Source organism: Phyllobates terribilis, unplaced genomic scaffold (genome assembly GCF_046119375.1).
Source record: "Phyllobates terribilis strain yellow unplaced genomic scaffold, ASM4611937v1 Scaffold_7__3_contigs__length_470593459, whole genome shotgun sequence".
NCBI lineage: Eukaryota > Metazoa > Chordata > Amphibia > Anura > Dendrobatidae > Phyllobates > Phyllobates terribilis.
In genome coordinates this window covers 67,909,246-68,197,603 of record NW_027362767.1, presented here as the reverse complement: position 1 = coordinate 68,197,603, position 288,358 = coordinate 67,909,246, and the positions used below count along the sequence as shown (strand labels likewise).

The following is a 288,358-nucleotide window of genomic DNA, read 5'->3' as shown; positions in this document are numbered from 1 at the left end:
CACCTGTAGAATCTTATTCCACCTCATTGTTCCATGGCCATCCACTGGGAGGATGGATGAGAAGACCACCTGCGCTCCCAATTCTTTCACTTTCTTGCCTAAGTCTTCAAAGTCACTGCAGATGGTTTCCAGGTCCTTTCTTGCGGTGTCATTTGTCCCCACATGTATTAGCAGGAATGGGTAGTGATCTGTAGGTCTGAAGAGTCTTGATATCCTGTCAGACACATCTTTAATTTTTGCTCCTGGAAGACAGCACATTTCTCTTGAGGTTATGTCTGGTCTGCAGATAGCGGCCTCTGTTCCTCTTAACAGGGAATCCCCCATGACCACCACTCTCCGTTTTTTCTTCACAACATTCTTCTTTCTCCATCCAGGAGGATTCTGAGGGCTTACAAGGTTATTCATTGCTGGCAAAGTCTTATTTTGCTGTATTTCTTCATGGTTCTCCTGCGTGAGAGCCTGGTACTGGTTCCTGAGCAGTATGGGTGCTGACTGCCTCTCGATCCTCCTGCTTCTGTGGGTCACATGCTTCCATTCCTCTGTTTCATCAGGTGCAGTTCAAATTTCTTCTCTTTCTGAATCATGAAGAGATAATTCTGCTCTGTCTAAGAACTCTTCACCTTCCTTAATGATTTTCAAGGTAGTTAACCTCTCTTCTAGATTTCACAACTTTTCCTCCAACAGGGACACAAGCTTGCATTTCTGGCATGTGAAGTTTGGCTTTTCCACTGGCAAGTCTGTGAACATGTAGCAGGATATGCAGCTCACCAAATGGCTCCTGGACTCTTCCATGTTCTTATTGTTAATGTTCTGAAAACAGTGAAAAAAGCTTAAAAAAAAAAGCTTCAAAATGCGCACGCCGGTAGGCGCGCGGTTTACCGATGTCCTCTTTTCAGCTCCAACAGCCAAAATCCAGTGTTCTTTGAGCTCGCGGAGACTCTTCACTTACCCCAAAATGCAGTGGGAATATGCAAATGATCTCCTCAGGACTCCTCCCCTGGTTTACCGATGTCCTCTTTTCAGCTCCAACAGCCAAAATCCAGTGTTCTTTGAGCTCGCGGAAAGTCATAAAGTGACTTAAAGGCATAAATAAAATAATAAGGGTATAAATGCAATTCTGACGTGGGCCCAGTGTGACTTCATTGGCTTTATTCGCCTCACTTGGTGACGCTCCTTTTATTATTTGCCGATCAGCGGTCATCTGATAGTTTAGTCTGGAATTTCAGGTGCGCTTTGTATAATCAGTAGTGCGCATAGGCTGCCATTGTTCTCGGCAGGACTGGTCCTTTTCACACAGAATGATGCTCTTTTGAGAACAATCATCTTATGAACAAAACAAAAGCTCATTTCACCCGACGAGAGTTTTACTTGTTCGCTGGGTGTTTGTTAGCCTGTTTACATTGAATGTTAATCACGACCGTGTTTTTGGCCTGTGTGCAAAACTCATGGCACACAGACCAATGTAGATGAATGTGCCCGGTCAGATGAGCATTTGTCTGAATTTACTGTTTTGTTTTTTAAATTATCATCACTGTCCCCATTGGGGCTCACAATCTACATTCTCTATCAGTATGTCTTTGGAGAGTGGGAGGAACCCGGAGGAAACCCACGCAAACTCGGGGAGAACATACAAACTCCTTGCACATGTTCCCCTTGGTGGGATTTGAACCCAGGACCCCAGTGCTACAAAGCTACAGTGCTAACCACTGAGCCACCGTGGTACAGAAATATCAGATGATTGATTATGCATCCAGCCTTCTGAAGGGCCGATAACTGATCGTAATGGTCGATCTGTGCTAGTTAACGGGTCAAAACGGAACCCTAATTTTTGCTTATTTCCTATATAGAAGGGTACGAACCCAACTTGGTAATAAAGTATGTCCCTAGAAAAGCCAAACTTTTAAAGGGAACCTGTCACCCTGACACCAATTTTTGCAGCTTCTGTCTAAATATGGAGCAGTAGGTGCTAATTGGCCACTAAATGTCCCACTATAGTGCTGATTTGGCTCATAAGCTACTGTGGATAAACATTTGTTGTGTCTATGGATGTCCCTACTTGCAACACCTCTTCACAACAAAGTCATGATTCTTGGAGGAAAAGCTTTCTGGCTGATGGAAAAGGTCTTAATATTACATGAAATCAGCGGCATATGGGGGTACAGAATTGGCCCGTTTTGGTATTCTGATGGATGAGTGATAAGTCATGGTGCAAGAGTGATGCGATACTTGGCGTATATGGCTGCCTTGCACGCTCTATACCATACATGTCAAACTCCGGCCTGTGGGTCAAATCTACCCCCAGGGGGATTATATTTGGCCTGCGACACCAGAACCACCACCCCTATGTGGGGCCCATTATACTGTATGGAGGACTGTGTGGGGCCCATTATACTGTATTATTATTTATTATTATTATTATTATTATTATTATTATTATTATTGCGCCATTTATTCCATGGCACTTTACATGTGAAAAAGGGGTATACATACAAGAACAATTACAGTAATCTTGAACACAATGTGACAGGGACTGGTACATGAGGAGCGAGGTCCCTGCCCGCGAGGGCTCACAGTCTACAAGAGATGGGTGAGGCTACAGTAGGTGGGGGTACAGCTGGTCGTGCAGCGGTATGGTGGAGCGAAGGTTACAGCAGGTTGTAGGCTTGTCGGAAGAGGTGGGTCGTCAGGTTCCTTTGAAGGTTTCCACAGTAGGCGAGAGTCTGATGTATTGGGGTACAGAGTTCCAGAGTAGGGTAGATGCAAGGGAGAAATCTTGTCTGTGATTGTGGGAAGAGCAGATAAGAGGGGAGTAGAGAAGGAGATCTTGTGAGGATCGGAGGTTGCGTATGGAGGACTGTGTGGGGCCCATTACACTGTATACTGGTTGGCCGGCGACTTTGTCCAAGTTTTTCATTTTGGGCCTCTGTGTGTTTGAGTTTGACATCTCTGCTCTATACTCTGCCTTGTGAATGATGTGTAAGGGCTTGTTCACATAACCGTGTAGCGACTGTATTTTCTCATCCATCCTACACCTGCAATTTCCAAGCCTGATCACCGTTCTGATGACCTGAGCTAACTGCATTGGAAGCACATATAATGCTATTGATTTACGTCAGGAGACCCTTAATAAGGCTTAGAAAGTACTGTCGCCATACAGTCGTGTGGATAAGATCCTTGGCTGTAGCATTGCAGCATTTTTCTAGTTTGCCACTAGGGGCAGAATATTGGGTCTGCAAATGTTTGTCTGATTTCATAATCTGCAATTTTTGAAACCCCAGAGTGATTTTATATATGCTGAAATTTTGATGCACATTCTGTGACATTTTAGTGGAATATTGGACCTATTGAGCTAAAAGTTGCAATACAGGTTAAAGACAGAAATAAAGAGCATTTTTAATGTAAATTTCATTAACCACGTGTGCAATTTTGATGAATTTGGTGCAAAAAAAATTCAAATAATGCATTGGACCCATTGTGTATCCTTCCTTCCAGTCAAGGTCATATAGGTCCTGATGATGAGCAACTGGAAAAGCTGAAAAGCAATAGAATAAAATAATATATCTGGAAAATGAATGATGTAAAAGCCTTTATTTGCTTAGATTACGGCATCTGGGACCTCAGTCTCGATGACTCTGCCCCCCGGGGGGCTGCAGAGTAGTGACGTTGTGCATGGGGAGGTTTGGCTGAACCAGTTCTTTCTCGTTTTGCATTTGGAGCCAGTCAGTTTCCCCAGCGAACGCCTGAGCATGAGTAAGCCTAGTGTTACATTGTGTTCCCCTAATCACACCTCACTGTGTACTTTGTATTTTGCCTCTTAACCTAGATTTGTAGCTGCAGCTCTGTGCTAATGAGCAGCAGATGATGGCTCATAAAGAGCGCTGGGATCTGGAGATCAGCCAGCGAGCCACATACTGCAGGAGCCGCTCCACACTGGTAAGGGATCCAGAGGCTCCCAGTGTTTGGGAATTTCACTTTTTGTGTGTTGTGAGCCTCTCAGAGCTGATGTAAGCACACTCGCCAAGTTCATCATATCGCACAACCTTTACACTGATGACTGTTCAGCCTGATCTCATTTACAGATTAAAGGATAAAAGCCCTGGAAACCACAGGTGTCTCCTCATCTCAGAGATCAGAAGTTCATTCCCGGGCACAGTCTAGTTATATCATCCTGTATGAATTGCTGTTAGAAAGAGAAACAAAAAAAAAACCCCTGATATTTTATTTTAACAGCGCCACTTTTGTGTATGGCCATGGTGAGTATTGCAGTATTCACGTAATGGAGCTGAGCACCAATGGCAGATTTTTTTAAAAAAAAAAAAAAATAAATATATATATATATATATATATATATATATATATATATATATATAATGTGTGTGTGTGGATGTATTTTTTGCAAAAAAAATAATTTTTTTTTGGCTTTGCACAAAATTCATGAACCACTTGTGCCTGTTTAAAGAATTTGGCGCAAAAAGACAGTAATGAATAACACAAGGTGAAAAGAAAATACTAATGTTGAATTGAGGCCTACTTTTTATTCCAAAAGTTGGGTATGGTTTTTCTGCTGCAATACCGCACATGGACAGGTTTGGCGCAGTTTCCAGAAGTAAGCAGCCATGTTTTTATAACCCCAGGGAGCTCCTGCTATTATATTAAAAGCAAAAAATACCCCCATCTTCTGCACCTTCAGTTATCACCTCCTTATAAAGGTGAAACGTGTCATCAGGAATGGTCATGGTGTTTTGTAGCAAGAAGCGTGTTGTTGGCGAAGGCGACATAAAATCTGAGCTCAGATGTGCAGCATGGACTCCGGTATTACAATTTTACGGACAAACTTTTATTGCACTTGTGTGTTTTATTAGATTTTTATTGTTGCCCTCAGTGCAGGTTATGACTTTATTGGTTGTAGTTGAGACCGCCATAGTGTCTGTGCCAGTGTCTATAAATATAGCACCGTGTTCTTGGTGACGGTGGCCCGTCCTCTACAAGTCTTCATTCTTTACGAACAAAAACAAAATTCTGCTCATTGTAAAGTTTTATTGCTTTGGTTTTTATTTTACTAATCAAAAAGGAAAATCCAAATGACTGTATTACCCAGGGCTGCTCAACCTGCCGCCTGCTATCCTGCAAATTGTGGTCACTAGGCCTAATACTAGACTCCCACTTCCTGTTCTTCCCATGGACAGTAGCAGCAATAGGCTGACTCAGACCCTATTTGTTTGCATTTTCTGAGCATGCTTTATTTGGCCATAAATCATTATCACTATTACAACATTCATATAGCACATATCCAGATTGGGAGCATAATAGTTAAAAGTTCCTCCTCCTAAGTAATAGTTAAAAAAAATAAATTAAAATAAAGCTGTAGGGTGGAGTACTCCTATCTACTTGAACACCACAAAAAAGGCTACTGCTGGAGTAGCCACAAAGCACCAATCAAATGGTATAAAGTAATTTTTATTAGAATATATGAAAAAATGAACACTGTGTATAATAATGGTCCATTGAGGAGGAAACAATAATAATGGATGGACATCAGTAGCCAACAGTATACATAGATAAAGCATGGACCACATCAGGCTCGGTGTATGCAATAATGCAAAGCGTAAGCACCAAAAAAAATCAATTGAGATAGTGCAACCCCTGTAGCGCCACTCTGCCATCACTCTATTTATGGAATCTTTGAAACACGCAGTTTTTTATAAATCCCATAAACTACAATAGAGAGCCACGTAGGCCACTTCATCCTTTGATTATTGGGGTTTCCCATTGTTCCAATTGTTAGTCTCCCATACGTGAAGCCCCCATATGAAGTTGAGTAGTTTTATTTCTACCCCTTAGTGGAATCTGTGCAGGGCTCCGATGAGAATATATTTTTCACCCCAGTGTTTAAAGCTGTTGTCTCAAGAAGTGCGCTGCATGTCTCAGCCTTCAGAATTTCCACTATTATGTGGTGGAGATTTTACATGAACGGGCGTCCATGTATTACAAGGTACAAGTCTGCAGGATGGAGGTGACTTCTCTGCTATGCATACAGCCTAATGGGACCGTTGTATGACCGCCTTTTTCACTATGGCCTCCCGAAAACAATTTGCGTACATTATGATGATCGTCACTTGTAATGCCCCTGCCCCTATGAAATACATTTGCACACACAGACATTGGAGGCAATCAGATAAAAAAATCCATTTTTCTTCAATCCCCTCCATGACAGCACACCTGGAGGTAGCCTCCCCATCCTAATTAAGGACAGGAAAACAAGAGGTTAAATAGCCCCTCCCCGATACCATCCCCAGTGTCTTCCTGTCCCTCTGAGATGGATGAAGAGGTTACCTAGGGTGGCTGCGGCCGGCGAGCAGGGCCCTACTAAATTTACCTGTGCCGGGCTGCAGGGAGCGATCGCCTCCGGCCTTCCTTCCCTGGCAGCTCCCATTCCCTCTGGAGCTGGACCTCCTCACTCGCCTGCGCCTACGGGTAAAGCTGAGTGAGGTTGGGGCTGGGGGCCTCCTGTAGCTCCCCAGCCGGAGTCTCCTCTGTCCTCCATTGCAGCGTTCTGGCGCGCATGCAGGATGCACCGGAAGTCGGGTATTCGGCCTGCGGGACGTCCTTTCCGGTTACGTTCCACCGTGGAACGCATGAGGCCGCGGTGGGAAATTCAAACTGGAAACTGCGGTTTTGGCCCAGGAATGGAGGATCTTTCACCTGATAGGTTGAAATTTGGCGCTGGATTTCGGTCTCCTCTATAAAAGACCCAGATGAGAAGACACCATTAAGGTAGGACTGAATATTCTGTTGCTATGGAGGGTGTTATCTCAAAGCCTGTGTCTGCAGAGCCCAGCGCTAACCCGGCCCCAATAAGTACTCAGGGGCAAGGTTGTTCCCCACTCTTTTGAGCAGGATCCCAAATTGTATTTTATAATCTCCCCTTTCTAATTTTAGGGAGACAAGGATCCTGCACCGAGAGTGGGAGAAAATACTACAATTCGCAAAGTGCCATTTGTAGGAAAAAGCTTGCTTCAGGGCATAAGAAACCCCTATGCCAGAAATGTACTAACAGCATTGTGAAGGAGGAACATCCTTCCCTTATGGAAGAAGTCAGGGGAATGGTTCGGCAAGAAATACAATCCTCCCTAGCCTCCGTCTCGCAGTCATTTTCGCAAGCCAGAGCTGAGGGTCCATCTCCACCGAAAAGGAGAAAGTATACGGTTAGGGATACCTCTAATTCAGAAGAATTGGGATCCATGGAGGAACCAGAGGAAGGTGTTCTAAGTGAAAAACGTGAGGAAGATAAGAAGTATTACTTTTCTGCCGAAAATATAGAAGAATTGTTGTTGCAGGTAAGAGACACTACGCAGGTGGTAGAGGAGAAGAAAACCTGTACAGTTCAGGACGAGATGTTTGGGGGTCTGAAATCCAAGAAGAAGTTAGTGTTCCCGATGCATGACAACATTCGGAGTCTGATAATGGAGGAATGGGAATCACCTGAAAAAAGGCTTAGTATTACGGGAGAAATGAAGGATAGATTCCCTCTGGATGAAAATACGGCTAACCTATGGACGGAAGTTCCGAAAGTGGATGTGCAAGTGGCAAGGGTAGCAAAGAAAACAGGGAGGGGCTATTTAACCTTGTTTTCCTGTCCCTAATTAGAATGGGGAGGCTACCTCCAGGTGTGCTGTCGTGGAGGGTCCTAGAAACCGAATTACATGCAAGTCTAATTCTATTATTTGGCTGTAAGGAAACGTGGATATGACTTGATGCAAATCAGATATCCACTCATATTCCCCTTTATTTTATTCGTTGCCGGAGGCTCATTGTGACCCCTTCCACAAGGGGCGGCAGGGCTTTCCTTTCCTTGGGGATGGGAATCAATCTGATTAGACCCGACATTGCTCCATGTGGACGGCTCACGTGATGTAATTTTGCCTTATGGTTCACGTGTCAGCTGTTATGTACAGTAATTATCTCATGTCTGCTGTTCAGTACATATAATTGTAGCTGAGCATCTCCCAAGGCGGTGTGCAGAGTAATTAAATATGCATAGGAAGATCCACAATCAGATATTTGTACCGACACCTGAAGCTACGGAAACTGTCATGTAGAACAGGCTGTGTGATCTACGGGATATAGGAGGTTATAGGGCAGGAGGAGCAGAGCAGATTGGATTTATAGGAATGAAATACAAGTAATACATCAGAGTGCTCTCTAATCAGTGAGTGATGGCTGTCTCCCTCACATATGGAAGACTATCAGTCGTGGATTCATTCCACTGGGCGAATTGAGCTTGCTGCTGGCAGATGGATGGCATATCAACCAGATGGATGGCATATCTACCAGGACAGGTTCAGGAGGGTGTTTGCAAATCAGTCTTTCTTTTGACAATGATCATTAGCAGCCTTTCCGAGTCAGCAGCTGCGCAGAGATCGTGAAGCTGCAGAAGTGGGTAGCCAGCTGTCAGAGACAGCTAGATTTACCATAGAGAAGGCAGAGATGGTTTATTACTGGCTCTGCCTTCCTGATCGCTGTATACACAGAGCTGAACCAATGGTTTTATATACAGTTTAGGAAACAGAAACAGACCTTCCTTCTTCCATCTATGTGATCGCTGAGTGTTCTTGGTGGCCCCAGATGAGTTCTGCAGTAAAGCTTAAATTTACTTTATAACTGGGGATAATATGCTAACCCCAGTTACATGGGAAATAGCAATTAAAATGTTTTTTTTTTTTAAATGCTCCCAATGGTCTTTTATGACATTTCATAGGGGACACAATGTGTGAGATAAAAAAGTGTATTGTTAGTGTAGGGAGTACAATTGGGGGAGAAAGGTTGAACTTGATGGACCTAGGTCTTTATTCAACCTACTTTACTATGTTACTATGTAAATGAATAAAGAAAAAATGCATAGATAGATATAGATAAATATAAAGAAAGTCCTCATCAATCAATACTGCTTTTTTACTAACCCTACTCCAGCTGAAAAAAGTGTCCAATACATATGTAAATTATTGAATTTCTTGACTATTTCTTTTGGTGAGATATAAAAAATGAGATGAAGTCCATCTGGGTAATGTCTGGTGCTTGTCGTGGCCATTAAACCAGGCTGTGCTTAACTATCCATACAGCTCCAGAAATATAGGCCTTGGCATTAAGGGCTAATTTATCTTTACCAAGGGGTCCTTGCTCACAGGTTAGTAGCGCAGGGCAGTCTTTAGATACGCCCCAGAGGATCCTGTAAGCGATGCCCATTTAGGAAAGACCATGCGTATTATTATTATTATTATTATTATTATTATTAGCACTAATTAAAAAGACCGAACTCTCTAGAACCGCATGGTGGATTTAAAAACCACAAAAAAAGAATAATCCAGGGGAACAGCAGGAATAAAATAAAAAGCAAAAACTGGCTATTTTTTGATCTGGTGACTGATCTTCTTTAAAGAAGTTGTCCATTACTTTATATTACCCCCCCCCCCCCCCCCGGGGTCCCTAAGGATTTTTGTAAATACCTTATATTGCTGTTTCTGCCTGTGAGTGGCTCTATCCTTCGCCGCTCACAGGCATCACGTGACCCCGCGCTGACGTCATGACAAGTGAGACGTAACTCAGCGCTGGGGTCCCCGCGGTGGCTGCTGGGTTGTGGGTGGGGTTACCCCCGCGTTACACCCAGCATCCACCGCGTGCTTTCCCAATGAATGAGGAGAGGCAGAGCGCGCGGTGGATGCCGGGTGTGACACGCAGGGTAACCCCGCCCACAGCCCATCAGCCACTGTGGAACGCAGAAGACAGAGACCCCCGGCTGCTGCCAGCACTTGTTGTGACATCAGCAGATGTCAGAGCCAGGCGTCACGTGATGCCTGTGAGCCCCCAGTGATAGCGCCGCTCACAGGTATTATCTGCAACATAAGGCATTTACAAAAATCCTTAGGGGCTCCAGGGGGATACATTGGGGGGGAAGGTAATCTAAAGTACTAGACAACCCCTTTAAAGGGTTTTCCTGTACTTGTATGGTTCTCTCTAGCTCTGCTCTACGACTGACTGGTGCTCTGCCTAGTAATGAGTGAAGGGTCCTCTGGAACGTCGCAGCCCCCACAATCAGTCCCCTGCCAATCAAATATTTTTCACCTGTCCTATGGAGAAAAAATTCCAACCCAAATGGTTTCCTAAAATAGTCACTCTGTTGTATGCCCTCTACGTATTTTATTCGCATTTTTATGGTTTTGAAGGCCCATTGTTGGCGTGTTCGTGTACTTGCTGGAGGTTGGTTTTATGTTTCTTCCACCAAACCATGGCAGCCTGCATTGACTCTACCGCGCCATTGTCCTCTGACTTCTGAGCCTGCGATCTAAGCCCTCCGTGACCATAGGGAGATTCCTGTCCAGCCCTAGTGGAGGACTCGTGCATGTGCTGGAGTCGTGTTTTATGTCTTTCGTGAGGTCCCAACTTCTCAGAACAATAGGAGGGAAGATTGAGCGCAGGAGCCGGGATATCGGCGGAAGCAAAATGAAACGTTGTGTGCGTGGAGAGACAGGCAGAATGGGGTGCAGCGTAGACATTGAGTGCCCGATCCTCCAAGAACGGATATTTGCACTCCAGTCTCCATGAAAGGACCACTGGAGTAAAACGCACTTCATTCATTAAAAGGCGCACTCCACTTAATATGGCGTATTCTACAACTATCATACGCCTCCACAAAACATGTTAATTCCAGGCCGGGACTGGAGTACATTTTATGGTGTCATTTTGATGAATGTCAGGTGGGCTCCGCCATGCACGCCTTGCATTGGAATCTTCCTAAAATCACTCTTCACCTTGGATAACTCCTTCTGCTAGGGCCTCATTCACACATCTGTGTTGCACTTACATGTTCTTTGTTTCTCATGGATAGAACATGTACCTATTCTAATCTATGGGGTTGCTCACATGTCCCTGTTTTTTCACGGACCGTTAAAAACACTTACAGCACACGGCTCACTTCTCCGGGTGTATGCGATATGTCCAAATGCGGGGAGAGTGAAGCTGCTGCAGAGATTGCATGACGTAACAGTGTCAGGCGATCCCCGGGAGAGCTAGGCTAGGTGGGACGCCACCTGCATCTGAGGGGAGAATAGATGTAATTTTACAGGGGGAAGCATAAGGATTGAGAAGCTGTTGTCCAAGTAGTGGTAGTAATGTAAAGGATAGGAAAAGCTTTGTCATTTATTTGTCCATGTGTGGAAAATATTGACATACTGATGAGACAGGGATCCAAAACCCTGATAACATCAATACCAACAGGGTTGTCTGAGGCCTTAGCACTGCTTCAGATACATCTGTTCTTGATGTGAGCCACAGATCACCCATCCATTCAAATCAATTGGTTCTTGGGGGAGGTACAGGGGGAAAGCACAGACAGCACACGAAGGCTGTTCAGGTGCAGTCTCTTTCACTCGTGTTAGGGCACATGCCCACGATCAGTATTTGCAGCGTTTTGGACAAAGCTCACCTGCACTGCGTCCAAAACGCTGCGTTCTATGTTACCAGCACAATTAATGGATTTACAGAAACCCCATGCCCCCTGTGCTTCTATTTGAAGCTGCATAAACTCACCGGCGGTGCGGGTTTACAAGCCGCAGCATGTCAATTTCCACAATAGAATCATTTTGGATGCGCTAAATCCGCATAGTTCACTGAACACATGCACATTTACCTGTGTGACTAGAATGCAGCGTTTTGGACGCTGCTTCCAAAACACTGTTTCCTGATCGCGAGCGCACAGCCTTAGGCGACGTTCCCACCATAAGCTTTTGATGATTTTTTTTTTTTTACTTTGCGTATTTTGGAAAAAATGCAAGTAACCTATTTTACTTAATGGGGGCAGAAATGATGCAACATCAAAAGCTCATCGTGAGAACGCAGCATTATTGGTAGGAGAAGCTTGAAAAATTTAAGCAAAATAAAAATTTGATTCAGCACACTAGTGTAAGGCTGTGTGCCCACGATACGTTTTTTAAGCGTTTCCGCAGCGGCAGAAACGCTTAAAAAAATGCATGGTAGAAGGCCTGCCATGTTCCCCAATGATAATCCGCATGTGCTGTGCACATGCTGCGGAAATTTCCGCTGCGGATTATCATTGCGGAAAAAAACGCAGCACTACCAATTATTTTGCGGAAGTGCTGCGTTTTCGCCGCCATTGACTTGCATTAGACCGCATGGATTACGCATCACTGTATATGTAGATGTGCATTCCATGCGTTCTAATGTGCGGATGGTACCCGGGTGTGGAGAAGAGGAGAGTCTCCTCCGGACCCGGGTACCATAGAACCTGTAAAAAAAAAAATATATATATATAAAAAATAAATATATACTTTCTGGCGGTCCCCGCTCTCCTTCTCTTCACTTGCCGGCAGTTCGCGATGTACTGAAGGACCTGCGCTGACGACAGTCATGTGACTTGTCACGCGAAGCTGACGTCGGCAGGTCCTTCAGTGTACCGCAGTCGGGACGGTGAAGCAAGACAGTGCTGGCCATCGGAAGGTAACTATAGATTTATTTTTTTATTTTTTGAACGTTCTCTTGGGTCACACTATATAAATCCATGCCGGTTGCATGGATTTATATTGTGTGACCAAGTTGTCAAGCACTTTCCAAGTGATGCTAAAATCTCTTGGAAAGCGCTTGATAACCCGCATGTGGAAATGCAAGTGAAGAACGCTTCACATCCGCATGTACAATCCGCATGCGTTTTTTTCTGCCAGGGAGATGCAGAAACGCTCAGGAAAAAATCCTGAGCATAACATCGTGTGGTGTTTTTTTTATTATCCATGTATGAGAAAAAATAAATGGCTACTTACATCATCTCAAGAGTGAAGGCCTCTTCTTGTATCCGTTCCCCAAGAGATGAGGGTCTGTGCAGTGGAGCCCCCTGTATTCTCTCAGGCTTCCTTCACGTGGTGTAGCTTTCTTTCCAGTTTTGGAATCCTCTCCATTCATTCGGTGACTCACCAGTCTGACACCTTACACCCGTCCGGCCTCCAGTGTTACTGGTTTCTCCTGATTCTGATTCTGGTACTGGGACAAGGAAACTTGTCTGTACAGCTCCAACAATAAGAGCTACGTGAATCCGTGCAAATCTGCGCGACATTACTACTCCCCAGCTGCCTGTCTCTGACTAATCTGTTTGTGATTATTTACATCCACCTAGCCAAGAAATCTGTGAACTGCGATGCTCCAGCTGTGGGGGAACTACAACTTCCAGCAAACCCTGACAGCTGCATTGCACATTTTATCAATATTCTTAGAATGCTCCACTGAAATTCTTTTCACTGGCAACCCCTAGTGGTAACGTAAGTGGAGGTGGGGGGCTTGTTGGTCGCTGGGATCGTCACTGCTCAGCAGAACAGCACTCTAAGGCTATGTTCGTACATCATGCTTTTTTTTGCGTCCATTTTCTGCAGCAAAACCTGATCTTTAAGAGCATTTTGTTCAGGATTTTTCTTGCAGTTTTGGTGCTTTTTTTGATGCGTTTTTTCAGCTTTTTTTTTTTTTTTTTTGTCTTTTTATGCATATACATAAAGTTCTGTGAAAAAAAAGAACCCTCTTCTATTTTGGCATCAAAAACACTGATCAAATTTTGCTGCGTTTTTGATGTTTTTTCACCACCCATTACTTCCTATGGCTGAAAAAACGCTAAAAGAAGTGACATGCTCTATTTTCCAAAAGCCCAACCAAGGCACAAAATACGCAGCAAACATATACCATGATGTGTGAACAGAGAATTCTGATTTCTCATAGACTTTGCTGGTACTGCAAAACGCAGCTGAAAATTTGCATAAAAAACACTGAAAAAAACCATGATGTGTGAACATAGCCTTAAAGTGCCTATGCCTATAGCTCCATTGAAGAGGTTTCTCCAGTTCACAGACTGTAGGGGGCCACACAGCTCCAGTGAACACCGCGTCCCTGTCATTACTTACCAGGCACAGCGCTGTACATTTGAAAGTGGCAGTGCCTGGTATTGCAGCTCAGTCCCAATCACTTTTAATAGGACTGAGCTGCAGTACCAGATAAAACCATTACAAAATGTTTGGCGCTGTGACTGGTAAAAAAAAAATAAAAAAAATGGAGAAAAGTCCATTGAAAGCAAACTCCTAGACTTGGTGCACACAAGGGAATAATCCTTGTTAATAGGTATATTGTTCAGCATTGTGTGTGCCAGAGAATGGATTTCCTCTGCAGGCCTTGGGTGTGATCTGGATTCCTTGTGTCTATGTAGTGCAAAGGTCTCTGGTTCACACACTAGTCTGCAGCATGCACACAGCCGTATTACTGCTCGGGACCCCCTCTATGTTCTGACTGGGCTGGTGTGTCCATGGACTAGCCATTGGAACGTGCCTGACAAACATCCGATAGCCTGGGGGTCTCTGAAGCCGACCAGGGTCTAGATGCTCGCTGCTCATATTCTGCATTATTTTTTTTTTATGTACATTTTTATTAATGGAATAGTATGAATTATTGATTTATATTAAAAGGGTTGTCCACCTCCACATTATTTTTTTTTTTATTTTATTTTTTTTTTAAATGCATGCATTTGGGGCTAAAAATAAAATAAAACCTTTTTTGGAATTGGGTTTCATTAAGAATGTTGCACTGTTTGGCTTTCACAGACTTTTTTTGTTTCCCTTTGATGTCCTCTGTGGTCATAAATCAGCTGAGAAGAGCTCAGACAAGACAGATAAGTTATAGTCAGAATAAGCTCACAATCGGTTTCTCAGTTAACTCATTCTGCAGCCAAGGCAATCAGTGCAAATAGTGTCGTGCACATAGGTTACAACAAAAACAAAAAAAAACCCTCTAAAGCCTAATGCCGTGTACAGGAACAGCACAAGTGTATATGGTGTCCGTGAGCGGCGGTCCTCTCGCACTATGATGATGATGATGATGATGGACGCTGGTTACTTATTTACTATGTGGTTACATAACCTATAAACATGGCCTAGATCAGGAGACTTCTTTATCTCCCTGCAAAGGCGATATATGAGGGCAGGGTCTTTAAGATTAGCAGTTGTAGCCAAGCCGAAGTCAGACTTGAAAACTTTTTTTTATTGTTCTAAGGAGTTTTTGTGTGATCTAGCAACATTGTCCTGTAGACTTGTTGTACTCATAGCACATTTCTCCGTCCATTAGCAGAGCTTTGAATACCTGGTGCAAGGCTCCGCGTGTTTGGTTTCTGCTCCGCCACTTTTCTGTCGTGGTGGTTTTTTTTTTTTTTTTTTTTTTTAAATTTTTCTTCAGTCTCTAAAACTAGAGTCTAAGTTCTTCGGCAGTGATTATAAGCTATATCAATCTGATTGTACAGTGCCTTTTTTCTGACAAAGTTCTCGGTAATAGAAGAAACATGTGGTTAACATTTCCAGAAAGTGGAGTCCAAACCGCAGCCAGTGTATGTGAGCCGACGTAATGTACTGCTGCACCAGCAAGTGTATAGCATGTAGGATGTATGCTGCCTCCCAAGATCCTGGCGGGGGGAACATTCAAGTGTTGCAAGGAGACTAACTTCAGTCATTATAGGGAACGTGGCAGCTGCAGCCCGATCTGTGGACTCCGTGGTATAGAGGAGCTGAGCAGAATGATATATGGGATATTGGGAAAAAATTCACTATAACTTGTATTTTATTCATTGAAATCCCTGGTGTTTTTAGGAGTCCAGTGGGCGGTCCTGTTAGTGATTGACAGCTATCTCTACCTGCACAGTCATACAGGGAGGAATGTCAGTCACTGCCTAGGCCCGCCCACTGGACTCCTATGCTACAAACAGGAATTTCAATAATGTTTTACTGAAACTGGCTACTGGCTACTAAAATATATCAATCTGATCAGCTCCTCTTGCCCTATGACATCCGGCCCGCAGATCCGATACCATTTCCAACCGGAGAGGATACTTTTAACTCCTATAATAGGTGTATGATTGGATATGCAAAATACATGGAAATGTGACCATGGGAAACCATTATACTACAGATACAACCTGATTAAATGCAAAGTCCCGGATAATGGCAGCAATGATTACGCTGTCAGATTGACTCAACCTGATGCCCTGGCCACGTGATGGTACATAAGGACATGCACGCGCCGTGTGGCTCCATACAAGCCTGTGACACTGGGGACGGCGCAGTGAGGGCGCATGTGCTACCACTCCGTAACTCCTGCTGGTGGTAGTCTCATGGCCAGTGGCGAACATAGAACACAAGCCCTTGTTTTGGCGATTGCTGGTGGTCCCAGTGACGCCTATCCAGTGAGACCCTTTTAAGCTCCTTGGTGGCTGTTCTTGACTTGGACCACTTGACACTTCCGTCCTACACACGAATGGCCCGGTGTGACGGGAATTAGCATCTTCTGACATGTTCGTTACAGATCCTGGGGACGGTAGACATTTGGCCATCTTTTGTTCCTAGAAGATCAGCTCTACATAGACTTCAAGAAATAACAAAAGGACTCCACATAGCGTCGCTAGAGCAGGTGGCTGCCTGTTGTAAGTTATGTTGTAGTGCTTGGGTGAATCTGCTTCCATGCTGGGAGTTGTAGTTTTGCAACAGCTGGAGAATGCTGGCTTGTGCCACCTGCTACTACAGATCACAGCCCCTTGGCAGAGCTCAGTAATTTTAGGGCGCTTATGATACTTAAATGGTTGTGTGATGGAATTGCAATAACGGCACCAACCTAATGGTCAGTTTTCAAGGAAAACATTTTGGTAATTCTTAAAGCGTTCTAAAATGCTTTTGTAATTTCTGAAGGTGTCCGGGACGCAGAGCACGAGCGTAAGAGCGGCTGCCTGTAATGTGCCTTCCCTCCCGCATCTGCTCTTCATAAGCGCACATCTGTACTTGTGTGTTGTGTAACCAGTCAGGACCTGCCCCCTGAGCGCAATGGCATTCTAGCTAGAGAGGAAATTCCAGGAAGCCAGCGCTTCGTGTCCAAACAATGCCGCAGACCGAGGGAGGAGGTCGGCCACCACAATTTTTAGTTTCTCCTCTTACATCAGCTCCTGTGATTTCTTTGTGTGAATGTCAGTGACGTCAGTTATATTCATATGGGTATTACTGGGAAATAGTGGGAGTTTCAATGAACTACGGCTTCATTTTAAGAGCAGAAAATATCGTAATAATGAAATTTAATATCACAGATTTCTGTTTTTGTGTTTTTTTATTTTTTCATTTTCTGAAAACAAGTGAAAATTTTGCCAGACTGCTGCCAGTGTCATGTACATAAAGGGCTGGTATGGTCCGGACTGCCCGCAGGGAGACGTCAGCCAGCAGAGATTCCCATCAGAGATGATAGGTAGTGGCAGCTTATGTATGGGGGGGACATAGAAAGGACATGGCGTGTATGGGGGGGGGGGGAGAGGACATCGCTGAGCGTGCATGTGTATGGGAGGACATAGAAAGGACATGGCCGAGTGTGTATGGGGGGGGGAGAGAGGACATTGCTGAGCGTGCATGTCTATGGGGGAAACACAGAGGACACGGCTGAGCGCGCATGTCTATGAGGGAAACGCAGAGGACACGGCTGAGCACGCATGTCTATGGGGGAAACGCAGAGGACACAGCTGAGCGCGCATGTCTATGGGGGAAACGCGGAGGACACGGCTGAGCGCGCATGTCTATGGGGGAAACACGGAGGACACGGCTGAGCGCGCATGTCTGGGGGAAACGCGGAGGACACGGCTGAGCGCGCATGTCTATGGGGGAAACACGGAGGACGCGGCTGAGCGCGCATGTCTATGGGGGAAACACGGAGGACGCGGCTGAGCACGCATGTCTATGGGGGAAACACAGAGGACGCGGCTGAGCGCGCATGTCTATGGGGGAAACGCGGAGGACGCGGCTGAACGCGCATGTCTATGGGGGAAACGCGGCGGACATTGCTGAGCGCGCATGTCTATGGGGGAAACGCAGAGGACATTGCTGAGCGCGCATGTCTATGGGGGAAACGCGGAGGACACGGCTGAGCGCGCATGTCTATGGGGGAAACGCGGAGGACACGGCTGAGCGCGCATGTCTATGGGGGAAACACGGAGGACACGGCTGAGCGCGCATGTCTATGGGGGAAACGCGGAGGACACGGCTGAGCGCGCATGTCTATGGGGGAAACACGGAGGACACGGCTGAGCGCGCATGTCTATGGGGGAAACGCGGAGGACACGGCTGAGCGCGCATGTCTATGGGGGAAACGCGGAGGACACGGCTGAGCGCGCATGTCTATGGGGGAAACGCGGAGGACACGGCTGAGCGCGCATGTCTATGGGGGAAACACGGAGGACACGGCTGAGCGCGCATGTCTATGGGGGAAACGCGGAGGACGCGGCTGAACGCGCATGTCTATGGGGGAAACGCGGCGGACATTGCTGAGCGCGCATGTCTATGGGGGAAACGCGGAGGACGCGGCTGAGCGCGCATGTCTATGGGGGAAACGCGGCTGAGCGCGCATGTCTATGGGGGAAACGCGGCTGAGCGCGCATGTCTATGGGGGAAACGCGGCTGAGCGCGCATGTCTATGGGGGGAAACGCGGCTGAGCGCGCATGTCTATGGGGGGAAACGCGGCTGGGCGCGCATGTCTATGGGGGGAAACGCGGCTGGGCGCGCATGTCTATGGGGGGAAACGCGGCTGGGCGCGCATGTCTATGGGGGGGAAACGCGGCTGGGCGCGCATGTCTATGGGGGGGAAACGCGGCTGGGCGCGCATGTCTATGGGGGGGAAACGCGGCTGGGCGCGCATGTCTATGGGGGGGAAACGCGGCTGGGCGCGCATGTCTATGGGGGGGAAACGCGGCTGGGCGCGCATGTCTATGGGGGGGAAACGCGGCTGGGCGCGCATGTCTATGGGGGGGAAACGCGGCTGGGCGCGCATGTCTATGGGGGGGAAACGCGGCTGGGCGCGCATGTCTATGGGGGGGAAACGCGGCTGGGCGCGCATGTCTATGGGGGGGAAACGCGGCTGGGCGCGCATGTCTATGGGGGGGAAACGCGGCTGGGCGCGCATGTCTATGGGGGGGGAAACGCGGCTGGGCGCGCATGTCTATGGGGGGGAAACGCGGCTGGGCGCGCATGTCTATGGGGGGGAAACGCGGCTGGGCGCGCATGTCTATGGGGGGGAAACGCGGCTGGGCGCGCATGTCTATGGGGGGGAAACGCGGCTGGGCGCGCATGTCTATGGGGGGGAAACGCGGCTGGGCGCGCATGTCTATGGGGGGGAAACGCGGCTGGGCGCGCATGTCTATGGGGGGGAAACGCGGCTGGGCGCGCATGTCTATGGGGGGGAAACGCGGCTGGGCGCGCATGTCTATGGGGGGGAAACGCGGCTGGGCGCGCATGTCTATGGGGGGGACACGTTGACTGACCACGATCTGGAGTCTTGGCTGCTTTGTAGGCCAAAGTGAGAAGCCCCATTAGAAGGGTCTCCGATTTTATTGGATTATCCTCTGCCAGAACTGATCTCTGGTGACTTAACCTCTAGGACCCCAGTGACTCTGACAATGACCGTCCCATAGTGCACTGCTCCACCTCCGCTCCATTCAGAGTTACCTTCTGGGGACAGCCTCCTTTAAGTCCTGGTGAATGGTGGTGTACTAGTTGTATCTGGCAGGTGGCTAACAGCACAGTGTGAATACGTACCTAACAGATGAAATCTAATTGCAGGATCAGTTCAGAGCGTCGGAAGGAGAAGTCCAGAGATGCGGCCAGGTGTCGCCGTGGTAAGGAGGCGGAGGTCTTCTATGAGCTGTCCCACCAGCTGCCGCTGCCGCACAATGTCAGCTCCCACCTGGATAAAGCCTCCATCATGCGGCTCACCATCAGTTATCTGCGCGTCCGACGCCTCCTGGATGCAGGTGAGCACTGCTCATGGGGACCTGGCTCCGACACCCCACCACTCGTTACATCTTCTACTGCACTGTCAATAAAGCCATGGACACACACAACACTCCCCATCTGTTCAGCTGCGCCTGACATGGCTTTGTGTCGGCACTGGATCAAGATTTCATTAACTGAACAGAAAATGCCCCGTAATGGCTTCTGTTGGTGGTTGTCACCCAGCAAGACGGCCAGACACATACGTCAGTGCAATAAGCTGGACCGGCTGTACTGCGGACGTACGTCCTCCATGGCGCCAGGTCTGATGGATTTCCTACGGCTGATGCTTTTCTGAGAGAAGCTGCTGCCACATAGTGCTGATATTGGCTCCCTCCTACAGAACACAGCTGGGGCCGAGCATCTCGTACATGGGGAAAGATGGCTGAATGATCGTACAGACAATCATTATCTAATGTGTATGGGGCTTTACAGGCACAGGGAACACTGAGGAGGAATCTGACCTGGAGAAACAGCTCAACTGCTTTTATCTGAAGGCCTTGGAAGGATTCGTTCTGGTCCTGACGGAAGAAGGAGACATGATTTACCTGTCCGAGAACGTCAACAAGTGCATGGGACTCACACAGGTACGGCGGAGGGGCTTGCACGGGTACGCAGGAGGGGCTTTCCTCCCCCATCGGGTGCTGTATTATGTGCTAGTCTATTGTATGGAAACTAATGAGACGATATGACACTGTCTCTGTGTGTAGTTGGGCATACAGTAGGATCCTCTGCCTGGCATTACTGCTACCTCTGATCTGCACCATGTAGTGCCTGCAGCCCTGTTCACACTTTTTGCGGTGAGCACGTCTGTTGCTAGAGATCAGCAGATAATGGTGTGTAATAAAAGACTATATGATTTTGTAAACTGTGTGGCTCATGCAGTCATTATTTTTTTTCTTTTTCCCCAGTTTGAGCTCACTGGGCACAGTGTATTTGACTTCACCCACCCGTGTGACCATGAAGAGCTGAGGGAAATGCTGACACTTAGGAATGGTAAGTAACAGAAAAAACAAATTTGGACAATGGTCTAGGAGTGCTCCAAGCAGATCCTGACGGGACCCGGATACATGGTGGTGCTCGGCCTTAGGAGAACAGAAGTTGTGACATTTACCAATTTTCTTGGTGCTTCATCCCATTTAAGTTGCCATAAAAAGAGGGGGGGGGGCTACAGGAGAGAGGGAGTGAGAGGAAGGAGGGGAAGAGAGAGGGGGTGGGGGTGCCGGGGCTAGAGGAGAGGGGGTCTAGCCCTCTACCTCTGTTTACGCGGTATCTTAAAGTCATAAGGTGCCAATGAAGGTGTACCCAGGAAGAAATGTACCCCAACTGCTCACACACCGTGTATACCTGCATCCCGGATCCAAAGGCCGTATTCTGCAAAGAAATGCAGACTCATTTCTGCTGTTTTCCAGGCTGGTGACACAGCACAGGAGCGTTTGTTTCAGTGCTTTCACTCATGTGTTTGTCTAAACCTGGAAACACCCGAGTAATAGCAAATAAATTATTACTCCCCCATACATAGGAGTTCAGGCCTTTTTAACAGGGAGAGAAGAGAAGGCCGCTCACGACTGCTCCTGAAGATGAAAGCATCAGGCTTTCCAACATCCAAGTCGTGAGACCCCCCCCCCCCCATATACAGCTCTGGCAAAAGTTAAGAGACCACTGCAAAATTTTCATTTTCTCAGATTTTTCTCTTTATAGGTATATTTTTGAGTAAGATGTACATTGTTGTTTTATTCTATAAACTACTGACAACATGTCTCCAAAATTCAAAGCTAAACATTTTGTATTTATTTGCATTATTTGAGGTCTGAAAGCACTGCTTTTCTTTTATTATTTTAACGATTTCTCATTTGCTGGAAAGATAACAAGTTCTTATTCATTTAGAAAGAACAATCCTCATGTTTTAACTCCGGAAGAGTTCAGAAATCATTATTTGGTGGAATAACCATGATTTTTAATCCCAGCTTTCATGCTTCTTGGCTGCTTTCCACCAGTCTTTCACACTGCTTTTGGGTGACCTTATGCCACTCCTCGAACAAAAATGAAGCAAGTGTTTTTCCAGGATAACCTTGTATGCGGCTTGATTCATACGTCCTTTGCAAAGATTAACCTGCCCAATTCCAGCCTTGCTGAAGTACCCCAGATCATCAAAGATTCTCCACCTAATTTCACAGTGGGTGCAAGACACTGTGGCTTGTACACCTCTTCAGGTCTCCGTCTAACCATTAGAAGACCAGGTGTTGGGCAAAGCTGAAAATTAGACTCATCAGAGAAGATTACCTTACTCCAGTCCTCTATGGTCCAATCCTTATGGTCTTTGGCAAACTTCAGCCTGGCTCTCCTTACCTTCTCATTGATGAAAGGCTTTTTTCTAGCTTTACATGACTTGAGGCCTCTAGGAGCCTGTTATGAACTGTTCTTGCCGTGCACTTCACCCCCGCTGCCATTTGCCATTCCTTTTGTAGGTCACTTGATGTCATCCTGCGGTTGCTGAGTGACATTGGAATAAGATGACGGTCATCCCGGTCAGTGGAGAGTCTCTTTTGCCCTCTGCCGGTCTGTAGCTTTGTTGTTCCCAATGTCTGCTGCTTGACCTTGTTGTAATGGACTGCTGTCTTTGAAATTTTAAGGATTGAGGCAACATAACGCTCACTGTATCCCTCTGCTAGAAAAGCCAGAATTGAGCCCTTCTGTTCCTCACTCAAGACTTTTCTTTTCAACTCCTTTGGCATGGTTAAGTTATTTTTCCATTCAAATTACTTTTGGGCTATTCCTAGCACTTGTTTTGCCATCCAGCTTGTCCTATTGCAGGAGGATTGTGAAGACCACAGCAGTGTTTTTATACTTCCCCTCGTTACATAAGATTTGGTTCAGGCGATCACCTAATCAGAAGCACATTAAGTAGAATGAGGTGGACTGTGGTTGGAATTCACCTGACACTGGAATGGAATGGCTGTCAGACATGTAGATGGGGACAGTGGCCTCTTAATTTTTGCCAGAGCTGTAGATCAGATGGTTGGCGCGGTCGGCTGACTTTCATCTAATGTGTATAGGGGCCTCAAGACATTATTTTCTAACTTCAGTCCTTATCTAAAATCTTCCCATAATATTACACAACCAGGCATTATAAGAAACAGAAGCTTGCTTTCATCCATGACGAACTCGGAGCAAAATGTATTGTAGGCTTTCGAGAGGCCAATAAATGGGAAGAGAATGTGTAATTCCTGGGGGCACATTCCCATGATTGCAGTGTTATGTCAGACTCACTAAAAGCAGCGCATGGTGGAAGAATGCGAGCTGTCACTAAACAATCCAGCGCTGTATACATTCATGCTCTTAACATTGATTTAATAGGGGCTGCCAGTGGTTGGGACAGAAGCAGGAAGCCAATGTGTGGAATATAAGCCTGTCCTATTGTTTTTGGCTTTAGCGGCTGCTAGGATACGCGTTGCTCCTCCAATAATCTCCCCTCTAGCAGAGTAATATGCATGATATGAGTGATTGCATGTGAAGTCACAACTGATGGCTAGCTTGATTATATACAGTTGTGCTCAAAAGTTTACATAGACCGGCAGAATTTTCCCTTTCTTGGCCTTGTATGAGAGAATATGAATGATAACAAAAAAACTTTTTCTCCACTCATGGTTATTGGTTGATTGAAGCCATTTATTGTCAAACTATTGTGTTTCCTCTTTAAATCTTAATGACAACCAAAAACATCCAAATGACCAAGATCAAAATGATCAAAAGTTCACATACCCTGGTGCTTTTGGCCTGATAACATGCACAGAATTTGACACAAGTGGGTTTGAATGGCTGCTAAAGGTGATATCCTCACCTGTATGTAAAGAGAGGAGAGAACAAGGCGCAATGGGTGACTCAGTATTACAATTTGTAGAGGGGTGTGGGGATGGCTACTAACCTTATGAAGTTGTGCACCTCTGCACAACCCCAGTGAGCATATATGAACTCAAGGGGTTAATATAGAGGTATTACTCTGTATCTGGCCCCGCCCCTTTTAAGTAATTGTATACCCAGTCAAATGTATATAAGGATCAATTGTTTGCTGCTTGTCACACCTGATGAAGGTGGCTGTGTCCACCGAAACGCGTTGTGTGTGTATTAATAAATCAGTCCTTTTAATATTTTTGCCCTGTTATTGGCGCTCTGGTACCGCTATTCATATTCACTGAATATCCTCACCTGTGACCTGTTCGTTTGTAATCAGTGTGTGTGCATAAAAGCTGAGTGAGTTTCTGGGATCCAGACAGACTCTTGCATCTTTCATCCAGCCACTGACGTTTCTGGATTGTGAGACATGGGGAAAGCAAAAGAATTGTCAATGGATCTACGGGAAAAGGTAGTTGAACTGTATAACACAGGAAAGGGATACAAAAAGATATCCAAGGAATTGATAATGCCAGTCAGCAGCATTCAAACTGTGATTAACAAATGGAAAATCAGGGGCTCTGTAAAAACCAAACCATGGTCAGGTAGACCAACAAAAAGTTCGGCCACAACTGCCAGGAAAATTGTTCTGGATGCAAAGAAAAACCCACAAATAACATCAGCTGAAATTCAGACTCTCTGAAAACTAGCGGTATGTCTGTTTCAAGATGCACAATAAGGAGGAACTTGAAGAAAAATGGGCTGCATGGTCGAGTCGCCAGAAGAAAGCCATTACTGCGCAATTGCCACAAAGTATCTCGCCTACAATACGCCAAACAGCACAGAGACAAGCCTCAAAACTTCTGGAACAAGGTAATTTGGAGTGATGAGAACAAAATTGAACTTTTTGGCCACAACCATAAACGTTACATTTGGAGAGAGGTCAACAAGGCATATGATGAAAGGAACACCATTCCTACAGTAAAGCATGGAGGTGGATCGCTGATGTTTTGAGGATGTGTGAGCTACAAAGGCACAGGAAACTTGGTAAAAGTTGAAGGAAAGATGAATGCAGCACGTTATCGGCAAATACTGGAGGCAAATTTGCACTCATCATCCCCGAAGCTGCTCATGGGACGTACTTGGACGTTCCCACATGACAACGATCCAAAACACAAGGCCAAGTCGACCTGTCACTGGTTACAGCAGAACAAAGTGAAGGTTCTGGAGTGGCCATCTCCGTCTCCTGACCTCAATATCATTGAGCCACTCTGGAGAGATCTCAAGCGCCCAGGAATTTACAGGAACTGGAGGCTTTTTGCTAAGAATGGGCAGCTTTACCATGTGAAAAAAATAAAGAACCTCATCCACAACTACCACAAAAGACTTTAAGCTGTGACTGATACTAGAGGGGGCAATACACGGTATGTGAACTTTTGATCAGGGTCATTTGGATGTTTTTGGTTGTCATTAAGATTTAAAAAGAGAAAACACAGTAGTTTGACAATAAATGGCTTCACCCAACCAATAACCTTAAGTTTTTTGTCATCATTCATATACTCTGAAACAAGGCCAAGAAAGCAAAAACTCTGCTGGGGTATGTAAACGTTTGAGCACAAGTGTATGCGACGTGTTTGTGAGCAGCTCAGACACCTAATTCTAATCCTTGCATTAAAGTTGCTCCTCTTGGGCGTGGTCCAGCAGTCCAGGGTTAATCCCCCACCCACCCACCCATGCATGTTAGATGACTGTCGGCTGAACAATGTTTTGTCATTTGTTCGCAGACAGCCATCTCTGCTGTTGGTGGCTCCTGCAGTACCTGGTCATGGCCACTATAGAAATGACGGCGCTGCTGTGTTCCTGCGGCATCAGAGACCTTCCTGCCGGCTCCCATAGCAGCTGATCAGCGGGGGTGCCGGGTGTCCCACCCCCACTCAGCAGCTATTGATGCCTATCCTGAGGATCCACTTTTACTAATAATGTTCCTTCTTGTAGGACCAGCTAAAAAGGGAAAGGAACAGATCACAGAGCGGAGCTTCTTCCTGAGAATGAAGTGCACGCTGACCAGCCGGGGAAGAACGGTCAATATAAAGTCTGCCACATGGAAGGTGAGAAGACGAGAACAGCGACCACATGCAGGTTTTGTGACTAAATTAGTAGTATCAGATGTCTGAATGAGGCCTTAAAGTGACTTTGACCTTCCGATGTATTAAAGACAGATTTTCATGTAATATCAACTAATTTAAATAAAATATGTAAAAATTAGATTATATATATATATATATATGTTTTTTAATTTCAGGTCCTTCACTGCACGGGGCACATGCGGGTCTACAACTCCTGCAACAACCAGAACCATTGTGGCTACAAAAAGCCGCCCATGACTTGCATGGTGCTAATCTGCGAGCCGATTCCTCACCCATCAAACATTGAGTTTCCACTAGACAGCAAGACGTTCCTCAGCCGCCACAGCCTGGACATGAAGTTCTCCTACTGCGATGAGAGGTAGAGCCCGAGGGCTGGATCCTACATCAACACTGCCATCTGCTGGCCAAGAACACTGCCTGCAGATCTAGTCTAGGGAATCCTAACATGTCCCCTAATAGCAGGACAGCACAGTTTGTACTGTGTGTGTGGGATGGTGGGGGGGGTTGGAAAAATATATGAACTACATAGTTTTAGCAGTCTGGCATTTTATTGAGACAGGTTATTGTAGAATATGGAACACTGGAACCATTTGGGTTATGACCTTTCTGTATTTTTTATATTAACTGTAATTACTCTTCCTTTTTTTTTAATACCTAGAGTAACTGAACTGGTTGGGTATGAGCCAGAAGAGCTTCTTGGACGGTCGGTATATGAGTATTACCATGCACTGGACTCTGACCACCTCACTAAAGCACATCATGACAGTAAGTATCCCCCCCCCCCGGAAAAAAAAAAAGCCTAAATTCAGGAATTGCACTCCTTGGTACTTGTTATTCACGACTTGTTTCCTGGCCTTGCACATTGTAGCAAGATCTGAAGTCCTGTTTAGACCTGATACTTAAAGGCTTTTTTTTGCTTCTGAAAAATGTCATCCTCCCCAACTGCAGTGTTTCCAATGTGCATCCTCCACAGGTCCAACGCACAGTCTCCGCCGCTGCTTTGGTGTCTGTTATTGTCTGCAGTGCTGACGTAAGGTTGACAGCGCTGCAGCTAATAACTGAGCTCAACGGCTGTCAACATGACGTCAATGCTCCAGACGTTAACAAGTGCCAAGAGTAGCAGCAGAGACTCTGTGCTGGACCTAGGGAGGGTGAGTAAGGCCTCGTAAACTGCACTTTGGGGCTGGCATTTTCTAAAACCGATAAGCCCCTTTAAGAACACACAAGGGCTTACATCGTAAATGCTTAATCCGGCTACCATTTCTTTATTAGGGATAGTAAATAATGAGACTTGTTCTGCTCTTCATTTAGTGTTCACGAAGGGACAAGTGACTACCGGGCAGTACAGACTCTTGGCCAAGAAAGGCGGCTTTGTCTGGGTGGAAACACAAGCCACTGTTATCTACAACACCAAGAACTCCCAGCCTCAGTGCATTGTGTGCGTCAACTACGTCTTGAGGTGAGTGCCAGCCGGGCCATGGTGATCACAGGGGTCATGTGTAGTCACATACTGACCAGACATAGCAGAGCTGAGCTTGTCCTCAGGATACCATAATGGGTTGTGATTATTCCTGGACCTACAGGTAAACTTACCCATCGTACAAGGGGAACGGCTCATGACCAGCTCGGCTCTGCTACATCAGTAAAGAGTTATCAGCCATATGCTCGTTCAGCCGATATCCATTCACTCTGGTTCCCCCATAAACGTGTCATTATTCAGTGCCAGGCTTCTCTAGCAGCCAGCTATCTCCTGCAGTCACAAAGTGGTCGGACATATTGAAATATAGTATGCCTGATCCTGGTCACCACCTGCATCAGGCCATCATCTGGATGCCCCCATGCACATTAGATTGTCACCTGTTCCTGCTGAAACTCCTCTTAGGTCATCCAAAAAAGTGAAAAACCTAACCGCTTGTGTGTTGGCCTGCTTAAGGCTATGTGCCCACGATGCAGAAATGCTCCGGATTTTTCCTGAGCGTTTCTGCATCTCCCTGGCAGAAAAAAACGCATGCGGATTGTGCATGCGGATTGTGCAGCGTTCTTCACTTGCATTTCCGCATGCAGGTTGACAAGCGCTTTCCAAGCGATTTTAGCATCACTTGGAAAGTGCTTGACAACTTGGTCACACTATATAAATCCATGCAACCGGCATGGATTTGTATACTGTGACCGAAAGAATGGTAAAAAATAAAAAAAATAAATCTATACTTACCATCCGATGGCCCCCGCAGTCTTGCTTCTCTCCATCCTGGCTGCCGGCAGATCGCGGTACACTGAAGGACCTGCCGTCACATGACTATGACGTCAGCGCAGGTCCTTCAGTCCACCGCGATCTGCCGGCATGGGAGGACAAGTGCAGCGGGGGCCGTCAGAAGGTAAATATAATATTTATTTTTTATTTTATTCTTTTTTTACAGGTTCTATGGTACCCGGGTCCGGAGGAGAGTCTCCTGTCCTCCACACCCGGGTACCATCCGCACATTGTAACGCATGGATTCCACATCTACAGATGCAGTGATGCGGATTCCATGTGTTCCAATGCAAGTCAATGGCAGCGAAAACGCTGCGCTTCCGCAAAATAATTGGTAGTGCTGCGTTTTTTTCCACAATGATAATCCGCAGCGGAAATTTCCGCAGCATGTGCACAGCACATGCGGATTATCATTGGGGAACATGGCAGACCTTCCACCATCCGTTTTTTAAGCGTTTCTGTGGCGTTTTTGCCGCTGCGGAAACGCTTAAACGCATCGTGGGCACACAGCCTAAAGGGGATCTCCAGGAATAGAAAACCATGTAATGTGAATGGGGGCTGTGCTTGTGAGCATGTGCAGTAGGACGCTCCGCTGCTGTATCCTGGATATAATCTATACCAACTACTTCCATGACACTGCAGTGGAGCATCCTACTGCACGTGTTCACAAGCATCTGTGACCTTTTTCTTTTTATATCCCTGGAGAACCCCTTTAAGTGCAGTATATATTTTGGGTTGAGAACAATCACCGCTGATCTTTCTATTTTCTTCAGCTTTGAATTTTTCATTGAATTGCGTTTTTTTTTTTTTTTTTACCAGTGCCATTGTAGAGAAAGACTTAATACTGTCCATCGGCCAGACAGAGACGTCCTTGGCACCTCCGGAGTCTGCCGACATGAAGATGCCCGCCATCTTCTCTGACCTGGACAAAGATGATGAAATCTCCAGCAGTTTGTTTGATGAACTGAAGAAGGAACCTGAATCTCTGACAGTTCTTGCTCCGGACGCTGGAGACGAGATCATTGCACTTGACTTCACTTCTAGTGGTGAGTGTTTGGTGCTATGTACAGTGGTGATCAGGGGTCCTCATCGGGCTCTTGTGGGGATTCAGTGCTCTGTACGATGGTGATCGGGGGTCCTCATCGGGCTCTTGTGGGGATTCAGTGCTCTGTACGATGGTGATCGGGGGTCCTCATCGGGCTCTTGTGGGGATTCAGTGCTCTGTACGATGGTGATCGGGGGTCCTCATCGGGCTCTTGTGGGGATTCAGTGCTCTGTACGATGGTGATCGGGGGTCCTCATCGGGCTCTTGTGGGGATTCAGTGCTCTGTACGATGGTGATCGGGGGTCCTCATCGGGCTCTTGTGGGGATTCAGTGCTCTGTACGATGGTGATCGGGGGTCCTCATCGGGCTCTTGTGGGGATTCAGTGCTCTGTACGATGGTGATCGGGGGTCCTCATCGGGCTCTTGTGGGGGTTCAGTGCTCTGTACGGTGGTGTTGGGTCCTCATCGGGCTCTTGTGGGGGTTCGGTGCTCTGTACGGTGGTATTGGGTCCTCATCAGGCTCTTGCGGGGGTTTGGTGCTCTGTACGGTGGTGTTGGGTTCTCATCGGGCTCTTGCGGGGGTTTGGTGCTCTGTACGGTGGTGTTGGGTTCTCATCGGGCTCTTGCGGGGGTTCAGTGCTCTGTACGATGGTGATCGGGGGTCCTCATCGGGCTCTTGTGGGGATTCAGTGCTCTGTACGATGGTGATCGGGGGTCCTCATCGGGCTCTTGTGGGGATTCAGTGCTCTGTACGATGGTGATCGGGGGTCCTCATCGGGCTCTTGTGGGGGTTCAGTGCTCTGTACGGTGGTGTTGGGTCCTCATCGGGCTCTTGTGGGGGTTCGGTGCTCTGTACGGTGGTATTGGGTCCTCATCAGGCTCTTGCGGGGGTTTGGTGCTCTGTACGGTGGTGTTGGGTTCTCATCGGGCTCTTGCGGGGGTTTGGTGCTCTGTACGGTGGTGTTGGGTTCTCATCGGGCTCTTGCGGGGGTTCAGTGCTCTGTACGGTGGTGTTGGGTTCTCATCGGGCTCTTGCGGGGGTTCAGTGCTCTGTACGGTGGTGTTGGGTTCTCATCGGGCTCTTGCGGGGGTTCAGTGCTCTGTACGGTGGTGTTGGGTTCTCATCGGGCTCTTGTGGGGGTTCAGTGCTCTGTACGGTGGTGTTGGGTTCTCATCGGGCTCTTGTGGGGGTTCAGTGCTCTGTACGGTGGTGTTGGGTTCTCATCGGGCTCTTGCGGGGGTTCAGTGCTCTGTACGGTGGTGTTGGGTTCTCATCGGGCTCTTGTGGGGGTTCAGTGCTCTGTACGGTGGTGTTGGGTCCTCATCGGGCTCTTGCGGGGGTTTGGTGCTCTGTACGGTGGTGTTGGGTTCTCATCGGGCTCTTGCGGGGGTTTGGTGCTCTGTACGGTGGTGTTGGGTCCTCATCAGGCTCTTGCGGGGGTTTGGTGCTCTGTACGGTGGTGTTGGGTTCTCATCGGGCTCTTGCGGGGGTTTGGTGCTCTGTACGGTGGTGTTGGGTTCTCATCGGGCTCTTGCGGGGGTTCAGTGCTCTGTACGGTGGTGTTGGGTTCTCATCGGGCTCTTGTGGGGGTTCAGTGCTCTGTACGGTGGTGTTGGGTTCTCATCGGGCTCTTGTGGGGGTTCAGTGCTCTGTACGGTGGTGTTGGGTTCTCATCGGGCTCTTGCGGGGGTTCAGTGCTCTGTACGGTGGTGTTGGGTTCTCATCGGGCTCTTGTGGGGGTTCAGTTACCTGTACGGTGGTGTTGGGTTCTCATCGGGCTCTTGTGGGGGTTCAGTGCTCTGTACGGTGGTGTTGGGTTCTCATCGGGCTCTTGTGGGGGTTCAGTTACCTGTACGGTGGTGTTGGGTTCTCATCGGGCTCTTGTGGGGGTTCAGTGCTCTGTACGGTGGTGTTGGGTTCTCATCGGGCTCTTGTGGGGGTTCAGTGCTCTGTACGGTGGTGTTGGGTTCTCATCGGGCTCTTGTGGGTGACTGGTGCTCTGTACGGTGGTGATCGGGCTCTTGTGGGTCTTCTGTCTTTTATGAAGTCTGATAATGTTATGTATTTTTGGTCACTAGATTCTGAGCAGCAGTTTGAGGTTCCTTTGTATAATGACGTCATGCTCCACCCAACCAGTAAGCCACCGGAGAGCATGCTGCTGTCTCCCATCCCAGCTCCCGAGAAGCCTAAGCCTCTACGCAGCAACGCTGACCCAGCACTAAACAGAGAGGTGGCGATAAAGATGGAGTCGAGCCCAGAACAGCTGGAGCTGGTGGCATTCACCATGCCGCAACTCTCCAAGCCATCCAGCCCATCAGACCTCAGCAGCCAGAGCTCCTCAGAGGTGCGTTCACCACGCCTATGTATCAAGGGAACCGATAGTGTTTACATGGAGAATGGCGTCCAGAGGAGCCGGGATATGTGTACAAAGAGAGCGGATCGATCTGCAAAGACCTATGGCTCTTGTACCCCCCACCAGTACCCCCACCCCCAATACTGCACCATTCTCCTCTGTTCTTACTAAGTTGGTTTCTGCGGCAAGAAGACAGGAAAAATGGAAGGTGTTTAATGGGGGGATTGTCCTGAAGAAAAAAAAAATTAGTAGTGGGACACTCTCCCATTCCAAAGCTTCCAGGGGTCCCGTCTGGTGCCTGCTCCTCTGGGGGGGGGGTCCCCCGCCTGGTGCTTACTCCTTTTGGGGCCGGGTGTGGGGGGGGGGGGGTCTCGCCCGGTGCCTGCTCCTTTTGGGGGGGGTCCCCCGCCTTGTGCCTGATCCTTTTGGGGGCGGTCCCCGCCAGAACACATTGGAAATTTGTCTAAATCAGTTTTTCCACACTCCAGCCCTCTTGGCCCCTAATATGTCATGTTTTCATTTAGTGCATCAGACATTGCCATAGGCTCTCGCCTGTGTAATACTAGGGACATCCTGAAAACTTGGTGTTGGTAGCCGTGTGGGCTGGAGTTTGGGAAACCTTGATATACAGTAGCTGTGGGGGATGGGTGAGTACCTGCCTTTACTTTCTTTTACACCAGTCTGAGCCCTTTGTCCAATGTGTTTTTATTCTTCTTTACCACATGATGGCAGAATGGGACTGCAATAACCAAAGAGAAACTGTGTGCAGCCTGTAACCATGACAACACATACATTTGGAAGGGTTCTGTACACTCAAAAATAGGATATTGTAGATTAAGATTATTTGCTAATTTCATTATTTTAAATTGTTTCTGTAAATAGTAAGTTATACCCTATGCCACTGATCACTACCCCCCTCATCCCTGTGATGCTAATACCGTGGCTGTGGGACACAGGACCACAGACAATGACTGGAGCAGAAGTGCCCACCCGACCTCTGCTCCGTTCAGTCTGTGGGATTTTGCTGTAGTCGGCAGCCTCACATGTAATAAATTGCGTTTAAGGTCCAGCATTTACACCCCGAATAGCAGAGCTTGTTCTGAGGATCACAGGTGGTCTCAGCAGTCGGACCCCCTAACAATCAATATAATTTATCCGTTATCCGATGGCATTTTGAGAATAACCCTTTAATAACTTCACAACAGTGAAAGTAAGAGTCCACAGCGAGTAACAGATGAGCAGTATGTAATGGTGTGTGATGTGGGAGGTCTTGGAGAGGATTCCCCTATAGGATTCTGACATGTAGTTTCCCCTTCCCGCAGCCCGGCTCCCCCGCAGAGTACTGCTTTGATGTGGACAGTGAAATCTCAAGGGCGTTCAAGATGGATTTGGTGGAGAAACTCTTTGCAATAGACACAGAATCCAAGACCCCATTCTCCACACAGGTGTGTATTACCTTGGTTTTCCTGGCACTGTTATAATAGGAAGGGAATAATGAAGATTTACAAGCGAGTAGTGTAGGGCAGGAATCCAAAAGCTCCAGCTGTTGTGAAACTACAACTCCTAACATGGCCTGACAGCTGGGGCTGTTGGGGAATGGTGGGAGTCAGTGTCAGTTTCTAGACATGATCAAATTTTATTGAATTTTACAAAAGTTTGTATTTTATTTTTTTAATATGGATTTTTTTTTTCCGTAATTCGCTCTGAGCTACTTCAGCGATGTAGTGTTCTGCTTCAGCCGCCAGGCGAAGTGTTACACCCACACCGTTCACACAAACCTTCTTTGGCCACTTCACTCCAGGCCAGGACCCCCAACCAAGACTAAGTCTCCAAGTAATGTTTAAGGAATAGACATGCAGGAAGCCAAGGCCTGGAGTGAAGTGGCCAAAGTGGATCCGCACAATGGGGGGGGGAGGGGAGAGGAGCAGATGGGCTGCGAGGAATGCAGGACAAGTGAGATTATTATTTATTTTTATTTGTTGTATTTTTATTATGTATTATTTAATATTAGTTTTATTTTATTATATATTTTATTATTTGGTTACCATTTTTATTATTACTATTAATATATAATATAAAAATAATAAAACGAATAGAAAATAATACATAATAAAATGGTAATAAAAATAAAACAAATGAAAATAAATATAATTTATTATATTTTTTTTGTTGTTGTTGCATCTTACTTTTATCCTGCTCTGCTATTGCCTTTACATAACTTCTCTAAAAATGTATATTTCCCTGTGAAATCTGCATGACTTGCCGAATTGTAATGTCAGCAGATCCGCTCCTCTCTAATAGTCACACAATTACTGGGGTGTAAGGCTGTGTGCCCACGATGCGTTTTTAATGCGTTTCCGCAGCGTTTTTGCAGCTGCGGAAACGCATTAAAAACGCATGGTAGAAGGCCTGCCATGTTCCCCAATGATAATCTGCATGTGCTGTGCACATGCTGCGGAAATTTCCGCTGCGGATTATCATTGCGGAAAAAAACGCAGCACTACCAATTATTTTGCGGAAACGCTGCTTTTTCGCCGCCATTGACTTGCATTGGAAAGCATGGATTATGCATCACTGCATCTGTACTTGCGTAATTGGTGCGTTCTAATGTGCGGATGGTACCCGGGTGTGGAGGACAGGAGACTCTCCTCCACACCCAGGTACCATTAAAAAATCTGTAAAAAACAAAGAATAAAATAAAAAATAAATGTATATTTACCTTCCGGCAGCCCGCGCTGCACTCCTACTTGCTTCCCGGCACTTTGCAGTGGATTGAAGGACCTGCGCTGACGTCAGTCATGTGACGGGTCACGCGATGCTGACATCAGCAGGTCTTTCAATCCACTGCTGCCGGCACCGAGTGAAGCAAGCCAGCGCGGGCCATCGGAGGGCAAGTATATATTTATTTTTAACCACTCTCTCGGGTCACGCTATATAAATACATGCCGTTTGCATGGAGTTATATAGTGTGACCAAGTTGTCACAAGCACTTTCCAAATGATGCTAATCGCTTGGAAAGCGCTTGTCAATCCGCATGCGGAAATGTCAGTGAATAACGCTCCAAATCCGCATGTACAATCCGCATGTACAATCCGCATGTACAATCCGCATGTACAATCCGCATGTACAATCCGCATGTGTTTTTTCTGCCAGGGAGATGCAGAAACGCTCAGGAAAAATCCTGAGCATTTCTGCATCGTGGGCACATAGCCTGAAGGTCGCAGAGCCCCGCTGTAGATGTGATTGTGTTCGGGTTAATGATTCCCTCTTATTGAATATAAATAGCGACCGTGTTCTTCTTTTTCATACAGGAAACAGATTTAGACCTGGAAATGTTGGCTCCGTACATCCCAATGGACGACGACTTCCAGCTGAGAAGCTTTGATCAACTTTCCGCCTTGGAGAGTGAATCTGCGCCCCCTCAGCCTTTAGGACACATGACCAATCTGTTTCAGCCCACCATCATACCCATCACCACTGATTTAAAACCAATCACCACCGAAGCGATGAGTGACCCCAAGACCGTCATTGTCCATTCCCCTGTCCAGGTGATGAAGGAGGGGCACAGCGCCCCTTCTTCGCCTTACGGTGCTAGCCGCAGTCGCACAAGTTCTCCTGTAAGAACGGACAAGACGTCAGACAAGACGGACAGATCCCGCCCAGGAACTCCAAATATACAAAGTCCTCTAAGTAAAAGGTAATTATTTTAAATCTGCAGCTTAACGAGTAACGGTGGCCCCTGTGGACTACGGATTTCAGGAGGACTGGCCAACCAGCTAACGTTCTTTACATATATGGTGGTGGGATGGTCCGGCATGATGTATTGTATTTCAGCACGTCTGAACTTCAGCTGACAGATTTCTCTTGCTTTTCCCAGATCTACAGTCCTGGATGAGGACATCAGTCCAAAGATGATAGCGTTACATAATGCCCAGCGAAAACGGAAAATCGTAAACGACGGCTCGTTGTTTCAAGCAGTGGGAATCGTAAGTTTTTAATTTCTTCCATTTGGTCAGTAGCACCTGTGCTGTAGACATCTTGCATAGCATATATGAGCAGACGATCATCTCTTTACTATTTTTTTTCTTTTTTTACAAATTCAGGGGACTTTATTCCAAACCACTGTCGACCCAGGGCCGAACTCACCACTGTGGAAACGTGTTAAAGGGGCTGACCTCGAGCGGCCGACTGGAGCCGAGAAGAGAACAATTATCTTATTGTCCACAGGTATGTTTTCCCCCAAAAAAACATCACAGCTTATCATTGCAGGGGGTATCCTATGTCCACACTGGATACTGCATCTAGATGTCAGGGCAGGAAATCCACCGCGTATTATTAGAAGTAACAGTGGATGAGATTTCACCAAATCTCATTCATCTGTTACATAAAAGAAGAAAAAAAAACCTCTATGCAGAAATTGACCATTGGTGCAGATTTTAAGTCGACTTATTCTGCAGAATTCGCCTTTTGCAATGTATAGAGTAAAATCTGCAACAGAATTCCTGACAAATCTGCTTGTAAGGCTATGTTCACATGTTGCTTTTTTTATGCAAATTTTAAGCTTCGTTTTACAGAACCAGCAAAAGTTGAGCTTTCAGAAATCTCACGCACACACCTTGATGTTTTTTTCCTGACTGAATTGGAAAACTGCTTTTCACCCTTTCAAAGCAATGAGTAAGTGCAAAAAACGCAACAAAAAAACACAGGTATCAGGTTTTGCTGCGTTTTTGTGAAAAAAGCAGGTACAGCAGTATGTAAAACTCATTTATTTTTGTGATTTCCCCCCAAAACTTAAATAGCACCTGTCAGCAGGAATTGTGCTCAGTAAGGCTGTGTGCCCACTATGCGTTTTTGATGCGGAATTTCCGCGGCGTAAACGCTTGCAAAACGCTTGGTAATCCGCGCCCCAGGATCCCCAATGAAAATGTTCTGTGCCCATGCTGCCGAATTTTTTGCAGCGGATTTTCTTTGCGGAAAAATCCGCAGCATGTCCATTATTTGTGCGTTTCTGCATGCGGATTTGAGGTCCCAATGCATTTGAAAAACGCATGTAAAAACACTGCAAAAACGCGTCAAAAACACTTGTAAAATCCGCAAGCGTTTTTGACTGCCAAGAACATGCAGAAACGCTGCAGAAATTTTCTGCTTCATTTCTGCATCGTGGGCACATACCCTAAACCACATACAATGTCAGGTGGGTGCCTTTACACTGATTAAAATGATACCTTGGCTGATGAAATCCGTCCTTTGGTCCCTTGTGTAATCTTTACTTTCAGTATGGAGATAATGATATGCTCGTGCTTCAGGGTGGGCTGTGGGGGGCGCTCTATCTGGTGCTCTGCTTACATATTCATCTGTATGCTCTTATGACAGCTCACTGTGCCTTCACTGACCTGCCTCCTATGTTACCTAGCCCCGCACTACTAGATGCATTATGTAAAATAGGAGGCAGGTCAGTGAAGTCACACTGAGCTGTCATAAGAGCATACAGATAGAGCGCCCCCCACAGGCCGCCCCAAAGCATGAGCAGATCATTATCTCCAAACTGAAAGTAAAGATTACACAAGAACCACAAAACTGAGTTCATCAACCAAGGTATCATTTTTATCAGTGTAATGTCGCCCACCTGACAATGTATGTAGTTTACTGAGCACAATCCCGCTGACAGGTGTACTTTAAACCATAATGCATAATGTCTTGGTCTCATCACCGGAGAATAGCAGTTAGGATTAGTACAGTTTAATTAAATTAGTGATATGTGTAAAAATTGGCTGACCAAGGTGTGAAATTGAACAATACCTGATCACGCAATGGCAGACCATAGTGTGAAAGTAAACCATGTCCTACAAACTGAATGCACTGCCAGTGTCTTAGGTAAACTATTCCTGACCAATTCACCTCACCCCGCTATTAGATTTGTAATGGTGTATTTTTCTATGAACTTTTTTGTTCAGGATGGTCACTATTTTTTCAGAAATAAAAAAAATCTTTTTTCACTAAATAATTTGATCAAATTGCCCTTTTTTTCAAAGTGGTTTTATGGTTTCACATACCGTATTTTTCGGACTATAAGACGCACCTAGGTTTTAGAGGAGGAAAATTAAAAAATGTAAGCAAAAAATGTGTTTATGATGCACTTTTAAGGGGGAGCTGGTCTTCTGCTGACACTGGTATAGGGGTAATGTCTCCCAATTCTGACAATATCCACCCATCCTGGCATATATGCCCCCCCTTCCTTTTATGCATGGTCCCCATCCCTATCCTGGTATGCCTGGCACCCCTCATCCCCTGTCCTGGTATGCCTGGCACCCCTCATCCCCTGTCCTGGTATGCCTGGCACCCCTCATCCCCATCATGCTGCACATAAAAAAAAATAAATAAATAAATACTCCTACTCACCTTTCTTCTCTCCTCCAGCGCTGCGTCCTGTCTGCCCGCACTGATCTCTCCATGTGAGTCGCGCATGACGACACTACCATGCGCACGGCTCACAAGGAGAGATCAGCTGCCGGAAGTCACTGCTCCCCACGCCGGGACTGTGTGCGCGGGGAGCAGTGACTTCATGCTCCTTCATAGCCAGCACACAGCGTAGCCGGAGCGCGGCTCCTGCTGCTGCCGGGCTATAGCGTGTGCCTGCTTATTAAAGGGCATGAATAGTCACCTCCTCCCCACGCCCATGGGCGTGGAGAGAGGTTGAATATTCATGCCCTTTAATAGCGGGCACAGGCGATTCCGGCAGGAGCCGCGCTGTGGCTACACTGTGGGCCGCTATTAAGGAGCATGAATATTCAGTGCTCCCCACGCCCTATGGGCGTGGGAAGCAGTGAATATTCATGCTCCTTAATAGCGGCGGGGACAGTGTAGGCTGCAGCGGGCGGCTCCTGCCTCCTGTGCCCCGCTCCTCCACTGCTACCGCTCCCCCCCATATATATATACCCCCCCCCCCAACATTTGGACTATAAGACGCACCCCCCATATTCCTCCAAAATTTTGGAGGATAAAAGTGCGTCTTATAGTCCGAAAAATACGGTATGTCTTGCATTGGTGACCTGTGTTCATGCTTCTGTGCTGGAAGCAAAGCTGAACATTGGGATCCTGAAAAAAAGCAGCAAAACCAATTTTTTTTGTAAGCAGCTTCTTTACTGCCAGGAGAGCAGGTTTTGCCTGCAGAAGCAAATGCAGCAAAAACACAATGTGTGAACATAGCCTATATCTTGCAGATTATGCCGTTTTTTTGTTGTTGTTTATTTCCCGTGTGGACATACCCTTTATCTGCTCAGCCATTTTGGGAGAAAGTTTTGCATTCTTACCTGTGAACTTTTTTCCATTGCAGACATGGCCAGTCGGTTGCTCGGGCAGTCATTGGACGGCACCGGACTTCCCCAGCTGACCAGTTACGACTGTGAAGTAAATGCCCCCATCCAAGGAAACCGAAACCTGTTGCAGGGAGAGGAATTATTAAGAGCTCTCGATCAAGCTAACTGATCCCTTCGCTTCCCCTCTTCTGGACACTTGTGAACCTTTCTCCACCCAAAGCAGTGTATTTATATTTTCTAGATCTGATTATTAGAAGCCTGTCTACAATCCCGCTCCACTCAGCTGTCTTTTCTATTTTTTATTCTTTAACAGAAGGAATCTGTTCCAACTCCATATATACCAATCCCACATAGTACATCATAATCAATATTAAGTCAAAAGTGCACCTTTTTGGTCATCTTCTCTTCTTTTTTTTTTTTTATGCTGAAAGGAAAAAAAAAAAGCAAAAAAAAAAAAAATCCCGACTCCTCCAGCAGTTCCTTTCTTATTCCATTAGTCGTTTCTCTCTCTCTGTATCCGTCTCATACGTTATCATACACAGGAAACAATGCTTTGCCAGCGGTGCATTGTAGTCACAATCGCACAATCTATATTTTCTTAAGAAAACAAAAAATAAAATTACCAGCAGGTTCTTCATGCAATATATATTATGCATTTTTAAAGATTTAGTTTATATGTTTTATTTTTTTTGTGTTTTTTGGATTCTTTTTAGTTTCTATTATCTATAAAAAGAAAAAAAAATCACGTTCAGGCCTGACGTCGCTCCCACATGTCGTAACGTATCAGAACGCAGCGGCTACGGCAGAGAATTAAAAGGCAAAGAGCTGTAATCACCACAACTTTTTATTATTTTTTTTTCTTTTGGAAAATGGGTAGATTTATATAGTTAAAAAAAAAAAATCTCTTGGTAAGAGACACTTAATGTAGCAGATGGGTATGAACCTGCTCTGAATAAAGGATATTCCTGCTTGTAGTTGTAAAGACTCCATGGCAATTTTTGTAACCGTATGAAATGTTTACCGCGCTCGTGGTGTCGAAACTTCAAGCTCACGTTAAAAAAAAAAAAAAAGTTACTAAAACAAGGAAAAAAAAAAAGAAAAATATAAAGAATTATGTATTGCTAGCAAAATGGCATCGGACATAGACTTCGCTCGGTATTCGATTGAGCGCTTTTTTTTTTTTTTTCTTATCCTCTGAATTTTACATGAAGTTCAGCTAGTAAAAAAAAATAAAAAATTAAATCTGTTTAGTAAATTTTTTTATTTAGGGGGTTGTCGTAGGTGTAACATCTGCTCGTGTGATTTGTATGTTGCAGACTGTGCAAAATTGTATTTTTTTTTTGTTTCCATCTATCTCTCTTTTGCTGTTTTGTGGTTGGATCAAACACTAAATGTATTGTTTTATGACATCAATAAACATTATACGTGGACCAGGCCACACATGCTCGTAACTATGTCTTCTGTCAATCAAGGGTGTGTGTCTGTGAATGGGAGATTATTATTCACTGGTCACTCTACATCATTTAAAGGGTTCTGCCGCCGATTTACTCCTCAACGTGGAAATTGCATCATCAAGGAGAAGCCGTGGAATGATGGAAATCACAGGATGGACAGACGTGTTACCGATATGCAAATGGAGTGTGAGGAACGTCGTTCTGTCGCACTGAATGCACTTGGGCAAATCATCAAGATCTGCTGCTGGCAGCTTCATGTGCAATAGCCGACCAATGACGGCCCAGATGTGCTCGATGGGAGACCAGACTGGAGATGCTGAAGGGCCATGGTAGCAGGTTTAGGCCACGCAGGCTGCTCACAGCAGAACGAGCAACATGTGGCCTGGTGATGTCTGGTTGAAAAAACAGCTCCTGGGACACTTTGGCGAAATGGCTGGACCACTGGTTCCACCTCCAAATCAATGTAATGCCAAGCTGTTAGTGTACCTGGAAGGAAGAAGAATAATATTTCTATAGCGCCACCAAATTTCACAGAACTTTACAATTAAGTGGGGACATGTACAGACAATACAAAGTAACAGTTACAGGAGGAGTGAGAGCCCTGCTCGCAAGAGCTTACAATCTATAAGGAAATGGGGGGGACGCAAAAGGTAAAAACTGCTTGTCATGTACGGTCCAGCAATCATAATGGGGCATTTCATATAAATCTACGTGATCCGGTCTCCAGCCAGTGTCTTAAGTGCAGTTACCAAGTGTTATTTGGTGTATCGAGGATGTGGAGACAGATGAATAAGAGACCAAATTCTGAGGAAAACTTTGAAAGCGGAAAGAGTTAGATTGGTGAAGTGAGGTGATAATCCTGTGTAGACATGTTTATAAAGCACGCTTAATAATGTGGGGGCTAGGTATTAGTCGGATCATCCGGGGTAGTGCATTCCAGAAAAATGATGCAGCACGGGAGAAGTCTTGGACACTAAGGCCAGAGGTTTCTGATTATGGAGGATGTTGGTCTTTTATCAGTGGCAGAAAGGAGAGCAGGGTAGGGTGATAGACAGAGATGAGGGAGGAGATGTAGGGCGGTGCAGAACTGTGGAGAGCTTTTTGGGTGAGAGAGATGAGTTTGTATTGTATTCTGTGGTGAATGGGTAACCAGTGTAATGACTGACACAAGATGGAAGCATCGGTGAAGTGGATGGACAGAAATACAACCCTGGCTGCCACATTCAGGAATGATTGGAGAGGAGAAAGTTTGATAAGGGGGAGACCGATCAGAAGAGAGTTGCAGTAGTCCAGACGAGAGTGAATAATAGCGACAGTAAGAGTTTTTGAAATTTCAAAGGTGAGAAAAGGTCGTATTCTGGAGATGTTTTTAGATGAAGGTGACGAGTGATTGTATATGGGGAATAAAGGAAAGTTCTGTGTCAAATGTGAGCACAAGACACTGAGCGTGCTGCTGGGGAGTTATGGTTGAACCCTCCAAGGTGATTGCAATATCGGACATAGGTAGGTTAGTAGAGGGGGGGGGGGGACTCAAGGAGTTCAGTTTCGAATAGAGGGAGGACATGATGTTGGGCCCCCTTTCACACGTCCATATAAAACCGGTACTGAAAAAGAAGTACCGGTGTAAACAGTGTTTTTCTGGTATGGCAAAAAAAAATGACAAACGTTCTCCTATACTTTACAATGTAAAACACAAATGACACTGCTGCCACCTGCGTGCTGTACATGGTTTACACGGACCTATAGACTAGTATTGGCCCTTGTCATCCATGCTGCCAGTAAAATATGGACCCGTCTCCATGTGGTTTACACAGACACACAGTTCATGTAAAAAGACACGTGAGCAGCCCCATAGGTTATAATGGGCGCGTGTGGTACCTGTGAAGAAAACTGATACTACACGTACTGGAAACATGGATGTGTGCAGGAGGCCTCAGAGACGGCGGAGTACAGGGGTCTGGCCACTGTACATTCTGCCAGCCCACCCCATTATCCCGGGGGTGACGTTCCCTCCTGAAGGCCTCTTTGTACTGTTGCCCATGCGGTTTTTGGCCATCACGGCATCCAATACAGAAGTGAGACTCCTCGCGGAAGAGGACAGACCTCCGTTGCAGCCTCTGTCGCCATGATAGGCTTTGAGTGTTGGCATAGAGTTAGTGGATTAGAATGGTCCTCGCTTGCCCCGGCCTCTGCTGCGATGGTGACGTCTTGTCCATAGCATGTGAGCGCTGCAGCCAATCACTGGACTTGTCATCTACCACAGCATCACTGCTGAGCCCGGTGATTGGCTGCAGCGGTCACATGCTGTACACGGGATGTCGCCATTGCTTCCCTGTGATCAGCGGTCAGCACCTCGGCTACCAGGGGTAACCGAGAACACACGTACAATCTGTTTAATGAATTTCCACAAACTATAAATGTCTTTCCTCTGGATTGTTTATTAAATTCGATTTAGTTTTTACATTCAGGAGCTCTGGGTACAGGGCGACCACAGCAGCCATCACTGTGCCGGCACTGCAGGATCTGTGCACGGAAAAGAGGAGGAAACACAACATTCACTTCCGGTTAGTTACAGCTCATGCGCGCACGCGCCCAGACGCAGCCTGTGCTTTGTGGGACGGGTGCGCGCACGTACAGTTTGTTAATTTTTTTTCTACGCAAGCGCAGAAGAATGATGACGTCACCGAAGCGTAGGTTCCTGCGCGTCGCCCTACGGAGTCCGGTGAGTGTCAGGCCAGGTGTATGGAGAGACTCGTGTGTCACGTGACTGCAGTGATGCCAGTGAGACCGTGCGGATACTAGTGACGCTGGGTCCGGTGTATGTGCAGTGATGTTTACCGACAGCTGCGACGTGTGTGCACCCCCCCCCCCCCCCCTTATAACGCTGAGACACATAGACCACCCAACTTTGAGGTACAGGAAGTGCAGCACATATAAACCACAACCATAACTCTACCCAATCCTTACTGTGCCCCTAGTGAAGCCCCTGGGTGGTCCCACCCCCCACTCACTGCCATATTCCTCTCATGGCCTCCTACATGGTATAATACCCCTTTACACAGTTTGACACCCCCCCCAGTGACCCCACTACAGTATATTGCCCCCTCGCACAGTATGATGCCTATACAATGCCCCCCGCGTGGTGTAATGCCCTCACACAGTATGACTACCCCCACCCCCTCACACAGTGCGATGTCCGTTAATGATATAATGCCCCCTCTTACAGTATGATACCCACACATGGTATTCAGCCTCCACAGTGCCCCCCACTTACAGTTTGATGCCCGCTCACACAGTTTACGGCCTCCACAGTGCCCCCCCCACATAGTGAAAAGCCCTCAGTTCGATGCCACCTCACTGTTCCCCTGCATTTTATAATGCATTCATAGTGCCCCCTCTTACATAATGATGCCCCTCACACAGTATTAGGCCCCCCCCATGTAGTATAATGCTCTCTCGCTTAGTACGATGCCCCCACGCTGCCCTTCATACATCATGTTGCCTCCCCACAAAGAAAAGGCTAAAAAAAAAAACAAACAAATACGTAGCTGTATTCCCCTGACGAGCAGACCTGCACCGCTCTGCGAGGCGCCTCCTAATGATGTCATCACAGGGGGGCACACATTTGCTGGGTGCTGGCGCAAGAAGCAGACGCTTCCCTGTGCCACGATCGTATTCAATTGTATCTGCAAACTATGGACATACTGACAATCTTCCGGGACCACTTCTGAAGTATGACCCCAGTGATCCATGCAGATGAAAGCCACAATACCTCAATACAAATCCAGGCCACACAGCCCCCACCATAAACACTGCCATAATAACCCATCACTAAGCTGTGCACAGCGCCACCTATTGCAGTGGCGGCTACACTACCTCGATACAAAGCCCCATCTCATGGCTGGGGGTGGTCACGAAGCCGATAGTGTTCAGTATTGGGACCAGCTGTTAGGTCAATTGGCGGCCCCTGCTTCTGTCGTCAGCCCAGAAGCAGCAGTGTAGCGTCCCCATTAGCATGGATGAATAAGAGCACAAGTTTACGGTATCACTGGGGTCTTTCCTGCAGGCTCATGGGTGCAGTTTTTGTCCTCACGATGGGACCATACTCGGGATTCCTCCAATTTATTCCACAATTAAGAGTCCACAGTATATTGTACTAGCTATTGAGCTCATTCTACGCCCGGATGGCGAGCATTTTTATTGGTATATGGTCTCCCATCCTGGTATTTGTGCTGCCCCCATCCTGGTATTTGTGCTCCCCAATCCTGTTCCTCCATCCTGTTATGTGCTGCCCTCATCCCTATCCTGGTATGCAAGGCACCCCTCATCCCCCAATCCTGGTATGCATGGTCCCCTCATCCCCAATCCTGGTATGCATGGCTCCCTCATACCCAATCCTGGTATGCATGGCACCCCATCCCTCATCCCTATCCTGGTATGCATGGCACCTCATCCCTCATCCCCCAATCCTGGCATGCATGGCGCCCCTCATCCCCCAATCCTGGCATGCATGGCGCCCCTCATCCCCCAATCCTGGCATGCATGGCGCCCCTCATCCCCAATCCTGGCATGCATGGCGCCCCTCATCCCCCATCCTGGCATGCATGGCGCCCCTCATCCCCCATCCTGGCATGCATGGCGCCCCCTCATCCCCCCATCCTGGCATGCATGGCGCCCCCTCATCCCCCCATCCTGGCATGCATGGCGCCCCCTCATCCCCCCATCCTGGCATGCATGGCGCCCCCTCATCCCCAATCCTGGCTTGCATGGCGCCCCTCATCCCCAATCCTGGCTTGCATGGCGCCCCTCATCCCCAATCCTGGCTTGCATGGCGCCCCTCATCCCCAATCCTGGCTTGCATGGCGCCCCTCATCCCCAATCCTGGCATGCATGGCGCCCCTCATCCCCAATCCTGGCATGCATGGCGCCCCTCATCCCCAATCCTGGCATGCATGGCTCCCTTATACCCAATCCTGGTATACATGGTACCCCATCCCTCATCCCTATCCTAGTATGTATGGTACCCCTCATCCTGGTATGCATGGTACCCCTCATCACTATCCTGGTATGCATGACCCCCCATCCCTCATCCCTATCGTGGTATGCTTGGCACCCCCCATCCCCCAATCCTGGAATGCGTGGCACCCCCATCCCCCAATCCTGGAATGCGTGGCACCCCCATCCCCCAATCCTGGAATGCGTGGCACCCCCATCCCCCAAACCTGGAATGCGTGGCACCCCTCACCCCCCAAACCTGGAATGCGTGGCACCCCTCACCCCCCAAACCTGGAATGCGTGGCACCCCTCATCCCCCCAATCCTGGAATGCGTGGCACCCCTCACCCCCCCAATCCTGGAATGCGTGGCACCCCTCACCCCCCCCCCCCAATCCTGGAATGCGTGGCACCCCTCACCCCCCCCCCAATCCTGGAATGCGTGGCACCCCTCACCCCCCCCCCCAATCCTGGAATGCGTGGCACCCCTCACCCCCCCAATCCTGGAATGCGTGGCACCCCTCACCCCCCCAATCCTGGAATGCGTGGCACCCCTCACCCCCCCCCCCCCCCAATCCTGGAATGCGTGGCACCCCTCACCCCCCCCCAATCCTGGAATGCGTGGCACCCCTCACCCCCCCCCCCCAATCCTGGAATGCGTGGCACCCCTCACCCCCCCCCAATCCTGGAATGCGTGGCACCCCTCACCCCCCCCCAATCCTGGAATGCGTGGCACCCCTCACCCCCCCCAATCCTGGAATGCGTGGCACCCCTCACCCCCCCCCCAATCCTGGAATGCGTGGCACCCCTCACCCCCCCCCCCAATCCTGGAATGTGTGGCACCCCTCACCCCCCCCCAATCCTGGAATGCGTGGCACCCCTCACCCCCCCCCCAATCCTGGAATGCGTGGCACCCCTCACCCCCCCCCAATCCTGGAATGCGTGGCACCCCTCACCCCCCCAAACCTGGAATGCGTGGCACCCCTCACCCCCCCAAACCTGGAATGCGTGGCACCCCTCACCCCCCCAAACCTGGAATGCGTGGCACCCCTCACCCCCCCCAAACCTGGAATGCGTGGCACCCCTCACCCCCCCCCCAAACCTGGAATGCGTGGCACCCATCACCCCCCCAAACCTGGAATCTGTGGCACCCCTCCTCCCTTTCACGCTGCACACATACAAAAAAAAAAAACACTTATACTCACCTTTCTTCCCTGTGCTCCAGCGCTGCTGCGTCCTGTTCTGCCGGAGGCGGGGGGAGGAGTGCGGTGCCGGAGTACGCACATGCCCATACCGCGCTGTCCGGCGCCATTTTGCCGAAGACGCACTGCAAATGTGTTTTCAGTAAAGTGGCGCCGGATCGCGCTATGCACATGCGCCGACTCCGACTCCTTCACTCCTGCCCCCGGTCTCCGGCCAGAAGAGAAGCGCCGCGGCAACACTCTTCCCGGTCAGGTAAGTATGGTGCCGGAGATCGCGGTATGTGTTCAGTGTCTACGCATACCGCGATCTCCGGCGCCATACACTCCTCTTACCTGTAATGGCTGGATGCGGTCTTCTGTCTGGAGCCAGACTGCGCAGGCGTGTTGTGCTTGCGCAGTCTATAGAGGCTTCAGACAGAGGGACGCTTATAGCATTATATTATAGATAGCACATGCCCGTGCTGTCCCTGGGTGCAAGAGAGAGAGGGCGCATGGACCCAGTATGCCAGTACTGGCACATGGCTGATTTCACTACACAGACCAGTGGTGTGCATGGGAAAAAAAAAAGAAGCATGCTCTAGCCTGGTCCAATGTACGAAGCAGACTACCTTTGTGGTCTGAGGCCATAAATCAGATGAAACTCCCCATCATAGTGGGTTGACTGGCGGATTCCCAGTTAACACATTCTGCAGCAAGAAATTTGTAATGAAACCTTACTGCGAAAAATGATTTTTTATCCCCAATTACATGCATTTAGGTAAAAAAAAAAAAGTTGACCCCAACAGTAAACAACCTGTATAACTTTAACCGTCTGGGCAGTCCACATTGTACTCTGCAGTGACGTTCTGAAATGTCACTGCAAAGTAGAGCAGCTGCACGCGATCGTGAGAGCCAGGAGCCGGCTGTTGGACACAGCCGAGCTCCCCATAGAGAGCCTTCTCTATCGCTGTATACACAAAAAAAAAAAATGCAAAAATTATTTGAATATGTGAACGAGAAACATTTTTACACCTCTCTAACTCGCATGTAAGAAAATACCAAAAATTGTGGCTGGTCCAGAACAGGGGGGCAAACTGCCCGGTCCAGAACTGGTCACATATCTGGTGTAACTACTTTTCAGCTTTTTTTTTGGACAACACAGGAGTTTGTGAACCATCTTTTTTTTACTTTTTAGCCATTTTTGTTGCACCTGTCGACTGTTTGGATTTTTCTTGCTGTTATTTTTTTATTTTGATTTTTATTCTTTTTGCAGCTGAATTTTGGGAGTAGTTTTGTGTCCGCAGCATTGCGAGATGTGTCCACCATGATTGTCTCATTCATTACCGGATGAGCGTCTTCATCAGGTGAGTAACTTTATCTATACCGGATGAATGTTGGACTCTTTCCTACAAATACTAATGGTGCATTTACACCCTAGATAATCGTCACACGAGCATTGGTAGGAAAGCTCTTTTCTTTTACCCGCCTGTATAAATTTGGTGGCAATAACCTGACAAATTATCAAAACGCTCATTCGTCAGGTGATCAGATCTTTTATGCCTTCAAAGAAAAAAAAATCATTGTTATGGTGCAGTGGTCGGTCTCCTAGGCAACGAGCTGTAAACAAAACCATTCTTTTCCAGAATTTTTCCATGCACAGGAGCCTCAGGAAAACTGAGTGTAGGGTTTTTTTATATAAGTTTAGGTGCTACAAATATGCACCAAAGCCAACAGATTTCCCTGCGGCTCCTTCAAATTCTGCACATCTGATATCTATTTACCTTCCCTTAAAGGGGTTTTCCAGTACTAAGAGCGAAGATAAAGTGAATAAATTAATGCTCAACTCATAATTTATTTTTTTCATTTTCCTTCCTTTTTGAAAAGCCCACAGCATGAATTTTCTAGGAATTAAAGAAGACTGTGAAAGCTTCCTGGGTTTCTTCCAGGCCACAGACACCGTGCGTTTCGAAGAATTTTTATCGATCTGGAAAGGGCTCAAATTCCACACCATATTCTAGTAAGTCTTGACTGAAGGTTTGGCACAAGGACACTTTAAGTAGGTTCTCTGAGGGCTACTCGGGCAGGTGCAATGCATGCAAAGAATTAATGGAAAATTAGGTTCTAGCTCCTATTGTGCTGGCAGAATGCTGATAGAGAAACCCTCATAATAAATTGTAGTTTTTAAACTTCGTGTATAAGGCTGTTTTAAAACATCCGAGTATGGACCTCGATGTCCCGACGCGAACTCGGTAGCCTCGTAGGCATTTATGAGGATATTGATTTGAATCATCGCAGCTCTCGTGGCGGTCCGTCCTTGCACCGTGAGCGTGGGATGTGTTGATCCGGCCTTATAAAACCTTTGCATTGTTCGTGTATACTGTTCTTGTCCATGTATACTAATGACATCTTCATTGTTTTGCAGCGGTGGGATGAGGAGTCTGGAGTGTAACCGGTTCTCAAGGGAAGTACTCTCAGTGGCCTCGACTTATTTCCTTCCACCGTACACATTTCAGATTCGAGTGGGGGCCATGTACTTACTGTACGGTCTGTACAACACGCAGCTCTGTCAGCCCAAGCAGAAGGTATCATTATATGTGTGCACCATGGCCGGCGTCAGAAAGCAAATGTTTGTGGCTCATAAGACACTTTTTTTTTGTTCACGTTCATGCTGTAATTTGCTTTTTTTTTTTTTTTTTTTTTTTTTTTGCAGCAAATGCATTTTACTTGTAAAAATTGATTTGCCTAAAACCGATTCTCAAAACTGTTGCTACAAAAAGTGTTAAAATTGTGATCAAAGCAACCTGTAAAAATTCAGTTTTCCTGTTACCCAGTGTACAGAACAATGTAGATTTCGGGAGCAATAGTAAGGTCGTTCATCTTCATGTATCAAAACTACGGTGGGTAAAATGTGTCTTTGATGCCCATTGCAATCTAAAACTTTCCAGGAGCGCCCTGGGCTTTCTATAAGAGTTGGCAAACATGACACTGACTTAGCTGGCTGCATTGTATTTTTTTTTTTTTTTTATTAATTTTACTCGCTTATATAGCGCCATTAATTCCACAGCACTTTATAGACATCATCATCACTGTCCCTATTGGGGCTCACAATCTACATTCCCTATCATTATGTTTTTGGAGTGTGGGAGGGAACCGGAGAAAATGGAGGAAACCCACGCAAACACGGGGAGAACAAACTCCTTGCAGATGTTGTCCTTGGTGGGATTTGAACCCAGGACCCCAGCGCTGCAAAGCTACAGTGCTGACCACTGAGCCAGTGTGCCCAGGAATAAGGTGCAACACTTATGTAGCTAGGGAGCAGGAGGAGAGGTCTTGCCTCTATGGGAGCATTCACACTAACAGATCAGCAGCGTGAAGTGACCACTGATCAGCTATATTGAAGCCGTTCAGCAGAGGTTTAATAACCTTTTCACACAGGCCCACCACACTTTCATGTGCTCTGAATGATCAGTGATAGATGGCTCAGTGCGTATATCCTGCCATTGTTCTCTGCAGCATCGGTGCTGATTACACAGGACCATGTGCTGCCGAGATAGCTGAAAAATCATTTCACCCAGCGACTCAGCGTTTTGATTGTTCATCATCGATGTATTAAAAGCTGAGGACACTGCAAGATTGTCAGGAAACGAGCCTTCCTAAGAACGTTTATTCACAATAATCGACCAGTGTAAATAGTGGAGGGGGAACTACAAGTGATATCAGGGAGAAATATCACAACATGTCATCACCCCCCCTCTGTAGCCTCCAGTGACTCCTGGTGGAGGGGGATACGGGGGCTTTTCTTCATGTGATCATCCCCCCTTACTAAATGTGACTTTATATTCATCTGTTGCATTCATCCCTTTAAAGTCAACATGTTTTAAGGGTATATACTTCATTTATCTGCTGGGGTTAATCGCTGAAGCTGTAAGGTCATCTCAGTTACTTTAACAGTTTACGATGCATATTGATCTGCAAGATTGTTTGTTGTCTCCTGCTGTCATAAGCTAGTTGATTAATTGCTAACGAGTTACATTTATGTTAGATCTACAGTGCCTACAAGTAGTATTCAACCCCCTGCAGATTTAGCTGGTTGACACATGCGGAATTAACTTGGCATTGTGACATTTCTACTGTAGATCAGCCTGGAAGTGGGAAATGCACTGCAGCAAATATTTTTTTTTTTTTTTTTTAAAACGTTCAAAGTTAATTCAGAGTGTCATTTATTATTCAACCCCTCAAACCACAAGAATTCTGTTTGGTCCCCCTAAAGTATTAAGAAGTAGTTCAGGCACCAAGAATAATGAGCTTCACATGTGTGGATTAAAGATCTCTTTTGCCAGCCTTTTCTGACTATTTAAGACCCTCCCCAAACTTGTGAACAGCACTCAGACATGGTCAACATGGGAAAGACAAAGGAGCATTCCAAGGCCATCAGAGACAAGATCGTGGAGGGTCACAAGGCTGGCAAGGGGTGCAAAACCCTTTCCAAGGAGTTAGGCCTACCTGTCTCCACTGTTGGGAGCATCATCCGTAAGTGGAAGGCTTATGGAACTACTGTTAGCCTTCCACGGCCTGGACAGCCTTTGAAAGTGTCCTCCCGTGCCGAGGCCAGGCTTGTCCGAAGAGTCAAGGCTAACCCAAGGACAACAAGGAAGGAGCTCCGGGAAGATCTCATGGCAGTGGGGACATTGGTTTCAGTCAATACCATAAGTAACGTACTCCACCGCAATGGTCTCCGTTCCAGACGAGCCCGTAAGGTACCTTTACTTTCAAAGCGTCATGTCAAGGCTCGTCTACAGTTTGCTCATGATCACTTGGAGGACTCTGAGACAGACTGGTTCAAGGTTCTATGGTCTGATGAGACCAAGATCGAGATCTTTGGTGCCAACCACACACGTGATGTTTGGAGACTGGATGGCACTGCATACGACCTCAAGAATACCATCCCTACAGTCAAGCATGGTGGTGGCAGCATCATGCTGTGGGGCTGTTTCTCAGCCAAGGGGCCTGGCCATCTGGTCCGCATCCATGGGAAGATGGATAGCACGGCCTACCTGGAGATTTTGGCCAAGAACCTCCGCTCCTCCATCAAGGATCTTAAGATGGATCGTAATTTCATCTTCCAACAAGACAACGACCCAAAGCACACAGCCAAGAAAACCAAGGCCTGGTTCAAGAGGGAAAAAGTCAAGGTGTTGGAGTGGCCTAGTCAGTCTCCTGACCTTAACCCAATTGAAAACTTGTGGAAGGAGCTCAAGAATAAAGTCCACATGAGACACCCAAAGAACCTAGATAACTTGGAGAAGATCTGCATGTAGGAGTGGGCCAAGATAACTCCACAGACCTGTGCCGGCCTGATCAGGTCTTATAAAAGACGATTATTAGCTGTAATTGCAAACAAGGGTTATTCCACAAAATATTAAACATAGGGGTTGCATAATAATTGACCCACACTTTTATGTTTAAAATTTAATAAAATTCAACTGAGCAACATAACTTTTTGGTTTGTAAGATTTATGCTTCTGTTCATAAAACCTACTCTCGTTTGCAGTTTGAAGGCTCTAACTTATTTGCATCTTATCAAACCAGCTAAATCTGCAGGGGGTTGAATACTACTTGTAGGCACTGTATGTACATACTTCTCTTTAGACCAGGCCAAGGGGAAGGCACTTTGAGCAGGGGGCACTTGTGCAGGTTTTTTCAAAATACCAGGGCAGTTAAACATGGCAGTTGGACAGGGCAGGAGACAGGTAAGACATGCAAGGCACTTCCTTCCAGGTCATCTCATTTGCAAAGAGTATTCACCATAGGCGTTTGTGTTATTTAGGTTCTGGCTGCTGCAATCACTCTCATCTACCGTCCTTTCACAAACTCTGTATACTGCATCCAGATCAGCCCCTCTCTCCTCTCTTCTATATACAGCTCTCATGCTCTATTCACAATGTTAAACCTCATAGACCCATTCATTTCCACCATTCAACACAAGAAACGCTCTTACAAATCACTGAACTATCTGCTCACTCTCTCTATCTTTCTTCTCCTAGTCGCAGTAGATATCTCTCCCAACCCTGGCCATTCTTGTAATAATAAGACTAACCCCTCCCCTGCTACACTCAGAAACCCTGCTCATCTCATTAATATTCCCTGCATTCCTTCTTTTAATTGTGCCCTTTGGAGCGCTCAGTCAGTATGTAACAAACTCTCCTACATCCATGACTTTTTCCTTTCAAATTCCCTTAACCTTCTGGCTGTTATTGAAACCTGGATCCAGCAGTCGAACACCACTGCTGCTGCTGCTCTCTCGTATGGTGGCCTACATTTTTCATATACCTCCAGACCTGAGAGCATATAAGGTGATGGTGTCGGTCTGCTCCTTTCAACCAAATGTACATCCTCCCCTAGTACTTTCCCTTATCTTCCCTTCTTTTGAGGTCCACACTGTCAGACTCTACCGGCCCTTCTCCCTGGCTTCCAAACTTTCTATCCTGTGACATCCCCATTCTCATCATGGGGGACTTTAATTCCTTTCCGACATGTCGGGTCTCTCCCTTTGTTGCAGGTTCTGGTGCTGAGCCCGCACCTTTCTGGGGACATGACAGCTGATCTGATCAGCTGTCATGTGCTCCATGTGCTGGTGGAGTCTCTGACAGCGGCATTTTACATGGCCGCGGCAGAAGGACGTCATAAGTCCCTCCTATCAGCGCTCGTGTCACATGACCGCGGGTCGCTGATGGTTTGGCATGACAACCTGGGGACTGCAGGAGACCCCTGCGGTTGTTATTGTCAGGAGGCTATGAGCGCCTCCCAGCAGGCGGCGCTCATAGCCTGTGAGCAATTCTGCTACACACAGGCGATCTGATCATTGCAGCTTCTAGTTTCCCATGGAGATTATTGAAGCCATTGTACGGTAAAAAAAAATATTAAAATATATAAAAGTTCAAATCACCCCCTTTTTGCCCCATTCAAAATAAAACAATAAAAAAAATATCAAATATACTCATATCTGGTATCGCCGCATTCAGAATCGCCCGATCTATCAATATATAAAAAGAATTAATCCAATCGGTAAACGGCGTAACGAGAAAAAAAATCTAAACACCAGAATTATGTTTTTTTGATCGCTGCAACATTGCAATAAAATGCAATAACGGGCGATCAAAACATTGGATCTACCCCAAAATGGTATCAATAAAAACGTCAGCCCGGTGCACAAAAAATAAGCCCTCACCTGGCCCCAGATCCTGAAAAAAAAGGAGACGCCACGGGTCTCGGAAAATGGCGCCTTTTTTTTAATTTTTTTTTCACCACTTAAATAAAAAAGAACCTATACATGTTTGGTATCTACGAACTCGTAATCACCTGAGAAATCATAACGCCAGGACAGTTTTAGCATTTAGTGAACATGGTAAAAAAAACAAAAAAAAAAAACAAATGTGGAATTGCACTGTTTGCAATTTCACCACACTTGGAATTTTTTTTCCCGTTTTCCAGTACTTCATATGGAAAAACCAATAGTGTCGTTCAAAAGTACAACTTGTCCCGCAAAAAATAAGCCGTCACATGGCCATATTGTCAAAAAAAAAAAAAAAAAAAGTTATGGCTCTGGGAAGAAGAGGAGTAAAAAACAAAAGCGCAAAAACGGCCCAGGGATGTAGGGGATAACATCCTCATTGGTGATCCCCTCTCCCCATCTGCCGCTCATACTTTATCTCCAACCTCCTCCTTCGGCATTTCACAGCTTACTAACTCTCCTACACACGAAGATGGAAACACGCTGGACCTGATCTTTTCCCTGCTCTGCTCAGTGCATGACTAACTCCTCTCTCCCGCTCTCTGATCACAACCTTCTTTCATTCTCTGTCAGTAATTATCGCCCGCTCAGGACACCTCCACTTACCACACCTATAGAAACCATAGAACACCCAGAAACCTATGAAGAATCTGCAGTCGTCATTGGCCCCAATCTCCTCCCTCTCATGTACTGACTCTGCAATGAAACATTACAATGCGCCCTGGATGAAGCCGCCCCTCCTACACATAGAACAACTCGGCACAGACGGCGACAACCCTGGTACACGCTGCAAACATGTTTTCTCCAGCGGTGCTCCAGGTGTTCCCGAACGGCTGTGGAGAAAATTAATCTGGCTGAAGATTTCATCCATATTAAGTTTATGCTTAAAACTTACAACTCCCCCTTCACCTCCTCAAACAAACCTATTTCACCACCCTTATCCCCTCACTATCCAATAATCCTAAACGACTGACATTTTTCATTCCCTCCTCAATCAGAGTACAAACCCCGACCACTGACCTCAGCTCTGACGATCTGGCCATTTATTTCAAAGAAAAAATTGACCATGTCCGACTGGAAATTTTCTCCCAATCCCCTAAGGTTATGCATTCTCCTCCCTCCTGTACTGCATCTTGCTCACTCTCTTTGAACCAGTCATGCAAGATGAAGTGACCAGGCTCCTTACATCTTCTCGCCCTACTACCTGCAACAGTGACCCTATTCCCTCATTTCCTTCAGTCCCTTTCACCGGCTGTCACCACTCACCTAACTAAAATATTTAATCTCTCCCTCTCATCTGGTATCAATTCGTCCTCATTTAAACACATCACACATAGTCCTCCAGACAGTAGAATGGGCCCCACATAGTCCTCCAGACAGTAGAATGCGCCCATATAATCCCCAGTGTAGTTGCAGGCCAAATATAATCACCCCAAGGGCCAGATTTGGCCCACGGGCCAGAGTTTGACATGTGTGACTTAAAAAAAACATCTCTTGACCAGAACTGTGCTGCTAACTACAGACAGGTCTTCAATCTTCCCTTTATCTCTAAACTCCTGGAACGTCTGTTCCACTCCCGTCTAAGGGCCCCGTCACACTAAGCGATGCAGCAGCGATCCCGACAACGATACGACCTGTCAGGGATCGTTGCTGCATCGCTAATACATCGCTGGTGAGCTGTCAAACAGGCAGGCTCACCAGCGATCAGGGGAGCAGCGATATCGTGGAAAGAATCGTTCCACGATGTCCTGCTCCCGTTACCAGCCTGCTGCAAGCAGGAGCAGGCTGGTAACTATGGTAAACATCGGGTTACTAAGTGCGCGTGTGCCCCTAGTAACCCGCTGTTTACCATGGATACCACTCTGCTACGGTGCGCGGGAGCCTCCGCGCACAGTAGCAGAGTGGTATCCATGGTAAACAGCGGGTTACTAAGTGCGCGCGTGCCCCTAGTAACCCGATGTTTACCATAGTTACCAGCCAGATCGTTGGTCCCGCTGGTCACACACAGCGATGTGTGCTGGCCAGCGGGAGGCCAACGACCAAAAAATGGTCCAGGACACTTTGCAACGATCAGCGACTTCACAGCAGGGGCCTGATCGTTGCAAAGTGTCACACACAGCGACATCGCTGGTGAGTCACCAAAACCGTGACTCAGCAGCGATATCGCTAGCGATATCGCTATGTGAGACGGGGGCTTAATCCGCTATCTCTCAGATAACTCTCTTCTTGACCCTCTACAATCTGGTTTCCGCTCTTTACACTCCACTGAAACTGCCCTCACTAAAGTCTCTAATGATCTACTAACAGCTAAATCCAAAGGTCATTGCTCCCTGCTGATTCTCCTGGATCTCTCTGCAGCATTTGACACTGTGGATCACCAGCTCCTCCTCACTATGCTCCACTCTATAGGCCTCAAGGAAACCGTTCTCTCCTGGTTCTCCTCCTACCTCTCTGACCGCTCCTTCTCTGTGTCTTTTGCCGGCTCCTCTTCCTCCCCTTCCCCTTACTGTCGGGGTTCCTCAAGGATCAGTTCTCGGCCTCCTCCTCTTCTCCCTATATTCTGCTTCTGTTGGATCAGTGGATTCGGTTTCCAGTACCATCTTTATGCTGTTGACACCCAACTATACACCTCTTCTCCAGATATTACCCTGCATTATTACAAAACACCAGTGATTGTCTGTCCACCGTCTCTAACATTATGTCCTCCCTCTATGTAAAACTGAATCTGTCAAACTGAACTCCTTGTTTTTTCTCCCTCCACTAACCTACCTGTGCCCGATATTGCCATCTTCATGTGTGGCTCCACCATTACTCCCCTGCAGCACGCCGCTGTCTTGGGGTGATACTTGATTCAGATCTTTCCTTCACCCCTACATCCTTTCACTTGCTCGCTCATGTCACCTACACCTCAAAAACATCTCTAGAATTTGACCTTTTCTTACCTTTGACTCTGCAAAAACTCTTACTGTCGCTCTTATTCATTCTCCTCTGGACTATTGCAACTCTCTTCTAATCGGTCTCCCTCTTACTAAACTGTCCCCTCTCCAATCTGTCCTGAATGCAGCATCAGGATCATATTCCTTTGCAACCGCTACACCGATGCCTCTTCCCTGTGCCAGTCGTTGCACTGGTTACCCATCCGCTATAGAGTTCAATATAAACTCATCCTTCTCACCCACAAAGCTCTCCATGTTTCAGCACCACCCTACATCTCCTCTCTCGTCGCAGTCTACCACCCTTCTTGTGCCCTCCGTTCTGCTAATGACCTAAGATTAACATCCTCAATAATCTGAACCTTCCACTACCGTCTCCAAAATTTCTCTCATGCTGCGCCAATTCTTTGGAGCACACTACCCAGGACAATTCAATTAATTCCCAATATCCACAGTTTTAAGCGTGGCCTAAAAACGCTTTTCTTTATCACCCCATCTCACTTATCTAACTATCCCCGTTTTTCCCAAACAAAACTTTCTTCAAAATCAGGACCCTCGTATCATCTGTTATCATACCCTCCATGCATTTAATAGCCCTCTGTATCTGTGCTGTACACATACTGACTGGTGACCGGTCATGCAGCATTATGTGCATACCCTATTTAGTATATTATGGCTGTATTTTACAATATAAGCATATTTTACCATTTTACCCTTTGTTTCTCCCCTATTTCCTCATAGATTGTAGCTTGCGAGCAGCAGGGCCCTCACTCCTTTTGGTGTCTGAGTTATGTGTTATTCTTTAATGTCTTTATTGTCTATACAAGTCCTCTCTAAAATTGTATAGTACTGCGAAATATGTTGGTGCTATAGAAATAAAAAATATTATTGTTATTATATACAAAATGTGACACTTGGTTGCATGAAGTCGCTTGAGTGTAATGTGCAAGGTGTCATTTTGTATTTAAGGCTAAGTAGAAACAAAAGGTTAAAGCGGCTGGGACTGAACATAACTATACATTACCTCATGTATATCTGATGTTTGCCCCCCAGCTCGGGCCGGCGCTCCCCTCCTCCTCCCGGCTCGGGCCGGCGCTCCCCTCCTCCTCCCGGCTCGGGCCGGCGCTCCCCTCCTCCTCCCGGCTCGGGCCGGCGCTCCCCTCCTCCTCCCGGCTCGGGCCGGCGCTCCCCTCCTCCTCCCGGCTCGGGCCGGCGCTCCCCTCCCCTCCTCCTCCCGGCTCGGGCCGGCGCTCCCCTCCTCCTCCCGGTTCGGGCCGGCGCTCCCCTCCTCCTCCCGGTTCGGGCCGGCGCTCCCCTCCTCCTCCCGGTTCGGGCCGGCACTCCCCTCCTCCTCCCGGTTCGGGCCGGCGCTCCCCTCCTCCTCCCCGTTCGGGCCGGCGCTCCCCTCCTCCTCCCCGTTCGGGCCGGCGCTCCCCTCCTCCTCCCGGCTCGGGCCGGTCATTAAAGTGGAAAATAAGTTTAGAGCTGTGGTGGGCTTCTTTTGGGTGAGACAGGAGGTATGACTGTCCCCTTTGACCCCGTGCAGATTCGTATATCCCTGAAGGACTGGGCTGATGTAGAGCAGCTTCATCAGGAGCTGATCAGCGCGCAGCATTTGGACGCCGTGTACATCTTCAGACAGATGCGTCGTATGCGGGCCTTTTATTTCACAGCGATGCCCACCATGGTAAGTCAGAGGCAGGGGGATGTGTGATGGCCTCTTTCTATCAGTATTATCACAGATTACAGCGTGTAGTATTAGCCGTTCGTGTTCTTCTTGGTCTGCGCTCTGCTATAATTGATCCAGCGGAAATGAATTATTGATGCATCCGACAGCTCTGGGATCCCAGAGAAAGCTCAGTGAGCGTGTACGGAGCCTCCTGTGTCTTCTTATGGATTACTCACCTACATTTTGTATGGAAAATAAGGTGATCCCAAAAGTAATAGATGAAGACCCTAACTGGGGTGGGGGGATACAACCAAGATGGAGCGTGGCTATAGCGAGCCAGAGCCTGTTGACATCAATGGGCACCACATATTGCTTTATTTTACCTGTGGCTTCCGATGGACGTGATACGGGGGGGGGGGCGCCGCTCTCAGGATCCTCTTTATAAGTCAGGACAGAGATGGTCTCTCACCCCGGTGTATCTGGCCAGCACGTAATAATGCATTCACCATGCAGCTGCGGGAATACTGGTCCCTTAACAATCATCTGATCGCTGGGATGGCTTTTGTAAAAAAACTAAAAAAAGGGGGTCGTGATTTTTTTTTTCTTTTTTAATGATACCTTCCTTGTATTTTTTAACTTTATGAACATAATGAGAGAACCTTGGTGAAGATTGGTAGAGAGAACGAGAGTGAACAGAAAGGGATGCCATAATGCCGAGCTATGGAGCGTTAGGTGACAGCGCCGCCATCGCTGCTTTTTGTACGACCTAAATCTACTATTCAAGTAGTAAAATTTGGAAGTCAACACCCCACTGCCTTTTAGGTGTTAGTGCGGCTCACCAAGTCCTTTGTTTTTTGTAATTTCTAGGCTGCACTGACACAGGGCTATGTGACTACAGTCTGCTTATGCACCAGGAAAGAAAAGTTTTTGGCTCAAACATTGAATTTATCCATAGCCCCCCCCCCCCCCCTCGACGGAGACCTAAAAAAGTATCATTATGGCCCCGTGAAGAATGTATGCCCCAGCAGACTTTTTTTTCTAAGGCCCAATTCACATGTATGGACAGTGATTTCCAGACCTGATCCGAACTCGACAGCCTCATATGTCACATTTGGAGACCGGCGGACCGTCTCCTAACCTGGCTGTTGAGTTTGGGTTCAAAAACTGTCTGCCAGTCCGGAAATATGAAAGAAAGCTCAGAAGAGCATTTTATGTCTTTTATGGCTTTGACACCATTTTTCCGCTTTTTTTCATAGCTGACTTTTAAGTCACAGAAGAGCATACAGCCCGAAGTGAGCAAGGAGGAATTTCTGGAGAAGAAGGACAGAGTAGCTGACTTGATAACGTCAGAATCATTGGAGGTACCTTTATGTTTGTGGATCCTTGCCTTTTTGTTCTAGGTCATGGATTTATATTAGTAAATGAATATGCAATGCCCACCTTCAGCGTATGCTCCAGGGGTCCTCATGGCATCCTCCGGGTACCCTCCATGCCCGGTGCACTTTCCTCTGCAGCTGTATGACATATAATTGTAGACGCTGAGGAATAACCTGCAGCTCCCTTGGCTGCTTCTGTGCCACCCATAGACTTGTGTGTGACCCACATGTTTGGATGAACCCGTATATTCTTGGGTTTGGTGTTTTTTTTTTTTTTTTAGGAAATCATGAATATTCAAGAACACTACCAGAAAACGAAATGTCATCTTTCATCTGATAAATCCCAGCCAGACAGAACGCTGAGTTTGATAAAAGAAGATTTTACGGATAACCTACAATCTTTAGTCGAAGGGTATCAGTTCTGGAAGCAAGAAAAAAGGGTAAGCAAGAAAATACAGCATCCAACGTTGAAGTGTTATCTGCTCGGACAGTACTTCTGTGCCACCTTCACAAAAAGAAAAAGTAGAAAGTTTGTTGGAATATCTCAGACAGTAAATTGCGGTAAGAATGGGTTTGCTGTTGTAAATCGGATCTTGTGAAAGCAAAATTTTTGCACAAAAGGCTATTAAACTCGGGTGAACCCGCTTCAGGAAACACCGGCATTTTTTGCAGCATTTTCCGTTTTGTCTTTCTTTTTGGCCTGCCCACGGGCTTTCCAAGTTGGAAAACACCAGAAGACTGGTCAGGAACCTTTTTGCTTCTTGTGAAAGACTGAACATATGAACAGCAAGTCGTCGTCACGTAGAAATACACATGTTCAAACTTTTGAGTGTTTTTAAAGCACTTTTTTAGGTGGGTTTGAGCGGATCCCTCTAAATAGCGCTTCCCTGCTGCCCGGAAAATCTTACATGGTGATCACCGTGCTGAGTGCCCACCGCAGATATGATGTGCCTGCTTTAACGGTGAAGGGCGACATTCTGCTCGTCAGCGAGGTGTACACTGCTTAGGTCCCACCCCATGAATGGACCGTGAATGTTTGACTCACAGGTTTTTTTTTTTTTTGCTTTTTTACAAGGCACCAAGAACCCATACTGATGATGAGCAAGAAGGCACGTCTCAAGAATCAGAGGTCAGTAGTACCACTTCATCCATACTTTATAAGGGCTTCAAGACTATGGACACCTTTTGACTTGGAAAAATGATGTTTACACATTGTCTCCCTCATATCAACCATCAGATCATGGCTTCACTGTGAATTATGAATCAGGGCCATGGAAAGAAGAGCTGACAATCTCTTCCTCCCATTTGCTCTATGACCCCCCTCCACACACACACACACACACACACACACACACACACTGTGGTGCATCCAGATCCTTGAAGTGGTCAGTACGACAGGTTTGTGCAACACCTTTTTTTAATTGGGCTCTTCCTGACTTCAAAGCCACGTGACCAATGTCCCAGACTTTTCGGAGCCATGTGCCAGATATGAATATTGTTTTGTTTTTTTTGACAGGCATAGGTTCTATACATATGGGCAAACATAGGTGCAGTGCCAAATGCAACGCATTCACTTACATTACTGTGCAGCCTGCTCATTAGGCCAGAATTAATATCGGCCAGGTGAATAAAGTTGTATATGGGGGAAATATGGCATTCATATCTTTTGCCTGGGACCTCCAGGGGGGCAGGTATTCTTAAGATTGGGGATCTCATAATTTTTGGTACCTGAGCAGCATTTTATTTAGCTGCCCCCATGTGAGATCACAAGGGGAGTAAGGTGGGAGTCGCTGGTACCTGATAAAAGCAGATTCTGGGCTAGAACCCATGTTCAGTGCTGGGAGATACAGCGTGCTGTAATGACTGCAGCATTTTCAAAATGAGTTCTCCCCTTTATATGATCCGCCCCATTCCTACGACAAGAGGTCTAGTGACTTTCTTTTGTATATCCCTTTTTATGTGACTGTATTGTCTTGCCTCCTTTGTAACATCTCTTGTATATTTTTATAAGCACTGAATAATTGTTGGATTAAATATATAAAATGTTAAAATGTAACAGCTTTGTTCCTCTTGCTCTATAAACAGCACCCCTGAAGCCTCGTGAGGCTAAACGTTTTCAGGGGCGTCCAATTGGCCTGTAATATATGATTGGTAATATGTAACTAGTTTTTCTTTGGTTATTGTGGAGCTTAGCGATGACCGTAATAGATATATATATCTATCTATATACCCATGTGTTTGATTTCCCCTGGACAAGAGTGGAAACAGATGTGTATATACTATACGTTCACTGTGAAAGCACCCAAAAACCTGCCTAGCAGCAATAGTAGCTGTTGCCTAGTCCATCAATCATGAGTCAGTTGTGTGATTGTTCTGTCAACTTGGCAGGAGCAGTGGGATCTCTTCCAAATCTCCCTGACTCATATTATTGCAATGTTATTAACTAAAGGAATCCACTAAGTTTGTTTGCAATCCTCATTCGTTTTCTGATCTCCAACCCAATCCAAGTGTTGTATATATTTTTTCCTTTGGGAGTGTCCCTCTCAGTAATATAGGCTGGATGTGAGGTCTGTGTGTATCCAGAGTGCTGCTGTCTTCATTAGCTCCTAACAGCACAGCTTCTATCCTGCACTTATTTCCTCCTTTCCTATACTTTTCTCTGCTGTCCCTGACACTGTACATGCATTCTTGCCTGTCCCTTCTAAGACCAAGAGAGGAGGAAAGCAGAGAAAGCCGTCAGGGGCAACAGTTTTGATGGATTTGTTATATTTTTTGCATATTGCTTAGCCAGACAAAGGACTTACAGACACAGTGATAGAGAATGTGAATGAAGACTCAAAGTTGCTCTTTTAGGCAGCTATTGAACAAAAACAAAAATTCTGTGCAAGGTTTACATGACCTTTTTTGAGAAGTTGGTAATGTGGGCGCATTCAAGCCCCTGTATTACGGCCGCAAGTGTTATTACCTGAACGGACGACCTCACAGGGATCTGCATCGTACGTACGTCGGGTCGGTAGACTGAAATGACAGATCAAAGAGCCTCGGCACTTAATCGTCCTTTTGCAAGAGAAAATTTATTGACTTTGTGAAATAAATCTGCACACAGAAATAACACCAAAACGTTTCGGTCTTAGCGACCTTCTTCAGTTGACTGTAGAAAATAGGACAATGTCATAGACAATTAGATACAGAACGATATAAATATCATTTCTAGATGACATAGTGAAAAAACAGCATATCATAAGTAGTGAAACAGAAATCCTTCCCATTATATTATACAAGTGTGCACAGTAATGCATAAGCGAAATATATAGCACATAGATACACAGTATACTTTACCATAATATGTAGGGAAATCACAAAGGAGGAGGGGGTGGGGGGGGGAAGAAGAAGGACAGGGAGAAGGGGACAAAGGCATGGAGCACATAGGTATGGGGGGAAGGGGAAGAAAAAACAGAACACAAGACAGCTGGCAGAAGTGGGCACATACCGGGTAATTCTGCGAGAGATGTGAGCAACAAGTGGGTCCCAATAGGGCTGCCTACAGGTGAGAAGGTGAAAGAAATCAGAGGCAAGGACCTCACAGAGTGCGCCAGAAAGGCGTGCTGTGCCAAAGGTTACCTGCTGAGAAGCGCGTGGGGGCATGGACATCACAACGCGGTCTCCACCGCTAGTTGGAGTAACCATAAGTGCAGAGAGGGAGGTTAATAAAGGGTCTAAAATGCAAAAGACGCGCGAATCCGAAACGCCGGACCGCGCATACCGGAAGTGCCATACTACGCAACCGGAAATGACGTTTGTGGGTCACCGTCTGCGTTTCACAGAGGGAGAGCGCAAACCGGAACTTCCGGTTTGAAGCGAACAGGAAGTGATGAAAGCCGGTGCGTTCCATGAAGGGATCTCTTGCGTTCCAGGACGATGTACATAGCCAGGGGAGGGAAACAACGAGAGGTATAGATGGAAAACGAAGGGGAGGTGGGAGAGGACCACAGTATAAGGTGAATCTGCAACAAAAGAGACATAAGTACATCAAGCGATTTCCTGAGATTGCCTCCAGGCGAGACGAGAGGGCGCAACCTGGAAAAGGACCACCGCCACCTGGTGAATCTAGAACTACACTGCACTACCTTGACTGAATATCTCAAAGTACAAAGGATACCAAGGGGCCTTAGAGTACCACTCAGACCCACTCTCTTCTCTGATCTACCTGACTATAACACCAGATTCGAACAGATCCTGAATAAATGCTCCTTTGATCTTATGTTATTGACCGTCGACTACCTACATAAGGCCATATCATCTACAAAGGAGCTTATCACCAGTACAGAATCACAACTCACCTCGACTCTGCCACCGGATGATTGGTCCAACCTGAAAACTAGAATCCAATCCAACGTTGACCAGCATAAGAGAGATACTGAATCCAAGAAAAGGGCCAAGTTCCAACGCGACGCAGAGGACTACGAGGCGAACAGGGTGTACCGGTGGCAGGAACGATATCCACCGGGTGGCCATTCGTCACGGTTCACCCACCTTTCAACCGACGCGTCCTCCTCTGGCTCCGAACCTGAGAGACGGGACCGGCTCACTAATCCCTCTCGTTTTTTAGGTCATCCGCGGAGATACCCGTCAAGAAGAAAACGAGGAGGGGTGGCAGGCATCGGAGACAGTACGGACTACGGCAGAGTGACCAGGTCCCAGACGCGCCCCACTTGGTGGTAAATATTTCTTCAAAGACTCTAAACATGGCCCAATTATCTGTACTGCAAAAAGGTCTTACTTTCTGTCCAACGATGAGGTTTAATACCTTTAAGTTGGACATGGAGTTACAACGATTCTATCGTTCCCTTAGGCTTAAGGTCCACTTCGATCAAGGCCCTACACCCTCCGATGGTACACAACAAGCCCCGACCCCTAACACTGATGTAGCCATCACTGCTAAAAGTTTGGGTCTCTATACCAAGAGCACATACAGGCCCCCCCATAACTCTCATGCTCTTGAAACGTTCATTGGTTTTATTGATTCAGCTTTCAGAGGATTGAGGTCAAATATGAATAGAGGGAAACTACACTTTGAACCCAACCTATCTGCCTTAGACCAACAGGCACTACGCAGCCTACGTGATGACACTTCTTTGATCATTAAACCGGCAGACAAGGGGGGTGCCATTGTCATTATGGACAAAGCCCAATACATTAGGGAAATTGAACGCCAACTGAGTGACACCACCACTTACCATCAGCTACCTCGGGACCCTACCCCCGAGTTCAGGGTTCTGATACGTGATACCATTGAGCGTCACCTTAATGCTAGGACTATTGATACCAAAACAAGTGAATACCTCACTAAAATTAATCCCATTACCCCGGTGTTCTACGTCCTACCGAAGATACACAAAAGTCTTATAGAACCCCCGGGCCGTCCCATTGTGGCTTCTACAGACTCGTTGTTCTCCCCTCTTTCCATTTTTGTGGAGAAAATAATCACTCCTCTCATCCAAAAAAGCCCCTCTTTTCTACTGGACACGGGCTCTTTTCTGAAGATTCTGGCCGAACACAGACAGATTCCTTCATCTGCCCTTTTGGTTTCATTGGATGTGAAGAGTCTTTATACGTCTATCCCACATGACATGGGTATTCATACAGTCAAGTCCCTCTTGACCCAGTTCCATACAGACCCACAGATTACTGACCTTGTGATTGACTTATTATCCATCATACTTCACAAAAATTATTTTCTGTTTCAAGACAGATACAATCTACAAATAAAAGGCACAGCAATGGGCTCTAATGTGGCACCACCTTACGCTAACTGCTATATGGCGGCCTTTGAGACCGACGTTGTCTACGCCCATCCTCTCTTCCAGTCACATTCTGTTGTCTGGAAGAGATTTATTGATGACATTTTTTGTATCTGGGATGGTCCTTCATCTACACTTGAAACATTCTTCACTGATCTTAACTCTGCATGGCCCGACCTCACGTTCACCATTACATACGATCTACACCAGATTAGCTTCCTTGACACGCTAGTCATCAAAGATGAGAATGGCGTTCTCACTACAGACCTGTATTCAAAGCCCACGGACCGCAACGGACTGTTGCACTATACCAGTAACCATCCTGTGCATGTCAAGAAATCCATACCCAGATCCCAATTCAAGAGGGTGGAACGCATAGTGTCCGATCCCGTCACCCGCCAACACAGACTTCATGAAATGAATCGCAAATTCATTAACAGGGGCTATCCACAAGCGCTTCTCCAATCCTCTAGCGAATCGTCCCGTGCAAGCCCTGATAACTCCTATCGTATCCCTTTTGTCCACACTTTCCATCCATTTGCCTATGTGTTGCACAAAACCATACGCAGACATTGGGGCATACTGCGCACTGGCTATCCCACTGTCACTGGCTTTCAAAGGCCTTTTATGCCCTGCTTTAAACGTGCCCCCAATTTGAGAGACTCACTTGTCAGAGCTGACATTGGTACTAATAGGTCTCTTTCGACACAACGCTTCCTTCAACAACCCAAAACCGGTACCTTCCCTTGCCTTCATTGTAGGCAGTGTAACAATGTTACTAAAGGGAACTCAATTCACCATCCGCACACCGGTAGGAAATATACTATCAAAGGGTATTTCACCTGTGACAGCTCGTTTGTCGTCTACCTCATCAAATGTCCATGCGGCCTCCTCTATGTAGGCGAAACCACGCAACCAATCCGTGACAGAATTTCAAAGTAAAAATCTACTCTTACCAATACCCTATCATTTCATTACTTCAGGACACAACATCTCCCAACTTAGGTTCCAGGTTCTGGAACAAGTGGTACCGCCGCGCCGCGGTGGAGACAGGACCCTACTCCTTAAACAGAGGGAAGCCTTCTGGATCCACACATTGGACACCCTTTCTCCCAGGGGATTGAATAGGGAATACGACCTCCTCTCCTTTAACTAAAGTCTCCCCTGCTCCTCTATCTGTTTATATACAGTTACTATGTTACACCTCTTGATGTACTGTCACCTGGGTCCTCAATCGGGGTGGATTATCCCATACATGTGGGCCTAAGATTCTTTTGTCCATCTGGTTCGCTGTTGTACATTTTCCAATATTCAGTTTATTATTTATTTATTATCATTTATTATTATTTATTACTGTTTTGACGCAGTGTTACCCTATAATCAATTTGCCACCATGTTTTTGACTGGCGTGTTTATGTAAGTTCGCGTGTGCGCTCTAACTTATGTCTCTTTTGTTGCAGATTCACCTTATACTGTGGTCCTCTCCCACCTCCCCTTCGTTTTCCATCTATACCTCTCGTTGTTCCCCTCCCCTGGCTATGTACATCGACCTGGAACGCAAGTGATCCCTTCATGGAACGCACCGGCTTTCATCACTTCCTGTTCGCTTCAAACCGGAACTTCCGGTTTGCGCTCTCCCTCTGTGGAACGCAGACGGTGACCCGCAAACGTCATTTCCGGTTGCGTAGTATGGCACTTCCGGTATGCGCGGTCCGGCGTTTCGGATTCGCGCGTCTTTTGCATTTTAGACCCTTTATTAACCTCCCTCTCTGCACTTATGGTTACTCCAACTAGCGGTGGAGACCGCGTTGTGATGTCCATGCCCCCACGCGCTTCTCAGCAGGTAACCTTTGGCACAGCACGCCTTTCTGGCGCACTCTGTGAGGTCCTTGCCTCTGATTTCTTTCACCTTCTCACCTGTAGGCAGCCCTATTGGGACCCACTTGTTGCTCACATCTCTCGCAGAATTACCCGGTATGTGCCCACTTCTGCCAGCTGTCTTGTGTTCTGTTTTTTCTTCCCCTTCCCCCCATACCTATGTGCTCCATACCTTTGTCCCCTTCTCCCTGTCCTTCTTCTTCCCCCCCCCACCCCCCACCCCTCCTTTGTGATTTCCCTACATATTATGGTAAAGTATACTGTGTATCTATGTGCTATATATTTCGCTTATGCATTACTGTGCACACTTGTATAATATAATGGGAAGGATTTCTGTTTCACTACTTATGATATGCTGTTTTTTCACTATGTCATCTAGAAATGATATTTATATCGTTCTGTATCTAATTGTCTATGACATTGTCCTATTTTCTACAGTCAACTGAAGAAGGTCGCTAAGACCGAAACGTTTTGGTGTTATTTCTGTGTGCAGATTTATTTCACAAAGTCAATAAATTTTCTCTTGCAAAAGGACGATTAAGTGCCGAGGCTCTTTGATCTGATATACCAGGGTTCGGCCCCTACTCGTGCACACTCATAGGGAGTGCAGTGATTTATATCTTTACTTACCGGTAGACTGAAATGAGGCTGTGATACGGATGTCACCGTCCATCTTCGTTTTTGCCATCTGAACGAGACCTTTATCCTATTTACTTAATATCTAATATTCTCTCTGGTCTTTTCTTTATATTTTAGGGCTCAGAGAGAGCAAGACATTTGGCACAAATAAAATCTAAAACCTACTCTGCAGTAACACAGGTAAGAGAAAATATCAGATTAATGAACCATAGTACGCCGCGTCAACGCACGGTAGTATTATTTTCTGTCTGATCAAAGTATTGCGTCACCATTACCTGTCAGCCGACGTTCACATGGAGGTGTTTTCAAAGTGGATCCTCTTCAAAACTCTCCTGAAAAAAGCAAAACACCAGTTGAATAACTATTAATTTCTAGGAGTACTGGAGAACCCAGACTTCCTCCATGTTGTACTCAGCTCCTCACTGATGAGGGGCAAACATGCCGAAACATGCTGCGCCTACATGAGCTCCTGGCTTGGCATTTGTTCCCGATTAGGTTGCAAGGCTGGATAAAGCGACGGACATTGAGTTATTGGGTAGCTATTAGAGATTAATTTAATTCTTGAATTTTACAAAAATTTGGATTTTCCAGAATCCAAATATTTGGCAATATGCTTCTTGCAAATTCAGCAAAAAAAAAATTTTGCTGAACTTTAGAGGGCCAGCAAATGTGTTTTTTTTTTTTTTTTTAATAAAAAAAAATATACTTACCTCACTTGTCCCTTTGCTCCCTCAACCGAGCGGTTATTTGTGCCTCTCTTTTTCGCCTTCCGCCGTCATGCACGTCCTCTTCCTTCCTCTTATGTCACTGCCCACTGTGCTGTTGTGGCGCACGTATTGATGTGTGTTTTAGCGCAATGATGTGAGAGGTCTAAAGCGCGCCATAAATCCCAACGCAGATGGAAGAGGATGCGTGCAACTGAGGAAGGACGAAAAAAAAAAAATGACACATCCTACATTTATTATGCGGTGGGGACTCTGAGCAGAATGAGGAATATTTCAATTCTCATCGAAAAACTTACATGCAAATTGAATTTGCGGTTTATCAGGGGACATAGAGGCCATACTGACCCCAGTCCGGCACCTAAAGCACCCATGACGGGTGCGTGAGTAGCAGAACTGCACCATGGAGCAATGCAAGCAGGTGGCTCGGGGAATCACGCTGTCTTTTACATCATGTAGACATTCTGGTACATATACGTCACTTACCTAGGGAGGAGATGGCACCAGGGCCCGATGGGAAGAAGACAAGTTGACGGAGGCAGTGTGATGCTTTGGGCAACTTTGGGTCTTGGCATCATGTGTATGTGACATATCCCACCTACCCAACATTACACAGACCAAGTGCCCCCTCGTCATGGCAGCATTATTACTTAATGGTGAAGGCCTCTTTCAGCAGGATAATGCCTCTGCCACACTGCAAACATTGTTGAGGAATGATTAGAAGAATATGACAAAGTGACTTGTCTCCAACCCTGATCTATGGAGGCCTTGCCATGCAACCTCCAGGATTTAAAGGATCTGCTGGTAATGTCTTGGTGCCAGATTGTACAGGACATCTCCAAAGGTCTTGTGGAGTCCATGCCTCGCCAACTCGGGGCTGTTTTCATGGCACAAGGAGGATGGTGTACTTTCACGAGACCTGACCTGGACAGGTTTTCATTACAAGAAAGTGAACAGTGACAATTCCTATTAAATAACAGCAAGCAGAGATTTTTAAAACCATAAGTAATTGATTCAGGGAAAAATGTGACTTATTGTAGGAAAATAATCATCTTCATTCAGTTAAAGCAAGAGTTTCAGATGTTTAGACACACTTCTGATTTCCTTCATCTTGTACATCCAGGCTGTCAAATCCAGACGTCACCGGCAGGTGGAGATGCTGACCAAGTCTGCCGAGGCTGGAGTATATCTGCCGGGGACCAGAGCGGAAAGGGAGAGACTGAGGAGAGCCAGGAAGAGGGCTGAGCGAGAAGCCGCCAAGAAAGGTAAGCGTTCCTCTGCCGGCACATCTGTAGGTCATGTATTACACCACGTAGAATCGCTCCTCTGATCCTCTGCAGATTTAGAGCCATGTCCTTGTCTTCTCCATTCATGGCCACGGTGAATGTGACAGCTCTGATGTCTCCTTACCAGCTGCACGGTGCCCGCCATCTGAGCACCTACCATGGTAGAAGGAACATAGCAGGAAACTGAATTGTGCTCTATTGGAAAAGAGAAATGTTAAACGGGATCATCCACGATGTTAAACGCTTTATTAAAGGGCCCAGAGTTGTGCAAATGTTTAGGCTTAATAGTTACCCTTTAAGAAAATGTTAATGATGTAGTTGACAGCAGGAGCCTCCCCCCCCCCCCATCTGCTCTGTCTGCAGCGGGAGCCTCCTCCCCTCCATCTGCTCTGTCTGCAGCGGGAGCCTCCCCCCCCCCCCATCTGCTCTGTCTGCAGCGGGAGCCTCCCCCCCCCCACCTCCATCTGCTCTGTCTGCAGCGGGAGCCTCCTCCCCTCCATCTGCTCTGTCTGCAACAGGAGCCTCCTCCCCCCCCCATCTGCTCTGCTGCAGCGGGAGCCTCCCCCCCCCCCCCATCTGCTCTGTCTGCAGCGGGAGCCTCCCCCCCCCCCATCTGCTCTGTCTGCAGCAGGAGCCTCCCCCCCCCCCCCCATCTGCTCTGTCTGCAGCAGGAGCCTCCCCCCCCCCCCCCCTCCATCTGCCCTGTCTGCAGCGGGAGCCTCCCCCCCCTCCATCTGCTCTGTCTGCAGCGGGAGCCTCCCCCCCCCCTCCATCTGCTCTGTCTGCAGCGGGAGCCTCCTCTCCATCTGCTCTGTCTGCAGCGGGAGCCTCCCCCCCCCCCTCCATCTGCTCTGTCTGCAGCGGGAGCCTCCTCTCCATCTGCTCTGTCTGCAGCAGGAGCCTCCTCCCCTCCATCTGCTCTGTCTGCAGTGGGAGCCTCCCCCCCCCCCTCCATCTGCTCTGTCTGCAGCGGGAGCCTCCCCCCCCCCCATCTGCTCTGTCTGCAGCGGGAGCCTCCCCCCCCCCCGTCCATCTGCTCTGTCTGCAGCGGGAGCCTCCTCCCCCCCCATCTGCTCTGTCTGCAGCGGGAGCCTCCCCCCCCCCCCCCTCCATCTGCTCTGTCTGCAGCGGGAGCCTCCTCCCCTCCATCTGCTCTGTCTGCAGCAGGAGCCTCCTCCCCTCCATCTGCTCTGTCTGCAGTGGGAGCCTCCCCCCCCCCCTCCATCTGCTCTGTCTGCAGCGGGAGCCTCCCCCCCCCCCCCCATCTGCTCTGTCTGCAGCGGGAGCCTCCCCCCCCCCGTCCATCTGCTCTGTCTGCAGCGGGAGCCTCCTCCCCCCCCCATCTGCTCTGTCTGCAGCGGGAGCCTCCCCCCCCCCCCCCTCCATCTGCTCTGTCTGCAGCGGGAGCCTCCTCCCCTCCATCTGCTCTGTCTGCAGCAGGAGCCTCCTCCCCTCCATCTGCTCTGTCTGCAGTGGGAGCCTCCCCCCCCCCCTCCATCTGCTCTGTCTGCAGCGGGAGCCTCCCCCCCCCCCCATCTGCTCTGTCTGCAGCGGGAGCCTCCCCCCCCCGTCCATCTGCTCTGTCTGCAGCGGGAGCCTCCTCCCCCCCCCATCTGCTCTGTCTGCAGCGGGAGCCTCCCCCCCCCCCCCCTCCATCTGCTCTGTCTGCAGCGGGAGCCTCCTCCCCTCCATCTGCTCTGTCTGCAGCAGGAGCCTCCTCCCCTCCATCTGCTCTGTCTGCAGCGGGAGCCTCCCACCCCCATCTGCTCTGTCTGCAGCGGGAGCCTCCCCCCCCCCCTCCATCTGCTCTGTCTGCAGCAGGAGCCTCCTCCCCTCCATCTGCTCTGTCTGCAGCGGGAGCCTCCCCTCCTTATCTGCTCTGTCTGCAGCGGGAGCCTCCCCCCCCCTCCATCTGCTCTGTCTGCAGCGGGAGCCTCCTCCCCTCCATCTGCTCTGTCTGCAGCAGGAGCCTCCTCCCCTCCATCTGCTCTGTCTGCAGCGGGAGCCTCCCCCCCATCTGCTCTGTCTGCAGCGGGAGCCTCCCCCCCCCCCCTCCATCTGCTCTGTCTGCAGCAGGAGCCTCCTCCCCCCATCTGCTCTGTCTGCAGCGGGAGCCTCCTCCCCCCCCCCCCATCTCCTCTGTCTGCAGCAGGAACCTCCCCCCTCCCGCTCTGTCTGCAGCAGGAGCCTCCCCCCCCATCTGCTCTGTCTGCAGCGGGAGCCTCCCCCCCCCCCTCCATCTGCTTTGTCTGCAGCGGGAGCCTCCCCCCCCCCTCCATCTGCTCTGTCTGCAGCGGGAGCCTCCCCCCCCCCCTCCATCTGCTCTGTCTGCAGCGGGAGCCTCCCCCCCCCCTCCATCTGCTCTGTCTGCAGCGGGAGCCTCCCCCCCCCCCACATCTGCTCTGTCTGCAGCAGGAGCCTCACCCCCCCCCTCCATCTGCTCTGTCTGCAGCAGGAGCCCCCCCATCTGCTCTGTCTGCAGCAGGAGCCCCCCCATCTGCTCTGTCTGCAGCAGGAGCGCCCCCCATCTGCTCTGTCTGCAGCAGGAGCCCCCCCCATCTGCTCTGTCTGCAGCAGGAGCCCCCCCATCTGCTCTGTCTGCAGCAGGAGCCCCCCCCATCTGCTCTGTCTGCAGCAGGAGCCCCCCCCATCTGCTCTGTCTGCAGCAGGAGCGCCCCCCATCTGCTCTGTCTGCAGCAGGAGCCCCCCCCATCTGCTCTGTCTGCAGCAGGAGCGCCCCCCCCATCTGCTCTGTCTGCAGCAGGAGCGCCCCCCCCATCTGCTCTGTCTGCAGCAGGAGCGCCCCCCATCTGCTCTGTCTGCAGCAGGAGCGCCCCCCATCTGCTCTGTCTGCAGCAGGAGCGCCCCCCATCTGCTCTGTCTGCAGCAGGAGCGCCCCCCATCTGCTCTGTCTGCAGCAGGAGCGCCCCCCATCTGCTCTGTCTGCAGCAGGAGCGCCCCCCATCTGCTCTGTCTGCAGCAGGAGCCCCCCCCATCTGCTCTGTCTGCAGCAGGTGCCCCCCCCATCTGCTCTGTCTGCCGCAGGAGCCTCGCCCCCCCCCATCTGCTCTGTCTGCCGCAGGAGCCTCCCCCCCCCCCATCTGCTGCTCTGTCTGCAGCAGGAGCCTCCTCCCCCCCCCCCATCTGCTCTGTCTGCAGCGGGAGCCCCCCCCATCTGCTCTGTCTGCAGCGGGAGCCCCCCCCATCTGCTCTGTCTGCAGCAGGAGCCCCCCCCATCTGCTCTATCTGCAGCAGGAGCCCCCCCCCCCCCATCTGCTCTGTCTGCAGCAGGAGCCCCCCCCATCTGCTCTGTCTGCAGCAGGAGCCCCCCCCCCATCTGCTCTGTCTGCAGCAGGAGCCCCCCCCCATCTGCTCTGTCTGCAGCAGGAGCCCCCCCCATCTGCTCTGTCTGCAGCGGGAGCCTCTCCCCCCCCCATCTGCTCTGTCTTCAGCAGGAGCCCCCCCATCTGCTCTGTCTGCAGCGGGAGCCTCCTCCCCCCCCCATCTGCTCTGTCTGCAGCAGGAGCCCCCCCCATCTGCTCTGTCTGCAGCAGGAGCCCCCCCCATCTGCTCTGTCTGCAGCGGGAGCCCCCCCCATCTGCTCTGTCTGCAGCGGGAGCCCCCCCCATCTGCTCTGTCTGCAGCGGGAGCCCCCCCCATCTGCTCTGTCTGCAGCGGGAGCCCCCCCCATCTGCTCTGTCTGCAGCGGGAGCCCCCCCCATCTGCTCTGTCTGCAGCGGGAGCCCCCCCCCATCTGCTCTGTCTGCAGCGGGAGCCTCCCCCACCCCCCCCCATCTGCTCTGTCTTCAGCAGGAGCCCCCCCATCTGCTCTGTCTGCAGCGGGAGCCTCCCCCCCCCCATCTGCTCTGTCTGCAGCAGGAGCCCCCCCCATCTGCTCTGTCTGCAGCAGGTGCCCCCCCATCTGCTCTGCAGCAGGAGCCTCCCCCCCCCCCATCTGCTCTGTCTGCAGCGGGAGCCTCCCCCCCCCATCTGCTCTGTCTGCAGCAGGAGCCCCCCCATCTGCTCTGTCTGCAGCAGGAGCCTCTCCCCCCTCCATCTGCTCTGTCTGCAGCAGGAGCCTCCCCCCCTCCATCTGCTCTGTCTGCAGCAGGAATCCCCCCCCCCATTCTGCTCTGTCTGCAGCAGGTGCCCCCCCATCTGCTCTGTCTGCAGCGGGAGCCTCCCCCCCCATCTGCTCTGTCTGCAGCGGGAGCCTCTCCCCCCCCCCATCTGCTCTGTCTGCAGCAGGAGCCCCCCCATCTGCTCTGTCTGCAGCAGGAGCCTCTCCCCCCTCCATCTGCTCTGTCTGCAGCAGGAGCCTCCCCCCTCCATCTGCTCTGTCTGCAGCAGGAGCCTCCCCCCCTCCATCTGCTCTGTCTGCAGCAGGAGCCTCCCACCCCCCCATCTGCTCTGTCTGCAGCAGGAGCCTCCCACCCTCCATCTGCTCTGTCTGCAGCAGGAGCCTCCTCCCCTCCATCTGCTCTGTCTGCAGCAGGAGCCTCCTCCCATCTGCTCTGTCTGCAGCAGGAGCCTCCTCCCATCTGCTCTGTCTGCAGCGGGAGCCTCCCCCCCCCATCTGCTCTGTCTGCAGCAGTAGACTCCCCCCTCCATCTGCTCTGTCTGCAGCAGGAGCCTCCGCCCCCTCCATCTGCTCTGTCTGCAGCAGGAGCCTCTCCCCCCTCCATCTGCTCTGTCTGCAGCGGGAGCCTCCTCCCCTCCATCTGCTCTGTCTGCAGCAGGAGCCTCCCCCCCCCCCTCCATCTGCTCTGTCTGCAGCGGGAGCCTCCTCCCCTCCGTCTGCTCTGTCTGCAGCAGGAGCCTCCTCCCATCTGCTCTGTCTGCAGCAGGAGCCTCCTCCCATCTGCTCTGTCTGCAGCGGGAGCCTCTCCCCCCTCCATCTGCTCTGTCTGCAGCAGGAGCCTCCTCCCCCCCCCCCATCTGCTCTGTCTGCAGCGGGAGCCTCTCCCCCCTCCATCTGCTCTGTCTGCAGCAGGAGCCTCCCCCCCCTCATCTGCTCTGTCTGCAGCAGGAGCCTCCCCCCCCCCCCCCCATCTGCTCTGTCTGCAGCGGGAGCCTCTCCCCCCTCCATCTGCTCTGTCTGCAGCGGGAGCCTCTCCCCCCTCCATCTGCTCTGTCTGCAGCGGGAGCCTCTCCCCCCTCCATCTGCTCTGTCTGCAGCGGGAGCCTCTCCCCCATCCATCTGCTCTGTCTGCAGCGGGAGCCCCCCCCCATCTGCTCTGTCTGCAGCAGGAGACCCCCCATCTGCTCTGTCTGCAGCAGGAGCCCCCCCCATCTGCTCTGTCTGCAGCAGGAGCCCCCCCCATCTGCTCTGTCTGCAGCAGGAGCCCCCCCCATCTGCTCTGTCTGCAGCAGGAGCCCCCCCCCATCTGCTCTGTCTGCAGCTGGGAGCCTCCCCCCCCCCCATCTGCTCTGTCTGCAGCGGGAGCCTCCTCCCCCCCATCTGCTCTGTCTGCAGCAGGAGCCCCCCCCCATCTGCTCTGTCTGCAGCAGGAGCCCCCCCCATCTGCTCTGTCTGCAGCAGGAGCCCCCCCCATCTGCTCTGTCTGCAGCGGGAGCCCCCCCCATCTGCTCTGTCTGCAGCGGGAGCCCCCCCCATCTGCTCTGTCTGCAGCGGGAGCCCCCCCATCTGCTCTGTCTGCAGCAGGAGCGCCCCCCATCTGCTCTGTCTGCAGCAGGAGCGCCCCCCATCTGCTCTGTCTGCAGCAGGTGCCCCCCCCATCTGCTCTGTCTGCCGCAGGAGCCTCGCCCCCCCCCCCATCTGCTCTGTCTGCCGCAGGAGCCTCCCCCCCCCATCTGCTCTGTCTGCAGCGGGAGCCTCTCCCCCCTCCATCTGCTGCTCTGTCTGCCGCAGGAGCCTCCCCCCCCCCCCATCTGCTCTGTCTGCAGCGGGAGCCTCTCCCCCCTCCATCTGCTGCTCTGTCTGCCGCAGGAGCCTCGCCCCCCCCCCCATCTGCTCTGTCTGCCGCAGGAGCCTCCCCCCCCCCCCCATCTGCTCTGTCTGCAGCGGGAGCCTCTCCCCCCTCCATCTGCTGCTCTGTCTGCAGCAGGAGCCTCCTCCCCCCCCCCATCTGCTCTGTCTGCAGCAGGAGCCCCCCCATCTGCTCTGTCTGCAGCAGGAGCCCCCCCCATCTGCTCTGTCTGCAGCAGGAGCCCCCCCCCATCTGCTCTGTCTGCAGCAGGAGCCCCCCCCCATCTGCTCTGTCTGCAGCAGGAGCCCCCCCCCCATCTGCTCTGTCTGCAGCAGGAGCCCCCCCCATCTGCTCTGTCTGCAGCAGGAGCCCCCCCCTATCTGCTCTGTCTGCAGCAGGAGCCCCCCCCCCCATCTGCTCTGTCTGCAGCAGGTGCCCCCCCCATCTGCTCTGTCTGCAGCAGGAGCCCCCCCCATCTGCTCTGTCTGCAGCGGGAGCCTCTCCCCCCCCCATCTGCTCTGTCTTCAGCAGGAGCCCCCCCATCTGCTCTGTCTGCAGCGGGAGCCTCCTCCCCCCCCCCATCTGCTCTGTCTGCAGCAGGAGCCCCCCCATCTGCTCTGTCTGCAGCAGGAGCCCCCCCATCTGCTCTGTCTGCAGCGGGAGCCCCCCCATCTGCTCTGTCTGCAGCGGGAGCCCCCCCATCTGCTCTGTCTGCAGCGGGAGCCCCCCCCATCTGCTCTGTCTGCAGCGGGAGCCCCCCCCATCTGCTCTGTCTGCAGCGGGAGCCCCCACCATCTGCTCTGTCTGCAGCAGGAGCCCCCCCATCTGCTCTGTCTGCAGCAGGAGCCCCCCCCATCTGCTCTGTCTGCAGCAGGAGCCCCCCCCCATCTGCTCTGTCTGCAGCAGGAGCCCCCCCCCATCTGCTCTGTCTGCAGCAGGAGCCCCCCCCCCATCTGCTCTGTCTGCAGCAGGAGCCCCCCCCATCTGCTCTGTCTGCAGCAGGAGCCCCCCCCTATCTGCTCTGTCTGCAGCAGGAGCCCCCCCCCCCATCTGCTCTGTCTGCAGCAGGTGCCCCCCCCCATCTGCTCTGTCTGCAGCAGGAGCCCCCCCCCATCTGCTCTGTCTGCAGCGGGAGCCTCTCCCCCCCCCATCTGCTCTGTCTTCAGCAGGAGCCCCCCCATCTGCTCTGTCTGCAGCGGGAGCCTCCTCCCCCCCCCCATCTGCTCTGTCTGCAGCAGGAGCCCCCCCCATCTGCTCGTCTGCAGCAGGAGCCCCCCCCATCTGCTCTGTCTGCAGCGGGAGCCCCCCCCATCTGCTCTGTCTGCAGCGGGAGCCCCCCCATCTGCTCTGTCTGCAGCGGGAGCCCCCCCCATCTGCTCTGTCTGCAGCGGGAGCCCCCCCCATCTGCTCTGTCTGCAGCGGGAGCCCCCACCATCTGCTCTGTCTGCAGCGGGAGCCTCCCCCACCCCCCCATCTGCTCTGTCTTCAGCGGGAGCCTCCCCCACCCCCCCATCTGCTCTGTCTTCAGCAGGAGCCCCCCCATCTGCTCTGTCTGCAGCGGGAGCCTCCCCCCCCCCCATCTGCTCTGTCTGCAGCAGAAGCCTCCCCCCCCATCTGCTCTGTCTGCAGCAGGTGCCCCCCCATCTGCTCTGTCTGCAGCAGGAGCCTCCCCCCCCCCATCTGCTCTGTCTGCAGCGGGAGCCTCCCCCCCCCATCTGCTCTGTCTGCAGCAGGAGCCCCCCCATCTGCTCTGTCTGCAGCAGGAGCCTCTCCCCCCTCCATCTGCTCTGTCTGCAGCAGGAGCCTCCCCCCTCCATCTGCTCTGTCTGCAGCAGGAATCCCCCCCCCATCTGCTCTGTCTGCAGCAGGTGCCCCCCCATCTGCTCTGTCTGCAGCGGGAGCCTCCCCCCCCCCATCTGCTCTGTCTGCAGCGGGAGCCTCCCCCCCCCCCCATCTGCTCTGTCTGCAGCAGGAGCCCCCCCATCTGCTCTGTCTGCAGCAGGAGCCTCTCCCCCCTCCATCTGCTCTGTCTGCAGCAGGAGCCTCCCCCCTCCATCTGCTCTGTCTGCAGCAGGATCCCCCCCCCCCATTCTGCTCTGTCTGCAGCAGGTGCCCCCCCATCTGCTCTGTCTGCAGCGGGAGCCTCCCCCCCCATCTGCTCTGTCTGCAGCGGGAGCCTCTCCCCCCCCCCATCTGCTCTGTCTGCAGCAGGAGCCCCCCCATCTGCTCTGTCTGCAGCAGGAGCCTCTCCCCCCTCCATCTGCTCTGTCTGCAGCAGGAGCCTCCCCCCTCCATCTGCTCTGTCTGCAGCAGGAGCCCCCCATCTGCTCTGTCTGCAGCAGGAGCCCCCCCATCTGCTCTGTCTGCAGCAGGAGCCCCCCCCCATCTGCTCTGTCTGCAGCAGGAGCCCCCCCCATCTGCTCTGTCTGCAGCAGGAGCCCCCCCCCATCTGCTCTGTCTGCAGCAGGAGCCCCCCCCATCTGCTCTGTCTGCAGCAGGAGCCCCCCCCTATCTGCTCTGTCTGCAGCAGGAGCCCCCCCCCCCATCTGCTCTGTCTGCAGCAGGTGCCCCCCCCATCTGCTCTGTCTGCAGCAGGAGCCCCCCCCCATCTGCTCTGTCTGCAGCGGGAGCCTCTCCCCCCCCATCTGCTCTGTCTTCAGCAGGAGCCCCCCCATCTGCTCTGTCTGCAGCGGGAGCCTCCTCCCCCCCCCCATCTGCTCTGTCTGCAGCAGGAGCCCCCCCCATCTGCTCTGTCTGCAGCAGGAGCCCCCCCCATCTGCTCTGTCTGCAGCGGGAGCCCCCCCCATCTGCTCTGTCTGCAGCGGGAGCCCCCCCATCTGCTCTGTCTGCAGCGGGAGCCCCCCCCATCTGCTCTGTCTGCAGCGGGAGCCCCCCCCATCTGCTCTGTCTGCAGCGGGAGCCCCCACCATCTGCTCTGTCTGCAGCGGGAGCCTCCCCACCCCCCCATCTGCTCTGTCTTCAGCGGGAGCCTCCCCCACCCCCCCATCTGCTCTGTCTTCACAGGAGCCCCCCCATCTGCTCTGTCTGCAGCGGGAGCCTCCCCCCCCCCCATCTGCTCTGTCTGCAGCAGAAGCCTCCCCCCCATCTGCTCTGTCTGCAGCAGGTGCCCCCCATCTGCTCTGTCTGCAGCAGGAGCCTCCCCCCCCCCATCTGCTCTGTCTGCAGCGGGAGCCTCCCCCCCCATCTGCTCTGTCTGCAGCAGGAGCCCCCCCATCTGCTCTGTCTGCAGCAGGAGCCTCTCCCCCCTCCATCTGCTCTGTCTGCAGCAGGAGCCTCCCCCCCTCCATCTGCTCTGTCTGCAGCAGGAATCCCCCCCCCCATCTGCTCTGTCTGCAGCAGGTGCCCCCCCATCTGCTCTGTCTGCAGCGGGAGCCTCCCCCCCCCCCATCTGCTCTGTCTGCAGCGGGAGCCTCCCCCCCCCCCCATCTGCTCTGTCTGCAGCAGGAGCCCCCCCATCTGCTCTGTCTGCAGCAGGAGCCTCTCCCCCCTCCATCTGCTCTGTCTGCAGCAGGAGCCTCCCCCCCTCCATCTGCTCTGTCTGCAGCAGGAGCCTCCCACCCCCCCATCTGCTCTGTCTGCAGCAGGAGCCTCCCCCCTCCATCTGCTCTGTCTGCAGCAGGAGCCTCCCCCCCTCCATCTGCTCTGTCTGCAGCAGGAGCCTCCCACCCCCCCATCTGCTCTGTCTGCAGCAGGAGCCTCCCACCCCCCCATCTGCTCTGTCTGCAGCAGGAGCCTCCCACCCTCCATCTGCTCTGTCTGCAGCAGGAGCCTCCTCCCCTCCATCTGCTCTGTCTGCAGCAGGAGCCTCCCACCCCCCCATCTGCTCTGTCTGCAGCAGGAGCCTCCCCCCCCCCATCTGCTCTGTCTGCAGCAGTAGACTCCCCCCTCCATCTGCTCTGTCTGCAGCAGGAGCCTCCGCCCCCTCCATCTGCTCTGTCTGCAGCAGGAGCCTCTCCCCCCTCCATCTGCTCTGTCTGCAGCGGGAGCCTCCTCCCCTCCATCTGCTCTGTCTGCAGCAGGAGCCTCCCCCCCCCCTCCATCTGCTCTGTCTGCAGCGGGAGCCTCCTCCCCTCCATCTGCTCTGTCTGCAGCAGGAGCCTCCCCCCCCTCCATCTGCTCTGTCTGCAGCAGGAGCCTCCTCCCATCTGCTCTGTCTGCAGCGGGAGCCTCCTCCCATCTGCTCTGTCTGCAGCGGGAGCCTCTCCCCCCTCCATCTGCTCTGTCTGCAGCAGGAGCCTCCTCCCCCCCCCCATCTGCTCTGTCTGCAGCGGGAGCCTCTCCCCCCTCCATCTGCTCTGTCTGCAGCGGGAGCCCCCCCCCCATCTGCTCTGTCTGCAGCAGGAGCCCCCCCCATCTGCTCTGTCTGCAGCAGGAGCCCCCCCCCATCTGCTCTGTCTGCAGCAGGAGCCCCCCCCCATCTGCTCTGTCTGCAGCAGGAGCCCCCCGCCATCTGCTCTGTCTGCAGCAGGAGCCCCCCCCATCTGCTCTGTCTGCAGCAGGAGCCCCCCCCATCTGCTCTGTCTGCAGCGGGAGCCCCCCCCATCTGCTCTGTCTGCAGCGGGAGCCCCCCCCATCTGCTCTGTCTGCAGCGGGAGCCCCCCCCATCTGCTCTGTCTGCAGCGGGAGCCCCCCCCATCTGCTCTGTCTGGAGCGGGAGCCCCCCCATCTGCTCTGTCTGCAGCGGGAGCCCCCCCCATCTGCTCTGTCTGCAGCGGGAGCCCCCCCCATCTGCTCTGTCTGCAGCAGGAGCCTCCCCCCCCCCCATCTGCTCTGTCTTCAGCAGGAGCCCCCCCCATCTGCTCTGTCTGCAGCAGGTGCCCCCCCCATCTGCTCTGTCTGCAGCAGGAGCCTCCCCCCCCCCATCTGCTCTGTCTGCAGCAGGAGCCTCCCCCCCCCCCATCTGCTCTGTCTGCAGCAGGAGCCCCCCCCATCTGCTCTGTCTGCAGCAGGAGCGCCCCCCATCTGCTCTGTCTGCAGCAGGAGCGCCCCCCATCTGCTCTGTCTGCAGCAGGAGCGCCCCCCCCATCTGCTCTGTCTGCAGCAGGAGCGCCCCCCCCATCTGCTCTGTCTGCAGCAGGAGCGCCCCCCATCTGCTCTGTCTGCAGCAGGAGCGCCCCCCATCTGCTCTGTCTGCAGCAGGAGCGCCCCCCATCTGCTCTGTCTGCAGCAGGAGCGCCCCCCATCTGCTCTGTCTGCAGCAGGAGCGCCCCCCATCTGCTCTGTCTGCAGCAGGAGCGCCCCCCATCTGCTCTGTCTGCAGCAGGAGCGCCCCCCATCTGCTCTGTCTGCAGCAGGAGCCCCCCCATCTGCTCTGTCTGCAGCAGGAGCCCCCCCCATCTGCTCTGTCTGCAGCAGGAGCCCCCCCATCTGCCCTGTCTGCAGCGGGAGCCTCTCCCCCCTCCATCTGCTGCTCTGTCTGCAGCAGGAGCCTCCCCCCCCCCCATCTGCTCTGTCTGCAGCAGGAGCCCCCCCATCTGCTCTGTCTGCAGCAGGAGCCCCCCCCCATCTGCTCTGTCTGCAGCAGGAGCCCCCCCCCATCTGCTCTGTCTGCAGCAGGAGCCCCCCCCATCTGCTCTGTCTGCAGCGGGAGCCCCCCCCATCTGCTCTGTCTGCAGCGGGAGCCCCCCCATCTGCTCTGTCTGCAGCAGGAGCCTCCCCCCCCCATCTGCTCTGTCTTCAGCAGGAGCCCCCCCCCATCTGCTCTGTCTGCAGCAGGAGCCCCCCCCCATCTGCTCTGTCTGCAGCAGGAGCCCCCCCCATCTGCTCTGTCTGCAGCAGGAGCCCCCCCCATCTGCTCTGTCTGCAGCGGGAGCCTCTCCCCCCCCCATCTGCTCTGTCTTCAGCAGGAGCCCCCCCATCTGCTCTGTCTGCAGCGGGAGCCTCCCCCCCCCCCATCTGCTCTGTCTGCAGCAGGAGCGCCCCCCATCTGCTCTGTCTGCAGCAGGAGCGCCCCCCATCTGCTCTGTCTGCAGCAGGAGCGCCCCCCATCTGCTCTGTCTGCAGCAGGAGCCCCCCCCATCTGCTCTGTCTGCAGCAGGTGCCCCCCCCATCTGCTCTGTCTGCCGCAGGAGCCTCCCCCCCCCATCTGCCCTGTCTGCAGCGGGAGCCTCTCCCCCCTCCATCTGCTGCTCTGTCTGCAGCAGGAGCCTCCCCCCCCCCCCCATCTGCTCTGTCTGCAGCAGGAGCCCCCCCATCTGCTCTGTCTGCAGCAGGAGCCCCCCCCATCTGCTCTGTCTGCAGCAGGAGCCCCCCCCATCTGCTCTGTCTGCAGCAGGAGCCCCCCCCATCTGCTCTGTCTGCAGCGGGAGCCCCCCCCATCTGCTCTGTCTGCAGCGGGAGCCCCCCCATCTGCTCTGTCTGCAGCAGGAGCCTCCCCCCCATCTGCTCTGTCTTCAGCAGGAGCCCCCCCATCTGCTCTGTCTGCAGCAGGAGCCCCCCCCCATCTGCTCTGTCTGCAGCAGGAGCCCCCCCCCCATCTGCTCTGTCTGCAGCAGGAGCCCCCCCCCATCTGCTCTGTCTGCAGCGGGAGCCTCTCCCCCCCCCATCTGCTCTGTCTTCAGCAGGAGCCCCCCCATCTGCTCTGTCTGCAGCGGGAGCCTCCTCCCCCCCCATCTGCTCTGTCTGCAGCAGGAGCCCCCCCCATCTGCTCTGTCTGCAGCGGGAGCCCCCCCCATCTGCTCTGTCTGCAGCGGGAGCCCCCCCCATCTGCTCTGTCTGCAGCAGGTGCCCCCCCATCTGCTCTGTCTGCAGCAGGAGCCTCCCCCCCCCCATCTGCTCTGTCTGCAGCGGGAGCCTCCCCCCCCCATCTGCTCTGTCTGCAGCAGGAGCCCCCCCATCTGCTCTGTCTGCAGCAGGAGCCTCTCCCCCCTCCATCTGCTCTGTCTGCAGCAGGAGCCTCCCCCCCTCCATCTGCTCTGTCTGCAGCAGGAATCCCCCCCCCCCATCTGCTCTGTCTGCAGCAGGTGCCCCCCCATCTGCTCTGTCTGCAGCGGGAGCCTCCCCCCCCCCATCTGCTCTGTCTGCAGCAGGAGCCCCCCCATCTGCTCTGTCTGCAGCAGGAGCCCCCCCCATCTGCTCTGTCTGCAGCAGGAGCCCCCCCCATCTGCTCTGTCTGCAGCGGGAGCCCCCCCCATCTGCTCTGTCTGCAGCGGGAGCCTCTGAAGGGCTCCATTGGACTTTTGCGAGTGGTCAAGGACTCAATGCATCATTACACCCCCTCAGTTTGCCTACACGGTCACATCTACCTGAACTCAATCAGCAGTTATGCTCCATGTCATTGCTGGCTCCTGTCTGCGGCCGCCGCCCTGGCTCCCGTCTGCGGCCGCCGCCCTGGCTCCCGTCTGCGGCCGCCGCCCTGGCTCCCGTCTGCGGCCGCCGCCCTGGCTCCCGTCTGCGGCCGCCGCCCTGGCTCCCGTCTGCGGCCGCCGCCCTGGCTCCCGTCTGCGGCCGCCGCCCTGGCTCCCGTCTGCGGCCGCCGCCCTGGCTCCCGTCTGCGGCCGCCGCCCTGGCTCCCTTCTGCGGCCGCCGCCCTGGCTCCCTTCTGCGGCCGCCGCCCTGGCTCCCGTCTGCGGCCGCCGCCCTGGCTCCCGTCTGCGGCCGCCGCCCTGGCTCCCGTCTGCGGCCGCCGCCCTGGCTCCCGTCTGCGGCCGCCGCCCTGGCTCCCGTCTGCGGCCGCCGCCCTGGCTCCCTTCTGCGGCCTCCGCCCTGGCTCCCTTCTGCGGCCTCCGCCCTGGCTCCCGTCTGCGGCCTCCGCCCTGGCTCCCGTCTGCGGCCTCCGCCCTGGCTCCCGTCTGCGGCCTCCGCCCTGGCTCCCGTCTGCGGCCTCCGCCCTGGCTCCCGTCTGCGGCCTCCGCCCTGGCTCCCGTCTGCGGCCGCCTCCCTGGCTCCCTTCTGCGGCCTCCGCCCTGGCTCCCGTCTGCGGCCGCCGCCCTGGCTCCCGTCTGCGGCCGCCGCCCTGGCTCCCGTCTGCGGCCTCCGCCCTGGCTCCCGTCTGCGGCCTCCGCCCTGGCTCCCGTCTGCGGCCGCCGCCCTGGCTCCCTTCTGCGGCCTCCGCCCTGGCTCCCGTCTGCGGCCTCCGCCCTGGCTCCCGTCTGCGGCCTCCGCCCTGGCTCCCGTCTGCGGCCTCCGCCCTGGCTCCCGTCTGCGGCCTCCGCCCTGGCTCCCTTCTGCGGCCTCCGCCCTGGCTCCCGTCTGCGGCCTCCGCCCTGGCTCCCGTCTGCGGCCTCCGCCCTGGCTCCCGTCTGCGGCCGCCGCCCTGGCTCCCGTCTGCGGCCTCCGCCCTGGCTCCCGTCTGCGGCCGCCGCCCTGGCTCCCGTCTGCGGCCGCCGCCCTGGCTCCCGTCTGCGGCCGCCGCCCTGGCTCCCTTCTGCGGCCGCCGCCCTGGCTCCCGTCTGCGGCCGCCGCCCTGGCTCCCGTCTGCGGCCGCCGCCCTGGCTCCCGTCTGCGGCCGCCGCCCTGGCTCCCGTCTGCGGCCTCCGCCCTGGCTCCCGTCTGCGGCCGCCGCCCTGGCTCCCGTCTGCGGCCTCCGCCCTGGCTCCCTTCTGCGGCCGCCGCCCTGGCTCCCGTCTGCGGCCGCCGCCCTGGCTCCCGTCTGCGGCCGCCGCCCAGCACTGTCCTGCAGATTTAAGCCGCTTCACATGCATACGAATTTTTTTTTTTTCTGCCAATTCAAATCTATACAACAAGTCTAACTTTATATTTCCACGTCTCCTACATACCTATGTTTTGTTAGCGACTGACTCCCTTTATGCCATTACCAGTTATATCTTATAGTCTTGTGTGTAATATAATAGTCCTTTGCCTCTTCCTATACCCTGCAGACCAGGAGAAATGAGATTACACAGATTTTTCAAGGTGCAGAGTTTGTTTTTTTCTTTATAGGGATTTCTATACGCTTGTCAGACTGCATACACAACCATGGCAGGGTCAGCAGTCCCGTTCTGTCACATCACATCACCGATCTGCTGGGGGACGTCGGCTTTCTATTCTGGCTCTACATGGGCCGATAACGAGGTCTTCTGAGAAGGGTTATTCCCAGTCATTGGCCCGTGTACACATGGCGGTGATCATCCTCCTGCTGATCGCATCTGTTGTGTAGTTGTCAGCTGCTCGTCTCCTTGTGAAGCCGTGGATGTCCTGCAGATTGTATCGCTAAGCATTTGTTTCCATATTGTGTTCAGAGACCCCCATACTGTGTGCAGAGACCCCCTACTGCCTTTTTAGATCTTCCCTGGAAATGTGTCCTTGGTCAGTATATGATATCACAGGATCCTTCTCAGTAACAATGGAATTTATCTTTGATTTTTAGCCCAGACACCATTGCCTCGGAGAAAACCGGAGAATCTGCCAGTAATTCCAGAGGAGGACTCCTCATCCAGCAGTGACGGTACGGCCATCACTATATACTCTCTAATCACTGTATACCACTACTCCTTTGTCTCCAGCTATTTGTATGCTGCATTGTTTTTCCTTGCAGAAATCGACCTTCATTGTTTGGTTTTTTCAGCCACAGCTTCTTAATTTGTGTTTTTGATAAGCTGTGGCTTTATTGCGCAAATTCTCTATTGAGGTTAATGTGGAATCTGCAATAAATGGGATTTTTTTGGGAAGATTGTTTTGTGGATTAGTTACATGTCCACAGCAAAATCCACAAGTCCAGTATTAGGAAAAAAAAAGGAGGGGGGTGGATTTTGAACACAAAATGATACTCCCCACTGCTGATTTCTCCACACCTAGTAGCAGTGCTTCCATCCCATGCAACCGCTGCAGCCAGTCACAGGTTTGTAGCAATCACAGGGCCATAATGCTCTGAGCGCCGCAAGAAAACACTGCTAGGGCTGCAGAAGAAGTAAATATATATAGAGCTGCGCTAAAGTTCTAGGCAGGGGTGGAAAAAAATCTTCTAAGTAATAATGCTTTTAAAAATAAGTGTTAATAGTTTTGATTTAGTTTTTTGTTTATATTGGCAAAATGCAATCAATATTTAGTGACCGCTTTTTCACTTCATCAGTTCTTCTAGGTACTTGTACTTGCGCACAGTTTTTGAAGGAACTCGGCAGGAGCTTGTTCCAAACATCTTGGAGAACCGACCACAGATCCTCTGTGGATGTCACTGGTGCAAATCCTTCTGTCTCTTCAGACTGAATGATGTGAGATCAGGGCTCTGTGGGGGCCGTATCATCACTTCCAGGACTCCTCGTTCTTAATGACATTGGTTCCAAATTTATTCTCCACGACCCCGAAGATCCCACTAATGTCATTAAAAACTATTTTCAGCATAAAGAAGAATGAGGAGTTCTGAAAGTGATGATCCGGCCCCCACAGAGCCCTGATCTCATCATCTAGTCTGAAGAGACTGAAGGATTGCACAAGTGACATCCACAGAAGATCTGTGGTCAGTTCTCCAAGATGTTTGGAACAACCTTCTGTCGACTTTCTTCAAAACTGTGTCTAGGAAAATTGATGAAGGCAAAGGGTGGTCACACCGTATATTGATTTGTTTTAATTTCTCTTTTGTTCATTCACTTTGCATTTTGTTAATTCACAAAAAAATAAACTATTAATACTTTTCCGTTTGAAAACTTTCTTACTCTGCAGCATTTCTTCCACACCGGTCTGAATCTTTTGCACAGTACGGTGTCTATATAACTGTTTTTTTTCTTTCCCGGCGAATACTTTTGGTCTTCCTACAGATAGTGTTCGCACTCCTAAATAAGTTATAATAAAATCCCTGCTCTTCTGTATTCACCTTCGCAGATCTTCCAGCTTCAAAAAGACAGAAAAAAGACGATGATTCTCCATCTTGGCTGCCAAGCGGAAATGGTTAGGAACGTTCCAGGACGACACATGGACAGTTGTATATAGGTGTAATATTTCATGCCGATCTCTTCACTGTTCTTCTTTTCACGTTAATGTTAATAAATACTAAAATTCATGTGTAAATTAAGTCACTTGTGTATTATATCCCATGTGCCCGGCGCAGCAGAGAAATGATTTAATAATAGGAATATTCTCAAAAATTCAGTTCTAAAACAAGTCTGTGCTGCATGTAGAGGCAGTGTATTATAGATCTGCTGCTCACGCCTCCTGTACAAACAGCTAACGGTGGTCACTGAGACAAAGAGCAAGAACATGACCTGCAAAATGGGAGCTCATGAAATGTCTGAGATTAGAAAAATAGCGCCCCTGCTGTCCATGGGCCATGTCTGGTACTGCAGCTTAGCTCCATCTACCCCTGCAGGATGCAGGACGAGTCAGCTTTGTTCTTGTGCTCTTTTGACACCATCAGAAAAAAAGTACAACTTAGTTTCTGATTGTAGTCTATGGCTCCTTTCTAAATCTAGTTTTTCTGGGATTGTATCTTTAAAGAGTTTATTTCCAAGATTGCAAAGTTCTTGGGATTGCTGGGGATCCCAGCGGTAGGTATGGATAGGGGGGGTAATTTACTGAGTCCTGTCTGAATGGAGCATGCACACCTCCGCCTCGCTCATTGTGCATGGGACTGCCAGAGATGGCAGAGTACAGCGCTTGTTTTTTTTGGGGCAGCCCCATAAACCATGAATGGAAGGAAAGTTTATGCAAACGAGCTTGGATGTGGATCAGGGGTGGGACAGCCGGTGCGTTGGGCCACTCCCAACACATTTCCAGGCTCATTTGTATATAAAATGGATTTTTCTCTTTTTTTCACATGGGGGCCACACAGGCATCTAAGAACCTGTATGCTTCAGCCCTACGTGGCCATGGGGTCAATGTCCCTGTTGTCGCATAAGGCCTGGTAATCTCGAGCGGCGCCTAGCATGTCGGCATCCACTGAGGAAGTTTGCTCTGCCCTAGTATTGATGGGGTCACCAACTGGACCAAAGTCCTGCAAAATGTTCCTTGGTTGGATTTGGCAGTGTAGTGTGTACAAGCTCCAAGTCCTGAGATCTCAATCAAGACAACCCCATAAATTCAGTGTCCAAAACATTCGCAGATGCAAAAGTGAATAAAAGACAAAGCAACTTAGCAAAATAGTCTTAAAAATGTCCTACTGTTATATGTACGCAGCTCCTATGCAGACTTGTGTGTCTCCACGGAAAGTCATATGTTACTCTTCTACATCTGCCCCTTTTTCTTCTGCGATCTAAAGGAAACACATGAAACTACAATAATTTTTTAACCATGGAGACACATGGGACTGCATAGGAGCTGCATACACATGGCGGAAAGATATTTCGAATCAATTTAAAAAAAAAAAAAAAAAAAAGTATCTTTACATATAAAAGGGTTAATAAATTTTAGTCAACTGTTTGCTAGACAGACATATTAGCAAGCGCGGCACCTTCGAGAGGAGCTTGAAGGAGGAAGGAGTCGCTAATGTTTCCAAGATCTGCAGCAGAGAAAACTGATTGTATCAAAACTACAGCAAGCAGCGCAGTAAGTGACACATCACTGGAATCAGGGTTTTTGTCCCTACATCATGCTGCTCTCAGATAGCAAAAACCTGGAGATAGTCTTTTTAAATAGATGACATATGCACTAGTTAGACTTTAAAGAAAATAAAAAATAAAAAGCATAGTTGGTCTCACCTTGTCTGTAAAAGTCTGATCCAAATATAAAAATAACTTAAAGGGGTATTCCCATCTCCAAGATCCTATCCCAATATGTAGTAGGTGTAATAATAACAATGTTAGCAAATACCTCCAATTAGAAATGTAGTATAGTTTTTCTAATTAGCTATGTCGCTTTCCACAGGACCTTAGGTATCCATGGTTAAGACCACTAATATAATGACAGTTAGTTGCTAGTGCTTGTAACCATGGATACTTAAGGTCCTGCAATGCCTGCACATGGGGAAAGTGACATAGCTAATCAGAAAAACTATACTACATTTCTAATTGGAGGTATTATCTAACTAATATTATTATTATTACACCTACTACATGTTGGGCTAGGATCTTGGAAATCGGAATACCCCTTTAACTACTGTAAAGCGAAAAGCTGCAATTTTGGGGTCCATTGCTTATACCCCAAAAACATCAGCTCACCACGCAAAAAACTAGCACTGACCCAGCTCATTGATGGGAAAAAAAAAAGGCTGCAGAGAGCAGATAAATTGGGGGAGTATCATACAGGAAGATCCCCTCTTTGAGCCCTAGTAGATGGCTGCTAACGGGCTACCGCTCTCGTAGGTAGGAACTGTCCATATATGATATTAATGGCAGTCCAGCTGGCCGTGGCTTCCTCCATCAGTATCGGCTGTTTGTTGGGGGTCTGGATGGCTCCCACATTACAGGCTCGTCGTTTTATATGGGACGAGCCCTTTCCCTATAGATCAGAGGTCTCAAACACGCGGCCCTTCAGGCTCCTTCATGCGGCCCGCAGGCACCATATACCCAGCCGAGTTTGAGACCCCTGCTATAGACTATAAGGGTAGACGGAGGTAACAGAGACATCTGGATTGTGTCATCTGAGTGCGGCACTGATTATGGAGGTGCACAGAAAACTAGCGACCAATCCAATTAACTAAGATGTGATATAGGAACGGCCCCACTGATTGATAGACACTAAATCATTGATCCGTAGGTTCAGTGTGTGGTGTACGGTGACTTACTTCTCTCCACTAGCTGGAGCGCCAATCTTACATACAGTCCAAGGAAATAATCATTGTCTGTACAGATGTCTTGGGTCACAGGTGCCAACTTTTATAATCAGCCTCACCAACACATCCAGACTCGGGGAGACTCCAAGGAAAAGGAGAGGCGTCTTATAGAGACCACAAACCACAGAGGCCTAAGGCTTTAGTTTGGTGCTCTGGTCTGCGGTCTGTATTAGTTTAGGGGTCTGGTCTGCGGTCTGTATTAGTTTAGGGGTCTTGTCTGCGGTCTGTATTAGTTTAGGGGTCTGGTCTGTATTAGTTTAGGGGTCTGGTCTGCGGTCTGTATTAGTTTAGGGGTCTTGTCTGCGGTCTGTATTAGTTTAGGGGTCTGGTCTGTATTAGTTTAGGGGTCTGGTCTGCGGTCTGTCTTAGTTTAGGGGTCTGGTCTGCGGTCTGTATTAGTTTAGGGGTCTGGTCTGCGGTCTGTATTAGTTTAGGGGTCTGGTCTGCGGTCTGTATTAGTTTAGGGGTCTGGTCTGCGGTCTGTATTAGTTTAGGGGTCTGGTCTGCGGTCTGTATTAGTTTAGGGGTCTGGTCTGAGGTGTGTATTAGTTTAGGGGTCTGGTCTGAGGTGTGTATTAGTTTAGGGGTCTGGTCTGTATTAGTCTAGGGGTCTGGTCTGTATTAGTCTAGGGGTCTGGTCTGTATTAGTCTAGGGGTCTAGTCTGCGGTCTGTATTAGTTTAGGGGTCTTGTCTGCGGTCTGTATTATTTTAGGGGTCTAGTCTGCGGTCTGTATTAGTTTAGGGGTCTGGTCTGCGGTCTGTATTAGTTTAGGGGTCTAGTCTGCGGTCTGTATTAGTTTAGGCGTCTTGTCTGCGGTCTGTATTAGTTTAGGCGTCTTGTCTGCGGTCTGTCTTAGTTTAGGGGTCTGGTCTGCGGTCTGTATTAGTTTAGGGGTCTGGTCTGTATTAGTTTAGGGGTCTGGTCTGTATTAGTTTAGGGGTCTGGTCTGTATTAGTTTAGGGGTCTGGTCTGTATTAGTTTAGGGGTCTGGTCTGTATTAGTTTAGGGGTCTGGTCTGTATTAGTTTAGGGGTCTGGTCTGTATTAGTTTAGGGATCTGGTCTGTATTAGTTTAGGGGTCTGGTCTGTATTAGTTTAGTGGTGCGGTCTGTTTTAGTTTAGGCGTCTGGTCTGAGGTCTGTATTAGTTTAGGGGTCTAGTCTGCGGTCTGTATTAGTTTAGGGGTCTGGTCTGCGGTCTGTATTAGTTTAGGGGTCTGGTCTGTATTAGTTTAGGGGTCTGGTCTGCGGTCTGTATTAGTTTAGGGGTCTGGTCTGAGGTGTGTATTAGTTTAGGGGTCTGGTCTGAGGTGTGTATTAGTTTAGGGGTCTGGTCTGTATTAGTTTAGGGGTCTGGTCTGCGGTCTGTATTAGTTTAGGGGTCTGGTCTGAGGTCTGTATTAGTTTAGGCGTCTTGTCTGCGGTCTGTATTAGTTTAGGGGTCTGGTCTGTATTAGTTTAGGGGTCTGGTCTGTATTAGTTTAGGGGTCTGGTCTGTATTAGTTTAGGGGTCTGGTCTGTATTAGTTTAGTGGTGCGGTCTGTTTTAGTTTAGGCGTCTGGTCTGAGGTCTGTATTAGTTTAGGGGTCTAGTCTGCGGTCTGTATTAGTTTAGGGGTCTGGTCTGCGGTCTGTATTAGTTTAGGGGTCTGGTCTGCGGTCTGTATTAGTTTAGGGGTCTGGTCTGCGGTCTGTATTAGTTTAGGGGTCTGGTCTGTATTAGTTTAGGGGTCTGGTCTGTATTAGTTTAGGGGTCTGGTCTGTATTAGTTTAGGGGTCTGGTCTGTATTAGTTTAGGGGTCTGGTCTGTATTAGTTTAGGGGTCTGGTCTGTATTAGTTTAGGGGTCTGGTCTGTATTAGTTTAGTGGTGCGGTCTGTTTTAGTTTAGGCGTCTGGTCTGAGGTCTGTATTAGTTTAGGGGTCTAGTCTGCGGTCTGTATTAGTTTAGGGGTCTGGTCTGCGGTCTGTATTAGTTTAGGCGTCTTGTCTGCGGTCTGTATTAGTTTAGGGGTCTGGTCTGCGGTCTGTATTAGTTTAGGGGTCTGGTCTGCGGTCTGTATTAGTTTAGGGGTCTTGTCTGCGGTCTGTATTAGTTTAGGGGTCTGGTCTGTATTAGTTTAGGGGTCTGGTCTGCGGTCTGTATTAGTTTAGGGGTCTTGTCTGCGGTCTGTATTAGTTTAGGGGTCTGGTCTGTATTAGTTTAGGGGTCTGGTCTGCGGTCTGTCTTAGTTTAGGGGTCTGGTCTGCGGTCTGTATTAGTTTAGGGGTCTGGTCTGCGGTCTGTATTAGTTTAGGGGTCTGGTCTGCGGTCTGTATTAGTTTAGGGGTCTGGTCTGCGGTCTGTATTAGTTTAGGGGTCTGGTCTGCGGTCTGTATTAGTTTAGGCGTCTTGTCTGCGGTCTGTATTAGTTTAGGGGTCTGGTCTGTATTAGTTTAGGGGTCTGGTCTGTATTAGTTTAGGGGTCTGGTCTGTATTAGTTTAGGGGTCTGGTCTGTATTAGTTTAGGGGTCTGGTCTGTATTAGTTTAGGGGTCTGGTCTGTATTAGTTTAGTGGTGCGGTCTGTTTTAGTTTAGGCGTCTGGTCTGAGGTCTGTATTAGTTTAGGGGTCTAGTCTGCGGTCTGTATTAGTTTAGGGGTCTGGTCTGCGGTCTGTATTAGTTTAGGGGTCTGGTCTGCGGTCTGTATTAGTTTAGGGGTCTGGTCTGTATTAGTTTAGGGGTCTGGTCTGTATTAGTTTAGGGGTCTGGTCTGTATTAGTTTAGGGGTCTGGTCTGTATTAGTTTAGTGGTGCGGTCTGTTTTAGTTTAGGCGTCTGGTCTGAGGTCTGTATTAGTTTAGGGGTCTAGTCTGCGGTCTGTATTAGTTTAGGGGTCTGGTCTGCGGTCTGTATTAGTTTAGGCGTCTTGTCTGCGGTCTGTATTAGTTTAGGCGTCTTGTCTGCGGTCTGTATTAGTTTAGGGGTCTGGTCTGCGGTCTGTATTAGTTTAGGGGTCTTGTCTGCGGTCTGTATTAGTTTAGGGGTCTGGTCTGTATTAGTTTAGGGGTCTGGTCTGCGGTCTGTATTAGTTTAGGGGTCTTGTCTGCGGTCTGTATTAGTTTAGGGGTCTGGTCTGTATTAGTTTAGGGGTCTGGTCTGCGGTCTGTCTTAGTTTAGGGGTCTGGTCTGCGGTCTGTATTAGTTTAGGGGTCTGGTCTGCGGTCTGTATTAGTTTAGGGGTCTGGTCTGCGGTCTGTATTAGTTTAGGGGTCTTGTCTGCGGTCTGTATTATTTTAGGGGTCTAGTCTGCGGTCTGTATTAGTTTAGGGGTCTGGTCTGCGGTCTGTATTAGTTTAGGGGTCTAGTCTGCGGTCTGTATTAGTTTAGGCGTCTTGTCTGCGGTCTGTATTAGTTTAGGCGTCTTGTCTGCGGTCTGTCTTAGTTTAGGGGTCTGGTCTGCGGTCTGTATTAGTTTAGGGGTCTGGTCTGTATTAGTTTAGGGGTCTGGTCTGTATTAGTTTAGGGGTCTGGTCTGTATTAGTTTAGGGGTCTGGTCTGTATTAGTTTAGGGGTCTGGTCTGTATTAGTTTAGGGGTCTGGTCTGTATTAGTTTAGGGGTCTGGTCTGTATTAGTTTAGGGATCTGGTCTGTATTAGTTTAGGGGTCTGGTCTGTATTAGTTTAGTGGTGCGGTCTGTTTTAGTTTAGGCGTCTGGTCTGAGGTCTGTATTAGTTTAGGGGTCTAGTCTGCGGTCTGTATTAGTTTAGGGGTCTGGTCTGCGGTCTGTATTAGTTTAGGGGTCTGGTCTGTATTAGTTTAGGGGTCTGGTCTGCGGTCTGTATTAGTTTAGGGGTCTGGTCTGAGGTGTGTATTAGTTTAGGGGTCTGGTCTGAGGTGTGTATTAGTTTAGGGGTCTGGTCTGTATTAGTTTAGGGGTCTGGTCTGCGGTCTGTATTAGTTTAGGGGTCTGGTCTGAGGTCTGTATTAGTTTAGGCGTCTTGTCTGCGGTCTGTATTAGTTTAGGGGTCTGGTCTGTATTAGTTTAGGGGTCTGGTCTGTATTAGTTTAGGGGTCTGGTCTGTATTAGTTTAGGGGTCTGGTCTGTATTAGTTTAGTGGTGCGGTCTGTTTTAGTTTAGGCGTCTGGTCTGAGGTCTGTATTAGTTTAGGGGTCTAGTCTGCGGTCTGTATTAGTTTAGGGGTCTGGTCTGCGGTCTGTATTAGTTTAGGGGTCTGGTCTGCGGTCTGTATTAGTTTAGGGGTCTGGTCTGCGGTCTGTATTAGTTTAGGGGTCTGGTCTGTATTAGTTTAGGGGTCTGGTCTGTATTAGTTTAGGGGTCTGGTCTGTATTAGTTTAGGGGTCTGGTCTGTATTAGTTTAGGGGTCTGGTCTGTATTAGTTTAGGGGTCTGGTCTGTATTAGTTTAGGGGTCTGGTCTGTATTAGTTTAGTGGTGCGGTCTGTTTTAGTTTAGGCGTCTGGTCTGAGGTCTGTATTAGTTTAGGGGTCTAGTCTGCGGTCTGTATTAGTTTAGGGGTCTGGTCTGCGGTCTGTATTAGTTTAGGCGTCTTGTCTGCGGTCTGTATTAGTTTAGGGGTCTGGTCTGCGGTCTGTATTAGTTTAGGGGTCTGGTCTGCGGTCTGTATTAGTTTAGGGGTCTTGTCTGCGGTCTGTATTAGTTTAGGGGTCTGGTCTGTATTAGTTTAGGGGTCTGGTCTGCGGTCTGTATTAGTTTAGGGGTCTTGTCTGCGGTCTGTATTAGTTTAGGGGTCTGGTCTGTATTAGTTTAGGGGTCTGGTCTGCGGTCTGTCTTAGTTTAGGGGTCTGGTCTGCGGTCTGTATTAGTTTAGGGGTCTGGTCTGCGGTCTGTATTAGTTTAGGGGTCTGGTCTGCGGTCTGTATTAGTTTAGGGGTCTGGTCTGCGGTCTGTATTAGTTTAGGGGTCTGGTCTGCGGTCTGTATTAGTTTAGGCGTCTTGTCTGCGGTCTGTATTAGTTTAGGGGTCTGGTCTGTATTAGTTTAGGGGTCTGGTCTGTATTAGTTTAGGGGTCTGGTCTGTATTAGTTTAGGGGTCTGGTCTGTATTAGTTTAGGGGTCTGGTCTGTATTAGTTTAGGGGTCTGGTCTGTATTAGTTTAGTGGTGCGGTCTGTTTTAGTTTAGGCGTCTGGTCTGAGGTCTGTATTAGTTTAGGGGTCTAGTCTGCGGTCTGTATTAGTTTAGGGGTCTGGTCTGCGGTCTGTATTAGTTTAGGGGTCTGGTCTGCGGTCTGTATTAGTTTAGGGGTCTGGTCTGTATTAGTTTAGGGGTCTGGTCTGTATTAGTTTAGGGGTCTGGTCTGTATTAGTTTAGGGGTCTGGTCTGTATTAGTTTAGTGGTGCGGTCTGTTTTAGTTTAGGCGTCTGGTCTGAGGTCTGTATTAGTTTAGGGGTCTAGTCTGCGGTCTGTATTAGTTTAGGGGTCTGGTCTGCGGTCTGTATTAGTTTAGGCGTCTTGTCTGCGGTCTGTATTAGTTTAGGCGTCTTGTCTGCGGTCTGTATTAGTTTAGGGGTCTGGTCTGCGGTCTGTATTAGTTTAGGGGTCTTGTCTGCGGTCTGTATTAGTTTAGGGGTCTGGTCTGTATTAGTTTAGGGGTCTGGTCTGCGGTCTGTATTAGTTTAGGGGTCTTGTCTGCGGTCTGTATTAGTTTAGGGGTCTGGTCTGTATTAGTTTAGGGGTCTGGTCTGCGGTCTGTCTTAGTTTAGGGGTCTGGTCTGCGGTCTGTATTAGTTTAGGGGTCTGGTCTGCGGTCTGTATTAGTTTAGGGGTCTGGTCTGCGGTCTGTATTAGTTTAGGGGTCTGGTCTGCGGTCTGTATTAGTTTAGGGGTCTGGTCTGCGGTCTGTATTAGTTTAGGGGTCTGGTCTGAGGTGTGTATTAGTTTAGGGGTCTGGTCTGAGGTGTGTATTAGTTTAGGGGTCTGGTCTGTATTAGTCTAGGGGTCTGGTCTGTATTAGTCTAGGGGTCTGGTCTGTATTAGTCTAGGGGTCTAGTCTGCGGTCTGTATTAGTTTAGGGGTCTTGTCTGCGGTCTGTATTATTTTAGGGGTCTAGTCTGCGGTCTGTATTAGTTTAGGGGTCTGGTCTGCGGTCTGTATTAGTTTAGGGGTCTAGTCTGCGGTCTGTATTAGTTTAGGCGTCTTGTCTGCGGTCTGTATTAGTTTAGGCGTCTTGTCTGCGGTCTGTCTTAGTTTAGGGGTCTGGTCTGCGGTCTGTATTAGTTTAGGGGTCTGGTCTGTATTAGTTTAGGGGTCTGGTCTGTATTAGTTTAGGGGTCTGGTCTGTATTAGTTTAGGGGTCTGGTCTGTATTAGTTTAGGGGTCTGGTCTGTATTAGTTTAGGGGTCTGGTCTGTATTAGTTTAGGGGTCTGGTCTGTATTAGTTTAGGGGTCTGGTCTGTATTAGTTTAGTGGTGCGGTCTGTTTTAGTTTAGGCGTCTGGTCTGAGGTCTGTATTAGTTTAGGGGTCTAGTCTGCGGTCTGTATTAGTTTAGGGGTCTGGTCTGCGGTCTGTATTAGTTTAGGCGTCTTGTCTGCGGTCTGTATTAGTTTAGGGGTCTGGTCTGTATTAGTTTAGGGGTCTGGTCTGTATTAGTTTAGGGGTCTGGTCTGTATTAGTTTAGGGGTCTGGTCTGTATTAGTTTAGGGGTCTGGTCTGTATTAGTTTAGTGGTGCGGTCTGTTTTAGTTTAGGCGTCTGGTCTGAGGTCTGTATTAGTTTAGGGGTCTAGTCTGCGGTCTGTATTAGTTTAGGGGTCTGGTCTGCGGTCTGTATTAGTTTAGGGGTCTGGTCTGCGGTCTGTATTAGTTTAGGGGTCTGGTCTGTATTAGTTTAGGGGTCTGGTCTGTATTAGTTTAGGGGTCTGGTCTGTATTAGTTTAGGGGTCTGGTCTGTATTAGTTTAGGGGTCTGGTCTGTATTAGTTTAGGGGTCTGGTCTGTATTAGTTTAGTGGTGCGGTCTGTTTTAGTTTAGGCGTCTGGTCTGAGGTCTGTATTAGTTTAGGGGTCTAGTCTGCGGTCTGTATTAGTTTAGGGGTCTGGTCTGCGGTCTGTATTAGTTTAGGCGTCTTGTCTGCGGTCTGTATTAGTTTAGGGGTCTGGTCTGTGGTCTGTATTAGTTTAGGCGTCTTGTCTGCGGTCTGTATTAGTTTAGGGGTCTGGTCTGCGGTCTGTATTAGTTTAGGGGTCTGGTCTGCGGTCTGTATTAGTTTAGGGGTCTGGTCTAAGGTGTGTATTAGTTTAGGAGTCTTGTCTGCGGTCTGTCTTAGTTTAGGGGTCTTGTCTGCGGTCTGTCTTAGTTTAGGGGTCTGGTCTGTATTAGTTTAGGGGTCTGGTCTGTATTAGTTTAGTGGTGCGGTCTGTTTTAGTTTAGGCGTCTGGTCTGCGGTCTGTCTTAGTTTAGGGGTCTGGTCTGCGGTCTGTCTTAGTTTAGGGGTCTGGTCTGTATTAGTTTAGGGGTCTGGTCTGTATTAGTTTAGGGGTCTAGTCTGCGGTCTGTATTAGTTTAGGGGTCTAGTCTGCGGTCTGTATTAGTTTAGGGGTCTGGTCTGTGGTCTGTATTAGTTTAGGCGTCTTGTCTGCGGTCTGTATTAGTTTAGGGGTCTGGTCTGCGGTCTGTATTAGTTTAGGGGTCTGGTCTAAGGTGTGTATTAGTTTAGGAGTCTTGTCTGCGGTCTGTATTAGTTTAGGGGTCTGGTCTGCGGTCTGTATTAGTTTAGGGGTCTGGTCTGCGGTCTGTATTTAGGGGTCTGTTTTGCGGTCTGTATTAGTTTAGGGGTCTGGTCTGCGGTCTGTCTTAGTTTAGGGGTCTGGTCTGCGGTCTGTCTTAGTTTAGGGGTCTGGTCTGCGGTCTGTCTTAGTTTAGGGGTCTGGTCTGTCTTAGTTTAGGGGTCTGGTCTGTATTAGTTTAGGGGTCTGGTCTGTATTAGTTTAGGGGTCTGGTCTGTATTAGTTTAGGGGTCTGGTCTGTTTTAGTTTAGGGGTCTGGTCTGCGGTCTGTATTTAGGGGTCTGGTCTGCTGTCTGTATTAGTTTAGGGGTCTGGTCTGCGGTCTGTCTTAGTTTAGGGGTCTGGTCTGCGGTCTGTCTTAGTTTAGGGGTCTGGTCTGTCTTAGTTTAGGGGTCTGGTCTGTATTAGTTTAGGGGTCTGGTCTGTATTAGTTTAGGGGTCTGGTCTGTTTTAGTTTAGGGGTCTGGTCTGCGGTCTGTATTTAGGGGTCTGGTCTGCGGTCTGTATTTAGGGGTCTGTTTTGCGGTCTGTATTAGTTTAGGGGTCTGGTCTGCGGTCTGTCTTAGTTTAGGGGTCTGGTCTGCGGTCTGTCTTAGTTTAGGGGTCTGGTCTGCGGTCTGTCTTAGTTTAGGGGTCTGGTCTGTCTTAGTTTAGGGGTCTGGTCTGTATTAGTTTAGGGGTCTGGTCTGTATTAGTTTAGGGGTCTGGTCTGTTTTAGTTTAGGGGTCTGGTCTGCGGTCTGTATTTAGGGGTCTGGTCTGCTGTCTGTATTAGTTTAGGGGTCTGGTCTGCGGTCTGTCTTAGTTTAGGGGTCGGGTCTGTCTTAGTTTAGGGGTCTGGTCTGTCTTAGTTTAGGGGTCTGGTCTGTATTAGTTTAGGGGTCTGGTCTGTATTAGTTTAGGGGTCTGGTCTGTATTAGTTTAGGGGTCTGGTCTGTGGTCTGTATTAGTTTAGGCGTCTTGTCTGCGGTCTGTATTAGTTTAGGGGTCTGGTCTGCGGTCTGTATTAGTTTAGGGGTCTGGTCTGCGGTCTGTATTAGTTTAGGGGTCTGGTCTAAGGTGTGTATTAGTTTAGGAGTCTTGTCTGCGGTCTGTCTTAGTTTAGGGGTCTTGTCTGCGGTCTGTCTTAGTTTAGGGGTCTGGTCTGTATTAGTTTAGGGGTCTGGTCTGTATTAGTTTAGTGGTGCGGTCTGTTTTAGTTTAGGCGTCTGGTCTGCGGTCTGTCTTAGTTTAGGGGTCTGGTCTGCGGTCTGTCTTAGTTTAGGGGTCTGGTCTGTATTAGTTTAGGGGTCTGGTCTGTATTAGTTTAGGGGTCTAGTCTGCGGTCTGTATTAGTTTAGGGGTCTAGTCTGCGGTCTGTATTAGTTTAGGGGTCTGGTCTGTGGTCTGTATTAGTTTAGGCGTCTTGTCTGCGGTCTGTATTAGTTTAGGGGTCTGGTCTGCGGTCTGTATTAGTTTAGGGGTCTGGTCTAAGGTGTGTATTAGTTTAGGAGTCTTGTCTGCGGTCTGTATTAGTTTAGGGGTCTGGTCTGCGGTCTGTATTAGTTTAGGGGTCTGGTCTGCGGTCTGTATTTAGGGGTCTGTTTTGCGGTCTGTATTAGTTTAGGGGTCTGGTCTGCGGTCTGTCTTAGTTTAGGGGTCTGGTCTGCGGTCTGTCTTAGTTTAGGGGTCTGGTCTGCGGTCTGTCTTAGTTTAGGGGTCTGGTCTGTCTTAGTTTAGGGGTCTGGTCTGTATTAGTTTAGGGGTCTGGTCTGTATTAGTTTAGGGGTCTGGTCTGTATTAGTTTAGGGGTCTGGTCTGTATTAGTTTAGGGGTCTGGTCTGTTTTAGTTTAGGGGTCTGGTCTGCGGTCTGTATTTAGGGGTCTGGTCTGCTGTCTGTATTAGTTTAGGGGTCTGGTCTGCGGTCTGTCTTAGTTTAGGGGTCTGGTCTGCGGTCTGTCTTAGTTTAGGGGTCTGGTCTGCGGTCTGTCTTAGTTTAGGGGTCTGGTCTGTCTTAGTTTAGGGGTCTGGTCTGTATTAGTTTAGGGGTCTGGTCTGTATTAGTTTAGGGGTCTGGTCTGTTTTAGTTTAGGGGTCTGGTCTGCGGTCTGTATTTAGGGGTCTGGTCTGCGGTCTGTATTTAGGGGTCTGTTTTGCGGTCTGTATTAGTTTAGGGGTCTGGTCTGCGGTCTGTCTTAGTTTAGGGGTCTGGTCTGCGGTCTGTCTTAGTTTAGGGGTCTGGTCTGCGGTCTGTCTTAGTTTAGGGGTCTGGTCTGTCTTAGTTTAGGGGTCTGGTCTGTATTAGTTTAGGGGTCTGGTCTGTATTAGTTTAGGGGTCTGGTCTGTATTAGTTTAGGGGTCTGGTCTGTTTTAGTTTAGGGGTCTGGTCTGCGGTCTGTATTTAGGGGTCTGGTCTGCTGTCTGTATTAGTTTAGGGGTCTGGTCTGCGGTCTGTCTTAGTTTAGGGGTCGGGTCTGTCTTAGTTTAGGGGTCTGGTCTGTCTTAGTTTAGGGGTCTGGTCTGTATTAGTTTAGGGGTCTGGTCTGTATTAGTTTAGGGGTCTGGTCTGTTTTAGTTTAGGGGTCTGGTCTGCGGTCTGTATTTAGGGGTCTGGTCTGCTGTCTGTATTAGTTTAGGGGTCTGGTCTGCGGTCTGTCTTAGTTTAGGGGTCTGGTCTGCGGTCTGTCTTAGTTTAGGGGTCTGGTCTGTCTTAGTTTAGGGGTCTGGTCTGTATTAGTTTAGGGGTCTGGTCTGTATTAGTTTAGGGGTCTGGTCTGTTTTAGTTTAGGGGTCTGGTCTGCGGTCTGTATTTAGGGGTCTGGTCTGCTGTCTGTATTAGTTTAGGGGTCTGGTCTGCGGTCTGTCTTAGTTTAGGGGTCGGGTCTGTCTTAGTTTAGGGGTCTGGTCTGTCTTAGTTTAGGGGTCTGGTCTGTATTAGTTTAGGGGTCTGGTCTGTATTAGTTTAGGGGTCTGGTCTGTATTAGTTTAGGGGTCTGGTCTGTTTTAGTTTAGGGGTCTGGTCTGCGGTCTGTATTTAGGGGTCTGGTCTGCTGTCTGTATTAGTTTAGGGGTCTGGTCTGCGGTCTGTCTTAGTTTAGGGGTCTGGTCTGTATTAGTTTAGGGGTCTGGTCTGTCTTAGTTTAGGGGTCTGGTCTGTATTAGTTTAGGGGTCTGGTCTGTATTAGTTTAGGGGTCTGGTCTGTTTTAGTTTAGGGGTCTGGTCTGCGGTCTGTATTTAGGGGTCTGGTCTGCTGTCTGTATTAGTTTAGGGGTCTGGTCTGCGGTCTGTCTTAGTTTAGGGGTCTGGTCTGTATTAGTTTAGGGGTCTGGTCTGTATTAGTTTAGGGGTCTGGTCTGTATTAGTTTAGGGGTCTGGTCTGTTTTAGTTTAGGGGACTGGTCTGCGGTCTGTTTTAGTTTAGGGGTCTGGTCTGTTTTAGTTTAGGGGTATGACTAAGTCAGTACTGGTTCTGGGGGATCATGGTGAGTGTTTGCACTGGTTCTTTGGGATCATGGTCGGTGTCAGCCCTGGTTCTAGGGTATCATGGTTGGTGTCGGTGCAGGGGTCTGAGCTTGGCTCTGCTTTAGTTCAGTTCTTTGGGTGATTGGGGTCTGTCTTCATTTTGCAGTATATTGGGGGGGCCATGTGCACAGTTTGAGTCTGATGCTGTAGTCGGGGAATGTGTCATAATAGAGGAGCAGAACGTAAACCATTTTCTGCTCTGCTTCACGTCACCTTTCAGAATTTGCCTGATCACTTCAGATATTGTCAGTAGATTATAATGGTTGTAGTGTGTGACAATCATTGTTCGGCCACGGTGCGACTCCACAGACAGGCGGGGATGAAGCAGTGCTGTGACAGTGGTCCTGATGAGGAGCAGGCGGCAGATGCCAATCACTGATCAGCAGCCAGTGCCGCTCCTGTGACTCCCCTGCTCTGGATCTGCAGTGCATTGTTAGCCCTGGGCAGTAACTCCTCACAGGAGGCTGCAGCTGTGGTGTGTGATGGGTCATCATCAATGAGGCGGCTGCAGCATCTCCATCAGCGCTGCTCCCTGGGCTGGCCGTGTAACATGAAGCCTCTCAGCATCCTCCCTGCTCCTCACTGCACGCAGCTGCTGCTGGGCTAGGGGGGCTTCTTCTGCACCAGCACCATGGCCACAGACAGTGAGTACAATCCTGTGATGGGAGACGGCAGGGAAGGGGATGGTGCAGTCATTTTGTTTACATTTTGTAAGTAGGTACCAACCCCTCCTGGCAGATCTGCAATAGGAGCCTGTGCAGAGGATGGGGAGGTTAGTGCCAGAGGAGGAATCTGTGACTGCTGTGTATGATTGTGTGCATGTGTAGTACTGTATGTGTATAGCTATGTACATGTGTAATGTATGTGTAGTGTTATATGTGTATAGCTGTGTACATGTGTAGTGTAAGTGTAGGGCTTCATGTATGTGTAGTGTATGTGTATAACTGTGTACATGTGTAATGCTGTGTGCTTGTGTACTATATGTGTAGGGTAGTGTATGTGTAGTGCTGTATATGTATAGCTGTGTGCATGTGTAATGTATGTGTATAGCTGTGTGCATGTGTAATGTATGTGTAGTGCTGTATGTGTGTAGCTGTGTGCATGTGTATAACTGTGTACATGTGCAGTGCTGTGTGCATGTGTAATGTATGTATAGGGCTATATGTATGTGTGTACTGTACATGTGTAGTGCTATATGTGTATAGCTGTGTACATGTGTAGTGCTGTATGCATGTGTAATGTAAGTGTAGGGCTGTATGCATGTGTAGTGTATAACTGTGCACATGTGTAATGTATGTATAGGGCTATATGTATGTATATACTGTACATGTGTAGCTCTATATGTGTGTAGTGCTGTGTGCATGTGTAGTACTGTATGTGTATACTGTATCTGTGTACATAGACGTGTCATTTTCTAGCTATGGTGTAAGATCTCTCCTACTTATAGGTATCCATCTAATATTATTCTAGGATCTATCAGTCTCTATCTATCTATCACAGTACTTCTCAATCTATGAAGCTGCGCTCAGCAGTGCTGTGCCCCCTAGTTGTTGGTGAGGATCAGCTTGGCAGAATAGTCATAGCTGTGATTATGGGCTGTCATCTGCTTTTTCTGGCTGCAAAGTTTAACAACATAATTTACTAATTATAAAGTTCTACAAAGTTCAGGAAACAAAAACATAAACGGAGCTGTATCTGTTATTTAGCATAACCTTGCACCAGCAATGGCGAGCCCCAGGCACCAGCGGTGGCGAGGCCCAGGCGCCAGCGGTGGCGAGGCCCAGGCGCCAGCGGTGGCGAGGCCCAGGCGCCAGCGGTGGCGAGGCCCAGGCACCAGCGGTGGCGAGGCCCAGGCTCCAGCGGTGGCGAGGCCCAGGCACCAGCGCGGTCTATCTAATGAGGCCCAGAACACCTTGGTTTAGAATTCCTGATCTTACAGTCGCTATCCATTCTATTCATCTATCTACCATATGTAAACTAATCAGAGCACTGTGGGGCATACAGACCAGCCTGATTTATGGACGACTTCTGCGTTAGATTTCTCATGACTGGCACATCGGATCTCTACAGAAAAGGGGTCATATTTATTGGGGAACAAGCACCTGTACAGCCATATCCCCACTACATCTGTAAAACGGGACAGGTTCCCTTTAACACCTCTCCACTGGGTGATAAGTTATTAGTGGGAGATATTGATCAGACATTACAGCTTTGTGTTGGTTTTGGTTCATTTGGCAGTTATTGATTTCTTGCACTTTTCTGATGGGTGCATTAGGGCTGCAGCGCTTACTGGACAAGCTGCGTGTGGACGTTATGTGTCCAGCTCACAGCGTCTAGCTCATTGAATACCAGAGGCGTTTATAGTTCAAAGGTTATAACGGGTCAGTTACCCTAGATCGGTTTGCATCTACACTGTAGTTTAGTGTTCTCCAACCCTTACAGTGGGTACAGAAAGTATTCAGACCCCTTTCAATTTTTCACTCTTTGTTTCATTGCAGCCATTTGGTAAATTCTAAAAAGTTCATTTTTTTCCTCATTAATATACACTCTGCACCCCATCTTGACTGAAAAAAAACAGAAATGTAGAAATTTTAGCAAATTTATTAAAAAATAAAAGCTGAAATATCACATAAGTATTCAGACCCTTTGCTCAGTGTTGAGTAGAAGCCCCCTTTTGAGCTAGTTCAGCCATGAGTCTTCTTGGGAATGATGCAACAAGTTTTTCACAGCTGGATTTGGGGATCCTCTGCCATTCTTCCTTGCAGATCCTCTCCAGTTCTGTCAGGTTGGATGGTGAACATTGGTGGACAGCCATTTTCAGGTCTCTCCAGAGATGCTCAATTGGGTTTAGATCAGGGCTCTGGCTGGTCCAGTCAAGAATGGTCACAGAGTCGTTCTGAAGCCACTCCTTTGTTATTTTAGCTGTGTGCTTAGTCATTGTCTTGTTGGGAGATGAAACTTCGGCCAAGTCTGAGGTCCAGAGCACTCTGGAAGGGGTTTTCATCCAGGATATCTCTGTACTTGGCCGCATTCATGTTTCCTTCAATTGCAACCAGTCAACCTGTCCTTGCAGCTGAAAAACACCCCCATAGCATGATGCTACCACCACCATGTTTCACTGTTGGGATTATAATGGGCAGGTGATGAGCAGTGCCTGGTTTTCTCCACACATACCGCTTAGAATTATCACCAAAAAGTTCTATCTTCGTCTCATCAGACCAGAGAATCTTATTTCTCATAGTTGGGGAGTTCTTCATGTGTTTTTGAGCAAACTCCATGCGGGCTTTCATATGTCTTGCACTGAGGGGAGGCTTCCGTCGGGCCACTCTGCCATAAAGGCCCGACTGGTGGAGGGCTGCAGTGATAGTTGACTTTGTGCCACTTTCTCCCATCTCCCTACTGCATCTCTGGAGCTCAGCCACAGTGATCTTTGGGTTCTTCTTTACCTCTCTCACCAAGGCTCTTCTCCCACGATTGCTCAGTTTGGCTGAACGGCCAGGTCTAGGAAGACTTCTGGTGGTCCCAAACTTCTTCCATTTAAGGATTATGGAGGCCACTGTGCTCTTAGGAACCTTGAGTAATGCAGAAATTCTTTTGTAACCTTGGCCAGATCTGTGCCTTGCCACAATTCTGTCTCTGTGCTCCTTTGGCAGTCCCCTTGAGCTCATGATTCTCATTTGGTCTGACATGTACTGTGAGCTGTGAGGTCTTATATAGACAGGTGTGTGCCTTTCCAAATCAAGTCCTATCAGTTTAATTAAACACAGCTGGACTCCAATGAAGGAGTAGAACCTGCTCAAGGAGGATCACATGGAAATGGACAGCACGTGACTGAAATATGAGTGTCTGAGCAAAGGGTCTGAATACTTATGACATGTGATATTTCAGTTTTTCTTTTTTTAATAAATTTGCAAAAATTTCTACATTTCTGTTTCTTTTTCAGTCAAGATGGGGCGCAGAGTGTACTTTAATGAGAAAAAAATGAACTTTTTAGAATTTACCAAATGGCTGCAATGAAACAAAGAGTGAAATATTTAAAGGGGTCTGAATACTTTCCGTACCCACTGTAATTCTCCATGTATTGTAAAGCTACAACTCCAGCATCCTCATGGAGAGCCATGAGTTGGAGATCACCACTTTAGTCTATGAAAGCCTTAAAGGGGTTGTCCAGGTTAATTGTACACATTGCAGGCTGTGAGGATTCTCTGGTGTCAGGTGCTTGATCACAAGTATGCAATTTGCATATATGCGGTCACATGCCAACTAGACGTGTGTAGCCTCGCTCAATACAAGTGAATTGAGCAAAGCTAAAGACGTCTAGTCGGAATGTGTCCAGAAGTATGCATATCGCTAGCAGCAGGGAATCTTCACAGCGTGCACTGTGCATGCTGTTAAAATTCACAAGTTTGCAGTCACACAGATTGACTGCAGACTTGAACTCCAAGTCTGGACAACCCCTTGCCAGTCGCCAAACTTTTGCTTACCTTTAGCGGATCGTGTGGCTTTGTTGCTCCGAAGCGATTAAATACAAAATAAAGAGGATTTCTGAGTTTTTGCGTGAAATTCTTCATGAATTTAGCACAAAGTCAACGGCTAGCATAAGACAAAAGAAAAGTAAAGTGACAAAAAAAAATTATTCATTCTATTTTTTCAGCATTAGTTTTTATTTTTTTGTAGTGTAAGATGATGTCAAACGATAATGTTTTACATTTCCCGTTGTCATATATTGACCTCATCTCTATAAATTAAAGAATATCTAAGGCTCCATGTATATAAATCTACTCATCGGAGTATTAGAGTGTCTATGTCCACTTATTAATAGATTTTCTTAACTTAGTAAAAAACAAATGCTGAAAAAAACAGATTGTGAACACAGGTGTAATTATTTTCTGTCGCTGAGTGTTATTGGCACTGTATATGGCTTTTATTTTGGCTCCACTGGACCTTGTTCTGCTGTAGTGGTATTGTGTACAGGTTATATATCAGTACTGCAGACCAAGACTAAATTCTCACTTTGCGGCACTGCTGGAAAAAAAAAAAACCTTCTTGACACAGCCAATTTTCGCAGAGAACACAGGAGCGTTCTGCCAATGGGCTTAGGGAGATAGTTGTCAGCCAAACGATCATATGGCCACAAGTATCCAAAGTGTCTGGGGGACTTAATTGTTTTGGCATATTGCTTAGGTAAGATCCCTATCTTAGAGATCACACTTGGCACCCCCTGCTAGAGAATGAAAGGACCACTACTCTGTTTTAGCAGTTTTTACTTGCAGAGCAGCGCTCTCCGCCACCAGCTCTGCTGGAAACTGGATTGCAACCCTGTGAAGGCCCGTGGTCTCCCATGGGCGTAATACTACTCAGACAAAACAGGGTGGCCATACTTTGTCTGCTTTGTGATTCAATAAACACATAGAACAGTCCCAGCAAATACCCAAGATGGTACAACATTACACAGTCTCACACTTCCGCTCCGCCCGCCTGGGATAGAACAGTTGCGACTTTGGTATTTCCAGGGCCAACTATCTCAACCAGTGGCCCCCCGCTTCTGGCGGGTCCCCACAGAGAGAAGGTAGCGTCAAGCTTAGGAGGCTAGCAATCCATCGAGGTACAAGGCCAGGAGACCCAAGGGACTCACCCTGTCCTCTCCAATACTTTCCATGGGGCCAGATGACCATCTGGCCCCAATCTGGCTTCTTCAAATGTCTCCATGGATTCCAGGCGACCGGTGGGTCCCTCCTGGCAACCCCAAACAACATATCAATGGGGCCTGGTGACTTCATCGTCCCAACCTGGTCTCCCCAAATGTATTTCTGATGGTCAATGAAGCCAATCTGTATCTTTCCAGTCAGGGCTATATATCCTTAGACTAGAATCATGTAGAATCCAAATCTGTGTCTCTTTAGGTAAAGCCATACTTCCAAGCTGATGGTGTGACAGAGTCTCTTTCTAATTTCTGACCCAAGTCTCCTTTCAGCAGGATAGATAAACCCTTTTTCTATTTACATATAAAGGTCATCAGTCACAGGTCAGAAGTAAAGGTGCAGGGCTTACCCAGGTCTCATTGTTTGAGCTAATCAATTTACATAGCTGGTATAGCAGGGGATCTTTTTAAATCAACATAATTAGCAAACATTCATTGTTCCCAAACCCAAAAGGAGACAATAATCAGGGTTATACAAATACTGGTCTGTTCTTATTGACCAAGCTCATAAATATACATACAATATTAGCTTTGGGTTGACTTGTGAATGCATTTCTCTTGGACTAACAAATCTAAACGTCTGGCTTATTAAGATTTTAGTCTGTATCGTCACAAACCCCATTCACAAACTAGGGTTGTGGCTTCTCCACTGCTTCAGAGCAGCACTCCCAGTTACCAACTGTGCGGTGCTGTGTTTCCGTTTACTGCAGAGCTGCATTCTTGTGAAAGATGAGTGAGGGTCGCAGAAGTTGGAAGCCCACGATCAGAAATTGGTGACATATAATTGTAGTCATCACTTTCTTCCTTGGAATAATCCTTTGTAATAGATTGTCAGCAAAAGAAAAAACAATTAAAAATGAAGTCAGTGTTTACTGACGCGCTGAGCCGTCTGTCCCGGCTCCTGCTGTATTCATGCTGTGAACGGTAGCCATTGCTTGGTCGGATGCCATGTACATCACATTAATATTATATGTGCTAACCTTACAGAAAATAATAATGACAAGCAGATTACATTAAAGGGAATGTGTCGCCAAGTTTTTTTTCTACCACATCTGAGAGCGGCAAAATGTAGGGGCAGAGACCCTGATTCTAGCGATGTCATTTACTGTCATTTTGATAAAATTACAGATTTATGTTCTGCAGATCTAGCAGCTCTTTGAATGCTGAACTCTGTATAACCCTGCCCACACCCCTGATTGGCAACTTTCTGTGTACACTCTGCAAACCAGTGGTGTGGGCGGGGTTATTCAGAGCCCATGAATATGGAGGACTACATGGTAGCAGGTTTACTAGTCCTCTAGTGATAATCTCCTGCTGATAAAATAGTGATTTTATAAAACTACAGCAAGCAGCCCAGTGAGTGACACATCGCTGGAATCAGGGTCTCTGCCCCTACATCATTCTGTTCTCAGATTAGGTGGAAAAACCTGGTGACAGATTCCCTTTAATAGGAAATAGCTTACATTGAAAGAATTGCTATTAAAAGATTTGCTGGTGATGACTTAAAGGGATTTTCCCATGAACAAAAGTTCATTTTAATCAATAGATCTTGGAATAATAATAATTTCCACAATTGGATGTGTTTAAATAAAATGTTCCTGTGCTGAGATAATGTTATAAATGTGCCCCTGCTGTGTACTGTGTAATGGCTGTGTCTGACCGTGCAGGAACATGGTCTGATCATACCACATCTCCTGGGCAGGAGAGGAAGCAAAAGAGTATACAGACAGGACAGCACGGGATCACAGCCGATTCTTTCTGTAAGGTAAAACATTGCTTAAAAACAGACAGTGAAATGTTTTACCTCACAGAAAGAATCAGCTGTGATCCCGTGCTGTAATGTCTGTATACTCTTTTGCGTCCTCCCCTGCCCAGGAGCTGTGGTATGATCAGACCATGTTCCTGCACGGTCAGACACAGCGATTACACAGTACACAGCAGGGGCACATTTATAAGATTATCTCACCACAGGAACATTTTATTTAAACACATCCAATTGTGGAACTTATTATTATTCCAAGATCTATTGATTAAAATAAACTTTTCTTTATGGGAAAACCCCTTTAAATGGCAAGTGATAGGGGGGCTCCATTTATGTACACAACCAGTCATTGCTGATTGATCTGTAGCGCCCCGGCGGGTTCAGTCACCACAGAGGTACTGCACCACACCCAGAGGTGTGGTATCCCACTCTCAGGTAAGGAGGGAGTACTACCCGGGACCCACCCACCTGCATCTAACACTACACCATTCCAGACCAGCAGGAGGGGCAAGATGCACTGGCTTATGCTGAGCCCTGTCCCTGGTTGGAAGTGGGGGGAACCGATTGAGGGGGAACCAAGTAGTGGGTGTGGGTGGAGGAAGAAGACCAGGGGAGCACTTCAGTAGGAGTACAAAAGGGAACCATCTTGGGAAGGAGACAGGACAGTCTGAGGAGAAGTAGTGGGAGCCGGAGCTCTGTAGGAGCTCTGACAGAGAAGAGGGCCTAGGTCGAGAGGCCCAGGAGGACTGGCTGGACGAGGAAGGGAGCAGAGGGAAGGCTCCAGAAGTGAGGGGATCCCAGGGGCACGGCAAGTGCGGAAGCCACCTGTGCGCTCGAATCTACCAGAGTGTGGAGGGATCAGGCCGCAAGGGGGACCCGCCCCTAACTAGTGGAGAACTACAAGGCTCAGATAGAAACCGGAGGCTTCTGTACTTTCAGGGTGCAGTTGCTCACAACCGTAAATTGCCGAAAAAGTAGCCGCATAGAGTCCAGGGGACTGCACGTTGCCTGCCAAGATTCGAGGCTACCGACTTGAGACACTGGTTGCAAGGGGCAGGACAGGAGGGTGAGAGCCAGCGCAGGAAGACGACGGAGGAAGGCACATAGAGTGGGGTCCCGTTATGTACTTCTGAAACACCTGGGAATTTGCTTAACCCCTGCCTTGGTAAACACAGGACAGCGTGGGAGGTTACCCTGGTCCTGGTAGCCTAGAACTGTGAGTAAATCTTGAAGACTGCACCCCACTGTGTCCTAGAATTATTATCTACGCCATCCCCTGCACTACACTGCACTATCTACCTCATCAAATCATCACTGCCCTGGAGCTGAGCTCTGCCTGTGGAGAGCTGAACCAACTCTGCTGCATCACCATCAGCTCCAGAGGATCTGCACCGCAGCGGCGGCTCCCTTTAGCCGCATACCACAGGTGGCGTCATGAACATTAAACTATAAAAACTATAATCCCCTTTCAATAAGCCCCTTTTATTGACTGCCCTGGGTCACGGACCGGGTCACCGCCACTGTGACATCCCCTGCACCGACCGGCCCGGCACAGAGTACCCCACAGCCCAGGGGGCGCGTCCGATCCCTATGGTCGTGCCTTTGTGCAACTCTACTGATTATTACCTTGAGCCATACAGCATTGATTTTGACACGTCAGATGTCTGTGTTACTAATATATGGAGAGCGGATATTAATGTCTGACATAATTAGATTTTTTTTCTGCATGAGTCTGTGGCCCAGATATAGGACGGTGCACTCTGGGACACATTACACGGCTTGATGAGCTGCCCACGTGATGAACACAGGGAGTGAGCAGAGAATGTTTTCTGCAGTACAGCCAAGTACCAGAGATTCTCCGGACTGACACAAACCTCTCCTGATAGCACCAACATATACTGACATGCTGTCACAAATCTATTCGCAAACTGTGCAGAAACCGATCAGGAAGGAGATTTAATCAGTGAAACGTATCTGTTGTTTCAGGTGACTTTTCACAATGTATTGTGTGTGTACATGAGGAATATCACTATACCTGCCCATTATATGGCTAGTATCCTACATTTTTCACCAGTTTTCCCCTCTGCTGTCTCCCTAATTGCCACTTGTTTCTTCTGATCTATCGAGAGGAAACTAGCTGCCATGATGTCTCCCATGCACAGCCCACACAGACATGAGAGATTTATACTCTCCTGTCTCTAGGTAGCACATGCTCAGCATGGAGTATATTATATACCTGTACTGAGCAGTGTTGCTGTGCATCCAGCTCTTGTGTGAGCTATAATACTTACTACAAAGCAGCGGCACAGTCTGTGTTTCAGTTCTTCTCTCTCTCATTGTACAGTTTCCTTCTTCTCTCTCTCCATATACTTCCATTGACAGCAAATGAGCTAATCCGTTACCGAGCTAAATGTCTGTATCTCTCAAGATGGATTTTTTGCAATTTTTGAGAGAATGATACATTTAACATAGTAACATAGTTTTTAAGGTTGAAGGAAGACTAAGTCCATCTAGTTCAACCCATAGCCTAACATGTTGATCCAGAGGAAGGCAAAAAAAAAACCATGTGGCAACACTAAGCTCCACATTGGGGAAAAAAATTCCTTCCTGACTCCATACGACAATCAGACTAGTTCCCTGGATCAACGCCCTATCAAGAAATCTAGTATATATAACCGGTAATATTATACTTTTCAAGAAAGGCATCCAGGCCCTTCTTAAATTTTAACAGTGAATCCCTCATTACAACATCATGCAGCAGAGAGTCCCATAGTCTCACTGCTCTTACAGTAAAGAATCCGCGTCTGTGATTATGATTAAACCTTCTTTCCTCCAGACGTAGAAGATGCCCCCTTGTCCCGGTCTCAGACCTCAGAGTAAAAAGATCAGTAGACAGGTCTTTGTACTGTCCCCTCATATACTTGTACATAGTAATAAGATCACCCCTAAGCCTTCGTTTTTCCACAGTAAATAACCCCAAGTGTAATAACCTATCTTGGTATTGCAGACCCCCCAGTCCTCTAATAATCTTGGTCGCTCTTCTCTGCACCCGCTCTAGTTCAGCTATGTCTTTCTTATACGCCGGAGACCAGAACTGTACACAGTATTCTAAGTGTGGTCGCACTAGTGACTTGTATAGAGGTAAAATTATCTTCTCCTCATCAGCATCTATGCCTCTTTTAATGCATCCCATTATTTTATTTGCCTTTGCAGCAGCTGCCTGACACTGGCCACTAAACGTGAGCTTGTCGTCCACCAATACACCCAGGTCTTTTTCAGTTACAGTTTTGCCCAGTGTTTTACAATTAAGCATATAATTATACATTTTATTTCCTCTGCCCAAGTTCATTACCTTACATTTATCCCCATTAAAGCTCATTTGCCATTTATCAGCCCAAGCTTCTAGTTTACATAGATCCTCCTGTAATATAAAATTGTCCTCCTCTGTATTGATTACCCTGCAGAGTTTAGTGTCATCTGCAAATATTGAAATATTACTCTGTATGCCCCCTACAAGATCATTAATAAATATGTTAAAAAGAAGGGGCCCAATACTGACCCCTGTGGTACCCCACTGTTAACTCCAGTCTGAGTGTTTTCCATTAATAACCACCCTTTGTTTCCTATCACAGCCAATTCTTAACCCACATACATATATTTTCCCCTATCCCCATTGTTCTCATTTTATGTATCAACCTTTTGTGTGGAACCGTATCAAAAGCTTTCGAAAAGTCCATATACACAACATCCACTGCATTTCCTTGGTCCAGTCCAGAACTTGCCTCCTCATAAAAGCTGATCAGATTAGTTTGACAGGAACGGTCTCTCATAAACCCATGTTGATATTGGGTCATGAGGTTATTCTTCTTCAGATACTCTATTATAGCATCTCTTAGGAAACCCTCCAGGATTTTACCCACAGTAGAGGTTAAGCTTACCGGCCTAGAATTTCCAAGTTCAGTTTTTGTCCCCTTTTTGAATATTGGCACCACATTTGCTATACGCCAGTCGTGTGGTACAAATCCTGTTATTATGGAATCTTTAAAGATTAAAAATAATGGTCTATCTCTGACGTTACTTAATTCCAGCAGTACTCGCGGGTGTATCCCATCCGGGCCCGGGGATTTGTCAACTTTAGTGATTTTTAGACGCCGCCGTACTTCCTGCTGGGTTAAGCAAGTGACATTTAATGGAGAATTTTTGTCATCACTAATCATGTTTTCGGTCATGCGATTTTCTTGTGTAAATACGGTTGAAAAAAAATCATTTATCATATTGGCTTTTTCCTCATCTTCATCCACCATTTCACCCAGACTATTTTTAAGGGGGCCAACACTATCATTTTTTAGTTTTTTACTATTTATGTACTTAAAGAATATTTTGGGGTTATTTTTACTTTCTCTGGCAATGATTCTCTCTGCCTCAATCTTTGCTGCCTTGATTTGGTTTTTACATAATTTATTTAATTTTCTATATTTATTTAATGCCTCATCACTACCTACTTGCTTTAGTTCTCTAAATGCTTTCTTTTTGTCACTTATTGCGCCCCTTACAGCTCTATTTAGCCATAGTGGTTTCCTACTATTTCTAGCATGTTTATTCCCATAGGGTATATATTGTACACAGGTCCTATTCAGGATGTTAATAAATGTCTCCCATTTGCTTTGTGTAGTTTTATGTCTCAGGATATCGTCCCAGTTTATTGCACTAAGATCATCTCTTAACCGTTGGAAATTTGCCTTCCTGAAGTTTAGTGTCCTTGTAACCCCTCTACTACACATCTTATTAAAGGATACATGAAAACTTATTATTTTGTGATCACTATTACCCAAGTGACCCCCAACTCGTATATTTGATATGCGGTCTGGCCTGTTGGTTAATATTAGGTCTAGCAGTGCCCCCCTCCTTGTTGGGTCCTGAATCAGTTGTGAAAGGTAATTGTCTCTCATAGTTGTCAAAAACCTATTTCCTTTGCTTGAACTACATGTTTCTGTCCCCCAATGTATTTCAGGGTAGTTGAAGTCCCCCATAATAATGACTTCTCCTTGAGTCGCTGCTTCATCTATTTGCTTTACGAGGATATTCTCCGCTACTTCAATTATTTTTGGAGACTTATAACAAACCCCTATCAGTATTTTATTATTTTTTCTCCCTCCCCTTATCTCCACCCACAGGGACTCTACATTTTCATTAGATTCACATATATCCTCCCGCAAGATGGGTTTTATGGATGATTTTACATATAAACACCCCCCCCTCCTCGCTTGTTTGTACGGTCATTTCTGAACAGACTATAGCCCTGTAAATTAACTGCCCAGTCATGGCTCTCATCCAGCCATGTCTCAGATATCCCCACCGTGTCATAATTATTTTCCAACAAAATTAATTCTAATTCCTCCATTTTGTTGGTGAGGCTTCTGGCATTAGTGTACATGCATTTTATGTATCTCTCTGTACCTCTATTCCTTCTTACTTTATTGACTGTTCTAACCCCACCCCCAATTTCTTTATTTGTGCCCAAGTCACTATCTGCACTATCTAGAAGGTGGGGATTTTTGATAAGTGGAAAAAGAAGCAGATTTCTCTGATAAGATTTATTAGAAGGTATCTTATATGCACCTGTAACGTTAATTTATGAAAACTTTGTTAAAGCGACAGTGACCATTTAAAATCTTCATTATGTGTTATGCAAGGTGAGGGAAGAAACAAGTGTACAACGACGGGAAGAGGGGGAAGGGAGCCCAACAACTAGGCCAAGGGGGAGTGGAGACCCCTAGGCAGATCTAATATCACCCTGACTACCCTATCGTCCCTATATAGGTTTCGCACCTATGGCCGAGCAGGAAACCTAATCCCTGAATGTCCCTAGAGCTAGGCCCTAGGTAGGGAGAAGACAGGGTGAGCACTAGTCAGGCCCCACTGTAACTAAAGACAACAAGTAAACAAACAAAGGGGATACACTTAGTTTGAGAAGATACCAGAGAGATAACGCCAACTGTCCTCCAAGGGAAGTCCAAGAAGAAACTAGCCGACTACTAGTATTCCAGGCATGGACAGAGGAAAATAGAGCTATCACCGGCGACTCTCTGGAGACACAGAATTTTTAAACTACCAAGCAAAGGTGTGCCAATTAGCAGCAGGAGGTGAAGGTCATTGCTGTGCCCTAAATGGAGCATGATATCACTGCACTACAGAGATAAAAGGATCAAGAAGGCATCTGAAATGCCAAGCACAGTGACCTTCTACAGCCAGATACAGAACGACTGTCTGTCATACTTGATACACCCGTGACAGTACCCCCCTCTTTACAAGTGGCCTCCGAACACTCAGGACCAGGTTTCTCCGAATGAACGAACCAGCCTAGGGGCATTCACCTCTGATGCCAAAACCCACATCCTTTCCTCTGGACCATAACCCATCCAATGCACCAAGCACTGTAGGGAACGACGATTGAGACGAGAATCCACAATCCTCGAAATTTGAAACTCCAAATTACCATTAACCATGATTGGGGGCGGCAGCAGGGGAGAGGACTGAAGAGGTACCACATACTTCTTGAGCAGAGACCTGTGAAAAACATTGTGGATCTTAAGTGCCTGAGGTAACTCAAGACGAAATGCTGCAGGGTTAATGACGGCGGTTATTTTATAGGGACCAATAAATCTAGGTCCCAGCTTCCAGGAAGGAACCTTCAACTTGATATTCCTGGTAGACAACCACACAAAGTCATTCACACTTAGGTACAAATGTATGGGTGACAGGAATCGCACGCCAGGTCCGGACCTGTCTCCCATTATCTTCAAATTACTCTGAATCCCTAGCCACACCGAGGAAAGCAACGAAGCAAAACGTTCCTCCTCAGGAACTCCCGAAGCCCCTCCCCCACTAAGTACCAAACTGTGGATGGAAACCGTATGCACCAAAGAACGGTGACCTGCCAGTGGATTCTTGCCGATGATTAATAGCAAACTCGGCCAATGGTAAGTAAGATGCCCAATCCTCCTGGTTCTCGGAGACAAAGCACCCGAGGTAAGTCTTTAAATTCTGATTAAGGCTGTGTGCCCACGATGCGTTTTTTAAGAGTTTTTGCAGTGGCAATTCCGCTGCAGAAACGCTTAAAAAATGCATGGTAGAAGGCCTGCCATGTTCCCCAATGATAATCCGCATGTGCTGTGCACATGCTGGGGAAATTTCCGCTGCGGATCATCATTGCGGAAAAAAACGCAGCACTACAAATTATTTTGCGGAAGCGTGGCGTTTTTGCCGCCATTGACTTGCATTGGAACGCATGGATTCCGCATCACTGGATCTGTACATGCGGAATCCATGCGTTACAATGTGCGGATGGTACCCGGGTCTGGAGAAGAGGAGACTCTCCTCCGGACCCGGGTACCATAGAAACTGTAAAAAAAAAGAATAAAATAAAAAACAAATATTATACTTACCTTCTGATGGCCCCCAGTGTGCTTGTCTTCGCTTGCCGGCAGCTCGCAGTACACTACACTGAAGGACCTGCGCTGACGTAATTTAGTCATGTGACGGCAGGTCCTTCAGTGTAGTGTACTGCGAGCTGCCGGCAGCCGAGACGCATCGGATAAAGATTCCGGGGGCCATCAGAAGGTAAGTATATATATATATTTTTTTTTTTTACCATTCGTTTGCATGGATTTATATAGTGTGACCAAGTTGACAAGCACTTTCCAAGTGATGCTAAAAGCGCTTGGAAAGCGCTTGTCAACCCGCATGCGGAAATGCATGTGAAGAACGCTTCACATCCGCATGTCCCTGGCAGGAAAACGCATGTACAATCCGCATGTACAATATGAATGTAAAATCCGCACACGTTTTTTCTGCCAGGGAGATGCAGAAACGCTCAAGAAAAATCTGGAGCATTTCTGCATCGTGAACACATAGCCTAATGCGCTCTGTCTGTCCATTCGACTGAGGATGGAAGGCTGAGGAAAATGACAGCTGCACAACCAGTTGAGTACAGAAAGCTTTCCAGAACTTGGAAACAAACTGGGTTCCTCGATCTGACACCACATCGGAGGGAACCCCATGAAGCTTCACAATCTCATTTATAAATACCTGAGCAAGTGTCTTGGCATTCGGAAGTGCAGGTAATGCGACAAAGTGAACCATTTTACTGAACCTATCTACAAGCAGATACCGGTAGATCAGTTATAAAATCCATGGACAAGTGTGTCCATGGCCTGCTAGGAATAGGTAGTGGAAGAAGAGGACCAGATGGACGGGTATGCGATACTTTAGAACGCGCGCAAATACTACAAGCAGACACATGTTCAACCACATTCTGATGCAACCCCGGCCACCAAAAATGATGAGAAAGGAGGTCTGCAGTTGCCCTACCACCTGGATGACCAGCAAGCACAGAGTTATGATATTCCCTAATTACTTTACGGCCCAGATTATATACAGGTATTAGATTAGGTACAAATAACCTCCCCGAATAGCAGGAGGCAGTGGCGCCCCCCTGAGCCTCCAACACCTCATCCTCCAGGTCAGGGTACAAATCCGAAATGACTACCCCTTTCTATAATATCGGGGCAGGGTTCTCATGGTCACCACCACCAAGGAAGCTCCGGGACAAAGCATCAGCCTTGATGTTTTTAACCCCTGGATGGAAAGTGACAACAAAATTGAACCTAGTAAAAAACAGGGACCATCTAGCCTGCCTAGGGTTGAGATGTTTAGCAGACTTAAGATATGACAGGTTCTTATGGTCAGTGATAACAGTAATAGGATGGACAGCCCTCTCCAACCAATGTCGCCATTCAAACTCCAATTTAATGATCAAAAGATCCCTATTACCCACGCCATAATTTCTCTCAGCCGAAGATAATTTCTTGGAAAAGAAAGTGCATGGACACCATTTACCAGGGGACGAACCCTGAGGCAACACAGCCCCAACCCCCACCTCCGACGCATCAACCTCAACCATTAAAGATTGAGAAACATCGGGTTAACTGAGAATAGATGCTGTGGCAAAACAACTCTTTAGGGAGGAAAAAGTCTGCTGGGCAGGATTCGACCATTTAGAAATTCAGACCCCTTCCTTGTCATGTCAGTGAAGGGTTTCACAATTACCGAATAATTTTGGATGAATTTCCAGTAAAAAATTAGTAAAGCCCAGAAAACGCTGTAAAGCCTTCAGGTTCGCCCAGAAAACGCTGTAAAGCCTTCAGGTTCTTGGGACGGTTCCATGGATCTTCTCCGGTTCCATCCGAAAACACGAAGATGACAACAGGTACCCCAAAAACTGCACCTCCTGAACAGCGAAAACAAATTTCTCTAGTTTGGCATATAGATTGTTATCCCTTAATATCTGAAGCACCTGTTTAACATGCCCCAGATGTGTCTCAAAATCAGATGAGTAAACCAAAATATCCAGATAGACCACCACAAACCTCCCCACCAAATGATGGAAAATATAATTTATGAAATGCTGGAACACCGCGGGAACATTGGTCAGACCGAAAGGCATAACCAGACTCTCTAAATGCTCCTCAGGGGTTTTGAGTGGTGCTTTCCATTCATTCCCTGCTCTGATTATAACCAAATTGTAGGCTTCCCTTAAATCCAACTTGGAGAACACCTTAGCTCCCACGACCTGACTGAACAAATCTGGAATCAGAGGAAGAGGGTATGGATCTCGGATGATAATTTGATTCAATTCCCGGAAATCTAAACAGGGACGGAGACCGCCATCTTTCTTCTTCACGAAGAAGAACCCAGCCGCCACGAGCGAAGATGAGGGTTTGATATGTCCCTTCTCCAGACTCCCCGCAATGATATCCTTCATGGCTTGTCTCTCAGAGCCAGAAAGACTATACAGTCTGGACTTTGGTAGTTTAGCTCCAAGGGTCAAGTTAATAGGACAGTCATATGCACGATGAGGAGGCAAATCCTGACACCTACTCTCAGAAAATATGTTCTCAAAACCAGACAAAAATGCAGGTAAGGTCTCCGTAGAGAGTGCAAAAAGGGAAATGTTTAAGCAGTTCTCATGGCAGTAATCTCCCCATTAACAATCTCTCTGGATTGCCAATCCACTATCGGATTATGTTTCACCAACCAGGGTAGACCCAGTACAATTGGAGGGGAAGGCCATCCAAGACATAACAAGGAATTACAGTATCTCACAATGAAAAGACCTCACCCTCAGTCTCACATAATGTACAATCTGAGTCAGAGCTTTCTGTGCAAGTGTTGCTGAGTTGATTGCATAAATACGAATGGTCTTAGCTAAAGTACAGCAAGCAAGCCCATGAGGTCTCACAAACTCAGCATCAACCATGCTGACTCCAGCTCCACTGTGTACAAACACAGAAATTTTCTCAGTCCTGCTCTCTAGCATCACCTCTACTGTCAGGACAGACCGAGAACTGTAGGTTGACGACAAACACACCCCCTGATTATCCAACACCAAACTACCAAGGGTTAATAGAGTTTCTTTTTTCATATCTCAGGGGAAACATATGACGCAGAGGCACCCCCTAACTGCATGGTCTCATCTAACTCCACATGTACTGGTTCACCCCCAGACCACCGCCCCCCCCAGCCAAGGGGGCGTTACCCCGAAAAGAGGGCTCCGGAGAAGGTGGTTTCACCCACCTATCCCGAAGGCGTCTATCAACACGTATGGCCAATGACATGACAGCCTCCAAGGACTCCGGGGTTTCATACACTGCCAAGGCATCTTTCAACCTTTCAGTAAGGCCGTGGCAAAATTGGCTGCTAAGAGCCGGGTCATTCCATTTGGTATCAGTTGCCCATCTACGGAATTCAGAGCTATACGTCTCCACTGACCGATTTCCCAGCTAAAGGCGACGTAGCCTAGACTCAGCCAAGGTGACTCGGTCAGGATCATCATATATGAGGGCTAGAGCCCTGAAAAACCCCTCCACAGACTGGAGAAACATAGAACCCTGTAGCAAAGAGAAAGCCCAAGTTTGAGGATCTCCTTGCAACAGTGAGATCACAATCCCCACTCGCTGCTCCTCATCTCCAGAAGAGTAAGGACAAAATTTAAAATATAATTTGCAAGCTTCTTTGAATACAAAAAACTTGTCCCTACCTCCTGAAATCCTGTCCGGGAGGGCAATTTTGGGTTCAGGTTGGACTGGCCTACCCGCAGAGACCCCAACATTAGGGACCTGCAGCCGCTGCCATTGCTGCTGAACCTCAGAGTGAAGGTCAGTCACCTATAGTGACAGCTTATGCAGCTGCTCTGCCAGCATTGCAATGGGATCCATGAACCAATTGCGAGAGAGAAAAAAAACACTAAAAAAAATCACACACAAAAAAACACATTAGTTTTTTTTTCTTTATGTACGGACGGTGATAATGTCACGCAAGGTGAGGGAAACAACAAGTGTACAATGACGGGAAGAGGGGGAAGACAGCCCAACAACTAGGGAAAGGGGGAGTGGAGATCCCTAGGCAGATCTAATATCACCCTGACTACCCTATCATCCCTATATAGGTTCCACATCTATCACTGAGCAGGAAATCTACTCCCTGAATGTCCCTAGAACTAGGCCCTAGGTAGGGAGGGGACAGGGTAACCACTAGTCATTCCCCACTGTAACTAAAGACAACAAGGTAAATAAACAAAGGGGATACACTTAGCTTGAGAAGACACCAGAGAGATAATGTCAACTGTCCTCCAAGGGAAGTCCATGAAGAAACTAGCCGACTACTAGTACTCCAGGCATGGACAGAGGAAAATAGAGCTATCACCGGCGACTCTCTGGAGACACAGAATTTTTAAACTACCAAGCAAGGGTGTGTCAATTAGCAGCAGGAGGTGGAGGTCACTGCTGGGTCCTAAAGGGAGCATGATATCACTGCACTACAGAGATGAAAGGATCAAGAAGGCGTCTGCAATGCCAAACGTTGTGACCTTCTACAGCCGGATTGAGAACGACTGTCACACTTGATACACCCGTAACATTATGTTAAAGGGTTATCTTCATGTTCTATTGGTAAAATAGTAAAAGTGCTTCTAAAAAAAATAAATTTTAATCTACTTGTTTCTAAAAATCCACTTCTCACTTAAAGGAAGGATTTTGAATTTTATTGTTTACTGCCCATTTCCTAGGTTATCTGGTGGCTTTAATGTCATTAATAGGTACGGATCCAGGCGGCGTCAGCGGCACTGCGCTCCTCCGCTGCTGTCAGGGGCGCACGACAATGCTGCCAATCATGCAGGAGTGCACAGTCCCCCAAGCAAGCAGGAAGCCGGGAGGTTGTGGAGCGCTGAGCTCCTGACTTGACATGATCGAGCGACCCTTTTAAACCAAGCACAAATCATAAAAAATGGTACGGAATTAAAATATACAGAATATTCAAGATTTACTTAAGACCAAACACCCCTTTTAAAGCAGACCGGTTAGCTCCTCGGATATGTCTGTGGATACTTGTAATAATAAACCAGAAGAATCTTTCCTGCAGCAAAAATGCAATAATTAGAGCAGATTGCTATTGTGCATTTTAGGGCATATTTTATGCATTTTACCATTTTTTAAATGCATTTTTTGCACAGATTTTGCTGGGATTCTGCACTTAAAAATACAATTGCATTTTTTTGCATGTTTTTTTTTTTTCAGGCTCCCCATAGAAGCCTATAGGAAAAAAAACTGACAAGTGGGCAGGAGTTTTTATAAAGCTACATGCAAATATGGCCTTAAATACACAAAACTGTAACGCTAATTGATGAATGCATAGTGATCACTTTTTCTAAGTGCACATAAAGGCCGTGTTCACACGGAGCAGAAATGTTGTGGGGTTTTTTTTTCTGTTGCTTTTTATCTGCAGGTGTCCGCGCCAAAATAATCAATGATGACCTTCTCTGATTATTGCATCTTTTGCTACGTTCTGTAAGATTCCTGCTGGTCGGGGGGAATCTTGGATCCTGCTTGGTGCAGAGCGTTACATCCTGTACATGGGCGGTGACTTGTAAGGAAGGAAGTCACAGAAGACATTTTCCTACTGTTACTGGTAGTAAAAGTACAAATGTGACGTTCACATCAGTCTCCACTTCTGCAGTCGTCTTATATATTATTTATGGCCCCAAAAATTCCGGACGAAGGAAAATTAGAAGAAGACGTCTCCTGCAAGAAGCATCAATCGGGGACACAACATGAGAGTCCTCATATATGGGCGCTTGGCTTTATGTCGCTCCTCTGCGGTTCTTCCTGGAAATGTAGGCGTTACTATTCCCCTCGGGGGGGGGGGGGTGTCCAAGAACAGTCTGACTGTGTCCAATCAGCAATGGTAGCATCAGCCACACCCTAATGACTGATTATCAGTTCATCCAACTATTTCCCGGAGGAATAACTGATGAATGGCAGAGTACAGATTTTTAGAAACTGATTAAATTAAGAACGTCTGAAGAACTGTCCTCCCCATAGAGATTATTTGTTGGGTTCACATTGCCTTTTTTAATATAAACGCAATAATAAAGTTCCCAATGTATAGGAATTCACCGATAGACTCCCATTATAAAAAAAAGACAAGATATATACTATGTGGTATATAGTTTTTCATTATATACCTTTCCATGAAAAAACACCAACAGCAAGGCTTTGCACCTTTTTTCTGGAGTAAAACCTAATTATTTAATTTGCGCCTTTTTTCAGTTAATTTTACTTCTTTTTTATGATTATTTTTATCCCGGGATTATGGGCGAAGTTTTGATTATCCAGTTGGTTTAGCCCAATTCATGATATGCGACTTGTCGAAATGTCGCAAACTTTTTGCACAATTGTCCTGCGCACAGTGCTCGAGTGGAGATGGAGTACAAATATATATTTTTGGGGCGGTTAAAGATGAACATGCAACATTTTAAAGCTTATTGAAAGGATTGTGGGACATTTCACTCTAAAACATTGTGCCCCCATTTTGACAAATTTAATGCAAAATCCACCAGCACAAAAAAGAAAGATAGGGGTTGTTCGGGCTAGAGATACAAGTCTGCAGTCACTCTATGTGACTGCAGACTTATGGATCCTCACAGCTTGTGCACTGCACACTGTCAGGATCCTCCGGTGTACTGGGAGCGGATGACCACATTCCGACTAGACGTGTCCGGCCTCACTGAATTCACTTGCACTGAGCGAGGCCGAGCTTGTCTAGTTTGCATGTGACCACATGTTTGGAAACTTTCCAAATCTCAAAACTTCTCAAAAACTTAGATTTTTTGCTCTGAAAATTCAGCAAAGAGACTTTGTGTGTACGTAGCCACTGAGTGTAAACTCTCCAAATCCTCCTCAAAAACTTGGCGTTTCTGCTTCAAAAGTTCAGTAAAAATACCTGCATCGTTATGCTCACAATACATTTTTTGACAAGGAATTGGAGGCAGATTCTGCTCCAAAATCCACATTGAAAATTTCTTGAAATACTCTTTAAATAAACTTTCTATTGATTTAATTACAAAAGGCTCAAAAAAACATGGTGAAAAAGAGTTTTTTTTAACAATAAAAAAAAATTATATATACATAGGAAGCGGGTTTTGGAGCAGGATCTGCTTTAAATTCGATATAAAAAACTCCATATCATATCTTGATAAGAGATTTGGAAAGAAACTTCAGCCCCTCACATCATCAGGCCCCGGGGAAGAGTAACTTACACCATAAAGCTTTTAGGAGGAAGCCGGTCGGGCACTAATGAGCGCTATATGATAATGCATTTTGCTTGATAAAAGCCTTGATCCTAGTAAGTGACGAGGTAATCGGATTCTTTACGGCTGGCACTGCAGACATACATCTAAGTCCGGGCAGATCCACAATTCCTGCTCCATTCCCCCTGACTGTGCACTTTCCTGTAGTATTGGTCGCGGCCCTGATGTATTAATGGAAAGCCTGTATAGGATTAGCAGCACCCATTAGGTTGGGGATACAGCGCAACTTTGACTGAGACCAAAAGTTGCTCCTTAAAGGGACTCTGTCAGCAGACTTTTGCTATGTAATCTGACAGCAGCATTATGTAGGTGCAGAGACCCTGATTTCAGTGATGTATCACTTAGTTTACTGGGTGCAGCAGTTTGAATAGTATCACAGTTTTCACTGCTGAAGATCTAGCAGAGCTCTCAATGCTGAGCTGTGTATAACCCCGCCCACATCACTGATTGGCTGATTTCTGTGTATACTGTATATTGACAGAAAGTGGAGGGAGTGGGATTGGACTAGGAGGTACAAGGCATCTAGTCCCGTAATGATAATCTTCTACTCATAAAACACAGATTTTATTGAAACAGCATAACACAGCCTAGTAAGTGACACATCGCTGGAATCAGGGTCTCTGCCCCTACATCATGCTGCTCTCGGATTACATAGTGAAACCTGCTGACAGATTCTCTTTAAAAAGGGTTAAATGAGGAAAATGATAACAGCTTTTCTCTGGGGTTTCTAAAGCCGGACGTAAGTAAAAATAGATATTTTGGTGATGCAAAACACCTTTTTATTTATATAGCGCCTTTTTTCTGGAGTAAAACCTAATTATTTAATTTGCACCTTTTTTCAGTTAATTTTACTTCTTTTTTATGATTATTTTTATCCTGGGATTATGGGCGAAGTTTTGATTATCCAGTTGGTTTAGGGGTTGTTCGGGCTAGAGATACAAGTCTGCAGTCACTCTATGTGACTGCAGACTTATGGATCCTCACAGCGTGTGCACTGCGCACTGTCAGGATCCTCCGGTGTACTGGGAGCGGATGGCAACATTCCGACTAGACGTGTCCGGCCTCACTGAATTCACTTGCACTGAGTGAGGCCGAGCTTGTCTAGTTTGCATGTGACCACATGTATGCAAATCACATACTTGCGGTCACGCGCCTGCCTGCTCCCAGCACCAGCGAATCCTGACACTGTGCTCATTGCGTACTGTGAGGATTCCGCAGCGCTTTACAATTCAGACAATTTACAGACATTATCATCGCTGTCCCCATTGGGGCTCACAGTCTAGATTCCCTATCAGTATGTCTTTGGAGTGTGGGAGAAAACCGGAGAACCCGGAGGAAACCCACGCAAACATGAGGAGAACATACAAACTCCTTGCAGATGTTGTCCTTGGTGGGATTTGAACCAAGGACCCCAGCGTAGCAATGCTAACTACTGAGCCACCATGCTGCCTGTGCTGTAACTAATACAGTAACAAAGGAATATCTCTCATTTCAAACACAGCTCTGCAATGAGATCAAAGCTGATACAGCACAGCAGAGCTGACAATGTACAGCCAAGACGGCACGGTACAGCAGAAGTGAAGTTTGTCTCATTACAAAAACATTTGCAGCAGCAGTTGTCCTCTCATGTGCTTCAGCTTCCATCTCGCAGGCAGTCAGTGTGGGGAGGAGGCAGTACAGCGGAGCTGAGAACACTGTGAGAAGATAACTGCAAATGTGCTTGCTGTGTTTGTAGTGAGACAAGGTTTAACTCTGCTGTACTGTGTTGGTTATAATTAGGCACAGCTCTGCAGCAGAGCTGCCAGCACTACGAGAGGACAACTACTGATGTAAGTGTGTATAATGAGACAAAGTTCACTTCTGCTGTGCTGTGCTGGCTCTGCTGTACTGCCTTGATTCTGCTGTACTGTGTCGGTTCTTCTGTATGTCGGCTCTGATCTCACTGCAGAGCTGCGTGTGATTAAGAGAGCAGACTATCAGTCATTACATGTCTCACACTGGTAACTCCCCCTTTTATTTAAAATGTGCTCTGGAGGTAGATTCTCAGGGAGATCTATGTCCGGCCCATAGACAATGTTTAGAGACTGAAATTGAAGATTAGAGATGGAGCCTGCAAAGGGGAAAACTGGTGAAAAAAGCTGGAAAAAAGTCACATAATGGCCAGAAATAGAATTATTCCCCATGAATGCACACAAGCAGCTGACGTTTTACAGATTTTTTTTCATTAACTTAATAATTTATAAAGAAAGCTGCAGTATACGACATGGGATTATTAGTATTATAGCTATCTAGGTGGCCACCACAGGAGCATAGTAGCCATGCACACCTACAGTATATACAGCTGGCTCTTATTCGTGACTGGCCTTTGAATGGATTGTGTTTCATGCAGAACCTTTAATTGGCTTCCACAATAATATAATCATACGGTGACAAGTAAGACTCTGTTCACATTGCATTTTCCCTTTATATTCCATATAGCGCCATACATCAATCAATGAACCCAAGGTATACTAGGCAAATAATGTATGCCCAATCTTTGCCAAATACAACCCCCCAAAACGCTTTGCTGGGTTAACAGGAGCCTAAGAACACTTTGGCATATGCACCATGAGTTTGCCTAGTGCATGGTGAACATGTAATGTGAACAGAGCCAAACACTGCCAGAAATTTGCCTAGCATTATACAACTGATGTGCAGCTTTCTATTTAAAAGGTATGTGCACATTGGGCATTTCCTCTGCAGCAGATATGGTGTCGTTATGCAGATCTGTTTTTCTCCCCCCCCCCCCCAGTAGTTGGACCACAAAAATCAGCAAGATCTGCACTACTGATTTTGGGAATAACCCTTTAAAGGTCAGGCACCAAATGGGGTATCGGGCAGGTTTGGCAGTCCCGGCTGGCGCTGCGTGTTTACGCCCTGCTCTCTAAGGCCGTCCTGGTCCCATCTCATGGTGGAATAAATTTGTAGATAAATTGATTTTGGGGAAAATTCAGGACAAAAAATGTTTATGTCTTTTGTCCAAGTGAGAACTGCAGGGGGCCCTCAAGGTCATCGCAAAGAATTTATAGGCTGCAGATGGTGATGGTAAATGGATGAGCCACTAAAGGGTTAAAATGAGATCCATTGGATCATTCAGTGTAGCATCAATAATTGTTTCCTAATTTCTAAAAACTCTTGTTTATTCCCTGCTCTTCTTCGGCCTTCCTCGGCTCTGTCGCCGCAGGGGGCTCCATGGCAACAGCAAGGCTGCGCTTGCGAAAATAGCAACATGGCAGTTGGCGTTGCACAGATGATGAAAGGATGATGAAACACAATTATAGGTGCGAAGGACGTGAATAATTAGGGTAGATTATCTCTGCCAAGACTAAATACAAAGCTCCCACACAGAAGGTGAACAGGTGGTGCGATGCATGAGCAGCAAATCAGCGCTTGTACAAGAACCTGTTTACTTCAGGCAATTCCTTCTTTCATCCACTAGATGGCAGCACCAAATAGCAAAAATAGCAAGTCCTTACGTTTTTTTTTTAAAAAAAGTTCTCAAGTTTTTCATTCTTGTTTTAGGGAGAGATACAATAATGTGACAATTTAAAAAAAATAGATCTTTACTGCTTTTTTGGTGAAAAACTAATTATTATTACTTTTTATAAAGTGTTTCTCGCCCGTATCCCTCTTGCAAGTTATATTTCATCACCAGTAAGGTGTTGTCCATAGTAATCAGGCACTAGAAGAATGACATGTGCGAGTTTGGGCTGCAAAAAAATAGGGACAAAGATATAAGGCTATGTGCAGACAATGTCTTTTTCAGGTGGATTCCGCCTGAAAAAGTGCTGCAAAACCACCGCAAGAAATCAACATAGTACACAGCAATGTAAAATCAACATTGCTGTGCACAGGTTACATCTTATTTCACTTTCTTTAACCACTTCAGAGTTTGGAAACCATGAATCGATTAAAAGAAGGGACATGCCGATCATTTATAATTACTCGCTCTTCATAGTGGAAATGACGGGATTGGCAGAGATGCTGCAAAAATGAAGGCTAAACCACCAGTGAAGCCGCTTCAGGAAAAACATTGCTGGTTTATTCCTAAATCGGCTTTGCTGGAAAAACATCTCCTGGAAAAATAACCTCGTATACACATATCCTAAGTCTTTGTTCAGATTGAGCTTTCAAGGAGTTTTTTTTTTTTTTTTTTTTTAGAGTGGATACACTTCAAAATAGTTCTCAAAACTGCTTCAAAAACACTTGGAAAACTTTTCCTATTCATTTCTATGGGAAACCCACTTTGCTGATCATTTGAGTTTTTCTTTTTTCCCTCAAGCTATATATTATGCACATGGGGTCTTTTTGCTGAGCTTTCGAAGCAGAAAGTCAAAGTTTTTGTGTAGTTTGGGATTTGCAGGAGGATTTGGAGAGTTTGCGCTCAATTTCTGCTCGAAAAACTCAGCGTAAATGTAGCTTAAAGCAGATTAAGCAGCTACTTATGATTAAATCCGCTCTAAAATTAGGTGCTGCCAAATGAAAAAGCTGCAAAAAAAAAAAAAAAAGCTTAAAAAAAAAAAAAAAAATCCAAAATGCTTCAAAACCCATAAACGAAGCATTTCCTGAAGTGGTTTCCACTTGAATCTCTTAACACATAGTCCGCGCGCTGTGATCTGGCACTGGACCCAAGGAGGACAAGCACCTACTATTTTAGGTAGTTTAGAGTGTTTGGGGTCCTCATACCCAAAAGTGGAAAAACCCTTTAAGCTGTGAACTCCTATATCTGTATGTGTGCCCCTTTACTGCCCCTGCCCAAGTTCCACCTTTTTAGAGCCTCTGTTACAGGCAGTGCCTGCTTTATTCCCTATGCACAAGGTTGCTCTTCAGTAACTGTAAGGAAATGTTCACATTATGTTTCACCCTACAGTTGGGACTATATCAGGGGCTTCCATTGTTTTGCTATTTACATATAAGAAAAAGGAGGGGGTGTGATTTAAATTTATATGTATTCTTTTAATATATTTTTAAAACAGAATTCAGATGCATAAGATAATTATTATTAGATTTTATGATTTTGGACCATTATTCACAGAGCAATAGTAATTATTAGTGATGAGCGAGCACTAAAATGCTCGGGTCGAGCACATGGGAATACTCGGGTGCTCAACCCGAGCAACAAGCCCAATGGAAGTCTATGGGAAACTCGAGCATTTTTCAGGCGGCTCCCCCCGGCGGTCTGCAGAGGGCCTAAAAATTGCCCAAATCGATGGGATCAGTGCTCAAATGACATGGGAACAGCATGGGGAAGACCCCTGGAAGCATCTCTGACTCCCAGGTCACTGCTGTCAACAACGTTGTCAGAGTATTACACCACTTTTACGGACTCACAATAAAACATACAAAAACGAAACCAAAATGGATTTTCCTGGGAAATATGTTAAGGAATTTCTTTTCCAGGGTAATGACTTGTATATAAGGCAAAATAAATAACCGAAAACAAAAATACTCCTCCACACCTTGGGCTATGTTCACACGTAGCGTTTTTGATGCGTTTTTGCACTTTTGCATTGCTTTCAACCAAGACAAATGCATTCACCAGGAAATGTCATTTTAACATTTTACAACCTTATCTGGCCATGTGGTGTGTGACACATCATCAGACACATGCATACAGTGCTGAAAAGACATGGGAACAGCATGGGGAAGACCTCTGGAAGCATCTCTGACTCCCAGGTCACTGCCTAAAAGTGTGCCCATCATAAGTGATCCTTGGCGCATGCGAAGATGCCTCCCGCCATGCACCTGTCGTTGCAGACTTGCAACAATCACCGTCCACGTCCTTGTCCCAGTGCAGCATTCAGTTGTCCCTACCCCATTCCTTGGAATGCAAGCGCAAGTATGCAGCCAGCCACCCACCCACAGGCTGCAATACTATACTGCCAAATTTTTGACAGCTGCTTGCACTTGAAAATGTGGCCTTTTAGGCTCGTGGAGGCGGAAGCTGTCCACAATCTTATGGTGGTGGTGACCGGGTATCCATACTCGGTCGCCAGCCGCCACTATTTGTCCCAGTTTTGTCTCCGCCTTCCACAAGCACGGGTCCCACAACATCACCCGTGCCCTCCTTAGTGCACTTACTGGGAAGGACCGCCTAACCACAAACACGTGGACAGGTAAATGTGGCCAGGGACGGTACGGAGCCAGTCCACAGCTTTTTTTGCTGAGTTGTATTTCACCACAGCCATATTGTTTAGCTCAGTGAAAGTACTTGGGAAACCATATGTACTCCAGCTGTCATTTCTCCCAGGAAGTCCTCTAAAGCTGCTTTCACTTGAAATGTGGCCTTTAGGCTCGTGAAGGAGGAAGCTTTTCACAACCTCATGCCTCGTGTCCATACTCGGTCCCCAGCCGTCACTATTTCTCCCGGTGTTGTCTCCGCCATCTACAAGCGCGGGTCCCTGAACATTACTGCTGGTACTTTTCTGTGGGAATCTGGTTGCCTCCTACCAGCCTGGAATATTTCCAGTAAACTATGGTACAACTCCATGGTATTTGCACTGCCCCCAGTACCAGTAGCGAAGTCATCCCCAATTTCCTTCTCAGGAATTTTATTTGGTAGACTGAGTGGCTGCCCACTGAAGATAGAGTGGCAGTAGGTGCAAGTTTCTCCAGTCTGTTAGATATCAGAGGGTGAACGGCAGCACATTGAATCAGTGGTTAGCACTGAAGCCTTGCAGCACTGGGATCCTGGATTCAAATCCCAGCAAGGACAACATCTGCAAGGATTTTGTATGTTCTCCTCGTGTTTGCGTGGGTTTCCACCTCAGTAAAAAAGCAGCCATAGAGTGTCCGGGAACCTTCCCACACAATTTTCTCAGCCAGGACTGCTTCTCGGCAGGTTTGGACGGTCCCACCAGAGAATCCTCTGGTGTGCCTTGGCTTCTACATCAGAGTTCATGATAGTGTGGCGCCCCTGAGGGTTTGGCCGCCACAGGAATGCTGCACTTCTTTAATGGAGTGTGGTGTTCCTCCTCTGAGGTAAGCCTGGTGTGATGGTAGTGACCTAGCCTTTTGCATCCAACACCACATTCCACCAGAGGGAGCTAGTATGCACTAGGTGCGGCTCCCCTGGTTACAGGGAGACTGGGGAACACAAAGTGGTAGGAACCAGTTAGTGGGTGTGGGTGGAGGAACAGTTAGTTAGTTACACTTCAAATTTCATATTTAATAGAATGCCATCTTTGATCTTGGTCTTTTGGTTTCTTGGGCTGTCAAGCGGTCTAAACTACTGTGTGTAAAGTGACTTCCCTCCGGGAGCGCAGATCCTGTGTGGGCCTGCACCGGTATGGGACACAGCCCTCGTACCCCGATCTATGGGACGAGAGGAAGGTTGTAGGCAAGGAATGTCTCAACCCGGCCAAGGACCAGGATCAAGAAGGCCCGGGAGCTTTAGAGTGTGGCTCCCTAGCAAATGGGTCCCAGGGAGGATGCAGACGGAGCGGAGCACGCCACCTGTCCTCGCCTACCTGATCTATTCAGAGGAATTCCGGCTGCAAGAGGGGTACCGGCCCCCGACACCCGACCTCACACTCTACGTCCAGGACGGGAAAGCCCGGTTAGGCCCTGAGGATCCCGCCGGGCCTCGGATGGAGAGGAATTGCCACCCGAGCCCTACACCTGAGAGGAGCTCAGAGGAAGACCCGGCCTATCTACACACGCACAGACGGGAAAGGGTAAAGTCTGTAGTGCAGGAACACTCTTGTGTAGGGATGCTACCTCACACTGGACTTCCTCGGAGGTAGTCGGACCCCCGTCCCTGGTGGCCGCAGGACTCCGCGAGGAGCAGGGAGAAGCCTTGCGCTGCTTAAGAGAACTGTGAGTAAAGCCTCGGAAATTCATCCCTATGGCCTCCGGACTGTTCATTACGCGCCATACCACGCGATGCGGTGCCCGCACTCCCCGCGCTACTACTACTACCCCCTTCATCCTGCCTTGCCTGCCCTGAGGCCGCGCTCCGCCTGTGGGGAGCAGCGAGAACTTTAGCCGCCATGACATCGGGCCTGAGCGGACTGTAGCGGCGCTGGTGGCGCATCACCAGACACCACAGGTGGCGTAGTCGACAATTACCACTCAACCCGGAAAGCCGAAACATCATTTTCAATGTGACGGCCCTGGGCACGGAACGGGTCCAGGCCACGACTGCATCCCCGTTCTCAACATCTGACCCGGCTCCGAGTACCCCATCTTCCCAGGGCAGGGCTTGCGAGCGTCACATCACTGGCGTAGTCGGCAGGATATCGTGCCCGCAGCAACGGAGAAAAGTGCCCATTGCTATCGGGTACTGTGTGCCTTACACCTTGGACTGTTGTTTTACACTTAAAATGGCGCCCACCCAAGAAGAACTGGCGCCATAATGCTGTGAAAAGACTGTCTTTGTACACCTCCCATCGTGGGCTGGGCTCCCGCTTGGCGCCAAATATGTGGACTGCCCCTTCCATCAGAGACTGTCCGCGGGGTAATGCCCGTCAAAGTGGATGGGCTGAACGAAGGCGGGCCTGTCAGCATGCCGCCAAGGAACCGCCTCGAAAGAGGAGGAAGAAGAAAAACAACAAGGTGCGGCCATGGCAGTCGGAGCTTGGCAGTCAACGGAGGCAGACATGGATGTCTCCGCGGAGCAAGACCACGCGACCACTGAACCCGGTTCAGGCCCTTCACCCGGAAGAGAGCAAGGCGGCAGCGTATTGACTCCGGGAGATATTGAGTTTCTCTACATGGAGGCTCCGGGACTTGCTAGGAGGCAGGAGGCCCAGGAGGCGGCAACGGCAGTGTGGAAAGCGGAGATGCTACAACGTATTTGAGACCGCCGCCGAGGAGTGGAGGTTCCAGTACCAGTCGACCCGGAGGTCGAAGTCGAGAGTGACCTAGCGGCGGGTGAGTCTGCAACCCCTGCCCCGGCTGCAGAGCCAACAGAGACTATCCTGGACCTCATGGCGGAGTACATAGCCCCCCACGTGGTCACCTGGGAGCAAGCGCTAGCTCCTGAGCTGCAATCGGCAGCCGTCGGTGGGGACCTGCGGTGCCGCCCAAGCTCGGAAAAGGAGGTGCCTGGAGCTGCTAAGGAGGCTACCGGCTCCAACGCGGACAGGTCCACATCTTCCGAGGACTTGCAGCAACCGGTCTTCGCCCCGCTACCTGCACCAGCGGTGACCTGGCCCGAGGCCGAGGAGTGGGCCTGGGAAAACCAGGGGGGCGACCTAATGGGCTTCCCGCGGGAGACCCAAGCGGAAGCGTGAAGGAGGAGCCAATGGTGCAGCAATCAAATCTTCCAGCTAGCACGGGAACAACGTCGGCGGGAGCAACGCTGCGAGCGCCTCGAAGTCAGGACCAAGGCTGCAAAGACTCGGGCGCGACAGGAGGAGGCCACCCGTCCCAGTCCCCGGTATGAAGGCCAGATTGTCCGATTTCACCATGAGGCGGGGTGGGGGTTTATCCGGTGTCCCATGCTCCAGGACGATGTGTTCGTCGCCGGCAGGGGGTCGAGCCGCGCCTTAAGAAGGGACATCCCGGCCGGAACCTCTCCCCGGGCGATACTGTGACCTTCACTCGCCACCAGGGGGAGCGTGGTTGGTACGCCCTGGACGTTCACAAAGTGTCTGGGAGTGACGCCACCACGCCCTCAACCTCAGGTGACCGGCTAGCCTCTGTCGGGAGGAATGAGCCCTTCCCTCCACGTGAGCCCCAAGTCTAAAGCAGCCCCGGCTGCAGTTGTTGTTGTTTTCAGTTTCAAACAATTGCTGCTATTTTTGTGTTTTTTTCCTTTATTTAGAGACTTTGGTCCCTGCGGACTATGGCAGGCGGCGGACTGCATTGTAAATAGTTATGCATCTATTTAGGTGCTCCCTATTGGTTTTATACAAAACCGTGCCTACTTTCTACCTCAGACCTCAGAAGCAAAACCTGTCTGGAGTGGCTTGTGTGGGGGTCCAGCTCCGGATCGTCATGCCCTACAGCCACCCCAGGGCCCACCTAGAGGGTTTAGGGCAGGTCCCTCTTGCTACTGAACTGACCGTCGTCACCTTTAAGCAGTCCGCTGCCTTGATCAAAAAGTCTCTGGTCTTAATTTATAATTTTGCACTTTTATATTTCTGTATTTTTATAATTTTATACTTTGCACTTTTTGTACTTTTATAACTGTTATGCAACGTTACAAGAAATGTGCCTCCCATAAAGGGATGATAGTTTTACTTGTTATATAAAAATAAATTTTCCTGGGTTCTTTTCCTTTGCAGCCCGCGGACGTGCTGTGTTTTACCAGGGGGGAATGTGGTGCCCCTGAGGGTTTGGCCGCCACAGGAATGCTGCACTTCTTTAATGGAGTGTGGTGTTCCTCCTCTGAGGTAAGCCTGGTGTGATGGTAGTGACCTAGCCTTTTGCATCCAACACCACATTCCACCAGAGGGAGCTAGTATGCACTAGGTGCGGCTCCCCTGGTTACAAGGAGACTGGGGAACACAAAGTGGTAGGAACCAGCTAGTGGGTGTGGGTGGATGAACAGTTAGTTAGTTACACTTCAAATTTCATATTTAATAGAATGCCATCTTTGATCTTGGTCTTTTGGTTTCTTGGGCTGTCAAGCGGTCTAAACTACTGTGTATAAAGTGACTTCCCTCCGGGAGCGCAGATCCTGTGTGGGCCTGCACCGGTATGGGACACAGCCCTCGTACCCCGATCTATGGGACGAGAGGAAGGTTGTAGGCAAGGAATGTCTCAACCCGGCCAAGGACCAGGATCAAGAAGGCCCGCGAGCTTTAGAGTGTGGCTCCCCAGCAAATGGGTCCCGGGGAGGATGCAGACGGAGCGGAGCACGCCACCTGTCCTCGCCTACCTGATCTATTCAGAGGGATTCCGGCTGCAAGAGGGGTACCGGCCCCCGACCTCGCACTCTACGTCCAGGACGGGAAAGCCCGGTTAGGCCCTGAGGATCCCGCCGGGCCTCGGATGGAGGGGAATTGCCACCCGAGCCCTACACCTGAGAGGAGCTCAGAGGGAGACCCGGCCTATCTACACACGCACAGACGGGAAAGGGTAAAGTCTGTAGTGCAGGAACACTCTGGTGTAGGGATGCTACCTCACACTGGACTTCCTCGGAGGTAGTCGGACCCCCGTCCCTGGTGGCCGCAGGACTCCGCGAGGAGCAGGGAGAAGCCTTGCGCTGCTTGAGAGAACTGTGAGTAAAGCCTTGGAAATTCATCCCTATGGCCTCCGGACTGTTCATTACGCGCCATACCACGCGACGCGGTGCCCGCACTCCCCGCGCTACTACTACTACCCCCTTCATCCTGCCTTGCCTGCCCTGAGGCCGCGCTCCGCCTGTGGGGAGCAGCGAGAACTTTAGCCGCCATGACATCGGGCCTCAGCGGACTGTAGCGGCGCTGGTGGCGCATCACCAGACACCACAGGTGGCGTAGTTGACAATTACCACTCAACCCGGAAAGCCCTAACATCATTTTCAATGTGACGGCCCTGGGCACGGAACGGGTCCAGGCCACGACTGCATCCCCGTTCTCAACATCTGACCCGGCTCCGAGTACCCCATCTTCCCAGGGCAGGGCTTGCGAGCGTCACAATGGCGCTAACTTTGCAGCTGCTATGGGGCTCTTGAGCGGGGGAGAAAGGTTAGCCCTCAGAATCAAATTCTCTGGTGGGCACAATGTTTTTCAATCTGAAACAGCTTATCAGTGGGAGTTGTATTTCACCACAGCCATATTCTTTAGCTCGGTGAAAGGACTGGCATAGAGGGAAACCGTATCTACTCTGGCTGTCATTTCTCCGTCACCAGGTTCCGCCCATTGTCACACACGACCATGCCTGGCTGTATGTTCAGCAGAGAGAGCCACAGATCAGGCTGCTGTGTTACAGCTTTCAACAACTCTGCAGCGCTGGGCGGTTTGTCACCTAAGCATTAAGCATGTTATCTTCAGCACAGCCTGTTGCCGCTTGGCCAAGGCAGTGCTGCAGTGATTTCAGCTTGTGACTGATGTGGTCATTTCGGAGATGGAGGAGGAGGTGCATTACTTTGAGGTTACATTGGTGACTCTGTTTTTTATACTAAAGAAAGATCCTACAGTTTTTCTTTTTATGTTATTTTTTAAGACAAATGCATTCACCGGGAAATGTCATTTTAACATTTTACAACCTTATCTGGCCATGTGGTGTGTGACACATCATCAGACACATCCTGTTTCATTTATGATGGAGGGACTCTGAAAGTCATAAAGCCTGTATTTATAGGGCCATCAGGCGGCCCTTACTATTTTTAAAAGGCCAGCAGTCTGCCCTCGCTATTGTTAGAGAGCCATCAGCCGCCTATGCTTATGCAGTGACTGCAAGGGCTGCCAAAAATTCAGACGGAACCCAATACCCCTTTGAAGAGACATAGAGGAGGGTCTCAGTAAAAAAAATGTTCCCATGATAAAGGAGTGGGTCTCCTATAGTGGTAATGCCCATGCTGTGACTGCGACCAAAATTTGTGAAAACCCCCACTAAGAAGTTAAAGACACATAGAGCAGGGCCACAGTAATGACATGTTTCCTTTAGAAAGGAGCGGGTATGCTATACAGTTATAGGGTATGCAGTGAGTCCAACAGCTGACTAAATTTAGGAAAAATCCCACTAACAATTTAAAGACACATAAAGCAGGGCCACAGTAACGAGTACGACATGTTCCCATTAGAAAGGAGAGGGTCTGCTATACAGTTATAGGGTATGCAGTGAGTCCAACAGCTGACTAAATTTAGGAAAAATCCCACTAACAATTTAAAGACACATAAAGCAGGGCCACAGTAACGAGTACGACATGTTCCCATTAGAAAGGAGAGGGTCTGCTATACAGTTATAGGGTATGCAGTGAGTTCAACGGCTGATCAAATTTAGGAAAAAACGCACTAAGAATTTAAAGACACACAGAGCAGGGCCACAGTAACGACAAATTCCCATTAGAAAGGAGAGGGTCTCCCATAGCGTTGGCCTATGCAGTGAATGCAAGGGCTGCCAAAAATTGGGGGGCACGCCAATGCCCCTTGGAAGAGACGTGGAGGAGGGCCTCATAAAAAATGTTCCCATTAGAAAGGAAAGGGTCTCCTATACTTGTAATGCCCATGCACGAAGTGTATGGGCTGACAACATTTACCCCTGGGGGGTATACATAAACATACTGTATAAAAAAAATTTTTTACGGGCATCATAAACACCCTTTAAAAAAATTATGTGGCTGTTGCATCACGGACCACGGTCACCCTGGTGATATGGTGGTGGAGGATGAGGATGAGGAGAAGGAGGAGGACAAGAGCAAATAGCCAAAATCAGGAAGCGTGTACCCATGTGTGGGTGTGAAGAGGTGCATGTCACGCTGTCTCTGTATACTGGAGGTAGGGGGCCTAAGCTGACCCTAAGCTGGGGCCCTGACTAATCCCTCAACCTGGAGGTACTGTTAAAGGTACAGAGGTCCAGGCCGCCAGCGTAACCCCTACCTCCTGAGGATCCCTGCACCTAAGTAATCTAGTCCTGAGAAGGACCCCGATCACAACAAAAGGGGACAAGTAATAATATGCCCACACACAGTACTTAGATGAACGAGACAGTACAAGGGAAAAACCAAAACCACCTTGCATACAAAAACTACACAACTACAACAGAGGGAACACCAACGGGAAAGGAGATAAATGATAAAGCGAGGAAGGGAAAAAACACTCCAAATACACTTATCTCTGAAACTCCAAATACCACGATCCGCTCTGTTAGTCTGCATGAAATGCTTTCACCGACACTTCCCTAACAGACCAGCAGGCATTTGAAGGAGTCTCACTACAGCAGCATTGATTGCAGCTGGGCGAGGCTGGACCTCGTCTAGCACAGAGAGAGAGAGAATTACGTCCCTCACTGCCGAAAAACACAAAGCACCAAAAAGTCAGCTGCGAGAAGTCAGGCTGTGTAATCGTGACGATCTTCGTGGCGACACACCCGTGACAGTGCATGGGAATACACCTCCCAAAAAAAGACACTGGATTTGAGCTTGTTACGCTGCTATCATTCGGTGGTGTTGAGAAGTCTGACCCAATCCAGCCCTTGTTCATTTTTATAAGAGTCAGCCTGTCAGCATTTTCAGTTGACAGGCGGATGCGCTTATCTGTTATAATTCCACCAGCGGCACTAAAAACCCGCTCTGATAAAACGGCAGGCCAGGACCTCCAAGGCATAGAGAGCCAGTTCATTCAACGTATCCAGCTTGGATACCCAATAATTATAAGGCACAGCGGAATCACGGAGGACGTTGGTACGGTCGGCAAGGTACTCCCTCAGCATCTTCCCAAACTTTGCACTCCTTGTGAGAGTACCCCATGCCATCGTTTTCAGATGGGAATTTTTTTTTTTTTTTTAACAGTTCCGCAACAAGGGACTTCTGGTACTGCCCCATTTTTGTAGACCTGTCCGCCTCAGGAATAAGAGATATAAAGTTCTCCTTGTAGTGTGGGTCTAGAAGTGTCACCAACCAGTAATGACTGTCACTCAAAATTTTGAGAATGCGAGGGTCATCGGAAAGGCAGCGTAACATAAACTCAGCCATGCGTGCCAGACTGCTAACAGGCTAAACTCCCATATCCTCACCAAGAGGATGACTGACCATGCTCTCCTCCTCCTCCTCTCTGTCCTCTGGCCATCCACGCTGAACAGACGGTATGACAGTTGTACAGGTAGCACCGTCTATAGCACATGAAACAAGCTCCTGTTCTTTCTCCTCCTCTTCCTCATTGTCACCCAATCCACGTTGGGATGAGATGAGGCTGGGCTGTGTGTGTAATCACCCTGTATGGTTCCTTGCTCCATCTCACCGTGCTCTGCCTGCAATGCATCCTCTTTGATTGTGAGCAGAGAGCATTTCAGAAGACAGAGAAGCGGGATGGTGACGCTAATTATGGCGTCATCGCCTCTCACCATCTTGGTGGAGTCCTCAAAGTTTTGGAGGATGGTACATATGTCTGACATCCATGTCCTGAGGTCTTATGTGTGGAGTCTGAACTGAATACCGACGGCCTTGTTGATGCTGGTACTCAACAACTGCCCTCTTCTGCTCACAAATCCTTCCCAACATCTGCAGTGTAGAGTTCCAACGCGTGGGGACATCACATACCAGTCTGTGAGCCGGAAGCTGCAAAAGCTGCTGAAACACGGCAAGGGCAGCGGAAGCTGTAGGTGACTTTCTAACATGGGCACATAGGCGGCGCACTTTAACAAGCAGATCTGGCAGCTCCGGGTAGGATTTGAGAAACCGCTGAACCACGAGGTTAAGCACATGGGCCAGGCATAGTACATGTTAGAACCCTCCTGTTTGTTTTTTCCATCTTGTGTTTTGCGTCACGTGATCATCTGCCTTTATATTCCAGCTCCGCCCTTTTAGCTGTGCTGGACTTCAGTGTTTGACGGTTTCTCTTGCCAGGTGCTTGGGTGCCTTTCTCTGTCAGTTCACTTGGTCCTTCTGGGACCTTTTTGTCAGTTTGTCTTTTTGTGTTGTGCAACAACTTCTCTGTTTAGGAGGTGTCCCATTTTTGTCCCATTTTTGTCCCAGTCCTTAGTTATTTTAGGGACCCCTCCCCTTATGCTATAGGTCTTCGTTCAGACTAGCCGAGGACTAAGGCGGGTCTGTTCGCTAGGAACAGTCAGCCCGCTACATCATAGGGATTCAGCTTAGTCTTACTGTAGGGACAGCTTTCCCCTATCTTTCCAATGTACTGTGTGTGCTAGGTCAAAGGCTTCACATACTCCTGCTGCGGAGTTACTTTGCCCTCTGGAGGTTCCTAGTGCGCCTTGGACGCATCTCACAATGGATTTTATTACTGATCTTCCTGTGTCCGAGGGTTTTACGGTCATCTGGGTGGTTGTGGACCGTTTTAGTAAGATGTGTTATTTGGTTCCATTCATTAAGTTACCCTGCGCCAAGACACTCGCTAAGGCATTTGTTAAGGAGATTGTCAAGCTCCATGGCGTTCCCACGGATATTGTTTCTGATAGAGGACCTCAGTTTGTGGCTCGCTTTTGGTGTGCTTTTTGTGACAGGTTGGGAGTCCATTTGTCATTTTCGTCTGGTTATCATCCTGAGTCTAATGGACAGACTGAAAGAAAGAACCAGGATGTAGAACAGTTTTTGTGTTGTTTTGTGGCGGACAATCAAGAGGTGTGGTCTGAGTTTCTGCCTCTCGCAGAATTTGCTCTTAATCATACATCCTCCTCTGCTGGGTGTTCTCCTTTTTTTTGTTGTACTGGGAGACATCCGTCTTTTGGTTCGTTCTCCAAATTGGCGTCGGCGGTGCCGGAGGAGGAGAATTTTTCCGGTGATTTGGAGAGCGTTTGGACTAATGTACATTGCAACCTTCAAGAGGCTAACAAGAAGTCCAAGAAGTATTTTGACAGGAAACGTAAGGAGGTTTTGTTTACTGTGGGTGACATGGTTTGGTTGTCCTCAAAGAACCTGCGGTTGAGGATTCCCTCTAAAAAACTGGGTCCTAAGTTTGTGGGTCCATTTAAAGTGCCTCAGGCTGTTAACCCGTCTGCTGTTAGGTTGGATGTCCCTACTTCCTGGAAGATTAATCCTGTGTTTCATGTTTCGTTGTTGAAAAAGGCTGATGTATCAGATAGGGACGCCACTGTCACAGTTCCTCCTGTGGTGGAAGACGGCGAATATGAAATTTCTCGTATCTTGAATTCTAGATGGCATAGAGGGAGATTACAGTATCTTGTCTCCTGGAAGGGTTTCGGTCCCGAAGACAAGTCCTGGGTAAGGACGGATGATGTCTCTGCTCCTAGGCTTGTTAAAGCTTTCCACAAGAGGTTTCCGGATAGACCTGGAGGATCCGGAGGATCCTCATAAAAGAGTGGGTACTGTTGGAACCCTCCTGTTTGTTTTTCCATCTTGTGTTTTGAGTCACGTGATCATCTGCCTTTATATTCCAGCTCTGCCCTTTTGGCTGTGGTGGACTTCAGTGTTTGACGGTTTCTCTAGCCAGGTGCTTCGGTGCCTTTCTCTGCCAGTTCGCTTGGTCCTTCTAGTACATTTTTGTCAGTTTGTCTTTTTGTGTTCTGCAACAACTTCTCTGTTTAGGAGGTGTCCCATTTTTGTCCCAGTCCTTAGTTCTTTTAGTGACCCCTCCCCTTATGCTATAGGTCTTCAATCAGACTAGCCGAGGACTAAGGCGGGTCTGTTCGCTAGGAACAGTCAGCCCGCTACATCGTAGGGATTCAGCTTAGTCTTACTGTAGGGACAGCTTTCCACTATCTTTCCTTAGTACTTGTTGCAGATCATAACAGTACACGTGTGAGCTCGCCTCGCCTCAGTGCCGCCACCAGGTTCCGGCCATTGTCACTCACGACCATGCCTGGCTGTAGATTCAGTGGTGTGAGCCACAGATCTGCCTGCTCTTTCAGAGCTGTCCACAACTCTTCAGCATTGTGCAGTTTGTCACCTAAGCATATTAGCTACAGCACAGCCTGTTGCCACTTGGCCGAGGCAGTGCTGCATTGCTTCTAGCTTGTGACTGATGTGGTCATTTCGGAGATGGAGGCTGAAGAGGAGGATGAGGTGCAGGAGCTGTAGACGGTGGGGGCAACCCTGATTGACCTAGGGCCCGCAATCCTTGGCGTCGGGAGGACGTGTTCCGTCTTAAGGTCCGACTGGGTCCCGGCTTCCACTATGTTAACCCAGTGTGCCATCAGCGAGATGTACCGGGAGAAATAGTGGCGGCAGGGGACCGAGTACCGAGGAACGGCCGCCGCCATCAGGTTGCGGAATGCTTCCGTCTCCACGAGCCTAAAAGGCAACATTTCTAGCGCAAGCAGTCGCGAAATGTGGGAATTTAGTAGTGTGGCCTATGGGGCGTTGGCTGCGTATTTGCGCTTGCGTTCCAAGGATTGGGATATGGACAACTAAACGCTGCGCTGGGACAAGGACGTGGACGCGCTACCTGATACTGAAGACCTAACAGTTGTACTGGCAACTTCCTTTGTGTTGGTGTTACGGGGAACGGTTGCCTACCTTCTTTCTGCGGCCACCACACGGCTTCTTCCTGCCTGTTGGGGTGCTCTGCCTCCCTCCCTCTGTGTGCTGCTGTCCTCGCTCTGCATGTCCTCCTGCCAGGTTGGGTCAGTTACTATATCATTCACCACCTTGTCTTCCACTTCCGCACTCTGGTCCTCCTCCTGACTTTCTGGCAAGTGTGTCTCATCTACGTCCACCTCTTGTGACACTTTCCCACTGTCACCTTCTTGTGACCGTGGCTGCTCAAATATTTGTGCATCGCTACATGCGATCTCCTCTTGCCCCGCTTCAAGTGGACCGCGCGAGAGGCCCGAATCTATAAATGGAAAAGTGAACAGCTCTTTGGAGTATCCAAGTGTAGGATCAGTTGTCTCTGGGCACTCGGCATGGTGGGAGGAAGGAGACTCAGGGTGAGGAATATGTGGTCCAGACTCACAGCTACTGAGACTTGACCGTACGGAAGACATGGTGGTGGTGGCTAAGTGACTGGAAGCATTATCTGCTATCCAACCAATAACCTTTTCACACTGCTCTGTGTTCAATAGTGGTGTTCTGTGGTCTCCTATTAATTGGAACAGGAAGGTTGAGCGAGAAGATGTGGGTGTTTGTTGTGGCACAATTTCAGCTTGCCCACGGCCTCAGCCTCTGCATGCACCATCATCACCATCACATCCAGTTCCCCGACCCTTGCCACGTGCCTTGCCCATTTTAAATGGAGGACAATATCTTCCACGCTCACTACAAATGACTGAATTTGCAGCGAACTTATATGTGATCCGTGTGACGGAGAAACCACAGTTTTAAATACCTGGCCTGTAGGTAACTATTTTGAACAGCAAACTGCTGTCAATTGCTTCACTGACACACTGAAACAAATTTTTAATGGAGGTCAGAAATGGCAGTATTTTCTGAAAACGTATATGTGATCCATGTGACGAAAACACAGTTTTAAGTAGCTGGATTTTTAGCGCTGTAATATGGAAAGGACCTGGCTGTATTCTGCAGTGCCAACAACCAAATGGCGCAGAAAACGGTGTTCTCTGGATTGCTTTTTAAGCAAATAATGAGGATTAAGATCCCAAAAAAATTATTCCTGGCCCCTGACACCTTGGCCTATTTCTAGAAATATCTAACAGCAGCAGAAGGCAAAACTGGAATGGAGCCTCTTGTGCTATATGCACTGCAGCCTGCTATATACACTCCCTGCCTATACACCCGGCCTGCCTGATATCTCTGCAGATGGATTAGTCCTCAGAAGGACTGTTTGTTAAGATGGATAGGTGTCTCTAATATACACTGCTCAAAAAAATAAAGGGAACACTCACATAACATCCTAGATCTGAATGAATGAAATATTCTCATTGAATACTTTGTTCTGTACAAAGTTGAATGTGCTGACAACAAAATCACACAAAAATCATCAATGGAAATCAAACTTATTAACCAATGGAGGCCTGGATTTGGAGTCACCCCCAAAATTACAGTGGAAAAACACACTACAGGCTGATCCAACTTTGATGTAATGTCCTTAAAACAAGTCAAAATGAGGCTCAGTATTGTGTGTGGCCTCCACGTGCCTGTATGACCTCCCTACAACGCCTGGGCATGCTCCTGATGAGGTTGCGGATGGTCTCCTGTGGGATCTCCTCCCAGACCTGGACTAAAGCATCCGCCAACTCCTGGACAGTCTGTGGTGCAAAGTGACGTTGGTGGATGGAGCGAGACATGATGTCCCAGATGTGCTCAGTCGGATTCAGGTCTGGAGAACGGGCGAGCCAGTCCATAGCTTCGATGCCTTCAACTTGCAGGAACTGCTGACACACTCCAGCCACATGAGGTCTGGCATTGTCCTGCATTAGGAGGAACCCAGGGCCAACCGCACCAGCATATGGTCTCACTAGGGGTCTGAGGATCTCATCTCGGTACCTAATGGCAGTCAGGCTACCTCTGGCGAGCACATGGAGGGCTGTGCGGCCCTCCAAAGAAATGCCACTCCACACCATTACTGACCCACTGCCAAACCGGTCATGCTGAAGGATGTTGCAGGCAGCAGATCGCTCTCCACGGCATCTCCAGACTCTGTCACGTCAGTCACGTGCTCAGTGTGAACCTGCTTTCATCTGTGAAGAGCACAGGGCACCAGTGGCGACTTTTCCAATCCTGGTGTTCTGTGGCAAATGCCAAGCGTCCTGCACGGTGTTGGGCTGTGAGCACAACCCCCATCTGTGGACGTCGGGCCCTCATACCACCCTCATGGAGTCTGTTTCTAACCGTTTGTGCAGACACATGCACATTTGTGGCCTGCTGGAGGTCATTTTGCAGGGCTCTGGCAGTGCTCCTCCTGTTCCTCCTTGTACAAAGGCGGAGGTAGCGGTCCTGCTGCTGGGTTGGCCCCCTCCACGTCTCCTGGTGTACTGGCCTGTCTCTTGGTAGCGCCTCCAGCCTCTGGACACTACGCTGACAGACACAGCAAACCTTCTTGCCACAGCTCGCATTGATGTGCCATCCTGGATGAGCTGCACTACCTGAGCAACTTCTGTGGGTTGTAGAGTCCGTCTCATGCTACCATGAGTGTGAAAGCACAACCAACATTCAAAAGTGACCAAAACATCAGCCAGAAAGCATTGGTACTGAGATGTGGTCTGTGGTCCCCACCTGCAGAAACACTCCTTTATTGAGGGTGTCTTGATAATTGCCAATAATTTCCATCTATTGTCTATTCCATTTGCACAACAGCATGTGAAATTGATTGTCAATCAGTGTTGCTTCCTAAGTGGACAGTTTGATTTCACTGAAGTTTGATTTACTTGGAGTTATATTCTGTTGTTTAAGTGTTCCCTTTATTTTTTTAAGCAGTGTAGTTTGGTACACCTACATTAACTAGAAACAAGGAAATCTCTCCCTAGCTCAGCAGCACCTCTCCCTACACTGTCTGATTCTGGAGTGACTGTGATGAGCATGGCGGCGCCAGGTCTGATATAGACCTGATGATGCTGTGCGTCCAGCCAATCACTGTAATGCCACAACCAACATGGCTACGGCATTACAGTGAGTGGCAGGCAATCCCTGCATGTTCATTGGTGCTCTAAAGAGCGCCAAACATACAGGGAGGGGACCCGAGCTCCCGCCGAGCAACCCCGGAAATACTCTGTCTGCGGGCGCCGAGCATCTCGAGCAGTGAGATGCTCGGGCGAGCACCGAGCAGTAGCGAGCATGCTCGCTCATCACTAGTAATTATGTAGATGGAGAAGGGAAGTTGATTTGAGATTTTATTTTTTATAAAAAAAAAATTATATATATATACAGTACAGACCAAAAGTTTAGAAACACCTTCTCATTTAAAGATTTTTCTGTATTTTCATGACTTTGAAAATTGTACATTCACGCTGAAGGCATCAAAACTATGAATTACCACATGTGGAATTATATACTTAACAAAAAAGTGTGAAACAACTGAAAATATGTCTTATATTCTAGGTTCTTCAAAGTAGCCACCTTTTGCTTTGATGACTGCTTTGCACACTCTTGGCATTCTCTTGATGAGCTTCAAGAGGTAGTCACCAGAAATGGTTTTCACTTCACAGGTGTGCCCTGTCAGGTTTAATAAGTGGGATTTCTTGCCTTATAAATGGGGTTGGGACCATCAGTTGTGTTGTGCAGAAGTCAGGTGGATACCCAGCTGATAGTCCTACTGAATAGACTGTTAGAATTTGTATTATGGCAAGAAAAAAGCAGCTAAGTAAAGAAAAACGAGTGGCCATCATTACTTTAAGAAATGAAGGTCAGTCAGTGCGAAAAGTTGGGAAAACTTTGAAAGTGTCCCCAAGTGCAGTTGCAAAAACAATCAAACGCTACAAAGAAACTGGCTCACATGAGGACTGCCCCAGGAATGGAAGACCAAGAGTCACCTCTGCTTCTGAAGATAAGTTTATCCGAGTCACCAGCCTCAGAAATCGCAGGTTAACAGCAGCTCAGATTAGAGACCAGGTCAATGCCACACAGAGTTCTAGCAGCAGACACATCTCTTCAACAACTGTTAAGAGCAGACTTTGTGCAGCAGGCCTTCATGGTAAAATAGCTGCTAGAAAACCACTGCTAAGGACAGGCAACAAGCAGAAGAGACTTGTTTGGGCTAAAGAACACAAGGAATGGGCATTAGACCAGTGGAAATCTGTGCTTTGGTCTGATGAGTCCAAATTTGAGATCTTTGGTTCCAACCACCGTGTCTTTGTGCGACGCAGAAAAGGTGAACGGATGGACTCTACATGCCTGGTTCCCAACGTGAAGCATGGAGGAGGAGGTGTGATGGTGTGGGGGTGCTTTCCTGGTGACACTTTTGGGGATTTATTAAAAATTGAAGGCATACTGAACCAGCATGGCTACCACAGCATCTTGCAGCGGCATGCTATTCCATCCGGTTTGCGTTTAGTTGGACCATCATTTATTTTTCAACAGGACAATGACCCCAAACACACCTCCAGGCTGTGTAAGGGCTATTTGACCAAGAAGGAGAGTGATGGGGTGCTCCGCCAGATGACCTGGCCTCCACAGCCACCAGACCTGAACCCAATCGAGATGATTTGGGGTGAGCTGGACCGCAGAGTGAAGGCAAAAGGGCCAACAAGTGCTAAGCATCTCTGGGAACTCCTTCAAGATTGTTGGAAGACCATTTCCGGTGACTACCTCTTAAAGCTCATCAAGAGTATGCCAAGAGTGTGCAAAGCAGTCATCAAAGCAAAAGTTGGCTACTTTGAAGAACCTAGAATATAAGACATATTTTCAGTTGTTTCACACTTTTTTGTTAAGTATATAATTCCACATGTGTTAATTCATAGTTTTGATGCCTTCAGGGTGAATGTACAATTTTTATAGTCATGAAAATGCAGAAAAATCTTTAAATGAGAAGGTGTGTCCAAACTTTTGGTCTGTACTGTATATATATATATATATATATATATATATATATATATTTATAATTTTTTATTAAATTAGTCTTCTTAGTGGACTTGAACTTGAGATCTTTTGTTTGCCTGTGACATGCACTGCACTACTATAGTATTGCAGTGTATTGTAAAAAAGATGATCCCATAGGAATCCCGGCCGCAGGCTGGTCTTTATAAGAGATCTCACATCCAAGCATGGTGGGGCCTTCAGAATTCTCCCGGCTGCTATGGCAACTGATCGGCGCTCTGTGAAATGACAGCCACCATCTTTAAGGCTTTAAATGCCATCTTCACACTTGTCATTGGCATTCAAAGGGTTAAACTAGCGCGTTTTGAGCCAACTTCAGTTACTGTCGGGTGTCGGCTGTATAATACAGCCGATACTCGCGTTGAGTTTGCTCCATACAGCCGTACATGTATGGCTGTCATCGCTAAGGGATAGTTGGGAGTCTTGTTGGAGATTCTCCATTTTGGCCCATTAGCTTCAACTTAGGCCACTGTTCCTATAAAAGATGAAGAGTTGGTAAAAATGTCCGTCAGCCATTCGGAGACGTTAGGGCAGCTTTATAGTTTGAGGATCAGATATGGCCGCTTATAGTCATTTACAGTGAGCGCTCATGTACGATTTTACCATGAGGCGACTCAAAATCAATAAGTGCGGGATATAATGACAAAAAAACAATCAAAAGCGACCAGCTAGAATAAATGAAGATGATAAAGATGTTTCTTCGAGATCTTAGCAACAGGCCTAGTGCTGCGCTATGGAGGAGAGGCCGCCGCCTGAGGCGATTGGTTGCTAGGCGATGTGTGATAGCCGGTGGTAGAAGGCCAGCCTGTTGTCAGGGTAACTGACCACTCAATACGGTGCTCCGGTGAAAGGATGAAGAAGACGGGAGCAAAGGTTCCTGTGTAAAACATCCCTCTCACATATTGGCATTGAAATAAAACAATAAAACACTCTGGCAGATGGGGAGGATGCGCAAGGCCGACCTTATTAATAGCAGCCAACAAGCACCAGAGTTTAGGCCGTAAATTTACAGCAAAAGCAATTTCTGCTCGTCCATCGGACACTTTTATGACTGACCATAAAACGTTCACCCATTACACGTCCATCGACTGTCTGTAGTTATTGGAAGTGACCCGATTGTGTCTCCATTCACTCATATTGGTCAGTGTCACGCCCCGAGCTACACTGGACCTCACCTCGCGGATGTGGGTTGTTACTAGAAATTGATGGGCCCCCAATCAAACGTGTCATGCCCCGAACTACACTGGACCTCACATCGCGGATGTGGGGTGTTACTAGAAATCAATGGCCCCCAATCAAACGTGTCACGCCCCAAGCTACACTGGACCTCACCTCGCGGATTTGGAGTGTTACTAAAAATCGATGGGCCCCCAATCAAATGTGTCACGCCCCAAGCTACACTGGACCTCACCTCGCGGATGTGGGGTGTTACTAGAAATTGATGGGCCCCCAATCAAACGTGTCATGCCCCGAACTACACTGGACCTCACATCGCGGATGTGGGGTGTTACTAGAAATCAATGGCCCCCAATCAAACGTGTCACGCCCCAAGCTACACTGGACCTCACCTCGCGGATTTGGGGTGTTACTAAAAATCGATGGGCCCCCAATCAAATGCGTCACGCCCCAAGCTACACTGGACCTCACCTCGCGGATGTGGGGTGTTACTAGAAATTGATGGGCCCCCAATCAAACGTGTCATGCCCCGAACTACACTGGACCTCACATCGCGGATGTGGGGTGTTACTAGAAATCAATGGCCCCCAATCAAACGTGTCACGCCCCAAGCTACACTGGACCTCACCTCGCGGATTTGGGGTGTTACTAAAAATCGATGTGCCCCCAATCAAATGCGTCACGCCCCAAGCTACACTGGACCTCACCTCGCGGATGTGGGGTGTTACTAGAAATTGATGGGCCCCCAATCAAACGTGTCATGCCCCGAACTACACTGGACCTCACATCGCGGATGTGGGGTGTTACTAGAAATCAATGGCCCCCAATCAAACGTGTCATGCCCCAAGCTACACTGGACCTCACCTCGTGAATGTGGGGTGTTACTAGACATCGATGGGCCCCCAATCAAACGTGTCAAAACCCAAGCTACACTGGACCTCACCTCGCGGATTTGGGATGTTACTAGAAATCGATGGGCCCCCAATCAAACGTTTTAACGGGCTTCACCAGTCATATATGGGAGTTAAAGGGATTGTCCATACAGACATAAATACAGAGGGCAGGTGATAACTTGTTGATTGTTGGGGATCCGTCCGCCAGAACTCGCACCGATCAGCAGAACGGGGAACTTTTATCCCTATTACAAAATTGTGCGGCAAGTCAGACAGCCAACCGCTGCATCATTCATTCTCAAAGGGGCTGCCAAAAACAGCAGAGCGCAGCACTCTGCAGCCCATAGAGAATGAATGGGGCAATGGTTGAGCATATGCAATGCCAATCCCTGTTCTTCCAATTGGCGCAGGTCCCAGCGGTCAGACCCCTGCCAATCAATGAGTTATTACATATACTGTGGATAGGTCATTACTTGTTTTAGCCGGATAATCACTTTAGGGCACATTTGCCAAGTGCAGAAAAAAAAAGTAAAGTACAACCTCTAGTCTATGGCTGGTGCCTGCACGTGCTGGGGCCCATCCCGCCTAGGTTAGCACTGGCGTTAGCAGTCGTACATGGACGGCCAATGTGTGCACTACACATATGGAGCTGGCTCAGGAGCTCTATACAGTGCGGGTGCTGCCTGTGTTATACAGCCGGCACCAGAGTCTATGTGCTGCATTCACAGCTCGGTTTCATAGATTGGTAATATTACAGTATATAGTACAGGCGATCCATGTATGTACAGCTCATAACGTAAAAAACAAATCCTCATACAACTCTATCGACCGAAAACTAAAATAAAAAGTTATGGAAATCAAGGAGGTAAAAAGTGAATAAGAGCACATTGTGACTCTGGCAACTAAGGGTCTGCGTAAACCTGGAGTCAGCCTTAAAGGAAATCTGTCACTCAGTTTTTGCTAGCTAATCTAAGAGCAGTATGACGTAAGGAGAAACCCTGATTCCCAGAGTCCTGTATCTGTCACTTACTGGGCTGCTTGCTGCAGTTTTGATGAAATCACTGTTTTACCAGCAGGAGATTATCACTACAGGACTAGTAAACCTGCTGCCATGTAGTCATAATCACGAGCTTTGTATAATTCCACCCCATCACTGATTGTGTACACTGTGCATAGGCAGAAAGCTGCCAGACAGCTGCCAATCAGTGATGTGGGCAAGGTTATACCCAGCTCAGCATTCAGAGAACTGCTAGATCTGCAGCAGAGAAAATAGTTTTTAATCAAAACTGCAGCAAGCAGTAAAGCAAGTGACACATCACTGGAATCAGGGTCTCTGTCCCTACATCATGCAGATCTCAGATGCAATACCAAAAATCTCGTAACAGATTCCCTTTAAATAATATATAGAGAAGAGAGGTGCACCATATCAAAAACCCAATGCATCCCCCATTATGGGGCTCGGTTCTGCCACCCATGACCGGAAAACATGGGGCTTGATTTCTCCCAGTACAGAAAAGAGTCCTGTATACTTTCGTACCTTCCTGTACCAATCAGACCTTGGGCTTGTCGCAGTACCTTGCAGAGCACAATGTCGCCCCAATCACTTGCATTATGATGCAAAGTGTCAACGGCGCGCAGCGATCTTTGCTCACATTACCTGCTTTGTGGCCGATGGCACCGGGTAGCCCCCACATTGACTCGCTTAGGATATATTCATGATTCTTCATAACATTTTGAGAAAAGATTAGCAAAAACTGTACTGGTCCAAGTAGAGTAGTACTAGCTGGAGGTCCAATGTGGCCCTGCATCCAGCTACCCACAACACTAGCCCACCAGGACGACAAAGGTTGGACACTATTATTTTGTTTCGAACATGCAAAGCTGGAACAAGTGCAATTCTTCCATAATGGCTTCCATGCACAATACAGGCAATGCCCCACATACTGATATATAGGACTCGCTGACACTATGGTATATACAGTAGTGACTGGTATTCTTTTATCTTCAGGGCTTAAAGTAGAAATAAGAAGAAAACTTGTTTGGTCGGTTCTGCGCTTCACTCGTTGGCCGACATTCCTTAGGTGATTGCCTTCTTCTGCCCCATATGCAAATATTACCAGTGACTTGTGTCCTGCACAGTACCACTCCCCGACCATTACAGCCGGAGGAGTCCAGGGGAATCTCCAATTGTTACACAGGAAGGAAGGGAAATGGGTGGACGGGCGATAGCTGCGCTCAGTACTACACTTAAAACCATCAAATGACTTTGGAAACATTTAACCCATATAGTCCGGTCTGTATCTGTTCAAGGTAAGACTGGCGCTTTATTATCCCACTGACAAGTCTTACTACAAGTAGCTATTTATAGGACTATTTTTAGGATTGGGGTTTAGAACGAATTGTACTAATAGTTGTTATATCGGTAACTCATGATTAGATATGGATTTCATGGTCATTATAAGAAGCTTAAAACATTTTGAACTTTTTTTGATTTCCCTTCAGAACTTTATATGTAGATAGTATTAACTTAGCGATTATCTGAAATGTTATAGGGCCCAATATACATCAGATGACTTCAAAAACATTTGGGCTGGGGCTACACTGCGACTTTGGCTGCAAGCTAAGATCTCTGTATGCTGCTGCCACTAATGCAGGTGATTGAGGTCAGATCATGACCCCCAAAGTACCATGACCACAACCAGCAAGACGCACAAAGTCAGAAAAAGTTGGATTTTTTTTTTACAGAGCGCAACGTTACCCCATTATGCTGCAAAATGGCAGCAGCATACAGAAATATTTGCTCGCATGACCTGCGTTGTGGCCAACGTCTCCGTGTAGCTCCTACCTTTACCAGGGCATAGACTCACTTAGAATATTTTCATGGTGCTTCGTAGTGTTTTTTTTGCCAAAATTTTTAGAAAATGTATCGCAAAAATAGTGATCTGACCACGTGAATTTTTTCCTTGCACAGGGCAAGGTGCCATGCAGAAATCACTGCATTATAAAAGTCACAGCAGCTTTCAATTCAAATGGTAGAAACGTGTGTAAAATGGCGGTCAGTTGTGAATACTGGATCACCATTGGGCTAGACAGTCTCATCCAGTAAGTGCATATTCTCTAAAGAGGCAGCCCATGTAGGTGCAATGTGGCCCTGAGAAACAAGGAGCCCATTCCAAAATGTATAATTTATAGTATTGGGTATATAGTCTCCACAGGCAGGGCTAGGTTAAGGATAGTGCCCCGTTGAAAACATTTTTGGTGTGGGCCTCATCCCATCTCTGAAACCCATGTGCCATTTGATCCATCACATAAAGGAGGGGCGCATTTATATATTGATAGTGGTAGTTATGGAGAAATCCAAAGAGCTGCTCCTTACACTTCATGACAGCCATATGCATACATGGCACTTCTCCACCTCTGATGGTTGGACCACCAAAATGACTATCATGGAAGGTGGAGGCTTCCTAGGTTCCCAACCAAAACTTTGGCAATATTATCTTGCAAGAAAGTAGATGATGTACATGAATTAGTGATGATGGAACCAAGGCATCTTGGTGGAAGTGGATAGGAATGTGGCTGTGTCAAGCAGCCCCTCAAAGGCGCCTAAGAAGCTTCTCAAAGGTGACTAAGGTTGTGCTGAATCCGCCAATATAGGCATATTCATTCGACAGTTTAATATGTATGGCTGCTCCTTCGATTCTTCCTGACATATGACGAGGGAGAGAAGGATCTCGCATGTCCGATTGTGGACTGTTGATCCTTTTATTTTCTAACAGATGTGCCTCCACTAGAGATGTTTGCTGATTGGCAGCTATATAAAGTGTTTAGAGGGCTTGAGATTTATCTTTTGCATTGACCTCCACCCCTGCCCTATTGCCTACATGGGAAGCAGATGTTAGCTGCTGAGTAAAGTACATTAATTTGACTTGGTCTGATATTTCTTAGAGAAAGAATAGAGTAATTGTTCTAGTGCATTAGCTGAGCCCTACACGTATGCCACCATTACAAGTCAATGACCTTCTTAGCTGAAACATTCTTAGTCTAATTGGTTGTCTATGCGTGCCTGGAATTTATTATGGAAGAAGAACTAAATTCAAATATGTTGATGTGCTTAGCTTATATTTGCCAACTTTCCCAGAAAATCTGAGAGGCTTCTGAAATAATGAAACTTCTACTGGCAGCAAATCTCTGAACCTGGCTTTACTTGTCTGAAGCCTCCCAGAAACCAGCAACTCTGTGGGGTTCCTTGGGGCATGGAGGGGCATGAAATAGACATGGAGGGGTGTAGATTCAGAAAATGGCCATGGTCAAAGCCACCACCTGCCATTGAGTTCTCTTCATAGATATTTGCTTTCAAGAGTTGGCAAGTATGGCTTAGCCTCCAGGATATCCCCATGACTCAAGGCAGTACCTAAGAGAGGGCTGACAGGGCATGAACCCCACGTGTTGGCTGCTTGGTGGGCCACTCGGCTTTGGCCAGGGTATGTAGATAAAATGTTAGGTTCCTTATCCCTACTTCCATTGTGGCTTTCTGATCTGTAAGAAGTGATCATTTGGAAATGAACACAAAATCTTTCAAAGAGAAAATCTCTTTGAGAACCTCAATGAAGGTATTTTGTGCCAAACGTAGAGGCGAATCATTTCTACACAATCTAAAAGTGGCCAAGTAGAGCTGGCCGATTAGCAGAGCTTTCCATCAGCCCGTCGTGTATAATCAAAAGACTTAGAGAATCAGACAATCGGCTAAATAACCGTGGCAGGCGCTTCATTTGGATGGCCGCCTCTGTGAATACTAAGCAGCGCCCCTCGTCCCTTAGCTTGTGTGCTATTCTGGATGCATAAAATATTAGAGGGGAACTATTAGCAGATTAAATAAGGGTGGCGGACAGTCTGCGCATGTAGGAAAGGAATAAATGTGTTGTGTAGGTTGAGATTTTCTAGCACAGCTTGTCGTGATGGGAAGATAAGGGAAAAAGAATAATCTCACAAAGATAAAATGACTAATATGTATAATCTATAGCAGTTTTATCATCTAGATTATCCAATAGTCTCCACTAATAACCTTGTATTATATAGATCCATATTACTGTGACTGTACCCCGCCATAGGCTCATATTGCGCCTCCAATGTTGTACAGAGGAAAATAGAAGTTCTTTTATTATATTCCATTTCATTCTCTGGTATGGAGCACATGGAGTACGTACAGTCTTATAATACAAAACTACACGTCTGCCATCATGAGACGCTACTATGAACCTAAGGGCTCAGGCACAGTGTCGAGTCTGTACCCCTGAGCACGGAGCTTGATCTCCTTCTTTAAAAGAGTTTTCCATTACTTTTTTTTTTTTAACATTCCCTTTGTTAGATTTTGGTAAGTTACTCGCCATTCCAATGCCCCATCGCTAGAGGAGTGGAAGTGATATTGTACCATGCAGTCAGTCACTTGGCCACTGATTGACTGCAGGGTCTGATGACCGATGGATGGGACTTCATCACTTTTCAACTTGCCAGATCACGAGGGCAGTGGCGCTGGAGTGGTGGAAACAACCATAGCAAAACACCTTGGCATGGAAGCATGGACAACTGCTTTAATACGGACCATTCTAAAAACTCCATTGGACCCCGCAAAGCTCTTACGGGAGAATTCCATTGTAAATCTGATACACAATGGAGCATGGCGCATTTCTTCTGTTCGCTCCATATAAAATTTGACAATTGTGATGCTGGGTCACTTCTCGCGGACAAGCTGAGAGTCAGGGAAGTCAAGGAGTTTGAGGTCAAAAGTCAGGAGGGTACGTCATACACAGAGGGAAGAGACAAAGGCGTAGTCAGGTAACGGTCCGAGGTCAGAATACCAGGAAGATAGCGGATCAGAGCAGAGGAAGCAGGCAAAACGGATGGTCAGAACGAGGTTCAAGGTCAGGCAGCAAAAAGATTCACAAGCAGAACACAAGGCACAAAGAGACAAACCACACAGAGGTGAATATATGTCTGGCAGAGATCTGGGACTGACAGCCCAGCTAAGTAGCCGGGCAATCACCTGGGACAGGGAACACGTGAAGGCAGCCCAGAACCTCCCAGTCTCAGATTGGCCAGTCGAGTTGTCAATCAAAGTACTGACAGCTTCAGCACGCCCCTGCACCAGATTGGAACGAATGAGCTGTTTGTAACTGCTTCCCAGACACAGTGAGGGGTACAACCGTGACACCTTTGTATAAAATCTGAGACACATGGAGGTATAGTAGAGAGTTCATACACCTCGATGGAAGTGACGTGCCCCCTGGGCCCTGGGGGTACTCAGCAGCCGGGCCTATGGATGCTGGTGGGGGATATCACGGTGGCTGGCCCGGTCCGTGACCCAGGGCGGTCAATAAAAAGGGGGGATTATTTGCAGGGGAATTATGTACAAAGTTCCTGACGCCACCTCTGGAGTGCGGCCAAAGGGAGCCGCCGCTGCGGAGCAGTTCTCTGAAGCTGGTGTTTCTGCAGCAGGAATGGTGTGGCTCTCCACAGGAAGAGCTAGCTCCAGGGCAGTGTAGAAGTTGTTGGTTGCGCTAGGCGTTTCAGCAGGAAACACATTGCATCTTGATCTTCCAGCCAGCCTGGAGTAGTGTAGTGTTTGATGCAGGTGTTGGGGTTCCAGGCAGCACTCACCTCAGGGTGAGGTGCAGTACCTCTGTGGCGACTGAACCCTGAGGGGCGCCACACTCCCCCCTGGTAAAACACAGCACGTCCGCGGGCTGGAACTGAGCAAAACACGGTATATTAGACATGCAGTTTTTAGAATGCATTCTCATATAAGATTGTAACAAAAACATTTCTTCCCTTTATGGGAGGCACTTCTCTTTAAACGTTACAGGTCATCATTACACTATAAAACACTTTTAATAACATTCTGTAACAGGTTACAGCACATTCTGTAACCGGGTGTCCATTCTCCTTTTCAAACAGGTGCAAAAGTAGCAGCATGAGGGACCTGTCCGCAAACCCTCAACATAGGCCCTGGGAGTGGCTGCAGGGCTTAAGTGATCCTGGTGCTGGACCACGTCTTCCGCCACACCAAATGGGTTTTTGTTCTGAGGTCACTTGATTGCACTAATAAAACCAATAGGGAGCACTTTAAGAAGTGCAGAACTATGTACAAAATCAGTTTTTGGCTGTTCACAGTCCTCAGCCTGAAGCCTGAAGTCTGTATACCCTGACGGGTAATTATGCACACATAACACAACTTTAACTTTCTGTACCCTTACGGGTGACTATATACAGTTTAGTCCCACCTACTGTACTAGTAGTGGGGTCCCCGTCTGGGGTACTTTTGGTTTTTGCTGGACCCAGCCGGGTCATCAGCCATGTCTTGCGGGGGCGTGTCCTCAATCACGCGGTACACCTGGAGGGCATACCACCCGCGTTCCTCGTGGTATCGTGTGTAGGTGACACGGTCACCGGGGTACAAATTCCGGTCGGGATGGCCCTGCTCCAGATATGGCTCAACATCCCGCCGGTTTACAAAGTGGGGATCGCGGATGAAGCCCCACCCTGCCTTCAAATCAAATTTCACGACCAGTCCCTCTTCACAGGGACTAGGATGGGCAGATTCCGCCTGCCAGGCTTGGGCCTTTGCGGCCTTGTTCCGGGCCTCTATCTGCTCACAACGCGCCCGCCGAGTGCGCCGCTCTTTCTCCAGCTGTTGGAGCTCCTGCCTGCAGAACTCCTTCCTCTGCAGGGCTTCGGCTTGGGTCTCCTGCGGGTCCCCCCCCGGTTGTCCCAACTAAATTCGGCAGGCATCCGGGGGCGCTGGTGTCGGGAGTAGCGGGTACGGCTGCTGGTCCTTAAACCGGGTGGACCAATCAAGAGACGGCGCGCTGTACACCCACTTGGGTGCCGGAGGTGGCGGTTCCGGGAGGGAGCCGAGCAATGGGCCCGTGAAGATAGCGCCCGGGAATGGAGGCTCCGGGAGGGAGCCGAGCAGGTGGTCCTCAGGATCAGCGCCCAGGAGTTGAGGTTCCGGGCTGAGCAGCTGCTCCAGGGAGTACATGGCGGGGTACGGGAAGTGCTGGTGTAGGAGGCCCATGAGCAGGTCGGCGCTTGCAGCACCCGGGACAGGGGATCTCTTCCTATCTGCTCCTGTGCTGCACACGGCCTCCTGGTGTTCGTCGGGCTCCGCTGGGGCTGGGGTGCCGCTCTCCGCCTTGCTGCTAATTTCTTCAGCAGCTCACCTCTCCACCTGGTGACCGCTGCTTGCTGGGCCCGTTCCACCTGCTGGCTCAGCTCCAGGATCTTACTTTGGAGGAATTTTGCGTCCTCCAGGGACAGTTTACTTGATTCCCCCTCCAGGGTGAGGGGGGTCGCTTGTTGCCGCAGGCCAGAGGCGGAGGCTGGATCCCTGCTTCCGTCCATGCTGGCTGCCGGGTGCGGTCTGTCTAGACTTGCTAAGGCCACACCCTGTCTCCATTCCTTCTCTCTTCCTCCCCTCCCCTTTCGGGGGCGGTCCCATGGCAGTCTGCTGTCGGTCAATCCCTGTGACGTCCTCCCTGCCTTGACGGACACATCTATGCGGACAGTCACTGTTGCAAGGGGCAGGGGGTGCTTTTGGCACCATTCTGGGACTCGGCCCACGATGGGAGGTTCCATATTGTTATTTTTGATCACGCACAAAATCGCGCCCGTTCTTCTGGGGCGGGCGCCACATTCAGCAACATAACACAGTTCTTTAAGGCGCACAGTATCCGGTGGCAATGGGCACGGAATCCTGTTCGTTGCAACGTCCACGAAATCCTGTTCGTGACGCCAAGTTTGACGCGCCCCCTGGGCCGTGGGGGTACTCGGCAGCCGGGCCTATGGATGCTGGTGGGGGATATCACGGTGGCTGGCCCGGTCCGTGACCCAGGGCGGTCAATAAAAAGGGGGGATTATTTACAGGGGAATTATGTACAAAGTTCGTGACGCCACCTGTGCAGTGCGGCCAAAAGGAGCCGCCGCTGCGGAGCAGTCCTCTGAAGCTGGTGTTACTGCAGCAGGGATGGTGTGGCTCTCCACAGGAAGAGCTAGCTCCAGGGCAGTGTAGAAGTTGTTGGTTGTGCTGGGCGTTGTAGTGCAGGGGGAAAGATGGCGCAGCTGAAATAATGGACAGAGGCAGTGCAGTGCAGTCATCCGAGTCTTTACTCACAGTTCTCATGTACGTTCCACTGATACACTGCGCGGGTGCCAGCCTCCCACGTCGCACTGCATTCACCATACCGGGGGTTCAGCTCTTCCTCAGGTAGGTTAGAAGCACCTGACGGAACCCCGCTTTCTTGTGTTCCTCTCTAGACCGTCTTCACGCTGTGTCTTCTCCCTCCTGCCCTGCGCTTCCCCACTCACAGTCCCGCTCGGGTGCTCTGAAGTCCCTCTGGGCAACTTGGAGTTCCCGGACCTGCTTGACCCTCACGGTGACTAGGATGAGGCTTTGGCAACTGCACTATATAAACCAGAAGCCTCTGGTTTTTCCAGCCGAGATGTGGAGTAACACGACTGGTCCAGGGGCCGGTCCCCTCCTTGCGGCCTGATCCCTCTGTCTTCTGACAGATTCGGGGCGTACGGGTGCAGTCCTGCACTCGCCGTACCCCCTGGGATCCCTTCAATAGAACGGAGCCTTCCTCCTCTGCTCCCTTCCTGGGCCTCTAGCACTAGGCCCCACTTGTGGAGCAGAGCTCCTAAAGAGACTCTGCCCCCAGACAGTCTTCACTCTCTCCTCTCACTGACTCACCTGCTCAACTGCCACCCTAAGATGGCTTCCCTTTTTATACCTCTTTCAATGGTGCTCCCCTAAACTGCTTCCTCCACCCACACCCACTACTGGTTCCCCCTACCTTTGGTTCCCGCCACTCCAGCCAGGGACAGGGCTCAGCAGGAAACATATTGCATCTTGCCCTTCCAGCCGGCCTGGAGCAGTGTAGTGTTGAATGCGGGTGTTGGGGTTCCGGGTGTTGGGGTTCCGGGTAGCACTCCCTCCCTACCTGAGAGAAGGAGATACCACACCTCTGGGTGAGGTGCAGTACCTCTGTGGCGACTGAACCCTCAGGGGCGCCACAGAAGCCCAATTATGACCCTGTATAAATGGAGATATAATACAGCCATGTGCACAAGCCAAAGTAGGACCCTCATTCTAGCACAGAGGGCCTCTACTGTTCCTCTGTAGCCCTCCAGATCCGGATGTTTTTTTTTCCTGTTGAAATCATGCTATACTCCATTGGATGGCATATGCATGGAGGTGTTCTCTCCTATAGGTATTGCTTCCAAGGTACTATATCTCCACATTAATGGCAGTCGTCAGTCTGTACAGAAGCACAAGGAGACCATGCTGCTGTGTAATAAGAAGTGGCACAAACTCTATGCACTGCCATATAGACTTTTTGCACACTGCTCAGCCATATGCATGAAGCCTGGGTCTGTAGATGTCCTGCATAACTGCAATAGAAAGGCAACACTTAAAGGGTTTATTCCTATCTTCATAGATGGGTGTTGTTGGATTGTGCTTGTAAATACAAGCAATTTTGCAATTTACTGCTTATTAAAACTTTCCGCCGTTTTTAAGATATTAACATTTTTCTTTTGTTTACAGCTTATTACTTAGGAGACCGAACACCGCCGCTTGTTGTCGGTTTTGTAAGCGCTGCGCTGAAGCTGACCAGGATTAAGAGGTAACAGCGCTCTCCAGCTTCAAAACAGTGCTTACAAGAGCCAAAGAAAAGTGCTATTAAGCACTGGCTACATTTTACTGACTAGCAGCGGTGGTCGGTCTCAAGGGAACGAGCAGTAAACAAAAGAAAACTGTTAATATCTCAAGAACGGATGAAAATTTTAATAAGCCGTAAATTGCTAAGTTGCTGGTACTTACAAATAATTTTTAAATTTTCAGCCGTATGTGAAAAATGAGCACTTTTCTTTTATTTACAGCTCATTTCCTTGGAGATCGACCACCGCTGCTAGACAGCAGAACATGTGCAGTGCTCTCGTTAGCTCTGTTCTTTTGACCATGTATGCACTTTTGAAACTGGAGCACATTGTTACCTCCTAATCCCAGCAAGCTTCATAGCAAAGCTTACAAGTCAGACAGCAGCAGTGGTCGGTGTGACACCCCAGGGGTCTGGTTGTCACAGTGATAGAGATATTACGTCTGAGAGCAGGTGGGAGGTCCTTTGGTCAGGGATCCTGTGCATGCCACACCTCCTGCCCAGTCTTGGGAGGGGAAGGACTTCCCCTATATAAACCTGGGGCTGAGGCAGAGTAGAGAGTTCTGAGAGGAGAAGACAGGGAGCAGAGCTGCTCTTTGGGCTCTGCTCCACAGGCAGGCCCTGTCCAGGGGCCTGAGCCTGGAGTCCAGGAAGAGTAGAGACAAAAGCAGCATAGGAAGCAGCAGAGTCACAAGGAGTCAGGGGCTGGCAGCTAAAGAGCTCGCCCTGACTAAGAAGATTCTTTACCGGACCCGGAGTCCGAGGCTGTGGGGACTAACTTCTACCCAGCAGCAGAATCCGTCAGGCAGGGGATTTCAGGTCCCCTGGCCCAGAAGCCCGAAGGCCCGGTCACACGCGTGGGACCAGCACCGCCATCGTGGAGCGGAAGCCATTAGAAGGCCCCGAGTCACCGGCCATACGGGTGAGCACCACACGGTACACTCAGGGACGTGGGCTACTTACATCAGCTTCTAGCAAGGTAGCCAGAAGAGTACAGTCAGCTTGGGAGGCCTACAACTACGCCTGGCCAGGGGAGATCCCATCTGCTCAAGGACTGACCAGGCCCCGTTCGCTAGCAAGTACTCCGGGAGGGTCTATCGTTGTTACCAGTAAAGACCCTGAACGCTACCATACCGTCTCTGAGTGGTTCCTGCTACCCCCATCATCCACGTCGGCTGCCCTGAGGCCATACCCCTCCCGTTGGGGGTTATACTATCACGCTGCACCATCCTTCCACCGGCCTCAGCGGTCTGCCCTGCAGCAGCAGCCCCCTGGCTGCATTCAACGGGTGGCGTAGTCATCAACCATTTTCTACCGCTAACAGACTGCCGTTCAGTTTGACTCCCTGGGCACGGACCGGGTCACCGCCACGAGACTACAACCCTAAACAGATCCGGCTCCGGGTAAGCTCCCGCGTGCGCAACGCAGCGCGACACAGGCCCAGGGGCGCGTCTACTTTGGCGTAGTCGGCAGGATCACGTGCCCGCAACCACCGGGTACTGCGTGCCTGAAAAGCAAAGACTGTTCAAACTTACCAGTGGTGAAGATTCCCGCCATCGGTGAAGATTCCCGCCATCCGGCGCCATCTTCAGCCTTCTTCCCGCCATCGGTGAAGTTTCCCGCCATCCGGCGCCATCTTCAGCCTTCTTCCCGCCATCCGTGGAGTTTTCCCGCCATTGGACGCCATCTTGAGGACGCTGCGCGGGAAGAAGAGGAGCGTGGACTCCGAAAGCGCGCGAGAACGGAAGCCCCGCCTCACGTCCGGACGTTGCGTAAGGTCCTGGAAGGAGCCCAGCAGACGCCGACGTCACAGGAGCGCGACGCCAGGTCCTCTACCCCGACGATTGACTGCGGAGCCGCGGCCTACGGAAGAGGATCTCCGGAAGGTAGGCCACGGTCCACTAGGGGGGAGGAGGACACCAGGAACGGACAGCAAGATGGCGGACCGGCAGCAGACTAAGCTGCCCAGCATCGGCAGTGCCCCAGTCGTCGCCGGCCCCGACCAGCGCCGGGAGAAGACGCGTGACGCAGGAGCGGTCGCGGGAGCAGGTAAGAGGAGTCTCCCTGTCCCGGACGCTGCCAGCGTCAGCCTGCTCCCGGGCCCCCTGGTGGAGCCGCCGATTCCGGGCGCTGCAGACACCGACCTGCTCCAGCCCCCGCAACAAGCCCTGCGGCCAAGCCCTCCAGCCCTGGGCACTACCACCACCAGCCCGCGCCCAGGCCCAAAGTTGCACCCTCTGACCCCGGGCGTCATCAATGGCGACCGTCTCCACGCCTGGTCGCAAGGCCTGAACTCCCCAGGTGCAAAAGGACTGTACGCCCTCCACGTTAACCAAGGAGGAGCTGCAGTACTACCAATACGAGGAAATCCAAGAGGACCCGGACGGGTCTGAAGCCTACACACAAGAAGGAGCAGGAGGATGCCGTTACTGAAGTACGGTAAAGTGGAACTGTACATAGTTACCCATAGGGGTACTTGTGTTGCTAATTAAAATATGGTCCCCGTTGGGACAAGTGTGAACTGTTCCCGTGTGTCCCCTATCCTTAACCAGGCTGAGGACTGTGAGCAGCCATCCCATCTCCCCACAGGCTGAGGACTGTGAGCAGCCAATCCTTATCCCCACTGGCCGAGGACTGAGAGCGGCCATATCTTGTAAATATTATGTGTTTCCAGTTATTTATAGGAGTCCTTGGTGGATTTACCGGGAATCCTTTGTACAGTTAGTGGAGCGTAACCCAGGATGGACTAAAAGACTGTTAAGGACTCGGGGTAGGACAGACCCCTACCTGGTTACGTCTCCCTGTTTTGGTGAAATGGACACCTTGCTCTTCAAAGACTGCACCCGGTTGCGGACATCCGTGACCATCTTATTGTGTTTCCTTATTGTATTTTATTGTTCTTTGATATACCTTGTTATATTTTTCTAAAAAGTGTTTAGTCCCGGAGTACTAAATTTCACTAGGGGGGAGTGTGACACCCCAGGGGTCTGGTTGTCACAGTGATAGAGATATTACGTCTGAGAGCAGGTGGGAGGTCCTTTGGTCAGGGATCCTGTGCATGCCACACCTCCTGCCCAGTCTTGGGAGGGGAAGGACTTCCCCTATATAAACCTGGGGCTGAGGCAGAGTAGAGAGTTCTGAGAGGAGAAGACAGGGAGCAGAGCTGCTCTTTGGGCTCTGCTCCACAGGCAGGCCCTGTCCAGGGGCCTGAGCCTGGAGTCCAGGAAGAGTAGAGACAAAAGCAGCATAGGAAGCAGCAGAGTCACAAGGAGTCAGGGGCTGGCAGCTAAAGAGCTCGCCCTGACTAAGAAGATTCTTTACCGGACCCGGAGTCCGAGGCTGTGGGGACTAACTTCTACCCAGCAGCAGAATCCGTCAGGCAGGGGATTTCAGGTCCCCTGGCCCAGAAGCCCGAAGGCCCGGTCACACGCGTGGGACCAGCACCGCCATCGTGGAGCGGAAGCCATTAGAAGGCCCCGAGTCACCGGCCATACGGGTGAGCACCACACGGTACACTCAGGGACGTGGGCTACTTACATCAGCTTCTAGCAAGGTAGCCAGAAGAGTACAGTCAGCTTGGGAGGCCTACAACTACGCCTGGCCAGGGGAGATCCCATCTGCTCAAGGACTGACCAGGCCCCGTTCGCTAGCAAGTACTCCGGGAGGGTCTATCGTTGTTACCAGTAAAGACCCTGAACGCTACCATACCGTCTCTGAGTGGTTCCTGCTACCCCCATCATCCACGTCGGCTGCCCTGAGGCCATACCCCTCCCGTTGGGGGTTATACTATCACGCTGCACCATCCTTCCACCGGCCTCAGCGGTCTGCCCTGCAGCAGCAGCCCCCTGGCTGCATTCAACGGGTGGCGTAGTCATCAACCATTTTCTACCGCTAACAGACTGCCGTTCAGTTTGACTCCCTGGGCACGGACCGGGTCACCGCCACGAGACTACAACCCTAAACAGATCCGGCTCCGGGTAAGCTCCCGCGTGCGCAACGCAGCGCGACACAGGCCCAGGGGCGCGTCAGTCGGTCTCCTAGGTAACAAGTTGTAAACAAGAGAAAAGTGTTAATGTGTCACTCAGGGGAATATAGGTGACTCGGTACCCGGGCCTTTTACCTTGTTTAGGAGGTCACGGCAGTCGGCTCCCGGGCCCGTACTCTGGGTCTCTCTTTAAAAAGGGGTTTTAGTATACAGTTTGTCTCGTGACGCCACCTGTGGTTTCCGGTAATGGTTACCGGCGCTGCTGCAGACCTCCGGGGGTGATGGGATGGCAGCTGGGATGTTCCTGCTCCCCACAGGCGGAGCGGGCCCCTGGGGCAGTGTAGGTGCAGATGGTGGTGATGCTGGGGCTTGTAGTGCAGGACAGATGGCGCAGCAGGAGTAACTGACAGAGACAGGGGATTCACTTCAGTACCTTTACTGGTGCAGATGTCAGGTACAGACCAGGGTACTCGGTAGGAAAGGTGCACTTCAGGACTTCTCCCCAGTGAGCGGGTATAAGGCCTCCTGGTACGTGTTTCCCTCTCTCTAAGCTCCTGGCCACCCTGCAACTGGGCCTAGCTTCTGTGTCGTGCTGTTCCTTCACCTGTCGCTTGGTAGTAGGACCTTTTTCTGGCAACCACTATCCCTGGACGCCGGGGCCTTCGTGGTTCCTAGTCCTGTCAAGGGTTTAGCTTCAGGTTAACCAGAGACTTGTAGTCCTCCTGGTATGCCGGTGATACCTACTGGGTATAAAGGACCCTGTAGGCGCGGACCCGGTGTCCGGTTTGTGTCTTGGGGTGAGCCTATGATGCTCCTCTGCCCCCTCAACTCCTCTCTCCTCCTTGCCTCCGGCCACACTCGGGGCCCTCAATTCAGCAGCAGACTTGCTGCGTCTTCACTGCTCTCAGTGGCAGCACACTCTCTGAACAACTAACTCTGTCTGACTGAACTGCCTGGCTCCACCCTCCATATGTATATCTCCCTAACGGGCTCCCTCTGGTGGTATGAGGTGGAAGGGTGGAGGTGTTTGTTTGTAATGAGGGCCTCTTGTGGAAAAGTCCATCCATGCAACCTTTTGGGTCCTGTGGTACCTGTGAACAGCAGGGTGCCACATTAATATCTCAAGAAAGGCTGCAAATTTTAATAAGCAGTAAATTGCAAAACTGCTCGTTTTTGCAAGCTCTATCCGACAATGTCCCTCTGTGAAGGTGACAAGAACCCCTTTAAGAAATCAAAACTACTTTATTGACCTCATGACCACGTTGTCAGTCAATTCGAAGTTGCATAAGAATCCTTTGCTTTGAATAACTAAAAATTGCGTTGGCGATTGAAAAGTGAATGTGCCATGTATATTACACATCGACGGAAAAATGACAGCGTTCCAAACCTTCTGTTTCCGCGTACAATGGGCTTTGTAGGACCTCAGTTACCACCTAAGCGATTATTTTGTCACTTTGATACGTGATAATTACTGATCGCGCTGCACACGTTGCAGATGGTTCTGGATGCCTCTGTGCCCAGCCTTTCCGATAGAATGGATACAATGTAGCACAAAGTGTAGGCAGGCGAGTGGGTGTGAACATTTGAGCGAGCCTCGCTGCTAATCACCGACTTACTTTCTCTGTATGGTTTCCTTAAGAACTTCTTCCTACGCGGCCGCCCCTCCCTCTAGGCTCTTTGCATGTACAATCATTATAATCCAGTAATGAAAAATGTCTTTTGTACCAGTGGGAAAATAATAGCTTGTTGCACACACACATAGAAGGTGTAATTAATTAAGGTAATAAGGCATAATATTTTGTCATTTTGTACTAAACATTTGCATGAAACGAGGATGCGGAGACAATTATTTGACTCGAGAGGGGGGAACACAAACAGGCAGACGGCAGGAAAAACTGCAGAGGATTGTGTAACATCATACAAGCGGAGCTTGGAGAACCTAAAATGTTGGCCACCACCTAGTAGTAAAGGAATACTTGTAGGCACACAATGCCTTACAACTTATTCGGGACCCTTGCAAAGTGCCCCCATTAGGGCATTTGGTGCAAACGTAAGGAAGGGGTTGTCCAAATATGGATTCCACAGTTAGATAGATCAACATAATAATATGATACAACGCCCAAGATCAGGTTATAAAAGAAACATCAAATTTAGAAAAATAGTCACCCTCACCTCATTCTGCAGCATTTTCTGCATGATCCTAAAAAAGTCAGTCTTGCAGAAATCCTATAGATAACAAAGGATAAAAGGGGTTGTCCAGGCTTGGGGCTCAAGTCTACAGTCACTCTAGGACTGCAGACTTGTGAATCCTCACAGTGAGCGCTGTCAGGATTCTCCAGTGCGATTTGCATACTTCCGGCCACATCCCGACTAGATGTTTCTAGCCTCGCTCAATACACATGTATTGAGCAAGGAAGCACACGTCTAGTTGGCACGTGACTATATGTATGCAAATCGCATACTTGCAGTCATGTGTCTACCTGCTCTCGGCACTGTCGAATCCTGTCAACGTGCACATTGCACAATGGGAGGATTCACACGTCTACAGTCACATAGTGACTTGTACCCAAAGCCTAGACAACCCCTTTAATTTCCTGCTGAAAAGCTATATCTTTGGCTGAAAAAAAAAAACAACTGAAGCACCGTCCCACCCTTTAACCCAGGTGTGTAGCTTAATAAGATTTTGTCCTGCTTCAGTCATGACAGAGGGATGAGGCTTCTGCTGCAGGTAGTTGTCCTAATCAGACCGATGATGGGGAAGAGGTGAGGGGAACATGGCTGATCTCTGGAGACTCAGTTTCATTTGTAAGAGAAGGCAAAATAGAATGTAAGGAAAGGAGAAAATTAAAGGGAGTTTTACAGTTTCGAATTATAATAGACCAAAAGGGGCTTAAAGGGGGTGTCCACTAATTTATTTTAATTACCTATCCTTAAGATAGGTTCAGCAATATCAGATTGGTAGGGGGCCAACACTAGCAGCAGCACTGATCACCTCTGATGACGGCCTGATGTATACAGTGTATGGAGCGGAACAGGACAGCTCCATATACTGCTCTGTGGCTGCTGGCAGATAGGAACTGAGCTGCAGTACCCATCAGCGGCCACCTAACTGTCACGCAAGGTGTGGGAAAGACTAAGTGCAACACAAAGGGAAGAGGGAGGAGGAAACCCAAACATTAGGGAAACGGCGGTGGAGACCCCTAAGCAGTTCTAATATCACCCTGCCTACCCTACCGTCCCTATATAGGGTCCACACCTATCGCCGGGCAAGACCCTAAACCCTGTATGTCCCTAGAGCTTGGCCCTAGATAGAGTGGGGGAGGGGTGAGCACTGATCAGGCCCTACTACAAACTAAAGACAACAAGGTAGACAAACAAAGGGGATTAACTTAGCTTGAGCAGACTCCAGAGGAGTAACACCAACTGTCCTTCAAGGGCACCAGAGAAAAAGCTAGCTGACTGCTAGTGCTCCAAGCATGCACAAAGTACATATAAGTATCACCGGTGATTCCCTGGAGCAAACTGAGGGTTTTTAACTCCCATGCAAGGGTGTGTCAAACAGCAGCAGGAGGGAGGTCGCTGCTGGGTCTTAAAGGAAGAAGGATTAAGAAGGTGTCTGCAATGCCAAATGCAGTGACCTTCCACAGACAGATCCAGAGCAACTGTCTATTACACCTGACACACCTGTGACACTAACAGTGTATGGAGCTGTGCTGTTCTGCTTTGTATACTGTACACATCAGGCTGCTATAAGGGGTGATCAGTGGTGGTGCTAGTGTTGGCCCCACAGAAAGGATAAAAGTAGTTAAAACCCTCTTTAAACCCTTTGAAAATATCAGCTGTCTTGCCAAGATAGAAGTTATGAGACCGCTACGCCTGTGGCAGCCACATACTACGACGTGATGTCACCGCTGCCAATGAAATTGCTTTGAATAAGTGTCCAGATTATATGTGACCCCTGCCTATCTTGTCTACTGTCACATGATAGATGTAGGCAGGGGCCATCTCTCTGGGTCTCTCTATGGTCCATACACTAATAACTGCATTGCATAGGGGGATGATATATTAAATATGTCACCAAAAGGAATATTGAGTGCACCCTTCCCCTATATATGGGATAGATAGATAGATAGATAGATATTAGATATGGGATAGATAGATAGATAGATAGATAGATAGATAGATAGATAGATAGATGAATGATAGATATTTTCTGTATTTTCTCCCATAATAGTTTTTAATGCTGCGTCTGCACCGGTGTCACATTGTGACTAAAGTAACTTGTGATTTTCGAGCTCGGGTATAAATTAATAGCAGCGGCTGTAGGTGTTAAAAATCAAAGCAAACACATATCCCCATGTGACTTGTCATCGGATCGGGGTGAGCCAGACTCTGATGCAATCTGTGTGCTCATTTCACCGCCACCTTCTTTGCTAGCAAATAACTCTTTAAGCGCCAAACATACAGAATTTAAAGGGAAATCGGCACCATTGAACATACTTGACAGGTCAGCAGAACATAGTTGCCCACGTCACACTCTCAGAGACTTTGGTGAGATGATCCCTTTAACAGTGCAAGTGTTTGCTAGTCCCCTTCCCCAGAAGACCTATTAATGTCAGTTATATGCTTTATACATTAAGGAGAACCCGTCAGGATGACCTTCTGAAACCAGTGCTGTGACTGTATTGATTCTAGTACACCAATAAAAAGGATACCTGCCTTGTAGTAATCCGATGTGCCAGAGCTGAGAAATCAAGCTGTACAGCCACATGGAAGAGTATTGAAGACAATTTAATGCACGCAAAGTGTACTGACAAGCCCACAATGCACTTCCCTACTAATTTGCATGTGTCTTCAAAGCTTGATTTCTCAGCAGTGGCACATTGGATTACTAAAAGGCAGGTATCATTTTTATTGTTGCACTAGTAGTAAAATCATTCTGATAGGTTCCCTTTAAGGCATCTGTAAGCACACTGGGTGCAGAACTACCCAACGAGCATCCTCTAGTAAGCCGATCACATAGTAAATCAAGAGTGGAGAGAAATGATCTGTTCATCTTAAATAATTAAGCCTGGTAAGAAATCTTTTTGAGGTTTGTGTATTGCTAGTTTATGCATTTCATCTATCTACCCATCTATCTACCTATCTTATATCAATCTATCTCTCATATCTATCCATCTCATCTCTCCATCTCATCTCTCCATCTCATCTCTCCATCCATCTCATCTCTCCATCTCCCCATCCATCTCACCCATCCATCTCACCCATCCATCTCACCCATCCATCTCCCCTTGTTATCTATCTATATTATCTATCAAGGCTGAACAATGGCTCTGCCGGCAACTATCTCTCCCAACTCCTCCATACACAGGAATGCTCACTCCGCCGCTCTTTATGAGAGCAGCCATCAGTCATTTCTAGCAGTGGCTTATCTCTTTGGACATGCCAGATCCTTATATCCACCGACAATCATCTGTTAGACTATTGTCCAAACCGGTTGATATCGATGGGTTTGGCCAACGTTAGTTAACGTGTATGGGGCCATAATTGTTGTTGAACCCCTGAAAAGTTGCTCAATTCAAAGCACAATTCAAGCTTTACTAGGACATCTGAGGACATCTGAACCTTGCCCTAATTTAAAAGGGGCTGGTGTAACTTGAAGCTGGTGGGCCCCAATGCAAAATCATCAAGAGTGTCCCCTACACATGCTGGTCTTTTATGATTATTGTTCCCGGAGGCACCTTTCAGACCCTTCCTATGCATCTCCTGCACCCACCATAGTTATGCCCCTGTTCATATTGAGTTACATCTAGAAGTACATAATTCTTTGGCGTCACATTTTCTATAAATCTCGAGGTCATGCAGTACACTACATCCAGCTTTCCCCTTTACACCATATCTGTATTGTCATCCACATTTTATAGGACGGAGAATTCTGTGTATAAAGATTGTTTGCTTACAGGGCTTCACTACGTCTTCTGTGTTGACCTGTGTGAGTTGTGGTTATTGGTTAGTGCTGAGGACTCATGAGGATTTACTTACTGTTTAACTTAAATGACATATTACACGCCAGTAATATGTAAAGAGCTCGCCTGCAATAGTCATGTTTTGTTGGGCAGTGGACCTTCCTGCGCCTCCGTCCCTTGTCGTTTGAGGTGAACATTTAACGTCAAACTCTACCCCACAATGAGTCTAGTTCTGTAGGGAGTTACGATGGCCATTATTGATTGTTTAACCTATGTTAAAGTTAAAAGGATGGGGCATGTTGAATTTTAATATGCCTGATCATTTCTCCTCAAAGGAGAAAAAGCCATCACCAGAAGGATCTAGCGGCTTATGCCCCACTTCTTACTAAGAACACATACGTGCTCAGCTGAATCTAGACTGTAAGTATATGAGAAAGTTTGTTAAAGCCTCCCTACACATTAGATGGCCGAGGACAAACGATTGACTGCACTCTTCCACCAAGCACAGAAACGCTCAGCTCAGCCCGGCCGAGTGCTCCTATGTGCTCTAGGGAAGAGTCAGTGCCAGACTTTTCTGTCGATGGCTTATCTACACGCAGAAAAAAAGGATCAAATGTTGGAATTCCAATGGTCGGAACATTCTCCCCCCCCCCCAACATCATCTATCGGGGTGAATCGGGAGACCCCCATACACATTACACTTTCGATTTGAGCGAAAATGTGAATGAAAATCTTTAGGCCGACAGTGATTGAAAGTTTATGGGCACCTTCACATGTGGCCAGTTAAAAATCTCTAGTTTGTGGAAGACGTGATCGGCTGTTGTAACTTGATATGATCACTTGCTGGTGGTCAATCTGGTGATTTTTCAACTGATGAGGTGTAAGTCATTGAGTTGCCATAACTATAGCCCATAAGCATCTGTGGAGTTCCATGCATGGGGCAAAGCCTCTGTGTGCAGCCATTTTAGGCTATAGTAAGACCACGTTAAGGTCCTATGAAACCATATTATGCCTAAAAAATATTAAAATGTGCAAAAATTGCAGTGAAAAATTTCCTACAATTAGGAGAAACCTGCAGAGAAATGCATAGTGGCAGCCCACAGTGAATTGTGGAATTGCCATTGCCAATTGGTTAAAATAAAAAATGAGTATTATTATAGCACCATTTATTCCATGGCGCTTTACCTGTGAAAAGGGATATACATAGCACAAACAATTACAATAATCTTGAACAATACAAGTCAACGACTGGTACCATAGGAGAGAGGACCCTGCCCGCAAGGGCTCACAGTCTACAAGAGTATACTCATTTTCCCAATCTTCTGCCACTCCCATGGTAATGCTTGCCAGGTCCTTGCCTGTTTCTATACTGTCGCCACCAGCGATGGACAAGCCAACAAGATCTACAGATAATCTGCAACACAATCTACAACAATAGGATTTGTTTGACAGATTTAGATTTTTTCCATTGAAATCGATGAGGACATTTTGCAACAAATTCTAGCTCTTTTTGCAGCACGAGTTGACACGCTGCATATTTAACATCTACACTGCAGGTCAATTTCCATGTAGATTGTTTCCACAGAAAAGTGAATGAAATTTGTCACGGTCTCATCTACTTTTTTGCTGCTTGTATCCTCAAATCTGGACCAAAAGTCTGTATGAATGTTTGCCAAGTATGGTTTCTCCTGCTAAAAATGATGGCCAACAATTAAAACCAAGGTCGCCATGACCCGGTTGCCTTTAGGTTGGCCATAGATATAAGATAGTTTGCCTACTTAGCTTGGTGAGATATTAATTTTAGGAAGGAGAAAGATAGGACACATCTTGTAGTCGTTATCGCAACAATTATTTAGATCACCTTTTGGATTGATAGGAAAATATATAGGATCGTCGACTTTACCAACGTCATGCCATGTCAGTATAATTTACGAAAAATAACTATTGGGTTCAGGTGGTGTCTTGATGAGCCAAAATTAGTGAGTCTGCCCCCATTGCCCACTTTTTTGAGAAGTCCTAGCCGGATGAAATCTGGTCTCATGATCATTATGGGCCCAGCTAAATGGCTACAATGGCTCCCAGAGCAGAGAGGCCACTTTAGGACTCCAGCATTGGGACTTTCTACTCAACATTTTGGTAAAATTAGTTTCCCATCTCCCAACTCTTCTCCCTCATTAATAAACAATTTATTTTGTTTTCTAGTCACCCCGGAAGCCATTGGTTTTCTATCTGCGGTGGGTGTATTCATTGTTCTCCTGGCCATTCTTTTCCTCCTTATAAATAAGAAGTTGTGCTTTGAGAAAATTGGGGATTTCCCATGTTTGGACCAACGTGGAAGGAGAAAACGACCTAAAGAAAAATCTGGAATTCTCCAAGGACTTGGTAAGTTTTGCATTGCTCATACTGAAGAGTGGAAACTTTAGTGGGTTCTCAACCATGTTGTCTTCTATATGAAAAAGAGGGGTCAATGTGATAGCGAATGTCAGAGTGTTACATGGTGTGTGACGATTATCTACTAACACGTTCCTCGTCTTCTCTCCAGCTCATTGATGTTCTGCATGCTTTCTGATATGTGAGTGAAGCTATACGACTCCGTCTATATGTGCTTTGTATATGCTGATACTACGCATAGGGCTTTTTTTTCGACATTTTATAAATTACTCTAATTGGAAAATATATGGCTCACATTTATTGAATCTAGGTTATCTATTGGAGAATTATAAGTTGCTCTTTTTTTGGGCTACTGGGTTTAGAAGAGGTCTCGCCAATCCATTGGATATGGTTGTCACTTTGGTGTAGGTTGTTCAATGTCTTCATGATGAAAGGGGAAGATTAGTCAAGTGATAATGATAGCATTAAGTGAAACTAGCCATTAACCAACCAAATACCACTACTTAAGTTAAAGAGATTGTTTGTTTCATCTCAGAAAGTCATCACTTATCCAGAGGATAGTTGCTAATTTGCTGATCGTTGAAGGTCTGACCTCTGGGTCCTCCGCCTAACCCTTTACAATGGAGAGGTGGCCGCACATGGGCTCTACTGCTCCATTCATGGTGATAGCCAAGTTCAATGCTCGACTATCTTTGTTACATTTCAGAACCCCAATCTCAAGTTTGAAGGGCCCACTTAGCAAGGATGTCTGTCATTGCAAAAAAAAAAAATAAAATTATATATATGTAACTGTCTTCTTTCAAAAAAAGCTGGTTATGGGATACATTTGGCATTTCAATTCACTTCCATTTATGTGAATGGGGCTGAGCCATAGTTCACTTATTTCATTGCTTATATAACGCCAACATATTATGCAGCGTTGTATAATGATTGTGAGCCCCATTGGGTAACAGGTGTGATGCTGTTGTAGAAGGAAAGCCACATTTTTCTAATCCTATGCAACCCCTTTAAAAAGAATCTGTCACCAGGTTTTTGCTATGTAATCTGAGAGCTGTATGATGTAGGGGCAGAGACCCTGATTCCAGCGATGTATCACTTACTGGGTTGCTTGCTGCCATTTTTATAAAATCACAGTTTTATCTGCTGTAGATCTAGCAGAGCTCGGAATGCTGAGCTGAGTATAACCCCACCCACACCACTGATTGGTACAGTGTACATAAAAAGCTACCAATCAGGGGTTTGGGCGGGGTTTGACTACCTGGCAGCAGATTTACCAGTCTCCTGATGATAAAACAGTGATTTTATCAAAACTACAGCAAGCAGCCCAGTAAGTGATACATCAATGGAATCAGGGTCTCTGCCCCTACATTATACTGCTCTCAGATTAATTGTCAAACAACTGGTGACAGATTCTCTTTAAGAAGCAGTGAAAGATAATCCATGGAATCTGGTTTATTTTGCATCGATATTGTTGTACGATTCGTCACATCTGGTTTCGATATCTCCTTGACTATCTAGCTTTCTCTCCCTGATTCTTTCGTACACGTCAGATTTAACAACCAGGGAATTTGTTTGCCGTCCATCTGCCTTGTGTCATTGAATGTCACTAACATCTGTGTCACTTGTAGTAAGTTGCTTTCCAACTTCTTCTGGTTCTCTTGATGTCTCTGCTGTCTTCCTGTCATGGCGTCTTAAGTATTTCATCATAATGTCCTTTCATCAAGATACAGTGAGTCTTGTACTTGATTTTTTGTTTTCTTGGCTATGTGCTGGGTGAGGTTCAGGTTTTCGTTATCCCTAGGAGGGATCTCTTATCCCTCTTTTAACTAAAGCCCCCGTCTCACATAGCGAGATCGCTACTGAGATCGCTGCTGTGTCATGGTTTTGGTGATGCAACAGCGACCTCACCAGCGATGTCACTATGTGTGACACTTTGCAGCAATCAGGCCCCTGCTGTAAGGTCGCTGATCGCTGCAGAATGTCCTGGACCATTTTTTGGTCGTTGCCCTCCCGCTGGTCAGCACACATCGCTGTGTGTGACCAGCGGGACCAGCGATCAGGCTGGTAACCATGATAAACATCAGGTTACTAGGGGCACACGCGCACCTAGTAACCCGTTGTTTATCATGGTTATGAGCCTGCTAAAGTGAGCGGTAACCTCCCGCTCACTGTAGCAGAGTGGTAACCATGATAAACAACGGGTTACTAGGTGCGCGTGTGCCCCTAGTAACCCGATGTTTACCATGGTTACCAGCCTGCTCCTGCTTCAGCAGGCTGGTAACCAGGAGCGGGACATCGTGGAAAGATTCTTTCCACGATGTCACTGCTCCCCTGATCGTTGGTGAGCCTGCCTGTTTGACAGCTCACCAGTGACCACATAGCGACGCAGCAACGATCCCTGACAGGTCGTATCGTTGTCGGGATCGTTGCAGCGTCGCTAAGTGTGACGGGGCCTTAATACCAGGACCATCTAAAAAAAAAAACACACTGTTCTGTGGGAATGACCCTACTTGTCCCATTTCCCCCGATTAGATTGTTTCCCAGGGATCTCATATAATAAGGCTGGTCATACACTTGGTGTACTGAGCGGTCGGCTCACAGATATCCCTTATGACCTCTTATACCTATGCACACTCTGTTCAGTTGAGCGTGCATGTGGTATCAATAGGGAGAGGGGAGTAAGCAGCCACCAGATACCTCTCGAAGTGACTTATTGCCTTCAAAGGGGTTAGCCCAACTTCTAACAACTTATCAGCTGTTCACAGGATATCCCAGATCATTAGGGGTCCAACTTTTGGGACACTCATTGGTTTAGAGAATGAGGCTCTTAAGCCCCCGTACACATTATATTAATGTTTGCTGAACTTGATGGGTATGGCCTACAGTCTAATGTGTATGGGGGCGCCAGCCAGACGACTGATGGGTGGAGGAGATGTCGATTTTGTTTGTCCGATTTCGGACCATCGATCACATTGTTCTACCAGAGATGAGCCGCCAACAGACGTGTCAGTGGGCAGCTTTTTCATAGAGAGCACAAGAGCACTCGGCCGATCGGCTGTCGGCTGAATGATCGACCAAAGCATCGTTCGGCCGACAGCTATCTAATGTGTATATCCAGCTTTAAGGTGTTATTCTCATTTTGTTTCATGGGTAAAATTATAAACTACTTGTAAAACAAAGTAACTTTGTAATTTAACCTTGTTGTGAAAAATTCTTTCAGTTCTCCAGAATGGAGAGAGTCTGGCCACTGCTGGAATCTAGCAGCAGAGTCCGAACATGCCCAGTGCTTACAAGCTCTTTCCAATAGAGATTGTAGGCACTGCTCAGTGCCACTGCACTCCTCGGAGGCTAAAGAGTCAGACAATCTTATATGGCAGCATCAGAAAGCACTTAGTTTGGGCTAGTGGCACTATAATGCCACTAGTCTGAACGGTCGATCAAGCAGGAGCACAAGGTCCCCCAATCAAGCAGGAAGCCAGGAGGCAGGGGAGCAGTGTGCTTCCGAAGAAGATGAGGAAACCCCTTTAAATCCCACTTTGAAAGGATCGATGGTCCTTAATGCCCTCTACTCATTGTCGATGAGACTGACCCAGCGACCCAATCTTGGGATTGATGGGTTGTCCAAAGTTCTCAGATGTCTTTGAGAAATAAATAGGAAAAAGTAAGCAGGAAATGGTTTAAATAAAGGGATTAAATCCATTAGATGAAAATGTCTTTGTAGATTTACGTTAATCTACAAAAAAACAAGGTCAAATTATGTAATGAAATAAAAAAATTGATATTTTTATACAGGACATACTAGATGTAAACTATGGCAGGATGTGATGATAGATATCTACTAAGACAGAAAGAACCTTACTTTCAATAATGCTTATTCTGTAGCTCACGGATTTAAAATTGTGGCGATCAAGAAGATTTGAAAACCTGATGAACAAATTCTGGTCATGGTTTTAGACATGGCTGGCCAGAATTTCTTCCAGCCGGTTTCTTCTTGGATATCTCGTATGTGTGAAGCGGTTCACCTGACCGGAGGTGCCCCAACCAATCCAACTACAAATGTAACTAAAGTAAACCCCAGAACGATCAGCGATGAAAGTTTAGAGCTAAATGAATATGATCCCAGTCTTGATGACTTTCCTGAAGAAGAGTTTTTCAGTAAGAACCCACCACTAGTTCACAACTCAGATGCCGAGTCCTGGACGTCTGAAGAAGAAGAGGACACCAGTAACCTGGAACAGGAACTTCAAGTCAGTCCAGAAGTAGTGAAAGTCTCCAAAGACAAACCACATTATGAGACATCAAAGTTAACACCTAAAGCCCAGGAGGACAGTCTCCTGCTAGAAACCCTCTCTTCAATCCCCGGAGATGAAGAATATGTGAATAATGAAATAAAAACTCTTTTGAGAGACCTTGAAACGCCAACTTTTAGTTCTGTAGGAACAATTAATGGTAAGAAACGTCTCAGGTAAGATCTTCGTCATTCTTCTTCTACCCAACCTTTTTAACACCTTCGTTGTCTCCCCTGGAATTTATGACATTTATTGTTCTAGTTAATGCATCGCTGAAAGCAATTTTTCACAAATAATTCTCTCTAAAATGTTTATCTGCTGCAGATTCAAAGCACATAATAATGCTTCATTGTAAAGTCCATAATTGCCAGGAAACGGATCTGCTATTTTTCTTCATAGCTTTAACTCTTTGGTACCCTTCTTGGTATAACGCCATGTATCTCGGAGAACTAACATGTGTGAACTGACCAGTGATTCCTGGCTTTTAGGGCTACTTGTTACATACGGGATGGATTCATTTCATTCTGCTCCAAGCTATTTGGTAAAGCTGGCAATAAATCCATACTATTCTACAGCAGAATTATACAATGTTTTGCCCCATCCATCAGGCTTTTCGAGAAAGGACTGACGGTAATGGTCTAAAAGGGAATTGTTTTTGATATGAAGAGTGGAATGTATAAATTACAAAATATGTAATACATTTTCTTAAAGAACATCTACACTTTTTTCTCATATATGTCACAGTGACTGAAATGCCCTGCAGATTGGTGGGGGTCTGGACCATATGGCACAGAATGGTGCATAGGTTCATAGACCCTTAGCTTATGAGTCCAAGTGCATTCAGTCTCCACCCACCGAGCCAGCCAGATTTTCATTTGCAGCTTGTACTAAGTAGTGGGAGATCTCAGCAGGGAGGAGGGACATTGAGGAGCTGTCAGTTAGGCTAGGTGGTAGAGATTGAGCAGAACTAGGGAGAGGGGACACTAAGGAGCTACCAATAAGGCTAGGTGGGCGAAGAATCAGAAGTAGCAAAGAGGAGGGACACTGGAAAGCTGCAAATCAGGTTAGGTGGGTGGAGACCCAACAGTAGCAGAGGGGAGGGACACTGAAGAGCTGATAATCTGGTTAGGTGGTAAAGAATCAGCAGCAGAGGAGAGGCATGGAGGAGCTGTCATCGGGCTAGGTGGGCAGAGATTCAGCAGTGGCAGGGAGAAGGGACACCAAGAAGCTGTCAACTGGGCTTCATGGTTGAGATTCAGCAGAAGCTGGTAGGAGGGACATTGAGGAGCTATCAACCCAGCTAGGTGGATGGAGATTCAACAGAAGCCGATAGAAGAGACAATAAATAGATGCAAATCAGGCTATGTGGACAGAGATTCAGCAGCGGCAGGGAAAAGGGACATTGAGAAGCTGTCAATCAGACTATGTGGGCAGAGATTTAGCAGCAGCAGGGAGAAGGCACACTGAGAAGCTGTCAATCAGACTATGTGGGCAGAGATTTAGCAGCAGCAGGGAGAAGGCACACTGAGAAGCTGTCAGACTATGTGGGCAGAGATTTAGCAGCAGCAGGGAGAAGGCACACTGAGAAGCTGTCAATCAGACTATGTGAGCAGAGATTTAGCAGCAGCAGGGAGAAGGCACACCGAGAAGCTGTCAATCAGACTATGTGGGCAGAGATTTAGCAGCAGCAGGGAGAAGGCACACTGAGAAGCTGTCAATCAGACTATGTGGACAGAGATTTAGCAGCGGCAGGGAGAAGGCACACTGAGAAGCTGTTAATCCGACTAGGTGGATTGAGATTAAGTTTAAACTTTCAGAAAGAATTATACAGCCATTCAACTTGAGTTTTCAAAGTAACTACACCAGCCTCCTCAGGTCAAAGAGATCTTCTCATTAATATTTGTAGTTTGCATTGTGAAATCTGGTGAAGTGCTGACTGATCTGCTTTAAACTTTAACTGTCCAGCATTTGAGTAAGCTACAATTTTCAACACGCCCCAATAGTCTCATATAAATAATTACAATAGAGTATTTACTAGAGTTTCCGCTTAATAATGATTTCTTTTTCATGGGGTAATAGCCATTTTATCTCCCTGCTGTTGCTCCATGAAGTGGTATAATTGGCCATTATCTAATGAGAGATGCATATTCTCCTGGTTACATTGCATGTGATGTTTTGTTTTACAGAATAATCATATTTCCGGTGGATTAATAGACCGTTCTGTCCGCAGACCTTTCATACTCACTGACCCACTTTCCATCATTTACAATGGCCGCGCGTAAGACAAGTTGCCACAAATGGAATATGTTGAAAGCTTTTTGTTTCCATGGAAACACTTCTGGATTCTTATTGCAGACATGGTTGTCAATGGCGACGTAAAAGAGAAAATAAATCCTCTTCACCCGGTCAGCGCTGATTATATGGTACAACTGGCGCTCCCAAAAGATGGCTTTCTGGACCGGTATATTCTCCCTAATTGATCGAAATGGGGATTTTGTATCTTCGAGTTTATTCTCCATATTACTGTTACAGAAATGAGAGTTCCTCAGTCATTCATGCTGCCTAAAAAATATCCCACATGTATGCAGCTCTTAGGCTGACCTATGTGTTTCAATAGTTACAGAATACAAACCTTGTATCATTAAATTATTAAGGAAGGGAAAAATATTGTGAGAATGTAAATAAAATGGAAGTTTTATTGTTATATGACGAGTGTTTCGCCATTATTGTTGGCTTCTTCAAGGTCCCTAGAAGAAGCCAACAATAATGGCGAAACGCACGTCATATGACAATAAAACTTACATTTTATTCACATTCTCACAATATTTTCCCTTCCTTAATAATCTGATTGTATTTTCTGGTGGTGTACACTAATGTGAATATATTATAATTGGGACTTGGAACAATATATCCCCTGTTATAAATCTTGTATAGTCTGGTCTTCTAGTCATATTCTTTTGCAGCTGTCCTCTACTTCCAAAAACCTACCAAACAGTAGCAGGACTGTGGGATCAGACTACACTGGGTTTAATTTGTAGTATGTATCCATGGAGGCACATAAGTCTGCATAGGAGCTGTATACACTAAACGATTGAATATTTTTAATGAGATCCTTTAAATTTGCTTTTTTATTATTTTTTATGAATTGAAGCAGCCCCAAAATAGTTGCAAATAGAGGCATATACTCCATACACATGCTGATCAAGCAGGTGATTGCAGTGAGATTTACTACCAGTTGATCTTTATAAGATCTTTTTAACTTATGTGCAAAATTATAGATGCTCTTAAACGGTCACAGGCAATATAAGAAGCTTTACAATATATCTTTATCAAAAAATCAGCTTTTTTCTCCACTTATGGAGCCACTTCTCTCCCTACCCCACTTCCTGGACTCGACATCCTCTCTGATTTCAGCTAAAATCCATCTTGGTCAGAGGAAGACAGACTGCCAGATCACTGAGGTGTCAGGTTACTCCTTCTATTATACTATATATACAGTGAAAAGCACTCCGCTTTAGGCAGCATTTGTTTTAGCCCGTCCCGAAGCTGGATTCACAGCTACACCGCTCAGTATTGTTATATGATACCCTTCATGCTGCGACTTCTGTCTTTCGCTACAGAGGCAGGAGAGCAGGAATCCCTCATGGCTGAGTGTAGCAGCTAGTTTCCACCCGCTAGCTCAGGAAGAACTAAAAGTTAGAGCTTCAGCCTCTATAGGGGAACATTTATGAAAAATGGAGGATACAAGTCACATAATGGCCAAAAATAGTGTTTTTCCTCATGTACTTAAATGGTCACTGTCTGAAAAGTTATCTTAAATGACACATTAATGAATATAAAGTACATGCATTAAGGAATAACCACAATATATAAAAGACAAGATGTAGCTATGTAATATATGTGCTTAATGCTGCGGTACAAGCAAATAGTAATACCGATATAATGCAAACTGTAACTGCTGTACTAAAGAAATTCTGAATACTGAAACCTTATTATTTGTGGAGGTTTTGCAGATAAGGAAACAGTTAAAAAGCAAATTCAGCTCTGCTACATCTGTATTCTATAAGATTCCTGCACTTACATACTGTACATATGCTTAATAACCCGCAGGCATGATTGATGGCCCTCTGATTGTGACACTCGTGTCGTGCTCTCATTTTTTGATTCTCCTCTTCCATGGTGAAGAAGGACCTTTCGTGTGGGAGTATATTTTCCTAACGTTGATTTTCAGCTGCCTACACAACATGATTGCCAAGACTGTATTCATCCAATCTACTAGTATTATAGGACAAGCTTCAAAGTGTAACTCTACATCGGAGTATACGTTATCCCTGTCTATAGGGAATAAAGGTTTCATATTTTAGGCTGGCTATAATCTAAATAGGACCACTGCAAACCAACATAATCTTTAAGTCTTTAAGAATATCTGTCAGCAGTTTTTTTTTTTTGCTACGTAAACTGAGAGCAGCATGATGTAGGGGCTGAGACCCTGATGCCAGCGATGTGTCACTTACTAGCCTGTGTGGTTTTGTTTCAGTACAATGAGTGTTTTATCAGCAGGAGTTATCACTACAGGACCTTGTGTCTAGTCCCTCCTGGTCCAACCATGCCCCCACCTCCAATCAGCTGCTTTCTGTCAGTATACAATGTACACAGAAAGCAGCCAATCAGGGGCGTGGGCTCGTTATACAAAGCTCAGTATTCCGAGCTCTGATAAATCTGCAGCAGAGTAAACTGTGATTGTATCACAACTGCTGTACCCAGTAAACTAAGTGATACATTTCTGGAATCAAGGTCTCTACCCCTACACCATACTGCTCTCAGATTACATCGCAAAAACTGCTGACTGATTCCCTTTAACCCTCACTGATATACCTTCCATATGAGCTTCGATGGGGGTCCCAGTGGTCAGAGACCCACAATTGTTAAGCAATGTCATTTACTAACACTAGACAATCATTTACTATCATGGGAATAGCTCTTTAATCATCCTCGTGACTGATGGGATCACCATGGTGGGTTTCCAGAATTAAGATCAGTTGACTAAAGTTTCATGAACTTTCATGAACTTGACAATCGCACTTTTTCAGGGATTGTCAAACTTTTTACACCAGGATCTCAACCTTTCTGATGTCTTTTATTATGAGAAGCCATGAAATGACACATGGGAACTGCATGTGTCAGGGGTGCTAGAGAGTGCCTGGGTGTCAACAAACCCCTCTGCCCTAGCCAGGGTATTTGGATACAAGACTGAGACTTGTGGTGTAACTTAAAGATCCTGGGTCCAAACGCAAAATTGGTAATAATTCTAAAATAAATGTGATCATATATGGCAGAGAATCCATTGACTCAAGTGCAACTGTTGCCTCTTATCTCATAAGAAGCCATGATGCATATCATGACCCATATGTCCGGCATCAAGCTATACCAAGAACATCCCGTACAGACAGTAATATAGACTCAACCGCTACAGCAGAATGTGCCCACGGGTGCTAGATATTAACACAGACAGAGGTAAAACTTAAAGGGGTTGTCCAATAGTGACAAATTAATTTTCATGCATGGATGTTTTTAAAATAATAAATGGGAGTTTATTCACCTTCCAATGTCTCCTTGAATCCAGCGCATGACACTCTGGAGGTCTGCACCGGCTCTGGAAGCGGCATCTGCTCCATTGGGGCAGTGGTTACGGGATTAGAAAAGCGTGTCATCGGAGTGCAATCCAATGACTTGATCTTCTAGTCAACTGAACGCTGCAGCAAATCACAGGCTGCAGTGGTCCTGTGACTTCTGAATGGAGCAGACATGCTTCCAAAGCTGGCACAGACTTCCGGAACAGCTTGTGATGGATCCACAGAGGCGCTGGTAGGTGAGTATATTTAAGTTTATTATTATTTGCTGGAAAAATGAAAATGTATTTTACTATTGGACAACCCCTTTAAAGCTCCTGAGCCCCAAGGTAAAATAGATATCACGTGCCAGCTATAATACTAGTAGACTCTTATAAAACAGAAAGACTATTGGGCAGCCTATGGCCCATCTACTGTGTTTCCCCGAAAGCAAGACCTACCCCGAATATAAGCCCTAGCCTGATTTTACAGGATTTTTGGAGTATGCTTGAACCCTACTCCAAAAATAAGTCCTATTTACAGTCAGGGCTGGCATTGAAGGGGACCGGGGAGGGGGGCCAAACTGGGCAATTGCACAAGCCCCCCACTCTCTTAGGGGCCCCCAGCATTTCTATTCCGAGGTTAAGACTCCTTAAGAACCTTCGTTAATATCACGGTCATTTGACCATGATGTCACCAAAGGTCCTTTAATTGCGGGAGTCTAGAGGAACGGAAGAAAAGACAGGCCGGTATGTATCATATGTACAGTGTGTGTATACACATGTGAATGTATGTGCTGTGTGTGTATACACATGTGAATGTATGTGCTGTGTGTGTATACACATGTGAATGTATGTGCTGTGTGTGTATACACATGTGAATGTATGTGCTGTCTGTGTATACACATGTGAATGTATGTGCTGTGTGTGTATACACATGTGAATGTATGTGCTGTGTGTGTATACACATGTGAATGTATGTGCTGTCTGTGTATACACATGTGAATGTATGTGCTGTGTGTGTATACACATGTGAATGTATGTGCTGTGAGTGGATATGCATGTGTATGTATGTATGTGCTGTGTGTATATTATAGACATGTGTATGTGCAATGTGCGTGTGATGACATGATTATATTTGAATAAGTGTTGATTTTTTTGTTCAAAATTAAATTTGGATTGTTATTCATGGAAAAAAATACATCCCCTGAAAGTAAGCCCTAAGCCATCTTTCGGGGCAAAAAATAATAAATAACCCTGTCTTATTTTTGGGGAAACACGGTAGCTAGAAAAGTGACATATCTTTGTCCTAGGTGAAGTAATGCCCCTGTCCCCATTCCCACATAAAGATGGAGATTTGGGAGGAGGGGGTGGGCACCAAACATAGATGAGTGTGGTGGTGGGAGCGGGTAGGGGCCCATTGTTGAAAGGACATTCACTGACTAATATTGGTTTCCTGTGGACAGCGCAGAGTTTTGCTTGATGTCTCCAGTTAATAGCGCCCCTCTATGCACGCACATGTCCCATATAACCTCTCCACATTAGTCCTGGTACTTCAGTCCCAGCGGGAGTCTGATTTGATGACCGGATAATAAGTACATCATATTCAGTAATCAAGAGCTGAACCCATTACATTTCCAATGTTGACTTTTATCAGGATGTTTTTCTTGAGTTCTTTGCAGCCATAGTGTAGAACAATATGCCGTAGATCTCGGCCTTTTATCCAGTGCAGGCTTTTCTGAAGTGCCCCCATTTTTTTCTATTCAAGGACATAAAATGGCACTTCTGGCTCAGGCGCTGCACGGACCTTTCCTTTATTGACATAAGAGGCCTGAATGTTCTCTAAAGTCTATTAATGAATATCAGCGAGGAAAGAAGGACCAAAATATAGATTTTTTTCTCTCTCTCATTTCTGATGGATTTTCTTGTGGAAGACGTTATTTTTGGATTTGCTTTGAGCCTTTTGACTACTCGCAACTAAGACTTTTTTGGCTGGATAAACATTCATCAGTTTACTAGGAATTATAAATTAGATGCCTTCTACAGCAAAGATGTACATTTTTCGTCAGTGCTCTATATGAGGATATTTCACACCTTTGTAGAGAATAACATTTAAAGAAAATGTACAGTATTGACCTTCATTTTTTAAGAAAATACAGTGGTGTGAAAAAGTGTTTGCCCCCTTCCTGATTTCTTATTCTTTTGCATCTTTGTCGCACTTAAATGTTTCAGATCACAAAACAAATTTAAATATTAGACAAAGATAACACAAGTAAAACAAAATTCAGTTTTTAAATGAAGGTCTTTATTATTAAGGGAAAAAGAAATCCAAACCTACTGGACCCTGTGTGAAATAGTGATTGCCCCCTAAACCTAATAACTGGTTGGGCCGTCCAAAGCAGCAACAACTGCAATCAAGTGTTTGCAATAACTGGCAATAAGTCTTTTACAGTGCTCTGGAAGAATTTTGGCCACTCATCTTTGCAAAATTGTTGTAATTCAGCCACATTGGAGGGTTTCCAAGCATGAACCAACTTTTTAAGATCATGCCACAGCATCTCAATCGAGTTAAGGTCAAGACTTTGACTAGGCCACTCCAAAGTCTTTATTTTTTTTTTTTAAGCCATTCAGAGGTGGACTTGCTGGTGTGTTTTGGATCATTGTCCTGCTGCATTACCCAAGTGCGCTTCAGCTTGAGGTCACGAACAGATGGCCAGACATTCTCCTTAAGGATTTTTTGGTAGACTGCAGAATTCATGGTTCCATCTACCACAGCAAGTCTTCCAGGTTCTGAAGCAGCAAAACAGCCCCAGACCATCACACTACCACCACTATATTTTACTGTTGGTATGATGTTCCTTTTCTGAAATGCTGTGTTACTTTTACGCCAGATAAAATGGCACATACACCTTCCAAAAAGTTAAACTTTTGTCTCGTCAGTCCACAGAGTAGTTTCCCAAAAGTCTTGGCGATCATCAAGATATTTTCTGGCAAAACTGAGACGAGCCTTTATGTTTTTTTTGCTAAGCAGTGGTTTTCATCTTGGATCTCTGCCATGCATGCTATTTTTTCCCAATCTCTTTCTTATGGTGGAGTCATGAACACTGACCTTAACTGAGGCAAGTGAGGCCTGCAGTTCTTTGGATGTTGTTGCCGGGTTTTTTGTGACCTCTTGGATTTGTCATCGCTGCGCTCTTGGGGTAATTTTGGTCGACCAGCCACTCCTGGGAAGGTTCATCAGTGTTCCATGTTTTTGCCATTTGTTGATAAGGGCTCTCACTGTAGTTCGCTTGAGTCCCAAAGCTTTAGAAATGGCTTTATAACCTTTTTCAGACTGTTAGATTTCAATTACTTTGTTTCTCATTTGTTCCTGGATTTCTTTGGATCGCAGCATGATGTCTAGCTTTTGAGGATCTTTTGGTCTACTTCACTTTGTCCTATTTAAGTGATTTTTTGATTGAGAACAGGTGTGGCAGTAATCAGGCCTGTGTGTGGCTAGGGGAATTGAACTCTCATAATGTGATAAACCACAGTTAATTTATGTTTTAAGGGCAGGGGGGAGAGCAATCACTTTTTCACAGGGCCCTGTAGGTTTGGATTTCTTTTCCTCTTAATAATAAAGACCTTCATTTAAAAACTGCATTTTTTGTTTATTTGTGATATCTTTGTCTAATATTTAAATTTTGTGATCTAAAACATTTAAGTGTGACAAACATGCAAAAGAATAAGAAATCAGGAAAGGGGCAAACACTTTTTCACATCACTGTATATTCCTTTAATCCAGGATTAGCAGGATCAGAGGAGTGCCAGATTATTAGACGGTCATATAAAAGGTATAGCAGCATACTAATAGAAGGAAAACAGAGGTACTCTTTCATCTCTCAGGTACTCTCTCCCAGAAGGAACTTTGACTATGTCAGGTATGCTCTCCCTTTTGGTACTTAATTCTCTGTCAGGTACTCTTTCCCATCAGGAACTCTCTCCTTCCGTCATGTTATATTAACAGGATCAAAAGGGTGCAGGATTATCAGATTGTCATGAAAGGATATACAAATATAGGTGAAGGAAAACACAGGCAATCTTTTTTGTCAGGTGCTTTCTCCCTTTAGGTACTCTAAAGTCTGTTAGGTACTTTTTCTTTTAAGGTACTCTCTCCTTTTTTTCAGGTACTCTTTCCATTAAAGTACTCTTTGATCTGTCAGGTACTCTCTTTCCCTTCAAGTACTGTTTCCTTCGTCAGATTCTCTTTTCCATAAGGTACTCTCTCCCTTCTGTCACCTACTCTCTCTTCCATTAGGTTCTCTTTCCTGTTAGGTACTCTCTCCCTTCTGTCACCTACTCTCTCTTCCAATAGGTTCACTTTCCTGTAAGGTACTCTCTCCCTTCCGCTACCTACTCTCTCCTCCATTAGGTTCTCTTTCCTGTAAGGTACTCTCTCCCTTGTGTCACATACTCTCTCCTCCATTAGGTTCTCTTTCCTGTAAATTACTCTCTCCCTTCTGTCACCTACTCCCTCCTCCATTAGGTTCTCTTTCCTGTAAGGTACTCTCTCCCTTATGTCACATACTCTCTCCTCCATTAGGTTCTTTTTCCTGTAAAGTACTCTCTCCCTTCTGTCACCTACTCTCTCATCCATTAGGTTCTCTTTCCTGTAAGGTACTCTCTCCCTTCTGTCACCTACTCTCTCCTCCATTAGTTTCTCTTTGCTGTAAGGTACTCTCTCCATTCTGTCACATACTCTCTCCTCCATTAGGTTCTCTTTCCTGTAAGGTACTCTCTCCCTTCTGTGACCTACACTCTCTTCCATTAGGTTCTCTTTCCGGTAAGGTACTCTCTCCCTTCTGTCACCTATTCTCTCTTCCATTACCTTCTCTTTCCTGTAAGGTACTCTCTCCCTTCTGTCACCTACTCTCTCTTCCAATAGGTTCTCTTTCCTGTAAGGTACTCTCTCCCTTCTGTCACCTACTCTCTCCTCCATTAGGTTCTCTTTCCTGTAAGGTACCCTCTCCCTTCTGTCACATACTCTCTCCTCCATTAGGTTCTCTTTCCTGTAAGGTTCTCTCTCCCTTCTGTCACATACTCCCTCCTCCATTAGGTTCTCTTTCCTGTAAGGTTCTCTCTCCCTTCTATCACATACTCTCTCCGCTGTTACCTTCTCTTTCCTGTAAGGTAGTCTCTCCCTTCTGTCACATACTCTCTCCTCCATTAGGTTCTCTTTCCTGTAAGGTACTCTCTCCCTTCTGTCACCAACTCTCTCTTCCCTTAGGTTCTCTTTCCTGTAAGGTACTCTCTCCCTTCTGTCACCTACTCTCTCTTCCATTACCTTCTCTTTCCTGTAAGGTACCCTCTCCCTTCTGTCACATACTCCCTCCTCCATTAGGTTCTCTTTCCTGTAAGGTACTCTCTCCCTTCTGTCACATACTCCCTCCTCCATTAGGTTCTCTTTCCTGTAAGGTACAATCTCCCTTCTGTCACCTACTCTCTCTTCCATTACCTTCTCTTTCCTGTAAGGTACCCTCTCCCTTCTGTCACATACTCTCTCCTCCATTAGGTTCTCTTTCCTGTAAGGTACTCTCTCCCTTCTGTCACATACTCTCTCCTCCATAAGGTTCTCTTTCCTGTAAATTACTCTCTCCCTTCTGTCACCTACTCTCTCCTCCATTAGGTTCTCTTTCCTGTAAAGTACTCTCTCCCTTCTGTTACCTACTCTCTCTTCCAATAGGTTCATTTTCCTGTAAGGTACTCTCTCCCTTCTGTCACCTACTCTATCTTCCAATAGGTTCACTTTCCTGTAAGGTACTCTCTCCCTTCTGCTACCTACTCTCTCCTCCATTAGGTTCTCTTTCCTGTAAGGTACTCTCTCCCTTCTGTCACATATTCTCTCCTCCATTAGGTTCTCTTTCCTGTAAATTACTCTCTCCCTTCTGTCACCTACTCTCTCCTCCATTAGGTTCTCTTTCCTCTAAAGTACTCTCTCCCTTCTGTCACCTACTCCCTCCTCCATTAGGTTCTCTTTCCTGTAAGGTACTCTCTCCCTTATGTCACATACTCTCTCCTCCATTAGGTTCTTTTTCCTGTAAAGTACTCTCTCCCTTCTGTCACCTACTCTCTCATCCATTAGGTTCTCTTTCCTGTAAGGTACTCTCTCCCTTCTGTCACCTACTCTCTCCTCCATTAGTTTCTCTTTGCTGTAAGGTACTCTCTCCATTCTGTCACATACTCTCTCCTCCATTAGGTTCTCTTTCCTGTAAGGTACTCTCTCCCTTCTGTGACCTACACTCTCTACCATTAGGTTCTCTTTCCGGTAAGGTACTCTCTCCCTTCTGTCACCTATTCTCTCTTCCATTACCTTCTCTTTCCTGTAAGGTACTCTCTCCCTTCTGTCACCTACTCTCTCTTCCAATAGGTTCTCTTTCCTGTAAGGTACTCTCTCCCTTCTGTCACCTACTCTCTCCTCCATTAGGTTCTCTTTCCTGTAAGGTACCCTCTCCCTTCTGTCACATACTCTCTCCTCCATTAGGTTCTCTTTCCTGTAAGGTTCTCTCTCCCTTCTGTCACATACTCCCTCCTCCATAAGGTTCTCTTTCCTGTAAGGTTCTCTCTCCCTTCTATCACATACTCTCTCCGCTATTACCTTCTCTTTCCTGTAAGGTACTCTCTCCCTTCTGTCACATACTCTCTCCTCCATTAGGTTCTCTTTCCTGTAAGGTACTCTCTCCCTTCTGTCACCAACTCTCTCTTCCATTAGGTTCTCTTTCCTGTAAGGTACTCTCTCCCTTCTGTCACCTACTCTCTCTTCCATTACCTTCTCTTTCCTGTAAGGTACCCTCTCCCTTCTGTCACATACTCCCTCCTATATTAGGTTCTCTTTCCTGTAAGGTACTCTCTCCCTTCTGTCACCTACTCTCTCTTCCATTACCTTCTCTTTCTTGTAAGGTACCCTCTCCCTTCTGTCACATACTCTCTCCTCCATTAGGTTCTCTTTCCTGTAAGGTACTCTCTCCCTTCTGTCACATACTCTCTCCATAAGGTTCTCTTTCCTGTAAATTACTCTCTCCCTTCTGTCACCTACTCTCTCCTCCATTAGGTTCTCTTTCCTGTAAAGTACTCTCTCCCTTCTGTCACCTACTCCCTCCTCCATTAGGTTCTTTTCCTGTAAAGTACTCTCTCCCTTCTGTCACCTACTCTCTCATCCATTAGGTTCTCTTTCCTGTAAGGTACTCTCTCCCTTCTGTCACCTACTCTCTCCTCCATTAGGTTCTCTTTCCTGTAAGGTACTCTCTCCCTTCTGTGACCTACACTCTCTTCCATTAGGTTCTCTTTCCGGTAAGATACTCTCTCCCTTCTGTCACCTACTCTCTCTTCCATTACCTTCTCTTTCCTGTAAGGTACTCTCTCCCTTCTGTCACCTACTCTCTCTTCCAATAGGTTCTCTTTCCTGTAAGGTACTCTCTCCCTTCTGTCACCTACTCTCTCCTCCATTAGGTTCTCTTTCCTGTAACGTACCCTCTCCCTTCTGTCACATACTCTCTCCTCCTTTAGGTTCTCTTTGCTGTAAGGTTCTCTCTCCCTTCTGTCACATACTCCCTCCTCCATTAGGTTCTCTTTCCTGTAAGGTTCTCTCTCCGCTATTACCTTCTCTTTCCTGTAAGGTACTCTCTCCCTTCTGTCACATACTCTCTCCTCCATTAGGTTCTCTTTCCTGTAAGGTACTCTCTCCCTTCTGTCACCTACTCTCTCTTCCATTACCTTCTCTTTCCTGTAAGGTACCCTCTCCCTTCTGTCACATACTCTCTTCTCCATTAGGTTCTCTTTCCTGTAAGGTACTCACTCCCTTCTGTCACCTACTCTCTCTTCCATTACCTTCTCTTTCCTGTAAGGTACCCCTCTCCCTTCTGTCACATACTGTCTCCTCCATTAGGTTCTCTTTCCTGTAAGGTACTCTCTCCCTTCTGTGACCTACACTCTCCTCCATTAGGTTCTCTTTCCTGTAAGGTACTCTCTCACTTCTGTCACCTACTCTCTCTTCCATTACCTTCTCTTTCCTGTAAGGTACTATCTCCCTTCTGTCACCTACTCTCTCTTCCAATAGGTTCTCCTTCCTGTAAGGTACCCTCTCCCTTCTGTCACATACTCTCTCCTCCATTAGGTTCTCTTTCCTGTAAGGTTTTCTCTCCCTTCTGTCACACTCCCTCCTCCATTAGGTTCTCTCTCCTGTTAGGTACTCTCTCCCTTCTGTCACATACTCTCTCCTCCATTAGGTTCTCTTTCCTGTAAGGTACTGTCTCACTTCTGTCACCTACTCTCTCTTCCATTAGGTTCTCTTTCCTGTAAGGTACTCTCTCCCTTCTGTCACATACTCTCTCCTCCATTAGGTTCTCTTTCATATAGTACGCTCTCCCTTCCGTCACCTACTCTCTCTTCCATTAGGTTCTCTTTCCTGTAAGGTACCCTCTCCCTTCTGTCACATACTCTCTCCTCCATTAGGTTCTCTTTCCTGTAAGGTACTCTCTCCCTTCTGTCTCCTACTCTCTCTTCCATTACCTTCTCTTTCATGTAAGGTACTCTCTCCCTTCTGTCACCTACTCTCTCTTCCAATAGGTTCTCTTACCTGTAAGGTACTCTCTCCCTTATGTCACCTACTCTCTCCTCCATTAGGTTCTCTTTCCTGTAAGGTACTCTCTCCCTTCTGTCACATACTCTCTCCTCCATTAGGTTCTCTTTCCTGTAAGGTTCTCTCTCCCTTCTGTCACACTCCCTCCTCCATTAGGTTCTCTTTCCTGTTAGGTACTCTCTCCCTTCTGTCACATACTCTCTCCTCCATTAGGTTCTCTTTCCTGTAAGGTACTGTCTCCCTTCTGTCACCTACTCTCTCTTCCATTAGGTTCTCTTTCCTGTAAGGTTCTCTCTCCCTTCTGTCACACTCCCTCCTCCATTAGGTTCTCTTTCCTGTTAGGTACTCTCTCCCTTTTGTCACATACTCTCTCCTCCATTAGGTTCTCTTTCCTGTAAGGTACTGTCTCCCTTCTGTCACCTACTTTCTCTTCCATTACCTTCTCTTTCCTGTAAGTTACTCTCTCCCTTCTGTCACCTACTCTCTCTTCCAATAGGTTCTCTTTCCTGTAAGGTACTCTCTCCCTTCCGTCACCTACTCTCTCTTCCATTAGGTTCTCTTTCCTGTAAGGTACCCTCTCCCTTCTGTCACATAGCCTCTCCTGCATTAGGTTCTCTTTCCTGTAAGGTACTCTCTCCCTTCTGTCACATACTCTCTCCTCCATTAGGTTCTCTTTCCTGTAAGGTACTCTCTCCTTTCTGTCACCTACTCTCTCCTCCATTAGGTTCTCTTTCCTGTAAGGTTCTCTCTCCCTTCTATCACATACTCTCTCCTCCATTAGGTTCTCTTTCCTGTAAGGTTCTCTCTCCCTTCTATCACATACTCTCTCCTCCATTAGGTTCTCTTTCCTGTAAGGTACTCTCTCTCTTCTGTCACATACTCGCTATTCCATTAGGTTCTCTTTCCTGTAAGGTACTCTCTCCCTTCTGTCACCTACTCTCTCTTCCATTAGGTTCTCTTTCCTGTAAGGTACTCTCTCTCTTCTGTCACCTACTCTCTCTTCCATTACCTTCTCTTTCCTGTAAGGTACCCTCTCCCTTCTGTCACATACTCTCTCTTCCATTAGGTTCTCTTTCTTGTAAGTTACGCTCTCCCTTCCGTCACCTACTCTCTCTTCCATTAGGTTCTCCTTCCTGTAAGGTACTCTCTCCCTTCTGTCACCTACTCTCTCTTCCAATAGGTTCTCTTACCTGTAAGGTACTCTCTCCCTTATGTCACCTACTCTCTCCTCCATTAGGTTCTCTTTCCTGTAAGTTACTCTCTCCCTTCTGTCACATACTCTCTCCGCCATTACCTTCTCTTTCCTGTAAGGTACTCTCTCCCTTCTGTCACATACTCTCTCCTCCATTAGGTTCTCTTTCCTGTAAGGTTCTTTCTCCCTTCTGTCACATACTCCCTCCTCCATTAGGTTCTCTTTCCTGTAATGTACTCTCTCCCTTCTGTCACATACTCTCTCCTCCATTAGGTTCTCTTTCCTGTAAGGTTCTCTCTCCTTTTTGTCACATACTCCCTCCTCCATTAGGTTCTCTTTCCTGTAAGGTTCTCTCTCCCTTCTGTCACATACTCCCTCCTCCATTAGATTCTCTTTCCTGGAAGGTACTCTCTCCCTTCTGTCACATACTCTCTCCTCCATTAGGTTCTGTTTCCTCTAAGGTACTCTCTCCCTTCTGTCACCTACTCTCTCTTCCATTAGGTTCTCTTTCCTGTAAGGTACTCTCTCCCTTCTGTCACCTACTCTCTCTTCCATTACCTTCTCTTTCCTGTAAGGTACTCTCTCCCTTCTGTCACCTACTCTCTCCTCCATTAGGTTCTCTTTCCTATGAGGTACCCTCTCCCTTCTGTCACATACTCTCTCCTCCATTAGGTTCTCTTTCTTGTAAGGTACGCTCTCCCTTCCGTCACCTACTCTCTCTTCCATTAGGTTCTCTTTCCTGTAAGGTATCCTCTCCCTTCTGTCACATAGTCTCTCCTCCATTAGGTTCTCTTTCCTGTAAGGTACTCTCTCCCTTCTGTCTCCTACTCTCTCTTCCATTACCTTCTCTTTCATGTAAGGTACTCTCTCCCTCCTGTCACCTACTCTCTCTTCCAATAGGTTCTCTAGCCTGTAAGGTACTCTCTCCCTTATGTCACCTACTCTCTCCTCCATTAGGTTCTCTTTCCTGTAAGGTACTCTCTCCCTTCTGTCACATACTCTCTCCGCCATTATCTTCTCTTTCCTGTAAGGTACTCTCTCCCTTCTGTCACATACTCTCTCCTCCATTAGGTTCTCTTTCCTGTAAGGTACTCTCTCCTTTCTGTCACCTACTCTCTCCTCCATTAGGTTTTCTTTCATATAAGGTACCCTCTCCCTTCTGTCACATACTCTCTCCTCCATTAGGTTCTCTTTCATATAGTACGCTCTCCCTTCCGTCACCTACTCTCTCTTGCATTAGGTTCTCTTTCCTGTAAGGTACCCTCTCCCTTCTGTCACATACTCTCTCCTCCATTAGGTTCTCTTTCCTGTAAGGTACTCTCTCCCTTCTGTCACCTACTCTCTCTTCCATTACCTTCTCTTTCCTGTAAGGTACCCTCTCCCTTCTGTCACATACTCTCTTCTCCATTAGGTTCTCTTTCCTGTAAGGTACTCACTCCCTTCTGTCACCTACTCTCTCTTCCATTACCTTCTCTTTCCTGTAAGGTACCCTCTCCCTTCTGTCACATACTGTCTCCTCCATTAGGTTCTCTTTCCTGTAAGGTTCTCTCTCCCTTCTGTCACATACTCCCTCCTCCATTAGGTTCTCTTTCCTGTAAGGTTCTCTCTCCCTTCTATCACATACTCTCTCCGCTGTTACCTTCTCTTTCCTGTAAGGTAGTCTCTCCCTTCTGTCACATACTCTCTCCTCCATTAGGTTCTCTTTCCTGTAAGGTACTCTCTCCCTTCTGTCACCAACTCTCTCTTCCCTTAGGTTCTCTTTCCTGTAAGGTACTCTCTCCCTTCTGTCACCTACTCTCTCTTCCATTACCTTCTCTTTCCTGTAAGGTACCCTCTCCCTTCTGTCACATACTCCCTCCTCCATTAGGTTCTCTTTCCTGTAAGGTACTCTCTCCCTTCTGTCACATACTCCCTCCTCTATTAGGTTCTCTTTCCTGTAAGGTACTCTCTCCCTTCTGTCACCTACTCTCTCTTCCATTACCTTCTCTTTCCTGTAAGGTACCCTCTCCCTTCTGTCACATACTCTCTCCTCCATTAGGTTCTCTTTCCTGTAAGGTACTCTCTCCCTTCTGTCACATACTCTCTCCTCCATAAGGTTCTTTTTCCTGTAAATTACTCTCTCCCTTCTGTCACCTACTCTCTCCTCCATTAGGTTCTCTTTCCTGTAAAGTACTCTCTCCCTTCTGTTACCTACTCTCTCTTCCAATAGGTTCATTTTCCTGTAAGGTACTCTCTCCCTTCTGTCACCTACTCTATCTTCCAATAGGTTCACTTTCCTGTAAGGTACTCTCTCCCTTCTGCTACCTACTCTCTCCTCCATTAGGTTCTCTTTCCTGTAAGGTACTCTCTCCCTTCTGTCACATACTCTCTCCTCCATTAGGTTCTCTTTCCTGTAAATTACTCTCTCCCTTCTGTCACCTACTCTCTCCTCCATTAGGTTCTCTTTCCTCTAAAGTACTCTCTCCCTTCTGTCACCTACTCCCTCCTCCATTAGGTTCTCTTTCCTGTAAGGTACTCTCTCCCTTATGTCACATACTCTCTCCTCCAATAGGTTCTTTTTCCTGTAAAGTACTCTCTCCCTTCTGTCACCTACTCTCTCATCCATTAGGTTCTCTTTCCTGTAAGGTACTCTCTCCCTTCTGTCACCTACTCTCTCCTCCATTAGTTTCTCTTTGCTGTAAGGTACTCTCTCCATTCTGTCACATACTCTCTCCTCCATTAGGTTCTCTTTCCTGTAAGGTACTCTCTCCCTTCTGTGACCTACACTCTCTACCATTAGGTTCTCTTTCCGGTAAGGTACTCTCTCCCTTCTGTCACCTATTCTCTCTTCCATTACCTTCTCTTTCCTGTAAGGTACTCTCTCCCTTCTGTCACCTACTCTCTCTTCCAATAGGTTCTCTTTCCTGTAAGGTACTCTCTCCCTTCTGTCACCTACTCTCTCCTCCATTAGGTTCTCTTTCCTGTAAGGTACCCTCTCCCTTCTGTCACATACTCTCTCCTCCATTAGGTTCTCTTTCCTGTAAGGTTCTCTCTCCCTTCTGTCACATACTCCCTCCTCCATAAGGTTCTCTTTCCTGTAAGGTTCTCTCTCCCTTCTATCACATACTCTCTCCGCTATTACCTTCTCTTTCCTGTAAGGTACTCTCTCCCTTCTGTCACATACTCTCTCCTCCATTAGGTTCTCTTTCCTGTAAGGTACTCTCTCCCTTCTGTCACCAACTCTCTCTTCCATTAGGTTCTCTTTCCTGTAAGGTACTCTCTCCCTTCTGTCACCTACTCTCTCTTCCATTACCTTCTCTTTCCTGTAAGGTACCCTCTCCCTTCTGTCACATACTCCCTCCTATATTAGGTTCTCTTTCCTGTAAGGTACTCTCTCCCTTCTGTCACCTACTCTCTCTTCCATTACCTTCTCTTTCTTGTAAGGTACCCTCTCCCTTCTGTCACATACTCTCTCCTCCATTAGGTTCTCTTTCCTGTAAGGTACTCTCTCCCTTCTGTCACATACTCTCTCCTCCATAAGGTTCTCTTTCCTGTAAATTACTCTCTCCCTTCTGTCACCTACTCTCTCCTCCATTAGGTTCTCTTTCCTGTAAAGTACTCTCTCCCTTCTGTCACCTACTCCCTCCTCCATTAGGTTTTTTTCCTGTAAAGTACTCTCTCCCTTCTGTCACCTACTCTCTCATCCATTAGGTTCTCTTTCCTGTAAGGTACTCTCTCCCTTCTGTCACCTACTCTCTCCTCCATTAGGTTCTCTTTCCTGTAAGGTACTCTCTCCCTTCTGTGACCTACACTCTCTTCCATTAGGTTCTCTTTCCGGTAAGGTACTCTCTCCCTTCTGTCACCTACTCTCTCTTCCATTACCTTCTCTTTCCTGTAAGGTACTCTCTCCCTTCTGTCACCTACTCTCTCTTCCAATAGGTTCTCTTTCCTGTAAGGTACTCTCTCCCTTCTGTCACCTACTCTCTCCTCCATTAGGTTCTCTTTCCTGTAACGTACCCTCTCCCTTCTGTCACATACTCTCTCCTCCTTTAGGTTCTCTTTGCTGTAAGGTTCTCTCTCCCTTCTGTCACATACTCCCTCCTCCATTAGGTTCTCTTTCCTGTAAGGTTCTCTCTCCGCTATTACCTTCTCTTTCCTGTAAGGTACTCTCTCCCTTCTGTCACATACTCTCTCCTCCATTAGGTTCTCTTTCCTGTAAGGTACTCTCTCCCTTCTGTCACCTACTCTCTCTTCCATTACCTTCTCTTTCCTGTAAGGTACCCTCTCCCTTCTGTCACATACTCTCTTCTCCATTAGGTTCTCTTTCCTGTAAGGTACTCACTCCCTTCTGTCACCTACTCTCTCTTCCATTACCTTCTCTTTCCTGTAAGGTACCCTCTCCCTTCTGTCACATACTGTCTCCTCCATTAGGTTCTCTTTCCTGTAAGGTACTCTCTCCCTTCTGTGACCTACACTCTCTTCCATTAGGTTCTCTTTCCTGTAAGGTACTCTCTCACTTCTGTCACCTACTCTCTCTTCCATTACCTTCTCTTTCCTGTAAGGTACTATCTCCCTTCTGTCACCTACTCTCTCTTCCAATAGGTTCTCCTTCCTGTAAGGTACCCTCTCCCTTCTGTCACATACTCTCTCCTCCATTAGGTTCTCTTTCCTGTAAGGTTCTCTCTCCCTTCTGTCACACTCCCTCCTCCATTAGGTTCTCTTTCCTGTTAGGTACTCTCTCCCTTCTGTCACATACTCTCTCCTCCATTAGGTTCTCTTTCCTGTAAGGTACTCTCTCCCTTCTGTCACCTACTCTCTCTTCCATTAGGTTCTCTTTCCTGTAAGGTACTTCTCCCTTCTGTCACATACTCTCTCCTCCATTAGGTTCTCTTTCATATAGTACGCTCTCCCTTCCGTCACCTACTCTCTCTTGCATTAGGTTCTCTTTCCTGTAAGGTACCCTCTCCCTTCTGTCACATACTCTCTCCTCCATTAGGTTCTCTTTCCTGTAAGGTACTCTCTCCCTTCTGTCTCCTACTCTCTCTTCCATTACCTTCTCTTTCATGTAAGGTACTCTCTCCCTTCTGTCACCTACTCTCTCTTCCAATAGGTTCTCTTACCTGTAAGGTACTCTCTCCCTTATGTCACCTACTCTCTCCTCCATTAGGTTCTCTTTCCTGTAAGGTTCTCTCTCCCTTCTGTCACACTCCCTCCTCCATTAGGTTCTCTTTCCTGTTAGGTACTCTCTCCCTTCTGTCACATACTCTCTCCTCCATTAGGTTCTCTTTCCTGTAAGGTACTGTCTCCCTTCTGTCACCTACTCTCTCTTCCATTAGGTTCTCTTTCCTGTAAGGTTCTCTCTCCCTTCTGTCACACTCCCTCCTCCATTAGGTTCTCTTTCCTGTTAGGTACTCTCTCCCTTTTGTCACATACTCTCTCCTCCATTAGGTTCTCTTTCCTGTAAGGTACTGTCTCCCTTCTGTCACCTACTTTCTCTTCCATTACCTTCTCTTTCCTGTAAGTTACTCTCTCCCTTCTGTCACCTACTCTCTCTTCCAATAGGTTCTCTTTCCTGTAAGGTACTCTCTCCCTTCCGTCACCTACTCTCTCTTCCATTAGGTTCTCTTTCCTGTAAGGTACCCTCTCCCTTCTGTCACATAGCCTCTCCTGCATTAGGTTCTCTTTCCTGTAAGGTACTCTCTCCCTTCTGTCACATACTCTCTCCTCCATTAGGTTCTCTTTCCTGTAAGGTACTCTCTCCTTTCTGTCACCTACTCTCTCCTCCATTAGGTTCTCTTTCCTGTAAGGTGCTCTCTCCCTTCTATCACATACTCTCTCCTCCATTAGGTTCTCTTTCCTGTAAGGTTCTCTCTCCCTTCTATCACATACTCTCTCCTCCATTAGGTTCTCTTTCCTGTAAGGTACTCTCTCTCTTCTGTCACATACTCGCTCTTCCATTAGGTTCTCTTTCCTGTAAGGTACTCTCTCCCTTCTGTCACCTACTCTCTCTTCCATTAGGTTCTCTTTCCTGTAAGGTACTCTCTCTCTTCTGTCACCTACTCTCTCTTCCATTACCTTCTCTTTCCTGTAAGGTACCCTCTCCCTTCTGTCACATACTCTCTCTTCCATTAGGTTCTCTTTCTTGTAAGTTACGCTCTCCCTTCCGTCACCTACTCTCTCTTCCATTAGGTTCTCCTTCCTGTAAGGTACTCTCTCCCTTCTGTCACCTACTCTCTCTTCCAATAGGTTCTCTTACCTGTAAGGTACTCTCTCCCTTATGTCACCTACTCTCTCCTCCATTAGGTTCTCTTTCCTGTAAGTTACTCTCTCCCTTCTGTCACATACTCTCTCCGCCATTACCTTCTCTTTCCTGTAAGTTACTCTCTCCCTTCTGTCACATACTCTCTCCGCCATTACCTTCTCTTTCCTGTAAGGTTCTCTCTCCCTTCTGTCACATACTCCCTCCTCCATTAGATTCTCTTTCCTGGAAGGTACTCTCTCCCTTCTGTCACATACTCTCTCCTCCATTAGGTTCTGTTTCCTCTAAGGTACTCTCTCCCTTCTGTCACCTACTCTCTCTTCCATTAGGTTCTCTTTCCTGTAAGGTACTCTCTCCCTTCTGTCACCTACTCTCTCTTCCATTACCTTCTCTTTCCTGTAAGGTACTCTCTCCCTTCTGTCACCTACTCTCTCCTCCATTAGGTTCTCTTTCCTATAAGGTACCCTCTCCCTTCTGTCACATACTCTCTCCTCCATTAGGTTCTCTTTCTTGTAAGGTACGCTCTCCCTTCTGTCACCTACTCTCTCTTCCATTAGGTTCTCTTTCCTGTAAGGTATCCTCTCCCTTCTGTCACATAGTCTCTCCTCCATTAGGTTCTCTTTCCTGTAAGGTACTCTCTCCCTTCTGTCTCCTACTCTCTCTTCCATTACCTTCTCTTTCATGTAAGGTACTCTCTCCCTCCTGTCACCTACTCTCTCTTCCAATAGGTTCTCTTACCTGTAAGTTACTCTCTCCCTTATGTCACCTACTCTCTCCTCCATTAGGTTCTCTTTCCTGTAAGGTACTCTCTCCCTTCTGTCACATACTCTCTCCGCCATTATCTTCTCTTTCCTGTAAGGTACTCTCTCCCTTCTGTCACATACTCTCTCCTCCATTAGGTTCTCTTTCCTGTAAGGTACTCTCTCCTTTCTGTCACCTACTCTCTCCTCCATTAGGTTTTCTTTCCTGTAAGGTACCCTCTCCCTTCTGTCACATACTCCGTCCTCCATTAGGTTCTCTTTCCTGTAAGGTTCTCTCTCCCTTCTATCACATACTCTCTCCTCCATTAGGTTCTCTTTCCTGTAAGGTACTCTCTCCCTTCTGTCACATACTCTCTCCTCCATTAGGTTCTCTTTCCTGTAAGGTACTCTCTCTCTTCTGTCACATACTCTCTCTTCCATTAGGTTCTCTTTCCTGTAAGGTACTCTCTCCCTTCTGTCACCTACTCTCTCTTCCATTAGGTTCTCTTTCCTGTAAGGTACTCTCTCTCTTCTGTCACCTACTCTCTCTTCCATTACCTTCTCTTTCCTGTAAGGTACCCTCTCCCTTCTGTCACATACTCTCTCTTCCATTAGGTTCTCTTTCTTGTAAGTCACGCTCTCCCTTCCGTCACCTACTCTCTCTTCCATTAGGTTCTCTTTCCTGCAAGGTACTCTCTCCCTTCTGTCACCTACTCTCTCTTCCAATAGGTTCTCTTACCTGTAAGGTACTCTCTTCCCTTATGTCACCTACTCTCTCCGCCATTAGGTTCTCTTTCCTGTAAGTTACTCTCTCCCTTCTGTCACATACTCTCTCCGCCATTACCTTCTCTTTCCTGTAAGGTACTCTCTCCCTTCTGTCACATACTCTCTCCTCCATTAGGTTCTCTTTCCTGTAAGGTACTCTCTCCTTTCTGTCACATACTCTCTCCTCCATTAGGTTTTCTTTCCTGTAAGGTACCCTCTCCCTTCTGTCACATACTCCCTCCTCCATTAGGTTCTGTTTCCTGTAAGGTTCTCTCTCCCTTCTATCACATTCTCTCTCCTCCATTAGGTTCTCTTTCCTGTAAGGTACTCTCTCCCTTCTGTCACATACTCCCTCCTCCATTAGGTTCTCTTTCCTGTAAGGTACCCTCTCCCTTCTGTCACATACTCTCTCCTCCATTAGGTTCTCTTTCCGGTAAGGTTCTCTCTCCTTTTTGTCACATACTCCCTCCTCCATTAGGTTCTGTTTCCTGTAAGGTTCTCTCTCCCTTCTGTCACATACTCCCTCCTCCATTAGATTCTCTTTCCTGTAAGGTACTCTCTCCCTTCTGTCACCTACTCTCTCCTCCATTACCTTCTCTTTCCTGTAAGGTACCCTCTCCCTTCTGTCACATACTCTCTCCTCCATTAGGTTCTCTTTCCTGTAAGGTACCCTCTCCCTTCTGTCACATACTCTCTCCTCCATTAGGTTCTCTTTCCTGTAAGGTACTCTCTCCCTTCTGTCACATACTCTCTCCTCCATTAGGTTCTCTTTCCTGTAAGGTACTCTCTCTCTTCTGTCACATACTCTCTCTTCCATTAGGTTCTCTTTCCTGTAAGGTACTCTCTCCCTTCTGTCACCTACTCTCTCTTCCATTAGGTTCTCTTTCCTGTAAGGTACTCTCTCTCTTCTGTCACCTACTCTCTCTTCCATTAGGTTCCCTTTCTTGTAAGTTACGCTCTCCCTTCCGTCACCTACTCTCTCTTCCATTAGGTTCTCTTTCCTGTAAGGTACTCTCTCCCTTCTGTCACCTACTCTCTCTTCCAATAGGTTCTCTTACCTGTAAGGTACTCTCTCCCTTATGTCACCTACTCTCTCCTCCATTAGGTTCTCTTTCCTGTAAGTTAATCTCTCCCTTCTGTCACATACTCTCTCCGCCATTACCTTCTCTTTCCTGTAAGGTACTCTCTCCCTTCTGTCACATACTCTCTCCTCCATTAGGTTCTCTTTCCTGTAAGGTACTCTCTCCTTTCTGTCACATACTCTCTCCTCCATTAGGTTTTCTTTCCTGTAAGGTACCCTCTCCCTTCTGTCACATACAGGAAACAGAACCTAATGGAGGAGGGAGTAAGGTTCTCTCTCCCTTCTATCACATACTCTCTCCTCCATTAGGTTCTCTTTCCTGTAAGGTACTCTCTCCCTTCTGTCACATACTCTCTCCTCCATTAGGTTCCCTTTCCTGTAAGGTTCTCTCCCTTCTGTCACATACTCCCTCCTCCATTAGGTTCTCTTTCCTGTAAGGTACCCTCTCCCTTCTGTCACATACTCTCTCCTCCATTAGGTTCTCTTTCCTGTAAGGTACTCTCCCTCTTCTGTCACATACTTTATAAATTACTCGCTCCTCAAAATTTTGGTTCTGGAGATTACTGAATGGTCATGTGTTAGAAAAAAAAAGTTTAGAATTATCTACATTTTTGGAATATTTTGGGTACCTTGCAGTTATTTGAAATTCCTAATCTATTCACATCCATAACCAGAGTGCAATGCATTATGGGATCCAAATGACAATTACTGGCAATGGTCTTCAACACGTTGTTCTCCAGCTTCTGTGAACTAGCTTTCCTGGCATGTTTTGACAGTGGCAGGAGTAGTGGCTTTGCGGTAGCTGGAGGGCAATAGGTTGGCGACTAAACAATATATATTTACTTGTCTAGAATAGTCCTACTATAATCTAAATCTGGCTCCTGCAACCAATGGAGACCAAGCTGTGAGATTTGATGTGGTCACAAGGTACTGAGCCAAAGGGTCATGGGTACCTCATCTGAAGGTAGCTTGGACCCCATGGGATGCAGGTCTTCTACTGGTTATTACTCGGCCAAAAGGAAAGTCTAGACTTTATATTTTATCTTTCCTAGTGAACAGTTATGGGGAGGATGACGAACTAACAACATCTTCAGACAGTGATGAAGAAGTGTTTAAGCAGTTTCAGATATCAGTGTCGCGTTCTCAGAGCTTTCGCTCCACAGTGTCTGAAAAGGCGACACAGGCCGGCTCTGAGAGCAAGCAAAAGTTCAGCCGCTTGTTGTCAAACCACGAGGAGCTGAGCACAGAGGCCTCTGAATGTGAAGGTATTTCTGGAAAAATTCAGTATTTTTCTTTTGAATCTGCAGCATTTTCACATTTTTTGGACCATGAAAAAAAAAATCCCATTATTTTTCTTATTTTTTTTTTTACCCCATTGACCAAAGTTACCTTATTTTATCTATTTTTTTTTTCAGTGTGTGTCCTTTCATCTCTTTTTATGCTTCTTACATTTGTGATGTCTCTTTGTATATTTTATTTTATTACATATTTACTCGAGTATTGATTTTATGGTTTACGTATTTATTTGTGTCTTTGTTTTTTTATACTTTGATGTTGTGGGAATTTCTAGTGGTAAATGTAATGGCTAAAGTTTAGAGTTTATAGAGTATTTATCTGCCTTTTTTTTATTCAAAAACTTATTTACTCATACATATCTAATGTACACACACAAAATATATACATATACATACATATATATATATTTTATACACACAATTTGGATATTTGCTTTCAAAAGGCTCTGTACACTCGAGCATCGTGGCTTCTACTTATTCCGGAGCTGTAACAACTATGCCACATTCATTTTCTAGCAGATACCAGTGAATCCTAGATGACCCCCTTGACCATAACTGGGTCTGCTGGGGTTCTTTATTTATTACAGGCTGAGGTACTATATCTAACTTTGCATCTAGAGCCCCTGGTATAATGTAGTGCTTCTCAGTTTTTTTTCTAAGAATGTAATAGGAAGTCCAATGTTGGGTGAGTGTAGAGCAGGCTCAGGAGCTGAGCCCACCACACACAAAACAGGTGGCAGCTGTGCTATAAAGCCGGCATCCACTGCTAACAGCAGCAACTGGAGCTTGTGCTGATCGCTACTGTTTAATCCCTTAAAATGCTGTCAATTTCTGGAAACAGGGAAACGGCATATAAGTGCAGCGATCCTGTCCGGTCACCTATCAGGCCTCCCACAATGTGAACACGGAGCGCTGACCGGCTGACATGGACTTCATCGAAGACCAGGACATTTGCTATATATAACAATACTGTGGTATTTCAGTATATAAAACATGCAATCAGACAATCTCAAGTAGTTCGAGTCTCATAATGGAAGTAGCATTAAAAAAATATTAACAGAAAAAAAAAAATAAAGTTTTGAAAAATGTAAATAACAAAAAAAATTAAGTTGAATCACCCCTTTTCCCCTTATAAAATGTAGACATTAAAAAAAGTGAAAAAAAGAAATAAAAACACATTTGGAATTGTCACATCTGCAAAAGTCTAATCTGTCGAAAAAAATAAAACAAAATAAAAAAATAAATTTGCCATAACCCCCTCCCCACCAAAAATGCAAGAAAAGGTGTTCAAAATGTCTCATTGTGCTCCAAAATGGTATCAATAAAAATGTCAGCTCGCCAAGTAAAAAAACTGACTTTTTTTCTCAAAAAAAAAAAAAATGATATCACCTAATTTTAATTACCTAAAAAATCATGTTTCCAGATCATTTTGCCACACAATGAATGCTGTAAAACGGAAACTCAAAAAATAATGGAATTGCGTTTTTTCGCCATTTTGCCAAACTTGGATTTTTTTTTTCATTTTCCAGTACATTATATGGAAAAGTGAATGGCACTATCCAAAACTTCATCTTGTCTCACAAAAAACAAGCCCTCATACAACTAGGTCTATGTTGATGAAAAAGATAACATTTGTGAAAGTTAGGTATTGATCATTGCATCAGCCTTTAGTTTACATTTGTGTTCTTAGACCCCTACTACAAGAAATTCCATTATCTGGTGGAGCCTAAGAGAATAAAATAGATTTGATTGCTCTGGTCATGTCATCTGTTTAGATTTGGATGTTCTTAGTTACCAGTCCTACAATGAAGAAGATCATGTATCCATACACTCTGCCCCAGCATCAGTGGCTGGCCGGAGTCAAACTGCAGCCAGACAAGAGGCAGTGTCCGTCTGTAGTCATCAGCTCACAGAAGGAAGTCAAGAGATGGAGACTGCTTTCAGCAACAATGGCTTTGAGGAACATGATGCTACGGATAACTCATCAGGTTGGAGTCAGGAGGTAAGACTTGTATCCGGCATGGTAAAGTAAAGGAGGACCATACACAACGGGCAAACGTCTTTAACCCACCTAGTAGACTTTAAGTACTAAGGCAGTGTTTCCCAAACCCCATCCTCCCGGCCCCCCACAGGTCATGTTTTCATGATCTCCTTAGTATTGCACAGGTGAGAGAATTCCTGATGCCTTGATGATACTTCAATTACCTGTGTAATACTAAGGAGATCCTGAAAACATGACCTGTGGGGGGCTGTGAGGATGGGGTTTGGGAAACACTGTACTAAGGTGTTAGTACGAGAATAAGATGATTCATGATTACCTAATTAAGACAAACTCTTTTTATACAGATGTCAGATATGAGCGTATGGACATCATAGAAATCAGGACTTTCTTCCTTGTGCCGTAACAAAAGGCCATCCTATAAGAACAGCCTCAGCTCGTAACAAAAGGCCATTCTATAAGAGCAGTCTCAGCTCGTAACAAAAGGCCATCCTATAAGAGCAGCCTCAGCTCATAACAAAAGGCCATCCTATAAGAGCAGCCTCAGCTCGTAACAAAAGGCCATCCTATAAGAGCAGCCTCAGCTCGTAACAAAAGGCCATCCTATAAGAGCAGCCTCTGACTGGCAGACTTAATGGTGACCACACATCTAAGGGACCTGAAAAAAACTAAACATTAAAACATATTTCCTGTCCAAAGTACAGGTGATAACTTTGTAATCAATGGTGGTACAACTGTTGAGATCCCCACCAACCCAAAAATGGGGCCCTGTTAAATGAAGTAGCGTCTATGCATGCGAGCCATCCATTGTCTATGGGACTGCTAAAGGTAGCTGGGTATAGCGCTTAGCTTTTTCCAGCAGTTCCATTGATAATGATTGGGCAACGATGGGGGGGACCTGTGGCCAGACTCCCACCAGTCACAAATTTATAACTGATAAAGGTTATTCCCAACATTAAAAGTTAAGGCAGCCCCTATAGAAAACTGTGAGCCCAACCATACTACTGAATGATAGAGTTTTTTTTTAACCCTACAAAGAATCTGAAATACAGCAATGCCTTATTTCATTGGGTGGCGTATTATTGAGACTCTACCCTAGAAGGCACAAAAAATAAGCAAGAGTGCCATATATAGACATTATCTGAAGATATGGATCTGTAGCATGGAGATTTAGGGACCCACGTACATTGGGCAAAAAGGTGAATATACGCCTCATATTGCTGCTGGCACATTTATCGAAGAGCTTGCTCTCTTAACCCCCATGCTTGGCCAACCATAAAGAGGAGTAAAGCCCCTATACATTTTGGATAGCTGTTGGCCAAATGGTGGTTTGGCCAGTAGCTATCTTTCCCGACTTTCCAATACATAGAAGTGCTCCTGTGTTCTCTATGGGAGAAACATCTCTGACGATGGCTTATCTCTAGAGAACAAAAGGATTTGTAGTCTGAAATCGAACATGCTGGATCCTTAGCTCCCCCGGCAGATGATGTTGGGGGCCTCCAGACACTTTAGACTGTTGGCTGATCCTATTGGGTTTGGTCAACGTTGATCTAACGTTCATGGGGATCTTATGTCCGTACCAGCCAAGTCTGGAGGCAGCTTATCTCCCATGGAAATAAAAGAATTGGGCTTTGTAGTTCATCATGGCTGATCTTTCTCATCCTTTATCGGGAGAGTTGGGAGTTTCCATACACATTAGATGGTCAGCTGGTCCCCCTGGTTCGGCCAACATTGCTGTCACGTGTATGGGGAGCATTTACTTTTTTTTCCACAAGGACAACTTGTGACAGAAGCTATAAAAATATTAAAAAGCAAAAATGAAAAAAGAAAAACAAAAAAAAGAAAAGGACAAAATCGGTAAAGATGAGCCATTAATCCAGCCTCATTTGCTCGTTGACTGCGTTCTCTACACTTCTTCCATCCAGAGCTTCTCCGTATTATTTTCATTTAATTTAATGTAATCTCATCCATTATGAATAGCACACCATGAAAAAGGGCAGATAGGTCTTCTTAGAAAAGTTGAGCTTTTAAGCTGGACTTCCCTTACAGAAGACGAACCATCACCCCATCTCTCATTTACCTCACAGCCTGCCCTCGGTTCATGCTCACACATAATCCTATTTAGTCTACTTTTAGTGAAGTTAACCGATATCCATGGAAACCATTACATCATTAATCCAGTGCAAAGTTAAACTTTCCAACTCAATAGCATGGAGAGGAGATGATCTTCTACCTATAAATTGTTTTTAATCAAGGCTTGCTTGTTCCTGCTCTGCGTTTCCATTGAACTATTTTCCCCCCATCTGCTGCGTAATAACCCCCCCACCACCTATAATTATAAAATTGAGCGCCAAACGGTCTGATTTATCCCATTTACATTTTGAATAATATTACATTAGCATACACTTCAATTGTTTTGGCGTTGTAATTATATAAGCCAAATTGCTAAGTGCTTTATAGATGTGGAATAGAGTTGTTTGTGCCTTCGTGAACTGTACATTATAATTTTATGCCTCGGAGGAATACTGGAAGAGGATGCACAATTTCTCCACTTTCCAGTTACAATAATGGAAATAAATATTAATGGGATACCACTGCTAGATAAAGAGCAGAAAGCTGGATGAATGCTACGAGAAGCTCCATGACAGCTTCCATTGAGGTTGCCGCCAAACTCAACTGGAAGGCAGTGGGGTGCGAAAAAGGAGAGGGGTCCCATAGCAAATATCAAACTATGACCCCGTTATGGTGCTCAAATTTTACTCTTTCCATGTGTCCGTGGTCAATTCCTCATCCCTCGTCTACTACCAATGCATTTCCTCTGGAAAGTCCTTGCCTAATAACAAATCAGGACGGTGACGGAGTTGTGAACAGTACTCACTATACTATAAGCGCACTTTAAGCAGCCAACCAATCCTCTACTGACATCTTCCTTGCCAGTTACGGAGCAGGGGAACAATTACAGCTGACTGCTTATAGCCCAGCGCCGCTCCGATGACTGGAACCAAGCGGCTGCAGGGAGAATATAACTTAATGTTCTCCCTTTAGCAGCACTTCAAAAAAAAAAAAAAAAGCGATGCACATGCTTAAAACGGTTTGTACCTGCAGATCGCCACTACTGTTTTTGGCTGACAGGTTCCCTAAAAGTTTGCTGGAACAATAGCTAGAGTTTTGGCCACACTGACTGTTAGACTGAAGTTATACAGCAGCACCTTTTTACGGGCAAGTCGTCCAACGGGGAACATCTGTTCAACTTGCTGTCTTGCAACTATTTTAGAACTTTAATTTTGTGGTGAAAAAAAGCCCAAATCGCAAAGACGTAGACACAGAACATCCTACACAGGTTGCAATGTGACACCATAGGTTGTCACTAGTTGTGATGTTGCAATGCGACACTTCGATCTCAATGTGGCATAACAGGTCGACGTATAGCTCTAGAATTATTAGATTTTCTTAGAAATGAATGTAATTAAAGTGGTTGGCCACTTAATCTCACTTTTGTGTTGGGGACATGATTTTGTGTACGATTCTATTATACAAATATGCTAGGTTCTCCTCCTGCACTTGTTGGTGCGGCCATCACCACAGACTGCACAGAGCTCCTGTCCACGACATAACTACTGATGGAGGAGAATGTGACCACATCTGTCCGTCAGACCCCTCCAAATAAAAAAACGTTGCACATGGGAAACCTGTTCTTCAATTGGAGGAGGCTGACGGTCAGGTCTGGTCAGATGCGCCTCCATCAGCAGCCATATTGTCAACAGGAGCTCTGTGCAGTCTGTGAAGAAGGCGGCACCAACAAGTGCAGGAGGAGAACCTGCCATGGAATTGCCACAAAATCAGGTCCTCAATACATCTGCTGAAAAAAAAAGTGATAATGCTTTTAAGAAAAAACTAATTGAGAGAAAAGTTAGTGGGAAAGCAAAAAAACTATCAGTGTTCTCCCAACAAACAGACAAACCCTGTCCCTATCCCTGTTTAGGGTTCATGGACTTCAACAATGGAGGTCCCAACAATGAAGAGCCACTCAGAGAGGCTTCTATTTTGGCTAATGTCATCCTTGTAATACATGAACACTCCAAAACTCCTTTGGCATCACTCAAGATTTCCAATTATATAAAATTGCGTTTGGGTAGTCGCCAGTTAGCCATATACAGTGGGTACGGAAAGTATTCAGACCCCTTTACATTTTTCACTCTGTTTCATTGCAGCCATTTAGTAAATTCTAAAAAGTTCATTTTTTTCTCATTAATGTACACTCTGCACCCCATCTTGACGGAAAAAAACCCCAGAAATGTAGAAATGTATGCAAATGTATTAAAAAAGAAAAACTGAAATATCACATGGTCATAAGTATTCAGACCCTTTGCTCATACACTTGTAGCACCCCGAGGACTCGGCTGCTACAGGGGTATTGCACCTCGAACCAGAGGTGTGGTATTCCACTCCCGGGTAAGGATGGAGTGTGGGACTGAGCTCAGATAGCTGCATGCACTACACTCATCCCATTTCCGGGGGACAGAACTACGGTACTCCCACCAGTTAGATGTGCAGGTACGACAGCGTCTGTCCCTGGCTGGAGTGGGAGGGGGGGAGGAACATCCCAGTAGTGTAGGGGCAGATAGGGGAGGGACTCTGGGCATAGAGGTAGGAGCTCATTGGGTGCTAGTCACCTGGGCTCACACATAGAGGGAGTATATATGGTGGACACCATCTAGGGACAGGGTGAGTTCTGAGGGAGAGTTCAGCCAGGAGGGCTGACAGGGAGCTGTGGCTCCGGCTGGGCCCAGCTCCAGGGCCAGGCCTGTAGTGGAGAGAAGGAGGAAGAGAGGCCCAGAGACACAAGACAAGAGGGAACCCTGAGATCCCAGAAGTAAACCAGAAGGGTGAAGGGTTGGCAGAAAAGGGTACCGGAGCCCAAACTGGCAGAGGCAAAATATCCTTAGCCAGGAACCGGAGGTCGTGGTCAAGCTTTGGCACGACCCTCACCACATCCACCAGGAAGGCATACCACGAATAGGGTCAGGAAAGCCAGGAAAGGTTTTGCCACCAAGAGGCCCGAGGGAGCCGGACAAAGGTGGGTCCCTGGTGGGGACGGCCAGTAGGAAGAAAGACAGAGGGGAGCTCAGGACCACGCTCTGGAACTGCCCGGGAGTTGACCGAGTCCCGCACCTGGTGGACGCAGCACGGCCCGGGTGGTCACCCTTGGCCGAAGTGACCAGAGCAACACCTGTGAGTAAAAACCCTGAAACTGCATCACACGTCTCTGAGCCTCCTTGCCGCACCATCACTACCACCATCATTCACGTCTGCTGCCCTGAGGCCATACCCCTCCCGTTGGGGGTTATACCATCTACGCTGCACAACCATATCACCGGCCTCAGCGGACTGTCCTGCAGCGGCAGCTCCATAGCTGCATTCAAGGGGTGGCGTAGTCGTCCAACATCTACCATTCAAAACACTGCCGTCCAGCTTGACTCCCTGGGCACGGACCGGGTCACCGCCACGAGACTACTACTCCTATCGGATCCGGCTCCGGGTAAGCCCTCCCCCGTGCGCGCGATGCCGCGCGACGAAGGCCCAGGGGCGCGTCAACTTTGGCGTAGTCGGCAGGATTTCGTGCCCGCAACTACCGGGTACTGCGTGCCTGAAGAAAAGTTTATATGTACCGTAAGAAGAAGTCTCCCGCCAATTCCAGAGGGTCCCCGCCATCGGACGCCATCTCGGGTCGTTTCCCGCCGTTTGCCCGCCATCTGCAGCCTTTTCCCGCCATCCACGGAGTTTCCCGCCATTAGGAGACGATTCCCGCCATCTGAGACGATTTCCCGCCCTGGCAGAGCGGACGTCATTATGGGCGTGCCAGAGGGTGGCAAGAGACGACCTCCCATCGTGGGCCTGGTCCCAGAAGAGCGCCAAAAGCAAAGACCGCCCCCACCAGCAGAGACTGCAAGGATAGAGATGTCTATCAGAGCGAGGGGTCTGCCCCTGGAACTGACAATCACTAAGTGGCCCCGGGACCACCCTGAGTGTGGGCGGATCAAGAATAAAAGAGAGAGGATGGGTGCAGCCTGGAGGAGTCTGGAGAGATCGCACCCGGAGATGGAGGGAGAGTCAGGCAGCACCGACCCTGTGGTCAGGAGCCTGTTGCAGGCCGCCACCCCAGAAGGCCTGGTGGAGATCCTGGCACAGCTCCCCAAAGATCGGGAGCATGCACAGACCGCGCTGGAGGGCTTGGCTCGGAAGATGGCCCGAGTGCAGCAAGAAGTGCTGACCGAGTGGAGCCGAGAAATGGCCCTGCAGGCTGGAACCCGCCAGCAAAGGACGCCACCCGGGACGAGGAGTCTGTCTGCCTCTGAGGATGGTGCAGGAGGGACGAAGGCGGGAGACGACGCCGTGGAAGGAGCTGAAGAGATGGAAGCAGGTAAAGGGGACGTCACCACCCCAAGCCAAGTAGCTGAGAGCCTGCCCCAGCTCCCCGTCGCAGAGCCCGAAATCCCCCTTACCGTGCCCGTTGCTGCACCGCCACCGCTCCAAACTAGGCCTCAAGCGGCAGGAGCCGCGGCCACGCCCCCTGTGACGTCACGCGCCTCAATCCAGAGCGCGGCCAAGCAGGAAATGCCACCGGCCTGGTCGCAGGGCCGAGTACCCCCGGGCGCCGCAGTTCCAACAGCGCCCTCTACCTCCACCGAGCCACTGGCCTGGTCGCAAGGTCGAGTACCCCCGGGCGCCGCCGTTTCCACAGTGCCCTTCACCTTTAGAGTGCCACCGGCCTGGTTGCAAGGCCTGGTGAATCCGGGCGCCGCTACCACCACCGCGCCCTCAACCTCCACAGTGCTGCCCTTAGGTGAAGACCTGTTCGCACAGCATACTTGCCCGGATGGGCAGCCCTTTGAGTGGCCACCGGAGTACCTCAGTCCCCGACTCCGGAAGGAAAGGCCCCTGTGTGAGCCCCTGATCCCGGCTCCGGCGCCCGCCAAGATCACCCCACTCCCGTTGGAGGAGGCTCAGTTCGCATGGGACCCCACCGGTGAAAACCTCATGGGGTTCACCCAAGAGACCCGGGCGGCCGCAGCCCAGCGTGCGGAGTGCTGCCGACAACAACTAGAGGTCTTCGACAAAGAACGGCGAGAGAGGCGGGTCCGCGAGGAGCGGCTGCAGATCCAAAGTGCGGAGCAGAAAAGCCGGACCCGACGAAACCGCCGTGCGGCCCACGGTCCCCGCGCCACCGGGACTGTGTTATGCACACGCCCGGGCTAAGCGGCGTGTGCGTGTGATTGGTAGTGATTCCACTGGACCGTGCCGGAGAGTGAATGCCTGGAGGGGCGTGACTAAGTATTCACCCGATCCGACCAGGGTCGCACGACGGCATACGACGCCAGTGCACCAAGGAGGAACCGAGCAGAGGGACCAGGTGCTACTCCAGGACAGACCCCGGACACGGCTGTTGACCCACACAGGGAAATACAGGAACAGGCTGGTAGGCTGGCACACAGACTGGAGGGTATAGGCAGGCACGACTGGTATGCAGGCAGGCGGGTATGCAGGCAGGGGGGTAAAGGCAAGCACAGCTAGAGTGCAGACAGGGAGGCACTAGCAGGTAGGAACACAGGCGGGATAGGACCCAGTACACACCGGGACTCAGGAACAATACAGGCAGAGGGTTACAGGCAAGCACAGCTAGAGTGCAGACAAGGCTGAGCAGGGAGGACAGGGCTCTGTTCACACGGAACAGACAGGAAGGGAAAGACAGAGCCAGATACTCACACAGTACTTGCAGAGACAACAAGCAGGAGTTAGGTACGAGTTCAGACTCTGCAGAAAAAGGAAGGGAACGGACATAGAGGCAAAACAGGTAAAGGACAGGGGAGAGTTCAGACTGGAACTGAGTGTACGGAGGAGACCGACACTGCAGAGGGATACAGGAGCGGGTCTGGGAATACGGCCCCCAGAGAGGCGGAACGAACAGGCAAGGAGCGTGTTCAGACAGGACAGACCAGACACAGGAGCGGGTCTAGGAAATCGGCCACTAGAAGGCGGAACGAACAGGCAAGAAGCGTGTTCAGACAGGACAGACCAGACACAGGAGCGGGTCTAGGAAATCGGCCACTAGAAGGCGAGAGGAACAGGCTAGGAGCGAGTTCAGACAGGACAGACAAGAGAACACAGAAAGGAGTCAGTTCAGACACGGGAGCTGATACCGCAAAGCAGGAGACATACAGGACTCAGTTCAGACACGGGAGCTGATACCGCAAAGCAGGAGACATACAGGACACAGTTCAGACACGGGAGCTGATACCGCAAAGCAGGAGACATACAGGACACAGTTCAGACACGGGAGCTGATACCGCAAAGCAGGAGACATACAGGACTCAGTTCAGACACGGGAACTGATACAAAAAGCAGGAGACAAGAGACGGGACCTGGCACCTTCAGAGTGCAAGCACACACTGAAGGAAACACTATGCTCAGGCAGGGATAGAAGGGAGCTGCTGAGCTATATACCAAGTGACAGACAGCAATAGGCTGAGGACGCACAAGGGGTGTGACCCACAGCAGGTACAAAAGGCAGGAAGTGATCGGGCGCCGCCCTTAAGCAGCAGAAACAGACACAAACAGACAGCATGGAGGGAAGCCAGAGAGACATTCTGGACAGGAGATCAAGTGCGCCCTCTTGCACAGTGGGAGATGGACCACCATGCAAGGACGCCGCCAGGTATGTTACAGACTGTAATAAAATTTCAAATGGAGCACGGCTGGGGCTTTATCAGGGATCACAGAACCCCCGGCAACGTCTTTGTTACCCGCAGGGATGTCGAGTCCCACCTGCCAGAGGGACACCGTGGACGTGACCTTTACCTGGGTGACGAGGTCACCTTCACCCGGCATCAGTGTGCAAAAGGACCATACGCCCTTCATGTGCACCGGCTGACGGAGGAAGAGCTGCGGTATGAGGAGGAACAAGAGGACCCGGACGGGTCTGAAGATTACCCTCAGGAGGAGACAAGGAGAGGACACCGCTGCTGAAGGGAAGTAGCATAAACTGAAACTGTATATAGTTACCCGTAGGGGTACTTGTCATGCTGCCAATTTAAGTGTGGTCCCCATTGGGACTAGTGTGAACTGTTCATCTGTGTGTCCCTATCCCTAATCAGGCTGAGGACTGTGAGCAGCCATCCCTTATCCCCACTGGCCGAGGACTGAGAGCGGCCATACCCTGTAAATAGTTGCGCTTCCTAAGGCGCCCCCTACCGGTTTTATAGGAGAACTGCTGTTTTTCTTCTAGTGACTGTGGCACTTTACCTGGTCACAAGTTGCACCGTGGCCAGAAGATTAAGAACATTTTATATAAAAAAAAAAGTTTTATATCAAAAGTTTATACTGCTGGAATAATATATAAGAAGTTACCTGTCATGTTATATTTGCTGATAATGTTTATGATGTTTTACCTGTTAGTGTATGTTTTAAAAAGTTTGTATGTTTTGGCATGTTTTACTCTTTTCCAGCCCGAGGGCGTGCTGTGGTTTACCAGGGGGGAATGTAGCACCCCGAGGACTCGGCTGCTACAGGGGTATTGCACCTCGAACCAGAGGTGTGGTATTCCACTCCCGGGTAAGGATGGAGTGTGGGACTGAGCTCAGATAGCTGCATGCACTACACTCATCCCATTTCCGGGGGACAGAACTACTGTACTCCCACCAGTTAGATGTGCAGGTACGACAGCGTCTGTCCCTGGCTGGAGTGGGAGGGGGGGAGGAACATCCCAGTAGTGTAGGGGCAGATAGGGGAGGGACTCTGGGCATAGAGGTAGGAGCTCATTGGGTGCTAGTCACCTGGGCTCACACATAGAGGGAGTATATATGGTGGGCACCATCTAGGGACAGGGTGAGTTCTGAGGGAGAGTTCAGCCAGGAGGGCTGACAGGGAGCTGTGGCTCCGGCTGGGCCCAGCTCCAGGGCCAGGCCTGTAGTGGAGAGAAGGAGGAAGAGAGGCCCAGAGACACAAGACAAGAGGGAACCCTGAGATCCCAGAAGTAAACCAGAAGGGTGAAGGGTTGGCAGAAAAAGGTACCGGAGCCCAAACTGGCAGAGGCAAAATATCCTTAGCCAGGAACCGGAGGTCGTGGTCAAGCTTTGGCACGACCCTCACCACATCCACCAGGAAGGCATACCACGAATAGGGTCAGGAAAGCCAGGAAAGGTTTTGCCACCAAGAGGCCCGAGGGAGCCGGACAAAGGTGGGTCCCTGGTGGGGACGGCCAGTTGGAAGAAAGAGAGAGGGGAGCTCAGGACCACGCTCTGGAACTGCCCGGGAGTTGACCGAGTCCCGCACCTGGTGGATGCAGCACGGCCCGGGTGGTCACCCTTGGCCGAAGTGACCAGAGCAACACCTGTGAGTAAAAACCCTGAAACTGCATCACACGTCTCTGAGCCTCCTTGCCGCATCATCACTACCACCATCATTCACGTCTGCTGCCCTGAGGCCATACCCCTCCCGTTGGGGGTTATACCATCTACGCTGCACAACCATATCACCGGCCTCAGCGGACTGTCCTGCAGCGGCAGCTCCATAGCTGCATTCAACGGGTGGCGTAGTCGTCCAACATCTACCATTCAAAACACTGCCGTCCAGCTTGACTCCCTGGGCACGGACCGGGTCACCGCCACGAGACTACTACTCCTATCGGATCCGGCTCCGGGTAAGCCCTCCCCCGTGAGCGCGATGCCGCGCGACGAAGGCCCAGGGGCGCGTCACACTCATATTTAAGTCACATGCTGTCCATTTCCTTGTGATCCTCCTTGAGATGGTTCTACTCCTTAATTGGAGTCCAGCTGTGTTTAATTAAACTGATAGGACTTGATTTGGAAAGGCACACACCTGTCTATATAAGACCTCACAGCTCATAGTGCATGTCAGACCAAATGAGAATCATGAGCTCAAAAGGAACTGCCCAAGGAGCTCAGAGACAGAATTGTGGCAAGGCACAGATCTGGCCAAGCTTGCAAAAGAATTTATGTATTACTCAAGGTTCCTAAGAGCACAGTGGCCTCCATAATCCTTAAATGGAAGAAGTTTGGGACCACCAGAAGTCTTCCTAGACCTGGCCGCCCAGCCAAACTGAGCAATCGTGGGAGAAGAGCCTTGGTGAGAGAGGTAAAGAAGAACCCCAAGATCACTGTAGCTGAGCTCCAGAGATGCTGTAGGGAGATGGGAGAAAGTTCCACAAAGTCAACTATCACTGCAGCCCTCCACCAGTCGGGCCTTTATGGCAGAGTGGCCCGACGAAAGACTCTCCTCAGAACAAGACGTATGAAAGCCCGCATAGAATTTGCTCAAAAACACATGAAGGACTCCCAGACTTTGAGAAATAAGATTCTCTGGTCTGCTGAGACAAAGATAGAACTTTTTGGTGATAATTCTAAGCGGTATGTGTGGAGAAAACCAGGCACTGCTCATCACCTGCCCAATATAATCCCAACAGTGAAACATGGTGGTGGGAGCATCATGCTATGGGGGTGTTTTTCAGCTGCAGGGACAGGACGACTGGTTGCAATTGAAGGAAAAATGAATGCGGCCAAGTACAGATATATCCTGGATGAAAACCTCTTCCAGAGTGCTCTGGACCTCAGACTTGGCCGAAGGTTCACCTTCCAACAAGACAATGACCCTAAGCACACAGCTAAAATAACAAAAGGAGTGGCTTCAGAACAACTCTGTGACCATTCTTGACTGGCCCAGCCAGAGCTCTGACCTAAACCCAATTGAGCATCTCTGGAGAGACCTGAAAATGGCTGTCCACCAACGTTCACCATCCAACCTGACAGAACTGGAGAGGTTCTGCAAGGAAGAATGGCAGAGGATCCCCAAATCCAGGTGTGAAAAACCTGTTGCATCATTCCCAAGATGACTCCTGGCTGTACTAGCTCAATAGGGTGCTTCTACTCAATACTGAGCAAAGTGTCTGAATACTTATGACCATGTGATATTTCAGTTTTTCTTTTTTAATAAATTTGCATAAATTTCTACATTTCTGTTTTTTTTCAATCAAGATGGGGTGCAGCGTGTACTTTAATGAGAAAAAAAATAACTTTTTAGAATGTACCAAATTGCTGCAATGAAACAGAGTGAAAAATTGAAAGAGGTCTGAATACTTTCCGTACCCACTGTATTCTTAATTTTGTGAATCATTGTTGGTTCAAGTATATGCATCTACTACATGTTGTACTATAAAGTTTGGTTAGAGTTCTACTAGTTCACGGAAAATGCCAAAAGAGGAGACATTTTTGCAATTGCTGTAAAAAAAATGCACCACGGCTGCAAAAAACATGGCTGATATTTCCCCAGACATATCCATGTTTTCCTAATCCCCGACTACCACTTTAATACAACATTATTTTGCCGAATCATTACATATTAAACATAATGTCCTTTGCCTCCAGGAACAAGTGGACGATCTTGCTTCTCCAATCACCCATGTGCCAATTTCCAAATGTGGAGACCTGGATGTTGCGCTTTATTACAAAGCTGCAAGTCAGAAGTTGACTGTAACCATCATGGATGCCAAAGATGTCCCAGATAAGGATCGGAGTGGAGTAAACTCTTGGCAAGTCCATGTTGTGTTGCTCCCAAGCAAAAAGCAAAGAGGAAAGACCGCAATCCAAAAAGGTTCCCAGCCGGTCTTTAACGAGACCTTTACATTCAATAAATTGGAGCTGGAGGAAATAGCGAACAATGCCCTGCGCTTCCGCTTGTACGCTGTACACAAGAGGATTCGCGAAAAAATGATGGGCGAAAAGCTCCTCTCACTAAAAAAGGTTAAACCAGATGAGGAAATCAGAAAGACATTGGTCTTAGAACCAAGGAGCAATTTAAGTGTAAGTATATGTGTAGTGCAAACAGTCCTGAATTTTTTTAAATACTTCCAGTGAATTTCCACAATTTGAAAGGGGGTGCTAAATTGAGTTTATTTAAGTTAATAAACTCAACCCAAAAGTGGTCATTTCCTTCTGGTTTGGGCGAGACTTAAACATTCCTATTTTGCCAACCAAGATGTTGGCAAATATGTTATTGCAGACAGCTTATCTTCTTGCCACAGGAACATTCGACTTAACAGGTGACCACATCAGTGAGGTCTAGAAATGGATGAGCAAGTGGCCCGTATTTCCATATCTCTCATTGATTTTAATGGTGTTTGACTACAAGGAAACCTGTGTTGTCAGGGTTGGTGGATGGTCACAGAGGGTCTATCTCCACTGGCGAGACTTTTATGGCATATCAGTTTGATATGCCATAAAATGTCTTTGGTGGGGCTATCCGGTACCACCAAATCCTATGGAGGTATTGATATGGCAGTACGGGCACCTGGCCCCCAATAATACGCTACCTTTTTTTTAAATGATTCCATGTGCCAGCCATGAGAAATCTAGCACAGAAGCTATATGCAAATCAGGCTGGAAGTGCTCTGGGGGTGTGTCAATGTACCTTGACTTTTTCTTCCTACTGCTTTCCCAGTCTGATTTGTCTTCTACACCGAATTTCTCATGACCGGCACATCGGATCTCTACATAAAAGGTATCATTATTATTAGCGGACGAGCACCTACAACCATACCACTACTTCCATATGCAAAAATGTGCCGAGAGGTTCCCAGATTTTAGGGCGCAGAGTTTGTAGTGTTAGTGTGGTTCCAGCTTTAGCTTTTACGTTATTACTCCAAGCTTTGCCTTTAACCAAGGGCATATATTATATATTGTATAGTTGCAGACCATGCTTCTGCAAAGGCCTCATAGCAGCGAGGGTGGTCTAGTCCTGGTTGATCTCATACCTTCTTTTACCGAAAGACGACAACCTGTACAAGACCACTGTCCCCAAAATGGCCCAATGGTTAAAAAATGGCCCTTCTGTCCAAGGTGGCAAAGCCCAGCACTATAATAGGAGGCCCAGGGTGATCTTCACTATGGGGCCCCCTCTCTTCTATGTACATCACGGTCTGCAGTAATTTATTATTATTGCAGACATATAGTCTGACTTAAAATATATTATCGAAAAAATGATTAAAAACATCTATTGCTCTACTTTTCATTTTTTGTGCCGCCAACCTGGGTCCCTTCTTTTTTTCCTCCAACATGGCTGCAGTGCTTCTCAGACTACCTGATCCTTGGGTAGTCAGACACACACCCCCTGTTCTCTGATTGGTCAGCTGGGCTTACATATGCCATTCTGGCCAATCAGAGAACAGATAGTTTCTCAGACTCCGGATGCAGCAGAAGGACTACGACCAGGTTTGGGAAAAGGCGAGGAGTCCAGAAACAAGTGCATTGGTGCAAAAAAAGAACGAAAAGGGCAGCACCAGGTACATTTACTAATCTTTTCTCAATATTCTTGCATTTTAATGTCAGACTAGAATGGTCATTTTAATTATAGTGAAGTGGAGTAGTAACCTAAAATAGGTCATATATTACAACCTTTGTGTCGGGGGTGCATGTCGTGAAGGTAATTGGGAAAATAACTATTTTTGGACAAATATATACCGGAATATATTTAAATTACGTATCCACCATTCTTATGACTTTGCCTTTAATTATGTCACAAATCTCTCCCTTCTTCTTGTTCTTCCCTAGAGCGGGGATTCCCAGCTGAGTTTCTCGGCCATCTCTCACAGCGACAGCGTCTCGTCCTCTCAATCCCTGTCGCACGGCGGGGTGCCCGAGCTGTTAGTAGGGTTATCATATAATGCAACCACAGGGCGGCTTTCTGTACAGATGATCAAAGGTAGTCATTTTCGCAACCTCGCTATCAATAGACCACCTGGTAAGTAGACGATCAGCTAATATCAATTATGTAACACAGTGCACCAAAGGATACGGTGAGACAGATCTGAAAGCCAATATACTGTATTTAATGGCGGCTTCTCATTTAAAGGACCAGCATTATAAAGTATACTAAACATGATTCTGTTATATGTTTTCCATATACCCCCAATGGAAGGCTCAAAAGAATGCTACTATGTAGTCATATTGTGGTGGAAAGGCTCCCATGGGGGAAAGAAACTAGTTAAAAAAAAAATACCGTATATACTCGAGTATAAGCCGACCCGAATATAAGCCGAGGCACCAAAATTTACCACAAAAAACTGGGAAAACATATTTATTCGAGTTCGAGTATAAGCCTAGGGTGGGGAATGCAGCACATACTGGTAAAGTTCCCCATCCTGGTATATATGTATATTTATTATATATGTTTTTTTTCTGGACTCTTCTGTAATATTACATTACCTCTACCGCAGCTACTAAAGGGCAAAAGCTTGGCTGATCATTGCTTTCACTGGCAATTCATCTGAAAACGTAGCGTCAGAGTTTGCAATTAAAATAGATATGCACATTCTGTATCACTGTATGTTGCGCTTTTGTATCGATGTACGTTGCGCTTTTGCATCGCTGTACGTTGCACATTCTGTATCGCAGTACGTTGCGCTTTTGTATCGCTGTACGTTGCACATTCTGTATCGCTGTACGTTGCGCTTTTGTATCGCTGTACGTTGCACATTCTGTATCGCAGTACGTTGCGCTTTTGCATCGCTGTACGTTGCGCTTTTGCATCGCTGTACGTTGCGCTTTTGTATCGCTGTACGTTGCACATTCTGTATCGCAGTACGTTGCGCTTTTGCATCGCTGTACGTTGCGCTTTTGTATCGCTGTACGTTGCGCTTTTGTATCGCTGTACGTTGCACATTCTGTATCGCAGTACGTTGCGCTTTTGCATCGCTGTACGTTGCGCTTTTGTATCGCTGTACATTGCGCTTTTGTATCGCTGTACGTTGCACATTCTGTATCGCTGTACGTTGCGCTTTTCTATCGCTGTACGTTGCACATTCTGTATTGCTGTACGTTGAGCTTTTGTATCGCTGTACGTTGCACATTCTGTATTGCTGTACGTTGAGCTTTTGTATCGCTGTACGTTGCACATTCTGTATTGCTGTACGTTGCGCTTTTGTATCGCTGTACATTGCACATTCTGTATCGCTGTACGTTGCGCTTTTGCATCGCTGTACGTTGCGCTTTTGCATCGCTGTAATCGCGCAGTGGGTTTTTATAAAACTAGATATACTTTGCTTGAACTGGTGATCGTAGTGGCTTTTTTGCACAAAAAAAAAAACATTTTTACTGCGTGGGAACATGGCCTAAAAGGAAACAAAATATACAAAGTCAGAAATATCCAACATCATTTTCAAACAAAAGGGACATGTTCTTTCTTAAGGATTTTTCCATGTGATGCTGTCCGTATTGTGGCAAAATATAATGAGTAATGGCCAGGAGCAGATACAGACAGAAGAGGAACCTGTGCAAATGTGGCACCCCAGGGGTCTGGTTTCCACAGTAACAGCAATGTTATGTCTGAGAGCAGGTGGGAGGTCTCTTGGTCAGGAATCCTATGCATGCCACACCTCCTGCCCAGTCCTGGGAGGGGAAGAACTTCCCCTGTATAAACCTGGGGCTGAGGCAGGGTTAGAGTGTTCAGAGGGAGAGTTCAGCCAGGAGGGCTGACAGGGAGCTGTGGCCCCGGCTGGGCCCAGCTCCTGGGCCATGCCAGGAGTAGAGAAGAAGTAGAGACAGAGAAGCAGATATAGGAAAAGAACATCAGGAGCTCTGTGGGAGCAGTGTTACAAGGAGTCAGGGGCTGGCAGCTGCAGAGCTCGCCCTGACTGAGAAGATTTCTTACCGGACCCGGAGTCCGAGGCTGTGGGGACTAACTCCTACCCAGCAGCAGAATCCGTCAGGCAGGGGATTTCAGGTCCTCTGGCCAAGAAACCCGAAGGCACGGTCACACGCGTGGGACCAGCACCGCCGTCGTGGAGCGGAAGCTACTAGAAGGCCCCGAGTCACCGGCCATACGGGTGAGCACCACACGGTACACTCAGGGACGTGGGCTACTTATACCCGCTTCTAGCAAGGTAGCCAGAAGAGTACAGTCAGTTTGGGAGGCCTACAACTCCGCCTGGCCAGGGGAGATCCCATCTGCTCAAGGACTGACCAGGCCCCGACCGCTAGCCAGTACTCCGGGAGGGTCTATCTTTGTCACCAGTAAAGACCCTGAACTACACCGCATTGTCTCTGAGTGGTTCCTGCTACCCCCATCATCCACGTCGGCTGCCCTGAGGCCATACCCCTCCCGTTGGGGGTTATACCATCTACGCTGCACTATCCTACCACCGGCCTCAGCGGTCTGCCCTGCATCGGCAGCTCCATAGCTGCATTCAACGGGTGGCGTAGTCGTCCTACATCTACCGCTAATACAGCGCCACTTAGTCTGACTCCCTGGGCACGGACCGGGTCACCGCCACGAGACTACAACCCTCAACAGATCCGGCTACGGGTAAGCTCCCGCGTGCGCAACGCTGCGCGACACAGGCCCAGGGGCGCGTCACAAGAACAACATATGGGCCCTTTGTAGCCCAATAACTCATGATGATCCACAATTCCACCTGCTTTGAAGGTGGTCGTGGCCCCCATCACCTCTTGGGCCCCTGGGTGGCTGCACAGGTTGCAACAATTGTATGTCCGCCCTGGAATAATGCCCTTAATACTACTGACTACACCGGCATTATTTTCCACTGGTGCCTTTAGAATACTAGAACATTCTTTTTAGACCTTTCATCACATGTGTCACAGGAAGCGAGATGGGAAGTGTTTTCACACTCCTTTCAGTGCATAATTCTTGGCACAGTGCAATATTACACTTCATACTGAAATAGAAAAAGATAAATCAAAAGACCTAAAAACATTGGCACTATAGATAGATAGGAATGATGTTCAAAAGGACAGGTTTTTTAGGTTCATGTCTTGGGTTCAATAATAGACCTTTCTACTTTAAAAGCACAGAAGATACAAAGACATGATCAATATTCTAACGCCACCTTAAACCTTGAAATTTAGAATTTAGATTTTACTTTTATTTAACCTCAATGCTTCACTCCCCTTCCAATCAGGTTTATAATCTCAGAACAATAAGCAGACAAAAGGAAAGTGACGCGCCCCCTGTGCCGTGTGTGGGAGAGTACCCAGAGCCGGGTCTCTGTGTAATGCTGGGGGTTTGTGGTCTCCGTGGCGGCGACCCGGTCCCGTGGCTCAGGGTGGTCAAACCAGTGGCGGATCTGTTTATTTGGTTTTTAATGTTTAAATGTCCGACTACGCCACCCGTGGATTGCGGTCACTGAGAACCGCCGCTGGGGGGCAGACCGCTGAGGCTGATGTTGTGTGCGCAGCAGAGGGTAGTATAACTCCCCACGGGAGGAGTATAGCCTCAGGGCAGTGAGTGCAGATGGTGGGGGTGATGGTGCACGGGAGCAACAGTAATGACTCAGAGTCCAGTGATGCAGTCCAGGGTCTTTACTCACAGTTTTACACTCCAGGCCACTTCTGCAAGTAATGGCTGCCCACGTCATACTGTGCTCACCAGGTGAGGGGCTCGGCCAACTCCAAGGTACCTTTGGAATGCTTTTCAGGACCCCTTCGTGTGTCCTTTCTCTGGCCCATCGTACCCCACAATTGACCACGTTTCTGTCCAGCTGCCTCGGGCCTTGGCGGGCAAACGTATGTTCCATTTCTCTGGGCCCTATATGATGCCTTCCTAACGGGTGTAGTGAGGGGCCGTAACATGTGCAATGCCACGGCCTCCGGTTACTAGCTGAGGGTAGTTGCTCTCCTCCACTAGATGAGGGATCCGGTTCCCTTTCTTGGCCTGACCCCCGTACTCTGGTAGCGGCGGGCGTACGGTGGCGACTGGCCGGTCCGCACCCCTGGGGTCCCTTCACTCCACTCCTGGAGCCTCCTCCGTTCCTCTCCTCTCTGACTGAACTCAGCAGCTCTTCTCTTCTCTAGGCTCAGGCCTTGAGACTTGGCCTCCCTGCGTACAGAGCCCCTGCTCCCAGTCTTCTTCTCTCTCTTTTCTCTCTTCTCCCTGGCTCCAAGATGGTGCCCACCTTATATACTCCTCCTTCCAGTGCACCCTGGATCTACTCTCCCCACCCACACACTACCGGGTTCCCCCTTTCTAGGTGTTCCCTCCCCCCCACTCCAGCCAGGGACAGGGGCAGTTGTGCTCACTCTTGGGAGCATTGTCGCCCTGCCCCCCGGAAATGTGATGTAGTGCATGTGGGTGTTAGGGTCCTGAGCCACACTCCATCCTTACCTGGAAGTGAGATATCACACCCCTGGGTGAGATGCAATACCTCTGTAGCGACCGAACCCTCGGGGCGCTACAAAAGCTTTAGAGAACGTTACTTGCCATTTTGTTGCTGTAGGGTCTGTGTAACTCCTCTACATAGCCAGCTGTTATGTTGCTTATGATACAGTTGCTTGCAGCAAATAGTTCCTGAATGCTACTGGCTCAAGGCTAAGGAGATCCATCTGGTTTACTACAAGCCTGCTCTCCCCACTCAATATCCCCTTGGTGGGAGGAAGGGGGGGGGGGGGAGAGGAGAGATCAAAGATGCTAATAGTCTGTATAAAAGAAGGAGATCATGATTGGCAGAGTCTGCAGAGAAGAGGAGAAATCACATAGAATATTAGATTGCACAGAGGGAGGAGAACACAATTAGCAAAGTCTGTGGGGAAAGAGGAGAGATCTAATAGGTTGTATAGAAGATTGAGATCTCACTTGGCAGAGTCTGTAGAGGTGAGGAGAGATCATAGAGACTATTAGATTGTAGAGATGGAGGAGATCACAATATGCAGAGTCTGCAGAAACAAGACGAGATCACAAGATCATATAGACCATTAGATTATGGAGAGGGAGGAGATCACAACTGGCAGTTTGCAGGGAAAGAGGAGAGATCACAGAGACTCTGAGAATCTACAGAGTCTTCAGGATCCATTAAGGCAACTAATTTCAATATGTTCTTTTAGATCACATGCATTTTGATGTCATTTGGGGGCAGTTCCATCTACACTGGTTTTAAGTCTTTAATCTTTTATATGGCAACCTAATCTACATATATTATTCTCTCGGCAGATACCTATGGAAAACTCTCACTGTTAAATTCTGTTGGCCAGGAACTATCACGTTGTAAAACATCCATACGAAGGGGTCAACCAAACCCTGTTTACAAAGAAACCTTCATTTTTCAAGTGGCTTTGTTTCAGCTTACTGACGTCACTCTGATGATTTCCATATATAATCGGCGCACCATGAAAAGAAAGGAAATGATTGGCTGGATTTCATTGGGTCAGAACAGCAGCGGAGAAGAAGAGCAAAGTCATTGGTTGGAAATGAAGGAGTCAAAGGGTCAAGAAGTGTGTCGATGGCATACTCTACTCGAAGCCTAACGAACTATATATCAGGACTTACAGACATATAGAGTTATAGGAGAAAAAAATTGGTATAGGAAAAAAAGTCAATGGGCTGGATATATTTTTGGGAGAACATGTATGACAAAAAATTTGCACTTTGTATTAACACAAGAGGTCCTCCTGAATATATGGCAAACCAGTGGATGACGTTCTATGCCAAATTAAAAACTAACGAGCTACTAAACAGAACTGTATCATAGGTCTTGGTAAAAGGGAATTAAGGATGGTCCTGTTGGATGGGTTTCCTGTCTTCAATAAATAAATGTAGGATTATGAACGTATGATAGCAGAAATAATACTGTGTACTAAATAGTCAATGTCATTTTTAAAACTATTTGCCAGAAAGAACTGCCTCGTTTCCCAGAGAAAGCAATCACATCATCTAGGTTCATAGTTAATTAGTTAAGATAGGTAAGAAGGACAGTTTCCCAATGTGTTCCTCAAATTAATCTCCAGTTTGGACACTTTAATAAGTCAGTAGGATCGTCCCTCCTAAGCCGTCTATAAGGGAATGTAGGTCCTATAAAGTTGAATAAAATGATACCTTTATATCTCCGATCCGATGTCTTATTCCAGAGAAATCCACATTTTTCTTAATATGTAAATGAGCTGTTAAGATCTATGGGCCGGACATAGATCTCCCCGAGAATCTGCCTCCAGAGATTATTTTAAATAAAAGGAGGCATTACCAATGTGAGAAATGTAGACCAGGCAGTCAGTCATTACATGTCTTACACTGGTAACGTCTCCTTTCATTTAAAATTAGTACTGGAAGCAGATTGCCTGGGAGATTTATGTCCGACCCACAGATCTAAGCAGCTCATTTACATAAAAAGGTGGATCACTCGGGAGTAAAACACGGGATCGCAGATATCAAGGTATGCAACTTTTTATGACCTACATGCCTATATAGACGGCTTAAGAAGGTTGATCCTACTGACAGATTCCCTTTAAAGGGGTTGTTTGGCTCCACTCACTTCCGCATTATGAGGTGAGCGGTGCCGATGATGTTGCTTCCCAATATATTTGCTGGGATACTCACACAATTGGCATGAATAGGACATAATCACAATACCTGCCAATCATGCACGCAATGTTGGATTATCTGGCCTCAAGGGGAATTTGGGACTTTTAAAATGCATGTACTGTACCATATTATAGACCAGGAGGAGCTGAATAGATGGATATATAGTTGTATAGAGAAATAAATCAGTATAACTTGTAATTTATTGAAATAAATGCTTACTTTGGGTTTAAGAGTCCAGTGGGTGGAATGACTTTTCAGGTAGGACAGCCCACTGGACTTAAAAGTCCAGAGTAGAGATTGGAAAGAAGGACCAAAGTACAAGTTATAATGAATATTTTACTACAAAGCTATATATCAATCTGCTCAGCTCTCCCTGCTCTATGACATGCTGCTTACAGATTGCATATGACATATTCCCTTTAAGAAATTTATATTGATACAGTTCCCTGATGTAATCATTAAAGTTGTTCAAAAGGTGAAGCTTCAGTATCAGTCACCTTTCCAGAAGATTTGGAAAGCGGCCTAAAATAAAAAGATAGAGTCTAATGGGTTGCACATATAGCAAATGTATCAAATATGCTGTTACCATAGCAACAGAACATACATTCCAAATAGAAATGACAATTCTATTCTTCTTCTTGTACAATATTTATTGTTGGGAAACTATCATTTTGTCAGTGTTTGACACTCATTGACCTGAGATTGGCAGAGCCCGATCAATCACTGGCCCATAGATTTTACTGGGAGTGGGATTTGTACAAACAACGGTGTATTAAAAAATCTTTGTCGAATCTGTCTCATATAAAACATGGCCTTAAAGGGGTATTGTGGGATTATCCAAAACTGTCCCTAAGATTTTGGAAAAAAATAAATCCCATTGATCAGTCACCTAAAGGCTGCAGTCAATCACTGGCGGTGACTTAGCAAGTGAAGCACGTGACTGACAGCTGGGATGTTGTGACTAGTACCGAGTGGACTGGAGATCCTGTGGTTGGAGACCGCTGGTCCACAGACTTGTCGGTGCTGGTCGCTGCTTACATTTCTTTTTTTACTTTTTGTCCACCACACCCAAGGATATATATTATATATATTATGTAGCCTTGCTTAACAGCTGTGTACACTTTTGTACTGATTTTTTTTTATTGTTTAGCTTCTTAGATGCAAAAGTAAGCAACTCTTTCAATAGTCTTCATTAAAAAAAATCTATTATTTTGCTACTGCAGAATATCTGTAAGTCCTTAAGACCGCCATACACATTAGATTAACATAGCTATCGACAGACAGTCAGTCTATTGTGTATGGGGGTCTCCCAACTGTCCACTGACAGATATCTGATTTTAGACTGCTGATCCTTTTGTTCTCCAAAAGATAAGCCACCGCCAGAGATGTTTGGCAGCAGCTCTCTCATAGATAACATAGGAGCACTCAACCAGCTGAGCACTCTAGTGTATGGGAGAGTTAGGGGAGCTCTCCAAACCAGAGCGGACAGCTGTCTAAAGTGTAAGGGAGTGCTTTAGTCTGATAAATCTCTAGTCAAGTAATCTGCAAAAACAATATAAATTCACCACAGCTCCTGCTGACATTTCTCTTTGCTTTCCCCTGCCTCTTATCAGTGTTAGAGATAACAGCAAAGTATCTCAAAGAGGGCAAAGAAAAGGTTTATAGGAAAGGAGGAAAGTGCATGGAGTAGAAATGGCAGGATAGAAGCTGTGTACCCTGGATACATCCAGCCTATATTACTGGGAGAGACACTCCGATAGGGGAAAAATCTGAAACTTACATCAGGTAGAAAACTGCATGTCAGGGGGTCTGAAAATAATTGAACTGAAAGGTACATCATTTTTCCCTATGTCAAAGCTGCCCAAAGCCTTTAAATTAGAGTAATATCCCTTTAATTACAGCTACGTCCCTTTCTTCTAGACAACTAGGATAAACCACTATAATATACAAGCACAATATTGTCCTGAGTGGCACAGAAAATGTCGTAGAGCAAAAACTATATTGGTATGAAATGGTTGATGGGTAATAAGTGGTGGAGCGAGATATCAGTGACTTGGGGTCTGGTCACATTGATACATAAGTGACACCAGATCAGTAATGGCCACGGCCATGTAGTAATTTGATAGCACTGCATATATTACTGCATGTAACAAACATTGTCTCGACGCCAGTATTTTTAATGATTTGGAATGTCTTTGATACTGATTTAGACTGGATTCTATATTTTCAAGCTGCATGGAAAGCAATAAAGAATATACTTTACACATTTGGGTTTTTTTATGTCTAAAGAATTAACTTTGCAAAGAAGAGCAAAGGGTCAGTTTAGTTTTCTTGCATTGGACCTCGTGCCCATTATGGCTCTGTACATAGTTGTGTTTTATACCCATACTAGATGGTGGCCCGATACTAACGCATCGGGTATTCTAGAATATGTCTCCTGACGGTGGCGTACTTATTTTAAATCTGCCGCCAATTGGCCAGAGACTGTGTTTAAATTTGGCGCCACAATCGCAGATTGGTCGCGGCGGGCGGCCGCGAGCAATCAGCAGAGCGGTGTTTAAATTTGGCGCCGATATCGCTGAATGGTTGCGGCCGGCGGCTGCGACCAATCAGCGAACCGTGTTAGTGAGGACCGGGGAGCATCCACCTGCCTTATAATGCCCCATGCAGGATGTCACTCCCCCCCCATATAATGCCCCATGCAGGATGTCACATCCCCCCCTCCATTATAATGCCCCATGCAGGATGTCACTTCCTCCCCCCCATATAATGCCCCGTGCAGGATGTCACCCCCCCTCCCTTATAATGCCCCATGAAGGATGTCACCCCCCCATATAATGCCCCATGCAGGATAATGTCCCATGCAGGATGTCACATCCCCCCTCCCTTATAATGCCCCATACAGGATGTCACATCCCCCCCTATATAATGCCCCATGCAGGATGTCACCTCCCCCCTCCCTTATAATGCCCCATGCAGGATGTCACATCCCCCCCTCCCTTATAATGCCCCATGCAGAAAGTCACATCACCCCTATATAATACCCCATGCAGGAAGTGACATCCCCCCTATATAATGCCCCATGGAGGAAGTCACATCCCCCCATAATGCCCCATGCAGGATGTCACATCCCCCGCCCTTATAATGCGCCATGCAGGATGTCACTCCCCCCACCATATAATGCTCCATGCAGGATGTCACATGCCCCCCTCCGTTATAATGCCCCATGCAGGATGTCACCCCCCCTCCCTTATAATGCCCCATGGAGGAAGTCACATCCCCCTCCCTTATAATGCCCCATGCAGGAAGTCACATCCCTCTATATAATGCCCCATGCAGGATGTCACTTCCTCCCCCCATATAATGCCCCGTGCAGGATGTCACACACACCCCCTCCCTTATAATGACCCATGCAGGATGTCACTCCCCCCCCATATAATGCCCCATGCAGGATGTCACATGCCTCCCTCCCTTATAATGCCCCATGCAGGATGTCACATCCCCCCTCCCTTATAATGCCCCATGCAGGATGTCACATCCCCCCTCCCTTATAATGCCCCATGCAGGATGTCACATCCCCCCTCCCTTATAATGCCCCATGCAGGATGTCACCCCCCTCCCTTATAATGCCCCATGGAGGAAGTCACATCTCCCTCCCTTATAATGCCCCATGCAGGAAGTCACATCCCTCTATATAATGCCCCATGCAGGATGTCACTTCCTCCCCCCATATAATGCCCCGTGCAGGATGTCACACACACCCCCTCCCTTATAATGACCCATGCAGGATGTCACTCCCCCCCCCATATAATGCCCCATGCAGGATGTCACATCCCCCCTCCCTTATAATGCCCCATGCAGGATGTCACATCCCCCCTACCTTATAATGCCCCATGCAGGATGTCACATCCCCCCTCCCTTATAATGCCCCATGCAGGATGTCACATCCCCCCTCCCTTATAATGCCCCATGCAGGATGTCACATCCCCCCTCCCTTATAATGCCCCATGCAGGATGTCACATCCCCCCTCCCTTATAATGCCCCATGGAGGAAGTCACATCCCCCTCCCTTATAATGCCCCATGCAGGAAGTCACATCCCTCTATATAATGCCCCATGCAGGATGTCACTTCCTCCCCCCATATAATGCCCTGTGCAGGATGTCACACACACCCCCTCCCTTATAATGACCCATGCAGGATGTCACTTCCCCCCCCCCATATAATGCCCCATGCAGGATGTCACATGCCTCCCTCCCTTATAATGCCCCATGCAGGATGTCACATCCCCCCTCCCTTATAATGCCCCATGCAGGATGTCACATCCCCCCTCCCTTATAATGCCCCATGCAGGATGTCACATCCCCCCTCCCTTATAATGCCCCATGCAGGATGTCACCCCCCCTCCCTTATAATGCCCCATGCACAAAGTCACATCCCCCCTATATAATACCCCATGCAGGATGTCACATCCCCCCCATAGTGGCCCATGCAGGATGTCACATCCCCCCTCCCTTATAATGGCCCAAGCAGGATGTCACATCCCCCCCTCCCTTATAATGCCCCATGCAGGATGTCACATTCCCCCTCCCTTATAATGCCCCATGCAGGATGTCACATCCCCCCCTCCCTTATAATGCCCCATGCAGGATGTCACATCCCCCCCTCCCTTATAATGCCCCATGCAGGAAGTCACATCCCCCCTATATAATACCCCATGCAGGAAGTCACATCCCCCATAGTGGCCCATGCAGGATGTCACATCCCCCCCTCCCTTATAATGCCCCATGCAGGAAGTCACATCCCCCCTATATAATACCCCATGCAGGATGTCACATTCCCCCCATAGTGGCCCATGCAGGATGTCACATCCCCCCTATATAATACCCCATGCAGGATGTCACCCCCCCCCTCGCTTATAATGGCCCCTCCACGATGTCACACACCCCCACTCCACCATTTAATGCCCTATACCCCCATACAATAAAAAAAAATAATCCAATACTCACCTCACTTCTCAGCTGCTGCTCCGGACTCCAGCGTAGCCGGCATCTTCCCACTCTGCGCTGTGACCGCTCAGGAGAGAGCGTAGTGTAAAGACGTCACAGCGCTCTCTGACCTGAGACGACACAGGAGCTGCTGCGGAGGCACAGGGAGGGGTAAGTATGGCGCCGGGTGCCGGGGCCCTGAGCAAGCGGGAGGAGGGAAGGGGAGGAGAGGGAAGGGGAGGAGAGGGGAGGAGAGGGGAGAGGAGGGGAGGGGAGGAGAGGAGAGGGGAGGAGATTGGAGGGGCGTCACACTTGCCGTCGGGAGATAAGCGGCCGTAGCCACTGATCTCCCCACGGTAGCCGCATGGAGGTCAGCGGCGCCTCCGGTCGGGGGACTTAAGCTGCGAGCAGCCGGCTGCATCGCCGCTGACCTCCGTGCGGCAGATGAGCCGCTAACGGCCGCCATCTTTTTCTGAAATGCCGCGTCGCTGATTGGCCGCGGCCGGACCAATCAGCGACGCAGGATTTCCTGGACAGAAGGACAGATGGGATAAGACAATTATATATATTAGAAAAGTCCTGACTTTTACCCTATCAATATGAGAGAAGTTTTTTTTCCAACTTTCATTGGATATTTTGCCCCATCATTGTTTCCATGGAAGAATATATCCATAAGGTGATGCTGTACTGTGTCATTAATTATTCAGTGGCATGTTATTATGTCTCATCTTGGAGAGATGGATCCTCAAAGCCTTTGGTCCCCTTGAGCAGTTTTCATGTAGCATGGACAGATAGCGCAGGTGCAACAGGGCAATCTAGGTGTAACAATGATAGGAGCACTGGCAGAGCTGGAAAAATGGCAACTGGAGTACCTGAACTGGAATGGCAGCAGAGCTGGAACAGTGATGTAGCAGAGTTTACTCAGCAATGAAGAACCTGTATAGTATAGCCAAGATTGCAACGTTGGCTCAAAGTAGCAGAGGTGGCATAGCGATGTAGCAGAGTTGACGCCGCACAGATGAACCAGTGTAGCAGAGCAGAGTTTGCAACAGAGGCTCAAAGTAGCAGAAGTTGCACAATGATGTAGCAGAGTAGACTCACCACAGAGGAACCAGTGTAGCAGAGCAGAGTTTGGAACAGAGGCTCAAAGAAGCAGAGCTGGCACAGCGCTGTAGCAGAGTTGACTCAGCGAAAAGGTGTAGCAGAACTGAGCTTGGAATAGAGGCTCTTGCAGAGGTACTGGAACCACAGAATAGCAACGTTTTACAGGGGGTAGCAGAGTTGCACAGCATGGAGTGATGTCAGTGCTAGAATAATGAAGTAGCAGAGTTGTACAGCTGAGCTAGGTGTATCAGTACTGGAGTTACAATGAAGCAAAATAGCAGAGTTGCGATAGCAGTGGTGGTACAGTGTTGTATCAGGAATGCCAAGTGCCTGAATACTCGAGCGGCATTATGCCACCTGAGGCGAGTTTAAGTTACCCGGGTGGGTGACTTTATCAGAGTAAAAGATGGGACAGTTTGGTCAGGGACGGACACAGACTGTGGTGGGCCCCTGTGCAAGAATTTTTTGGGGACCCCCCCCCCTGCTCTTCGTAGGGGGCATGAAGGCCCCCCCCCCCCGTGCATCTCTCATCCCCCCGTGCATCTCTGATTCCCCCCACTCCTAGTTAATTAATTGTATTTAAAACAAATAAAACTTATTATACTGTACTTACCCCCAGGGCCGGCTCCAGGTTTTTCTGGGCCCCGGGCGAAAGAGTCTCAGTGGGCCCCTTTAACACATACCATGATTCATGATGCACAGATACCGCAGAGAAATATATATATAATACAAGGACAAGGATTTCACTTACTACATTACATGAGGGATATCTATTGTAAATTCTACAATAGCTCAGAAACAGGCGAATCCTCACAGCGCAAAGTGCAGACCGGACAGTATAGTCCTCCATACAGTATTATGGGCACCATATAATGCTTCATACAGGATACTGACCCCTTATAATGCTCCATACAGGATACTGATCCCCATATAATGCTCCATACAGGATACTGGTCCCCATATAACGCTCCATACAGGATACTGGTCCCCATATAACCCTGCATACAGAATACTGGCCCCCATATAACGCTCCATACAGAATACTGTCCCCCATATAATGCTCCATACAGGATACTGGTCCCCATATAACACTGCATACAGAATACTGGCCCCCAATAAAATGCTCCATACAGAATACTGACCCCCATATAACGCTCCATACAGAATACTGACCCCCATATAACGCTCCATACAGAATACTGACCCCCATATAACGCTCCATACAGAATACTGACCCCCATATAACGCTCCATACAGAATACTGGCCCCCATATAACGCTCCATACAGAATACTGACCCCCATATAACGCTCCATACAGAATATTGGCCCACATGTAACGCTCCATACAGGCTGTTTCCCCCTTATAATGCCCCATGCAGGATGACACCCCCCTTTTAATGCCCTATGCAGGATGTCACCTCTACCCCCCCATAAAATGCTCCATGCAGGATGTCACCTCTCCCCTCCATATAATGCCCCTTGCAGGATGTCACTTCTCCCCTTTTCAATGCCCCATGCAGTATGTAAGACCACCCCCTCCCTTATAATGCCCCATGCAGGAGGTCACACCTCCCCCTTCTTATAATGCCCCATGCAGTATGTCACCCACCCACCCTCCTTATAATGCCCCATGCAGGATGTCAATTCCCCCCTCCCCCTCTTATAATGCCCCATGCAGGATGTCACACCCCCTCCCTTATAATGCCCCATGCAGGATGTTACACCCCCCGCTCCCTTATAATGCCCCATGCAGAATGTCAATTCCTCCCTCCCCCTCTTATAATGCCCCATGCAGGATGTCACACCCCCTCCCCTATAATGCCCCATGCAGGATGTCACGCCCCCTCCCTTATAATGCCCCATGCAGGATGTCACTTCCCCACTTCCCCTCTTATAATGCCCCATGCAGGATGTCACTTCCCCCTTTCCCCTCTTATAATGCCCCATGCAGGATGTCAGTTCCCCTCTTATAATGCCTCATGCAGGATGTCACACCCCCCACCCCTATATAATGCCCCCATGCAGGATGTCAATTCCCCCCTCCCCCTCCCCCATATAATGCCGCATGTAGGATGTCAATTCCCCCCTCCCCCTCTTATAATGCCCCATGCAGGATGTCAATTCCCCCCTCCCCCTCTTATAATGCCCCATGCAGGATGTCACACCCCCTCCTTTATAATGCCCCATGCAGGACGTCACTTCCCCCCTTCCCCTCTTATAATGCCCCATGCAGGATGTCACCCCCCCCCCATATAATGCCCCATGCAGGATGTCACCCCCCCCATATAATGCCCTATGCAGGATGTCACACCCACTCTCCCCCCACCATATAATGCCCCATGCCCCCATACATAAAAAAAAAATCAAATACTCACCTCACTTCTCACCTGATACTGATCCGAGCTACAGCGTCGCCCGCGTCTTCCCGCTGTGACAGCTCAGGAGAGATCGCGCGCGGTGTAAAGACATCACCGCGCCCTCTGACCTGAGACGTCACAGTCAGAGGACGCGGAAGACGCTGCGGAGGCACGGGGAGGGGTAAGTATTGTGCCGGCGCTGTCACATGACCGGAGATGTCCCTGCGCTCAGTGACGGCGGGGGGTCCTGCGGGGGGGCCCTATGAGGAGACGCACAAGAGGGGGGCCCCAACGGGGCTCCGAGGGGGCCCCGACCGGCCGGGCCCCATGCTGGAGTCAGGGCAGTCATGCCCTGATGGTGGCCCTGCTGGAGGCTGGAGGGGCCCCCTCTCCCTCGGGGGCCCCCGTTCAATGAACCGGCTGCACGGGCGGTAGGTCCGCCCCTGAGTTTGGTCATATTCGGTGCTGGAACTGGGACAAGTAAGTAACACATTGCTTGTCAGTATCAATGTAATGTGAATGAGATTGATCTGCAATACCAGACAAAGCCTATGAAGAAGGGTGGCACTGCTTCTGGAAGAAGACATTCGTGCTTTCCTATTCTCATATATCTATCTTTTTGTCACTTGATGCTTCAGATTGCAAATAAAAAATGGAAAGAAAAAGCAATTTGTCGCAAAAATACAAGTTGGCAATATCTGAGCATCGGCTTCCGTTCTGGACTTCTGCTGGATCCAGCGATAGTCGTGTCCCCCCAATGGGCGGCTGTAGACCAGGGAACATTGCAGCGCCAACTCTGAACTTCAGAATATGGTTTGTCCGGCCAACAGCTACCCAACGACTAAATCATGTGTAGACAGTGACCAGACATTTATCACACTGAACAAACAAAAAGAGATCTTCATCCACCTGGAATAAAAAAAGAGGAGTGGGATGCGACGCCTGGGCGATTGTCTGCAGCGGAACGCACTGCCGCTATGTGATGGCTTTGCGTCCTATCGCTCGGGAATTATGCGGTTTAGGTGGATTGTGAAAAGGCTTTGCATGAGTCATGAGATAATCACTAATTCGCAGACGGTCTTTTTTTTTAGAATTTTTTTTACAGGAGTTTCTATGGTTACTGTAAAAAAAGCTTTTCATCCCCCCTCCCCCTCTTCCCGAGAGCCAAGAATAATCAATGGTATAAAGTATAAACAGTGGCGGTGCCCTGCTCCGCTATAAGAACAGGTACAACTCACTGACAGTTCAGGATTACACTTTATTCCCCCCGGGGATGAGAAGACGGAGGCCCCAAGCGTCGTCACTTTAACAGTATGTTGTAATATCATGAGCGGAGATATAGGGATTGTGTGAGATAAGAAAAAAAAATATTCAGCATCACTCGAATGACTAAGGATAGCCTGCAATACCAGACCCAGCCTGTCCATAAAAATAGAGCCGTTTCTGAGAAAAAGAGACCTTTTTTCCCACTTTTTTCTGTTCTTTAATTTTCTAAATTTAAAGGGATTGTCCACTACCCATACAACTTGTAAGATAAAAGAAACATATACTCGCCTCCTGTACCGGTGGCGCCATTTCAGTCATGTCTGCTGGATAAGTTTTCAAACCTGCGATAAAAAATAAGCAATTTGAAAAATTGCACTGGGCGCTGGGTGGACTTTGCCATCTTTACAATCTTTCCAATTCGGAATAGGAATTCACAGATGCAGTATACGCACTCCTCAACATTGAAATTGTAACACCGAAAAAGAGAAGTTGTAGAATTATTGAAATCACAGTGTTATGATCTGCAACATGTACTAAGGAAAGATAGGGGAAAGCTGTCCTTACAGTAAGACTAAGCTGAATCCCTACGATGTAGTGGGCTGCCTGTTCCTAGTGAACAGACCCGCCTTAGTCCTCGGCTAGTCTGAACGAAGACCTATAGAATTAAGGGAGGGGTCCCTAAAAGAACTAAGGACTGGGACACTTCCTAAACAGAAGTTGTTGCAGAACACAAAAAGACAAACTGACAAAAAGTACTAGAGGTCCCAGAGGACCAAGCGAACTTGACAGAGAAAGGCACAGAAGCACCAGGCTAGAGAAACAGTAAAACAATGAAGTCCAGCACATCCAGAAGGGCGGAGCTGGAATATAAAGGCAGATGGTCACGTGACCGCAAACCACAAGATAGAAAAAACAAACAGTAGGGTTCTAACAGTACCCCTTCTTTTATGAGGATCCTCCAGATCCTCCAGGCCCAGGCCTATCCGGAAACCTGTGGAAAGCTTTAACAAGCTTAGGAGCAGAGACCTCATCCGTCCTTACCCAGGAGTTGTCTTCGGGACCGAAACCCTTCCAGGAGACAAGATACAGTAATCTCCCTCTATGCCATCTAGAATTCAAGATACGAGAAATTTCATATTCGCCGTCTTCCACCACAGGAGGAACTGTGACAGTGGAATCCCTATCTGATACATCAGCCTTTTTCAACAAGGAAACATGAAACACAGGATTAATCTTCCAGGAAGTAGGGACATCCAACCTAACAGCAGACGGGTTAACAACCTGAAGCACTTTAAATGGACCCACAAACTTAGGACCCAGTTTTTTTAGAGGGAATCCTCAACCACAGGTTCTTCGAGGACAACCAAACCATGTCACCCATAGTAAACAAAACCTCTTTACGTTTCCTGTCAAAATACTTCTTGGACTTCTTGTTAGCCTCTTGAAGGTTGCAACGTACATTAGTCCAAACTCTCTCCAAATCACCGGAAAAATTCTCCTCCTCCGGCACCACCGACCCCAATTTGGAGAACGAACCAAAAGACGGATGTCTCCCAGTACAACAAAAAAAAGGAGAACACCCAGCTGAGGAGGATGTATGATTGTTAAGAGAAAATTCTGCAAGAGGCAGAAACTCAGACCACACCTCTTGATTGTCCGCCACAAAACAACGCAAATACTGTTCAACATCCTGGTTCTTTCTTTCAGTCTGTCCATTAGACTCAAGATGATACCCAGACGAAAATGACAAATTGGCTCCCAACCTGTCACAAAAAGCACGCCAAAAGCGAGCCACAAACTGAGGTCCTCTATCAGAAACAATATCCGTAGGAACACCATGGGGCTGGACAATCTCCTTAACAAACGCCTTAGCGAGTGTCTTGGCGCATGGCAACTTAATGAACGGAACCAAATGACACATCTTACTAAAACGGTCCACGACCACCAAGATGACAGTAAAACCCTCGGACACCGGAAGATCAGTAATAAAATCCATAGTAAGATGCGTCCAAGGCGCACTAGGAACCTCCAGAGGGCAAAGCAACCCCGCAGCAGGAGTATGTGAAGCCTTTGACCTAGCACACACCGTACATTGGCGCACCCACTTGATGACTTCCTTCTGCCATCCAGGCCACCAAAAACTGCGACTGATAAGTCTCTTAGTCTCCGAAATTCCTGGATGACCTGCCAACCGAGACTCATGACACTCCACAAACAAATCTCTCCTAAAGGCTCTAGGTACGAACAACCTCCCATGGGGAGTGTTAGATGGAGCATCATCTTGAGCTTTCAGAATCCCATTCTCCAAAACGGAGTCCAAAGCCACCACCACAACGCCTTTCTGTAAAATGCTCTCGTCCTCCTCGGCACCGACCGTAGGAGAGAAGCTGCGAGATAAAGCATCGGCTTTAACATTCTTAGTACCAGGGATATAGGTAACAGAAAAATGAAACCGAGAAAAAAAAAGTGCCCACCTAGCTTGACGGGCATTCAAGCGCTTGGCAGCATCCAGATAGATCAAATTCATATGATCTGTGAAAACCGGAATAGGAAATCTAGCGCCTTCCAAAAAATGACGCCAATGTTCAAACGCAAGTTTAATAGCCAGCAACTCCCGATTTTCAACATCATAATTCAGTTTGGTTTCCGAAATTTTTTTCCAAAAGAAGGCACAAGGATGTACTCCACCCTTGTTCTCCTGAGACAAAACTGCTCCGACCCCCACCGATGAAGCATCGACCTCGACCAAAAAAAGGCTTGGTCTCATCAGGCTGCATAAGGATAGGGGCAGAACTGAACCTCTCTTTGAGATACTCAAACGCTTCAATGGCCTCAGTAGTCCACTGGGCCGTATTAGCACCTTTCCTGGTGAGATCGGTTAGAGGTTTAACAATTACAGAAAAATTCTTAATGAATTTCCTGTAATAATTGGCAAAACCCAAAAATCTCTGTATAGATTTCAAACCAATAGGCCTAGGCCATTCCTGCACAGCCTGAACCTTCACAGGGTCCATCTCAAAGCTCTCGCTGGAGACAATGTAGCCCAAAAAACTAATTTTCTGCACAGCGAACTCACATTTCTCCAGCTTAGCAAAGAGTGAATTATCACTCAATAACTGCAAAACTTCATGTACACTCTGCCAATGGGACTCTAGATCTGGTGAATAAATCAAAATGTCATCCAAATACACAACCACATTCTTACCAATCAAAGGTCTCAGGATGTCATTAATAAGGTTCTGAAAAATTGCAGGTGCATTGGTAAGACCAAAAGGCATCACCAGATTCTCAAAATGACCTACTGGAGTGTTAAAAGCAGTTTTCCATTCATCACCCTCCTTCACACGTAACAAATTGTATGCCCCCCGGAGATCAATCTTAGAGAACCACTTGGCTCCCACTAACTGGTTAAACAAGTCAGGAATTAATGGCAATGGGTAGGAATTGCGTACGGTAATCTTATTAATTTTACGAAAATCCAGACTTGGACGTAAACCCCCGTCCTTTTTTTTAACAAAGAAGAATCCAACTGCCACAGGCGACTTAGAAGGTCTAATGTGACCGGCGGCCAGGCTAGTCTGTATGTATTCCTCCAAGGCCTTTCTTTCAGGGATAGTCAGATTAAACAAGCGACTCTTGGGAAGAGTAGCACCCGGAACAAACTCAATGGCGCAATCATAATCCCTATGAGGAGGTAAAACTTGCAACTCCTCCTCCGAAAAAACCCTCCAAAAATTTTGAATAGGTACAGGTAATTCCCCTTTTTCCACAGCCGCAATGCGACCATTACAACATTTATCATAGCACTTCGGACTCCAAGACTTAATCACATTAGTAGACCAGTCCAATAAATGATTGTGTAGTCTTAACCAAGGCAATCCTAGAACAACTGGAGAGGGCAAATTATCCAAAACAACCAAGTCCAAAATTTCTTGGTGAACTCCATTGATAGTGAGGGGAAATGCAGCAGTCTTGTGAGTAATACATTTCAAGAGAGTGTTATCAATTGCAACCACAGAAATAGGTGATGACAAAGGTTTGGATTTCAATTTAAGGTTTTCCAAAAACCCTTTATCAATCACATTAAGTGTTGAACCACAATCCACAAATACCTGAAATTCAATCAAATCTCCCTGCAGAGTAGTACTCCCAGAAAGAAATACTCCTGCAGAGCGTAAACAAGCTATACGGGCATAACTGACCTTTTTTTTTTTCTTTACTTAAACGACGCTCACAATACTTAATCAAATGGTTAGCTTTACCACAATAAAGACACAATCCTACGGCGAATCTCGGGTCTCTTTCCTGAGAGCGGAGTGACATCCCCCCAACCTCCATCGGTTCCCCGCCGTCAGAGCAGATTTTCTGGGGACTAGGACCTGACATTACAGGCGTCTTTACCTCATTGAGCCTGCACCTCAGTCTCCTGTCTATACGAACAGCTAACTGCATAGCATCCTGCAGAGTCTCAGGTGCAGGGAATGCAATTAGCAAATCATTAACCCTTTCACTCAGACCAGCAAGAAATAAACATCTCAGCGCCGGATCATTCCACTTAACTTCTGAATACCATCTCCTGAAGTGTGTGCAATAATTTTCAACATCATCTGCCCCCTGATTCAAACGTCTAAGTTCTGATTCAGCAGATGAGATTTGATCAGGATCGTCATATAATAGCCCCATAGCAGAAAAAAATTCTTCAACAGACCTTAAACACAGGTCATTAGGCTGGAGAGAAAAGGCCCACCCCTGTGGTTCATTGCGCAAAAGTGACATAATAAAACCAATGCGCTGTGATTCATTCCCAGAGGATCTTGGTCTCAAACGAAAATATAACAAACAAGCATTTTTAAAGGAAAAAAAATCTTCCTGTTTACCATAAAAAACATCAGGCAGTCCTACCTTGGGTTCCACAAAATGCGCTCCAGGACAGCTACTCACGTGTTGCTGAAGCTCGGACACCTCCAGAGACAATCTCTGCAGGCGTTGAGCCAAATCCTGGACGGAAACCATACTGATCCCCGAATTTCTTTCCTTTTAGTTTTTTGGGCTGGAATTACTGTTATGATCTGCAACATGTACTAAGGAAAGATAGGGGAAAGCTGTCCCTACTGTAAGACTAAGCTGAATCCCTACAATGTAGCGGGCTGCCTGTTCCTAGTGAACAGACCCGCCTTAGTCCTCGGCTAGTCTGAACGAAGTCCTTTAGAATTAAGGGAGGGGTCCCTAAAAGAACTAAGGACTGGGACAAAAATGGTATATAAGTTCAAAGAACCTCGGCACTCAATCGTCCTTTGCAAGAGAAAATTTATTGATTTTGTGGAACAAATCTGCACACAGAAATAACACCAAAACGTTTCGGTCTTAACGACCTTCTTCAGTTGGCTGTAGAAAATAGGACAATGTCATAAAAGATGAAATACAAAAAGGTCAGAATATCTCTCCTAGATAACATAGTGAAGTAGAACAGTATATTCCAAAAAGTGAAAAAAAAACAAAAGAAAACATTTTTTTCTTTTCTATATACAAGTGTGCACAATAATGCATAAGTGAAAAACCCAATAATAATTGAGAATTATATAAATTAGTAATATGCAGGGGATAACTAGGGGGGGGGAGGGGAGAAGGACTGGGAGAAGGGGATACAGGGATTGAACAAATGGGCTAGAAGGGAAGGGGAAGAAAAAACAAAATCGCTGGCAATAGTGGGTAGGCACATGCCGGATAGATCTGCGGGAGGTGTGAGCAACAAATGGGTCCCAATGGGGCTGCCTAGAGGTGAAAGGCTAAAAGGAATGAGAGGCTAAGACCTCACAGAGAACACAAGAGTGGCGTGCTGAGCCAAAAGTTACCTGCTGAGAAGCGCTAAGGGGCATGGACATCGCAACGCGGTCTCCATGGTATGCGTTCTCCTCCACGTGGAACACATACGGTGACCCGCAATCATCATTTCCGGTTGCGTCATTTGGCGCTTCCGGTCATGCGTGATCCAGCACCACGGGTTCGCGCGTCTTTTTTGTATTTGCCCATCTAGGCCCTTTATAAACCTCTCTCCTTGCTCTGGGAGCTACTCCAACTAGCGGGGGAGACCGCGTTGCGATGTCCATGCCCCTTAGCGCTTCTCAGCAGGTAACTTTTGGCTCAGCACGCCACTCTTGTGTTCTCTGTGAGGTCTTAGCCTCTCATTCCTTTTAGCCTTTCACCTCTAGGCAGCCCCATTGGGACCCATTTGTTGCTCACACCTCCCGCAGATGTATCCGGTATGTGCCTACCCACTATTGCCAGCGATTTTGTTTTTTCTTCCCCTTCCCTTCTAGCCCATTTGTTCCATCCCTGTGTCCCCTTCTCCCAGTCCTTCTCCCCTCCCCCCCCTAGTTATCCCTCTGCATATTACTAATTTATATAATTCTCAATTATTATTGGGTTTTTCACTTATGCATTATTGTGCACACTTGTATATAGAAAAGAAAAAAATGTTTTCTTTTGTTTTTTTTCACTTTTTGGAATATACTGTTCTATTTCACTATGTTATCTAGGAGAGATATTCTGACCTTTTTGTATTTCATCTTTTATGACATTGTCCTATTTTCTACAGCCAACTGAAGAAGGTCGTTAAGACCGAAACGTTTTGGTGTTATTTCTGTGTGCAGATTTGTTCCACAAAATCAATAAATTTTCTCTTGCAAAGGACGATTGAGTGCCGAGGTTCTTTGAACTTATATACCAGGGTTCGGCCCCTACTCGCGCACACTCATAGGGAGTGCAGTGATTTATACCTCTACTGGGACAAAAATGGGACACCTCCTAAACAGAGAAGTTATTGCAGAACACAAAAAGACAAACTGACAAAAAGTACTAGAGGTCCCAGAGGACCAAGCAAACTTGACAGAGAAAGGCACAGAAGCACCAGGCTTGAGAAACAGTAAAACACTGAAGTCCAGCACACCCAGAAGGGCGGAGCTGGAATATAAAGGCAGATGGTCACGTGACCGCAAACCACAAGATAGAAAAAACAAACAGGAGGGTCCTAACACACAGAAATCGATAAACATGTTAATGATATGCAAATGATGAGAAAAATAAAATATTTAGATTTTATTCAGTATGGAGTATAAGCAGCACGAGCAGAAATCTCCGCACTTATAGCCTTGGCTGTTATCACTGAGGTTATTAATGGTCGTCTGAGGCATGTTCTATTGCGCTGAATGTACTTGGACAAATCATCAAGATCCTCTGCTGGCAGCTCCCTTTGCAGTTGTGCTCTATAGGAGACCTCTACAGGCCATGGTAGCCTGTTTAGGTCACACAGGCTGCTCATAGCACAAGTAACATGCAGTCTTGCGTTGTTTTTAAAAACACGTTCCCTCATGAAGGCCTCCTCATGGCTTTGCTCATGTGATTTCCAGACCAATCTCCAGGTATCATTGTGCCCAAGAAAAAAGCGGGACTTGTTGCTGAAGAGGACAGACCTCCATTCCAGCCTCCATTGCCATCTTGCTGTGCACCATGATAGCCTTTGAGAGTGGTGGTATGAGGTCAATGGAGCTCTGGTACCTGGACATCTGGCTTGTCGTCCAATGTTGTGCATAGACCTTCTGATGGTTTGTGCAGACACTGACGCCTTATGCTTGGTATGTGACATCCAATTTCCTTTTCAGTACAGAATGGATCCCTGCGCAGTACGCATCATTCTTAGACCCTGACGAGACCACGTGGGCAACTCTACGAAGAGGCCTTCACGAGGGAACATCACACTAATCCTAATCCCGGGATAATGGTGTGGGGTGGCATAATGTACAGTAGCCGGACCCCTTTTGTCTTCATGCCAGGTGCACTAACAGCTCTGCATTACATTGATTTGTAGGTGGAACCAGTGGCACGGCCATTACTTCAAAGTGTCCCAGGAGCTTTTTTTCGACATGGCAACACCAGAACCCTTGTTGCTCGTGCTGCTGGGAGCAGCCTGCATGACTCAAATGTGCCACTATGGCCTGCAATGTCTCCAGACTTGTCCCCCATCGAGCACATCTTGGACATCATTGATTAACAACTGCAACAGGGAGCTGCCAGCAGCGGATCTTGATGATTTGCCCAAGTGCATTCAGTACAGCAGAACATTTATCAGAAAACCATTAATAACCTCACTGATAGCAGCCAAGACTGTAACTGTGGGGATTTCTGCACTTGGAGCTCATACTCCATGCTGAATAAATTGAGATGTTTTGGAAAATGTATTTCCATTTTCTCATCATTTACTTATCATTAACATGTCTTTCCATACATAAATCCACAACTTTTCTTTCTTGGTGTTGTAATTTTGTTTGGGAGTATCTTTAAATAGGAAAAGTCAGACAATAAACATCTACATTTAACAACTTTAGAAATTATTATTATTAATATGATCATTCATAGAAAACTAAAGATATCTTTTGGTTGACCATTTAGTCCTCATTCACACCCATAGGCATTGCATCAGTGCCTTAATCAGTTAAAAATCTGGCCATTTACCAATATTCCTGACTAGGCACATTTTGGAGGATTTTTCGTACATGTGGTTTAAAGAGCTATACATTTTTTTTTTCATTCTGATATTCAAATCGTTTTTTCATTTTTTTTTCTTGATAGGTGGGACATAATTTTTTGGGGTTATTTTCATTACCATAGTAATAGGTGTTTGTTTCTCATTTTTTTCTATAACCACAAAAGTACCACTGAAATACATTTTAAACTTTCTTTCCCTTTCCATTAAAATTATTTTTTATATAAATCAAAACACTTTTGTTATGGGTGCGGGGCTCATAACAGCAATTGGATTTGGCAGCGACTTTTTTCCCCCTCTTGCATTTCAATTTGTTTATTTTTTATTTATTTCATATAGTATGCCCCCCATAATGCCATAAAAGTTCTGAATGGGGGCATTACAACATTTAAATACTTTTTTTTTTTTTACCCAATATCCTTGTAACTGTGGCTGGTAAATTAGCCCCAGTTACAGAAGAAATTCACCCTCATGGCTGCATAGCAGATCTGACTGTAGCTCCTCGGACCCAGAAAGCTCCTGCTCCCTCCCTACAACCAGCAATCACATGACCTCTGGGTCTGGAGGAGAATGCGCCATTAGCGCTTCCAATTACTTGTTTAGCAATGTGTACACAGCGATCGGTAAGACAGAGACGGTAATAAACATCTATGGGGAGTCTGGTTGTGTCTGACAGCCGGCTCCCTGCTCCTGCAGCTGCAGAGTAGAATGCAGAAGTAATTAAAGGGAATCTGTCAGCAGGGTTTCACATCAAAAACTATTTACACGTAGTTGTAGCTCTTTCAAAGACAAATCCAGCAATATCTTTACATGGCCTGTCCATTCCATAATTACTGAGAAATCAGCTTTTGAATTGATATGCAAATGAGGCTGAAGGACTCTTTGTAAATCTAAAGCCTCTCTAATTCCAGCTCCCCCGCCCAGTGTCGCTTCCTCCTGCTTGACAGACGGCTTCTTTGGCTGAAGTCACACAGCATAGGCCATGCCCTTATGGACCTCAAGCCAGGGCTGCCACCAGGAATTTCAGGATCCCATACTGGCCCCCTTGAGACTCCGCCCAGGCTCCACCCCAGCTCCGCCTCCACACCTCGAAACTTTCACATTCCCACCCCTAACTCTTGGAAAAACTCCACTTCTGCACCACGTCCTCACCAATCACACACTAACAGTTCCCAATGAACACCATATCACATACATAGCCAGCAGCTTTTGTTTTGGCCAAAAGATTTTTTAAGCTGCCACCACAACAAGGAGCAGGGCCGGCGTCAGCACCCGGGCAAGTGCCGGGGCCCTGAGCAGGCAGAGGGGCCCACTGGCGGTCGCGCACCCCGCTGGGCTATGGGCGGAGAGCAGTGTCAGCGCCCGCCCTTCCCCCCAGCTTGCTCAGGGCCACGGCAGCCGGATGCTTACCTCTCCCCGTGCCTCCGCAGATCCGCTGTCTTCCTGGTCTGCGCTCCCTGTGACGTCTTTCCACGGGCGCTCCCCTGAGCCGTCACAGGGAGCGCAGAGCAGGAAGACGCCGGCAACGCTGGAGTCCGGACCCGAGCAGCGGGCAGCAGGTAGCAGGTGAGAAGGAGGGAGGTGAGTATTTGATTTTTTTTTTTTTTAATGTATGGAGGCATGGGGCATAATATGAGGGGGGGGGGTGACATCCTACATGGGGCATAATATGGGGGGGTGACATCTTGCATGGGGCATTATAAAGAGAGGGGGGGTGACATCATGCATGGGGCATTATATAGAGAGGGGGGGTGACATCCTGCATGGGGCATTATAAAGAGAGGGGGTGACATCCTGCATGGGGCATTATAAAGAGAGGGGGGTGACATCCTGCATGGGGCATTATAAAGAGGGGGGGTGACATCCTGCATGGGGCCTTATAAAGAGGGGGGGTACATCCTGCATGGGGCATTATAAAGAGGAGGGGTGACAGCCTGCATGGGGCATTATAAGGTGGGGAACAGCCTGCATAGTGCATTATAAGGTGGGGAACAGCCTGCATGGAGCATTATAAGGAGGGGGGGTAGCCTGTATGGGGCATTATGTGGGGGTAACAGCCTGCATGGAGCATCATAAGGGGGGGGGGGACAGCCTGTATGGGGCATTATGTGGGGGCCAGTATCCTGTATGGAGTGTTATAAGGGGACCAGTATCCTGTATGGAGCGTTATATGGGGACCAGTATCCTGTATGGAGCGTTATATGGGGGCCAGTATCCTGTATGGAGCTTTATAAGGGGACCAGTATCCTGTATGGAGCGTTATATGGGGACCAGTATCCTGTATGGAGCGTTATGTGGGGACCAGTATCCTGTATGGAGCGTTATATGGGGGCCAGTATCCTGTATGGAGCTTTATAAGGGGACCAGTATCCTGTATGGAGCGTTATATGGGGACCAGTATCCTGTATGGAGCGTTATATGGGGGCCAGTATCCTGTATGGAGCGTTATATGGGGGCCAGTATCCTGTATGGAGCTTTATAAGGGGACCAGTATCCTGTATGGAGCGTTATATGGGGGCCAGTATCCTGTATGGAGCGTTATATGGGGGCCAGTATTCTGTATGGAGCGTTATATGGGGGCCAGTATTTCTGTATGGAGCCTTATATGGAGACCAGTATTCCGTATGGAGCCTTATATGGAGGCCAGTATTCCGTATGGAGCCTTATATGGAGGCCAAGTATTCCGTATGGGGCCTTATATGGGGGCCAGTATTCCGTATGGGGCCTTATATGGGGGCCAATATTCCGTATGGGGCCTTATATGGGGGCCAATATTCTGTATGGGGCCTTATATGGGGGCCAGTATTCCGTATGGGGCCTTATATGGGGGCCAGTATTCTGTGTGGAGCGATTCGCTGGTTTCTGAGCTATTGTGGAATTTACAATAGATATCGCTCATGTAATGTAAGAAGTGAAATCTTTGCGTTGTACTATATATATATTTCTCTGCGGTATCTGTGCATCATGAATCGTGGTATGTATTAAAGGGGCCCACTGGGACTCTTTCGCCCGGGGCCCAGAAAAACCTGGAGCCGGCCCTGACAAGGAGACTCTTCTGGCCGGGCCTGTAACCTATTAAACATTTGTTAAAATATCCAATACTCTTTTTAGGTATATTTTTATTTATTTTTCTTTAAAGGAATGTGTCACTTTCATTTTTTAAAATGACCAATAATATAACATGCAAGAGAGAAATGCTGTCATACCATGGTCGGACCACATATTACCACTACGTAATGAAAGAATAATACCACATACAAGGAATACCGCCACCCCATAACCAGACCACATATTACCATCACAGAGTGACCCAATAATACCACATACAAGGAACAAATACCGCCACACCATGACCAGACCACATATTACCACTACATAGTAACCAAATGATACCACATACAGGGACAAATACCACATATTACCATCACATAGTGACCAAATAATACCACATACAAGGAACAAATACTGCCACACCATAACCAGATCACATATTACCACCTCATAGTAACCGAATAATACCACATACAAGGGAAAATTACCGCCACGCCAATTACCAGACCACATATTACCACCACATAGTAACTGAATATTACAATACTGATCATTAATAAAAAAAACAACACAATACTAATGTGACATGCAGAAGTAGTGCTGTTGCAGAGTGTGACATGCAGAAGTAGTGCTGTTGCAGAGTGTGACAGTCACAAGTAGTGCTGTTGCTTTAAAAGCATTCAGCAACTATTAGAAGGGGGATTGTGGGGAAGTTGTTTACGGTCTGGCTGGAGCCGAAGAGAAAGGTGGTGTGTGTGATCTGTATCTCACAGAAGCGCCCCTGCAAGTGAAAAGGATTCAAGTCAGGAGTGAAGCTAAGCACAGGTCAGCTAGAGTTCCTGAACTAGCAGTGCAGAGTATTGTCAGGCAGAAAGATAAAGACTGGAAGAAATGGTGTCACAGGGATCATCTCCCTCAGCAAACCCTCCCCTTCCTCCATCTCACTGTGCTGTAAAGAATGCGGTGTTCATTAATGTGCCTTTGCATTAGAACTGTGCTGTCCTGTACTACTGGGAAGACTGAACTGTTGTGCTCCTAAGGAAACTGTACTGTTTGTCACTGGAGCCTGTTGCTCATAAGACCTAACTTGCACTGGCTGTGCGGCTTCTTATTAAATGCTACTGTTCTACCATTTATGGGGACTTGTCAAGTGTGTCTGGTCAGCAAGTGAAACAACCTACGTGTCTGTGCCTAAGGGTCAATACCCCTGTGTGCCTGAGAGAAGCTGCAGCACATGGTTTATGGTCGTCCTTAGTAACAGTTCCCCCAGGATTCCAAAGAATTCATGTAACCTGTCTTGCCCCTATCTGAACCTAGCAGCGTGTGTGTGTAACATTGGTGGCCCGTACGGGGAGTCCTGAGCAGGAATTAGCTTGTAGAGGGAGAAGAGGAAAAGTGTCTGGAAAAACACAGCAGCACAGCACCTCAACTCAACTATGTTACACCAGTTAAAGGAGACCAGCCCTAAAGAAAACGCACTAGCAGCAATGGATGTGGAAATATAAATGAACAGAATTAGTGAGCTGCTTCTTCAGTTAACCTGTGAAGAATTGAGAACAGTAGCAGAACATATAAAGATGTCAGTAGAACAGATTTCCAAAGCACAAAACCGCAGGCAAATGTTAGCTGCCATTAATGTAAAAATGGATGAGCTGGGGGAGAAAGAAGCTGAAGACGTCATGGGGACATTCCTCCAGGAACTAACACAGTTTTTAACCAGGTTAAAGTTGGAGGATGGAGGGGTGGCACCAATTTTCAAAAGCGGGAAACTCCGTCCACAGACTGAACTACAGGAATTGAAAGAACAATTCAAAGCCCTAACAACAGCACTGCAGGAATTGACCAAAACCTCTGAACGGGTGACAGACTCAGACAGAACCTTTAACCTGCTCAGGTTAGATAAATCAGGAAGACAGTCCTCTCTGACACCACAAATCACCATAAGGAAAGAATTCAAGATCCTTGGACAGATTGGAGAGTGTGAACACAAAGAGAAATTGTCTTATAGGAACTTGTTGCATCAGATCGATGCAGGCTTACAGAAAGGCTACCAGCCAGATGAGATCGTTGAAGGGGTGGTCAAAGTGATCAGCCCAGGACTGAACCTCCATAGTATGCTAGAAATGAAAAGTCAATTGACCTTGCAAAAGCTGAAGATGATTTTAAAAGGGCACTATAAAGAAGAGAGTGCTTCAGAATTGTTCCACCGACTCATTAACCTCTCACAGAAAAATAATGAATCACCCCAAAATTTCTTGTTCAGAGCAATTGAACAGAAGGATAGACTGTTGTTTGCATCCAGAGATGTAGAAGCGGAAGAGAAGTTTGATGCTGGACTAGTCCAGAAGAAGTTCTTGAGATCATTGGGAACGGGATTAATCAAAGATATCAAGTTGCAGCTGAAACAGTACTTAGAAGATCCTGGCATTCTGGACGAAGTCTTAATTGAAAAAATGAATGAGGCAGCTAGTTTGGAGTCAGAGAGCAAACAGAAGTTAAAGAAAGGCTCAGTTCCTAAAATCACCAAAATGAGTCAGCTGAAATTGGAGACCCCTGGTGGCCAGTCCGAAGATCATCATAGAGATCCTCCAGTGCCACCTCCGAGAGGGAACCTTAAATCACCAACAAAAAAGAGGCCTGCCAGCACTGACTGGGAGGAAGTAATAGGAGAACTGCGAGCAGAGTTGATTGAGATGAAAAAGTGGATTTGTTCCAGGCCAGAACCGGTATCTCTCAGACCCAGGAGTGGGTTCCAAAACAGAAGATACTCGGCTTGTGAAGCATGCCATTCATCAAATCAGAGTACGGTGTGTGTCCACTGTCTAAGATGTGCTGAGGAATGACATTATGCGAAGGAATGCCAATGGTCACGGTCGTTTGGGTTAAAAGACAGGAGGTTACTAGTGTGGGGCGACTGGTAACCGCGACACGGAGGAGGCACCAGAACCAAATCCAAATCTCACCAAACCCCAGAACGGCGCATGAGGTATAACGGCTGCGTCAGCACTATCCCCAAGTGTGTTCACATCTACAACAGCTGCAAGGGAGACAGGGGCATCAGTTACTTAATGCCCAGTGTGGAGGTCAAACGATGTACTCCTGGGAGGAGGATTCCTCAGTCAGTAAAGATAGCCTCATTAGCCTAATCGGTGAAAAGTGCTTTATACATTGCCAGCTAGATGGGCTCCTAGTAAAAGCACTGTGGGACACAGGAGCCCAAGCTAGCCTTTTAAATTAAGAATGGAGAAGGCATTACCTGCCACACACCTGCCTACGGTCGCTAAAAGAACTCTTGGGACCAGTGGAACTCGATGGCAAAGCCGTCAACCAGACCGAAATCCCTTTCATAGGCTGGGTGGAATTGACTTTCCAACTCAGGGCCATGAAGAACAGCAACACCATCGAGCTTTTGGTGATCAGAACGTGGCAGAGGATCCTATCCTGGGTTATAATGTAATCAGTGAAGTCATCACGAAACACAAGACAGGGGCGTTGGTGGTGGATGCAATCGCCACATCGCTCGCCATACCCAACGCCGTGACGGAAAATGTGATTCATAGAGTAAAGAAAGCACAGAATACAATGGACCTAAAAGAAGTCAAGGTATGCTTGCACCCAACCATCATCCCTGCAAACTAAATGGTGGGGGTGAGGTGTGGAGTCCGGGTAGAACCGGGAAGAAAAGTCCAGAAAAGACTGTTAGTGACAAAAGACTCCTCAGAACTTCCGGAAGGCCTAGTTCAAGGTGAGACTGTGCTTACGATTCCTACTGGTGGGTTTGCTCGAGTGACAGTACCGGTGATGAATACTACGAAACACGAAATTAGACTGGATCCAAAGACTGTGTTAGGTCACATCAAAACCATTAAAACGGTATATCCAGCCAGTGTGTATTCCGCCCAGGGGTCTACCGTGAATTCAGTCTCCCCACCAAGGAACAGGAGTTGCCCAGGGGAGGAAATTGCACGACCCACCTCGGGGTCCTGGGATCCCCCAGTACTCCTGGAACACTTGTGTGCTGAAGATCTAGCTGTAGCAAAACAGATGCTGAGAGAAGAGTGTCATGCGTGATGACTCTGATATAGGCTGTATCCCGTTGTTGCATTTGAAAATCAATTTGAAAGACACGACCCCAGTAACCAGAAGTTACATGTCTGTGCCAAAACCATTACATCGTGAAGTGAAAGAATATTTACAAGATCTCATCAACAGAGGTTGGGTCCAAAAGTCGAAGTTGTCTTATTCCTCTCTTATTGTCTGTGTTAGGAAGAAGCACAGTACGTTGAGACTCTGTTGTGATTACCGGGAACTAAACCGAAAGTCAGTACCTGATCGACACCCGATACCAAAGATCCAAGATATGCTGGATAGCCTATCAGGAAGCACCTAGTACTCTATCCTCGATCAGGGTAAGCATACCACCAAGGGTTTGTCGAAGAGTCCAGTAGACCCTTGACAGCATTCATCACACTGTGGGGATTATATGAGTGGATCCGCATACCGTTTGGGCTCAGTTCAGCTCCAGCAGAATTCCAGAGGAGCTTGGAGATATGTTTAGAAGGATTGAGGGACGATATCTGCCAACCGTACTTGAATGACAATGTGGTACACAGCAAAACCTTCTGGGAGCATGTTGAACACGTGAGGACCGTACTCCAGTGGTATCAACAACGGAGTTAAGTTGACTCCAAGAAAGTGTGAACTGTTCAAAAGACAAGTCCGATTCCTAGGGAAAATTGTGTCCAGAGAAGGATATACCATGGACCCAGCAGAAATTGCTCTGGTACTGGCCTTAAAAGACAAGCGGCCCTCTACTGTCGGGGAGTTGAGGCAGATCTTGGGATTCCTCTCCTACTATCGTACTTACGTTCGGAACTTCTTCAGGATTGCCACCCCACTATACCTCCTCTTGGGGGGGACCACAGAGTCAACAACACCCATGGAGAAAAAGAAGAACGCGGGCAGGACCGGCCTGAAAAGAAACCTCGCAGTTTCGTTCCAACAGCCCATTCTCTGGACAGCAGATCACCAGGAGGTATTTGGAAGAACTAGTAGATTACCTGGTAAAACCATCCATCTTGCGATAGCCTGATTTCAATTTACCATTTGTTCTTCATTGTGACGCTTCTCAAGTTGGACTGGGAGCTGCCCTGTATCAGCATCAAGATGGAAAATTGAGGGTCATCGGTAACGGTTCTACAACGTTGACAGACACCGAGAAGAATTACCATCTACATTCCGGAAAATTGGAGTTCCTGGCAATGAAATGGGCTATCTGTGAACGATTTAGAGATTATCTCTATTACAGCAAAGAGTTTGAGGTATACACTGACAACAACCCTTTGACCTATGTCCTCACTACAGCCAAACTGAATGCAAGGGGTCAGAGATGGGTCACTGAACTAGCTGACTTCAATTTCAGTATCAAGTACAGGCCAGGAAAATGCAATGCGGATGCTGACGGATTGTCCAGAATGCCACTAGAGCCTGAGGAGTTCATGCAAGAATGCTCGGAGGATGTCAGTCTGGAAGCAATTGAGAGCACTACCCAAGCAGTACAAGCTTATCAAGAGGAAGACACATCATTGTGGTGTCCGCTGACGGTGGAAACCACCATAAGAGCGAGAGAACAAGATCATCCCAGCTCTATTCAACAACTACCAAAAGGGAAAATCTGTAGAGCACAACGGGAAGATCAGATAATTGGTAGAATACTACTTTATGTGAACCAAAATCTGTTTCCAAGTAAACGGGAGAGAGACAATGAGTCACCAGCAGTATCTGTTTTAATTAAAGAATGGACGAAGCTCTACCTCAGTGAAGACGGTATCCTGTATCGTAAACGAGGACAAAACCGGCAGTTGGTACTACCCAGAGTAATCCGTAGGTTGGTCTTCAAAGAACTCCATGAAAACATGGGACACCTGGGAGTGGAAAGGACAACGAATTTGATCCATGAAAGTTTCTTCTGGCCGTACATGCAGAGAGATATTGAGAGGTACGTGACCAGGGAGTGTGCGTGTCTGAAAGATAAACGTCCCAACACATCAACCCGGGCACCTATGGACAACATCCAAACTACGTATCTGTTTGAGATGGTCTCAATAGACTTTCTACATCTCGAGACGTGCAAGGGTGGTTACGAATACATTTTGGTGGTGATAGACCATTTCACTCGATTTGCTCAAGCATATGCCACCACCAATAAATCAAGTCGAACAGCGGCAGAGAAGATCTTCAATGATTTTGCTTTGAGGTTTGGGTTCCCTACGAGGTGACACCACGACCAAGGAAGAGAATTTGAGAACCAGCTCTTTGCCAAGCTAGGAAAGTACAGTAGAATTCAGAGATCCCACACAACACCATGTCACCCAGAGGGTAATGGACAAGTGGAATGTTTTAACCGGACATTATTGTCGATGTTGCGCACTTTACCAGCTGATGAGAAGAAAGACTGGAAGAGTTCTCTGTCAAAAGTGGTACATGCCTATAACTGTACAAAGAGCGATGCAACGGGTTACGCACCCTTTTTCCTATTGTATGGACGATCGCCAAGACTCCCAATCGACATCATGTTCTATACTCCTGTGTCAGAGACTTACAGAACGTATCCGGAGTACGTTCGGAAATGGAAGGAACGGATGGCAGAGGCATACAACATAGCGTCCAAAGTGGTTACGCAAGGACAGAGCAAGAGTAAGGAGCAGGGCAGGCTCCAGGTTTTTGTGGGCCCTGGGCGAAAGAGTCTAAGTGGGCCCCTTTAACACATGCACGATTCATGATGCACAGATACCGCAGAGAAATATAGATATAGTACAATGCCAAAGATTTGACTTACTTCTTACATAACTTGTGTGATATCTATTGTAAATTCTACAATAGCCCAGAAACCGGCAAATCCTCGCTGCGCTCAGTGCAGACCGGACAATATAGTCCTCCATACAGTATTATGGGCACCACTAAGTCCTCCATACAGTATTATGGGCCCCATATATTGCTCCATACAGAATAATGGACTCCATATAATGCTCCATACAGGATACTGGTCTCCATAAAATGCTCCATGCAGAATACTGGCCCCCATATACCGCTCCATACAGAATACTGACCCCCATATAACGCTCCATACAGAATAACTGGCCCCCTTATAATGCTCCATACAGAATACTGGCCCCCTTATAATGCTCCATAAAGAATACTGGCCCCCATATAATGCTTCATATAGAATACTGGCCCCCATATAATGCTCCATTTAGAATATTGGCCCCCATATAATGCTCCTTACAGAGTACTGTCCCCCATATAATGCTCCATACAGAATACTGGCCCACATATAATGCTCCATACAGAATACTGACCCCCATTTAATGCTCCATACAGAATACTGACCCCCATATAACGCTCCATACAGAATACTGCCCCCATATAATGATCCTTACAGATTACTGGCCCCCATATAATGCTCCATGCAGGCTGTGCCCCCATATAATGCCCCATGCCTCCTGGGCCCACATATAATGCCCCATGCCTCCTGGGCCCCCATATAATGCCCCATGCAGGTGCCCCATATAGTGCCCCATATAATGCCCCATGCCTCCATACATAAAATTTTTTTTAAAAAAAAATCAAATACTCACCTCACCTGCTGCTACTGTTCTCATCGCTGTCGCTGCTCCGGACTCATCAGCCGCGTCGCCGTCTTCCCGCTTTGTGCTATGACTGCTCAGTAGAGGGCGTGGTGGAAAGACATCATCGCGCCCTCTGACCTGAGATGTCACAGTGCAGTAGCCGCGAAAGACACAGGACCTACTACGAAGGAATGAGGAGAGGTAAGCAGGGAGGGGGGGGGCGGGCGCTGGCACCGCTCTCCTCCGCTCACGGGTCCCATAGCGCGCCAGGGTGCCCGACCACGACGAGTGGGCCCCCCCACCTGCTCAGGGCCCCGGCACTTGCTGGGTGCTGACGCCGGGCCTGGTAAGGAGTACTATGATCGAAAATGTTATGGAGCAGAATTGGCACCGGGAAGCCGGGTGTTAGTCAAGAACGTACATGAGAAAGGCGGTCCAGCAAAACTTTCTTCATACTGGGAAGACAAGGTGTATGTGGTCGTAAGGAGGAAAGCTGATGACAGCCCAGTGTATGAAATCCGATTGGAAATGGGAGACAAGAAAACCAGAATAGTCCATTGGAATTTACTACTACCCATCTCCCACAACAACAAGATTTCCCAGAAGTAGACAGACATCGTTCGAGATCGACTAAAGGACCACCATAGACTGAAGCTCCGGAGCTGGATAGTGACTTTGAAAGTTCCGATGGAGAAGAACACACCGTTGTATTTCTCGGACCGGCAAGGAGAGGGATGTACCATCCTCAGGAGAGTGAACTAAGTCCTGAGGCTCCAAAGTTCGCACCAGGGAGTACAGATGAAGTCCAATTGAGATCTGACGATCGAACACCGGCCCCTGAAGAGACCGATTGACACTCAGGAGGAGCGGAATTACCAGACCATGCTCAAACAGGTGACTCAGGAGAAGTACAGGAACTTACAGAGGCAGCTCCAAGAGCATCTGAGGAAGCAAGGGAAATGAGTGCGGCGGAAGAAACTTCTGTGACCGTAGAACCCGTGGTCTCTGCGGAACAACCCACCAGGAGGATGTCGACTCGAGTAGAGAGGAGGCCCGTGATGCTGACGTATGAGACACTTGGTGAACCGAGCCAAGTGCCAACTACTGTCGACTGGATCAGGTATCTCTGCCTGCGGACCAGGTAAGCCCACTTGAGTGGTATTCACCACCGAGAGGCAGTATGGAAGATGTTGCCTGGTGGAAAGACTTGTTTTCATGCTTTGATTTTCCTTAAAAGACTTTGTAGAAACAAGGAACTGTTAAAAAGCATAGAGAGAGAGAGCTGGTTGAAGACGTACGAAAAGCTCCAGCTGAAGAGATGCTGATTGTTTTAATTGTGTTAATTGTTTATTTCTTACAGGCATCCCACAAGAAAAAGGTCATAAGATTAGGTTGCTATCAGTGTTTATGAACGTTATACCAATTTCACAATGCCAATTTGTATATAAAGTTATCCAACTTTCACCACTGTCTCAGAATTGGTCAGATTGACCAATTAAAACGAATGTCGAGGACGACATTCAAAAAGGAGGGAAGAGTGTGACATGCAGAAGTAGTGCTGTTGCATTCAGCAACTATTAGAAGTAACACAAGCACATGAGACAGGAAGTGCTGTGCTTGAGAAGCATCCAGCAACTAGAGGAGTTAACACAGTCACAGGAGAAGGGGAGTGTTTTAGCAGAGCCCCAGGGGGATTGTGGGGAAGTTGTTTACTGTCTGGCTGGAGCCGAAGAGAAATGTGGTGTGTGTGATCTGTATCTCACAGAAGCGCCCCTGCAAGTGAAAAGGATTCAAGTCAGGAGTGAAGCTAAGCACAGATCAGGTAGAGTTCCTGAACTAGCAGTGCAGAGTATTGTCAGGCAGAAAGATAAAGACTGGAAGAAATGGTGTCACAGGGATCATCTCCCTCAGCAAACCCTCCCCTTCCTCCATCTCACTGTGCTGTAAAGAATGCTGTATTCATTAATGTGCATTTGCATTAGAACTGTGCTGTCCTGTACTACTGGGAAAACTGTGAACTGCTGTGCTGCTAAGGAAACTGTACTGTTTGTCACTGGAGCCTGTTGCTCATAAGACCTAACTTGCACTGGCTGTGCGGCTTCTTATTAAATGCTACTGTTCTACCATTTATGAGGACTCTTGACAAGTGTGTCTGGTCAGCAAGTGAAACAACCTACGTGTCTGTGCCTGAGGGTCAATACCCCTGTGTGCCTGAGAGAAGTTGCAGCACATGGTCTATTGTTCCCCCCTCACTCCATCATTTGCAGTCCCTCGTTTCCCCCTCTCCATCATTTGCAGCCCCCCCATTCCATCATTTGCAGCTCCCTCTCCCCCATTATTTGCAGTCCATCATTGCCCCCTCGCTCTATAATTTGCAGTTCCTAGTCCCCCCTTCACTCCATCAATTGCAGTCCCTCGCCCCTCCCACTCCATCATTTGCATCCCTCTTCCCCCATCATTTGCAGCCCCCCTCGCTCCATCATTTCCAACCCTTCCTTGTTCCATCATTTGCAGCCCCCCCCTCACTTCATAATTTGCAGTTCCCCCACTCCATCACTTGCAGTCCCTCGTTCCCCCCGCTCCATCATTTGTAGTTCCTTGTCCCCCTTCACTCCATCAATTGCAGTCCCTCGTCCCCTTTCACTCCATCATTTGCATCCCCCTTCCCCCATCATTTGCAGCCCCCCTCTCCATCATTTGCAACCCCCCTTGCTCCATAATTTTCAGACCCCCCTCACTTCTTCATTTGCAGTCCCCCCTCACTCCATAATTTACAGCCCCCCTCACTCCATCACTTACAGCCCCCCTCACTCCATCACTTACAGCCCCCCCCTCACTCCATCACTTACAGTACCCCCTCACTCCATCACTTACAGCACCCCCTCACTCCATCACTTGCAGTCCCCCTCCCTCATCTATTTAATTCATTTTAGAAAGAAAAAGGAAAAAAAAAAAAGTTTGATCATACTTACCATCACCTGCAGGCTCAGCTCGGCTTGTGGTGTCCTGGCAATGGCGCTGTGTGCTTTCCCGGAGCTCCACAGCTGCGCAGCTCCTGCTCCCTGCACCAGAAGTCCGGATAAATATGGGGGAGCTGCGCGGCTGCGGAGCTCCGGTAAGGCACTAGCGCCGAGGTGTGGGCCAATGGCAGTGCCCCGGCGCTCGGCACTTTGTTACAGCATGGGGCCCGGTGAGCATGGGGCCCACTTCTGTACTGCTGTTCACCGGGCCTCATACAGCAGTAAGGGCAGTAATGCCCTGATGGCAGCCCTGCCTCAAGCACTGGGCACAGTCATGGGGAAGAGAAAAGGGCATTCCCCTAACTTTTCCCACAAATCTGGAAGCTGCAATTGTCCAAAATGTCTTGTGCTGAAGTATTAGGATTTCACTTTAATGGAACCAAGAGGCCGACACCTGAAAAGTAAGTTAATAGGATTATCCCTCCTCCACCAAATGTTAGAGCGGACACAATGCAGTCACCCGGGTAACGTTCTCCTGGCATTCACCAAACCCAGACTCCTCCATCAGATGCCAGAAAGAGAAGTGTGATCCGTCACTGCACAGAACACGTTTCTTCCAGAGTTCAGTGATGGAGGCTTTACACCACTCCATCCGACGCTTGGCATTTTGCTTGGTGATGTAAGGCTGCATGCAGCTGCTCAGTCATGAAGCTTTTGGTGGGTGCACTGTTTGTGCTGATGTTAATACCAGAGAATATCAGGACTCTGCAGTTATGGTGTCAGCAGAGTGTTGGTGACTTTTCTGCCTTCTGCTGCTCAGCACTCAGTCCCCCACTCTGTAACAATACGTGGTCTCCACTTCGTGGCTGTGTTGCTGCGGTTCCTTCCATTTCTCATTAATATTATGCACAAGTGATGGGGGAAGAAATGTAATGAACGGACTTGTTACCCCAATAGCTCTTATTATAGGACCGCGCTGGTATCAGTGAGCATTGCACCCAGGGCCGGCGTCAGCACCCAGCGCACCCGGGCAAATGCCGGGGCCCTGAGCAGGCAGAGGGGCCCACTGGCGGTCGCGCACCCTGCTGGGCTATGGGCGGAGGAGAGCGGTGTCAGCGCCCGCCCTTCCCCCCGCTTGCTCAGGGCCCCGGCAGCCCGATACTTACCTCTCCCCGTGCCTCCGCAGATCCGCTGTCTTCCTGCTCTGCGCTCCCTGTGACGTCTCAGGTCAGAGGGCGCGGTGACGTCTTTTCACCGCGCCCTCCCCTGAGCCGTCACAGGGAGCGCTGAACGGGAAGACGCCGACAACGCTGGAGTTCGGAGCTGAGCAGCGAGCAGCGGGCAGCAGGCAGCAGGTGAGGAGAAGGGAGGTGAGTATTTGATTTTTTTTTTTTTATGTATGGAGGCATGGGGCATTATAAAGAGGGGGGGGGACATCCTGCATGGGGCATTATATAGAGGGGGGGCATCCTGCATGGGGCATTATATAGAGGGGGGGGACATCCTGCATGGGGCATTATAAAGAGGGGGGGCATCCTGCATGGGGCATTATATAGAGGGGGGGGCAGCCTGCATGGGGCATTATATAGAGGGGGGGGCAGCCTGCATGGGGCATTATATAGAGGGGGGGGACATCCTGCATGGGGCATTATATAGAGGGGGGGGGGGACAGCCTGCATGGGGCATTATAAAGAGAAGGGGGGGGGCATCCTGCATTTGGCATTATAAAGGGGGGGGGGACATCCTGCATGGGGCATTATATAGAGGAGGGGGGGGGGGGAACAGCCTGCATGGGGCATTATAAAGAGAAGGGGGGGGGCATCCTGCATGGGGCATTATAAAGGGGGGGGACGACATCCTGCATGGGGCATTATAAAGGGGGGGCAGCCTGCATAGTGCATTATGTGGGGGGGAACAGCCTGCATGGAGCATTATAAGGGGGGGCAGCCTGTATGGGGCATTATGTGGGGGGTAACAGCCTGCATGGAGCATTAAAAGGGGGGGGCCTGTATGGGGCATTATGTGGGGGGTAACAGCCTGCATGGAGCATTAAAAGGGGGGGGGGCCTGTATGGGGCATTATGTGGGGGGTAACAGCCTGCATGGAGCATTATAAGGGGGGGGACAGCCTGTATGGGGCATTATGTGGGGGGTAACAGCCTGCATGCAGCATTATATGGGGGCCAGTATCCTGTATAGAGAGTTATAAGGGGACTGGTATCCTGTATGGAGCGTTATAAGGGGACCGGTATCCTGTATGGAGCGTTATATGGGGGCCAGTATCCTGTATGGAGTTTTATAAGGGGACCAGTATCCTGTATGGAGCGTTATATGGGGGCCAGTATCCTGTATGGAGCTTTATAAGGGGACCAGTATCCTGTATGGAGCGTTATATGGGGGCCAGTATTCTGTGTGGAGCGTTATATGGGGGCCAGTATCCTGTATGAAGCGTTATATGAGGGCCAGTATTCCGTATGGAGCCTTATATGGGGGCCAGTATTCTGTGTGGAGCGATTCACCGGTTTCTGAGCTATTGTGGAATTTACAATAGATATCACTCATGTAATGTAAGAAGTGAAATCTTTGCATTGTACTATTATATATATATATATATATATATATATATATATATATATATATATATATATATATATTTCTCCGCTGTATCTCTGCATCATGAATCGTGGTATGTGTTAAAGGGGCCCACTGAGACTCTTTCGCCCGGGGCCCAGAAAAACCTGGAGCCGGCCCTGATTGCACCACCAGTTTTTCTGTTACAAGTCAGTAAAATCAGACACCATGGTGGGGGGCCAGATGTTATACACCGGTTTTGGAGTGTGAGGGGCCGGATGTTATACACTCGGGGTGAGGGGCTGGATGTTATACACCAGGGGCCAATAAAGCTGGATGTTATACACAGGGGGGACAATGGGGCCGGATGTTATATACCGTGGGGGGCGAGGGGCCGGATGATATGCACGGGCAATGAGGCCGGATATTATACACAGGGGGGACAATGGGGCTGGATGTTATCACACAAGGAAGGGGGGCAGATGTAACACATCAGAGGCACTATGGTCGGATGTTCTACACTGGGGGATGAGAGGCTGGATGTTATACACCGGGGGCACTGTAGTCGCATATTATACACTGGGGGGCAAGGGGCCGGATGTTATACACCGGGGGTACTGTGGTCGGATGTTATACACTGGGGGGGAGGGGCTGGATGTTACACACCGGGGGCACTGTGGTCGGATGTTATACACCGGGGGGTGAGGGGCTGGATGTTATACGCTGGGGGCACTGTGGTCAGATGTTATACACCTGGGGCACTGTAGTTGGATGTTATACACGGGGGAGCGAGGGGCTGGATGTTATACACTGGGGGCACTGTGGTCATCGGATGTTATACACCAGGGGGCACTGTGGTTGGATGTTATACACCAGGGGGCACTGTGGTCGGATGTTATACACCAGGGGGCACTGTGGTCGGATGTTATACACCAGGGGGCACTGTGGTCGGATGTTATACACCAGGGGGCACTGTGGTCGGACGTTATACACCAGGGGGCACTGTGGTCGGACGTTATACACCAGGGGGCACTGTGATCGGATGTTATACACCGGGGGGCACTGTGGTCGGATGTTATACACCAGGGGGCACTGTGGTCGGACGTTATACACCAGGGGGCACTGTGATCGGATGTTATACACTGGGGGGCACTGTGGGCGGATGTTATACACTGGGGAGGCACTGTGGGCGGATATTATACACTGGGGGGCACTGTGGGCGGTTGTTATACACTGGGGGCACTAGTCGGATGTTATACACTGGGGGCACTGTGGTCGGATGTTATACACTGGGGGCACAGTGGGCGGATGTTATACACCAGGGGGCACTGTGGGCGGATGTTATACACTGGGGGCACTGTGGGCGGATGTTATACACCAGGGGGCACTGTGGGCGGATGTTATACACCAGGGGGCACTGTGGGTGGATGTTATACACCAGGGGGCACTGTGGGCGGATGTTATACACTGGGGGCACTGTGGGCGGATGTTATACACCACGGGGCACTGTGGGCGGATGTTATACACCAGGGGGCACTGTGGGCGGATGTTATACACCAGGGGGCACTGTGGGCGGAATGAAAAACCTGAATTCAATGATGAAGACCTGTGTCTTATACTTTTCTTCACACAGTGCTTCCTCTGAGCAGGATATACAGCTCTCTCTTTCCCTGACATGGAGGTGACATCTTTTTGTACGTTTCTGCTCTTTTCTCTTATTCCGCCTTGGAATGACTAGTCTTCCATTGTCCCCAGCCCTAACAATGTGTATAAATAAATGATAAGACTCCTGACACCACGGCTGTGACTCAGAGACTCTGGAAGCCATTAATGAGCAGCTGTGAAGGCTGCACACAAGTAAAACTTGGCAAAACCTGGGAATATCTTGTGAGAGAAAAATTAAAATCCTTGAAGCCTTCGGGGAAAACACCTCCTCCGCTCTTATTTTAGCGCCTGGCTGTGTTTTCTGCAGCATCTGACAGCCGTGTGCATGATGTCTCCGGCTCCACCGCCCGGGTCCTCGCAGCTGAAGATGCTCTTGGGATGCGCTGAGCGTCACCGTTACTTAGCAACGCTTCGAATAGAACGCAGCTTAGCAACATTGTAGCAGCAGCAGCTCCTCCTCCTGGACCAATCAGCTGCCGGGAGCAGACAGCGTGCAGCGGCAGTCAGGTCGGGGAGCAGCAGCTGAAGCTGGAGGCATCGCAGCCGGGAGACACGTGTGAGTGCTGGGGAGAAGCGATGAGAGGTCGGGTCTCCTAGGAGCTGGCTGAGGAGACCACAATACCAGGTAACCAGCCTGGCCTCTGCCCACTATGGCCACTTTGACTACTACTCTCTCTACCCTCTAGAACCTGGTGCTAGCTGCCCCCTAACTTGTGTGGCCATTGAGTTTCGTTGATGCCCATCTATATTATAAATATAGTCCATGTCTGCAATAAGTCTGCACCAATACAGCTGCTGCAGAACTCCTTTAATGCCCCCATTCATTATTCAGGAGATGGACAGCAGGTAGTTGATGTGGTCTAATGTCCCGTATACTTATAAGTCTTTCCCCCCCTCCTCTAGCATTTGTGCAGCTGCTGCAGGACTTCTTTAAGGGCATTTTACTTATTTTCAGAAGATGGACAGTAGATGTTTGATGCAGATGTCACTTATATTTAATGCACAGTGAGAGAATAGTTGCCCCTGCTAATAATGTTTTTTTGCCCTTCCTTTAGTACTGTTACAGTTGCTGCAGAACTTCGTTAAGGGCATTTAATCAGGCTTATTTTCAGAAGATAGACAGCAGGTGTATAACTTAGAGGTCACTTATATTGAATCCCCTTTGGAAGAAGAATCGTCCTTGCTAATAAATCTTTTTTTCCTACCTTTAGCATTGGTGCAGCTGCTGCAGAACTTCTTTATTGTCACTATTTAATCAGGCTCGTTTTCACAGAATGGATAGCAGGTGGTTGAAGTACCCTCTAATGAGATTAAATATATATATATAGATAGCTAGAGGCAGTATAGTTGCCCCTGCTAATCTGTATTTTAGTATATTTAGTTTAGTCCTTCCTTTAGCACTGTTACAGCTGCTGCAATACTTCTTTAATGTCTCCATTTAAATACACTCCTTTTCCTACAATGGACGGCAGGTATTAGTGGGTATTCTGCATCAAATGTCACATTGCATTTAATGTTTTTTGGGAAGAATAGTAGCCCTTCCTGATAAGTCTTTTCTCCTCCTTTAGCATTGGTGTAGTTGCTGAAGAACGTCTTTAATGTCCCCATTTAATATTTTCAAAACATGTCCAGCAGGTGATTAACAGAGATTACTCTCCAAGTTCACATACACTTAATGACCCGTAGGAGAATAGTTGCCATTGCTAATAATCTGACTTTCGCCCTTCTTTTATCATTGATTCAGAATCTATCGAAGGTATACGTCTCTCTTTGGATAGTTTTCACCCCCCCCCCACCCTTACCCCATCCAAAAGATGTTCTGCAGCAGCTGTGCATGAAAAATGGTTTTATATGCCCTATACCAATGTGTTTAGTATATTTGTGATTTCCCACTTACTTGCCGCTTCCATCTGCTAGAATAGATATGATTGGCCAGTTTATTTCTGTATTGATCAAGGTCATCTTTGGAAATAACTAAGGATAGTTTTTATTTGAACTGTTGGATGCCTGAATGGGAGATTAGCGTCTTCTCTGATCAAACCCCTTTCCTTTAAAGCTGCTGCTTCAAAACCTCCAGATTGTATCACTATGACTTCTTTTTGAGGAGGTTCTGCATCTCTCCCCTCCAGAATATGTTTGCACATTTGTGACAGTCCTCAAATCCTTGTTGCAGCTTTGGTTGATCCACTACAAATATCCATTACTATTATAAAATAAGAGTGGGCAGGCACTAGGGAGTTTTACAAAGTTGGATTTTTCATGCCAATCTAAGCAGAACTACACCGTCTCCATCCATAGTTGGCAATGATGGGTGTTTGAGACATTTTTGCAATGAACTAACATGTTCCCACATGGCATAAAAACTGAATTTTTTGAGCTGTGGTTTTTTTTGCATTCAGAAGATCTGCTGCATTTAACCGTTCAAGCAGAGTGAATGTGATTTCATGAAAACTCATGGCCACTGCATTGATAGACACTGTCGCCCTGTGCATTTTTGGGTGTGTTTTTCCCTATAAGCTCCTATGAGGAGCCTGTAAAAAATTTAATTGTGTTTTTAAGTGCACAGACCTGTGTTTCTGCACTAAAAAAATGCTGCGTCAAAGAAAGAAGGGAAAAAAAAATGCATAAAAAAAGCAAAAACCGAAATAATCAGAGCAGATTGCTATTGTTGTAATTTGGTGTAGACACCTGCGGAAAAAGCGGCATTTTCACCTGTAGGAACATGGCCTAAGCATCACTTCTTCAACTTTCAGGAGTTCTGCTTGTAGTCCTTAAGCTGAAAAACCGGCTCCTTTCAGTAAACATGTTAGGCCACGTTCACACATTCAGTATTTGGTCAGTATTTTATATCCGTATGTGTAAGCCAAAATCAGGAGTGGGTGAGAAATGCTGAAGTGGTGACTTCTTTCTATTATACTTTTCCTCTGATTGTTTCACTCATGGTTTTGGCTTACAAATACTGGTGTAAAATACTGAACGTGTGAACGTGGGATTAGGCTACTTTTCCACGATGAGCTTTTGATGAAGCAGATTTTCTGCACCCATTAAGTAAAATAGGTTACTTTGATTTTTTCGAAAATACCCAGTGTAAAAAACTCACAAAAACTCATTGTGGGAACATCGCCTTTAGAGCTCCTTCAGACGTCCTTGATCATCGGTCCAATCTCAGATCGCAATGTATGGAGCGGCCACGTGTCTCCCGACCCGATCGTGGCAGCAGTCAGTCCTTGCATTGCGATCCAAAATCGCACCGATGATCACCGACGTCTTAAGGAATCCTTATAGATCTTTTCACAAGCGCTACACCTCGGCATCTATTACATGCCCGGGACAGACTTTTATCCTCTGTCAGTACACAATTAGGTTCACCATTCAATGACAGAAGGCAGACATCTTAAAAAAAATAATAATTAATTTGATTTGTTACACAAGGTAAATGACAGAAAATCCTAAATATTACAGAACTTTTCATTATATAATGTACTGTATATGCTTTAGTTGTAGAATATCCCTTTAACTTTGATTACGAAGAATTATTGTTCTTCACTCTTACATAGTAAAATTTTCTATATATATTTATTTATTACACACACGTATACATACACACAAACTATAGCTGCTAGAACTATCTGAACTAAAGGGTTACATTTGTACCAGGGCCTTCTTCCATTCATTGGGGCTTTATCAAGATCCAGTCATTTGCACAGCTGCTGCTAGATTCAGTTCACACCCGGGTTGCTAAGTTAATGGATGGATAGAACCTGAGCAAAGCCGGCTGTGTAATAAAACGTCTCTATAAATACACGCAGCTCACTTATTATACAACTCCGTGTATGTAATCTGCGATCTGAGCCCAGGGCTTCCTAAGGAAGGACCTGATCACAGGTCACAAGTGATGACCATTTTTTTGAATCAGTTCTGGGATCATAAAAACGGAACTAAAATGTTCCAGAATGGGATCCTTTCCTTTGATTTGGAATGGAAGTGCCATAAAATGTCTTCCATGTATCTCCTTTCCAGCTGTTATCAATTTTTTTAGCTGATTCGGTTAAAAAAAAAACAAAAAAAAAAAGTGTGCTCAATTTTTTTGTCTGCCATTTTTTTTTTTTTTTTTAAATATTGGATTTGTCAAAAATGGATGACTACTGCATATAAGCCTAAATGGTAAGGAAGTGGGGTCATAGTGGTAGAGACATGAGTGGCTTTGTTTGCAACTCTATGTGTCAGTTCACACAGCGGATGGGCGCAGGAGCAATTTACACGCAGTAGTAAATCTGTAAAATCGGACCAGGCTCGCACATGCTGTGGTTTTCTTTTTCCTACACAGACTGCACGTCAATGTGAAAAGTAGCCCTAACACATACGCTAACATTGGATGTCCATTTTCAATATAATATATATATATATATATATATATATATATATATATATATATATATATATATATATATATATATATATATATACACATACACACACACTGTATATATACACATACACACTGCTCAAAAAAATAATGGGAACACTCAAATAACACATCCTAGATCTGAATGAATGAAATATTCTCATTGAATACTTTGTTCTGTACAAAGTTGAATGTCCTGACAACAAAATCACACAAAAATCATCAATGGAAATCAAATCTATTAACCAATGGAGGCCTGGATTTGGAGTCACCCCCAATATTAAAGTGGAAAAACACACTACAGGCTGATCCAACTTTGATGTAATGTCCTTAAAACAAGTCAAAATGAGGCTCAGTATTGTGTGTGGCCTCCACGTGCCTGTGTGACCTCCCTACAATGCCTGGGCATGCTCCTGATGAGGTTGCGGATGGTCTCCTGTGGGATCTCCTCCCAGACCTGGACTAAAGCATCCGCCAACTCCTGGACAGTCTGTGGTGCAACGTGACGTTGGTGGATGGAGCTAGACATGATGTCCCAGATGTGCTCAATCGGATTCAGGTCTGGGGAACAGGCGGGCCAGTCCATAGCTTCAATGCCTTCATCTTGCAGGAACTGCTGACACACTCCAGCCACATGAGGTCTGGCATTGTTCTGCATTAGGAGGAACCCAGGGCCAACCGCACCAGCATATGGCCTCACAAGGGGTCTGAGGATCTCATCTCGGTACCTAATGGCAGTCAGGCTACCTCTGGCGAGCACATGGAGGGCTGTGCGGCCCTCCAAAGAAATGCCACCCCACACCATTACTGACCCACTGCCAAACCGGTCATGCTGAAGGATGTTGCAGGCAGCAGATCGCTCTCCACGGCGTCTCCAGACTCTGTCACATGTGCTCAGTGTGAACCTGCTTTCATCTATGAAGAGCACAGGGCGCCAGTGGCGAGAGGGAGAGGTGGGCTTCAGTCCAGGCCCCAATTTGCCTCTCACCAAAGTAGCCTTCTTTGGTATCCAAACCTTTAGGCTATGTTCACATGTCCACTTTTGTTTCCCATTTATTTGATCAGTTTAGGGAGCATAGAAATACAAATAGAACATTCAATTACAGGAACCATTTAATTGAATGGTGGTTTTTTAAGTAACCTAAAAATGTCACCCATTTGCATGGGCTCCTACTTTCCTGGGGCCATAAGTGCTCTGTCTATAGTAAGTACACCCTTAGAGCCTGTTCCTCCCATCTAATGAGGGTGTGGATGGTAAAATTAATCAGGAGGAAGCTCCACAGCAAACCTCATAGAGAAAAGACTTTTAACGGTTCCTCAAGGGTGGTTCCTTCTGTTAGAAACCGATCAAACTTGTTGTTTCAATAGTGAAAGGAAAATACAAATAATAAGCAAGTGCCCATCTGGCCTCATTATGAAGAGATTGCACGGTAGCACTGACCACAATCAGGAGGGGTGAAAAATTCAAAGGTTTCAGGCTCCTGCCCTTTCCCTTCAAGAGAAGGGGTGTGAGAATGGGCATTTGATTATAGGTGGTTGTTGGTTGAGCAGAGTTTGATTATTTTTGCTGTTCGATCTTCTTAATATAGACATTTAAGGGTGTTTAGAGATATTTTGAGCTGATGATCTACTAAAGTAATAATTCCAATGCAAGTGTTGTTTCCAGTGATAATTCGCCCATGTGACTGAGCAGTCATTACCTGCGCTGGTTCACAGGTAGAGATCGGCTTCACAGCTCATTACTGTTATTCTGCTGTCACATGGGGACGGTTGCATCACCATTTTCCTATCTGGTTTAATATAGTATCTGCAGTTACCTCATTTTTTATTCTCAGCAGGCGAGCTTTTAAAGAAATGTTTACCTGGCTGTGCAAATGGCTAAGAGGGACCATTGAAGACTTCTGCGCCTGTCGTGCGGCAGAGTGAACTGTCACTTTCAGGTGGGTCATTAGCTTTGTTACTCGTGTGTGTCAGATTCTGAATCCGTCTGCATTTTTGGAGTCACTTTTATGTACTGGAATTAATGGCATTTTTAAAAAAAATATTATCAGAGGTGTAGCTGTAAGGGGTGCAGAGGTACCAGCCGCACCCACCTTCTGCTACTCCGTCCTTTGCCACACAAACCGATATTATAAATGCCACATAGTAGGTGAGGACCCGTTATAGATTTTTCATTGGGGTCTAGGAAAGAAGATGCATCTTTTCTATATCGTTATTAGAAAGATCCAATGATTTGAAAGGTTGAATCAAATTTTAGAGAACCCTAGAAGTCCATTGTAGGCTCATCGGTAGATGCATATAAGTAGATAGATTCCAATACAAACCATTGTATTAAATTATGTCAACATGCTCGGAGGCTATATGTATATATCACAGATTTCTATGATTTTAGTGCTTCCAACAGAAAAAAAGCTCAGTCTGCACACAGCATGCTGCATAGTACAGGTCTATAGAGTGCAATGTATTACAGGACGAAATCTGCCCCTGCAAAAAGGTGCAACTCAGATCAGAGGAAAGATTTTTGCCTTAGATTACAATAAAATGTACAGGTTAGTGGTGGTTAAAGGGAACTTCTCTTTATATTTTTAACACCTTCACCCATAGTAACTTGTCCTGTAGATCAGTGAGGGTCCAGATCTTGAGACCCCCCCCCCCCACACCAATCGCTCAAAAATTCACTCTGCAGCACTTGTTTTGTTGTGCCCCTTGTGGGGGACCTGGAACCTTTTTTATCTGCAGGACAAGTTAGGGCATTTATATATACGGTACATATTTATATATACTGTGTAGAACAAAGACAGCCTTCCCATTGGCCCACCACTGATCTCTTGTCCATAGCTGGTGTTTTTATGTGTAGTTTTTTTTCTAGCATTTTTCCATAGTTTTTTTGGTGTGTGTGTTTTTTTATGTTTCATTGATTTGTTTTAGTGCTAGCATTTTATTGGTTGTATTTTTAACATTACACATTGTAGGATTCCGAGATTGTTTTTGTTTTTATATAACAGCACGGTGGCTCAGTGGTTAGCACTGCCGCCTTGCAGCGCTGGTGTCCCGGGTTCTAATACCACCAAGGACAACATCTGCAAGGAGTTTGTATGTTCTCCTCGTGTTTGCGTGGGTTTCCTCCGGGTTCTCCGGTTTCCTCCCACATTACAAAGACATACTCAGAGGGAATGTAGATTGTGAGCCCCAATGGGGACAGCGATGATAATGTCTGTACAGCGCTGTGGAATATGATGGCGCTATATAAATGAGATAAATAAATATAACCAAACAAAAAAAAATGGCAACACTAAATTGAATTTAATATTTCCACATTAATATTTGAAATAAACAACCATCTTTAGGGCAGTAATATTTTGCATTGATTTATTAAATGAATGAAAACCTTTGGTCTGTCCTATAAATGTCTTTATATTACAGTAATCATTTTAATAACATGAAATGGGCCGAGAGGTGGATATACTTTAAGGTCAGATTCTGACGAGGCCAGGAAGTGCTGAAGCCTCAAAGGGGGCTAAAAGTTGGCACAGTGGTTCACCTTCAGTATGATGTTGGTAGAACCATATCTTAAAGGGAACCTGCCCCATTATATATGCAGTCTGATCTGTGGTCAGCATGGTGTTGAGCAGGAGGAGCTGGGCAGAATAACATATGGGTTTGTGGGAAAGGATTCAGTATAACTTGCATTTTATCCAATAAATTCCCTGTATTTTGGAGCATGTGAGTCCAGTGGGCGGTCCTACTAGTGATTGACAGCTATCTCTGAGCAGAACCGCCCACTGGACTCACATGCTTCATACACCAAGGATTTGAGTGAAGAAAATACAAGTTATACTGAATATTTACTTACAAATATACATCAATCTGATCAGCTCCACCTGCCCTATTACATCCAGCCTGCAGAACAGGTACCATTTTCAACATGACAGGTTCCCTTTAAGGGAGTATATAGCGGAGACAGGTTTTCTCCAATTCTATTCTCATCTCTTGAATCAGAATACCTATCCATGTACATTGTGTTATAGTAAATATATACAAGTTATCCTGGTTTTCCTTCTGCCGAAAACTTCTCTAGTGCTGCACCTGTACCCTGAATACAAAGCCTCTCCCAATGAGAATATCCTGGATTTCTAGGTCTCTGTATCTCACATCCCCCACGAGAGACTGTCCCTAATTATCCTGGCCTATCTACAGTGGGGAAAAAAAGTATTTAATCAGCCACCAATTGTGCAAGTTCTCCCACTTATAAAGATGAGAGAGGCCTGTAATTGACATCATAGGTCGACCTCAACTATGAGAGACAAAATGAGAAAACAAATCCTGAAAATCACATTGTCTGATTTGTAAAGAATTTTTTTTCAAATTTTGGTGGAAAATAAGTATTTGGTGAATTACAAACAAGCAAGATTTCTGGCTCTCCCAGACCTGTGACTTCTTCTTTCTGAGGCTCCTCTGTCCTCCACTCATTACCTGTAGTACTGCCACCTGTTTGAACTTGTTATCAGTATAAAAGACACTGTCCGCAACCTCAAACAGTCACACTCCAAACTCCACTATGGTGAAGACCAAAGAGCTGTCGAAGGACACAAGAAACAAAATTGTAGCCCTGCACCAGGCTGGGAAGACTGAATCTGCAATAGGCAAGCAGCTTGGTGTGAAGAAATCAACTGTGGGAGCAATAATTAGAAAATGGAAGACATACAACCACTGATAATCTCCCTCGATCTGGGGCTCCACACAAGATCTCACCCCGTGGGGTCAAAATGATCTCAAGAACAGTGAGCAAAAATCCCAGAGCCACAGGGGGACCTAGTGAATGACCTGCAGAGAGCTGGGACCAACGTTACACAGGCTACCATCAGTAACACACTACGTCGCCAGGGACTCAGATCCTGCAGTGCCACACGTGTCCCCCTGCTTAAGCCATTACATGTCCGGGCCCGTCAGAAGTTTGGTAGAGAGCATTTGGATGATCCAGAAGAGTATTGGGAGAATGTCATATGGTCAGATGAAACCAAAGTAGAACTGTCTGGTAGAAACACAACTCGTCGTGTTTGGAGGAGAAAGAATGAGCTGCATCCAAAGAACACCATACCTACTGTGAAGCATGGGGGTGGCAACATCATGCTTTGGATCTGTTTCTGTGCCAAGGGACCAGGATGACTGATCCGTGTACATGAAAGAATGAATGGAGCCATGTATCGTGAGATTTTGAGTGCAAACCTCCTTCCATCAGCAAGGGCATTGAAGATGAAACATGGCTGGGTCTTTCAGCATGACAATGATCCCAAGCACACCGCCAGGGCAACGAAGGAGTGGCTTCGTAAGAAGCATTTCAAGGTCCTGGAGTGGCCTAGTCAGTCTCTAGATCTAAACCCTATAGAAAACCTTTGGAGGGAGTTGAAAGTCCATGTTGCCCAGCGACAGCCCCAAAACATCACTGCTCTAGAGGAGATCTGCATGGGGGAATGGGCCAACATACCAGAAACAGTGTGTGCCAACCTTGTGAAGACTTACAGAAAACGTTTGACCTCTGTCATTGCCAACAAAAGGATATATAACAAAGTATTGAGATGAACTTTTGTAATTGACCAAATACTTATTTTCCACCAAAATTTGAAGAAAATTCTTTCAAAATCAGACAATGTGATTTTCAGGATTTGTTTTCTCATTTTGTCTCTCATAGTTGAGGTCTACCTATGATGGCAATTACAGGCCTCTCTCATCTTTAGAAGTGGGAGAACTTGCACAATTGGTGGCTGACTAAATACTTTTTTTCCCCACTGTATATAAGCTCATGTAAGAATACTGCCCATTCCTTCTTTTTGCATGAAATTCAGAAGTCGCCTTCCTTCTAATCCAATTTATACAAAACCATAGATAAATTCCGGGGTTTTCTGCTGGGATCCCTGTCTATCCAGAGAACGGAGGTTTCCAGGAGTTCCCAATTATCTTCCAAGCTGCTATTTTCTTACAACCGTACAGTGTAATCTGAGCGTTAATAATTTGATAAGTATACAAGAAAAACTCTTATCAACCCCCCACCCCATAGTAATATTAATAGTAACACAAGTGAGAGCACCATAAACCAGATGGTCCTGTGCGCTGTGCACACTGTTTGTAATGCCATGATTTTCCTCTTGAACTGTCGGTTCTCTATCAAGTCCCCTTCCAGAGCCAAAATCAACAGATTGATTTTATTTCTTTTGGCAAATAATTTTTTTTGCAGGATCTCAGGTTTTACTGCCAACCCGGAGCCACCCGTGTGTAGAGTCATCTGTGTATATTTCTTGTATTTCATGTAATATATTATATGCCAATAAGCCTCCAGCTTGATATTGGGTTGGATCCTCTTGTGCCATCAAGCACAAGACAAGTGGCATCTGGCACTAAAAGCTTTGGTGAAGTCACGGTGATTGCACAGAAACTACCACTGTGCCCACGCGATCCATGGCAGAGAGGCGGCTGTACTACACATCTGCACATCCACCACAACTGCCAGAATATGAGAAAACCCCATAAATAAGATAGATAATAACTTGTTGATCACTGTGGGGACAAATTGCTGGGACACCCAAGGATACTGAGAACAGGGATCTGGATCGTGGGAATCAGCCTCTGCAGAGCTCCTTCTTGAATGTAAGAGAGGTGCCAAAGTTCGACCTCTGCACCATTCATTGTCAATGGGACTGCCAGAAATATGGAGCTCTGTTCTCAGCTTTCTCTGGCAGTCCTATAGAGAGTGAATGGAGTGGAGTGTAGTCTGGCCATGAACATCTCTGGGAAAGTCAAGATGGAGCTGCAATCTCGGGATTGCTGGGGTCCCAGCAGTTGGACCCCAATTGGTCAGCAAGTTATCTCTTCTCCTATGGATAGGGGCTAACTTGCGATTTTGGGAAAACTCCTTTGAGATTATGTGAAAAAAGATTTTTGCGTTTTATGGAGTAGAGCTGGTACGGGGTGGTAGCTGTGGTCGAGGTACTCGTCTCCTCTTACGCCCCGGCACGCTACATGAAAGTGTGGGTCCTGGCTGGGTGTGTGGACTTGTGCTGTGAGGGCCTTACGCCTGTGCAGGCCGGGTGTAGCCGGTGGTGAGAGCTAGCCAAGAAAAAGTTCCACAATTGAATAAAGGAGACCGCCGTTCAAAAATAAAGTCTTTACTGAATGGTAACTTGATAAGGCTTATATACAAGGGCTAGTGGGTACAAAGTCTTATGGACATTTCCTTTAGAGTACGAAGCAATTTCCAAACAGTATTCCTCTTCTGTAGATTACTCCAGGGCTAGTGAGGCACACTGTTTCTACATAATTCACCCCGACTCAGCTCTAACGCTACAGTCCTGTTCACAAAGTCTCCTTACTCGCCCTGGGTTCCGCTACTTTTTCCTCCGCTACTGGTGCACTGAAACTTTTGCACTCGGGACCCCCACTAGTCCGTCGTACTCAGTCCTGCTTAGGCCTGCTACCTTCTGCGTTACAAGCTCTAGAGCGCGTAACTTGGAGTCCTCTCCAAGGACCCATCTTCAGAAAGCCACTCTCTCTCTTGTCAAGTCACTTCACTTCAGGATTTCGCTTTCCCTCGCCTTTGGTCTTCTCTCCCCAAAGAGAGCCCCACAGCCTCCCCATGTCCAGCATGAGATCCCATCAGCCTCTCCATGTCCAGGTTGAAACCTCCATAGACTCCCCATGTCCTGGATGAGACCCTCATAGCTTTGTCTTGTCCAGCCAAACATCCCATACACATGAAAAAAAGAACATCGCATATTCACCTCGGTCCCATTCACCTGGTGCTCTGCATCTGCTCCTGTATCCGCTGCGCTGACTCCCCACAGTACACTGCTGACGCAATGAAATTACGTCATCGTGTCAGCTGTTTCACACGCTAGTCAGTGGAGGAAGGGGTTGGATGCCCCTCCTCCACCAATGCAGTCAGCGTGGATGGAGAAAGAGGAGACAACGAGCAGGCGGGTGTGGGATGGCACGGTGCGGTCCGTGGGCCGCACTTTGCCCAGGTCTGTCTTACCCTATCGTCACTACCTATACTGCAGTCAACTATATACATCTTACACTACCTATAACACTATGCATAACCATGTAATAGAGAGACTTGGCACTCCGGACATTGCAGTGAAAGAAAACAAGTTTTATTTGGCAATCTTTATAGTTGTTTGTTAACGTTTCAGTCCTACATATGGACCTTAATCAGAACTAATTGTCCCTTGATTCCTGAATATAAGATAGCGTGTAGTAGCGCATGGTTTCCTAGCAGGAAACGCTTTCTCTCCCTTCAGCTCCCACCCACTCTGGGCTAGTCCCAACCCTAACGTCCCTGTTAACTACCTGTTGCTGGGCAGAATACAGCTTCATCACTAAAAATACTGACTGACTATTACACATACAAGTGTGGCGCCCTGCTGCGCATTGGTGCCACAGAGCCCAGAAGGGTGCATGGATGGACTTCTCCACAAGAGGCCCTCACACATTCACACACCTCTACCCTACCATCTCAGACCAGCAGAGGGAGCCCATTAGGGATATATATAGGGAGGGTGGAGCCAGGCAGCTCAGTTAGTTAGTCTCTCAGACACAGAGAGGGACAGAGCTCAGAATTGAGCAGAGAGCGTGCTGACGCTCAGAGAGCAGCAAGCAGGCTGCTGTGCTTAGGCGAGCCAAGGCCTACAGCACGTGTGAAGGCCTAGTGAGGGCCTTGAGTGGGCCGAAGGTGAGAGGAGAAGGAAGAAGTAGCGAGGGGGCAGAGGAGCATACCAGGCTCACCCCGAGATATATACCGGACACCGGGTCCGCGCCTACAGGGACCCTTTACACCCAGTAGGAACCACCGGAACCCCTGGAGGACTACAGGTCCCAGGTTTACCAAACGCTGACTACAGTACCAGGGCTAGGAGTCACGGAGGCCCCAGCGTCCAGGGAGAGTGATCTCCAAAAGAAGGCCCTACCACCAGGTCAGCAGGTGCAAGGAGAGAGACTGTAACCAAGCTAGGCCTAGTTCCAGGCAGGCCAGAAACTTGGCGAGTAAAGCTACGGATCAGGAGGCCCTATACCCGCTCACTGGGGAGAGTCCAAAAGTGCGCCCTTCGCCTGGAGTACCCTGGACCGTGCCTGCATAGTCACCAGTAAAGGTACTGAAGCTTATCCCCCGTGTGAGTGTCCGTCTTTCCTTCGGGACCGTCCTTCCGTCTCTCCCCAGCATCCACCATCTACCCCTACACTGCCCTGGAGCTAGCTCTACCTGTGGAGAGCCACACCATCCCTGCTGCCATAACACCAGCTCCAGAGGACTGCTCCGCAGCGGCGGCCCCCTTTAGCCGCATTCCACAGGTGGCGTCACGAACTTTCCAAATCCCCTATAAATATCCCCCTTTTTACTGACCGCCCTGGGTCATGGACCGGGCCAGCCACCGTCATATTCCCTATACCGGCATCCATAAGAGGCCCGGCTGCCGAGTACCCCACGGCCCAGGGGGCGCGTCACAAGCATCATAACAAATTGCAACAATACACACAGCTTCAAAGGGGAACATGTGCAGCATTTCCATCTCCTTACCCAACACCTGGCGCCCCTGCCGATCAGCTGTTCCGTGTTGACGGCAGTCGGAACTGCTCAGTTGCGGGGATGCACAGTGCAACTCAGTCAACTTTATAGTGGCCACGGACAGATACCGCCAATCGGCCCCTAATTCAAATCAATGGTGGGTGTATATGCTATTCCCAGCCATGGCCACTATTCCATCGACAGAACTGCACCATAACTGAGCAGTTACAGCCGCTGCCGACACAGGGAACAGCTGATCGGCGGGGGCACCCCTACCGGTCAGAACCTATGGATAGGTCATCAATGTTAAAGTAGTGGACAAACTCTTTAACCCTCTTTGTTGTTCTTATGTAGACTTCTTTTTGAGTGTTCGTCCTATTCAGGTTTTGAAAAACGCAGGGTGGATAGATAGAAAGTGCCTGTCACTTCTTTGAAGCGGATCTTGAATTGATTAGGCACTAGAGATGAGCAGATCACTTTGTGTAACACGCGGTCCATGATCCAGTTCAGTGGTCTCTGGCTGTGAACAGGAGATGTGCAAATTTCCTTACCCTCCGGGATCCCACGCTCAACTTATTATTAGCTGGGCTGGCGAGACGTCATGCCACGCAGATTAGAGATTCAAACACCGCATGGGGAACCCAGAAACTCATGAATTTTGCGCAGCTCCTGTCTACCACCAGAGAGCATTGACCTAGACTATGGACTAGGGTTGCGCAAAGCGATCCGCTCATCTCTATTAGGAACAGTCAATATAAAAGACTTCAAAAAACACTTTTGGGGATAAAAAAAAAAAAATCTTTCAAAACACTTTCGAGAAACGCTTGAGGAAAAGAAAAACTCCAAACCCCCCGTAAAGGTGTTTTCTGAAGCGGTTTCCACTTGAAAAACTGTTTTTGAATGGCTCAAAAAATCCTCTCTCTGCACATGGCCTAACTCTTGCCTTTTTGATTCTTTTTCCTTTTTGTTGGCTTTTGAGGACCTCTAGTGGCTTCATTTGAGGACAGCAGTGGAGACTTCTTTTTTTTTTTAAATTGGTTGTATGTCTTTAAAGGGAACCTGTCAGCATTTTTCAACGTGCCGACAGGTGCTATTAATGTGTGGTCAGTGGGGGTCTGACTGCTTAAACAACCTTCAATCTCAACAACAATGCATTTTTTCATAAGCAGGCGTAACAGAGCGCTATAATAAGGGGGCACCAGTTTTATCCTTACTATGGGTCTGACCCATATTTCTTCCATGTACTCCACTGGCTAATCCAAAAGATCAAGGCTGTTTTTCTATACATTTTGATCTTTATCTAAGAATACCCTTACTAAGTTGACAATGTTTTCCATTTCCATGACAGGCACATCTCCAGAAAGACAAATCCATTTCAACAACGTCGAAAATAGCCTACTTTAAGAGGAAATATGCAGAAGAAGAAAATTTACATGAGGATTACCAGGGGTATTTTCCAAAAGTAAGTTCCTATGGGGTACAAAAATTATTTTAAAAGGAACAACTACCCTTATATACCCTTAAAGGTCTAAAACAATCCTCAGCTATTCACATGGGTGGCCATTGGGGACCCAACTGATCTACTGATCTCCAAAAGAGGTGACCACCATTCCCAGTTCTATCCTGGTCCCAAGATTGCGGCCAAGAGAAAATTTATTTGCCACTTTTTGCATTGTCTATAAGAACAGCAATGATAGTCAAGTGCATCATTTGTGTGCTTTTGATTGACAGCTCATTTAACCTCTTCCTGGCTGTGGTTTTGCGACAAGGGGAGACCATGTTTTAGTGCACAGTGGGAAAACAAGTGGAGGAACCTACACTGATGTAACAATTACCATCTATCCAGGTGATCTTTTTTGTGGACTGTAATGTCTGTTTAAGAGCTAATGCAGACAAGCGTATAAATCGGATGTGCATTATCTGATTTTTAACAGCTCACTGACCCAAGTTATTCAATAAAGGCTGTGACTAATTTTTTTCTCTGTCCGGGGGAAAAAAAAAATTGCAGCATGCACTACTTTCACGTGAGTCTCAAATGAGACTCACACATTCAAGCCTTTGGGTGCGTGAAAAAAAAATTGGATCCCAACATGGACCATCAGAGTGGAATCCGATATTTACAGATAGATTTCTAATATAAACCTAGGAATCTGTATTTGATCATGTACATGATTTAATCTAGTTGTATGAAAACAGATCGCAAATGGATAGGATATGGACATCACACGGATGGCACCTGATGAAAATTAGAAAAAAAAATTGTACAAGTTTCATCCAGAAAACTCTAATGATTTTATTTTCTAATTTTTCATACGCTCGTCTGCAGGCGGCCTAAGGCTGTGCACACAAGGGGTACACTTCACACATTAATGCACATGGGAATAAAGCCTTATGGCTCTTACATACAGTAGAGCTGTGTACACAGAGCCTGTACTGCAGTGCATAGGCTTCCGTGTACTCTGTATATATGGAGATACTCTCTTCTAGAAGAATATACCTCTGTACATGTATAATTCAGTGGAGCTTGCCACATTTTTTCTGTTGAATTTGTACAGAATGACGTCCCCCCATGTCTATGAAATATAACGCCTCTGAGGCAAATGGAGATAGATGGACCGTGATTTGATTTAGCACTTGAAATCTGGCACATACACAGTTGCATAATGCTGCCCGGCACACTAAGGTGAAATTCACACACCAGTGTTTCATGGTTTGAGTACGGATTGGGATGCATGGACCGACCAAGGGTTTACTGACCCAAACTCAACAGATTCATATAAGGCTATGAGTGTGACGTTGAGTCAATACTTACAGGCAAGTCATGAGGCATTGGTAGTCAGGAGGTCCGAGGTCAGATACCAGGAGGGCTCGTAGTACAGAGGGATGAGACAAAGGTGTGGTTAGGTAACAGTCTGGTGTCAAATGCCAGTAAGGTACATCAAAACCAGGGAGTACAACAAACGGATAGTCAGAGGCCAAGTCCGGGGTCAGATACCTGAAGTCAGAGAGTGTCAAGAGCAGAAGGGATAATCCAAAATAGTCATCACAACAAAATCCAGGGTCATCAGCAAGATCAGAGTTAGACACAGAGCAAGTATACACATCTACCTAAAGCCAATCTACAACTGACACAGACTACTAGCAGCTAGCCAGCTAAATACCTTGCAAATGATTACGGGTGGTAGGCACCTGAATAAATGCCCACAGGCTAAACCAGATTGAGCAGCAGGGCTGTCAATCAAAATGTTGACGACCCAGCACGCCCCAGGATCAGATTGGATGACTGGACTGTCACTCACAAAACTGACAGTCCAACACACTCCAGATCCCATAGGGTGGCTGAGCTGTCACTCACAGTGATTCTTGGCCACAGTCAATGTAGAAACCGTGACAATAAGACTGTCTAGTTCGGTTAGGAGACCCTTATTCGGTCTGTAGATCGCTGTCCTTATACAGACCTTGAAACACCTACATGTAACTCCTGTCTAAAGTGGATGTTCCAGTAGTGAACTATTGATTTGCTCTTCTGTGCTGTAGGCAGCTCTGCTGCAGCGATCAGCTCACCAGTATCCAACTTACGGAACATGTGCCATGAACCTATGAAGATGAAGGAAGCACACCTGGCTTCAATTGAGTATGTGTGAAATTTCATGTGCTTATCCGATACATAGAATCATAGAATCATAGAATCATAGAATGGTAGAGTTGGAAGGGACCTCCTGGGTCATCTGGTCCAACCCCCTGCTCAAAGCAGGATTCACTAGATCATCTCAGACAGATGTCTGTCCAGCCTCTGTTTGAAGACGTCTATTGAAGGGGAACTCACCACCTCTCGTGGCAGCCTGTTCCACTCATTAATCACCCTAACTGTCAAAAAGTTTTTTCTAATATCTAATCTGTGTCTCCTCCCATTTAGTTTCATCCCATTGCTTCTAGTCTTTCCTTGTGCAAATGAGAATAAAGATGATCCTTCTACAATGTGACAGCCCTTGACATATTTGTAGACAGCTATTAAGTCTCCTCTCAGTCTTCTTTTTTGCAAGCTAAACATTCCCAAATCCTGCAACCGTTCCTCATAGGACATGGTTTGCAGACCAGTCACCATTCTGGTCGCTCTTCTCTGAACTTGCTCCAGTTTGTCTATGTCTTTTTTAAAATGTGGTGCCCAAAACTGTACACAGTATTCCAGATGAGGTCTGACCAAAGAGGAGTAAAGACCGATAATGACTTCACGTGATCTAGACTGTATGCTTCTGTTAATACATCCCAGAATTGTATTTGCCTTTTTTGCTGCTGCATCACACTGTTGACTCATGTTCAGTCTATGATCTATTAGTATACCTAAGTCTTTTTCACATGTACTGTTGCTTAGCTCTATTCCTCCCATTCTGTATATGCTTTTTTCATTTTTATTGCCCAGATGTAGTACTTTGTATTTTTCCCTGTTAAAAACCATTCTGTTGGTTGCTGCCCACTGCTCCAGTTTATTTAGGTCTTTTTGAATCCTCTCTCTCTCTTCTCTAGTATTAGCTATCCCTCCTAGCTTTGTGTCATCAGCAAATTTAATCAGTTTACCCTCAATTCCTTCATCTAAATCATTGATAAAGATGTTGAACAATACAGGTCCCAGGACAGAGCCCTGTGGTACCCCACTTGAGACATTCATCCAGCTGGATGTGAAGCCATTTACAACCACCCTTTGAGTCCGATCACTAAGCCAGTTATGAATCCACCTAACAGTTGCCTGGTCCATTGCATACTTGGTCATTTTTTCAATAAGGATGGTGTGAGATACTTTGTCAAATGCTTTGCTGAAGTCAAGATATACTATATCTACAGCATTTCCCTGATCCACCCAGTCAGTGATTCTGTCATAGAAGGAAATTAAGTTAGTCTGACATGACTTGTTAGTTACAAACCCATGCTGACTCTGGTTAATCACTTCATTCTTATCCGTGTACTTACATACATGTTGTTTAATAATTTGTTCAAAGATCTTTCCTGGTATAGAAGTCAGACTCACCGGCCTATAGTTCCCTGGGTCCACCTTCTTCCCCTTTTTGAACATAGGAACAACATTTGCTCTTCTCCAGTCTTCTGGGACTTCTCCTGTTCTCCAAGAATTTTCAAAGATTATGGAGAGTGGTTCTAAAATTTCTTCTACGATCTCCTTCAGTACTCTGGGGTGTAATTCATCTGGACCTGGAGACTTGAACTCATTTATGTTAGCTAAATATTCCATCACAATCTTTCTGTTTACAGATAACTTGGATTCCTCTATTCCTTTAAAAGGACAGTGAAGATCAGTTGATGTTACATTTTCTTTCTGAGAGAAAACAGATGCAAAATAGGCATTAAAAAGTTCTGCCTTCTCAACATCCTCTCTTACCATTTCTCCATTTTCATCCTGTAAAAATCCTATAGCATCTTTGACTTTTCTTTTACTTTTGACATACCCCCAAAATCCTTTTTTATTGCTTTTGACATCTCTTGCAAGCCTTAATTTATTGTCCGCTTTAGCTAACCTGATACGTGCCCTGCAGGATCTGCAGACTGCATTATAATCTTCTTTAGATATGCCTCCCTCTTTCCATTTAATAAACATTTCTTTCTTTCTTTTTAGCATGTGTTTAAGTTCTGTGTTCATCCATCCTGGTTTCCTTAAATGCTTCCCATTCTTCCTACTTTTCGGGATTGTTAACGATTGTGCTTTGAGAATCTCATTTTTAAAAATTTCCCATCCTTCCTGGACATTTTTGTCCTTAAGGACATCCAGCCATTGGATCCCTCCTATTCTCTTTCTGAGTCTCTTAAAATCTGCCTTTCTAAAATCTAACCTTGAAGTTTGAGTCTTCACATGTCTTCCTCCTCTAGTTATCCAAAATTCTATAATAGCATGATCGCTGCCTCCTAGGGTCCCAGCCACCTTTACCTCCTCAACCATTTCCTCCCTGTTTATTAGGATTAGATCCAAAGTAGCAGATCCCCTTGTTTTCTCCCCTACCGTTTGGAAGATAAAGTTGTCAGCAAGAGAGGATAAGAATTTGCTTGACCTGTTAGTTTTACTTGAGAGAGATTCCCAACAAATGTCTGGATAGTTGAAATCTCCCATGACCACTACGTCATATTTTTTGGAGAACTTGGTCATTTGATACATAAAGAGTTCATCCATATCTTCAGCTTGCCCAGGTGGCCTGTAGTAAATGCCTACAATGGTGTCCTTTCCGTTGTTCTCTCCTTGTATTCTTACCCAAACAGTTTCCACAGAACTCCCAGTCTCTGAAGCTTCAATCTCTGTGCAGATATACGCTTTTCTAACATACAATGCGACACCTCCTCCTCGTTTATCAAGTCTGTTTCTTGCAAATAAGTTGTAGCCTTTTAGCCTTTTATTCCAATCATGTGTATCGTCCCACCAAGTTTCAGTGATTCCAATGACATCATATTCCTTTTCCTGCATTAGTAGTTCCAATTCTCCTTGTTTGTTGCCCATGCTTTGTGCATTTGTATAAAAACATTTTAGTTTGTGATTGGTTTCTCTTCCTCCCATATTTTTATTATTTAAATTGTTTTGTCTTTGTTCTTCCTTTCCACTTCCAGTAGCAGAGATCTCAATAGTATTTGTCAGCTGTATGGCTTTTTCTGGCCTTTTGCTTCCCTTCCCACATTGTTCTAGTTTAAAGCTCTTCTGATGAGTGTAGCAAGGCGACTTCCAAATACATGTTTTCCAGTCTTCGTAAGGTGCATCCCATCTCTAGCAAGTAGTCCATCGTATAGGTAATTCATTCCGTGATCCAGAAATCCAAATCCTTGTTGACGGCACCATCGACGTAGCCAGTTGTTCACCTGTAGAATCTTATTCCACCTCATTGTTCCATGGCCATCCACTGGGAGGATGGATGAGAAGACCACCTGCGCTCCCAATTCTTTCACTTTCTTGCCTAAGTCTTCAAAGTCACTGCAGATGGTTTCCAGGTCCTTTCTTGCGGTGTCATTTGTCCCCACATGTATTAGCAGGAATGGGTAGTGATCTGTAGGTCTGAAGAGTCTTGATATCCTGTCAGACACATCTTTAATTTTTGCTCCTGGAAGACAGCACATTTCTCTTGAGGTTATGTCTGGTCTGCAGATAGCGGCCTCTGTTCCTCTTAACAGGGAATCCCCCATAACCACCACTCTCCGTTTTTTCTTCACAACATTCTTCTTTCTCCATCCAGGAGGATTCTGAGGGCTTACAAGGTTATTCATTGCTGGCAAAGTCTTATTTTGCTGTATTTCTTCATGGTTCTCCTGCGTGAGAGCCTGGTACTGGTTCCTGAGCAGTATGGGTGCTGACTGCCTCTCGATCCTCCTGCTTCTGTGGGTCACATGCTTCCATTCCTCTGTTTCGTCAGGTGCAGTTAGAATTTCTTCTCTTTCTGAATCATGAAGAGATAATTCTGCTCTGTCTAAGAACTCTTCACCTTCCTTAATGATTTTCAAGGTAGTTCACCTCTCTCCTAGATTTCGCAACTTTTCCTCCAACAGGGACACAAGCTTGCATTTCTGGCATGTGAAGTTTGGCTTTTCCACTGGCAAGTCTGTGAACATGTAGCAGGATATGCAGCTCACCAAATGGCTCCTGGACTCTTCCATGTTCTTATTGTTAATGTTCTGAAAACAGTGAAAAAAGCTTAAAAAAAAGCTTCAAAATGCGCGCGCTGGTAGGCGCGCGGTTTACCGATGTCCTCTTTTCAGCTCCAACAGCCAAAATCCAGTGTTCTTTGAGCTCGCGGAGACTCTTCACTTACCCCAAAATGCAGTGGGAATATGCAAATTATCTCCTCAGGACTCCTCCCCTGGTTTACCGATGTCCTCTTTTCAGCTCCAACAGCCAAAATCCAGTGTTCTTTGAGCTCGCGGAGACTCTTCACTTACCCCAAAATGCAGTGGGAATATGCAAATTATCTCCTCAGGACTCCTCCCCTCCATCTCCATCTACATCAATCATACCACAATGGGCGTAATTACTGCCTGTTTAGCATGAATATATTCCTGTTTCTCAGCTGTCCCGGCTTCAGTTGCAGGCCTTGTGCCCTTTTGTTATGGTCACCTTTTTTTTTTTGCCATGATCTACTCCAGTTTTACAAAGTAACCTGGCGAATTACAACAAAGTGAGATGGCCAAAGGAAAAGGCAGCAAGGCCTGGTGCTGGAGCTCAGACAGGTGAGAAACAGTAAAACCAGGAGTGAACTACAAAAAAAGGAGGCAGCCATAGGAAAAGAGAGCAAAGCCCGGTGCTACAGCCAGGATAGGTGAGAAATAGTAATGAGCGAGCATGCTCGTTTAACCCTTTCGCCGAGCACGCTTGGGTGCTTTCCGAGTATCTTTGGTGTGCTCGTATATTAAGTTTGAGTCCCTGCGTTTGCATGATTTATGACTGTTAGTCAACCTCAACACATGTGAAGATTCCCTAACAAACAGGCAATCTCTGTATGTGTTGAGGCTAACCGTCATAAATCATGCAGATGCAAGGACTTAAACTTAATATATGAGCACGCCAAAGATACTCGGAAAGCACTTGAGCATGCTTGGCGAAAGGGTTAAACGAGCATGCTCGCTCATCACTAGTGAGGAATAGTACAACCAGACGTGAACTACAATAAAAGGAGGCAGCCATAAGAAGAGAGAGCAGAGCACGGTGAGTAACAATAAAACCTGATGAGAATTACAACAAAAGGAGGTGACCATAGGAAAAGAGAGCAAGGTCCGATGCTGGAGCCGCGACAGGTGAGCAACAGTACAACCAGGCGTGAACTACAATAAACGGAGGCAGCTTTAGGAAAAGAGAGCAAAGCCCGGTGCTGGAGCCGGGACAGGTGAACAATAAAACTTGGCATGAACTACAGCAAAGGGAGGCAGCCACAGGAAAAGGGAGCAGAGCCCGACACTGGTGTTGGGACAAGTCAATGACAATTTTCTGCTATGATGACGTATTGATAATGTTATTTACTTATTACAGAATATTTGTGCTGATTTGATATTTAATTTTTACAGCACTTGATAATACCAGAAGACCGGTCCTGTATCCTCAAACTGTCTCTAGAAAAGCTTCGCTTCCTTGAAGACCCAGAAATCTACTTAAGGAGATCAGTGTTGATCAACAACTTGCTCAGGAAGATTCACCTGGAAGCCGATAAAGAAAACTATGACTGCTGTAAGGGCAGCCCCGGCAGCAGGGGTACAGACGCTAGAAAACGGGTGAAGCTCATGGTGAAGGGTTGTTATTCCCAATCACTGCACTACGAGGAGTTGTGCTCATATCATATTGTGCCTTATGCTGCCGAAAATATTATGTATCCGATGGGCTATTCTAACAGTCACCTGACACAGAACTCTCCGCTGGTAATATACAGGATGAAGGAATGACCACCAACGTACCTGGACTTTGCCTCGTCAAAGGCAATGGCGTCCTGAAATGGAAAACGCGATAGTATACGGCACAGCTTACGAGTGAAGTTAAAGCAGATCAAAAGCGACCGGCGAAGTTAGCGACACTTTACCTATGTGACTGTATGTTGCTTTTCATGACCTGTATGCATATGATGCACATGTGTCTATCGCTGATGATGCTAGATATTGTGAGAGAGATCAGTGCAATTTTAGATATTTTTGGATATTTCCTTTTAGACTCCACCGAACACTCACAGCTTTATTCTGAACCTACTGAATAGAGTTTTGTCACCGGGCAGTGTTTTTATTGCCAAGAGTCAGATATTTTTCAGGTTCATAGTTTATCGTTATGTGCGGCTTAATCACACTTGTATTAGAAAATGATTGGCATGACTGGTGCAAAATTTGCATGCATCATGCAGAGCGCCCACTATAGGTTGGAAGGGGTTAAATACTAGCTTCCACTTAAATTAAGACATTAAGAGAATGGAGACAACTTTTATGTTTATAGCTCTCATCAGAAACATTGGTGGAAAATCACACTAAGAAAGGTCACAAATGTCCAACAGGATCCCACTAATCACTGAAAGTGGCATTGAGGAAGTGCTTTGCCACTTTGCTTCTTGTCAGCTCCAGTTGGCCTTTTCTGTCTTCAATTATAGTAAATAGCCGACAATGTGGGTGCATGGAGATTGAAGTAACATGCTTCTTGTCTGTTCCAGATGGCCTTTTTGTATTCATTTACATAGTAGCCAACCATGTGGTTGCAAGGAAAATGAAGCGACATGCTTGTTTGTCAACTCCAGTTGGCCTTTGCTGTCTTTATTCATAGTCAATGGCCGACCATGTGGTTGCAAGGAAAGTGAAATGACATGCTTCTTGTCAACTCCAGTTGGCCTTTGCTGTCTTTATTCATAGTCAATGGCCGACCATGTGGATGCAAGGAAAGTGAAACGACATGCTTCTTGTCAACTCCAGTTGGCCTTTGCTGTCTTTATTCATAGTCAATGGCCGACCATGTGGTTGCAAAGAAAATGAAGCGACATGCTTCTTGTCAACTCCAGTTGGCCTTTGCTGTCTTTAGTCTTAATTAATGGCTGACCATGTGGTTGCATAAAAAATGAAGTAACACCTCCAAGTGCTGCTACCATTCTATTTTGGCACCTTGGAGAGGTTATTGTGGTTGGACCCAGATTTGTCCCCAATGACTGCAACAAGACAGACCCGTTAAATGGGACACTTCAGAGAAAACTTTGATGAAACTGATACATTGTGTCAAGTCCAATCTCATTAGCTTAATGCTGCCAGAGCCTATTGATTCTGATTGGATCTGTCACTTTTGGGGGAGGCCTCCTGATGATGCCACATCTGTCCACGAGTTGTGTCTAGTCTTGCAGCTGAGCCCCATTGAAGTGAATGAAGTTGAGCTGGAATACCATATATGACCAGTGAACGGGTTAAACACTGTTTTCTGGAGGACAGCAACCATGATTTTTTAAATCCTGGGCAATTCCTTTAAGGATGGATTCACACATCTGTGTGCCACGGTCCTAGCATGGACTGCGATGCACAGAGTGGTTGTTGGTCTCCTGACTCGAAATCAGCATCCTAATAGGCATGTGTGAGGCTGAAAGCTGTATGGCGTCAGGGATAGGGGAAACTCAAGATTATGCCCTGTGCCAGGCATAACCCAGAATATTAATTAGCTGGAGGCTAGTATTGACTGCTACATTATTTTACCCCTTCCCTCCTGTAGAGGGCACACTGCACAATGTACCCCAATTGTGGCAATGACTTGGGTTCACTTACCGTACTGTATGATATGACAAGTGTGATTGGGCCTGACTATGAGATAAATAGTGTCCGACTTAATCCTGTATATTATAATATGCCTCTATTTTCCTTTCTTCAAAAGAAAAACAGTTATTTTTGTAAAAAGAGTACTTATTTAAAGAAATCCTGTGTTTTGAGGGTTGATCCCCATGGATTTGTTGTATATGTGATGGATTTTAATATAGCTGGGCGCTGCTGTGCTAATTTGAGATTATTTATTTCATATAACAAATGGATATGATATCTTTACGGTCCCATAATAAGGCGATTGTATAAAACGGGGGCCTATAATGGAAGCGGTAATTGCCAAAGGAGAGAAACCAACATACTGTAATACCAAAGACATATTTGGGCTTTCAGCAACTATAAGAATGTAGGATTCCTTGAGTTTTCTTCCTTACATCTGTTCCTGGGGTTTGTTGGGACGGCTGTTACTGGTGGAGTTCAGCTCGATCAACAGGGCAGAATAGATTTAATTGGCAATAGTTTGCAAAAACTTGGTCCATTCATTGCATAATCCCCATTAGTCTTTTGCACCCTCTACTTACTTATATTTATGTGCTTTGGGCTAAAAAATATAAAAGAATTTTATAATTCAGTTTCATTAAAATTTTTGCATCATTTGAGTTTTGCAAGCTTTCCCCCCCCCCTGTACATTGCTGACTGTTGATGGAGTTAACTGAGAATCTGTCAGGAGAATTAGTAGCTATATTATCTGTCTTTTTTCTGCACTCCTCTCACCAGATTTATGACTAAAGTTCATGTGCTACTTACTAATGTGAATGAGCTTACTAACAGATTCTCAGTTAGCTCTCAGGCAAAGAGTTTGTAAAAACTAAATGATACAACATTTTAATGAAACTCAATTACAAAAATATTCTTTTATCACAAAATGCATGCATTTAAGCAAAAAAAAACCCCAAAAGGTGTCCATATCCTTTAAAGGACCAGCCAATTTTTTTTTCTTCATTTTCACCTCTCTGTCTTCAACTTTTTTTGTTCTATAAAAGTTGCAATTCTAAATTGCAGAATTATGTTTGCATATACGCATGTGATTGATATTTTTCACGGATAGAGCATGTACCCATTATAGTCTATGGGACAATTCATAGGTTTGAATTATTTTTTTTTGCCAACCAAGCGTCCGCAACCAAACAGATACATGTCCTTATTTAATTCAATCTGCAGATCTAACTCACCCATTAAATGCAAAGGGTCCGTTAGAAAATGGACGGCACACGGATGTCATCCTTGTGACGTCCTTTTTTTCCTCCTGTTCCATGGGTAGGAGAAGCTTGTAATTCATTTTCTTGTGCATACAAGTAAAACAGGTGCCACACTGACGATCAAAAGTAAAAATGGCCAAAGAAGAACAAAAAGCAACAACGACTTACATACGGACCAGAAATGAATGAAAATGGATGAAAATCAGATCGAGAATAGAGATGAGCGGTGTTCGACTAGAACTGTTCGCCAATCTCAAATTCGAGCTGTTTTGGGCGGTGTTCGAGTCGTTCGACGAACGCGAACGATTTGCAAAAAATTCGGTTGTTCGAGGTTATGTTCGATAACTGTTCGTGCACCAAAAGCGTAACTGGATTTTTTCACATCATGCAGGGATTGTCTGCCACTCACTGTAATGCCACAGCCATGGTGGTTGTGGCATTACAGTGGTTGCCCAAATCGATGTGAACAGTGCTCACAGTGAAACACGAAAAGCCGGCAATTCAGCAGTGGCATACACCTGTACCCGACAATTTATAACAGAAAGAACAGAGCATCACACATAGATTAGATACATAGAAACATGTCAGTCACATACATAATAAGTACAGTGACAGTGTTGCATCCTATGGATGCGCCATTTCTGGGGCGGCTGACGGCTGGTGTTTCTAGCCTGGGAGGGGGCCAATATTCATGGCACCCTTCCTGGGCTATTAATATCAGCCCCCAGCTGTCTGCCTAGCCTTTGCTAGCTATTAAAATAGGGGGGACCCCACGTCATTTTTTTTTTGGGTCCCCCATTTTAATAGCTAGTAAAGGCTAGGTATTCAGCTGGGGGCTGATATTAGTAGCCTGGGAAGCTCCGTGGGTATTACCCCCTTCCCAGGCTTCAAACATCTGCCCCAGCCGTCTGCTTAACCTCCGCTAGAGACTAAAATTAAGGGGAACCCCACGACAATTTTTTTTTTAATAAATCCTTTATTTTAACACTAAATGACAAGTACAGTAATCAACACTATCACTGTAATATATGTGACTGACATGTTTCTATCTATCTATCTATCTAATCTATGTGTGATGCTCTATTCTTTCTGTTCTAAATTGTCGGGTACCGATGCAATTGCCGGCCGGCTTTTTTAAAGAGAGTGTCTTCTGAGCAGTTTGTCAGCTTTTGGACATCTTTGAAGGTGTTTTCTATGTGTTTTTGTTTGCCTGCCATTGGTTTTAACAGTGTTCGACAGTGTTCTAAGGTGTTCGACGAACAGTTCCACGAACATCCCGGTGTTCGATGAACCGAACCCGAACACTATGGGGGAGGCACAAC

The 288,358-nt window shown here is 47.4% G+C and overlaps 3 protein-coding genes and 1 long non-coding RNA gene across 9 annotated transcripts in view; all 4 read left to right on the top strand.

The window, feature by feature from the left end:
* HIF1A (hypoxia inducible factor 1 subunit alpha) overlaps positions 1-40,333 on the top strand; it is a 50,253-nt gene extending 9,920 nt beyond the window's left edge. The window contains exons 2-15 of the mRNA XM_073638714.1: positions 19,669-19,859; positions 20,314-20,465; positions 20,790-20,874; positions 25,765-25,877; positions 26,072-26,274; positions 26,575-26,681; positions 27,228-27,375; positions 28,987-29,213; positions 31,292-31,557; positions 32,889-33,011; positions 34,878-35,263; positions 35,444-35,552; positions 35,670-35,793; positions 38,900-40,333. Of these exons, the coding sequence (XP_073494815.1) occupies positions 19,669-19,859; positions 20,314-20,465; positions 20,790-20,874; positions 25,765-25,877; positions 26,072-26,274; positions 26,575-26,681; positions 27,228-27,375; positions 28,987-29,213; positions 31,292-31,557; positions 32,889-33,011; positions 34,878-35,263; positions 35,444-35,552; positions 35,670-35,793; positions 38,900-39,051 (2,386 nt within the window). The 3' untranslated portion in view covers positions 39,052-40,333. The remainder of the gene's footprint in view (positions 1-19,668; positions 19,860-20,313; positions 20,466-20,789; positions 20,875-25,764; positions 25,878-26,071; positions 26,275-26,574; positions 26,682-27,227; positions 27,376-28,986; positions 29,214-31,291; positions 31,558-32,888; positions 33,012-34,877; positions 35,264-35,443; positions 35,553-35,669; positions 35,794-38,899) is intronic.
* Positions 40,334-42,940: 2,607 nt separating this feature from the next.
* Positions 42,941-86,997, top strand: SNAPC1 (small nuclear RNA activating complex polypeptide 1). 3 transcript variants are annotated; one of them, XM_073638711.1, is made up of 13 exons: positions 42,941-43,058; positions 47,784-47,874; positions 48,395-48,527; positions 48,933-49,092; positions 58,281-58,421; positions 59,660-59,764; positions 60,061-60,219; positions 60,855-60,908; positions 67,504-67,554; positions 68,215-68,277; positions 69,943-70,084; positions 85,364-85,441; positions 86,812-86,997. In XM_073638711.1, the coding sequence occupies exons 3-13, from the start codon at positions 48,403-48,405 to the stop codon at positions 86,880-86,882; spliced, it is 1,149 nt and encodes a 382-aa protein (XP_073494812.1). In that variant the 5' UTR covers positions 42,941-43,058; positions 47,784-47,874; positions 48,395-48,402; the 3' UTR covers positions 86,883-86,997. The 3 variants fall into 3 exon arrangements, with proteins under 3 accessions (XP_073494812.1, XP_073494814.1, XP_073494813.1); XM_073638712.1 differs by having other exon boundaries at positions 43,049-43,154; XM_073638713.1 differs by lacking the exon at positions 67,504-67,554.
* A 14,214-nt stretch (positions 86,998-101,211) lies between these two features.
* On the top strand, positions 101,212-224,930 carry SYT16 (synaptotagmin 16). 4 transcript variants are annotated; one of them, XM_073638708.1, is made up of 8 exons: positions 101,606-101,707; positions 171,075-171,254; positions 175,146-175,712; positions 200,843-201,055; positions 202,861-203,087; positions 215,522-215,956; positions 217,703-217,892; positions 223,092-224,930. In XM_073638708.1, the coding sequence occupies exons 3-8, from the start codon at positions 175,208-175,210 to the stop codon at positions 223,403-223,405; spliced, it is 1,884 nt and encodes a 627-aa protein (XP_073494809.1). In that variant the 5' UTR covers positions 101,606-101,707; positions 171,075-171,254; positions 175,146-175,207; the 3' UTR covers positions 223,406-224,930. The 4 variants fall into 4 exon arrangements, with proteins under 4 accessions (XP_073494811.1, XP_073494809.1, XP_073494808.1 ...); XM_073638707.1 differs by lacking the exon at positions 101,606-101,707 and adding an exon at positions 150,330-150,519; XM_073638710.1 differs by lacking the exons at positions 101,606-101,707; positions 175,146-175,712 and adding an exon at positions 101,212-101,579.
* A 36,021-nt stretch (positions 224,931-260,951) lies between these two features.
* Positions 260,952-286,175, top strand: LOC141153674 (uncharacterized). The gene is made up of 4 exons (XR_012247330.1): positions 260,952-261,209; positions 266,825-266,929; positions 275,894-276,007; positions 283,582-286,175. It is a non-coding gene; the product is annotated as an uncharacterized lncRNA (long non-coding RNA).
* The last annotated feature ends 2,183 nt before the right edge of the window (positions 286,176-288,358 follow it).

What these genes read in the sequence shown, in the direction of transcription:
- SYT16 (XM_073638708.1), top strand. Translation starts at nt 175,208, where the DNA reads ATGGTTTTAGACATGGCTGGCCAGAATTTCTTCCAGCCGGTTTCTTCT. An exon ending in AACCAAGGAGCAATTTAAGT is followed by an intron (nt 215,957 to 217,702) that starts GTAAGTATATGT and finishes GTTCTTCCCTAG; the next exon opens with AGCGGGGATTCCCAGCTGAG. An exon ending in CGCTATCAATAGACCACCTG is followed by an intron (nt 217,893 to 223,091) that starts GTAAGTAGACGA and finishes TTCTCTCGGCAG; the next exon opens with ATACCTATGGAAAACTCTCA.
- SNAPC1 (XM_073638711.1), top strand. Translation starts at nt 48,403, where the DNA reads ATGAATTTTCTAGGAATTAAAGAAGACTGTGAAAGCTTCCTGGGTTTC. An exon ending in AAATTCCACACCATATTCTA is followed by an intron (nt 48,528 to 48,932) that starts GTAAGTCTTGAC and finishes ATTGTTTTGCAG; the next exon opens with CGGTGGGATGAGGAGTCTGG. An exon ending in TCTGTCAGCCCAAGCAGAAG is followed by an intron (nt 49,093 to 58,280) that starts GTATCATTATAT and finishes GACCCCGTGCAG; the next exon opens with ATTCGTATATCCCTGAAGGA.